The 284,417-nt window shown below is 36.1% G+C and overlaps 24 protein-coding genes across 42 annotated transcripts; 15 read left to right on the top strand and 9 right to left on the bottom strand.

The window, feature by feature from the left end:
• The first annotated feature begins 70,125 nt into the window (after positions 1-70,125).
• LOC132202583 (uncharacterized) lies at positions 70,126-71,088 on the top strand. The gene is made up of 4 exons (XM_059629575.1): positions 70,126-70,210; positions 70,270-70,483; positions 70,537-70,734; positions 70,833-71,088. The coding sequence occupies exons 1-4, from the start codon at positions 70,185-70,187 to the stop codon at positions 71,013-71,015; spliced, it is 621 nt and encodes a 206-aa protein (XP_059485558.1). The 5' UTR covers positions 70,126-70,184; the 3' UTR covers positions 71,016-71,088.
• A 12,375-nt stretch (positions 71,089-83,463) lies between these two features.
• On the top strand, positions 83,464-85,496 carry LOC132202598 (receptor-type tyrosine-protein phosphatase S-like; the record flags this gene model as incomplete). The annotated part of the gene is made up of 4 exons (XM_059629602.1): positions 83,464-83,883; positions 84,402-84,686; positions 84,746-84,904; positions 85,308-85,496. Coding segments are annotated over 4 exons (1,053 nt in total), but the record flags the coding sequence as incomplete, so codon positions are not given.
• A 3-nt stretch (positions 85,497-85,499) lies between these two features.
• LOC132202597 (receptor-type tyrosine-protein phosphatase S-like) lies at positions 85,500-89,336 on the bottom strand (the record flags this gene model as incomplete). Its single annotated transcript, XM_059629601.1, has 5 exons — positions 89,327-89,336; positions 87,213-87,655; positions 86,408-86,692; positions 86,190-86,348; positions 85,500-85,796 (listed from the first exon to the last, which is right to left on the bottom strand). Coding segments are annotated over exons 1-5 (1,194 nt in total), but the record flags the coding sequence as incomplete, so codon positions are not given.
• Positions 89,337-99,819: 10,483 nt separating this feature from the next.
• Positions 99,820-108,178, top strand: LOC132202378 (homeobox protein MSX-3). Its single transcript, XM_059629250.1, has 4 exons — positions 99,820-100,123; positions 106,225-106,418; positions 107,492-107,628; positions 107,679-108,178. The coding sequence occupies exons 1-4, from the start codon at positions 99,922-99,924 to the stop codon at positions 107,917-107,919; spliced, it is 774 nt and encodes a 257-aa protein (XP_059485233.1). The 5' UTR covers positions 99,820-99,921; the 3' UTR covers positions 107,920-108,178.
• LOC132202377 (cyclin-H) lies at positions 108,026-109,533 on the bottom strand. The gene is made up of 6 exons (XM_059629249.1): positions 109,278-109,533; positions 109,027-109,223; positions 108,736-108,937; positions 108,450-108,681; positions 108,287-108,398; positions 108,026-108,225 (listed from the first exon to the last, which is right to left on the bottom strand). Exons 1-6 carry the CDS (start codon positions 109,392-109,394, stop codon positions 108,078-108,080), a joined length of 1,008 nt encoding a protein of 335 aa, XP_059485232.1. The 5' UTR covers positions 109,395-109,533; the 3' UTR covers positions 108,026-108,077.
• Positions 109,534-110,493: 960 nt separating this feature from the next.
• On the top strand, positions 110,494-112,213 carry LOC132202509 (uncharacterized). Its single transcript, XM_059629465.1, has 4 exons — positions 110,494-110,676; positions 110,822-110,948; positions 111,019-111,150; positions 111,291-112,213. The coding sequence occupies exons 1-4, from the start codon at positions 110,574-110,576 to the stop codon at positions 111,496-111,498; spliced, it is 570 nt and encodes a 189-aa protein (XP_059485448.1). The 5' UTR covers positions 110,494-110,573; the 3' UTR covers positions 111,499-112,213.
• Positions 112,214-117,054: 4,841 nt separating this feature from the next.
• Positions 117,055-119,823, top strand: LOC132202784 (WW domain-containing oxidoreductase). 2 transcript variants are annotated; one of them, XM_059629961.1, is made up of 8 exons: positions 117,055-117,171; positions 117,279-117,429; positions 117,522-117,586; positions 117,647-117,883; positions 117,946-118,144; positions 118,390-118,575; positions 118,630-118,894; positions 119,509-119,823. In XM_059629961.1, exons 2-8 carry the CDS (start codon positions 117,332-117,334, stop codon positions 119,731-119,733), a joined length of 1,275 nt encoding a protein of 424 aa, XP_059485944.1. In that variant the 5' UTR covers positions 117,055-117,171; positions 117,279-117,331; the 3' UTR covers positions 119,734-119,823. The 2 variants fall into 2 exon arrangements, with proteins under 2 accessions (XP_059485944.1, XP_059485943.1); XM_059629960.1 differs by having other exon boundaries at positions 117,276-117,429.
• A 374-nt stretch (positions 119,824-120,197) lies between these two features.
• On the top strand, positions 120,198-125,830 carry LOC132202782 (uncharacterized). Its single transcript, XM_059629959.1, has 7 exons — positions 120,198-120,689; positions 121,959-122,128; positions 122,630-122,812; positions 122,930-123,019; positions 123,457-123,692; positions 123,755-123,949; positions 125,260-125,830. The coding sequence occupies exons 1-7, from the start codon at positions 120,498-120,500 to the stop codon at positions 125,700-125,702; spliced, it is 1,509 nt and encodes a 502-aa protein (XP_059485942.1). The 5' UTR covers positions 120,198-120,497; the 3' UTR covers positions 125,703-125,830.
• A 1,814-nt stretch (positions 125,831-127,644) lies between these two features.
• On the top strand, positions 127,645-129,256 carry LOC132202552 (trypsin-7-like). The gene is made up of 7 exons (XM_059629526.1): positions 127,645-127,760; positions 128,118-128,233; positions 128,305-128,393; positions 128,448-128,589; positions 128,647-128,751; positions 128,877-129,029; positions 129,087-129,256. Exons 1-7 carry the CDS (start codon positions 127,664-127,666, stop codon positions 129,240-129,242), a joined length of 858 nt encoding a protein of 285 aa, XP_059485509.1. The 5' UTR covers positions 127,645-127,663; the 3' UTR covers positions 129,243-129,256.
• Positions 129,257-130,048: 792 nt separating this feature from the next.
• Positions 130,049-208,220, top strand: LOC132202781 (dipeptidase 1-like). Of its 2 annotated transcripts, XM_059629957.1 has the most exons (13): positions 130,049-130,153; positions 135,572-135,731; positions 146,769-146,970; positions 158,197-158,362; positions 158,422-158,578; positions 190,678-190,810; positions 195,524-195,674; positions 198,440-198,515; positions 201,464-201,640; positions 204,480-204,564; positions 205,818-205,893; positions 205,982-206,120; positions 206,413-208,220. In XM_059629957.1, exons 2-13 carry the CDS (start codon positions 135,651-135,653, stop codon positions 206,512-206,514), a joined length of 1,545 nt encoding a protein of 514 aa, XP_059485940.1. In that variant the 5' UTR covers positions 130,049-130,153; positions 135,572-135,650; the 3' UTR covers positions 206,515-208,220. The 2 variants fall into 2 exon arrangements, with proteins under 2 accessions (XP_059485940.1, XP_059485941.1); XM_059629958.1 differs by lacking the exons at positions 130,049-130,153; positions 135,572-135,731 and adding an exon at positions 140,313-140,455.
• On the bottom strand, positions 137,717-140,157 carry LOC132202549 (uncharacterized). Its single transcript, XM_059629523.1, has 6 exons — positions 139,892-140,157; positions 139,642-139,775; positions 139,379-139,583; positions 139,142-139,323; positions 138,687-139,076; positions 137,717-138,619 (listed from the first exon to the last, which is right to left on the bottom strand). Exons 1-6 carry the CDS (start codon positions 140,054-140,056, stop codon positions 138,253-138,255), a joined length of 1,443 nt encoding a protein of 480 aa, XP_059485506.1. The 5' UTR covers positions 140,057-140,157; the 3' UTR covers positions 137,717-138,252.
• Positions 163,595-165,010, top strand: LOC132202566 (uncharacterized). The gene is made up of 8 exons (XM_059629549.1): positions 163,595-163,724; positions 163,779-163,962; positions 164,018-164,040; positions 164,106-164,141; positions 164,190-164,313; positions 164,364-164,461; positions 164,523-164,583; positions 164,648-165,010. Exons 1-8 carry the CDS (start codon positions 163,629-163,631, stop codon positions 164,740-164,742), a joined length of 717 nt encoding a protein of 238 aa, XP_059485532.1. The 5' UTR covers positions 163,595-163,628; the 3' UTR covers positions 164,743-165,010.
• Positions 208,221-208,542: 322 nt separating the features above from the next.
• LOC132202786 (protein delta homolog 2-like) lies at positions 208,543-210,602 on the top strand. The gene is made up of 6 exons (XM_059629965.1): positions 208,543-208,713; positions 209,049-209,180; positions 209,583-209,708; positions 209,776-209,916; positions 210,055-210,195; positions 210,250-210,602. Exons 1-6 carry the CDS (start codon positions 208,656-208,658, stop codon positions 210,324-210,326), a joined length of 675 nt encoding a protein of 224 aa, XP_059485948.1. The 5' UTR covers positions 208,543-208,655; the 3' UTR covers positions 210,327-210,602.
• Positions 210,603-211,174: 572 nt separating this feature from the next.
• Positions 211,175-223,686, bottom strand: LOC132202780 (transforming acidic coiled-coil-containing protein 3). Of its 3 annotated transcripts, XM_059629954.1 has the most exons (12): positions 223,525-223,686; positions 221,497-221,624; positions 215,567-215,697; positions 215,375-215,505; positions 214,173-215,317; positions 213,889-214,114; positions 213,247-213,770; positions 212,883-213,187; positions 212,700-212,829; positions 212,439-212,641; positions 212,076-212,387; positions 211,175-212,017 (listed from the first exon to the last, which is right to left on the bottom strand). In XM_059629954.1, exons 2-12 carry the CDS (start codon positions 221,614-221,616, stop codon positions 211,825-211,827), a joined length of 3,420 nt encoding a protein of 1,139 aa, XP_059485937.1. In that variant the 5' UTR covers positions 221,617-221,624; positions 223,525-223,686; the 3' UTR covers positions 211,175-211,824. The 3 variants fall into 3 exon arrangements, with proteins under 3 accessions (XP_059485937.1, XP_059485939.1, XP_059485938.1); XM_059629956.1 differs by lacking the exons at positions 221,497-221,624; positions 223,525-223,686 and adding an exon at positions 219,249-219,428; XM_059629955.1 differs by lacking the exons at positions 221,497-221,624; positions 223,525-223,686 and adding an exon at positions 216,622-216,782.
• On the top strand, positions 220,230-226,053 carry LOC132202785 (sialic acid synthase). 2 transcript variants are annotated; one of them, XM_059629962.1, is made up of 7 exons: positions 220,295-220,363; positions 220,877-221,064; positions 224,298-224,454; positions 224,569-224,787; positions 224,851-224,974; positions 225,082-225,308; positions 225,370-226,053. In XM_059629962.1, exons 3-7 carry the CDS (start codon positions 224,323-224,325, stop codon positions 225,772-225,774), a joined length of 1,107 nt encoding a protein of 368 aa, XP_059485945.1. In that variant the 5' UTR covers positions 220,295-220,363; positions 220,877-221,064; positions 224,298-224,322; the 3' UTR covers positions 225,775-226,053. The 2 variants fall into 2 exon arrangements, with proteins under 2 accessions (XP_059485946.1, XP_059485945.1); XM_059629963.1 differs by lacking the exon at positions 220,877-221,064 and having other exon boundaries at positions 220,230-220,363.
• On the bottom strand, positions 221,787-223,145 carry LOC132202632 (DNA-directed primase/polymerase protein-like). Its single transcript, XM_059629649.1, has 2 exons — positions 222,233-223,145; positions 221,787-222,139 (listed from the first exon to the last, which is right to left on the bottom strand). The coding sequence occupies exons 1-2, from the start codon at positions 223,143-223,145 to the stop codon at positions 221,787-221,789; spliced, it is 1,266 nt and encodes a 421-aa protein (XP_059485632.1).
• Positions 226,054-226,415: 362 nt separating the features above from the next.
• Positions 226,416-230,548, top strand: LOC132202306 (kinesin-like protein KIF23). 2 transcript variants are annotated; one of them, XM_059629146.1, is made up of 15 exons: positions 226,416-226,567; positions 226,721-226,943; positions 227,010-227,222; positions 227,281-227,429; positions 227,498-227,662; positions 227,734-227,932; positions 227,985-228,332; positions 228,387-228,497; positions 228,554-228,639; positions 228,704-228,834; positions 228,892-229,100; positions 229,155-229,301; positions 229,354-229,551; positions 229,607-229,864; positions 229,940-230,548. In XM_059629146.1, the coding sequence occupies exons 1-15, from the start codon at positions 226,557-226,559 to the stop codon at positions 230,156-230,158; spliced, it is 2,667 nt and encodes an 888-aa protein (XP_059485129.1). In that variant the 5' UTR covers positions 226,416-226,556; the 3' UTR covers positions 230,159-230,548. The 2 variants fall into 2 exon arrangements, with proteins under 2 accessions (XP_059485129.1, XP_059485128.1); XM_059629145.1 differs by having other exon boundaries at positions 226,419-226,567; positions 226,718-226,943.
• Positions 230,549-230,757: 209 nt separating this feature from the next.
• LOC132202308 (riboflavin kinase) lies at positions 230,758-231,949 on the top strand. The gene is made up of 4 exons (XM_059629151.1): positions 230,758-231,122; positions 231,199-231,350; positions 231,450-231,552; positions 231,608-231,949. The coding sequence occupies exons 1-4, from the start codon at positions 231,035-231,037 to the stop codon at positions 231,754-231,756; spliced, it is 492 nt and encodes a 163-aa protein (XP_059485134.1). The 5' UTR covers positions 230,758-231,034; the 3' UTR covers positions 231,757-231,949.
• Positions 231,950-231,987: 38 nt separating this feature from the next.
• LOC132202307 (GDP-fucose protein O-fucosyltransferase 1) lies at positions 231,988-236,740 on the bottom strand. Of its 4 annotated transcripts, none has more exons than XM_059629149.1 (8): positions 236,621-236,735; positions 236,521-236,571; positions 236,346-236,461; positions 236,163-236,286; positions 235,239-235,633; positions 234,730-234,963; positions 234,460-234,670; positions 232,320-233,375 (listed from the first exon to the last, which is right to left on the bottom strand). In XM_059629149.1, exons 2-7 carry the CDS (start codon positions 236,522-236,524, stop codon positions 234,467-234,469), a joined length of 1,077 nt encoding a protein of 358 aa, XP_059485132.1. In that variant the 5' UTR covers positions 236,525-236,571; positions 236,621-236,735; the 3' UTR covers positions 232,320-233,375; positions 234,460-234,466. The 4 variants fall into 4 exon arrangements, with proteins under 4 accessions (XP_059485130.1, XP_059485132.1, XP_059485133.1 ...); XM_059629150.1 differs by having other exon boundaries at positions 236,684-236,732; XM_059629148.1 differs by having other exon boundaries at positions 236,521-236,740.
• A 567-nt stretch (positions 236,741-237,307) lies between these two features.
• On the bottom strand, positions 237,308-253,205 carry LOC132202677 (uncharacterized). 4 transcript variants are annotated; one of them, XR_009442393.1, is made up of 6 exons: positions 241,566-246,334; positions 240,691-240,877; positions 240,558-240,636; positions 239,997-240,053; positions 239,373-239,478; positions 238,899-239,320 (listed from the first exon to the last, which is right to left on the bottom strand). XR_009442393.1 is itself a non-coding variant. In XM_059629746.1 (5 exons), exon 5 carries the CDS (start codon positions 238,224-238,226, stop codon positions 237,585-237,587), a length of 642 nt encoding a protein of 213 aa, XP_059485729.1. In that variant the 5' UTR covers positions 238,227-238,280; positions 240,558-240,636; positions 240,691-240,877; positions 247,852-247,894; positions 253,058-253,205; the 3' UTR covers positions 237,308-237,584. The 4 variants fall into 4 exon arrangements, 2 of the variants coding, with proteins under 2 accessions (XP_059485729.1, XP_059485728.1); XR_009442392.1 differs by having other exon boundaries at positions 239,378-239,478; XM_059629746.1 differs by lacking the exons at positions 238,899-239,320; positions 239,373-239,478; positions 239,997-240,053; positions 241,566-246,334 and adding exons at positions 237,308-238,280; positions 247,852-247,894; positions 253,058-253,205.
• LOC132202674 (lysosomal-trafficking regulator) lies at positions 249,278-265,329 on the top strand. Of its 7 annotated transcripts, none has more exons than XM_059629739.1 (35): positions 249,587-249,632; positions 249,697-249,903; positions 250,100-250,254; positions 251,745-251,839; positions 252,076-252,247; positions 252,353-252,523; positions 253,079-253,836; positions 253,920-254,415; positions 254,471-255,258; positions 255,312-255,481; positions 255,542-255,646; positions 255,847-256,013; positions 256,123-256,546; positions 256,598-256,737; positions 256,800-257,196; positions 257,250-257,649; positions 257,706-258,013; positions 258,066-258,241; positions 258,296-259,441; positions 259,503-259,739; positions 259,793-259,951; positions 260,004-260,207; positions 260,262-260,472; positions 260,523-260,684; positions 260,738-261,042; positions 261,103-261,347; positions 261,404-261,625; positions 261,680-261,792; positions 261,848-262,218; positions 262,281-263,040; positions 263,095-263,437; positions 263,494-263,931; positions 263,988-264,257; positions 264,314-264,385; positions 264,443-265,329. In XM_059629739.1, the coding sequence occupies exons 3-35, from the start codon at positions 250,162-250,164 to the stop codon at positions 264,564-264,566; spliced, it is 10,242 nt and encodes a 3,413-aa protein (XP_059485722.1). In that variant the 5' UTR covers positions 249,587-249,632; positions 249,697-249,903; positions 250,100-250,161; the 3' UTR covers positions 264,567-265,329. The 7 variants fall into 7 exon arrangements, with proteins under 7 accessions (XP_059485720.1, XP_059485719.1, XP_059485721.1 ...); XM_059629735.1 differs by having other exon boundaries at positions 249,697-249,975; XM_059629741.1 differs by having other exon boundaries at positions 249,588-249,632; positions 249,697-249,975; positions 250,100-250,251.
• Positions 265,240-267,856, bottom strand: LOC132202675 (separin). Its single transcript, XM_059629742.1, has 8 exons — positions 267,543-267,856; positions 267,346-267,475; positions 266,862-267,279; positions 266,678-266,806; positions 266,392-266,625; positions 266,058-266,344; positions 265,794-265,955; positions 265,240-265,741 (listed from the first exon to the last, which is right to left on the bottom strand). Exons 1-8 carry the CDS (start codon positions 267,685-267,687, stop codon positions 265,453-265,455), a joined length of 1,794 nt encoding a protein of 597 aa, XP_059485725.1. The 5' UTR covers positions 267,688-267,856; the 3' UTR covers positions 265,240-265,452.
• Positions 267,857-268,053: 197 nt separating this feature from the next.
• On the top strand, positions 268,054-269,775 carry LOC132202676 (glutamate--cysteine ligase regulatory subunit). Its single transcript, XM_059629743.1, has 6 exons — positions 268,054-268,338; positions 268,445-268,525; positions 268,685-268,811; positions 268,867-269,078; positions 269,188-269,302; positions 269,369-269,775. Exons 1-6 carry the CDS (start codon positions 268,231-268,233, stop codon positions 269,506-269,508), a joined length of 783 nt encoding a protein of 260 aa, XP_059485726.1. The 5' UTR covers positions 268,054-268,230; the 3' UTR covers positions 269,509-269,775.
• Positions 269,776-279,743: 9,968 nt separating this feature from the next.
• Positions 279,744-283,035, bottom strand: LOC132202214 (myogenesis-regulating glycosidase-like). The gene is made up of 8 exons (XM_059628988.1): positions 282,884-283,035; positions 282,692-282,826; positions 282,411-282,642; positions 282,100-282,357; positions 280,773-281,367; positions 280,363-280,722; positions 280,134-280,302; positions 279,744-280,066 (listed from the first exon to the last, which is right to left on the bottom strand). The coding sequence occupies exons 1-8, from the start codon at positions 282,906-282,908 to the stop codon at positions 279,798-279,800; spliced, it is 2,043 nt and encodes a 680-aa protein (XP_059484971.1). The 5' UTR covers positions 282,909-283,035; the 3' UTR covers positions 279,744-279,797.
• Positions 283,036-284,417: the final 1,382 nt, after the last annotated feature.

Here is a 284,417-nt window from a genome sequence, read left to right as displayed (position 1 = left end):
TCCCGGGAACTGTAAAAAAGTTAATTAATATCCAAAATATCATTGGAATAGCCACCCAGTTAGAACGATATAACACTAACTTAAGCACTACTTTGATTAAAAATGTACCGGTTCTATATATTATTGAATAAGACTTTATAACATATCTGCTTGACATAAATGACAAATTAATCAAATGATTTCTTCCAACTGAAATCAGTATTGCAGGAGAAAAACGATCACTTGTTGAAATTCTTAAAAAGATAAATTTTGAATTTCAACTCTATGATTATTACATATATTTTTATAATTTTTTTATTTGTATATAATATAAGAGCAAAAAATATGTTCTACATTAAAAAAATTATGAAGTTCAAAACGTAAAATAAAAATGTTTAATAATATTTAAATATGTAATATAATATTGTTAATTAAACATTTATTTAATGTATTGTAAAAAATATTAAAATAATATTTTTTTAACTCTAATTATTTATAATATTTTTATACTTTACAAAAATTAAAAAATTAAAATGTGTTTTTTTTTTCAAATTCCGTTTCCATGTTAAATTATTGTAGTTTTAATCGTTGGAGTTACTGAATTCAATATATTATAAAAAATTTTGTTCTTGTTAATTCATCAACAACAAAACAATTTTTTTATTATATTCAAAATGTCCTATGGTATATCTATTTCTCCATTCGTATTTCGTACAATAAGATAATTTTTTATCTCATATCCTTCATAACCTCCAGAGGGTTATTAGTGAAGCACCTAATCCATCATGCAAAAGTATCTCACGTCAGCAGCCTCTACCGAGAACACACAACAGACGATATGGGACCAAGAGGCTCACACACGAAGGGCCCATCCTTCTGATCTCGCCAAGATTTTTCCGTTTATCTTATGAAGTTGACCGTGAGAAAAGGTGAGGATTAATTTGTAGCGAACGCAATTAATGGTATTAAATTAAAAACAGCGTCTCTCGGTCGCTCTACTGGTCGGGCCGATACTCACGGAATAGGAAAATCGATTTTGCCGTGCGCGCGAGCGAACGAACGAGCGCACTCGGGACGAAAGGGTTGAGCGGCAGTGAAAATTTATTGACTCTTCAGAGATGAGCCGGCTCGAAATGAACTAACTGCCTGCTCGGTTGGCGCTGTCCGTCTGATTTAGTGCGGGTGAGAGCTTGATTTAGGGAAATTAAAAATTATAAAACGTGGCGCGCATCATAGTGAAGAGAGTAATCTCGCTGTTGTTGTGACTCAACTTGTTGTATTTTTTATGGTCCGAAAACTCAATTAATTTATGACGAGGTTAGGATCTTCACTGAGATTAATTTTTAAATGAATGGCACTGGTTCATGAGAGATCTTGGAAGTGAGTCTGAAAAGACTTTTATTTTATATGAGAGTCAAGCAGATAATTTTTTTACTGGTTAGCAATAAATATTTTTTTATTATAATTAATGCAAACCAGAAAATTTATATCTAAAATGAAAAGTTTTGGAAAATTTCTAAGGTAATGCAGACAATTGAAAAGATTTACAAATAAAAAAATTTAATAAAAATCATGTAAATTTTTTTATAAATATTATCAGCACTCCACTTAATTCTGCAAACTGACTTTTCTCTTTTCGATTCTCGCTTATTAATATAAATATCTTTTATAAATTTCTGCTCGTGAAAAAATTTTAAAATTATTTTAATTTTGTGTAAATAAATAATTTGGCATGGGATATTGAAATGTCCAATAAACTGCAGCCGATGATGGATATAGGGTTGTGCAATTGTCGTTGGCGGAAACGTCTCTTTCTCTCTTTCTTTCTGTGGAAATCATTTGACTTGGGTGAAGAGGCAGCGACGCGGCTTTCAATTAATTCTGCTCCAATTCCGCTGACAAAACAGAATCGCTCCATCAGCACGCAGCGTCGCACGCATGTGGGTGGCTTGCTTGGCTCTCTCCATTAATCAGCAATAAACGACGAGAGGTCACATGTTTATTTGTGTGTGCATCAAGGAGGGCAGCTGCTCTTGTTGCTCGCCGACCCTGTGGTCAAAGGTCAAATCACTTACTCCTCGGGCCATCTGTCCTGTGCAGGCGTTTGCGGAGGGCAAAGGCGACGGGTGCACCGTGTATGCGCACCACACTTCATACCGACCAGAGTATCGAGTATCATCAACGTTTGCATCTGTCAATTGAGTGAATGTGCGCTGCTCCCCCTAACACTTAAGAAGTTTTTTAAAATTTGAGACTAAAATTAATGTAATAACTTTTGCAATTATTAATCTTCTTTTATTAATCAATTTAATTTTAAAAAAATTATTTTATTTTATAGTTTTTATTTATACTTTTATTTAATTTGTAATAAATAATTTAAAATGTGACGTTTTTTATTTCAACTGATTTACTTTTTGTGATAAGTACCTTTATAATTACATCCGCATGGACAATGAGGAATATAAAAATTTCATGAAAATGTTGTCGATCCTCAAGATGTTTTATTGAAATGTACAATATTATTAAAGAAGGAAACAATATATTTTTTAGAGCAACCTAATGAAGCCCTGAATGAAAACGATTAAATTTGTTCTGATGACGTCACTCGTGGAAAATTAACATCACAATCAGTGCCGGGCAGTGGGTGCAACACACATGATTAATTTTTATTTGTATCAAGTACGCACTCGCCCTCTCGCAGCAGGCGCGCATTTACAAATTGTTCAATCCCCCCATAACTATGCGCGCGGCTTTTTTACAAGCTCCAATTTTCAGTGACATCATCTCTCGCAGCATCTTTTCTCGCGGCCAGACCCATTCATTAATATATTCAAGCCTTTATTTCTCTCTCTCTCACTCGTTGTTTGTGATTTGCATTTATGAAATAATCGCACTCCATAAACGTATTTATGCTCGTCGCGCCGGCACACATGCGAGATCAGCTAGACTATTGCGCGAAGGGCTCTCTTATTAACAAACAGCAACCAGGGAGAGACACTGATTTAATCAGCGCCCTTTTAATGCGAGCTCGGGTGCTGCTCTGACGTGCCAAAATACATTACTCTAAATTGAAGATGATGGTATCATCTGCATCGGTAATAAAATACAATTAATCTAAACGGATAAAGTGCAAATAATTTCCAAAATAAATTATATTAGTTTTTTGCTTGAGATTAGTTTAAAAAATATTTGGCTTAAATGGAGTGGAGCATTTGCAGATAATTGATAATTTGATTAATAAAATTGAATTTGGTGAATATTACTTAATTTTTTTTTTTTTATAAATCTGCCGATATTACTCTCAACAACGGATTAATCCTCAAGTTTTCACCTACACATATGTTTAATTATTTTATTCATTATTAAATACATTTAAATATTTCTACATCAAGAAGATCGATTTTCCAAAAAAATTAATAATACCAACAAAAATCTATAACTTGTCAAAATTGACAAAATTTTAATTACATGTCATGCAGCCAAGAGGAGCTTTAATTTTGTCCGCTTTATTGCTTACACGTGTGTTTGTTTGTTTCTACTGTAATTTAAATGCGATAGCTTCATAATGACCGGATAGCATGACTTTCTGAATGGACTACCTTGCTAGTGTCGTCGGCTTTAAACGTTGTAAAATATACTCGGTTTAAGGACTTCTGAAAAAAAGTCAGACGGGCAAAGATAACAAATTCGAGGAAGTTAATTTTGATAACACTCGAACATTCAAGGTTTTTTGACCCAGCGAACTTATATAAAAATTTCATAATACAAAATTCCACACGACGCACTAATGTGTCGCATTCTGGTATATTAAGATTTATCCAAATTTTCTATGCAGCGCTTTTGTCCCAGCTTGCATTTTAACGATGTGAATATTCGTGCGCCGCAACCTTTGTTTTGAATTTTCAACGAAGTGTTTCACGCGAGAAATATTTTTTCGTTTTGTTTTTTTTTTCCGAAAGACACCAATCCGTGCATGCGAGAGATGCGTTTCAGACGAACTTCTCTCGTCATGCGATAATCTAAATGAATCTTTCCACATATTTGAGATGTGAAAACACAAAAAGCTGCTGCATGATTTACAACTCTCATCATGCAACGCACGAATTCTGGGAACATTCTGCAACTGCATCGCATTTTTTATCAACTGACCCAAGGATCAGCCACAGTTTATTGACTGCGTGAACTTTCATTATTTTGAATAATACATTTAATTTTCATTTCTTGTGATTGTATTTTGGATGAGTTCTTACAATTGGATGGGGCAAAGTTGCCCTGCATTGAACCCAATAAACAAATCATTAATCATTTAAACTAATAGAATTGGCCACCTTGAAAATTAATACTCAAGTAAGTTAAAATAAAATTATGCAGTGTCAATTTTCTCCAAAATTTAATGAATTTTTTTAGATAAAAAAAGATTGAGTCAGAAAATTTGGAAATATATTGAAAAAATATTTTATTATTCAAAAATTATCAAAATCCATTTTTGTCTATAATGTCAGAAATTTCTTTTCACACAAAATTCACAAGATTCAATATTATTATATTTCAATTACTTCACCATTTACTGTTATACAAAACAAAAACTTAATGGTAACTTTCTTTGTTTTCCTTTTCTTCTAAAAGAATGCAATTAAAAACGACAGTCCCCCTACGCGTTTTTGTCACCACGTGTAGAGCAATTAAGTTAAAAAATCGAATTCCTGAAACTCTATCTAAAGTACAGGGGCGATTTTTTCAAGAGAAATCCACCCTCAATAATGAAGTGCTCACATGCAAGTGACAGCAATTATTGCGGACTGATACTTGTAATTTTTATTGCTGGTGGTTTCTTGTCAAAAAGTGCCATTAGGTGGCATTTACACCTCATGAAAAAGGTCACAGTTAAATTCTGATGTAATAATTGCCATTCTTTAATTAAAATAATGTCTTGTTTAAAGCACTCTCATTACGATTGTGCTTTAACAGCGAAAAGTAAGGATTTTGCACTGATTTCCATGCAGCAAAAATTTTAGATTGTAATAGTAAGAGAATAAGATTTTGCTCTTTGCTACTGTTAACAATTTACAATTAAAAAATTACGTAATTTTGATTTTAATTTTCATATTTTTGATTGAAGTTTTTCTTAATCTTGCCAATGAATTAATGCAGGTACACCATTCGGTTTTTTTCCTAACGATAATTTAATTGTCAACCATTTAAAATTAATATGATCAAGTTTATTCGCCATTTATTGAAAAATATTTAAGCAATCAAATCTTGAATATGCAATTGAGTTATCTAGTTTTGATAAAAAAAATGGATAAATTGTTTTTTTTAATATATTATTAATATATATATTAATATAAAGCTAAATTAAATTATAGAAATTAAGAATGAATTTTTCTACATTATTGGCTTCCAAACGTTTTATTGTAACGATCATATTATTCAACAAATATTATAGAGCTTGATTAAAAATAAAATCAGATAAAATTTGCTCCAAGAATTATGTTCTGTAAGTTTTAGCAAGTTATAAATTTCCTTCTTCAGTGTGCATCTCGACGTAGAAAAGGAAACCAACTGTTGCTCATTAGCACAAAAATTACTCTGAAAAGAGTAAAAATAATAAAAGTACAAACGCGAGCAGATGCGAAAACACCGCGCCGTGCGCAAATTTATTTTTCATAAATCAAACAGCGATTTACTCTCCTGACGGTCGACATGCAACACCGAGCAACAACCGGGACAAAAAGTTTTCCTTTTGATTTCTGCTGTGCCGATGCTCTAGACGAGAGAGATTCACCTTTTTAAGGCGCGTCAATAAAAAAAAAAAAATGAATACGTGTGCCTCGATATACACAAAGAGAGACGATGCATGTGGTACGTCATCACGTGAGAAATATATTATATTAATAATTGTCCAACACTCGTAAAACTTTTTGACTTTATGGCCCACACCGCTCCTCTTCTCTTTCGTCAAGGAGAATCGCTCACGAAAAGCTTCTCTCGCTACTGTGCGCCCCAGTAAACAGGATGCGCGCCTGTAAAAAGTCAATATCCAACTCTGGAATTATCTATATCGACAGCCTGTTTTTTTTTCTTTCGTATTTTTATTTATCAATAATGAATTCACTCTTGAAGGGACTAATTACACTTAATGCAAGCGCAACATAATATATCAGAGAATGACTTCTTGGTCGGAGCAAATTACCCTGCATGCGATTTTGCACTTGAAGTATTGCGAAGGTTTTTCTAGGACGATTTTTACGCTATCACATGAGCGATATAAGGAAAATTTTCTAACAATAATGAAATTTCCATGTATACATGATGTGGTTCCAATGAAACAAGAACCTTTGGTGCTGATTAATTTAAGGTTGGGCATCAGCCTGTTTTTCATGTTTGCATGTTTTACGAGCTATTAAGTTTGATGAATTTTTTCTCTGAATTTTTATGAATGAATGCTCACATAATCCTACTTTCCATAGCCCACTGGTTGCAATTTTTTCTATTTATATTAGGTTTTGAGAATTTACACCAAAACTGCAATGAGTCAACAAAATTTAATTTAATTGGAAAGGGATAAATTATTCTCTTTCTACTTGAAAAACAAATAATATAATACTGTCTTAAAAAAAATGCAGTTTAATTTGGCTCATTTCTATGGTTCCTTGAAAATTCCTTTTCTATATATTTTCTCTCTATTTAATACATAATTATAATTTCCTAAAAAAAACTACCAGTATGTGGAATTGATTTTCTATTGGAAGCACATCATAGAGGAAACAAAGATAATGAAGCAATTGACGTGAAAGTAGAGATACATAGTATATTTTTTTTTAGTAAGTAAATATTATTAAATATTAAATTAGTTCGAACTTGATAATGTTAAAAAAATGCTGTGTTTTTTGCATCCTAGAGTTTGATGTGTTTATTATATCATGTAAGTGTCATTAAAGATAATCAGTATATTTAGTTATTATGGTTAATTTGGATAATTTGAAACCTTTTGTGAGCATTATTATTCTAATGTATTCCCAGCATTGTACATAAATTTCCGACTCCTGATTTTCGGCATTTTTTTTTTATGCTTGTACTTTTTTATGTCGATGCATGATTCCGCTTTTTTTTGTACAGTGTACTTTTTTTTGCGTTGTATGTACTATGAATGGAGAATAAAGAAATAAATAAATAAACAAGGAATTAAGCTTTAGCTTCCTCGCCCAATAGCTAATAATCAATGTAAGCAACGTAAATAATGAAATATAATTAATTTTTTTTTTAACTTAAGCAATTAATATAAAAAACACTTTGTGTCAAAAATACAACCAATATAATTATACTAACCAAAAATATTTTAATTATATAAAAAAAAATGTTTTTTAATAAATAAATTAAAAGTAGTGCAAAATTGTCTTTAACAAAATTTATAGACTGTCAATATAATCAAGAATAAATTAAACGCTGCTCATATATTTTCTATCTCTTTAGGGGTCCATCGATCCGCCCAGAAAATATTTTTGTTCCCAAGCGCGAGCAGTGGTTGTTTTTATGACGCGAGGGCCGGTGCGGCTGAAGTCGCGGGTGAATTGTGTTGTTGCCGCAGAAACAGCGCAGCTCGATCTTTTATTATACAAAGTCGTCGGCCGTCGGTCGGTGCTCCATTCATTGTTGCGAGCGGTTGATGGGTCCGGCGCCTACCAAAAAGATGACTCGACATGACCAGCAGATTTTTCCATCAAAAGTGTCCATCATAATCGCACCCATACGGCGCCTGATGCTGCTGCCTTCCACGTTTGATTGCGTGGAAAAAGATTTTGTGGCTCTACGTGTGTGTATAGCTTACGTTTGTGGCACTTCTTCGGCAGCGGCTCAATAAAGTACACACAATAAAGGGAATGATATATGGGACCGACTGACTTGCATTGGATTGTCATTTTCTCACAGCACTCTGCTATACGAAAGGGACTTTAAGTGTTTCCAAGGAAATCCTATTTTAAGAGACTAGTAAAATTATTATAAAGGAAAACTTAAAAAAGTGCCAATAAGCAAGCAGCTTCCATTAAATCAAAATTAATAACTCTTCCAATTTTATAAGGAAAAAAAATTAATTTTGAAATCAACAGAATTTTTACAAAACTTGTATATTAACTCGTTTTTTTTTATTAATCACTATTTTTAATTTCTCAAACTACAAACAAACGTATGTAAAGACAAATAAGGTTTTTTATAATTTTGAAAATATTAATTGGATAAAATTTCTATAACACACCCGCAATGAATACCCCGAGCTGGAAGCAACCATGCTTTTTGCTAATAGGCATTTTTGCCATGGTTTTCAGTTCATTTATTGCAAAAATAAAAATTATCACACAAATAACGAATGTATATGCGAAAAAATGCGGATGCAAAATTGGTTTGTACCATTTGTTTGAATGTAGTGTAAATAAAATAAGCCTGTTAGAAGTTGCTCCGAAAAGTTATAAAAAGTAATTATTGTATATTATTTGTTATAAATATTTGACGATGATGACAAAAAAAAATGACGTAATTGCCTGTTTATTTCAATTTTTCACGATTTTGTCCCTTTTTTGCAGCTATGGAAACTGACTATTGACTTTTTTTTATTTCCCTTTTTACTTGAATTTTCTAAACACTTGCATTCGTTGGCCTCGCAATTTAATACACTATGTGATATAACTTCGATCGCGTTGCGCCACCTGTGCTGCTGCGCAAATGAAAAGCCAAAAGAGAGGAAACGAACACGAGAAATCCGGGCACTTAAATTTTCCAAAGCGCACTTGTCAACCGCGCGCGAGCTTAGAGCTGCTGTGCATTGCAGATGAGGAATATAAAAGAAGCTCTCGACTGCATTCAGCCGCGGCCGGGAACATTATTCGTACGTACGCCGCGGAGAGTGAGTGATTTCAACAGGATAATTACAACTCTCTCAGTGAATCACCCACTCGCCCGCCAACAGCAGCTTTAAACAGTAGCAAGCGAGAGAGAGAGAGAGAGGAGATCGGCGCTTTTTTCTTTTTGTTTCCTTATGTGCCGAAGCGCGTGCAAAACGGACGGATCGAGCACTCTCGGCGCTCAATATGGCGCTCCTGCAAAGGGAGGCTGCAAATTTATTCCAGTACATCTCAGCGTTTTTTATTTTAAACCACCAAGAATTGGCACTAAAATCAGAATTTTTGTAAACAGGCATGCAATTCCAAGGCTATTTTTTTTCAAAGGAAGGCATAAAAAACGATTTGATAGATATTAAATTAGAGTGTTTGTCACAAAAAATTATTCATGAATTTATGTCAAATTTTCTTATTTTATTAATTTTTTTTTAATTATTTATATACTTTTACTGCTGAAACAACCATGGAAACTGTTTTACATTTGAGGCGATCTGGTAATTATTGACAAAGAATGATATATTAATGCTTGATGATTATCATAATGAAATGAACAATTTTTATTAATAATAACATAATATAACTAAAGCTTGAATCAAGCTTGAAGTAAATTTGGTTCTCACAACGTTCAATCCATAATGAACTTATTGATTGAACATCTGAATAAATACAATATGAATCATTTCACATGGTATGACTTGAAACTTTATACCCAATATTCACATCAATAAAAATAAACTATCTATAATATTTGAAAATGAATTATTTCTATGAATAATTTTTTAATAATGTATAATAACTTATAATAAGTAATAATAACATAAAAATAAAAGTTATTTGTTATTTATTATACAGAGTTTATGTTATTAAGTTTTAAAACATTACCTTTAAACTTCCGCACCCCAAAAATAGCTTCCATTCAGTATCATAATTTATTTTATTTTGATTAACTAAACACATTCGTTAAATGAATGAAACAAAATGCATTATCATCATGAAGCAATTATTACAATGTAATTTTTTTAGTTCTGGCTTGCTCATGCTAATTTTCAATTTTTTTTTTTAATTGCTCCTATTATGGCTCTGCAGAGATAATAAATGGATAAGAGCTTAATTCGTTTATCCTTGTCTAGAAGCTTTAAAATTGCGCAACCTAATTATTCTAAAATTTACAGAGCGCCTATAAATTTATATTTCACACATGCACAGAGATATTTATTAATCCATGCATCAGAAATTTGTCAGCTTGGAAGCGTTCAGGAATAAATTTATTATGCTGAGCTAATTTCTTGATATTAAATATTTTAAATGTGGTTTTAATTATATGGACTTACAAACAGCAATTTTTTAAAGATCAAAAATCTGAAATTTAAATTCAATGCAAATAGTGGTGTCTTAATTTTTGCTCGATTTAAATGTAACACGAATGCTTCTAAATTTGGTGACACTCGATTTGAATTCAACTGTGGGTGCCGGTGAGGTTGTCACGGTCGAAATAGAGTCATATTTGGATATGCGGCGAAATTTTAATGCTGACAGTCTGCATCTCTTTTATTTGCGGTCGCAGGCGCGCGCGCGGCAAAACCGCCTCGGCAAGTTTTGCGCGCGGCGCCTTTTTCTCGACTCGAAAAGTCACTAAAGCATCACCTTATTAATAAATTTCACGGAAAAGAGCACACGCCGCGGCTCCGAATTCTGTGAACCCGCGGCCGGGATTCTGCGTGCTCCATAAAATAAGCGAGCGCATCTCTCGAAAAATGCTGGCGTATAAGAAAAGTACCAAAAGAGCAGGACCATCTTCTATATGTGCTGTGCGCACACAGGCACGACGCCGCTGCTCGATTTTATAGACTATATAAAGTAACGGGCAGCAGGAAATATTTGCCTCGGTCGCATGCGACTGTAAAAGACGAATAAAATGATAATCTAGAGAGTTAAACATGCTCGAGTGAATCTCTCTCTTTCTTGGAGAGGAAAGAGAAGAGCGAGTCTCATTTGCGGAAGTCGATATATGTGCAAAAAGTGCGTAATGCACGTTATTGCACATTCCCATAATGGCATAAATATATTTTTTTCCACGGTTTGTCTCGGGGAATTTTTATCTTTCATCTGCTGTACTGCAAACTTGTACGTAGTTGCAACGCAGGAATTTGCAGGCCACCTTTTGCCGATGCGCGTTGACACTTGAATGACTTTGATGAGAAACTCGCGGCTGCCGCGACTTGGTTGTAATTTATTATGCCTTTACGGGCATGTAGGAAAATTATATTGCTTTAAGCTGCTGCTTTATCTTGGACGCTTGTATATCTGCAAGTGTTCATCAAAAGCTATAGAGCTGCGTTTATGCGTAACATATCCGCCTCAACATCTCATCAGGTGGCTCTGAAGACTTAAATGTTTTACGAGCTCAGCTGCGAGTTTTCATTTAACTCTGCAAATATTTTTCTTCAAAACCCTTCCTGCGTCAAGTTTGAATATTTTTTTCTATAAATCTTCGAAATTGTTTTTCACATTATTGAAACAGTGCAACGATAAATTTTCTCTTCCAAACAATTTAAAAACTCTTTAAGAAAATAAATCTTACCGCAAAGTATAAGCCAAATTTCTCTTAAGATATTCTTAATTTTTATTGTAAGATATCAATGAATTAAAAATAATCAATTCCCCTCTAACTTACCAATAAATAATTCAATAAAATTCAGTTTTCTTATTGTTAGTTGATCCTACACAATCCATGCTAAATTTTGCTCATCTCATTTTACTATGAAATCGGATAAGTTATAAATTATTGAGTTGCAAAATTTATATCATTAGGATATTTTTGCCCAAATATACATACGAATAAATTCAAAAAAAATTTAATCTAAATCATTTTTATTATTTATTTGTATATTTTATTCTTAAAACCTAGCTTTCATATAAAAACTAATATGAAATCCTTAAAAAAGAAAATTAGGTTGATTTAAAGCATTTTTAATTAAAATTCGCTTTGCTACCCGTGTGGTTGTTTCATTGAAATTTCGATTAATGAAGCAGACAGCTTGAAGTTACTTAGGTGACGTCACATGGAGGCGCCGTCACTTTATACGAAGCGTGGAATGAGAATGCTGCCCATGCATTTAAACGCACGCACCGCCGAGCTGGCAACTCTTTTAAGAGGTCAACACAGGTCGAAGGGCATTCCCTCTTTTTGTCATGTCAAATATTTATTAACGCGTGGCTTTTTGTGTTTCATCTAAGCGCCATCAAAACAACTCATCTCCCGCACACCGTCTATTACGTCGACATTGCACGGACCTTTTGATGGTCTGATTGTGGAGCACTTTAAAATATTGGTGGTATATTATTTTTTTAATCATCAGATATTTTTAATTAATTTTCGATACTGTACACTTATTTTATGAATCATTTCAATATAGAAAAGGAGGATAATAAAAATTAGAACAAAGCATAAAAGTATTTAATATGATTTAAATGAATTTAAAAAGGCATATCAAGAAAATCTCACATCTCGTCATTTTGTGGGCAGTGACCAATTTCAAAGATGCAGTTACTCATTTTCCATTCTCCTGGTGTTCTCCACGGTTTATATTTATATGTTTTATAATTTTATATCTCTCTCTCTTGCGGTTCTCTCTCGTCGCGCTATATATTGTGTGTTATTTTTACTCGCGGCTCTCGCAAGCACATTCTCTCGCGTTCTTCACTCTGGCCACATCAATAGCATTCGCCGCCCGCCGAACGAATATTCCTCCATCGACTCCTTCAGACTCCTCTCGCGCCGCGAGAAGTAAAAAACGCATTCACAATGATGAGAGCAGCCGAACGTATTTCACCGAGAGTCGGCGGCGGCGGCGTCAGTGCAGAAATGATACACACAATACAATGATGCTTCTCAAGTGCATCAAAGGGGAAAAAGAGAATTTTACAAATGCCTCATAATCGTAAAATTTTTCACGACAGACCAAAAAAAAACAGAAATTTTAAAATCTTAATAAAAAAGCATGCAACGTTCAAATGTCAATTGATTTTCTGATTTTTTTTACAGAATTTAATTTAAATAAGTTAGCATCAATCAAAAAGCATGATAAATTATCAAATTGCCAAATGCATCAAGTACATATTTTCATTCAATTAAATAAGAATCCTTTTTGATCTTGGAAGTTTGAGCATCAAGAAAGCATTAAATTTGCACAATAAAAGTGACCTATTTATAGGTGAAATTTTACAACTAAAACTAGGTGCTGGATAAATTTTTGCAATTTTAAAGCTTTGTTTCTTGGTGAGAAAATTTAAATATATAGGATCGAGATACAGGCAAAATGTATACAATTTTTATAAAACTTTCACACAACACATTATATGAATACTGAGAAGATCTCATCTCGCTTGACAAAAGTGTTGCTGCAAACAAACTCTTTGGCCTTTTGGCACGTAAGTCAGTGCCAAGCTGTGTGTAAACAAGACTCGGCGGCGTCATTGTTATTTTTTAGACCGCCAGCACTGACAGAGTTGACAAAAAGGCTGCAGCTCCCATCATCATTCATCTCTGTCACCCGAGAGCCGAAAGTATTTTTTTTTCTGTGAAAATTGCTGCTCCAATTTCGTTAAAATCGCCTCATTTTGAGTGCAGTGCTCGCATTTAAATTTTATAATTTTCGTATTTTTAGCAAAACACACTTATCGTCTTAACAGCACATTAAAATGTGCTGCGAGTTATGCATCTGGTACGAAAACGTTTTGTTAATATTTGCTCTCGTGTGTGTGGCGAAGCAATTTGCAAGAAATTTGTTATTTTTCCCTCCTTGGCCGAACAAAAGCAACATTTGCGCGCCCCATTTTTCCATTTGCCTCGAGAGAGACGCACTTCGCGAATAATGTTTTGTGCTACTCTTTCACTCTCTAAGCGCCCGCCAGGCCCGCGTGCATTTGTGTAAAGCACTTTACCGGCGAAAAAAAAATCATACATTATGTGTACCGCGGCCGCGGTACAAGAGAGCCGGAGACAAAAAGAAAAGATTTTTCACTCTATTATTCTAACGTACACTTTAAAAGCTTTTACACAGAATATGGAATAAAAAGCACTCAAACGCTTCGTGCATGGGCTGCTGGGAATTTCGCGGGTGCACCAGACAAAACTGGCAAAATTTTCAAAATTGAATCAACTTGAAATACCGATTTAAAGCCATTTTAAGATACATGTTTGGTAATAATTAAAAAATAAATTAAATTGCAAAAGATTCAATCAAATAATTTTTAATTTTTTATTTTTATTTGGTAATTTAAAAATCTAAATTGAAAAATTACATTTTAAGCATTAAAATTAAAATAATTAAATTAGTGCTGTGTTTTGTTGTTGTTGTTACTTTTAACGCTGCCAAATTAAAAATTCGTTAAAAGTAAAATTTGAAAATATTTTTAAAATTTATGTATATAAGAGACGAGGATCATAATAGATGTACATTGATTAATCGTAAGGTTTGTCACAACGTCAAATCAGCATCCAAATATCATGTAGCGTTGGATATTCTTATTGAATTCATGAATTTTTTCGAATACAAGTAAATTTAAATGTGGAGAAATGAAGTGAGTTTAGCAAAATTGTAAATCTTCTTTTATTTGCATAATATATATTTAAAAATTATTTTTAAATATATAGCCCAGTAAATTATAGAAAATGAATGGATATAGGTTAAATTTAGAGTACAATTACATATCATTACTTACTTTTTTTCTATTTTATGAATGTATTTTCAATAAATAAAAAAATTATAAACTTATTCGAGATTTAAAAAAATATTTATAATACATTTGTGCAAAGTTACCAATTATATGAAGCAGAGATTATTATAAGGGGGGGTTTTGAATTCGTCAGGAAGCGATTGGCAGTTGAAAACCACAATTGCGTGTGATTGCACGCGGGTGGAATTGGAAAACAATAAAAATAGTAAACAACTGGCTGTGAACGAACAGGGGCCATCAGGTGCAACAGCTTTGGAAATTCTCAAAATAGGCAGAGACTGCACGCAAAGCGACTTCCGGTGTGCAGGACGCACACGTAGAAAAGATCCCTTATGCAAAACCGAAACAAAACAAACTTAGCTCGCTCTGTTGAGTGCACACGGCTTTTTGACATCAAAAATAATGTTAAAAAAGCGTTTTATAAATATAATGCAGTGTGACAATCTCGCTTATAATGTTATTTTTCCAAACGGCTGCCAGGTCGAGTGCGTCAGGTCAGCTGATATGAACCTGACGTGATTTGACGCACGAAAGCAGATCGGAAATCAGATTAACGAGAAGAAGTCCCCTACTTTACTTTTTCACGAGTAATTTCTCCTGTGGGAGCAAAAATAAAGAAAAAGACAGCGTTAATTTTGTGACTCGTCGTAAACGTGAGAAAATTGTCAAATTTGTTTACTGCTCATTTCTGTCTTTTTGACCTGATGATGAGCTCGTCTCGGTCGAAAAAAAAAAGGCAGATTCCAGTTCTCTGCCGAAACAATTAAAAGAGCTAGGCAGTGCGTGAATCTTTCTCATCTCATTACGAAACACAAAAATACGCGCTTTTCACAGAAAACATCAAGATTTGATTTTTTTTTTAATAAATCACGTGAAATTACCAAATTCCGTGAATGAGTGTTTAAAATTTTTAAATACCAAAATAATTATACAATTTTTTTTAGTTTATTGTATTTCTATTAATGTATTTAATGCTTTAACAATTTCAGTAATACAAGATCAGAAGATCAATTCTAATTGTACGTGCTATGAAAATAAATTAACAAAGCACTGTTTATTAATCTTTTTATTTCATACATGTGCATATAATTTATAACAAATATTATGGACCAACAGATTTCTACTTGTTCTTATTGATTAATGCGTACTACATAAATTTTAAAATAATAATTGCTAACATAAAATTATAATTACAATTTTTAATATAAATATAAATCACACTAATCATAAAATATTGTTATACTTAAAACTAATTAATTAATACTTAATTTAAATAAATTGAATTTAAATCATTTATAACATTTAATATTAATATATAATATCATATTAAAATTAAATTAACCATATAAAATTAAATACAATCAATAAAAATTAACAGCATATTAATATAATTAAATTAATAAATAATCTATAAATTTACAAAATATTATTTATATTAAACAAACAAACTAAGAAATTCAACCCCCACTTGCAATTAATCTACGGCCAATTCGTGAGACAAAAGGTGCGCGTTTCGTTTAATTCCATTGTACAACACATTGTGCGAACGGAAGAGCTGGTTTGTCCGTCCGTACTTATGCACAAGAGGATTTCAATCAATTTTAATAAGGAGCAAAAATACAATAGTAAAACATATGCACGCGCGCGCGCGCGGAGCGACTACAAAGGGCGGCATATTTCTCCTCGGCGAACAAAAATTTATAACCCGAAATAAATAAGCGCGCGGTGGAAATAAAACGAGGCTGAGAGAGAGACGGACAAAAGGACACATTGCTCAAAAAGTCATCGTGTACTCGCATGGGTACTACTACATACCAGGAATGCAGTGTAAAACGTAAAAAGTGGCGCGGCGTCTCTTGAACCAGCATCCACTGGACCGCGCGATGTGAGGCTATTCGCGCAGCATTTTTACGATTTTTAACCAACATTCTTACGCTCTCTCGCTCGGTCAGAGAGAGAGAGAAAGAGAGGGAATGTATGTGTCTGTCGCGTACGCAGAAATCTCTCTGCTGCCAACCGTTGTGGAATAGCCTGTAATGTTTATATCCAAAAACAAGACGTGCCGGCCTCAACATTTTTCTCCAGCGCGGTTTTCACGTTCAAAAGTCTCGAAAATGTGGAAAATAATAAGCATTGTAATTGCTTCGGTGCAGACGTCAACCATAAGTATTATTTCACGCAGTTGATTTATATTTTCGTTCCGAGTATGAAGTGCAACAGACAAAGTATGCGCAGCGTTCCTTTTCCTCTCTCCGCGACTTTCAATTTCGTCGAAATGGATGCAGGTTTGCTATATTTCCAGGTGATGTGAGAAGAGTTTTCACGCCGTTTAAAATGTGAAAAAAGTGACTGTTACCTTCAATCATTTTATACCAAAAACGGCAGGAAAGGGAAATAAAATCTGCGCCACTTTTAAGTTACTATTGTTGCACAAAGCTTTTTATGTTCTTTCAAATAAAAATTATTAAAAACAAATATTTCATTCAATGTAAATGATAAAATAATTGTAACAAAATTTGAAAAGTAAGCAACAACAATCTGACAGCACATTGGGGCAATTTGATGTATTTTATTTCAAAAACAGTAATTGACACAAATATATTTTACACCAAAATATTACTGTATAAATGTATTTCAATTTATATTAACTCAGATTTAGGAGTGTAAAATAGGCAAAATCTCTACACTTGTTTAAAATTGCATGCTCCAGCTTGGCAAGTTGGTTTAATTTGGAAACACTTTTGCTTTCAAATTAAGCTTATGAGTTTTGGTAACTTGTTGCCTTCTCTCTTCAATGTAATTTTTCCCCCAAGATAATATATACTTGACCAGTTGTGAGAGAATAAACGGATTGAATTGAATTGAACACTCAGTTACGCATTGGTCGCCTACTTTAAACATATTTTTCATAAAACCATAAATTTCAATCCTTAAATAAAAAAAAACCTTGGGCGGTGAAAATTTAAATTTTATCGCGAAATTTTGCTCGTGAAAATTTCTATGAAGAAAACATATCAAATTAATTTATATAAAACAATGGAAATAATAATTGTAATATATTTTAGTTTTTCCACAAAGATTCGAGTGTGTTTCTTGGGTTGTATATTTTGTATATTTATTCAATCAAGAGGAACATAATATTAACGTATTATACATTTGTCAAGCTCCTTTCTCGATCGCGGAACGTTGCTGTATATGTTGCTTGAGCCGCCGAATTAGGTATTCCTCCCACAGTGTCGTATGTCGCTGTTTGATTGACACCATTATATAGAACTCGCCCAGCGGTAAAAAATACCGAATCGGTCTCTTTGTATATCAAAAAGCAGCAAGACATCTGCGCGCCGCTGCATTGGCCTCTCTTGTATACGAAACGTTTTTCCGAGCGGCTATAAAAAGCGAAGAGCGCATAAAAAGAAGTGTAACTGCTATGCAGAGAATGGCGCGGGGGCGACTTTCAGTTTGCAACAAAAAGCTGCAGCGCTGTTATATTTGATTGAGTCGCGCGCCACTGCTGTATATGAAAATTAGACCTTTGGCGCAAATTGTCGTTAAAGTCGTCCGACTAATGACACGGGCGACGACATGTCACTCGCCGGTAATGCCTACGTGTCACACCTAGGGTTGTCATTATGTACTTTGCGCGCACACATTCTCAAAACAGCGCCATTACACACATAAACTGCGTGCATCGGCGCGGTGTGTGTAATTTTATTATAATATGCGCGCCGAATCAAACGTTGTTCCGAGCGCGTGCCTCGCCGCCCTGCTTTGTTGGTGCCGGGGAAATTTATAAACTGCGTCTGATACCAATCTGCATTGTTAAATAGACGAATCAACATTTTATCAGATGCGCATTGAAAGGGAATCTGTATTAAAGCTATATATTCTCAAAGGGAGCTCTTACGTTTTGATACCCAAGAATATAGTTAAACTTGCCCCGAAATAGTAATTCTATATAATGTGCTGAATTTTATGCTCTATAAAATAATTTTTTTTTCAATTGATTGCAATTTTTATAAGTTATTTCTGTTAAAAGTTTTAATGCAACAGTATTTTTCTAAATTATTGAAACAAAAAATATAAAAAATAAGGTTTCGGGTAAAATGCAGATTTTAATACTTTAAAATTCAATTTTTAATACTGAACTTCATTCTAACAAAATTTCTTAACAAGGAAGTTTTAAATTTAAAAAAAAAAAGGAAAAAATTGCAAAACAGTCTCTGAACATCAAATCTGATTTATTTTTCGACGAATGGTAAAAATTTAATTTATTTTTGTTTGAGTTGCACCTGGTTTTGACGTTCTCAACTTCAACTGATTTTTGTCTATATTGACATTAAAAAATGAACGTTCGCGGTACTAATACGACCTTGAAGAGTTGAAAAAACTTTTCCGCTCTCTCTTTGCGAGCGACAGCGGCGGTTTGGCCTCTCTTTTCTTTTAAATAGGCTGACAGCGGGACGAGAAAGATTTTGTCTACAGTTCCTCAAAAATACATTTTCCCATCGCGGGGCGAATAAAGCACGGCATTGAGCAGCAGTTATTTTATACATACACCGCAAATACACACAAATGTGCCATGCGTACAACAACCAAATAATAAAATGTGCCGCTGCATTTTGCCATATATAAGAGAGAAAGAAAGGCTCTCCCTCCCTTGAGAGAGAGAGAGAACATTCAATTCGAGGAAGCCGCGTCTGCAGTGAAACCCGATATCATTATCAGCGCAGGAACATAATGCACCTATACAACCCACCGATGTGTGTTTTGAGTCCATTCAAATGCCCCCTGCTGATTTTGTGGAGCGTCCCGGACCCGCGATGACACTCGCGGGTGCTTTGCTCGGGTCGATTTCTGCACTGGTCTGGGGATTTCAACGATGGGGCTCGGGAAAGATTTTGTGGCTGAGCTCGATTTTCGTGTTTAACACTCGGAGAAGAGCACGTTTATTTGCTCGTATCATTGAGCCAATTATTAGCAATTTTGATATATTATTATTTAGTGCCAAGAGGTGACAAAAAAATCTTTTGACCTTAAATCTACTTATTAGTTTCAGAACAATTTAAATTATTTATTTATTAAAAAAGGATTTTTTACGGTCAAACAGCTGTAGAATATTAATTTCATCTTTTCTGATAAAGCTATATAAATTTTTAAATTTGAGTTTTAGTTTTACAATAATTAATTTTTGATCCCTCAATTGCCTCAGTATTTTGCTTCTTTGAGAAAAAAGATCAGAAACATCGGTAAAAATAATCGATTACTTATTTTAAGTAAAACAAAATTAGAAAATTATAATTTCCGTGAGTCTAAGTTTTCACTCATTGAAATGCAACCTTTTTTAAGCCGAGAGAAACACACTCCGGGTGCTTTTGGATTTCAATTATTTGTTTAACAACTTTTCACGTTGTTAGCAACAACAAAAGCAAGTCATGATCGTCTCATTAATCAGCGCAACATTTTCTCGCTACCGTCTGCCAATGATCATTACCTTCTGCCACCAACAACTTTGTGCAATTTGTCAATCGGCCTGATTAAAATTGATGATCTTTCACGCATTTCATTCAAACGCGTAATATAAAATCGTTACACGTTTTATATTTCTCGGACTTAAATTGTTGTTGCAGCCTGCAACGCCGCGGCGCTTTTTTCTTCTTGGCGCCCTATTTCGCTGACAGACCGTATATTTTTCCTCTAAAACGCAGCGCAGACCTATAATTTAATTTGTGCACTCTGGCGGCGGTCGCTTCTCATCTTTTGCGGGGGCTGCATGCTCAGGGCGCCATGCATCCTCAGACTCGCAATCATCGCCAGCACAGGTACAACATCCGGAGGCGAAAAAAATAGGGATAATTTTTTTTTAAATTGAAATATATTAATTTTTTTATCATCTCTTTTGCTTGAAAATATATAAATATAATATTCATGACTTCAATTTCAGGCTTTCAGATTGAAGCGTGCAAATTTTTAATTTGCAACATGAAAATTGTGTCCTTGAATTTCATGCCTTCACAATTAACGACTGCGACACTGTCTTACTTGATTCTATTTAGATTTCAAAATTTTTTTCTTTTATTTGGTTTTATTCGATATTTATTATATCACACAATAGACACGATTCCATGGAACATTCAAGGATTATATAAACCAGAATGTTTCCTTAATTGAGGGCAAGAATAATATAATAAAATATAGGTTGCGTTTATTTTGAATTTTTTTAACAACCTATCAGAATAATGTAAATTTTTTGCATTGTTAAATAATGAAAAATTAAAAAAAATTAAAACAAAAGATTTTTTTAAACTAAAAATATATATAAAGAAATATTAATTTGTAAAAAGATCTACATATTTTGCATATATGTTTTGAGGGGTAAAATATTTAGGGCTTTAATTATAAAATTACAAATTATATATTTCTGTAAATTTTGCAATGTAAAACCAATGAATACTTAGCTGCACTACAAAAAGGCTACATTTTATTCACTTGTATGGATTTTGATAAAAAAAAATTAACTCTCACTAATATTTATATGAGATGAGTTTCAGATGTGTTTATTATATAGATTATACTATGTATTAAATACTTTGCAAGCTCATTGCATATTGAACTGATGGAATGAGAATTAGAGAATCAATAACGTCGGCCGTCTCAGTATAGGTTGTTTGTTAGCCCTCCTTCGTCCCTCTTTGGTGGAGAAAAGGATACAACAATAATTTCGAAACATGACGTTTTACAGCCCATAACTTTTCAGTCTCCCGCGCGCTGCGTTGATTATTTTTGGCGGCGTTGGCTCTAGATCTTTTCAAAAGGTCTCGCGGCGGCCAGGCATATTATTTTTTTTCCAGGGCGACTAATTCCCTCCTACCCACTCAAAAGGTCGGCCGCTCTCTTGCTGCCTTTCTTTGACTGACGATCCGCTAAGTACACAAATCATTAATTTTGCGCCCAACTAATACAAATATAGCGAGCGGACGCGTTGATGAGCGCGCGGTGAAAATCTGCGCGTGATTAATGAGCCTGGGCGGATTGTGAAAAATTGCAAGGAAATTTCTCTTCTTTATTCTTTTTGATAGTCTTCCTTCTCAAAGATAGAAAAGAAAAAGTGAATTGCTTCCTATAGTTCCTTTAAGAAAAAAAATATTTAACAACAATTTATTTAAACTATATAATTTTAATACATATTTTCAAATTACATCAAAAAGACCTGTCAATAATGATTATCTTCTGCACACTTTTGCAATAACATTAAGCGACCTATCATTTAATTACAATATGTTTTATTACATAATTTAAATGTTAAGGCAGTTTTCCAATTCAATGGATTTTCTTTCATTAGCCTAAGCAAAGAGAATAATAATCGCAAGTCTTGTTAAAAATGCATGTTTTTGCTCGCACATTAGTCTATAGTATATAGTGCATTAGGGACTTTGTGGTGAGTTGTGCATATACATTTATAAAACTACAACACCATAATGACATGTAATTGGATGTAATTGGAGCGAAGGACGGCCGTTCAACCCGCATTAGTCTCTCTCCGCTAGGCATAGCCACGCTGCACGTTGCATTCAGTTGCTTTAAATGCAGGAGCGTTTTGTGCGCCGCACTTGTCATACTATTTCATACGAATCCATGCAATCAAAATATATTTAATGCTTTAGCCGTGTTGTTGATGCGTGCAGAGAATAATGATGACAGGCTATATAGTTAATTTGACTGACAAGTTCAGTGGCAAGTGTGGTCGAAAATGTATATGAATGGTGAAGGGTGGTACGCCCCATTAAAAATTGTCCGATTTAAATAATAAAAAATTTAACTTCAGAATGCAATTCAATATACAAATATATAGATGCAGAAAAGTATGATGTTATTTATTTGAAACGGAAAGGCGAAGATCGAAATTTATTTCTTTATTTCGTGTGTTTGCGGCATAAGAAGTTGTGTCAATATTAGCAGAGTGTGCGGCAGCGATCGCGTGGATATATCGTGGCTGCTGTGCTCGTCAGCAAAAGGGAACTTGGCGTGAGTCAACATCTCATTTTTATTATTTGCCCATGCAATATTTTTCCAGCGCACACCCGCTCCATCAAAATTGTCTTTATTCATGCAACTGACAATGAGAAAATATTTTTTTTCTACGCACTTAATCATGGGATACTAGAGTGGATAATATAAATTAATTATGAAAAATTACTTTGATGACTAAAATTATTATGAAATGTTTGATACAATTTTCGATAAAATGCCAGTTTTTTTTATTTCATTTAATTAATTATGCGTTACTGCAGTGAAAATCTAGATATATTCATCAAATTTTATAATATTTTGAAATGCTGAGGACATATAATTCTATATTTAAATTAGAAAAAAATTACCAGCATGCAAATGTAGTGGGAAAAAAGGAAAAAAGCTGTATTTTCTGAATATTTGTATAAACTATAAGGTGGCAAGAGGAGGCTCAAAATGCAGAGGGCTTTTCAGCACAATCTCCGAGCGCTGCAATATAATAATAAAATCTGTACAAATGGTTGGCCTTTTTCAATGTTTGCATTAGCGGCCGTGAATAGGATATCTCCGTGGACACACAATACCTCTCGTATGTACAACAACGCGGCGGGCAGCATCTATGAATATAATGCAAACGCTCTCTAAATGTGCAATGAGCATTACAAAAAGGTCGCCGCCGCTTTTGTGCGTAATCTGCTGGATGGCGTTCTGAGAAGAAGCGACGAGAGCGGATTAGAGCCGAAATTTTTCATTCAACAAGAGGTGACGCAACTGCCCTACTGTTGTATTTATTTTCGCAGCACATTGAGATTCGCCCCGAGCTGGAGCCGCGGCGAGAGCAGAGGACAATGCCTTCGATGTTATGCTGATGTCGAACACAACTCGCTTTTTTGTCACTTATAAGCTTTGAAAGACGAGAACGGCCACTTTCCCCCACCTCTCATGATTAAAAAAAAAAAAATCAAGATTACCTTCACTACTTAATTGTGTTAAGTCAAAGGAGGATAAATAATCAATACAAAAAAACTGTTATTCAAGATGCAATTTTTAAAGCTGCACATAATTGAAGAAAAGTTTAAAAAAAATTACAAAAATGAATTTCAGATAATTGCTAAAGTTTGTTAGATTTAAAATTGTTTGATAATATATTTTTCTACGATTTTCTTGTTTTACAAATTCAGGGTTCAGGATATTTTTTGCCGGTTTTCCCTCTCAGTTTATTTTTTGCTTTTCTCAATTCTGGCGTGTCAGTCAAGAGCGTCATCCTCTCTCTATATATTTTATCCCATATTCCTTGACTGCTGCACGAGATATAAAACGAAATAACCTCTCGCCCGAGTGCTGAGAAGAGCACTTCATAGTATTATTATTGAAAAGGTATTTTTTTCCTTTCGCTCCAAACCAATGTTTACTTGTGTCAAAAAGAGGCTCCTGGAGCATGCTTGTGTGCGCTCTTCACCAGTCGCGCTTAGAAAACCAGACAAGCGCAAAAATAGGATAAAGCATAATGCGGAGCACTCTGTGAAGTGTGCGTACCTTGCCCAGGCACGGACTGCACGAATCACCCGATAAATAAATTTTAAGCTTCAATCTTCAAGAATTATGTGGTTTACTTGGCCAATGCTGTTTATTTGAAAAGTTTCGCTCATTGAAATACCAAGGCAATAATGCATCATAAATATATGAAGAAAAAAAAAATGATTGATGTTAATTATTTCTTTGTTTAATTGTGAAAAATCTTCATGGAAAACTATATGTCTCTTTTCTCCTCGTTGTCTCTTATTTATTTCATTTTGTTATTTATTTATTTTTTCTCCATTCGATGTACAGACCAGTCATGAAAACGCAGCAAAAAAATTATGCATCAGTATTATTTTTATATTTGGATAGCAGCACAACTAATAATGGCGCCCAACAAACTTCACATCCAAAATTATTGAATCACTTTTATGATTATTAATTTGATACAATTTTTTCACATTCATATACAGATCAACAATCACTTTGATTAGCGCTCTAATCTTATGTAGATCTAGAGTTATAGTTAAATAGAATATTATAATAGCTAGCATGGAAAATTAATAATCAGACATAAGGAAAGAGCCAATACCAGATTACGTAAATGTCTTTGTTTTTTATCGCCAATTTAATTATGACAAGCATTGATGCATTTTAATAAATTCTATTATTATAGATTTATTATATAATTATGCTAAGTAAGAGGGATAAACAGATAAAAAAAATATTATCACAAATAAAATATTGTATAAAACAATAATAAAATAATTTAATTAAATACTTTACTAATAATAAAAACAATATTTAATTAATAATAATAACGTATAAAATAATTATAATTTATATTATAAATTTAATAATACTTATTTAATTTAAAAAAAAAAAAATTACTAGCTTAGGCAGACCGTCCCTTCTACCAGTAACTGCAAGTACAAGACCTAATGGGCTGCGTTTCGCTGACATCGATAAAAAGGGGATGCATGCTTGGCGGGAAGTCTATGAATTCCAAATAGACACAAATAAATCGGGCACAATAACAAACGGCCAGACGATGGGAGTGATTCGCGTACGGAATAGGAACATGCATCGGTTGTGCCGCCCAGTGAACACGCACATTGCACTTTCTGGCGAGCTGTCATTTTGAGCGGTCTGCGGCCAGTGATAAGGGCTTCGTATTATTTATCTCTTTGTGGGCATCGCACCCTTGCAATGCTGTTGATGCCGACACAAAGGGAGGACGGCCCCGCGCCGATTATTCGCGGCCGTTTATACAATATTCATAGCTTATAGAAAAAAGAAAGCATGGTGTGTATTGATGACTATAAATGGTAACTGATATACCAGCCGATAATATTTAACGTGCTAATTTTGTGTCAGGCGCAATTACAAAGAGATGTGTCAAATTTAATATCTATAATTAAGCTTTTGTTTGAAATGTTTCAATTATTTTTTTTATCAAAATGTTCATATAAAACTTGAAATTGTAATTTTGTATTCAGAATTTAAAAAAAAATGATATTAATTTATAAAAAAATCCAAATTAAAAAAGCGATACGCATTTATTTTTTCTCTTTCTCTTCATTTTATGATTTGTTTATTTAATAAAGTTAGCTTTTTGCAATAAAAGTTATCTATAAAATGATGAATGGTGCGTGTGCGTCAAAAGTGTCCAAATATTTTGACGTATGTTTTGGAGACACAAAATCTGACATAATGCGGAGCATGCATGTTCCGAGGACGCATCAAGCGAGTGAGAATTAGTACTGCAGCGGCTCTGATGCGCGCTTTGACAATGACAAATTGATTTTACTGCCCTTTGTGTTGCACCAGAGACTTCCTGTCCGCATTAAACTGTTAACGACCATGTTGTGAAATGGTAATATTTCAGCTCCACGCTCCTGGTACGTAAACACGTTTTTTTAAATGAAATTCCCAAGCACCTGTGCTACAGAAAAAGCAAAAACTTTGAACTTTTCACTTTCGTTAAATAAGTCGAGATTTTAATAAGAACGGAGGCTTCTTTGAATTGGTTCAGCCGAGGCAAGGGGATCGCCAAACACGCTTAATTAGCAGCACTTTTATTGTTGGCCGCGGCGGCACTCTCAATTTTTCTCTGTGAGAAGCAAAAAACAAGTTGAAGAGCTCAAACGAAAGGAACACAGGTGTTGTTATATATAAAGAGAGAGAACAACATTTTCATACGCGGGTAAAAAATCTCTCCATCGTCGTGTATCGGTTAACAATAAAACGCGTTCGGTTGATGGATTGCGCTGCTCTTCGGGCCGCAGGGTGGGAGTTCCGAGGTAAAAAATCGTTTCTCAAGAAATTGGTTGCTTTGGCGGCGGCGGATTTTCATTGAAAAATGTTTTAATTTTCGCCTAACATGCGACGCAGCTTTCCAAATGGTTGAGGATTAATGAACCGAAGAGGAGCCACGTGATCTTTCCCAGCCATCTTTACTTTCAGGCGCAGATATTCATATATGCCTGATGACAAAAAAAATTGAGAAATAATAACAATTAACAAGATAATAATAATGTATGAGCATTATTTTCATGAGAATTTGATAATGAATCGAAGGAGCTTATCTACTCGTAAAAAGAACTTCTCGTCATTTTCCCATTATTATATTATTATTTAGTCAATGTTAATTTTTTATTATCGATTATATTTTCCCATCTTGATTGGCGTGATATGGACGTGATTTAGTGAAATTTTTAAAATTTCAATCTTAAATTACGCCAATTTTAAGAAAACAGTTATTTTAGAAAACTGCCATGAGAAACAAATAATGTCCAATTTAAAAAATTTGGTTCTCCCAATATTTTTAATTTTACTATAGGTTTCCTTGGAACTGACATCTTCTAACCAATGCCAAAACTAACATATCAAATTAATCACACATGTTTTATTTTCGCAAAAGCCTCTTCTTAAATGGACTTATTAATTAAGTATGGTGCCTTAGCCTATACCATTTTTTTAATGGCCTTGATTTCTTCACTGCTTTAAAATAGCATGAAAATTAATACAGATTTGAATAGATTTAATAGCAGCTTGAAAAGAAATTGATAATTCTTGCTTTGAATTATACGTTATAAGTAATGCTCATAAATATTTTTATTAATTATCTCAAAATTTTAAATTTAATAAATTTATATTAGCAAATAAATCTTTTAGTTGTTTATTATTTTATTTTAATTTTTATATATTAGTGTTAGGACCCTACAAATTTAATAAAAAGTAAAGTGGAAAAATATATGGTTCATGTCAATGATTAGATTAACAAAAGTATTATATATTTTTTCAAGGTACCGCCGTGTACCATTACATCTAAACTTACAAGTAAATACATGCTCTGTAATGGTGTTGCAGTATCGATCGTTTTATAAATTGATGTAACATTCATTGGAAACATATTATCAAAACTCACCTATATTCCAAGTCTTCAAACATATAATAAACGTATACAATCAAGTTATATGCTATATTTGACTAGTAAAGTTAAGAATAAATTCATAAAATAGTTTTTTAATGAAATTTATTGAAGCTCAAAAGTAGATTTGATCTAAAGCAACAATTAATTGCTAAGCCATTCAATTTTAAGTAACTTGTTCTGATAAAAAAGATGACTCTCATAATATTATAATGTGTTCCAAGAGAGAAAAAGTTGTTTATAATAAGAATTTGCATATCTTTTTATTATTTCTTTTTTTCTCAAACAAATGCAGGGAGCCGAATGTTTTGATTTCGCATCCTCTCTCTGCAATTCGCATCGCACTTTGTTCATTCATTTGGGCGGCATCAGTCGGAAATGAAGTGATTAGACCGCTTTTTTAGCACCACCTAGAGCAGTCTAATTTGAAGAAGAAAACGTGGTCAAAGCAGCTCCGCATGCTTCTTATTTCTTCTGCTCTCGCGCCTCTTCTTCGGGACGACACAGTTCACTTCTCGCATTATTATTATATTTGATATCCAGCTGAGCCGAGACCAATCTGCTCATTATTGATGTCTATTGTTGCAGCAGCATGCCAAGCGCGAGATGAGGGATGACTGACATCAGCGTGGGACCAGCAGCCACCTGACTCGACCGCGGCGCTGTCAGCATCCCCACTATATATAAAACTTGAGAGAGAGAGTCAAAAGGCAAACCTCTGTCACTCACGGAATTGTTTTCGAAAAAAGCAAAAGTACTCTCCTGCTGCTGGAGATGTGCTTTGTTGTTCATTTCGCATCAAGTGCATGCTACCGTGTTCGCAGGTGAATTGCATTTTGCTGTCTTGTGACAAAACACGTGGAATTTCCTTTGTTTGCTTGGAGAGGAGAGGTGCACGGAGGAAAAAAAGAAAATTCGGAGTCAATTTTTTTTAGAAGAAACAAGACTAATTTAATAAAATTTTTAATTATATTAGAGCTGCTGCTTTAGAAATAAAAATTTTTAGTTATAGCATTTCAACGGACTTAGAGGTCATTAGAGTTGGTTTAAAATTGGTTTCAAGCTATTGAATCATTGGTTAATTTAATACCAAATTATTTATATAAAATAATAATATTCATTTAATTGCAAATTAGAAAGCTTTTGGGTTTCTTTAATTAGGAGAAGCTTTTTGTGAAGAAAATAAATTTGATTGTAAAGAATTTAATTCCATTTTTAATATTTAAATTTACTCAGAATATGATTTAATTGAAAAAAAAATAAAAAAAAATGACGTACTTAAAAATTTACCAATAATAATGTATTAAAATATTAATTTTATTCCATATTATTATATGCAATCTGGAGTGCGCATCATTAAGAAATTGACTTCCATACCTAATGACGGCCTTATTCAATTTCCTCCAAATCCATTTTGCCTGATTGCAATCAAACGTACTAAATGAACTCTTAAGTGTACACATCGAGAGCACGCATCACTACTTTTTCTATTAGTGCGTCGGTTGGTTTAGAGAGCAATTTAGGAGTTACTCGCGTCACATACTATAAAATTCATTATAGAAGCTGCGGTACTAAAGGAGTGCTTTTCCCCGCTCGCTTTGCAGCTCATTGTGTGCATCTCTGGTGGCGAGCTGAGAGTCCTGCTTGCTCTGATGAAAGTCGTAAGAGCGGATTCTGCTGCAGCCACTTCAGCGCACGCACAAGCAGCAGATGAGGAAGTTCAATTGAGACAATCATTATCAATCACGGGGTGCTTCAGCCGCGGAGTAGCGGCGGAGTTGCTGGATTTCTACCAGCTGGTCGGTTCGAGAGAGGCATCGTCGCAGCCAGCGGCCGGAGACGAACACCAACAACCAGCATCACATTCTACAAACCCATAAGCCATAGAATGTAAAAAGGCACTTTTTATAAAGTTCGTTTGAGAGATGTGAATGTAGTTTAATAAATAAATATAAGCAAAATCATTCAAATTTTGCCCGATTATTTCAATTTATTTACAGATGAAATAAATTGAATGTAATTTATAAAAATATAAAATTACATTAATTAATAAAAAAGAAATTTTCTTTTTTATTTGCAAAATTGATCAAAAACTTTATAGATTTTATTACAAATAATTGTAAATTTTGTACATTTACATTTTGAAAGATGATGCGTTGAAAAATAATTTTTATTTCATCATAATTTTATAAATTTAGATTACGGGAATTTCCAAAATAATGTGTTAAACTATGTTATGCAATTAGAGTAATCCTGCTGTCATTGAATTCAGTTCAATACAGAATTATTACAAAATATTTTATATAAATCTTAAAAAAAATCCTGATAAGTCGCCAAATCAGAGACTTTCGCATAATCCCACGCACCCCTTGTCGAATTTTCCCTGCCAACAACTTCTGTGGGAAAATCGCTGTCAAAATCGCGTCAACTCAGCTGATTGAGCGCGGCGAATGGCGCAATATTGCAGCCGCACTCTCGGTTGATCGCGTCTCGGCTGCGCAACACAAACGATGCACCCCCGCGAGCAGAGCCACCCCCTGCAGTTGGCGGGAGGGAGAGAAAGCAGCAGCGTGCCCAGCGTAAACATATTTTGCCGGGCGGTGCATGCAGATGAGACGCACGCCGCACTTGATGACATGATTTGAGCCAATTCAATTAGCGGCCTATTCATCGCACATTAGGGTCCGACCATGATCCCTGACAGGGGTGGATACAATTTTTGGTGCTACGAAAAGTGCTCATTCTAACTTAGTAAAAAACATCAAAAACATTATTTAGTTTAGTTAAATTTTTTTATTTTATAAATATAATAAGTTTTATTTTAAGAATTATTTTTTTTTTAAATTTATTGTAATAAATTTATATTTCATTAATTATTTTCAATCATTTACTTTACATTGCATAATTTTTAATTTTGCTCACAAAGTTCAATGCATTTTAGAAAGTCATAATTGAAATGTAATAGGAATTACATATATTTTGAATATCAATCATAACTCTGTTAAAAGGTCAAAGAAATTTAATTAGTAGGATGACCAACATTCTCATGATATGACAGGAAAATTTGAAATTATTTAAAAATATCACATCTTTAATAACATATTTATTTTTTGATCGAAAATTGAAATATCTGCATGCAAATTAAATTAAATTTTGGACAACACAAGAAATTTGGAGTTTGATTCAAACATCTTTAAAAGTTCTTTTAATGCACCGAATTGAATAAATATAAAGACAAGAAATATTTGAGAAAAGAGAAAAGTGCGGCAGAATAGCGCTTTGTCCCATAAATTTTTTCAGGGGCCATAAATTATTTCAAATCGGCCGCTAATTTAGTTTCGGCGCAGTGAATTATGGAAACGCCGCCGTATTTGTGCGGGCGGCGGCAGTAAATCACAAGGACAAAACAGAATTCTATTCTCAGGCGCAGGGCTGGTGCAAAAAATCAGGTGAAAAACACAGAATAATGCCTCATTGTCCCCTCGCGCACGAAAAAATATATAAAGAGAATAAAAGCGAGCGGCGGCGGCGCTGGCGAAATTTTTTCACAGCGCGCCGAGAAAAGAGCTTCTGCGGCCAGGACAATGAGAAAGTGCCCCCCGAGGATCGCGTGGAATCCCAATAGTCCAAGCGCCGCTCGTCGACTTATTTTTTTACTTATTAATTCTTTCTTTAATCTGACTCATATTGGCATGCGGAGGAATTCTATTCGCGCGCGGACTCGCAGGAGGATTACTTTTCGAAACAATGCGCGGCCTTGGCAAAAGACCCGCTACTTAATACACAGCCGCCGCTTTATTGATTAATAAATTAACTTGTTACAGGAGCTGCTGCTCGTAACGACAGGCATTTTTGCCAACAGTTGACTTTGTTGCCCAATAAGCTTTCCTCCTCTTTCTCTTTAATCAATAATTGAATTTAAAAGTTTCTTAAAAAGCTATTTTTATTATTCTTTTTTTGTCGTTTTTTCCGTTGTATATATAAATTTAGTTGAATTCAATAACTTTTTAAGTTGAAAATTTTTGAATTTTATGAACTGCATTGATTTACACACCATGTGCGCAGAATGTTACATGCCATGTGCATGTATTGATCGACTGATGGTGTTACAATATAATTAATTAGTCAATTTCATCCATGATAATATTCCAATTGTTATATAATAACCTTTCGTTACAAAAAAATCTCACATTTGCAGTTATTCTCCCAAATTTGAAATGAAAAGTTTTATGGAAACATAATATTTATATTTTTTTTTTGTGCTCTAATAAAATCTTATTTTACAATTTTAAAACAGATATATAAGTCAATTTAATTTTAAACTATTAATTATAAAATATTATTGAACAAAAATATTGTGTATAATTTAAACTTCTCTACAAATGAGTGAATAATTTTTTTTGTATTATTTAAAATCAAATCAATTTTTTTCCTTAATTTTACAATTTTTTAACAGGCAATTGTCTTTTTAAACGCAGTTTAATTGGTCATTATATAATTATATATTGAAAAATAATTTTTGACTATTCACTCGTTCTACACTAAACAGATCATAATTCAGAGAGAACCATGACGAACAAGGATTCTGAAGAGGTGCAGCGCAGCGGCGCATTATTGAAAGACAAAGGATCAACTTGTTCGTCAAACTCCAACTCCGGGCTGCTGAGAGCACTCCTTTTATTTTGCGCGCTGAAAAGGGTTTTCGCTCTGGCTTCTTCACTGTATCCTTCCTGTTGCCAGCAAAGTGGATTTTCAATCTCTTTCCCGGCCGCGCCAACTGGCGGATATAAAATTCATTTTCGAGAGGCGCGCGAGTGACGTCTGTGCGCCTCCGAACAAACCCCCATGCACAGAAACTTTCCATACCCTTTATTTATATGCCAATGTAATGTTCGAATGCGCGCGTTTTCTCTGGTGCACCAGCGAGAGAGAGATGACAACACAATAGAGCGAACAAGTGCCTCTTGTGTGACTGACCCCCATCCCCAAAGCACTTAATATCCATTTAAGAGCGACAGACTTTTGTGCGTGAACGCGGCGCGGTGTTTGAATTCAGAGGCAATGGAACAATCGTAAAAAATAGTCAACTTAGCCCCAGAGGAAATAGTGTTTCTAAATATACAGTTCAGCATTTTTAACCACCAGGAATCTATGTACAAAATTTAGAGTTAATTTTTTTAATTCACTTTGGAAACACAAAAAATTATTATATAATTTAAATTTAAATTTTAAAACAATTGTTGCATAATATTTTTAAATTTATGCATTTTTTTCTAATTAAAATCCTCATTTGCTCCAATCCTTATTTTAAAATTCAAAATGGTAAAAGTATGAGGTCTTATTTTGATCTCGAAGTTTTAGAAAAATTATTGCAATTATTGCTATAGTGGTGGTGCCGTTTCGTCCAATAATTCCTGTTTTTTTTTTTTTTTAAATTGCATTCAATGATCAACGATTGAATGTATTTTAACAATTTAATGTGGAACAATAAACGACAATAATTATTGGAAAAAATTGCCTCACCTTACCAGCAAGAATTTTGGTAAAACGTCAGAGATCAAAAAGACCTCATTGCGCCGGCGGTTACAAATCTTATGCTTGGAGAAAAATTTCATTCCTACTTTTTCTTTAAAGGTGCCAAAATGAATAATTGACTTCTTTGATAAAAATCTCTCAATCTGCAGCTGGGAGGATGGTTTATAATGCTACCGAAAATTTGAAATAGCCGAACGCTTCCTCGTGGAGTTGGTTGGCTTTTTAAAGAGGTGCTGCGCAGATCCAAATGAGCGCGGAAAGGCGACCCCCTGATGTGATAATGAAACATCGGGCGGCAGCAGTAGCACATAATACCGCCGACAAAAGAAACAAATCAGTTACCTGCCGCGAGAGATGATGATAAAAAATTGACTGTATAAATTTTATTCGTGTGCTGGCGTGTGATGAGCTACTCTTTTTCGGCGGGGCTCCATGCAACGAGAATTCGGACCCCGGCTGTTGCTGATGAATGCATGGCGGTGCAGAGGAGACCTTTATTTCATTAGACATACTATTTATATATGACGACTGTAGCGGCAGACATGACGCGTAACACTGGTAGGCAATTACGATAAATATTCTCCCGAGGTCTCAGTTGGAATTAAAAAGTTTAACGCGGATAGAAATTCCCAAAGGCACCAAATTTTCATTTACATAGCGAATTTGGAAATATTATGACCACGTCATGGTAAAATTTAAAATTTTATAGATATAACGAGCTTTTTTAATAAGAGGTGCTTTACTTATTTTTCATAAAATAATTTAGAAGTTTTGTTCATAAAATTATAAAGACTCCTCTGTTATTTAAAACGTTTTAAGTATACCCTTTACTAACTTAAGAGACCTCTTACGTGCCAGACAAGTTGATAACGCACGTGTAAAGTACCGGTATTATTTTGTAATTACGAGACTTTTATTGCGCGAAAAACAAATGATTCTGTGAATAGATCAGGTGAGCTTGATAGAGAGCCCTTTTGTGTGAATTTCGCAGTGAAAACGAAATCTGAGCTCTCTCTCGTTAGATAAGTGCATCGCTGTCATTAAATCATTATTGTCAGGGAAAATCGTCTCTCTTTTTTTCGTTCTCTTCTCTCGCCTTTGTTTCTTTTTTAACGCCGGTGCGCTGCGTGGACATGGGAGAGAGCATATCAGGGGAAAATGTACAAAGACGAGCGGGGAGAGCTTGACAATGAGAAAAATCTAAAATCGCATCTGCAGAGCTCTTCAGACTTTTGTCCTTTTGAAAACGAAATTTCTTCTTTGAATTGCAGATTACACGGAAAATGAAACAATTAATAATGAGCTTGAAACAAACATACAAGAATGTTCTTTTGTCAGTTTAGTGGGAATTTGCTTCAAGCACTTTACTAACATAGGAACGTTTTTGGAAATTTATAAGAAGATTTCTTCCCCTCCATCATATTTAGTACTTTTGAGGGATAAATTATTTTTAATAACACATTGTTACAAATTTGAAAAGAATAAATGGCATTAAACATTTAAATTTATTTGATGTTTATTTAAAACTAATCTTAAAGACTATCCAAAAACAAACTTAGCTTCAATACAAGTGCATAAAAATTAAGTTAAAACTGATAGTTTAATTAATAATTGCATATTATTGAACAATTTACTTTTGATAGTAGTGCTAAAATATTATTAAAATTCCTTCCAAATCATATATTGCGGTAAAAAATAATTTAAAAGCGCAATAAAATGCAGAAAATGCGCTAAGCTTTTTAAATTTTTAATCCATCAAATTAAAAATTAATAGTTTTCAATCCTTTTTAAGACCAGTGAAATTATTTTATTATTTTAAGTGGTCCATAAGAAATGAAGTAGGCAGCGTGCAGCACACAGCTGTAATCCGGTTGCCTAACGTACAGGCGCTTTGCTTTCGGAGAGGGACTTGTTCAATTTCCCAGCGCCTGCCGCAGAGCGGGCCACGAATCCATCACGAAGCTAGTAGAAGAAACCACAAAAATGCCGGGCAGAGAATATAAATATAATTGCGTGAATTCAAATTTCCGAGGGCACGGTTGATTTGTGCGAGACATGAAACGGGCTGCAAGTTTCGGATTTAAAATAACGTACACAATAAAATGTGTATAAATCAGGGTGAGCGCGCGGTGTGGTGCCGGGGAAAAAAGAGAGGCTTTCATGACAAGGAGTCGTAACAACCGGGCGAGAGGGCGATAGGAATACGAAAAAAGGAAAAGGAGCGCGTATATGTATATCTGGCCGCGCGCTATTTCCGCCGAGGCACTTTGCGCCGATTGGCTCGCAGCTATTGCGAATCAATACGGGTCCCCGGGACACTGCGCATGACTTGTGTGCCCGGCAAGACCGACTTCTTCTTCTTCTTCGTTTCCCCCGCGACGCCTGCATTAGCATTCAAAATCATTTTGTGCCGTGCAAAGCCCGCAGGCAGCACTTTTATTGAAATTGTATGTGTGCGGTTTTGGCCTGATGGCGAATCGGAAATTTTAATGCCGAGAGAGAAAATCGACTCTTTCGCCGCGCGGGACGTAATTTTGCATGACCTCAAAAAGTAACTGTCCAGCTCGGGGATGTGTGCGAAAATCACATTGCAAACTTAAAAGAGAAAGAGTGTGGTTTCAGCAAATCGAATGTCTATAAATATCGGTGTTGGTCAATAAATGAGTTTAAATTCAGATGAAATACTGTTTACTTTTATACAATCGTCAATCAACTAATATATAAAATCGCCAACTTTCATATTTCTTTAAAAATTAATGTTTTGCTTGCAAATTTTGACTCAAAAAGATTCATACATCTCAGTTTCAAAAGCTTATTCTGTCATAAGCTTGGAACTCAATCAAATTGATTTTCATATTAAAATAATCACGAAGCTGTGATATAAGATAATAATAGAATTGCACTAGCAGGCATAATTTTTTGTTAATAACTATGTAAATTTTTCCATGTAGTCAATATTTATTGACATTTACATAGCTAGTTGCAAAATCTCATTTTTCTTATTTTTTAATGTTAATTTATTATAATTAACCTTTAAAAATTTACAAAAACTTTTTAATATTAATACATGCATAAAATTTAATTGAAATGTGATTTATTTTAAGTTTTGCATTTTATTTTATTTTTAAATATTATTAAAAATATGGCATATTAACCATTTTTTAATATAAAATTAAAAAATATTTAGTTGAAGTTAGGATTTCCGTGACCCTTACAACAGTTTCTTCAAAAATAAATTGACAGGACCTCAATTTCAGCTCATGAAATGTCATATCTGTCTATACTTCCTCCTTCTATTCTTCATTCTTATTTGCTTACTATAGAGTTATTTATAATTTTAAAAATTATTTAAAACAAAAAATTATCATAAAAATATTTTAAAATGATACTATTGAATTGAAAAAATGAATAAATGTGAACAAGTGAACAGTTCTATCGATAGAATTTAAAATGGAAAAATGGAAAATTCCATAGCAAAATAAGTTGGAAGCTTTAACAGAATGAGAAAAAATACTGGCGCAGAAAAAATAATTGATCAGCGAGTGTTGATGGTTGCGAAGGCTGGCCGACCACAAACGCGCGGCTGAGGAATACCGCCGTGTACGTACGTGCGGCGACAGACTTCTCTTGGTCAATCAACAGCGCATTATTTTCTATATATTCCATCGCTCGACACACACTCACGTTACAATAATCACAACATTCACCAGATCTCGAGGCTCAATAATTTATAACAAAACCAAAGCTGAAGGTATATAACAGGATCCTGCATGCGTTATTCTCTCTGTTATTATTTTGCACGCATATCCTGATTTGGTTTTCAAAAGGAGGAATTTACATCTGAAGGATACTTATGTGTTTTTGCGGTTTGGACGCGCGAAAATTTTTCAATTTCCATCACTGTCGAGGCGGTGACGTTGCTTGCGAGGAATTCAGCAGCAGCACCGGGAAAAGATAAATAAACGAAATAAAAGAAAAATGTTCGATCCGCTGTGTTTACGTTAATTATCACATCAAGGATTTCAGAGTAATTAAAGTAATTAACCGACAATTATCGCGGCTGCCGGGACACACATTCTGCAGAAGAAATAAATATAAATACGGTGCGGCGATTGAGCCACTTTTAGCACTCGCATGATCTTTCGGCGCTTTTGAGCGATTCTCGAAGCAGCAATTTCCCGCCCGCCCCGTGTGTCGGCGCAATTACGTGCACTTACGCCGGACCATTTCTTTGAATCGGACGTACGCATGTTTCACTCTATTAGCTCAAGTGTGGCGTATTTGACAGTGTGCGTGAGCCTAACTCACTTTCAACTTCACGGCCGTTTGAAGAAAGGCCAATCAGGGCCACTGTTTCAAAATAATTTCAAGCATTTTTCCTTCACAATTCATTTTCATGGATAAAATTACATGTTGACTTCATTGGATATGATTTAATTAATTTTCGTATTCATATAAGTTTAAATTTAATACATTAAGTTTAATTGCTGAAAATGGTTAATAATTTATATTAAATTTATTTATATTAGAAATAACAAATTTTTTCACAATATTTGTCATTTATCCATTATTATTTATCGCACTTAATCTATATTAATTACTATTTTGAGTATTTTGACCCTTACATAAAGTAAAATTTGATATTGTTACTTAAAAAACGCGATAATTAAAATGGTATCAATTAAATTTAAATTAAAAGTGCAGTTTTAATTCTTCTTAAATTATATCTGCAATATGTTGATTGAAAACTATGCAACGTGCAAAACACTGCTGCTGGGCAAACTGCATAATTATCTACCCCCTTTTGTATCCATGGCAAAAAGGAATGTGAATTAAAATTATTTCTAAAAATATTAATTTAATAAGCGAGTAATTTTCCGCTTTTTGCATGCATCGCTAAAAAGAAACATATTTTAAATGCAGTTAAAGATAATGCTAAACGATCATGTAACTGACGCCGAGTTGGCTGTAATTGCATTTAAACGTGCAGCTGCATGTTCCACAAGGACACACATTACGCGCCGCTTTTTAATTGCACACGGTATGATTTTCCGAAACAAAGAATCCCCGAGCCAAGTTTATTGAAAATACTACTCTACTTCTTTTGATCAGTTATTAGTTTGTCTCTCTTGCATGTGAAAAAGAGACACGCGTAAATAGCATGAAATATAAAAAGGAACGGCGAGCAATTTGCGGTTGTTGGCAGGTTACACATTTACTCGCTAAAAAGGCGTGAAATATGAAAAGCGTGTGTTCTGAATGAGTGCTGAGGCTCGAGTGATACACATTATGCAGCCATGCTATCTGACTCCTAAATGAAGCGTGACCTAATCACTCACAAAATTGTTCCATTTCATATTTTACACGACTCTTGAGCATCAAGAGCGCATCAAAAAAAAAAGTGTGAAAAAATAGAATTACCTCAGATAAATAAAATTAATGTATTTATTTGTAAAACAAATCCTTAAATTCAACACAATTTAAAATTAACCTGATGATAAGAATATTATTCACAAGAAATTTTTTGACTTAAAATTTTTAGTCTTCATATTCTTTTCCATTACAATTTGTGCAAAACATCTTGAAGATAACTAAATATAAAAAAAATTTGTATTTTTATTATAAATTTTATTTGGCCCTTTCCCATTTGCTTTCGTATTCTGTCCTCGACCATGTAACTCTTGGTTTTCTTTTTCTTACATCATTCGCTAGAGAGCAATAAGTCAATGTCAGAAGCAGTCAGAAGTAATAAAGCACAGTGTTTTTGCTTTTTTCCAAGATTCTAATCGGCGGGAGGCGCAGAGATTACAACAATAGATAATTCCCATGGCAATGAGCAAAAAGTACAAACGCGCTTTGTTTCCAAAGAGCCGCGAGTTTTTCACAGATATATTTTCTTAGCGGCTCAGAACTCTCGAGGAGGATCCGAGACGTGCCCGAGAACGCCATGTTGTTTTGAGCCAGGAATATATAATTATAATGCCGCTCGATCAAAACAATATATCATGGTATCAAGTCTGAAAATCTCTGCGCGGTCCACAACACTCCACACTCAAATAACAACTTGCTTTTTATGGCTACACTCGAGAGAGAACGAAAGACACTCGACGCCCTTGGATTTTATGGGAAACTAATGAGAAAAATGGTGGGTTAAGACAGAGGCATAGGAAACTTCAAGCACTAAAATATTTTTCATGTAAAATTTTTTGTCTGAAAAGATATTACTTGAATAATTGAAATAGAAAAATTCTTTTTTAGTAATAAAAAAAAAATTGTCAATGTTTTCAAGATCAAGTTAAATTTGGAGTATATTTAGATAAAGGATTTAGCACTGTTTTGGCTCAGAGCCGAAAGATTGAATTCAGCCAGAACTGTTTTTGCGAGTGAAATTGCGCAGAAGAGGCGCCGAGAACATTTGCCTATTGCATGAGCCCTCGATTCCGTCTCGTGTTTTGCGGCCCGGCACATTATACATAGTCAGTCAGTCAGGCAGAGTTTTGCTGCTCATCAGGTCGCGAAACGCAGTGGCGCAGAAAATCCGCCGGCAGCATCCCACCCCCTGCAACCCTCCGCTCTGCAGCCCTCTAATTGACTGCCAACTTTGAACCCACGCCGCAGCAGCGACGGCCGCGCGCATTTTGATACATTACGGATCCACACCAGACTCACTCCGATAATGTACAGCCAGAACATTATCGACCGAACCAATAATGAAGATTAAAGTTATGGGAAAAAATCTCTTTGTCAGAGCATTCGGACGAATGCGAATTTTAAGTGCAATCAGCGGAAACAGCCTTTAAAACGTTTCGGGGAAATAATTATTGCTCTTTGGCTGATCAGAGATAATTCGTTTTTCAAGAATCTTTTACAGAGAAAAATTTACTTTTTTTTTGCTTTATTTCTGGAAAATATTATTCCTTGCACAATTGAAAAATGTCTGTAATAAAATTGGAAACAATGATTGTTTGAAATTTTGCGACTTATTAAGGATATTATTGAAATTATATTTCTGCAATATTAATTAAAATACTAAAACTTTATATTTTCAATTAAAGTCAATTTGACTTTTCATTAAGTAAATCTTTTGTTATTTTAATAGCATTCTATTAATTTAAATTGGAGCCTTCAAGTGAAAATTAAGAAATAATCAAATTTATTCTGAGTCTAAAATTTAATTACGAAGAGAGAAATTAATTCGAAACCGCGGGCACAAGAATCTGATCATCATCCCTACGAAGAGAGTCACTCTGGTTGTTATATAGTTGGTTATGTTCCTTTGAAATGAACGGGTGAAATTCATTATTTTAATAAAGAAATGTTGAAACTAGCTTTATAAAAATTATTACGTTACGGAATACTTCACTGTTTTTTGTTTATGCTTAAAATAGAATTTAATTTACAGCTCTAATAGCACAAACACTTGTATGTATATAGAGTAATTTAGAGACCTTAATTCATTGCCACAAATATTTTGGAAATAAAAGACAGGAATTTTTTAATTGAGTTTCTAGTAATATTTATAAATTGACATAATTTATAATTGTTGATTGTTGTCCATTACAATATTGGACATACAAGTCTCTTGAATAAACTTTTAAATTTTGCTATTTTGAACTGTTCCGAGCTTATTTCATCATTTTTCCCATGACACTTGACTGAACGTTTCAATTAAAAACATAAACGAGTCTTCAGAGACACGACTCTATTTGCAAATGTCATACATGCAGCTGCAATTATCCACGCATGCAATAACATTTCGCATCACCATCTTAAGGAATCCACTCTGTCGCCGCATTCACAGGTGCTGCTGTAGCAAATAATCTAGTTTGGAGAAAAAATACATTCTGTAACGATGGCCGTTCTGCCACTCGTAATGATACCTATCGACGCGTGCAATTGCAGATTAAAAACAGCAACGCGCCACTTAAAGTCGCGATCGTTCGGAAAATTACACCAGCATACGCACTTTTATGACCTACAAGAATTCAAATCAATATCAGCTGTGTGTTTTTTCGCCGGTACTCTCTGTTATTAAATTAGTGTTACTTGTGTTGGTGCTTAATAACAATTTCGCCGCCTTTCCGCGCGACAGCGCGCTTATTATTGCTGTAATGTTTATGCATTCCCGACACGCGCCTTGCAATTAGACGTACGTTTTTACTATTCGGGCGCTCGCGAGATCGATCCGTTATAGAAGCAAAATGCACAGCTTGCCAACAAATTAAATGAGACGAACGCCGCCTTGAACGCAAGCCGGAGATCAATTTAATTCTTGATGGGCTATTATATGCACAAGAGATGGATGCAATTTTTAACACGGATTTGAACCGGAGAAGATAATATAATTGAAATGTGCGCGCGAGCACCTCGGGTGTTGAACTACATCTTCCTGGTTCATTAGTACGGTCATTCATTTGCATGTACAGCTCAATTGTAACAAAGTGAATTAGTTGAATAAAATATATTACGAGAATGAGGTTTCTTACCTCATTTTTGCAAAGAGATAATCAAAAAATTGCCAGTCAATGTGTTACTTGATTTTTGTATGTTATTTTTTGACTGCCCATCATTATAAATTTCATAATTAGGAGTTTGTTTTCATTTTAAAAAAACCTCTGGCATCAGGTTTTCAATCAAAATAACAGTTTGCTTTTTACATACTTAAGAATTGACTATTTGCTTCAAAATGATACGGAATAATTTATACATCGCTAAATACAAACATAAAAACAAACATATACTTCAGTTCCATGAATTTATGAAATCTTTTAACGCAACAGTTAACCAAAATGCAGTTTATTAATAATTAAAAAAATTATTTAATACATGCAATAAAAAAATTCACATACAAATAAAACATATAAATTAATAAATACAATTATTAAATATTTAAATTGTCAAGTTTAAATTAATATTGTAATATTTTGTAAAATAATATAAAAATAATATTAAATTATAAACAACTTGCACGTATTTGAATTGATTTTTAGTCTTAATTTGTTTAAAACCAAATATTGTTTTCTTTAGTACTCGCCAAACACTGAATGAACGACCCGAAGTTGATTGATTTACCCACCTCGCTAGACTTCATGAATGGAGCCGCCTCGAAAGTCATTAGGACCGAGTTTCGCACCCTCTCATTCACCCCTGAATGGCAAAGGTGCGCACTATGGATGTCTAAAAAAGTGCCGGCGCAACGCTCGCCGTCATTATATACCTGCTGCAGCGGGTGAAATGCGAGGGATGAAGCGGGGCTTTCTGCGCTAATATCCAGTCATTACTCGGTCCCCAAATAAGCACACAAATCCATCATTTCCTGCGGCCCGAGCGCAACAGCAAGGCAGCTGGGTCGCGTCCATTGACTCGGCCGCGACCCTTTTGCGGTCGACCTAATGACAGATCTTGCAATTCGGAGGGCAGAAAAAAAAATAAAGAAAATGCACCGGCACCCTTTTTACCCCGAAATTATACGTCTTCAAGCTCTTGGATTTTCGTCTGGCGTCCTGAGCTGCAAGAAAGAACCTTTTTAATGAATACCTCCGAAGGTACAGAATTTCTATCGAGAAAAATGGGAAAAGAGTATGCATTATCATTAATGTATTTTTATGTGTTTTTTTTCTGTTCTTCCTCTCGAGTCGACGCCAGACGACCGAATACATTATGCGTTCCGTGGGCGCCTCTTCATTTTCTCTTTACATAATGCGCCGAGAAATATACGAGCTCTTAAGAATGATGAAGTAAATTTTAATGTGACGGCAAACTGCTACTCGCTTTTTTTCCCTTCGGACGCCGCCGCCGCGCCATCCTAATTTATGGAATTTATAATCAAAGTCAACACACACACACAAAGCCGAGTGAGTTTTTAACCTTTAAAAACGGCACAAAAAGAGCTGCTCTCATTTTACCTGTCTTCACCCGCCAAGACCGACGCGGACAAATTGATTATAATTTCAAAGTGCGACGGACAAGCCGAACTGCTGCTGGAAATTTGCACTGGGTCGCGATTCGCTATGCTCCTAAAGATATGGTTTATTGAATATTGAATTTTATATGAATAATGTGAAGAGCAGTTTTATATTATGCAGATATAGCCTTCGGCATTAGTTAAAATGAACCAATTTAATTTTCCTCTAATAAAGTTCATCTTTGTCAAATAAAATATAATTTTAATGATTGAGGATTTAAACTTTCAATATAAACTAATTCCTAAGCTTGCTATAATTTATTGTATTGTAATGTGAATGAAAATTAACTACAGTTCTTCAATTCACTTCAGAATGGAAATGTAGGACGAAGATAGAACTGTTGAGCATTTATTATATATTTTACATTATATACATTTACAAAATGATCAAATCTATTTAATTCCTCTCAATAAAAATATTATTATTTTCAAGATTCCTTTATCACGCAATGAAATTGATGCATTTTCTCTCAATAAATTAAACTTGTTTGCATAGTAAAGACAAAAGACATCACAAAAGACGCTACCGTTGCTTAATTTGTTATGTATTTTATGACATTTTTATCACCCTCAATAAATTAGAGCAAAAAGTAGGCCTAAAATTAAATTATATTTCACATCAATCAAGGGCATTATTTTTAGAAACAAATTTTTACTAAAAAAAATCAAAGGTTAGATAAAATTTGTTTCAATTTTTAATCATTTTAGTGGGTAACATATTTTTATTATTGATTAAAATTTAAACATAATATCACAATTTGATTTCGGACCATTAAAATTTTTTATCCCAACGAAAACACCTCAGTCTGGTCTCAAATTTTTTTGTCACGTTCATGGTGACTAGAGTAAATATTTAATATAAATAAACGTTCTTTTTTCCCCAAAAAAGGCTAATGCATTTATAAAAAGCCAGGCAACTAACGAGTCGGAGAGCTTATTTGCATAATATGTTAATTTCATAGTTGAATTTTTATTCATCACCTCGTCGTTTCGTTCCCAGCGTTGCGCGAGTTTGAATGTGAGTGTGTGTTTTTTTTCGTGTTATGGTGTGTATTTCCCTGGAGAGACCTATACGAGAGCGCGGCGCGTTGTACTACTACGAAATATAAAAATAATTCCCCTTTTACATCTTTGCGGGTCTATTATCAGCATAATCGTTGATTTTCGTAACCGGGGCTTGGCCGACGGAGTCACGTTCAGGGCGTAGGGCTGTTATTACTGCGCGGCTGTGCCCGCCCTGATGGCGCCGTCGCTGACGTGAACCAAGATGGAGGAAACAGATCCAGCCGCCGCACACTCTCTCGCCGACGCTTTTTTCTCACAAAGGCCTCCGTGCTTTTTTTTTGGTACCAAAAATTTAATGTTTCAAATTATACATTTACTCCGAAATTCCATAAACAAATTTTTGATCATGTTTTTACGAGAAAGTTGAATTATTTTAAGCTTTTAATCAATCAGCATCAATTAATTGAGAGGGGTTAATTTTTTGTTCTCCTTTTTTCTTTCCATTTCTATTTATAAACTTTCAAAAGTTGCACAAGTTTCGTCCTTTGAAAGTCATAAAATTGTTTTAATTAGCAGTAAAAAATGATTTTTTTTATTCAAAATCTAGTTTCCTAGTGATATGGCGTAATGCGTAATTGAGAAATATACATTCATGCAACACCTTTTCATTCAGGTGTTAGAATGTGACAGAATAATTGCACTCTCGACTGGATAATTTAGTTGTTAGTTCCGTCACAGATTCCAAAATGCTGCGCGCCAAAACGACCGCACGACTTAATTTTTTCTTTAAAAAGTGAAAGAGACACAAAAAGCCTTTACAATTCATCATCTGGTCTCGGAAAACAGCTAGGGCAGTAGGAGAAAAGAAATATAATAGAACAGCAACAATAAAAGTGAAATAGCGGCGGCGCGACGGTGGTTGTTTTTGGCGGTTGCGCGCATTATTATCGTCAATTTTTATGATTAAGCTAATTTGGCCGCGCGGCGTAATGGTGATGATTACGGATCATTACAGCTGCAGTGTCTACTTATTACCCTGGCTGTGACCGGCCGGCCATTTTTTATATTAAAAACAGTCACGGGGACCCCAAAAGTAATCAAACACCATCAGTTCTTTTCCGTCTTTCGTGGTGTCAAGTCGGTCTGCTCTGCGCAGAGAGAAATCAAAATTGTGAAATTCGCCGCATCGGTGTTTGTGTCACATGCAAATCGTGTGGGCGCGAATGAAAGTGTGGATAAAAAGTGTAATTAGCGACGCTTTTCAAACATGGCCTCGTCGCGATTAATTCAAGAGGAGAGTTTCTTTTATTCGTAAACACGGTGCTGGTGTCAACTCGAGTGTCGCCACGCCTGGAATCGCCGATTTGCCAACTCCGCAAGTCCCAAATCAAAACACACTCGTCGTCGCCGATTTCGCAATAAATCATTTTCGGTGGCGGACCGCATGCACTTTCTCTCGCATACGTGCTGATGAAACGTGCGCTGTCTTTCTCTCTCTGGTCGTCAAACGAGATATACATTTTGAGGTTTCAAAACATACTTTTATATGCTAGATCCGCCCTGGTTTTCCTTGTGTGTAATGATCCGTTTTTTGCACTGATGAGATCACTTTTCTTGTGTCTATAATATGAATGTGCCTTTTTTTGCGAGAGAAAGAAACTCATGCCATTTCAAAATGATTAAATGTTACCGATGGCTATGTTAAATTAGTTTTGTGCAGATGCCTTTTTTCAAAGAATTTATTTAAACAAATTTTAGCTAACCATTTCAAGACATCAGCTAAATCTTTAGTTAAACTGCTTAAAAAACTGAAAAGTATTATTTAATGAGCAAATTTTCCAACATTTAAAGATTAAATTGCCATTGAATTTCAAACAACATACAAGATATGATAATTTGCATAATAAATATACTTATAATATATTGGTTTACTCCGGTTTACTCCTTTAAATTAATTTATAATGAAAATTGATGCTGATCAGTTTTTCCCTAACAAAAAATTTAATGAGGGCGATCCAAAAGGCTTTTGGATCGCCCTCAATATTTTTTGTATCTAATTTTGCATGGCACGTTGAATGATGACCTTTTTAAATAGTATAAATATTTTGTTTTTATATTAAAGCTCACAATATATTTAAAAAGAAAACTGAACTTAAAGTTTTCTGTACAACACAATAAAAAATATTTTCTTTTGTTTTATATGAAAAATTTTAATTTCATTAATATTTTTGATTAAATTTGTAACGATAATTAAATCAAATAATCAGATTAATCAATAATATGTATTAGCCCGCGTGCCATCTCTTTGTCCGATCAAATTTATTTAAACAATTAAGCCAAATTAGATATTGTTTAATATTCATTCGCCGCCTAGACGTGCGACAAGTTTTCTGTAGTTTACAAAGCCCACAATAAACTGCAGGGAATCTCTCTCTCTTTCTCCAAGTAGGAGGCAAAGTGAATTGTGTATTTCTTTTATATTCATTCCACTCAGGTTCTCGCAGGCGACTTGACGACATTCGTCGAGCGCGTGCGAACCCGCTTCTCGGGCCGAGCTAAGACGCACAAGTTCGTCTTGCTCTTTTGCTTATATTCAATTAATTAATTTCATCAAGCCCAGCTAGACGGCCGCACCCGCGGCCGCCGTCGCGTCGTCCGAGTCATCGGCCGATCCAGATAATAAAAAGCATCCTCCGATTAAACCCCTTAAACCCCTAGACTACATAGAGCCGAACTACTCGTTCCAGTGGGGGCTCGGCCGGGATTCTAAATATCTAATTTGGCTTAATTGTTTAAATAAATTTGATCGGACAAAGAGATGGCACGCGGGCTAATACATATTATTGATTAATCTGATTATTTGATTTAATTATCGTTACAAATTTAATAATATAAAACATTAATTTCTTATTTGCAATATTTTTTATCTCTTGCTACACTTACTATACTTATTGCTGTAAACTAATAGTAAAAAGTTCTATATTTTTTATAATCTGGTTAGCTCTAACACAATAATGAAACGTAAATCCTGTGTAAGAAATTTTGTGCTTCCATTAGAGTTATTTATTCTATTAATTTAAATATTTAACATGTATGATAATTTAATTAAACTCTCCAAATCAAAAACACAAGAAATATAGATCTAGATTCTTAAGTCTTTCCTCGTCGATATTATATACATTACTATTTTTCAATGTAGATATGAGATTTATTCGTGTAATGAGCAGTAGTAATGTCTTTGCGTTATACATCAATAAACACAATTTTCGAACTAACTATAAATATCAAAATATCAATAAAGAGATTGCACTTATGTTAGAAAAGAAATAGACAAGGTTAGATTGAAAATGAATACATAAATTTAGAAATTTCATAGCAATTTTCAAGAAAAGCAGAATTAATTTTAAGTACACACATTGTTGGCTTGGAAGACTTCTAAAAAGTGGTGGTATAAATAAATAGTGGCGTGTTTACGTGTTTATTATTCAGCAGCAAAATGCCGCAATTTTCCCATCAGAACCGCTCTCATTATAAATTGGTTTGTGCGCGCGGCAGAGAAATGTGAATGTGTGAGACAAATTTAAAAAAGACGTGTCCACCCCATGTTCGAGCGACCGCACAGTTTTGTGCTTTGTCACCAAGCGGGCACCATTATGGCGCGCACAGTACACATCATATTCTGAGGCTGTCACTCATTGTGTATGTTTTCACTTTGGCTTGGTGGATCGACGGACTCTCGCCATGCAATTTGGCTGTTTGAATAAAAATGCGGCTCGTCTGTCTCTGTCCGCGGTTCCGTCCATTTATAATTTATGAAGGGCTCGGCCATGAGAAAAAGCGCCCGGGAAACGAATTAAAAACATACACAAAATAAATAATGCTCCCTGACAATGGACGACGCGAGAGCGAACACCGTCGCGCACAATTATTGTTTCCTACTTCCTTTCCAGCAAGTTGATTGTGTTATCATTGTGCCCCCAACGTTCTAAAATGTATTTTAGTAAAAAAAAAAAAGAAAAAATGGTTGCATTTTAAAGAAGCTTCTGTTTAAGTCATCTGCGTTTAAAATGTAACAAAAATTGGGACATTTCGAATGATTTTTTTTCAGCATTGATGTAATTCAATTGAAATTTGATAGTTCTAGTTCACGTCATTTACTAAATAAAAACTTCATGGCATAGATGATTGTATTTTTTTTTCACTCATTTATTGAAAACGGAATTATTTCCTAATTTTGGTTTGCATTTTACTTTTTTATTGAAAAATGTTGAAAATAAAGAAAAATAATTGAGTACGTGGTCGTGTTTTTAATTCCGAAGCCGAAATACCAAAAGTGGTGGCCATTGGAACAAAAGGTTTGCATTCAAATTTATCCTCCCACTCTGGACTAAATTCTCCAATGGCGCTCGTTGTGTTTTATATATGAAACGCTCCTTATGTATGTGCACATGCATGTAAAAAATTACATCACAACAATAAAACAAGAGGGGCCCGTCTTGCTTGTATTTCCATACGGCGTGCACCAAAGCGTATCATTATGCTGGATCCTGCTGGCTGGCGCGGCCTTTTACATTTATATATATTTTCTATACTTTGAGCGCAGCACGACCACACGAGCCTTAATGTACCAGCAGCAGCATTGTTTCCAGCCAACGCAGAGCCCAACCCAGGTGGGCTGCGATCCAACATGGCAAACTCTTTGTTCGTAGATTAGAAAGTGGAAATGCGACTGTACAAGAACACAATAATATATAGCTGGAAAAATAAGAGAATGAAATTGATAACGTGATTCTACAAAAAATTTATTATTTTAAAGAAAATATCTATGTCACAAAATAATCTTCATATATTTTTGTAATTAAAATGTTATCACAATCAGTTTTTCAATCGTATACAGGTAAACCGTGTGAACATTATTATTTCTTAAAATGAATGTGAAATTTTATATCATTAAATTAAAAATGATAATCTAAGCAACACTATCAAATTCTGGTAACACATTTTAATGATTACCAATGCAATTTCTATATTTATTTATTTTATAATTCATTTATTACTAACTTAGCAATGAAAATTTATTCAAAGAAATATTTTTATGTATAATATATTTAATTAAATAGGTATGAACATGCTAAAATAAAAATAAATATATTAAAATATTTTTATTAATATATAGTATAAAAAAATGTTTAAATTAAAAATATAATTAAAAATATTTCTATATTTAGTTGTTAAAAGTTAATGTACTGTAAAATTACAAACAAGTAGACGGTACTTGGTATTAAATTATTTTAGAATTAATTACACTTTATTATTGTTGGTGCGTGTTTTTTAAGTCAATTTTGTGCTTATTGTTATATTCATATAAAAATTTTAAAATTATATTGACTTTGATGTTTATAATGATAGGCGAATGTTTAATTAAATGATTTTCAATTTACCAAAGTGGGCCGTTTCATTAGAGGGACGAATCGACTATGCGACAATCGAAGGCTGCGCGACATGCAAAATGAATTGTACTTAATAGAGGTGCGATGTGTGCACTTGCTGTTTGTTGCGTGCGCGATCGCGCCGCATTTACATTACATTGTCCTAGGTTGCGAGCTAATAAGTCATCAAGACCATCATCGCCGCAATTGCGAGGGCAATCAAAAAGCAATTTGTCCTTGCCGAGCGGCGCGCGAGAGCTCTTTTCCCGCCGCGCCACACATAAGCCCATAATAACAGCAAACAAACTCTTGCTTTTTTGGCCTGCTTCCTCCACAAAAAAATACGCAGTGCATGAATTTTTCCAGCAAAAAAATTGTGATTAAATTTAATGCGAGTTTCATTGACGCTGAAGAGCCAAAGATTAAAAACAAATTTACGGCTGACGGAGAGAAAATATCCTGAACAAAAAAATTCCGCTCCGGGAAAATAAAAATTAACTCGTAATATAAATTCCAGATCGGCTCCCGGTGTCCAGCAATAATTTGCCTGCGCGAGATAAATAATGCATCAGCTACTGTGGAAAATAATAAAGTATGAATTTCAATGCGCGGGGTGGATTTTTCGGCGCGTCTCTCTTCTGGCATGGTTATGCATGAAACCCTTTATGTTAAAACCCACTGCTCCTTTTTGTTCTCGTGTACGCACATTTAAAAAATGCTAATTTGGTATTCGTTGAAATTGCTCCGAAATCGGAATATTATTAGGCTGCTCATTAATGCAGGACGCGCATTAGACGTGGAGGCACAAAAACAACAGCCGCCTCTCGATAATGAAAGAGAGAATAAGCGACTGGCGCGCGTTGTCCTTTTTCTGTTTCAGGCGCCTTTGTTTTATTCATGAACACCGCGTTTTGACGGTTTGCTTGATTTTTACTGAGCATATCTTTCCCAACTGGGACAAATTACGGTTCAAAATTAGGTGCGGATGGCGACGGCGGCATCTCTTTTCCAAACTTGCAGTGGCGCCTCTTTTATTAATAAATGTTATACGATCTCTCAATTTTTTTTTTTTTTAATTTTTTAAATAAGAAGAGAAAACCTTACCTTAAAATAAATACGTTTTTGAGGTTTAAAAACCAATTTAGCAGCTAATTTTTTTTCCTTCCTTCGGTGCGTATTATTATTTATATCATATAATTTAAATTTGGTTTATAATATTATTAATTTTAAAATAAAATTCAAATTCGGGAAAATGTGCTGGTTATTTTCTATTTTGATATGCAAACGATGCAGTTATTAACAATCTTTCAATGCACTTGAATTTGAAAATGTTATTATTTAAACGTTAATCTTTCATGGTATTGGGAGAATGCATTGAACTGACTGCTTTTAATCAAATATAATTATCATTTTTAATCAAGATATTAATGTTACATATATTTTAAATAAATAGGCAACAGCATAACTACAACTCCTAATTCCTATTACATTTTAAGATCAATTTTCACCTGTGATTAAAATCGGTAAGCCCGGGTAAGCCATTATATTTAACTTTTTTACTCAAAAACAGATGCCAGCGGTTTTTATATTAGAGCACTTTATTTGTGAAATCAATAAACCAATATTAGTTAATTATTTAATTTTAATATTTTTAAGTATGTTATTGCTAAAATAGGTAAAATATAATTTAAATGAATAAATTATAATATTAAAGAGCAATTTAAATGCTTTATACAGTTAAAAGATAAAATTATATTCTTTTCTGTGCTAAACATCGCAATAAAACGGTTGGCGTTACCAAGTGGCGGATGATGGGGTTTGAGTCTGTAGGTTTGTTGTCATCAGATCGTTAATATTTCCATGGCAACCACGATATTGGGGGTGCTGACTTGCTCGCTGAATGCGCCAACCCATATTTCACCATCAGCCAGCGCAGAGAGAGAGGCCATGTTTGCTGATAAATATTCATATACGGCGCAATTTAAATACATATATATTCAGATGTTATATGGGTGCGTGTGCACGTGGTGGTACTGCTGGTGTAGACGTTGGCTGAATGTATAAAAAGCATTCCACTAGCAAACACAAAATGGCAAAATATCAAATGGAAATCAATTTAAATAGAAACTCTATGCAAGAATATGTATTAAAAACAATGTCCGTACTTTGATAACTCTTAAAATGTTTTTTATTGAAAAGTAATATTATTTTGAAGGGAAAATCGAAGGACTTGAAAGCGGAGAAAATCGTGATTTGGGTTTCGTCTGAGAATTCCTGTTCTTTTCCATTCGGTCACGTCTCTGCCAGAGACGGCCATGCAACCGAAAAGTCAAAAGTATCGAGTGAGCGCGCGCTAAACTCGACCGCGTGCGCTTTCGATACAGCCGAAAAGCAAAAGAAAGAGAGAGATACATGCTTATTTTTTATTACATTCGCCGAGGCATATAATTACGATACGGCAACTCACCAATAAGTATCAAACTATCGAGAACAAGAGGTAATTGCTAGGCTATTGGCCAGCCGCGCGTTCAGAAAAGGACCTGTAATAAGCTCCAATGGTGGAAACCAACCGACCAACAACTCGGCGCACAGTATTTCTCTCTTGAGCGCCGGAGATCCAGCTTGAATTTAGAATTCATACAACGCACGGATCGCGCAAAACCAGTTATTATTTTTTAATATTACAAAACGTATAAGCAGCCGATTCTTGATTATCACGGGGCCATTGAGGTCCGCGCGTTTTTTTTTCTCCACGCCACACCGGTCACTAAAGGTCAAACTAGACGCCGCAAAATGTCTGCTCTTCCGAGACCTCTGATCTTGGAAATATTCAAATTTCATTTACAGATTTTAGAATGGCATTGCTAAGGATAAGAAATAATGAAGTTTTAGCTCATTTTACAATCAAATTCAGATTTAAACAACTCGTACATAAAAAAAAATTGTAGATCTAATTGTCAGCATATTTTTATTCTGAGAGTGTCAATTTCTTCCTAAGGTGATTAAAATATTATAAATATAATAAAATAATATTATTGCAAACTTCTTTTTCCTAATTGACTGATGTTAGCTAATTTCCGTTAGAAACTTTTGATCAAATTCTGATTTTTATTTTTCCATGAAAGTTTCTGCAAATTTACTTTTTTTTAGTCAAATGAATACGACAATTTTTTTTATAAAAATTTAAAAGTACTCAGCATATATATTAAATTTGTTTATTAATTTCATAGAATTGCTTAACTAATTTTAATCCTATTAATGTCCATTTATTATAATATAATAATTTACCACTTTTAAATCACAAAATTAAACTGTTCCCTTTATTATTGTGTTGGTGCGCCAACCAGGAAAATGTTTTACGAGCGCGAAGTGATAAAGTTGGAAAATTCCACTCATTTCAAAAATTGTTTAATGACCGTTCATTTCAAAGCAGGATTATTGTTCTCCATGCCGAAACCGTGTAATTTAACGTTTTGGTACAAAAGTATGCAAAAGAGACCCTCAACGTTTGATTGTTATAATTTGTTGCAATCTAAAAAAGGGTAAAATCAGAGCGATTCAAATAACATTTAATATTAAAAAAAAAATGGGAATAATGAAAAGGCCGTGGGAGGCACAGATGAGAAAAGCGCTCATTTTCATATACGTTGACGAGAGAGGAGTCGGCCGGGTCGGCAGTTTGTGTACAAAAAGTTTGTCTCGGCGAAATCACTATAATCTGAGCAAGCAGCTTTTTGTGGAAAGGCATCTCTGGTCGTCATCGCGTCTCGCAGCAATATTCAAAGTATAATGATTAACCTCGCGCTCTCCAGACTTCATCTCTATAATTTTTATATAAACTCGCTCTTAAGACTCTCTCGTTCGTATCTCTCAAAACTAAAATTATCCTCTGCGGTGTTTCCAGCAGTGCTGAGAGAGAGATGCGCTCTGTAGAAAATTCATCGGACGCTTTTCTGATCACAAACATGGCATTAAATCTGTTTGGAATTATGGAGTCTGCTTTTTCTCTTTTTATTCGTTAGAGCGTGGATGTTTCTCTCACTCATGGGTTGGCCGCAGCCCAACGTGCCGGATCCATGCAGATGGGCCATTGTTTAATGACGAAGCGGCGCAGCCTCCGCCTAATTATACTCTTCTCGACCAACAAAATAAAATATTGAAATGAGCAGGCGAGAGTCTCAAACAAAATGGCTTCAACCACACTGCATACCTGTTTTGGTTCTTTTTATTTATCAACCGCGCCGTGAGGAAAACACACGTTTGTTTTTTATGCTCGAAGGGAATCAATTTGTGGAGAGGCGAAGCATCAATATTGAATGTGGACATAAAACTTTTGCTCAATTATTCTCAAAGGAGGAAATCAGTATCTATAACAAATAACTGGGGCTTGATTCAAAATTAATGACAGCAAAAGAACTTTAATCAGCATTAAGTAAATAAACTCATAGGTGAGTTACATTTTGAAGAAGACGCAAAATTAATATACTTTACGACTCAATATTAAGCAACTATAAATTGAAATATGGAAATACAATAAAAAATGACATTTCTCTTACCTTATGTTGTAGTTATAGTGGAGTAGTCTGGCTTCAACTCTGGTCAATTTCCTTGCGGACATCTGCATCAGCAAATCGCAGGATGAACAAAACCATAACTGGGTATGATCATGATCACAAAACCAAAATCTAAGAACTCTCGGAATCCAAATCACAAGCAAATGTTCACTTTGAACTTTGATTTATGGAAAATCCAGATAAGCAGCATCACGAACTTCAGATTCTGCCGACAACTACATAGCAGAAAACGTTCTGCAGCTTGGAATCAAGAACTTTTGTTTTGTTTTCTTCTTCGCTCTCGCCTCCTTTCGTTTCTGTCTCGGAAATCCTGACACTTAGTCCCCGTGCATTCGTTTTGCCAAGCCTCCCTTGCTGTTTTTTCTCTCTAGATGTCCATCAGCTGTGTGTTTGGTTTGGTGCACGTTCTAATGGATTTGGTGATTCCATGGTGACATTTAGGACTTTTAGTGGTGTTGATTCCTCCAGTTTCACACATTGAGTTGGGGACGTGATGCAGGAAGTTTCCCTTTTGAATTTGGCCCTGGCATCGTCGCGTGGAGGAGTCTGACGTGAGTGTGTGTGATGAGTTTGAAACCACGTGTTGAAAGGTAGGGAACAGCCATTAATTTTGTAATAATTAATAACAATCTTAAACCCAACCATTTGTTAAACACAAAATTTTAAAAAAATAAATAAATTAATACATTTTTAGAAGGAATTTAGAATTTATTCGTGATTGCACAAAACTAAAGAAGTAAAACCGCCCGAAAAACTATATTTAAAAGTTGTGATTTCAACTGTAGCTCTTGCTTAATGTACTTTTTCAATTGCGAACCTAATTGCGAGTTACATGAAATATTATTTAAGATTTTAAACGTCCGATTACATTGTGAATTTTCATTTTTCTTCTATAGCTATTGGATGTAATCTCGAACGACCAAACAGCCGCTAACTTTCCTGCCCTTAAGCACAACACCACACAATCATTTATTTGCCAAACAAAATAACAACAACGACGATAATTCGCTGCAAGTAAAAAAAAAGTGACCAAAGAAAGAAATTTCACTGCAGCCCACGAACGTCGCAAGATTTATTTTTTGTCGGCTGAATACATTTTTTTTATGTGTAGGACATTTTAAAATACGACGTGTTTGTTGTGCGAGTACAAAATAATGCGGTGGGCTCACTTCAAGGAAAAATGTTTAAGGACGTCGCTGGTCCGTTTGTGAGACGGATGGCAATGCCGAAGGTTTTTGACTCTCCGATTCCTCAGAAGGCGGCAATAAAAGCACCAACAAATATGCCCACAAGTGCGTGCGCCGCCACCGCTTCAAAAAAGCGCGTTCACCAAAAACAAAAAAAGTATATTATAGGAGGCCTTATTCTTCCTTCACCTGTGAAACATCCGAGAAAAATGTTGGAAGCGTCATTATAGGAATTTTATTGTTTTATAATTTTTATATAAAAACTAAAGCCAACTGTGGATTAATAATGATAATTATGGCTCCCAAAATTTAATTCCTGAATATTGCAAATAATTCTCACAAGAAACGCGGATATAAATTTCTAGTTCCGCCTCTGATACGTCGGTAGTGCTGGAAAAGTTATAATAATTTCTCTATAGTAACAAACTTCTAGCCCTTGGGTGCACGCACAAAGCACATTAATTGCTTCCTCTATGGGCATAAATAGGGTTCGTCCACTGATATTCAAATTGCCCATGAATCTAAATCTCCTTGGCATGATTGGCCGGTAGATTTTCCTGTCTCGTGTTTTGCGTGCTTTTCGTATTTATTCGATAATTATGCATATAACTCGGATATCCTCTCTCTCGGAACTTTAGGCACGTTGCTGTGCTGTTGGAAAATTACAGCTCTTGAGCTAGGTATAAATTTGCAATCACGCCTGTAACTATTGCGGAATCTTTCACGTATAGACTCCAATAAATATTTTTTACCTCCGTGTGCCTCCGTGCATGGTTATATTTATGTGTATTAATTAATTATTATGCAGCTACTAAATTTTAATACCTTAATTTTTGCTATTTCGGCCAGCATTATTTATTATAAATGAATATTTGGTTAAAAAAATTACTCTGATATCTTTTCTTACTCACCATTAGTCTTAAAAATGAAAATATTTGAACTGAAATATTAAAACTTATTTAGTTTGAAATTTATTTATTTGAACTTTTTAATTTTTGTTTCCAAATATAATATTTTCTGTCATAATTAGCTACCGGCTGATATATTTATATAGAAAAATAGAAAATAATTGTCAAAATTTGTTTACCTTAATTTTTGCTATTTTAGTCAGAATTATTAATTTATTATAATAAATATTTAATAATAGAAAAATACCCTCTACCATTTCTTTAAAATTAAAATATTTGAATGCAAATATGGAAATTTATGTAGTTAAAAATTAATTTTAATTTATTTGATCGTTTTAATTTTTTTTTTCAAATATTAAATTTTCTCTTATCAAAATAAGCTACCGGCTGATTTATTTATTTACAAAAGATAAATAATAAACGCCTAAATGGATTATATATTTTTCTTGTACGAAAACGTTCAATAAAAAAACGTCAATCTGTGGAATTTTGCGTTGTATCAAAGGGCACAACATTATTTACAAAAGACCTTTGCGGCGCACGGCGCCTTTGAAACGAAAATGCACGGTGGCGCGCACACACACAGAAAATTAATTTGACTCTCTCATGGGTTGTAACACAGTAGCCGCGCGGCGATCAAAAGCGTCGACAATAAAGACTTAATTAGGAGTGCATTGTGCTGATATATGAACCCGACAGCATCTCTCTCTCTCTCACACAGACGCACAACCAACCACTCTCCGGCCGCATATTCAAAAATAAATGACGTAATCGCGCGCCAGTTCATTTGCCGCGATTTTGTGCGAGTGATATCAGCACCAGCCGCGCGTCCCTCCGACTTAATGAAGAGACGAGATCTCATCGGCTGCGATGATGACAAACGATTCAAAACGCGCTTTGCATGCAGTAATAGAAAATTAGCCATGTTTGTTTGCGCGCTGTTTTGATGAGCAAGAGAGGGAACCACAAAATAATGCGCATAATTAATATAATTCTGTTTTTCTTTCCTGAACGAAGCAGAGGAGTTTTAAGCCATGCATATATCAAATTAGCAATGAATTTACAATTTTTGCGAGCAGAGCTTTCTGTATTAAAATTGCGATATTTTTTTTTCATTGGAGATTTGTACTTTGCATACATAATTATGACGAAATAAGCTAAATAACAGTTTAATGTATTATTGACCGAAAAAAAGATGATCGAGTTTTTTAAATCAACAATAATAAGGCTCTAAATTAAGTCTTCAGGAGCTATTTTTGACCATTATTGCAAAAAAAAAAAAATGGAAACGTTTGCCCGACATTAAGTTGTTAAAACTTGATTTGACCTTTTCATTAAGTAGATTAAAAAGAGAGTAACTTATAGTACAATACAATAGAGGAATTTTTTTAAAGAAGGCAAACTAAAATAATCGATCGAATTTTCACCTCAAAGACCAGATGATCAGATTTTAATAAAAAAAAAAAAAACATAATAATACTAATAAAGGGTTTAAAGTTAATAAGGCTTAGAGGGGAACAATTTAAGAATATTACAATCTATTTATTACTCCTGTTTAATTGTCTACATTGTTAAATCATCAGTTTTTTAATCATGTTTCTAAAATAGATAAAATTTCTAATTATTCCATGTATTATGAGAAATCAATGAAATTATGCATTCTTTATCACTGTGAATCATGTATGTTTTAGTTACAATTACAATTGTGTTTTACACAAATTTTTTCATAATTATAAATTAATATTGAACCGTTTTACCAATTAATAGTAAAATTAGAGGTGTAAAGAACACTTTGATTCAATATTTTTCTGATTAAAGAATATTCTGACTAAATTTTAAGAATGATGCTCTTAAAATTTATAATTAATCTTTAAAATTTTACTACAATTCTGGATGAATCTCCAACCTTCATGTCTAGACACGTGTGGATTAAATTTTCTGTGTGCCAACGATTTTGGGAGCATGAAATCCACAATATGTTCAGTTGCATGAGGAAAAAGAGAATTAAGAAGTGCAAAAAGAGGCAGGCGATGGCCGCTGCACCGCGAGCTGACAAAGAGCGTGGGCCGCGCGAGTGTGCGACGGTTTCTTTTTCTCTTGGTGTTTTGCCCCTTTCATCGCACCTCACGCCTTTTATGTTGCGCGCCGAGTGATAAAGGAATGATGATATTACTGTATATCTGGTGCCCGCTGCGCGCCGCACAAAGGAATAAAACATCTCATCATCAGCGTGCACGGCGTCGAAGGCCCTCACAAAAACAGAGATTGATGAGACGGCACAATGGACAAGGAGCGAGCGAGAAAAAAGGCTCCCGGTGTTACTCTTTGTCGCCAGTGACAAAGCCAGCAACCTGCCAGCAACGTTTTCATTCCGAAGCTTGTGGCGAATTGAAAATTTCGGATCGGCAATCTGCGGAGGGATTAAATTTCAAATTTCATACCGAATCATCGCTCTCGATTTTTATATATTATTTCGACGGGGAAGGAAACTTCTGGACTTATTAAAAGAGCTCGCGCGCACATTTGGGCAACAAGTAAGAACAAAACGAAATTCACGACCCTCTTCTATATGACTGGGCAAATCCGTAATGGTCCAAGTCGTTAGCAGCAATGACGCAGCAGCGGCTCATCTCCCGCGCTCTGCCGCCGCGTTTTCCCAGCATCTTTTCTTCCCACCGAAAAGGTGCACTACGCACCAGCTCGTATTAATTTCACATAACCCGATTACAAGTCATTTTATTTGTTTAACTCGGCTGCTGAAAAAAAGTGCCGGCCCGAATCTTCACGCCCGAGACATGTGTACATAACGTCATCGTCCACAATTATCATCGCACGAACCTTTAAACAAAAATAAGGTCTGTAATTCTGAAATTGATTAAATAAAAAATTCACAAATGCAAATGAAAAAAAGTTATTATAAATTTCTAGAAGATGAATATAAAATGGATAGTACTGTTATTTTGACAGAATTTATTAATAAGTATAGAATCCAATTATAATTAAATAACTCATTCACGGCACATTCCTTAGTAACATACAATGACATAATAATTTAAAATTTGTGCATGGAAGATAATAAAAAAAAAATTGAACAATTATTCCAGTTTATGGTAAAAAAAAATTGGGACTGTTACTCTAGGTAAATTAAAATTAAAAAATACTCTAAATTAAAAGTTCCAATTACAATGAAATTAATGATGAAATATAATATTTTATGTCATCGTATTAATTTGATTTTAATTGGAACTTTTAATTTCCAATATTTTTTCAATTTTCATTAAACTGGAGTAACATGTTTTTTAGCACAAATCTGGAATAATTGTTAAGATTTTTTTTTATTTTTTTTTTTTATTATCTCACATGCACAATTTTTAAATTCTGTTTTAATTTCAAGACATCGAATTTTATTGTTTCAAGAAGAGCTTTGTAAAATTATTTGACCGTTTTGTTGCCATATATAAAATGGAACGTTTAAAAAAAAAATAGCACACCCTATCTCTCGTGAGGGCTGGAAAATTGTTTAACAACACGTAGATAGCATTGTTTACTCTGCCGGAATCATAAAATGCTTCCTTCTCGTGGAAGTCCAGCGTGGACTCTTTCCTGAAAAGAAAAATCTAATCAGAAAACTTCATGTCTCTTGTCATTTTTGTCAAGCGGCAACTCATTATAGGATAATTGCGTCCGTCCAGCAAACAAAACGTTGACGCAATAAACGAGAGCAGCTTCTGACAAGAGAGTGCCACGAGTAAAAAGTGAGCGCAAGAAAAACACACATCACATCGCACTCTCATACCAGCACACACGGACTTGTCATATACATATATGCGCGGCGTTCTGGCATGGTGGTGGCTTTTCTTGGAAGCCGGGCATTTTCTAACGCACGAACAGTAATTATAGCGCAAGCAGGCAACACACACACACACTTGGTGGCATTTTTTATTTTTATATATAAGCAGCGAGGCGGTGGAGGAATACATAAGGCCTCGCGACTTCATGTATACATATGTGATGGGAGGGAAAAAAAATATATCCGTCATAATTCTTGTTCTCGTTTTTCTACCTGGATTGCTAAATATGACACACGGCGCTCGATATGCAGATTGGCAAATGATTTTATATGAAGGCTTCGATGCACTGTGCCTCATTTTTTTCACATCGAGAGTGATTAAATTGAAAGTTGTATAAGCTTTTGGGCTGTAAATATATAGTTAAAACGTGGACAAAATTAGTAGAAAAAAATGAGAAATTATATTAATAACAAAGTAAAACTTTAAAATGTTTCCAATTTATATTTTAAACAAATATAAAAGCAGAGAATTGATGGTTCAACTTAAAAAAAAAACAGAGTAATATTTCATTTTTCATGGGCAATAGAAAAATACTTACACAGGAAAAAAATTAGTCCTAACGTCCACTTTGATTTTATTCCCGGCTTTTTCTGCGGGATTGCAACAGAGTTTTAATTATAAATTTTAATTTATTAAATGTTATTTTAATTGTAAATATGTAAAAAAACTTTTAAATAAATTGGAATGTGTCACTTATTGAAAGTAAAAAGAGTGACTTAAACCTAACTAAAGCAGCTTCCATGAAAGTTTAATAGATACAATCACTGTTTTTCAGTTTTTAAATATTAATCATAATTAACTTATATTCCATATTTATCTGTATACTGTTGGTAATTAATAAAATAATTTAATTTAATTTCTAGTATTTTAATAGTTAATTTTATTTCATTTTAAATTTAAAACATTTTTCTGTTAAATTTATTAAATCCATTAAGGTCAGTTTTTAGAATTATAATAGTTTGTTATCGCATTTTTATATTATAGTATTTATGTTTCACCCAACTGATCTTGGGAATAATATTATTATGGCAATAATCAGATCATTCTTTTTCAATGTTGTAACTGCTTATTTAAATAAAAATGAATTTTAAAGTATAAAACAGTGAATTTTTTCATTTAAACGACACTTTAGCTAATTTAAACCATATTAAAAATATTTAAGAAAATTATAACAACACACTACAGCAGCAATGTTAATTGAAATTTAAAAAAAAATTAGTTCAGTTTGTTCAATTCTGGAGCTTTTAGGTGCAAGTTGATTAAAAATGCTAATCACCTTGAGCGTGCAGTTGTCTGTGTGCACAGCTTAAATTTACAATGCAGAGCCGTGCTCGCTCTTTCGCACGTCGCGCATCCTACCCAGCACAGGTTGTAATTTCTTTTTATTTTGTGTGCTGACAAGGCGAGAATGGGTTGTTGCGCGAGAGGACAAAACGCGGCCCATTAAAGCGAGAGCGAACTCTTTTTCGATTGTTGTGCCGCTGACTAAACGCCCTTGCGGCAGTACAGAAAGAGAGAGAATAAAATATACACGTTTCCCTGCTCGACAATGATGCGTGTTTTTGTCACAACTTCCGGCTGCAATATTATTTTATTGCATTGTGTGCCATAATCGCTGAGTTGCGAAACTCTTCAAATTTTAATACATGAGGGTTGCATGTATATCAAAAAAATTCACAACAAACAGTCAATGAAAACAGTGATCTTTTTATTTATTTTTCCACTAAATTTGCAAATTTTTAAGTAAAATTTAAAATTGAAGCGGGTTAAAAATTACTTACCATAAAAAACGTACTGAAAAGAATCAAACTGAACTTTAAAAGATTTATTGATAGAGAAATTATGTACCGTTTTGACTCTTTTTGATAAAAGTTCAGAGGCATGTTCTGTATTTCATACAAGAGCAACCTCAAATTCAATTTCTTATCGCATTTGATGCACAGACGCAATTCATAATTAATTTCAGTTTAATCTCTTCATCGGTCGTGTTCTCGCCTCTTCACGCCGACGACTTTTGCTGACACATTACATGAGCATTTAATATTGACTTCCGATGTCAGCAATTAAATACGAATTTTACCAACAGAGATAAAATTATGCTGAGGCACGCAATATGCCTTTGAAAAATATCTTCACAGAGAGTTCCAATCGACGCAAATAAATTTAATATAGTATCACACTGCTTATTTATTATTATATTATAATTTTTTTTTTTACATTCAATAAGTGGTGAATTCTACGTTTCATTTCCAAATCAATAATTTTTCATGGGCTCTAATATATTGATTTGTGTCACAAGAAAAATACCGTGAATTGCATAAGCATTGCCATAAAGATTGAAGCCAAGCTTGTGTAGAAGTTATATTATGTCTTCCTACATTTACAAATGCTCAGTTTAATCGTCCCGCGCGTTGTGTTTCTCATCCGGAGATTGCGTGAATCAAACGCCCAGAACCAAACCACATTCTCGGAAAACCTTCAACGACCAATTTCTTTTTATACACACAACAGTAGCAGCGCAGCTGCATTACATATTTTTGTGTCTTCTTTCACACACACAAGCCATTTACTCACGTGTGTTGTTTAAAATAGTTTGCTGAATGTTTTAGAGAAATAATGATATTTTAATTAAATGTAAATAATGAAATAATTGTTAAAATGTGATGTAATTTAATTCTTACTTACCATTTATTTAGCCATATAAAATTTTAAAGATTTATTTTTTATGACATTTTTTAATATCTTATTTCTTTTAAATTATTTTAAATTATTTTTTTGGTTTTTTAAATCAGCTATGATGAAGAAAATTGGTCAATAAGGTTATTGAAACAATTTATTAACTTATAACTTACAACTCAATTTTATTAATAATCTCTTACCACATTACTACATACTTAGTTCCTTACAATGTTTCAAATAACGATTTTTTTTTGTAATTTTATTTAGTTCATTATTCCTCCAAAATAAAATATTCAAATTGTACAACGAGAAACCTAAATTTCTGGAATTAAAAAAAAAAAAACATAAAATTAACTTATTTTTAAGCTACCATTAAATTTATTACCTTCCATTGCTTAAAAATTGTTTGCAGTTTAAAAATGTGCCAAAAAAGTAAAAAAACAAGTGCCCAATTAAACTTTTTACTGTATTTTCCAAAACTATTTTTTTTTTCTCTTTTCCTGTGTATATAAGTTGCCAGCAAGGCGCATTTAGATTAGAATAATACGATTGTCCGGGATTTTGTGTGTACAGAGGCGGAAAGTGCGTTGCCGTCGTTGCACGGGGAAAGCAAACGATAATACAAAGAAAGACGCAGAAAAGCGCCGAGTGTGTCGCGTTTTTCGGTCTCGTGTGTAGCACAAGTGGGTGCGTTTTCAAAATTTCATTGTTCCGAGGCAGCTCTGGGAATTTGTCAAGCTCATCTCCTGCGCCGCCGCCGCCAACCGCTTGACATTGAAATGCATCTTTGATTGTGGCCTCATGCATGCATAGCGGCTCATCATCAAATTATCCTCTGCATACACACAACAAATATGTATATAATGAAAACATATAGTGTGTGTTTTGTATTCATTCACATGCAACGCCACACGGACGCTTCTCATACATGGGAACTGCTGGACTTTTTCCCTGCGTCTTTCGCGCGCGGGATTGTGTGCTGAGGTCTTCCTGTCAATTTGTGAAAAAATAAGAGGGCATGTGAGCGTTTTGTTCCCTCTATCAAACGGCTTTGCTGATTATCAAGTTTAAAACTTCAACACGTCATTGTAAATTAATTTTTGAATGTAGTGATTTTGATTTTATTAAAAAAAAATGTTAATTTGAAGTTTAAAAGTTAAATTCCCATATAAATTCACACATTATTTATTTATTTGAAGTAACTGTAAATGTTTTTATTTAAAAAAAAGTTAATTTTTCTCTTTACGGCTGCATCAAGCAATGATCCCCACCAAGCCCCTGTCAAAGCTTCCATATGCAACCCTCCGAGCTCAACTGTCTGTAAGGTTGACTAATATAAAACTTGACATTTAGTATTTTCCTGTTTCAAAAACTTATCTGTCGGTGGAGAAGATTCATTAAAAATAGAGAAACAAACGTGGGTGCTACTAATTAGTAATTATTTAAATCAAAATATTAGTAGTTTTAGGCAGAAATACCATTTTGTTATTTGATATAAAATAAAACATAAAATATATTTATGCACAGCTTAAAATAGATTTTATTTACAAATCATCCTCGAAGCGCAAATATAGATTGCATCTGGTTTATCTTGATATCTATTAATACATCTTCATGCATTCTCTTCCTCAATATATTATGAATCTTACATTAAAATATTAAAGTTAATTGCAACTTGAAAAAGAAGATTTACAGATTTATTAAATACAATCATTTATAGCACACAATAATTAAATAAATAGATCATCTACTGACAATAAATTTTTAATGACCTTACCTTTGATATTCAACTGGGATTTTTTTCAACTCGACAAACATTAATATAGAAAAATTATTAATTTAATTATCTTATATAAATGCATGTGGACACGCTTGTAATCCATGAATTTCCGGTTGGTTTGTCGTATATTGTTGACGCGTCGCGACAAAACAAACGCGTCGACGCTCTTTTTGGCAAGAATGGATGCAAAAGTGCTGAGCAACGACACCGACTAATTGCAATGCCACGCCCAATCAATGAACTGGCCTTTATTAATGGCTCATTTCACGCCTCTCAGCCTGAGATTTCAATTAGGGCATGAGTCGACACAATTGTTACCACCGATTGTGCGCGTCCGCTCTCGATTTTCTTCAGGGGGAGCGAAAAGCATACAATAAAATAAAAAATATTAAAAAAAAAAACAGGTGGCGCCTCAAAATAATAATAATAAAATTCGAGCTTATGCATAAACAAAAAAAAATTTGTCCTCTGCTTTCTGATTTTAGTTTTAATTGTATTTAATTAATGAACCACCAGTCCGTAAATTAAATATTCACAAATTTGTTCCGTTACAAAAGAGAGCAGAACAAAATCTAAATCTGCTTGAGACGTGCACAATTAAATGAATTAATTTTGGGTATAATTTAATAATTTGACATCTGTTTGAAGAAATCAGAATTACTATTTTACTTGTGGCTTATCATTAATTTTTTTACTTGGACTATATCCTGTCCTGTTTTCCTTAACAACTCTGGTCAGGTCCTCATTGAATTTATTTATATTCATTCTTAAAATTGTTAAATTTCTCTAAATTTTACACAAGTACGTGTATAACAAATTTTTCACTAAATAATTTCATATTGCTTTCACAATTGTAAATTTTACGAGTAGCTAGAGCAGTAATTTTTTGTAATCGTGTTCCACTCAGGAGCCTGCACGAAAACTGTTGCTCTCAAGCTTTAAATTCAGTTTGTGTTTAGGACAATTGAAAAGAAGTGCGCGTACATCAATTTTGGTGTTCATTGTCGCGCCTTTTGTCTCTCATTACTGTAATGCACCTTTATTCGCCGAAATGGAAATGCGTCGGACGAAAAGCGAGAAGCGTCGCATTGCGATGGGCGCACCAGATAATGGCAGAAAAACGCGGCGCGGCTTTTTGGCGTGTGACCAAATTCGCATGCCGCCGCTTTTTGATAAATTTATTTCGCTGCTTACAATTGTGTGACGTCAAGTCGCGTCTCACTGCGCGCCTTTATTGCTCTGTGTCAGCATGACAATTTGATAAGTCAAGAGAAGTTCATTTAATTTGGCTCGAAAACACACAAAAATTCGTCGCGCAATAAAAGCCACACGAGTAGAAAATTTGAATGCACTACCGAAAACGGGATTTAAAACGAAAATCTCTCTAACCTCGGCGACCTTTTGTCGCTCACGCGAAGAGCCAAAAAAAAATGAGAAAAGCGTCTTTCTTTCCCATACATATTTTAATTTCACACTCGAATTCGACGCGAATACGGCACGAAATTCGATTAGGGCTGACGATAAAACGCAAAGGACAATGGGATGCTTTCCCGGAGCGTGAACGTTTTTTGTCCCGCATTCTTCCCTGCCGGCGGGGTCCATCGACAGCGAGATTGATTGCTGAGCTCAAAATATTTGTCAGCCCCATGCCGAGATCAATTTGCCGAATTTTCCACAGCCAAGCACCACCTTTCATCTCCAGCTAAAAGAAATTTTGATTTATATTTCATTAAAAAATTTTATTTCCTGTTTTAATTTGTATTACTTTGTGAATATATCTGGAAATTTTACTTCTATATTTCAACAAATTTATTTAAATTTTTTTTAATTTAAGATATTTTGTATAATTATGTTTATATATAATTAATATTTTTAGTATGAGACGAGAGTAAATAATATTAATGAAAATAATATAAACTAACCTGATTTTCATTCTGAGAAATTAACTTATTTGGACTATTTAAGTGCAATATTTTAATGTTAACTAACACTACTGCTACAATACGAGCTACTTTAAAGGAAATATAAATTATAGGGGATTTTCAATTAAAAAGTAATACGAGTTTAATTAAAATGCGTCGAGGAGCGTGATGCAATCGCATTATGGTCACTACTTCTTCTGAAAAGAAAGAGACCGCAGCAGCAATAACAGAATATAAAACTATCTTACTCAGTCAGTATATATAAATTGCAGCAGAGGCGCGCGTTTTCTTCTTCTGGTCCACAATATTTGCTGGTCAAGGCGGCGGCGACTTCAAAGCAATTTTTCCGCGCGGTCCCACGCTCGACCAGCAGCTCTCTCCCTGCTCTCTGCAGCTTGATATGCGTTGGATACTCTTTCAGTCTGGAAATTTATAAGTACACAACTGAACCTACCAAAATTCAACTGCATTTTGTGCCAAATTGTTTAATTCGAGTTTTCAATCAGAGACGATGAAGAGAAAGAAAATAAATATCATGTTCCGAATTGATAATTTTTTTTTATATAATCGCAGAAAAACATGAAAATTCTGAAAATACGTGTAATTTAATTAAAATCCGTGGTATAGTGAGATAATTTTATTCCATGCAAAATGTGGCATATTTTCAGTTCATGAATAAATGTGACATTTTGGATCGACCTATCTTTTTTGCATAAAATAAATACAAATTTTTTTGTTCATTTGGAAGGCATAGTTTACTGGTTTAGGAATAGATTGATTGTGTCTCAACCGAGCTTGACGCCTAAATTGTTTGTTGACTGAAGCGTGTGGTCCAAACAGCCCAATTTGTCGCTAAATTGAGTGTTAAAATATGCACAACATTCCCGCTCTCGCGCCGTCCGCTCTTATCTAATATCAGCCACAGGTTGTTGTAAATTTAATGTTTTGTCGCCGCAAGGACAAATTACCCCTAATTATGTGCGAGGAGCGTGGAGCTAATATATTAAATTATTATATATTACATTAAATCATTCCGCAGCAGCACCGACCGGCGCGGCCAGAGTCGATGTTCGCCTCGTGCAGGAAGTTGGCCGTTTCTCCGGCAGGTGGCCTCGTGTCAAGGATCACACAAGTGCGCTAGCGGCACCTGTGAGCCGACTGGCGAAACTGTCTTCGGATGCAGTTAATTTAATTTATCTGATTTAATTTTCACGCCATAAATCAATCGCGACAAAACTGAATTAATTTTATAAAAGTCAAATTTTTTTGTAAGAAAATACTATTTTTTCTCCTTTTAATTTTTACAGTGTACTTTCAAGTTAATCTTAAATATGTATTTAAACTTATATCAAAATGACTGAAAATAATGTCGTTGGAAACTTTTTTCTTCTTTGTCTGCTTCTCTTTTAAATGCTCTAATTTTTATGCAGCGGTGCTTTTTCTTCGTCCTCGCTTGCTCGTCCGTCTGTTTCTCTCTCACCAGCCAGATTATTAATATTTTCGTAAATTACCCACTTCCTCTGTAAATTAAGTATGCGAATCATATTCAGCCGCCCACAAAATCCAGGTGTGTGGAAAAATAACTGGCCACCTAAATGCTGCTCTCTCTCCGAAACTCGTTGTTCACAAAACTCGTCCGTCCCTCGCTCTCTCTGATGACATGTAAATTTATTCTGGTGCGCATAATGTATCGAACCTACTTAATAATGGATGTATATGTGTGGATGTGCCGAGTTATTATACAATAGTAAAATGCGCCGAAACCATTGTTCTCATATGCATCGTGTAGACGAGTCGGTGGGTCCTCGAGAGAGCGGATTAATTATTAGCACAAAAGAAAACAATAAAACGGTACGTACTCGGTGAGCTCATTACCATTTAATTGAGCACACGGCGCGCTCTTCTGTGCTCGCCGACACGTTAGTACATGATTTGCAGATGTTTCAAAGCAATTTTCTCTCATTGGAACGTATTAAGTATACATAAATCATCAAAAAGTAAGAAAAAATAAATAAAAACCGAATTAGCTATGTTTTTTAATGGATATTAATTGAATATATGTTGATTGACAATTTGAGGGAGCTAATTTTTGTAATTAAAATATGCACAAAGTTAAACTTTTCAAACAAAAAACGATGCGATATGAAATCATAATTATACTTGATGGGTTTGAATAAACAAAATTAATATATCTTTCATTGAAAGAGTTCGGTTTTACTTGATCTAGTTAATTTTCAAAAAAAAAGTCGTAGGGTTTTATTTAAATTTTTTACACGTTTTCAAACCGTCTGATGTGCAATTTTGCTGCAGAAAATTTCATTATTCATTTTATTTAAAATCAATGCAATTATTGCAAACAAAATGCAGGCAAAATTTAAATTTAAATCTGGATTTAATTCAATTATTTCTCACCACTGTCATATTTCTCTGCAAATAATTATTTTTCATTAAAATCACACATTTAAAGGAAAAGCAGTTTGAATTATGAAAAACGTCGCTGATTCGAGCTGGTGCAGTACCGATGCTTTCTCGTTACGATTATTTCCACCTGCACAATAAAGTACAGCCCGGGTCGCTCTGCCCAGAATAAATAATCGTAATTACGTGGCCGACGCTGCGGCAATAAATTAATATTTTGGTTCGCCTCTCGCGCCAAAGCAATTGCCGGTTATAAAGTTCGAGCCGGAGAGGGAAAATAAAATTTACGTTACAGCCGGAGACGTACTGGCATTGATGGGCCATAAGTCAAAGAGATGTGCCTCGAAACATTATAATTGAGGCGGAAAAATCTGCTCTCTCACTCCATTTTTCTCTCTGTGGGACAGGTAAAGGTTTATAACACATGAAATATAGACCGTTTCTTTTTATTATTTCCAAGCCTTTTCTGTTTTCTGTTGTGTACATTTGTTCATTTGATGGACGCGCCGGCGGTTTTTCTCTCCGCTCTTTCCGCCGTCGAGAGGTTGAAGGGTCCAGCACGAGGCGATTGGTGGAGATCGTGACGCAGAGGAAGGAGCCTCCTTGACCTTAACTCGACCTCGCCTGACTGAATTGACTGCCTGGGACGCGTGTCTTCCAAAAGCCAGCCATCTTCCTCTCCGCGTGGTCCTGCAGATGCGAAAACCTGTGGGCAAATTAATTACAGGTCGTCAGTATTGTCAGTAAAAAGAATTTTGTTGATATTTGGCAAAAAAATCACTTCGAATCAAATGAGCAGATTTTCAGGCGTACATCACACTTGCTTTAGTATGAAGAGGATGAAAAAATAAGGAAAGACTACAAAAATTGAAAGTTTGCACAATTATTTATTTAACAAAATCTAATTCTTTAAATTTACAATATTTATTTTTTATTTTTCTCTTCAATATAAACCCAGAATGCTTTAATGTGGCTATATATGCAAGAAACACATTCAATAAAAAAATTATTATTGCTAATTTCTAATTTTATTAAAATATAACTTTTTTTCTGCCTATCGCATAATATTTTGCCAAAATATTTCTTTGTCTTATTAATAATTTTAACAGAATTTTTATAGCCTACAAGTACAAGAACATTTCTGTGTATGCATAGGATATTTTTTAATAATATCGGCTGAAATATAGTTTTCAATAATAATTCCACGTGACCTGATTAGATAAAATTATTGTTTGAATATAGATTCCTTTGCAACTAGAGCCAAGCAAAGCCTGACAAAATGCAGCAATACGCACGCTAAGAAAGCAATGATATAAAAAGGTCCTCACTGCAAATAACATCAGTTGCATTCGGGCCCCAGCGATGAATCTGTTATTCTGGAGCATCGTGCAAGTTCCTTGATATATTTAAATTATATCTTAGTTATGACTATATTTTTTTCCTGCAGTATTTTAGAGATTGCAGTTGCATTTTCAGATGAAAATCATGGCATTGTTGGTCTCTCCCATTCGACCAAGAAATATCACGAATTTCGGGACACTTGCAAGAGAAGCGATGATTGTAAAAAAGCAGATTGTAAATGTACTCAGTTGAGGCAAACTGAAACGTTGAACATTCATCCTGAAACTCTGCAGGAGGGTTGTGAAGAACCGCCGACATTGGTAAGTTATTTTTACTAAAATTGCAAAACATATTACAATGGAAAAAAAAACAGATTTCGAGTAGCTACTGCAATTTGTTGACGTCAGACGGAACCGAGTTTGGCATGAAATTCATTCTTGAGAAGTACGAAAACTGTGGTGAAAGTTCACCAGAAATACAAATCGAATCTGTAAAAATCGTTCTCAATCCAGAGAAATGTCGTTGTCTCTGCGGAACGTTTATCACTAAATTAGCCAGCATTGAAGATCCGGTGAGCAAATTATTGATATCTAAAATGAATTCCAACCTTAGGGAAATTTATAAAATCATAATTTGAAATTATCATATAACATACATAACTTGTTGCAGAACTCCGCAAAATCTTTCATTTTTGAAGAAAGTTGCAAATACAGTAAGAAGGCAAAAAGGGAATTTATATTTCCTAATCTTGGTATATCTAATTCGGCGGAAACATTTGCATCTGTGGCATTCCTACCATGTGGCTCCTCACATGGTTCACATGCAACTACAGCATCCTGCCAACTTCCTTAAGTTTTTAATTTGTTTTAATTAAATATGTGACAAAAGCTACTTATCAATAAATGATCACCATGCAAAATATATATTAAAATTTGGCTTTTGACTGATTGAGGCCTGAATGAAAAACGTCGGAGCAGCAGAAGGTTGCTCGCTGTCCGACCTGCAGAGCCGAGCGGCAGGTTTTGTATATTTATAGGCAGGGTATTTTGATACGTCAGGTCAGCAGGCTGTTATTTTTATCAAGCGAGCGGCGAAAAAACAGGCCAAGCATATAAGAAACTCACGCGCTTCGAGAAAAAGAGGCCTATAGCCGTGTGTTTGATATCAAGAGGTGCGTGTTTCCAATAGACCGCCTACCTCAAGGGACCTGTCACTCAAACGTTTCACATCCGTCTTGTTCACCCTTAAGCTCAACACCTCCGTGAATAAAGAGAAGAAACACACAAACGCACGGAATTCTATCTTCTTGAAAAAAAGGCTCCTTTTTTAGTCTTCAAAAAAATTCAGCCCGACTTTTTTTAGATTTTCCTCTCAGCACATTTAAAATAACCTGAAAAGTAGTTTAATCAAATTTAAAAAAGTTTTTTCTATATAATATTTTTCTATCATTTTTTTTCCATCACTGCGCGTTTCTCTTAATGACATGCAAATGGATTTCATGCTGATTATAAAATTAATTAAAAATGGAGGCAGCTCGTGAGATGAAGTCGGTTTATAAATTCAACACGCCCAACGGCGCCCATACGAAATCTCGACGACCCCCTTTCGCTTTTTGTGTGCGACGAGAGCGTGCTGGCCGGAGAGCTCTTTCGTTTTTGAATTTATTGACGAAGCTCTCTCGCTTCTTTTTTACTCGCATAGGGTCGAGTGCATTTCGTGACCATTGCACAACTCGCACACGAGATCCATCACGCCGCAACACGCACTCGAAAACGTCATTCATTTTCCGTTTTCCCTCGAACAATGCATGGTCGAGGGGCTTTTAGATAAAAAAAAAACTTGCTCAAAATGATTTATTCAAAGGGCTAACTTATCTTAAAAATATCAAGCTCAAGTTCTGAAATAAGGTTCCAATAAAAGAACGTAGAGATAAATAAATGATGAATTAAATGCACTAATTACAGAGTATTTTTACTAATAAAATAAGATAAATGATAATCATGAAATTTATTGTTTTAGTCAATAATTTAATTTGATACCACGGCACATTTTGAAAGGAGGGAATCATAATTATATTACAACATAAAATTGATTATTTGTTTTGCCTGGATTAAATTAAGAGGCATTTTACTTTTACAAAAATGACAGCTCGACAAGAAAATTAATAATTAACATTCAACTCATTAATCTAGGTAACAAATCGGAAAAGTGGTTGGCATAAAGATGCAATGCCGCAGATAAAACAACACGGAATGCAACCTGCTTCCGAGACTAATTCCGTAATTGCTGCAATTTGTAATTTCACACCAGCAAACAAGCAATTATTCGTGCATTACGTTCCCACATCAGAACAAATCTCGAGATGCAAATCAAAATTCTAATTAAAAGTTTTCCTTCTTTGAAGTTTTGTGATGGCGTCTCTGTTTGCTTGTCAGGTACATTCTCAGGTACGTTCACATCAATTTTTTTCTCATCCAGCAGCGTTTCGGAGAAACGCGCCGAGCCAACCAACGGCGGGACGCCCACCCTTTTTTTATATCTCGGCGGCGGCGATGATGATAAATGATCCACAGGTGTGGTTCGTGCCCTCGTCAGACCGAGAAACAAACAGCGTAGGTGGCAGAGATGCTGCTTTTACCATTGGGAGTTGAATCGAGCAAAAGGCGGAGCCCACGAAAGCAGAGATACACTTTTTATTTTGACTCGGAGAGCCTTTTTATGCAAATCGAGAGTGACTCAGGGTGGGTTGGATTTCGTCACTCGACAATGGCCGCGTCTACGAATTTGAAAATTAAATGAACAATGCTCATTTGTGTGTAAATCGCGTCCGGCTTTCGCAGATAAAAAACGTTCATTTTTTTCAGCAGAGGGTAAAGTTTGACTGATTTGCATACCTGCTCTCCGTTTGATTGAAAATGCGTGATTATCTCAGGCGGTCGTAAAGCTGATGGCGTGGGATTTATTAGGAATATTTGCGAAATACTCGGGCAGATATGATCTTTGTATATGTGAGGCCTGTTCAAGAATCATTTGCATTCCTTGGGAAAGTCGTGCATAATCGTTTAAATACGGAGGACTCAAAGTTGTTCAGGTTTTGACATGTTAAGCAACTGGGCCTGGAAAGGTGTCACGCAGGTTGCATACATATTTACTACCCTGAGAGAAATAATAATATATATAAATAAAATATATATAAAATGGGAATTAAAAAAAAATCGATTAATTGATAATTTATATTAATTTTTGTGCTAGAATAAAAAGGAGACAAATACATAAACTCTAATTAATAATCTTGCTCTTTGTTGATCTCCTCAATTATAAATTCATAATTGAATCAATCAGTATCAATTGTCAATTACAATCAGATTTTGTCACTCTTGCAATTTTTTTTTAAATCTTCGTAACATTAAGAAATTAAGAATGAATTAATCGATTAATAAAATATAATATTATAGATGATATTATAATATAATTATAATCCTCTATCATTTACGACGTTATGTTTGATACAAATGTAAATTTCACAAAATATTAAGCTGACATAAATTTAGCCTGAACCTATTTTAATGCAAATCAGCATTCCTGAGCCACCCCCTGAGCCTCTCCCTGTGAGCGGAGCCTCTCAAAATCGCCTCCCACGGGCAGTCAAGTCATGATCAGCAAAAGTTCAATAATAAATCTGTCTCGGGGCCGATCGAGAAAGAGAGTCGAAAGTATTTTCCATGCATATAAATTGTACAGAAAAATTTATAATATTCCTCAAGGTGAGGCAATAAATCCGTTTGCAATGGGAGGGTTGAAGACACTTTCGTATTACAATTTTGATGTTTCTAGTGATTTATAATGTCCGTCAGAACCATAAAAATGATCGAGCGCGGCGCGGTCGGGCCGGCGGATTGACTGGGTGAAATTATTTATTACGCCGCCGCGGCCGTTCTCCGACGAATAAAACCGCACTTATACATATAAACTACACGAGAGTGAGTGTTTCTGACTGAGACACTCAGCATCACGTTATTTTTCCCTAATCTCCATACTGGATCTCACCATATACACTCCGTTCCCTGGCTATACCTGCGCGCCTACCATCATGGAATTTTAATCAAGCTCATGTGAGATTTGAAACCGTCCATCCACTTTTGTTATTTATTATGGAGACGGATCGGGAAACAACAATGATATATTGTCTGCTGTCAGATTTCGCCGCTTGATATGCGCGCACCTCCATTTCTTTCTCTCTCGCTCTTGCCAAGAAATTAATTCAAGAATTTTGATTAACTTTTATACACTTGACGAGAGACCTCTCGTGTTTTTGACTGAACCAGAGAAGATGGCTTTTTAGATGTGGATATTAGATACGACAAAACGCAGCTTGCGTGACACTCCATGCATATTTTGTATAAAGACTCTGAAATAAACTTTATGGCAAATATCTGAATTTAAATCAAAAAATTTATTCTCTAAAATTTAATTTAGAAAATTCTGCCATGGTTTATGTGGCAAAAAAAGCCCAATCAACAATTTTTACTTCCCTTGATATAGAACAATATCACTAATGTCATCTCACATCTGCAAGTGACCCGATTTTAATGCAAGAAAAATACAGATGAAATTTAAAGTTAAAATTGGATCAAGAGAACATCGCTAAAAATAACAAAGGAAATTTTTATATTTTGTATTTCCCGTTTTTCCCTCAAATACGCAATAACTTTCAAACTCTGTCCAAAGGAATCCATCTCAGCTTCACAAACAAAAAACAAAAAACTATCACCTGAGTGGTGATTTATTTTATTAATTTTTTCTTAGCATTAATTTTTAAATTTAGAGATAAACATGTTCATGACTGATTCTGCAAAAGTGTGACCGTAAGCCTTGACTGTCTAGATAATCAGCTTAGGTATGTACTTAATGATTTCCACTCATTTAAAAAGAAATGGGCAAGACTCAAAGGTTGTCATGTGCAGATGTGCACTAATTTGTAACAAATGAACTGAAAGATATAAAATTATAGCTTTCATCAGCGACAATAATGTACTTAATTTCCTCTCTGGTCATTTTATAATTTAAAATAGCATTATTCAATAATTATACATACATATTTGTAGCACATTTGCATTTCCATTTATGATTTACTTTCAGCAGATAAGAATAATATTTATAAAGTTCCAGATTAAAATAAATTTACAGAATTTTTTAAACTGAATCATTGACTCTACATTGAGCATATCTATATAAAAAAATATTTTAAAACATTTTATCTTTTAAACTTTTTACATTTTTAAATAATTATTTTATTCTTGTAGAGGTACAAAAATTATTTTAGAATAAAATATAATTGCAGCTTGAAATTTTTATTTTGAATCATTTTTCCCCAGAATTTCAAATTGAAAATTTACAAACAAGAAAGTAGGATGGACTTTCCCACATTAATTATGACTGAGTGAATGCATAGGATTGTAATTACCACGAATTGGTAAGGTCAAGCGTCCGTTAATTCAATTAAAATGCCTCTCCCCCAAACGAATCTGGTTAACAATAAAAATCTCTGGTAATTCGCGGTTCTTTTCGTCCAAATCAATAAATCAAGTGTCGAGATTTTAGCACCGTGCTGATTATACATATAACGACGACCTGGCTAATTTTGAGCGGCAGAGTGGCGGATAGATAGCTCTAATTTCCAAGAGAGGTCTGCATTTGATGCGCGGCGGCCTTGGATATCGCTCAGGGCGACATTGAAATCACACACCTTGTCGGCCCTGCTGGTCAGCTACCCTCAAAAGGGGCGCCGATATCGCTATGGGCACTGCACCTTTTGTTTTCTTGTCCGTCTATCTGTTATTATTATATCGAGAGCGATCCTTTTTGGCAAAAAAAAACCATAACCCACTTTACAGGGGGAAACTTGACCCAAGGGATGGTCCACATTTGGAAATATAGATCAGCCTCTTGACAGCAGATTAAAAGTTAAAATCACGTAATTTCCATTATAAATAAGGGATGAAATGTCCAATTTCTTAATCATTTTAATTCACGAAAAAAAATCATTCAAAAAAATTTAAAAAAAAAAATAGTATCAGCAATTAAAACATTCATTAATTAAAATTAGATTTTGCGGTCAAAAAAGTTAGAATTAAGTGAAGGCGGAAAAATAAAACCTGGTCTGAATGTTTGGAGCAAAAAAATTCTCAAGATTAAGTGCAATGATTTTTGGCAGTGAACTTCATTGTTCATTGTTTTCTAAGTTCGCGGCTCATGAGTATGTACACATGAGTCTATATATTATTCAAAGAGAGCTCTCTATGCATAATAAAAGATTAAAATCAACAAGTTGCTCTTTCCTAATTGAACTCGCGCGGTCTCTCACATATGTTCATAAAATGGAACAATGCCGCGTGCAATATTAAAATCAGCTGCGGTGGAATTCGTCGACACGAAAAAAAAACTCTCTCTGCGCCATCGAAATCCAATATCTCGCGCGCATCAACATTGTTTTCTCTGCGCGTTGGGCGTTTGAGTTTGAATTTTTTTGATGGACTGCTTTTCGGGCCGGTCGGACGGATGGATATGCAAATGCCCGAGTTGATCTGATCGGCCGTCAGGCAATAAATAAATCCAAAACGCATTTACAAGAGTTGAGAGAGCCGATTGCATCATACCAAATACATCAAAAGCAACTCCTCCTCAGCTGCTCCCTTTGCAGCGGTCTTTGATGGATGGAATATTTAATTTATTGACAGCATTTCACATTTTCGCTATAAATATCAATTTATTTCGGCCTGGATAGGAAATACTACTAACATCGCACATTAGAAAAAAAAACTGACCTGTTCGTTGAGCGTTGCAAGGAGAGAAAATAATATCGAAAAAGTGATAGTTGTCCTGAAAACATTGTATATATCTTTTTACATCGGGGAGCCTGATATCCATTCATTTTAATTGGGTCAATCTGATGAGGAAAACTGTATTCAATGTTTCAACACTTGAAGGCGCCTGAAGTTGTAAATCAATTTACAACATTTTTTTATAGCATTCATACTTGTCAAATCGTTTATTAGAGGTACAAGTTGAAAATTTTAAATATTAGCTTTCATAGATTGAAGCATGAAAAGGCTTGAAATGATTTACCTTTAATTTCCATTGATTAAAAATTGTTGTCATTTTTTTTTAAATGCATCAAAATAATATATAAGAAAAATTGTTTGAATGTTAATTTTACAATTAATCTATTTCACTGCAAATATCCTAAGAAATGTATTTTTAGTGTTTAAAAGGTTAATTTGAACAAAAACATAAACTTGCATCTTTTGTATTGTTTTTTTTTCTGCGCCAAATTTGTTGGATTTTTGTGTTCATCTTACACCGAAACAAACAAAATAACTCAACAAACATCAAAAGGCTGGGAAGTAAAACAGAGACAGCGCGTTGTATATGCTTAAATTACAGAGACGGACCTTGCGTATATAAATCCCAAGAAAAGTTTTAGTTCTGTATTTTATTATTATGATTTAGCGTTGGCATAACATTATTATTAAAGGGCATCTCGCGCAGCTCTAGCGTTCTGAATTTTGTTTTCGAGACGAAGGAGATTTAGTGCTGGCTATCAAAGTGCAGGCGTCTGCCGAGCAAGAATCATAATAATAACGTGGATGATGAATTGTGTTTGTATCCGAGTAGGACCAACTTTATATAACGCGCCGAGCGAGTGGATTTTCCTCCCGCTGACTATAATTACGCGCGCTGCCCCTGCCCATGTGATGTGTACCGCGCGCGCGTGTGTGTATAAAAATATATATTTCACCAAATAGAAATATAAGCACCGCTCGCGCATGTAGGCATTTTATACACACCGTGCCAAAGCAGTTCCCACGATTTTTCTCCGAGTCCCTCTCTTATAATATTTTCTCATTGTGAAAAATGACTGGCGCGTCCCTTTTTTTCTGCGCTCGCCGTTTTTGCATGTAAATAAAAATATAATGCTATAGGCACATTGCGCGCGCCCTCTTTTTCTGCCACGGATTCACAGAATTTATGGTCGTATAATTTATAATTTTCTGCCTCTCACACACACACACACACACACACTATTCGAAGTGCACGAGAATAACAATAATAAACAATCGAAATTTGCGCCAGTCATGATTCCGAACAAGCAATTTTCTTTTCTCTCCCTCTCAGTTCCCAGTTCAATATTATAGTTCCTACTTCGGTCCCTAAACTTTATATTGGCATTGCAATAAATTTAAATTTTAGTTTTTGGGACAGCCATGGATATGGAAATATAAAAGAGTGGCAAAAATTTAATGAAATAACTTAAATGAAAATACATCAACATCATAAGGTGATGATATTTCTTTTATTGAATTATTATTTAAAAAAATTTAATAGAAAAATATTTAATAACTTCATCGAAGTTATTTTGCGTCCAACAACGGTTTTATACAATCATATTAAAATATATTTTACCCTCACTATAATAACCCGCAACTATATAGAAGTGCATATATATCTATATAATTGAGGAACATAAAAAATTTAAAGTTTGTTTTAAAAAATATTATTAAAAAGATTTCAATGTATTATATTATATAAAAATTTTATATATCCTTAATTTAAATAATTATTATAGATATTATTATCCCTATTTTAAGTTACATTTTTATTTTATTTTGATTTAATTTAATTTTTTATTTTTTTATTAAAATCATAATCTTTGGAAGATAAATATCTGCATTTGTTATATATTAATAAAACTAAAAAATAATTTTTAAAGTATAAAGCACACGAAGTGAACATTTTGTAATACTATTAAGCCTATTAAGTTGGAAAATAATTTTGCAAATCATAATATAATGCTTGTGATATTAGTTTGGAGATTGTGTAATAAATATTATGAAAGAAATCATCAAATAGTGCATAAACCTCATATCCAAGAAGAATTCAATATCAACTAATCTACAGCAAATTTTGCAAAGATAAAATAAGCAATTTGCATTTTTTACTACCGATGAGTCTGACACGCTGGCACAATGCATCGCGGCCTCCTGAATGGGAATCAATGGGTGTAATGAGCGCGCCAGAGCTCGGCTTTAACAAGGTAATTGTCACGTAATCAAAATCAATTACAACGCAGCTCATGCATTAAACGACGGCGATCGGTGAGCTCGGCTGCTTCGGCCGCGGCTCGGCAGGGAGCAGCTCAGCTCAGCGCCGCGCCGAGGGGCCAGGCCTGGCCCGTGGGGCGGTTCGGCCGCCTCCAATCAGCGCGGCGGCCAGGTAGGGCGCCATCAAAGTGCCCCCGCACCTGCCGCCTCAGCACTCTCGCTTTCCAGCCGACGCCACTCACCGACAACTCCTCTGTTCGTTTTGCTCGTCCACGATTTTTCATTTATTTTTCAATATGGAAATTTATTCTTTTTTTATATATAATACATTTAAAAAGAAATGCTTTTATGCAAATGTAACAATAAAAAAGATATTGAAAGTGAACTGAACTTATAAACACTTTCAGATAAAATTTTATTATATTTTTTTTTTTTTGCATTTATTGATTACAGGAGGGAAATTTCAATTCTGTAAACAGTTGCAGAAAAAACGCACAACAAATTTGTTGAGATTTATATAAATAAAAAAGTAACAACAATTAACCTTGGAATTAAATATGAATTTAAAATTTAATCCTTTCAGCATCTCATTTTTTTTTAAATTTTACTCAAATAAAAAGTAACAAAAAAAAAACAGTAAAATATTCTGGGCTTTTAAAGCATAATTGAATTTAAAACATGAATATGTGCATTAAGATTAATTTTCTGTATTTGACTAAGAGAAATTCCTCGTCTTATTTGCTGCACAGTTATCTGATATTTGAAAAAGAACCATTTCCGTCGCTTTTGAAATAGACACGCTTGATATGAGATGAAGAAGAAGTGCTGATTTAAGAAACAGAATATCTGTGAAAACCGTCAAAAGATGGAAAACGCAAATATGGATCAAAAATCGCTGAGGCTCTCGAAAAATAAAACAGAGGGAAACGTCAGAGCTGTCCTGCTATCGGAAACCGCAGGCCTGCTTGCTGAGTTCCAAACATCGCGTTCGCTCGCACGCGAGGAAAAAAGCCGCGGTCTTATTTTAGCATGAAATACACAGTTGGCGTTTTTTTCCCAATGTTTCCTTCTTGGGGTTTAGTGTAACAAGCGTGGGACTTTGTCTTAACTGCAAAAATTCAGCGTCCACAACAAAAATGGGAGGAAAAATTTTGCATTTTAAAATTTAAAAGTGAAATTATAAATTGATATTATGATTAACTTAAATTCTAAGGTTCTAATACATTAAAAATGTAAAGAATATTATTTAATTAAATTGATTTTAATTATACCTAACTAATAACTAACCGAGGCTCATTGCGGCGGATTGGGGTCTTTTTGATCTTTGCAAAATTTTTGCTGGTGGTGATGCCTTTTTGTCCAACAATCTCTTTTTCTTAAATAATTGTTTTCCGATAATTGAATGTAAACAATGTATTTGTAACAATGTGGACGAATAAACAACAATTTATAATAAAATTTGTAAGTTTTTTTCAAGGAATATTAAATTAATGTAATATTTTCTATGACTTTAAATTTTTTATATCATGTATAAACAAAAATAGTTTTAATTCTGCGAATTCACCCGAAGGAGTAAACGTGATATCAAGCAGATGCCTTTTGATCCAAGCAGCGAAATTATACAACAGCGCGGTGCAATAAAACATCCCGAGTAACACAGTAGCCGAATAAATATGTAAAATCTATAAGGCGAGGAATGCGTGTCACTGCTGGCTGCCGTTGCTACTGGATTATAAAATTACACATTTTATATATCATGAGGCTGAAATTATATTATAGGCCAGCAGCAGTAAAACTAGTAGCTCCGCATGCTATGCTCGGCGAGACCAATAAAATATTGTAAGTCACTCTCTTGCTGTTCACCCTTTCCTTCTCCCAGCATTATATTTATTTGTTTTGGCTTGTCTCTAAAATTATAAAATATACATTTTTATTTTTTGTCACTTGCTTTCGTGCGCGCCTCATCGTCCGGCGAAAAAAGTGTCGGATGGAAAAGGTGGAGTTGCTGGGCGCCGTGTTATTCTTTCCCAGGCTTTTTGTCCGTGCTTTTTTTTGCCAAGCTCATGGCTTTGTTTGGTGCGCGCGTAGATCTTTGGTTTTCGTTCGTGGCTGGCTCCGGCGAGCCGCCTTTGCGTGCCATATAATTACACAGCGCAAGAAATGCAGCCGCACACCGCCTTGGGCGCCAGCCTGCTGACTCTAACTAAATGTATCTCGCAGCTCTTTCCATTTTCGTTTTATATTCTTCGGCTTTTTTACTCTTCAACAGAGAGAATGAGACTTGCTCTCGCGCTGACTCACAACGGTCGCACACACAACAACCACCAGCAGAGTAAACAAAGCAAATAATTTAACACGCGACAGCGTCAGAGATGCTGGGAATTTTTTTATCGATACACAATAATATTGTTTTGATAAACCCATTGTGGGAATCGTTGATGGTTTGACTGACAAGCTGACCAATTGAGTATTAATTATGATTTTGGCTTCCATTTGTAGTTTTATTTGCTGTGTTTATTATCAACTCTTGGAATAAATAAATTTAATGAGACACAAAAATTTTCATTGAATCAAGTATTTTTTTTCTTGGATTAAGAAAGTAACTTAAATATTAATTTTTAAATTGGTTAACATGATCCATAATTTCATTCTTAATAGCTTCTACTAACCTTTAGGAGAATATTTTTTTTACAAATAATTTATTTTTGAAAGGAAATAATTTTATGCTTTAAAATGTAGTAATTCATTTGATCAGATTATTATTTTCAACTTTTCCAAACAATCCTAACGTGAGCACAGAAATCAGACGCCAACAAATAAGTGCCTGGTGTAAATTGAATTACAAACAAAATTTCAACATGATGGTGGCTGTATAAAAGCGCATAACCATTACTTTAATGAGTCATTTTGTTTAAAAAACGCGATCTGGTGTCGCTGATACTCATTACATCACAGCCCACGTTATGAACGCGCCCGCGATCCTTTATCTGGAGCGTGAGTTGATGCAATAACTCGGCGACACACCCACCTCGCTGGTTCCGCGCTGCACATATAAAAATGTATGCAGTATAATATTTTATGGCATGCACGTTTCATAATTTATGCTTTCTTTGTTTTATGCATTATTCACACTTCTTGCGGCGCGCCAGCGAACGCATTGAAATTGTTTCTTGTTTATGACAAAACCTGCAGAGGAACTGGTTACGCAAAAGAGGAGCCCCTGAGGAGCCTGCGCTCCTGAGGAGCCTGCGCTCCTGAGGAGCCGGCGCTCCTGAGGAGCCGGCGCTCCTGAGGAGCCGGCGCTCCTGGGAGCCGGCGCTCCTGCGAGCCGGCGCTCCTGGGAGCCGGCGCTCCTGGGAGCCGGCGCTCCTGCGAGCCGGCGCTCGTGCGAGCCGGCGCTCGTGCGAGCCGGCGCTCCTGGGAGCCGGCGCTCCTGGGAGCCGGCGCTCCTGCGAGCCGGCGCTCCTGCGAGCCGGCGCTCCTGCGAGCCGGCGCTCCTGGGAGCCGGCGCTCCTGGGAGCCGGCGCTCCTGGGAGCCGGCGCTCCTGAGGAGCCGGCGCTCCTCAGGAGCCGGCGCTCCTGAGGAGCCGGCGCTCCTGGGAGCCGGCGCTCCTGGGAGCCGGCGCTCCTGGGAGCCGTCGCTCCTGGGAGCCGTCGCTCCTGGGAGCCGTCGCTCCTGGGAGCCGTCGCTCCTGGGAGCCGTCGCTCCTGGGAGCCGGCGCTCCTGGGAGCCGGCGCTCCTGGGGAGCCGGCGCTCCTGGGGAGCCGGCGCTCCAGAGGAGCCGGCGCTCCTGAGGAGCCGGCGCTCCAGAGGAGCCACGGCTCTCCAGAGGAGCCACGGCTCTCCAGAGGAGCCACGGCTCTCCAGAGGAGCCACGGCTCTCCAGAGGAGCCACGGCTCTCCAGAGGAGCCACGGCTCTCCAGAGGAGCCACGACTCTCCAGAGGAGCCACGGCTCTCCAGAGGAGCCACGGCTCTCTCAAAGAGCAACGGCTCTTCCGAGGAGCCACAGCTCCCCTAAAGAGCCACTTGTAAATTTTTTCATCGATTTTTTTTATTGTGAAAAGTCTTAAACTTTAAATAAAATGTTAGATTTAATTGGTTTAAATTTTAAATAAAACTAAGTAACAGCTATAGCAAAATAAATTTTGAATACTGTTGTATTTTCCTAAAAAGAAAAAAAAATCTTTCCTTTTCAATTAATTGAGCCAGGCCAGCAATTCACATGGGACAACTCTAGTCTGGAGGTGAACAAACCAAAAAACCGTTATGCCAACGTCATCGCCTACGATCACAGTCGCGTCGTCCTGCAGTCCGAGCACGGCGTTCCGGGCTCGGACTACATCAACGCCAACTTTTGCGACGGCTACCGGAAGCCAAACGCTTACATTGCGACGCAAGGACCTTTAGCGGATACGTTTGCCGCCTTCTGGAGGATGGTCTGGGAGACGAAGAGCTCCTCCATTGTGATGATGACGAGGCTGGAGGAGAGGGCGAGGATCAAGTGCGACCAGTACTGGCCCACCAGGGGCTCCGAAACCTACGGTCCCATCACAGTTGCGGTCAAGGATACCCAACATCTGGCCGCCTTCAGCATCAGAAGCTTTACTTTAACCAAGGTCAGTACAAATCTGCAACAACAAATTTGTATTAAATTTTGTAAAATCAAATTATATTTTTAAATTTTTCCATCTGTTATTTACTTAGTTAATATTTTTTTTAAATATTCTTGTTCTTCATTTGAAAATTATTCAGAAACGATAGTTTTATCTTTTTTTTTGAAATAAAATAGGTTTTTTTTATATATTTTAAATGAGTTTTATACAAATTTTGTGATGAATTTTTTTTTAATTCATATCTGATTTATATGTTATATATTGTATAAATATTATTTGAAAATTATTTTTTTATTAATAATTAAAACACTAAGCTAAAATACCAAACAAACTTACATGTTGCTTTAATTTTCTAAAAAAATTTGTTTTTTTTCCTTTCTGTTTTTTATTATATATTTTGAGAACATTTTTAAAATTTCATCAATATTTTTTTTTTTACAAATTTCTGTTTTTAACTGTAAATAAATTAATAATAAAACACCAATTTAAAATATTTAAAAATGTATTCTTCGTCGGACCAGGTTGGCAGTTCCGAACGGAGAGAAGTGCGCCAGATGCAATCCACAGCATGGCCTGACCACGGAGTACCAGAACATCCGGCGCCTTTCTTGATTTTCCTCAAACGAGTCAAAGCCCTGAATTCGTCTGACGCGGGCCCCATCATCGTCCACTGCAGTGCCGGCGTCGGCAGGATGGGATGCTTCATCGTCATCGACTCCATGATCGAGAGAATGAAACACGAAAAGTCCATTGACATTTACGGGCACGTGACATGTCTCCGAGCTCAACGGAACTACATGGTCCAGGTTGGTTTTGAAAAATGTAAAATTTTTATGGACAAATTTCTTAATTTGCTTTTTTCCAGACTGAAGACCAGTATATTTTTATTCACGACGCTCTGCTTGAGCACTTCATTTGCGGCAACTCTGAAGTTCCCGCCCGAAGTCTGCACTCTCACTTGCAAAAACTGCTCATAGCTCCAATCGCACCTGATCAACCCACAGGAATGGAGCTTGAATTTAAGGTAAAAAAAAAATGACTAAATCTAAGTTAATTTAAATTAAATTAATGTAATTTAACTAATTTAAGGACTAAAAAAATAAATTTTCAATGATGTGTGGAAGTTAAGAAAAGATTACAGACAAGAACTTTGATACATTTATTATTATGTCTATTATTTTCTTAATATTTCTTAAATTGATAAAATGAATTAACTAATAGTCTTGGAAATAAAGCTTAAATTTGATTTTAGGGGAAATTGATGAGGAAAAACAGTTTTAATAAATATTTAATATCTTTTATGTAATTTTTGAGGAAAATCTTAAAAAAAATGGAATGATTTAATAAAATAGTTTTTTATTGTGATTATTGTGATAAATTATTTGAATGAAAGTGTTTTCATTTTTTATTTATTTTTTTATTTTTAGAAATTAAACAACTTGCTGGCGGACGGGACGCGTTTTGTGACTGCCAACATGATGTGCAACAAGCCCAAAAACAGGCTCGTCCACATTCTGCCTTACGAGGCCACCCGAGTGTGTCTGCAGCCGATCAGGGGCATGGAAGGCTCGGACTACATCAACGCCAGTTTCATCGACGGATACAAGTACAAGGCCCATTTCCTTGAGTTTGGTGAGCATGACGATGATGGTCGAGTTGTGCTCCCACAGCATGCGCCAAAGGTCCTCAGAGGTGTGGGCCAGAGGTCCTTGCGTCGCAATGTACGCAGCGCGGTACTTGTATCCGTCGATGAAACTGGCGTTGATGTAGTCCGAGCCTTCCATGCCCCTGATCGGCTGCAGACACACTCGGGTGGCCTCGTAAGGCAGAATGTGGACGAGCCTGTTTTTGGGCTTGTTGCACATCATGTTGGCAGTCACAAAACGCGTCCCGTCCGCCAGCAAGTTGTTTAATTTCTAAAAATAAAAAAATAAATAAAAAATGAAAACACTTTCATTCAAATAATTTATCACAATAAAAAACTATTTTATTAAATCATTCCATTTTTTTTAAGATTTTCCTCAAAAATTACATAAAAGATATTAAATATTTATTAAAACTGTTTTTCCTCATCAATTTCCCCTAAAATCAAATTTAAGCTTTATTTCCAAGACTATTAGTTAATTCATTTTATCAATTTAAGAAATATTAAGAAAATAATAGACATAATAATAAATGTATCAAAGTTCTTGTCTGTAATCTTTTCTTAACTTCCACACATCATTGAAAATTTATTTTTTTAGTCCTTAAATTAGTTAAATTACATTAATTTAATTTAAATTAACTTAGATTTAGTCATTTTTTTTTACCTTAAATTCAAGCTCCATTCCTGTGGGTTGATCAGGTGCGATTGGAGCTATGAGCAGTTTTTGCAAGTGAGAGTGCAGACTTCGGGCGGGAACTTCAGAGTTGCCGCAAATGAAGTGCTCAAGCAGAGCGTCGTGAATAAAAATATACTGGTCTTCAGTCTGGAAAAAAGCAAATTAAGAAATTTGTCCATAAAAATTTTACATTTTTCAAAACCAACCTGGACCATGTAGTTCCGTTGAGCTCGGAGACATGTCACGTGCCCGTAAATGTCAATGGACTTTTCGTGTTTCATTCTCTCGATCATGGAGTCGATGACGATGAAGCATCCCATCCTGCCGACGCCGGCACTGCAGTGGACGATGATGGGGCCCGCGTCAGACGAATTCAGGGCTTTGACTCGTTTGAGGAAAATCAAGAAAGGCGCCGGATGTTCTGGTACTCCGTGGTCAGGCCATGCTGTGAATTGCATCTGGCGCACTTCTCTCCGTTCGGAACTGCCAACCTGGTCCGACGAAGAATACATTTTTAAATATTTTAAATTGGTGTTTTATTATTAATTTATTTACAGTTAAAAACAGAAATTTGTAAAAAAATAAATATTGATGAAATTTTAAAAATGTTCTCAAAATATCTAATAAAAAACAGAAAGGAAAAAAAATAAATTTTTTTAGAAAATTTAAGCAACATGTAAGTTTGATTGGTATTTTAGCTTAGTGTTTTAATTATTAATAAAAAAAATAATTTTCAAATAATATTTATACAATATATAACATATAAATCAGATATGAATTAAAAAAAAATTCATCACAAAATTTGTATAAAACTCATTTAAAATATATAAAAAAAAACCTATTTTATTTAAAAAAAAAAGATAAAACTATCGTTTCTGAATAATTTTCAAATGAAGAACAAGAATATTTAAAAAAAATATTAACTAAGTAAATAACAGATGGACAAATTTAAAAATATAATTTGATTTTACAAAATTTAATACAAATTTGTTGTTGCAGATTTGTACTGACCTTGGTTAAAGTAAAGCTTCTGATGCTGAAGGCGGCCAGATGTTGGGTATCCTTGACCGCAACTGTGATGGGACCGTAGGTTTCGGAGCCCCTGGTGGGCCAGTACTGGTCGCACTTGATCCTCGCCCTCTCCTCCAGCCTCGTCATCATCACAATGGAGGAGCTCTTCGTCTCCCAGACCATCCTCCAGAAGGCGGCAAACGTATCCGCTAAAGGTCCTTGCGTCGCAATGTAAGCGTTTGGCTTCCGGTAGCCGTCGCAAAAGTTGGCGTTGATGTAGTCCGAGCCCGGAACGCCGTGCTCGGACTGCAGGACGACGCGACTGTGATCGTAGGCGATGACGTTGGCATAACGGTTTTTTGGTTTGTTCACCTCCAGACTAGAGTTGTCCCATGTGAATTGCTGGCCTGGCTCAATTAATTGAAAAGGAAAGATTTTTTTTTCTTTTTAGGAAAATACAACAGTATTCAAAATCTATTTTGCTAAAGCTGTTACTTAGTTTTATTTAAAATTTAAACCAATTAAATCTAACATTTTATTTAAAGTTTAAGACTTTTCACAATAAAAAAAATCGATGAAAAAATTTACAAGTGGCTCTTTAGGGGAGCCGTGGCTCCTCGGAAGAGCCGTTGCTCTTTGAGAGAGCCGTGGCTCCTCTGGAGAGCCGTGGCTCCTCTGGAGAGCCGTAACTCCTCTGGAGAGCCGTGGCTCCTCTGGAGAGCCGTGGCTCCTCTGGAGAGCCGGCTCCTCAGGAGCGCCGGCTCCTCAGGAGAGCCGTGGCTCCTCAGGAGAGCCGTGGCTCCTCAGGAGAGCCGTGGCTCCTCAGGAGAGCCGTGGCTCCTCAGGAGAGCCGTGGCTCCTCAGGAGAGCCGTGGCTCCTCAGGAGAGCCGTGGCTCCTCAGGAGAGCCGTGGCTCCTCAGGAGAGCCGTGGCTCCTCAGGAGAGCCGTGGCTCCTCAGGAGAGCCGTGGCTCCTCAGGAGAGCCGTGGCTCCTCAGGAGAGCCGTGGCTCCTCAGGAGAGCCGTGGCTCCTCAGGAGAGCCGTGGCTCCTCAGGAGAGCCGTGGCTCCTCAGGAGAGCCGTGGCTCCTCAGGAGAGCCGTGGCTCCTCAGGAGAGCCGTGGCTCCTCAGGAGAGCCGTGGCTCCTCAGGAGAGCCGTGGCTCCTCAGGAGAGCCGTGGCTCCTCAGGAGAGCCGTGGCTCCTCAGGAGAGCCGTGGCTCCTCAGGAGAGCCGTGGCTCCTCAGGAGAGCCGTGGCTCCTCTGGAGAGCCGTGGCTCCTCTGGAGCGCCGGCTCCCCAGGAGCGCCGGCTCCCCAGGAGCGCCGGCTCCCCAGGAGCGCCGGCTCCCCAGGAGCGCCGGCTCCCCAGGAGCGCCGGCTCCCCAGGAGCGCCGGCTCCCCAGGAGCGCCGGCTCCCCAGGAGCGCCGGCTCCCCAGGAGCGCCGGCTCCCCAGGAGCGCCGGCTCCTCAGGAGCGCCGGCTCCCCAGGAGCGCCGGCTCCCCAGGAGCGCCGGCTCCCCAGGAGCGCCGGCTCCCCAGGAGGGCCGGCTCCCCAGGAGCGCCGGCTCCCCAGGAGCGCCGGCTCCCCAGGAGCGCCGGCTCCCCAGGAGCGCCGGCTCCCCAGGAGCGCCGGCTCCCCAGGAGCGCCGGCTCCCCAGGAGCGCCGGCTCCTCAGGAGCGCCGGCTCCTCAGGAGCGCCGGCTCCCCAGGAGCGCCGGCTCCCCAGGAGCGCCGGCTCCTCAGGAGCGCCGGCTCCTCAGGAGCGCCGGCTCCCCAGGAGCGCCGGCTCCCCAGGAGCGCCGGCTCCCCAGGAGCCTTAAACTGCCAAATTTGTAATAAATCCAGGCATCTGCGGCAACTATCTGATTGAACTTGAGTTCAAGTTGCTCTGCCAGAGCTTCAGACCAAAATTAAGGCATTTTGCCGAATGCTTAACATAGAAAAACATAATTTAAATACATAATGATTCCTATAAAATGTTTTTCGTCATTGAAAAACGACAAATTATTTTATTTTTGCGTCTATTTAAATAAAAATAAACATAATAATAATAAGTATTTCATATTGTCACATATAAATGTGAAGGAATAAAAAATACTGCAAATTAATTTTTCACCTATAGACATCCCAATAATATCAAATTATACTATTATCATTATTTATTATATAATTTATTTCTCAATAATTTTTCATGCATTAAATTAAAAAATTTCCTAAAAATAATTTCCTTGCCTTTATTTTACAAATACTAGAGTCAAATCAGCTGTTCCTTTTATTGGCTTTGGTTAAGAACTGCACAAATTCAGGTGCAACCTGCGTTCATTATCTGCATCATTAGGCCAGACTTAATAAGGGGCCCTGCTGCCCCACGCGGCCGCAAAAAGACAAAGGGAGATGCACATGTAGAGATAATGGCCCAGATCACACACACACAATAAAAGGCTGCAGCTGGAGAAGAGTTTTGAAAAGTCACTGCTGCCGTTTGTCCATATTTCAAAAGTGCTCGGGTGTACGGCAGGGACGGGTAGTGCGTGGCCGCCGCCATGTTGCCCTCTGGCCATACTCTCGTATACACGGGGCCCGAGCAGAAGCTCTACAGCTTATAATTACTGGGTTGTAACTCGTCATTAATAATCTGTGTGTTCTCAGCCGGGCCAGCCAGCAGCAGTCCCTTTGCCATCAGCAGCAGCCAAGCACTTTTGTGCGCGGCTCTAGTTTTTTCTTTAACATATGAAAATGTATACATATTTCCGACGCGGCGTGTATATTTATGAGTATGTGCGACTTTCTGGGAAGCCTTTAAAACTATATTAAGGCGCGGAATCAGCAGAAGCTAGCATGGGCAGGGCCAAAATATTTGTACTGTGGTTTGTGCGCGGCGAGGGTTGTCATTAATCACTGCCGGGAAAGTTTGAGAATCGCATAAGTTTCCTAACAGCTTCTGAGAACGAGAGATTAATTACTGAAGAGAGCAGCCTTATATGTGCCGTGAAACGAACACAAAAACCAATGCTGCAAGGTGGAACTGAAGGTCAAACGAAAAGGTCATGTCAAAACTGAGGGCACCAAAATAAAATTTGAAAAGCTATCAAATTTGGAAAATTTAATAGGAAATTAATTGTGCTCACATTTTGTTTTATGAAAAATTATTTGTTTAAAAAAAAATTTCGTGGATATTTTAGTTGCACAAATTTTAAAAGTAATTCCAAATTAATTCTAATGAACTCCTATCTTTACAAAAATATATAATATGTAATTATTTGCATTTGATAGTTTTCTTTTAATTATGGAGACGGAGACGCATTTATGAATTATTTTATGCGCATTAAATATTAATTTGTTTTAAGTTATTAATGGCAAAATTTATTGAAGAGTATTACAAAATGAATGTTTTTTTTTAAATTGTCGTCAACTATAAATTTAAGCTTCATGTGGGCAGTGATTAATAGATCAATAAACAACTAATTTAAGTGTCACAAACTGAATCGTCCAGGGCTCCGAGCGTATTTCAAGGTCATTAAAACAGCTGATTTTTGACTCCAAGGAATCAATGGAAGATTTAAAAACTAAATCCTTCATTTCCCACAACCTTTTTTATAACGAAAATGATGACATAAAAATAATAATAAATAACGCTTGAATTGGAATTGCTTTACGTAATAAGCATTGTTCTTTTCTCTGCAAGGCAAAGACTCAGTCTGACGATAAAATAATGCGAGACAAAACGTACCTCATTTTATACTAGTTATCTGCGTATAGGCCAGGTGTGTAGCGCGGGTGGCCTGCTCCCTTCCACGGGAGGTAAGTGGGAGAAAGATCGGCCGCGGCGGCGAGTGTCATAGACGAGTGTCGAAAACAATCAGCCGGCATCGCCGTGATTAATGTCCAGTCCGCATGCAAACGCCGATCGGCCATCGATTTTGGTCCGAGACGGTTTCGTTGACATGCATGACATCTTGGTCAGGGTGTGGTGCAGAAAACGAGCGGCGAATCACTTCAACATTCGGGGCGCGCGTATTGAAAGGGAAATTGTGCTGATCGAGTGCTTGCTTTTCACAAACTGAACTGTGTCCGTCAAACCCATCAACATCATCGCTTTCTGCCTCCTATTATCCCTTCTTCTAACATAATTTTTCTATATTATATCTTTTTTATATGTAATCGCCGCTTTAATATACCCTCTCTTGAATATTATAGCTTTGGAAAGAAGTCGACGCCATGTAATGAGTATAATTTCTAAATGACTATGTAATACCGCAATTTTCTTTCCCCTTCCTTTTCGTGGCCGCCGCCGCTGTTTTATCATATTATATAATTTGAGCCTTCGAGAGCAGCAGCTCTCTTCGAATGTTGGCTCGAAAGATGCTCCTCTCCACCAGCCAAGCATCAGTAATCGGCTATTATTATAAAATAAACGCTCGGCCCATCCGAGGCTGGAAAACGCTCGGGCGCTGCTGCATGAAATCGATTTGGAAATTATCTCATCGTTATTCTCCGCCTGATATTTTTCATCTCCCTCGCCCTTCACTGTTAATGACCACCGAGCATATTTCATTTCTTTTAATGTGCCAAAATTAACATTGAATGATTACAACAAAATATCAGACTTGCAATTATTCCTTCATTGAAATTATGTATATGAAATCTCGTTTAGAGAAAACTTCGAATTTCATATTCAGTGCTGCGCAGTAGACAAAAAAAATATACGCTCCAGGAAATTTTGAGTAATTTCTTTTGGAAAATTGAAACGGAAACTGGAATATGATGTACGCATTGCAAACATGGACACGCGTAAAAAAAATTGAAAACCCAAGAAAAAACACAGGACATGAGTAATTAACAAATTGACGATGTTAAATTTCTTCCATAATCATGAGGGGTCAAAAAAGCAAAATTTTTTAGTTCTGTTTATCTTTCAATAATTTTATATTTTAATACATATTATATGTTTGGGTTTTTTCAAAACTTTGGTGATTTTTTTCGCTAAAAAAGATCAAAATTTTTCCCAAGTTGACTGTAACATGAGCCACTAGTGGGTAGATTGATTGATCATGTTCTGTAAAAATTTTGATGAATTTAATAATTTATTTCTTAAATTGTTCTGATAATTGCATTAAATTATTATCATTTTAAAAACTTTCAAGGAGAGTTAAATTCCAAGAATTGCAGTAAGAATGAAAATTTAATCCAGAGAATGAAATTTGCAGTTCCGTTTACAAGTTTCAATATTAAATCAATCGCCCATTGCAACTTGCAAACACAAATACAAAATTTGATGTGTTTCCAAATGTCACTATCTTCATGATATACAAGCAAAAAAATAAATCCACCAAAAAGTAGATTTTCCGCTTGTTATCAATAAAAGCGCCACTGGCAGCATTTTTAACATGTAATGCAAGCAAGAACACGACTCCATGTGAGAATAATGGCCGAGATCTCGTGCCAGGGCCAACTCCGCATATAAAATGAGTACATTTTTGTGGTGTAGGGAGAGATTATCGGAGAGGCGAACCGCCGAATTCTAAATACGGGCCATGTAAATCCACTCATGAGCGTTTGTAACACACAAACACGTGAGCAGCCGTTGCCGCCGCCGCCGCCGCTGGGATAATATGGAAATGCGGCGTGGCCGGGCGGAAGGAAATTATTTTTCCACACACACCCTTGCCTTGCCCGCACCACGTGGATTATTTGCAGCCTCGCTTCCCATTCTGGCTGGCGCCACTAATGCCGTATATTTCGAGGCGGATCTCTAATGAGGCATAAGCGGTGACGGCGCGGGATGAAATATCAGTAGCGCTTCCAAACACATATGACACGTTATTTCCACCCCAAATTAAAAGTAACAAAATAAAGAAACAAACTCTTTTCCTAATAACTTTGTGCTGTATTAAAAAAAGTAAATATTATGAATGTGTATATAAAAATAATAGAAAAATGATGCATCAGTTTTGAGAGCAAAAATTACATTGTGTCTAAAAATTGAAAAAATTCATAAAAAATGTTTATTTTGTAAGCACCATTATAGCTATTTAAATGATCTTATTTTGATATTTTAATATATTGTAAAATAAAAACTCAATATAATAATTCCTTCTTATTTTTACATTCATTATTTATGCTTATATTACATATTATATAATTTTACATTTTTTATTATTTGTTAAAATTAAATTAGTTTTTTTTTTGTGTACAATAAAGATCCTAAATATTAATTCATATACCTTCATATTTTTCTTTTAAATAAAGTTCTCTTATTATATATTATTTTTTAGGTGTATTCAAAGTGGTTATTTAAATCAGAATTGAATAAAAGATACTTTTCATTGATGCAAAATATTGAAAAATTCTTAAAATTTGACTGTGAAGGTGTGAAAATTTTATCGGAAACATGAACAATACCATGGAAATAGTGAGAAATAGTTATTTCAATGTTGTCATATAAATGATAGTTCATTTAATTTTAATGTAATTGAAAATATGGATTATGTTAAAGCAAAATTAATAATGTAGAATAAAATGCACTGTTAAAAGTCTAATGTGTAAGAACTAAGAGCTTCTAAGTGAAACAATTAGTCTGATAAGCACCAGTCGATAATTTCTTCAGAAATTGGCTGGACTTAAAATGAAATAAATTAAAAAAAAAATAAAAATAAACTTTTTCCTTTCAAATACCGATAAACTTTTGTAATTAATTCTTTTTACACTATACAAAATACATCACAACTCTTGAGAAGTGGTTTGGTAACTGAATTCACCTGCTAGGAAAGTGTCTCGGCAAAAGAGGGAGACAAATAAATCAAGCGAAAGCGCAAATTATCCACTCAAAACTTTTGTGAATGGGCGCCGGCGGTTTTCTTCTTCTGGATATAAGGAAAAGCGTGGATGAATTCGGGCGCGTAATGTGTCAGGTCATATCCGGTGCATCGTCTCTTTTTCTTTTTGTTCTTTTTAGAATCGAAAGCCGGCGGGCCAGAAGATGAAATAATGACACTGCACGGTAGCTGCAGGCCTGTTATTAGGCGGGCGCTCGGGCGGCCCGAGTGGCGGCGACCGCGGCCCCGTCTGCCGCTACACCTCGCCTAGAGCCAACCGGCCCGTATAATTAGCGGGGCTGCGTTGGTGCCGGCGATGCACTCGGCGCCACCGAGGACCCTCTTCAAAAAGCTTTCTGGAGCACACACGAAATATCTTCCGAATGGAAGAAAGAAACCGAGCAGAGAAAAAAAAGAGATGACACTCACAACTCGCATAGAGAGAATTCATATTTCCAAGGCAGTAAGGTTGCTCCTGGCTTGGGAAGTGAAAAACAATATAAATTTTTAGTTTATCAATAAAAAAAATGATGATATTATATCAAAATTAATTCTATTATTTGAATACAAATGCTAATGTTGATATTTTTTACTAGGAATTTTTCTCTCGTAAATTGCTTCGTCCATGAATTTCAATTTTTAATTACTCAAAAACATTTAACTTTTTGAATTGAAACGTACCTGTCGCGTGTGCAAACGGTTGAAAATGTTGTTACAACAACAAAATAACATATTTATTGTAATTGCGCTAAAAATTTTATGCTCTCTATTTAATATCTTATTTACACCTGGTAACATTTTTCACTACCCCTGGTGGGCGCGAACACAAGAGAATAAGCATTGCACCAGTTCCATCGACGAAAGTTGCAAGTAATGCTGGTGCCCTTTATTAATGCGATCGTAATTATACTTCTTTGTGCATAAATGCTACTTATGTGTATATGTGCCCTGAAAGAGGCTTTTTGTGTGGAGCCGCGCGGCGATGCTACTTTTGTGCTCTGATGAGAAAGTGCTTCTGTGCGCTGTTTATTCACTGGGCCCAAAATCCTCTCAAGCTATATATAATATTTCTCTCTCACACTCTTCCATAAGTGAAAAATTTTAAGGATAATATGCACCTGCCCCAACTTGCATAAAAATTAACCTTTTAACCAGGGACGTATTTATGAGAGTGCATTCTTTGAGTGTATAATTATATTAAAACATTTCTTTTCAAAGGGGTGTTCTATCCCTTTTTCATAAAAACAATTCTCTTGGAAGTAAAAAAAAAATGATAGGGAAAAGTTTAAACATATTTGTTGCAAATTTTGAAATTAAAAAAAAAAATTATACTTAAGAGTCGATATTTGGTTTTTGCGTGCGAGAAAAGTAAACGCAATAAATTCACGCCCGCGCGTGCTTGTTGAAAAGTCAATGTCGCTCCCTAATCAAAAATAAAACAAATGCGCGTCCTTGCTTCTGCTATGGCAAACAGATATCACAATCACTCTGTGTCACGTGTGAATTAAGGTCGCATGTCACTGCCAATATATTTAAACCAATAAGCACGAACTCTATGCAAATCACTCTAGCAACTGCATCTCTCCTATTTTTCAAATTCTATTCTATTAAATATATTACTATCTATTATTATATTTACTATTTATTATTATATATTACTATTTATTATTATATATTAATATCTATTATTATATATTACTATCTATTATTATATATTACTATTTATTATTATATATTGCTATTTATAATTATATATATTATTATTTATTATTATATATACTATCTATTATTATATAATGCTATCTATTATTATATGTTACTATCTATTATTATATATTACTATTTATTATTATATATACCATCTATTATTATATATTACTATTTATTATTATATATTACTATTTATAATTATATATATTATTATTTATAATTATATATATTATTATTTATTATTATATATACTATCTATTATTATATAATGCTATCTATTATTATATGTTACTATCTATTATTATATATTACTATTTATTATTATATATACCATCTATTATTATATATTACTATTTATTATTATATATACCATCTATTATTATATATTACTATATATTATTATCCATTATTATATATTACTATTTATTATTATATATTACTATCTATTATTATATATTACTATCTCCCCAGGAGCGCCGGCTCCCCAGGAGCGCCGGCTCCCCAGGAGCGCCGGCTCCCCAGGAGCGCCGGCTCCCCAGGAGCGCCGGCTCCCCAGGAGCGCCGGCTCCCCAGGAGCGCCGGCTCCCCAGGAGCGCCGGCTCCCCAGGAGCGCCGGCTCCCCAGGAGCGCCGGCTCCCCAGGAGCGCCGGCTCCCCAGGAGCGCCGGCTCCCCAGGAGCGCCGGCTCCCCAGGAGCGCCGGCTCCCCAGGAGCGCCGGCTCCTCAGGAGCTAACAACAAATTTGTAATAAATCCAGGCATCTGCGGCAACTATCTGATTGAGTTCAAGTTGCTCTGCCAGAGCTTCAGACCCAAAATTAAGGCATTATGCCGAATGCTTAACATAGAAAAACATAATTTAAATTATTTTTTTATTCCTATAACATGTTTTTCGTCATTGAAAAACGACAAATTATTTTATTTTTGCGTCTATTTAAATAAAAATAAACATAATTTACGAGGAAAATATAAAAGCATTATTTGCATAAAAAAATAGCAATTAATTTAATTTAAAAAAAATCAATTCTGTTTTCGCTCCGTCATCAAATATCAGTAGCCAGCTGAAGATTTTACTAAGAGATAATAATTCCCAGGGAGGTGCTTCGGTAAAAGATGAAATGATTTAATTTTTATTTATGTCAGTGCCCACGAATGTTCACAGTTGCGAGGGCAGTGTTTAAAATGTCGCCGTGAGCTTTTCTCCGAGCTGAGCAGCCGCGCGCACCAGAGGATATATTACACCGGCAAAGGTTCTCTGATAACAATTAAATCCAGCTTGTTTTTTTTTCTACGCGATCGTGCTTTGCCCAGCAGGGTAACTTTTTCAGCAGTGAGAGTGCTACTCGGTTTTCATTTCGGTTCCATTCCCACAGGCGACACTGAAATTGGTTGCTACCGATTGTCATTGCTGTTGGGAAAGTGCTTCTGAATAATCACATTCTGCTTTCGGCTGTTTATCTCACAAGCGCCGAGGGAACGAGGGGATTAACAAGCACGCCGGCATTTGCATATGGCCATTTATTAGCCCGATAATTATTGGTCTTTTATTAAATAACTGCTTTGGAATTGCAAGGTGTGGGTTTAGTTTAATCATACAAGAGTGGTGTGTGACGACTCAATATAACATATTGTTTATTCACTTCACGACATGCAAATTTCGAAATTGGAGATAATTTAATATTTTTGCGATACAATAAATTTCAATTTTCACTCTTTTTGTCTTGTAAGTTTCAGCAAAATTCTTGCCAAAGCCGTTTTATCCAGCAATTAATGCATTTTTCTCAATTATGCTTTCAAAAATTGAATGTAAACAATATGTGGATGAATTAATCGATATTAGAAGGTGGATTTGATAACAGATTCCTGTGCCACATACAAGAATCAATGTTAATTTCTGTGCCGACAACAATGGTTGCATGGTTTGTCCAATCCACTTTTCCATATCCTGAGAATATCAAATGAAGTACAATAATAAATAATAATGTTATAATTTAATTTATTAAATATGCCATTAATTTTATAAATCCCGCATAACTTATGAAACACATTAAAAATAATTTATTATACTTTTTAGAAAATTATACATGTTTAAATTTGATTTTTAACATTTTTTTTTTCAAATATATTATAATGGATCAAAACTCGCAAAATACGGAGTATTGATTTAAGAAATGTTTAATGTGCTAATTAGTAAAACAATAATAATTATAAATCATCAGAATCAACATTAGTATTAAGGTATTATGTTGAAAAATTTGTTATTTTTGCTTCTATATGCGTTCTCTCATTTATTCCAATATATGTTATTTAAAGATTATACAGAAAAATAAATATGACCAACTGTTACCAATTTTCAAGTCTCATCAGAGGTGCCTTATACATGGGCACTGGTTGGCACTTAAAATTATCATTCTTTCGAATTATAGAATCTTTATAAATAAAAAAATTCGCAAATTAAAATTAAAATTATAACAAAAAGTAAATAATGATTTTGCGTTCTTAGAAAAAATTATCTGATCACTTTACGCAGTTTTACTTTTCGATTCACTCAGTTTCCAGGGAGCAGGGCAGTGCCGTACAGCAAAAAAAATGAAATTTATTATTTTATTACGCAGGGGGTGCGATATGGGCGTGCCGCGTGGCCACACCCTTCACCCCTGGCGATTATTAATTCATAAAGGGCATGCATGCCACCCGCCGCGTATACTCTCTCGCACCGACACACACCCCCTTGAAATATTGATGTACGTGTGAAACAGACATATTCAATCATTCTTTTCATTTGATTATGGCGCAAAATGGGAAAACAAATAAAAATTATGCGCCAGCCGTTCCGACAAGCCACGCCATGGACTTCCGATAGTTATAAAAACGTGGTTGGTGCGATTGAATCTGTGGAGGTGATAAAAGTTAATAATAACAATTTAAAATCAATTATAATTTATTATCATTTAAAGTGACGTTTCCAAAATCAAATGACTTCACAATATATAATTATAAACATTTGACTGATTTTTAGATTTCTTATTTATTATTGCACTTAACGAAAAACTTTTTGGAATGAAAAGTCAATATCTATTTCTGAACAGATGTTGTTAATTGTATTACGATTTTTGTATGTTGTACACACGTGTTTAATAAAACATTTGATGAGGATGGATTGAAAAGTCAAACAAAGTAATTTTGTGCTTTTTTTATAAAAATTTGTAGATTAGCTAACAAATAACTAGAAAGCTTTTTATTTTAAAGATTTTATTAATTGATTATTATTACAATTTAAAACCTATTTAGCTCTAATTTTCAATTAGCACCAATGTATGGAAGAAAATAACATTTTATTAAACGTGCCAGAAGGAATAAAAGCGAAAACACTCATTATAAATGAAATCGAGATAGCGTGATGTAAGTAAAAGCGAGTGGAAAATGATGGCGTAAAATCCACCTGTTACCTGGAAGGCGAGCGGGCGAGACGCAGTTGGTCGGGAATCCTGCAGAGGTCCGTAGGGCCGAGGTCAACCGCCCGATGACCCTTTTCTCTAACAGCACACACCGCACCATCTATTTTCAGCTTCACCAAACCCGCTATATCATGGAAATTCATTTATAAATGGAAACATTTATAGAGTTTTACACACTCATGAGCGGATTGGAATCAAAAATAATAATAATAACAACTTAAGGCATTGAAGGAGACATATGAGAAAACATGTATAAAACCCTATGTATGATTTTCCGTTGATTTTTTAGTAATTAAATTTATGAAAAAATAAGACCTTCTCTTAAAATAATCATTTAGTTTTAAAAAAAATTATCATTTGATGTAGTTGCAAATATAAGAAAAAAAATTATTCTGAAAATTTTGACGTAAATGTTAAGTGAAACATCTAAATTTAAAAAAGATTTTGTGCACGCTTAAAGTACAGAAACTTATTATCTAACAAAAATAAAATTAACGCGCAGAGTCAAGTCCGTAGATCTTTAACATGTGTGCAGAGCGAGATGTGCGACAAAGATAGGGATCCTCCTCAAGGATGTCCCATTGGTTAATTTTGGGTGGTGGACCCGCAGTTAGGGGTGTGATGCGAGACACCGCAGTCGCTCTTCTCTCGCAGTTGCGTTTTCTACGCCGCTCAAAGTTGAGCGAAATTATTTGCCTATAGCAAAGTGCAGGTCGCGTCGTAAGGGAAAATGTCCAGCAACAGGGACTCTTTCAGCATCGCCCACCTGTTGGCCAGGCCGCAACCACCGGTGTGTCCAGCCGATTCGACCGGTCACCGACCTCTGCCGTTCCTGACCCAAGGTCATCTTGTGCAGACGAGGACCATGGTGCCCTTGGAGGACGCGCACGGCGTCGACTCGACGTCACCTGGGATCGGAGTAGATTCAGAAGGTTTGTTTTTGTATACAATTTTAATTTAGTTGATTAAGAATATTTGATTTTTTTTCTTATAATTAAGCCTTCTATATTATTTAACAAGTTCGATTCTTGTTTAGTTAAGTCACGAATAATTATAATTAAAAAATGAAAATAATCCAAAACCTTTCTCTCAATCATTTGCTTTTAATTGTAATTAAAAGAAAAAAATGCAGGCACAGTCATATGGTTCTAAAAGCAGATAAATGAAAATAAAAATTTAAAAGTAATAATCAAGGCAGATTTTAGAATTAAAAACATTAAAAATGATTTTTTTTTTCAAGAATCCAAGAAGCCTTTTGGTTTTTAGCAATTTTTACTGGTTTCCATCATTTTTATTCATAATTATGAGGTTAATTTTTACACCATAAATATTTAATTACAAAGTAAAATAAAAATGAAGCCTTTTCTGCATATTTTTGTGCTTGCAATAAACTTAAAATTTAGGATTGGAACTTAAATAAGTGTCATGCGTAGGCTTAACATTCATCTCTCGTTTTCCTCTTTCACCCGGGGTGAAAATACATTGTGACATTGTGAGAGAAACTGTTTTGACACACCTCACTCACTTAGCGCTTAAGGGGCATCATTAGGGGTTGGCACACGCCTTCTGTCTCCACATAATTACCGAGAAATATTTTTAAAAGTGGAGCAATTTCACGCTTTACAAAGATGGCTAGAAAAATGTATGAAATTCTCTTTCACAGTCAAATTTTTAAATAACTGACTTTTTCCTTAAACCAAAAACAATAATATGATTTTTAACATTTTTTAATTGGACCGAAAAAATACAGAATAAAATTTGTCGTGACTTAATTGAAATTTAATTTTCCCAGGCTTATTAGCTCTGCTTTGATCTCTTGAATAATTAAATAATTACTTATTAATTTGCGCATCCAATAATCACACGATGACAAATCGGTCAACAATATTGTTCAAGCTGCGTGCAATTGGCGTCGATGGCAAAATTTAGCAACGCCAACAAATGAATATATATAATTAACATCTCGAACGGTCGCCTCTGCAGGAATCTTAATTAGTAAGTGCTAATTGCATTACTAATCTTAATTGCGCGAATACTAATTAAAACGAGCACCAACTGTTTGTCGCTTCTTGATCGAGAGAGAGTTTGTTGGACGCTCGCACGTGCCGAGATGGACCAAGATTTCTTTTGATCTGGTGCCATGCAAAGAACAAAACGCGAAGACGATTCTCGCGGATCGTCAGATTTCATTTGAGGTATACGAGCGGATGTCGCTTAGCCTATAATTAATTACAAGCAGTAAAGCAGCAAGGAAACGGGAAAAATATTAAGCAAATAATTTCATCTAACACAAAACTAGTATTAAATGTATGAAAAAAATATCAATTTGTGATAAAAATTTAACACATTTAACATTTTAAAATGATATATCATGTTTTTAAAAAATATATTTATTGTAAATTATAAAAAATTTACATTTTAATCATATTTTGCACATCATTGCAAATATTATTTATTTTATTATTTTTTTTAATTAACAATTTATAATAAAATATAAATTACCAGATTTGTATAAAAAGCACTTTAGCACTGCATTAATTCATGTCCTACATGGAACATACTCTTCTTTTGATGTGTTGAAAATTAATTTGTCATTATGTGTATAACTCAATTTCATATATTTTTTTCCCTATATTAATGTTTATCCCTCTTGAGAGAGGCACCAGCGGCAGCACACATGCCTGCTTAATCGCACCTTAAAAAGCATTGAAACGTTTAGAAATGTAACTCCTGAAAAAATACGAATTAGACTTGATTCTGCCACACTTTGATTACTGCGACATTGTTTACTGTAACTTAACTGCCGCGCAAATTAATAAACTGCAAGTACTGCAAAATCATTTAATTAGGTAAATTTTCGATGTTAAGAAAGGCCAAAATTTATCGCCCCTGTATAAAAAATGCGAAATTCTGAAAATTGCGGATAGAATAAATTAAAAATGTTATTGCAAACACACAAAATTCTGTATAAAAATTGCCCAGAGTATTTGAACGTTTATGTAACAACAATGTACGACGTTAACTTGCTTGGGCGCACAAGAGCGCATCGAATGAAACTGCTCGCACCGTTTGTTAGCGTGGAGGTGCCGGAAAACTGTTTTCAAGTACAATGTTATAGGCTCTGGAATGCATTACCGTCAAATCTGTGTTTAAATGAAAATGTTAATTTTTTCAAAGCAGTTCTGAAAAAACAGTATCTTGAGCAATATTAATGTTTTCTTTCTCCCTTGTTTTAAAATTTTCGTTTCTTTGTCATTATATTTGGATGAGTTCATGTATATGGGGCATAGTTGCCCTCATTTGAACCCAATAAACATTCATTTGAAACTAAACTATAAATTACAAGATATTTTCTATCAAAAGCAGTTTAGCACTGCATTAATTCGTGTCCTACATGGAACTTGTTCTTCTTTGGGTTCATTGTGAATTAATTTGTCATTATGTGTATAACTCAATTTCATATAATACATATCATTTAATTTTCATTCATTTGTTCCTAAAAATTTAACAAATTTAATGCAATTTTTACATAAAAAAGATCCATAAGATTTTTCGAACATTTAAAATCATGGTCGATTTAATTGTGACCCGTGATGTGAGAAAATTAATTACCAATTCGGAAAGAGCACTGGCCGCGATTCGCTGTTTAGGGGCCATAAATCGCACGCTAATTAATCTAATTAGGTGTGCTATTATTGGAGAGTTAAGGGGCGAGCTAACACGGATAATTACAAAATTTTAAACGAGAGACGAGTGACGGACGAACACAAGCATTTAAGCTGGGCGTATCGTTAGCTGAGTAAACGCGAGCGTGCCAAGAAGTTTGAAGGGACGCGATGAGAGCTATGAATCACGGGCTAATTGCTCATCCTGCCGCGAGACCATCCACTGCGCGCGAGAGAGTGACAAACGGCGTGAAATGATCGCTGCCTGCGCCCGCTAATTCTTATAAATAATGTCGGCTGCGTGTTGCGCGCCGCTGAAAAAACCGCCCTCAAAGAGATTCCGCCTAGAGAAAACTTCACTTGCTGCTGCAAAGTGTAAATCAGCTCGGCATTCCGAACTGAATTTTATTTTCGAATCGGCTCGGAATCTTTGTTGTTATCTCCAATTAGTCCGAGTGGAATTCAAAACTTTTTCAGACGCGAGCTCCTTTCTCCTTTGACTCGGTGAATGTGAATAGAGTTAATTGGGGTGCTTCTCTTTTACTAATGCGTTCGCCCCAAACACTCTGCTCTAATTATATTAACGGATATAATAGAGTCTGCTTTACAATTTACTGTGAAAATCACGACTTTAAAAAAAAAATCACAATTTTTAAAACACTATAAATTTATATTATACGTTAAAATTAATTATTGTTCTCAACATGAGATACCATAATTTTGTCGAAAGGCTCGCTACTTTTGAAAATTTTCTAGGGTGGTTCAGAAGGTCTATTAAATTTTCGATCCCAATTTCATTATTGAGTTAATTTTTTTGGACAATCACCACATAATGTATTATGTAAAAATTAAAAAATGCAAATCAGACAATCACGGTCCTGGTGCATTACTTTCACTTCTCCAAATTAATGCAAATTACGTGAGATTTTATAATTGACCCTTTGAGATTTGATAATAGGCTAATAGCAATTTGCTGAATTTATTATTCAGTTTATTGCATAGAGCCTCTATAATTTTAAAAATACAGCCATAAGCTTTATTTTTCCCTCATTATTGAGTAAAGTAATCGTCATTAAATATTTTAATGTGAGTTTGGAAGAATATGTTAGAAATCCTGAACTCTGGCAAATGGAGCAGGGCACTGTTATAAAAATTTTGAATTTATGCTTTCAATTTGAAAAGAAATATTGATAAAGCACTATTCTTATGGTGTTAATAAAAAAAATTGCCTTTTTCCAAAGCTATAAAAAAAAATTATTTTCCTATCAATGATTTTCTCAGGAATACGTGAGTCTATAATTTCTTAATTTTACCCAATTAATCCAATTAAAAAAAATTTATAAGAAATTCATGCGATTTCTTCTCAATGATAGGTTTTCTAGTTTTCGTTTACGAATTATAATTTTTGGAAGGAGGTATCTCGATTTGGGCATAGATGCACCAACAAAAGTAGAAATAAAGTTATTAGCAGATATTAATAATTTTTTTTTAGGAAACTTTTAATTTTTACTTATTTTATTTGATAAGTATTATTGTGTTGATTATTTTAAGATTAGTATTTTTTTAAATTTTTTTATATTATTGCTCAAAATGTATCTCTCAAGGCTAAAAAATTACGCAAAAATTTTTTAATAATTATTTAAAGAAAAAATCAAACGCTTTGTGTCAGTTCAAAACATTATGTTTAATATGTTTATGCATAATTAAGTCTCTTGCGTAATTTGTGAAGCAATTTGGTGTAACAAAAGTGTCAACTTCGTATTATTGCAAAACAGCAAAGATCAGTCACAAGATGCTGTGAATGTGTATATACGAGATGCGGATCTTGCGCTAGCAGTCCTAAAACCTTCTGTTTCTAATAAATTTTAGAGCTCTTTAAGAAGTCTTTTAATCATCAAGAATCCAATTAGGAGCTCGTATGGTTTTCTCTTTGAGTTTAATTTGGTGCTTATAGCAATGAAGCAAGACAGACACTCTGGCGAGATTTATGATGTCCCCTGTGTAGTTTATTCTTGTTGTTTTATTAGAAGCGGCACCGCGCCAACAGACTTGACATCTGCAAGCAAAGCAACATGCCTCTCTGCTCCTCCAAATCTGGGGGACGCGATGTGCGCCGGCTCTATTTTTTCACAGGCGGCGATCACTTGTTGATTAATTGCCTCTTGCGGGCTATCACTTTCATTCAGTAAACTGAATATCCTTTTTCAAAAAAGGTGACACTTGAGCCCAACGGCTCTTCAGAATAGATAAAATTTGCTAATGAATTATAAAAAAAACGTACAGAAATAAAACTAAACTTAAAATTTTAAAACGGTTCAACGAATTGGATATTTATTTTTACTAAAATATCTTCATAAATTTTTTTTCCATTGCCACGGGGGTGTTAGGAAAACTTTGTCACGCTTAGTAAATTTAAAATTATGCTCCCGCGCACAGTCCTCCTTTGATGAGGGTGTGCATAAATCTGGCGACTTTTTTGCGCGGCGTCGCACAATCTGGTGCGTGCCCTTTTTTCGGCAGGCGTTAGAATAGTCGCGGACCATTACCGTTTATTAGACTAACATGTCGTCTACACGTCGTATAAAAGTCACAACACGCGCAGACGCTCGTCGCTAATTGATGCGCGCCAGAGGTGAATAATTTCGGCCCACGAACTTCAATTAAAACACACGCGGACCAAGAAAATGAGCATCGCCGCGGCCACCACTGATATTTCGTTTACTCGCTTGACATTTAAGTGCCGCGATGTGTCTTGGTAATTGGGGTGTCGCTCCCGAGGACGCGAAATTTGTCGGCGCGTTAAGAAAAATTATTGACAATTTTAAACTTCAACTGCCGCAGTGAAATTGGGTTATGAAGTGCTTCAGAAAAAGAGTTTATTTCTGTTCTGGACTGCTCTGGGAGATGAAAGGGGTAAAATTTTAAAGATGTGAATAAAAAATGACAAGACCGTAAATTTAGAATAGTTATAATTATAATAAGATAATAAAACAATTACGATTTAATTTGAGAAATTGATTTGCTTGAACATTATGAAAAATATTATTATTTTTGTCCTTTTTTTATAGCAACTAAGCAATGCAGATTCTAGTAACATATAGAAATTAAATTTATTCAATCATAAAATATTTATTTTCATGAATTGCAACACTCACAATATTAATGGAATGTTGAGAGAAAATGAATTGTTTTAAGTTATTTTAAATATTTGCAAATGTGTTAAAACTCGAGCAAATTTCTTTGTAGATTATGGATGAAAAATATAGCATATAAAAATAAAACTTATTGTTTGTTCTTAATATGATCTAGAAAAATAATTTTATATAAAGAAAAAATGAATCTAAATAATAATAAATCCTCATTTCTAGAGAGTTGTGCTGCCGAAGATGAGGGAATGTCATCACCGCTGGGAAAAGAAGCGGATGAGCGCAAAAAGAGGCCGCGAACCGCCTTCACAGCCACGCAAATTAAAGCACTTGAAGCCGAATTTGAGCGCAACAAGTACTTGTCCGTGTCAAAAAGACTGCATTTGTCAAGAACCCTGCACCTCACCGAAACACAGGTAATTCCTAAAACGCATATCCTTATTTTTCCTGAGGTGTAAATTTTAAGAAAGTGTCAAGACTCGTTTTGTCTCCATGCGTGAATGTTTCTCAATGACGAGGGTTGATGTATGGTGTGTCGAGACAAATAGAAAAATAAACGGGGGCTGGAGCAAGTGCGGCGTAGTCTAGGTGGCGCCGAATTTGACGCCCGTGGCTGCGAAGATAAAATTCTCGCGGCTCATTAAGTGGCGCTTCCTTCCGCCGCGCTAATGAGGGCGGGTGGCACCTCTAATGAATTGCATCGCTGCAAGATTATTTATCTCCTCCGCTCGTCAGTCCACCAAAGCTGGCACCGAACGTTTCCTTGTTTAAATTACGCTTATTTAGCAAAAGGCAAGCAAAACCAGAGCTATTAAATAAAATACGAATGAGCTTTCATTTGAGATTTGAGCTCAAACAAGTTACCTTAAATAAAAAACCACATGTTTCAGCAGAGAGACCAAACAGTAAGAAAGCCAATTAAATTAATTTAAATTTGCTAAATTACTGTTTTGCCACTCTCAAAAAATTCCATTTGTGAAAATTAAATGAATTTAAATTTGCATTATAATTATTTTCTTTTATTTGAAACTCATTGAAGTACAACTTCAACTTAGAAAATTTTACAAAGCAATTTGCAATGTGGTGCACGGCAAGATAAAATCAAAGTCTTTCACTTCATTTTTGAAAGTCATTAATACTAAGGATGCGATTTTTTTACTCGGCCAGGTGGTACTAGGTTTAAATTTGCATTATTACTGTTTTTCTTTTGCCACTCTCAAAAAAGCTGAAACATGTCATGCGGTTTTTGCTTCATAACATGTTTGAGCTCGAATGAAATATTTTCTCTGCCGTTTGCCTTTTGCTAAATAAGCATTATTTAAACAAAGAAACGTTTGGTGCCAGCTTTGAAGGACTGACAAGCGGAGGAGACAAATAATCTTGCAGCGATGGTCTAAATTTGATGAAACAAATTAATTTTATAAATTATAGAAATTTAGGAAAAAAATTATGTAATTAATCCAAATAAATCAATTTTACTTTTTTCCAGATAAAAATTTGGTTTCAAAACAGACGCACTAAATGGAAAAGAAAGTACACAAATGACCTGGAACTAGTCGCCCAACAATACTACACAGCCCTAGGAGTGGCCGCACCAAGACCTTTGTTCCTCGGAGACAGACTTTGGTAAATAAATTCAATGATTTCAAAATTTTTATTCAAATTATAATAAATAGGTTCTTCAATTACCCGCCTGTGCCGAGTGGAACTTATCTGCCCTCAGGTCAGGTCATGCCCCCCACCCAGCCGCATCCCATGGGCTACCTACATCCACCGGCGGGACCACCACCACCTGGAATGCTCCAAGAACACTTCATGATGGGCAACCCCCCGTCACAGGTGCCACCTTTTTTGCAAAGGTTCGATTTGGACTTCAGTGGACACAACACGCCCAGCAGCAGTCGAGACCAAAGCTGAATTGACAATTTAATATTTTCATGTGTGCCTTTCTACAAAATTAATTTATTTTAATTTTTAAACATTGTGTGAAGTATTTTCTTTGTAACAAACAAATTATCAAGAATTCGTCTATAAAGAATAATTTATTTGCAAATTTTGAATTTTGTTATCATTCATCATGGTGAACTGACAGACCTGCTGAGTTCCGAAGCGTAAAAGTCCTCATCCCCAAATTTCAAATCAACTCCGACGCCCATGGTTGGGTAGTTTGCGCCGTACATTTCATCTTCCTCCTGCAGTGCTTGGTGCTGCTTCTGCTTGTATCTAATAATTGTAAAAGGATTTAAATCAAATATAAAAGCCACATTTGAAATGGGATTCTCACATTTCACTGTCGGGATTATTTTCCTGGTTTCGGCACTTCTCCAGCCGTTTCTCCAGAGCTCTGATTATTTCTTTCGGTGTCGTCTCCATTGATTTGATCATCGAACGAACCTCTGCCAGAATAATGTTAGTAAAAGGGAATTTAAACTAATTTTTTAGATTACTTCGAACAGCTTCAACGAGGGAGGTCAGTCTTTCGGTGCCGGACGACCCGAGCAGCGTTTGTGTCACGTAGTTGTCCAGATTTTCACCAATTTTGCTTGCAGAATGGAGAATGGCAGCCAAAGCTAATTGAGATGGGGCCACCAGCAAGGGGGCCGAGGTGAGGAAAGCCTTGTCGAGAAAGTCCTCGATGCCGGGCCGCAGTCTTTCGGGGTTCACCATTTGACTTCTTGTCTGCAATTTAAGAAAATAAGCAACTTTTTGACACATTTCAATGAAAATCCTTACTTTAATGTCGATCAGCAAACCTTCGATGGGTCTGAAGGGATTGTGGATGGTGAGGTTGTAGTTGAGGACTTGCATGAGGAGCAGTTCGTTGTTGAGAATTATGTCCATGGCTTTGCTTTGGTTCCCTCGGACGTTGCTGACAAACTGGTTGATCGACACGTTGAACTCGTCCACTTTGCACGCCAGATAAACACAAGTGACCCTAAAAAGTGAAAGTAAAATTTTAGAAATTTTGTGAATTCCAAGGAAAAGTATTGAAAATTTTCAGATTATTTTAAGATTATTTCGTACAGAATTTCTTTGGGATGGTAGTCCATAACGGAATGGATGAGGTAAAATCTCTTGAAATAGTGAAACGCGGTGCCCGCGACTGATTTTGGCATGATTGGCTCAAAACGCCGGCAAAAGTCCCGCAACTGGAGCTCGTACTGTCTCAGCAAAATTTTCTCGTCGTTGGCACTCAAGAAGAATTCGCTCCGTTCTTCTTCCTGTGAATAATATTAGATTGATAAATTAAAATAAAAAAATTAATCTCATTTTACCTTCATGTGGGCGCCGTGCTTTTCGATGAACTTGGCATTCGCCTCGCATCTCGCCTTCAGAAGTTCCGACTCGTCAGCGTAGAGCCAGAATTTTTTCTGCGTGCTGGTCGTGAACATTTTCTTAGCCTTTGACCAAAACCTGCAGAATTATTAAACTTTCCAGCGTTCGCAATTTTTTCCAGACTCAAAGAAAGTCTCAAATCCTGCACCGGTCGACAGGTGACCGGTGTTGTTTTCGTTCTTTGTTTTGATCTGGGGCCGCCTCCAGCAGCGGCAGAGCCATCTGTAGTGAAATTTTAATGTTAAAGTATTTAGAAAAAATGTCATTCATTTGATTCATTTGAGACCAGTTTGAGACATACTCAACTCAGTCATGAGTTATGTATACAGAAAAATAAAATAAAACAAAACGAAAAAGTACAAAACAAGCTACAAGTAAAATTAAAAAATACTATTTATACATAATTTTATTTTTTATTAATAAATTAATTATATTTTATCTAATATTATTTTATATTATTAACAATAAATTTTGTGTTAATTTTTTATTTTATACTATTATAATTTAAAATGTTTAATAATAAAAATTTTATTAAAATATTTGAGTTTTAAATTATATCACTATGTAAAATTTGATAATATTTTGTATATTTTTGTTCCATTGGTACATTTCTTCATAATATAAATCATAATTTCATGGAAAAAATTCATTGTCAGCATACTTTATTTCTTTTAATTTTAGACACAAGGAGATATAATGAGAAGTAAATAGTTTTTATTTTGATATAAAATTTGTTTTAATATTATTTATAAAAATATTTTACTTAATAATTTGTTATTGAAGATTGTTTATATTTATTTTGCATACTACAAAACTTCACTAATTAACTCTGTTAATAATTTTTTAAATTCCTACTTAATGCAGATGGCAATGTTTCAAAGTTGATTGAATTTTTGCAACACACACGCTTATCAAATTAAATAATATCGCTAAATAATAATTAACTTTCTTTGCCTTTGTTCTCTGAAAAAGAATTATTATTATTATTCTGGGAAATAAGAAAACCTAGAAGAAAGTAAATCTGAATTACACTCATTGTGAAAATCACTGATTTCGCACAATCTTATCAAGCAGATGACAAACGTGACGTATTTTTCAATTTCATTTCTTATCTTAAAATTTTCCTGGTCTCCTTTAATAAAAATGTTAGTCGGAAGTCGCAGTGAGTGGTTCTCGCAGTCACCTCTTGTAACTCAAAGAGTAAGAGACAAACAGAGATATTTTTTTGGCGCATCATGAGCTCAACCAGTTTGACAATATCATCGATTTTAATATTTACACTCATCAATTTTCACACTAGAGAGCTCGCTGAGGCAAGCGATCTTCTTCGCTGCTCAAGTAAGTCACTGACATCAACTTTATCATATTAAAAAATATATATCTTTTCCAATAAAAAAATTTTTTTAAATAAATTTATAATTTTAAGATATCTATTTTTGAAGTAATAAATTTGATGGTCTGCAAACAAAATTAATTCGAACAGCCTATCAAGATCTCTGCTTCCCAACTCAAGACTGCTGCCCGGGAAAAGGATTAACATGCAGTTCCGCAAATTTCTGCGTTTGTGCGAGAGCTGACCAGCAGTGGGAGGATTTTTTCGACGAGTGTCGGTAATTATTTGAAAAAAAAAAATAACAAAGGTGTTTAAATTAATGGCTAATAAAAATTGTGTGACTTAAGTGACAGACCTGCGCCCCAGCCAACTCCACCCGGCAATCAGGATTCAAGCACCGCTTTAGGGATAGGATTAGCTGTTGCAATTTTCGCCGCTTTTGGAATTCTAGTTTTTGTTTGTTTGACGTGTAACAAAGGGTATGACAGATACTTTTATTTCAACAATAAGAAATAACATTTAAAACTTATCAACTTCCAACTTCACTTTGAAAAAGTTCAATTTTTTTTAATTAGTACGGAAACATTTCATGAGAAGCAGTAACACATTTTGTATTCAGAAATGAAGAAAGCAGTTTGAGGCACGTAGAAATTCATGCCTCCGCGCCGCCGGTGGACAACACATGGTGTGGCCCACCAGTACTCGAAAATACTTCTCAAGAGGAGTCTCATTCATGCGGCGGTCAACATTGCAACTCTGACGACTCGCCGCCTTCCTATGATGACATAATGGGTGGCTGCGATGACAATGGTGCTGCTGGGGATTAATATAAACAACCGATTTTGATCTTGAAATATTTTTGTAAACTCATCGAATTTTTTTTTTTAAATTGACTCGCTGGCCCACTGAGAGGTATAAAATACAATGAATTGTTTTGAAACACCTGAAAATTGTAATTTACTATCAACGATTTGCATTATGCGTTTATATAATGGAAATCAAACTCAGAAATCCGCGGCACATTCATGTTCTTTGAAAGTATTAGGCAAACTGAACGTTTTTAAAATTTGTACGCTTCAATTATGGTGATGGTTATAAATATAAAGAGCTCTCTTTAAACATTTTTCCGTATTTACAAGTCAATTTTTACTCTAACTGGGACGTGTTCGTCTGCTGTTATTAATATTATTATGCTATTATTAATATGGCATCTGTCATAATGAGGCTTTATTCATAATTCTACAATTAATGGACTGAAACTACGCAACATTTTTTTGTTTTCAAATGTATTATTAAATATTAAAATATTATTGAAAATAACTAAAAAAAAATTGCTGCAGTTCGATAATTTTAATGATAATATTTTTTTTCTGAATTGGAGAAGATAATTTAAACTTTTGATCACTATTTTTTTTTTTTTTTATTTATTATTATTCATTATTGAAATGCAAACAAAGTACATAAACAAAAAAGTCAATTCTCTGATTTGGGCACTATTATGCAACCTACAGGGCACCTGATTATTATTATATTTGTATTTTACCATCAATAAAAATATTCAAAGATATTTATTATAAGTTCTGCAACTATTATTTTATATTATACAAAATGCAAACTGCCGCAAATATCTTTTTGCGCTCTGGCGTACATTTTTAATTACTCACGTTCCAGTCGCTGCCGTGATGAGAGGGTCAAATTCTACTGCAGCATTTGAAGTCGTAACTGCCGCGCTCTCGGTGACGAGGCCGTCGTTCGGTCGGTCGTGTGTGTTTTAGCACAAATATGAAGCCGGCGTCACCATATCGCCCTGCAGAAAATATTCGCAACGTGACGTCATTCGCATTAACGGTCTTTAGAAATGAATCAGAGTAGAGTCACAGAAAAGCTGATTCTGGCGCCAAATTAGCAACATGCAAGGTTAAAATTCACTAAAAAAACATGTAAATCGCTAAATATTTTAATTTTTTCTTGTAATAAATAGTTGAAAATTAAATTGATAATTATAAAACAATTATTATAAAACAAAAATGCCGCTTTTTACAATTCTATTATTTTCTCACAAGGTCCGTTTTCGACATATTATATTTAATTATGCCGAGCCCATTATTTCCAAACATTAAAAGTTATTATAGAACAAATTTGCCACTTGGATGCTTGAGCGCCAGATTAGTCGGTGATTAGTTGTTAATTTATGAGGCGCCTAAAAGAAAGAGACGCTTGTTGGATTTCAAAAGGTGCTGACGAAAGCATAACAGCGAGACTCGGCTCTCAATTGAAATGGAAACAAACTGCGCTCTGCCTTTTTCCGTTTTAAAATGCAGTGTGTATGTAAATGTGGCTACGTAATATATATATTATGTGTATTTCACACACTCACCAAAGCGCGTTGGGGCCAAAGCAGTCAAGACGTTCATCAAAACATTAAATTTGCCACGCACAACCATTCCCATGCTCACTCTCCGAGAGTTCAGGTCAGCGTTTGAGGGGTGACTCATTTCCACTGGCGAAGAACATCAACAGTCGGTTTTGAATATTTTTGAACAAATTTTAAAAATCAAATTGTTTAATTTAAATTTTTTACTCAATTTAATTCCTAATAAAGTTTTTTTTCCAAATTTCAATGTGATGCTGGCAGTATAAATGACCTAAATGACAACAGATTTTAAATTTTACACCTGGTGGTTATTTTTTATTAATAAATAGCTCAAATTAATTCAAAATGCAAACATGGAAAATTGATGGAGGCATTGAATTTGATTCAGTTGAAATTTTTTTAATATTATTTTTTTAGTATGAGGTGGAAAAAAAGGTTTCTAAATTTCATATAACGCTATAGAAAAATGAATTCGTAAACAAATTTTAAACCTCATTAAACAAATCAATATATGAATGAGTGATAGCAACAAAAACTAGGTCAACTGAGCCTCAGATAGCGGTGGATGAATTTTTTATCTCGGAAAAGTTTCAGAAAAATTTGTGCTTCTGTTGGTGCCTTTATGTCCGAAAACTCCTTCCTCCCAATAATATGGTTTTTCATTCAATGTAAAATATTTTTTACACCATGCAAGGAGAAATGAACAGGAAAAAAATGAAATAGAATTAATTAATTTTTAAGTTGGTATTTACATAATATTAACTGATAAAATTATTTAAATCTTGTTTATGTGTCAAAGGTCACCTTATTGTTAACTATTCTTTTTGAGATTGGAAAATTGGCAAAAAGGTAGCAGGCCAAGAGGGCGCAGCGCAGGGTTCACCGATTATGCACCAACTACCAAATTCACGTTCTGCACTTTCTTTTGCTGCAGCTCTAATATAGCCAGGCAAGGCAGCAAAATAATTTTAATAACAACCAGAAAGAGATTGGCTGATGGAGTTTTAGTTTTGAACAACATTTAATTTATGTTTATATCTGAATATTTTTCAGACTTTTGACCGATTTAGATTAATTATTAAATGAATATATTACATTAGACGTCAACCCCACTTTGATTATATACTCATTTTTTTATCATTATACTATTTACGTAAAATATTGTAAAAATATTAAAACAAAAATAAAGATTAATTTGTTATAAAAAGTGGTTTAAATTTATTTTTTAACAAAATAAATAAATTTTAAAAATAAATGCGATTTAATATTAGAACAGTCTAAAATAAGATATATTAATAATTGTATTTTTAAAATAAGAAATAAAACTTACAAAATTTACAAATTCAACATATTTATAAAAATTATGTTAATCTAAATCACAAATTTTTACATGACAAATAATTACAATTCAATTAAATCATTTTTTGGTTTTAATGTTGATAATGAAAGCTCAACTAGTATGAGATTTTTTACCGGATAATGTTTGAAAACTCATCATCCACGGCTAAAATCTCAAGCAGTGGGCTTTGTCTCTTTTCGAGCTGCCGCTGCCACCCTTCGTAAAAACGTTGCTGTAAAAAACGCACATACTTGCAAATAGAAATCGCGCCTTACCCTCCTGTTCCTTGTAAGCCAGCAATCTCTACTTTAAAGCACGCACGCAAAAATAAAAATATCATGCGTAAATTACAGGTTTTTATCAGGTTAACAATTTACAATGGGTGACGAACAACGTTTACAGACAATACTATGCTTGAGCAAAAATACATTGATTGTTGTTTGTTTACAAATACCAGAACAAATTAAATTACAAAATAACATAAACTTAACAAAAAATTTGCGCATTTTAACAATTTTATAAAAAAATGTATTAAACAAAAATTTTTTATGTAGTCATAAAAGAGAAAAGTACAAATCTTCAAGCTTGCGAAAAATTGTTAAAAATAATTATCTCAAATTTATATTTTAAAGCGGGCAAAACGGATAAAAATTTTAGATATTTTTTAAACCGCACCTAACAAACATTAAAATTCCATGCTCACATCCATTTCTGAAAAATTCAATTTCACTTTTCGAAAAATTTTGAAAAAGAGAAAAATGATAGTTAAAAATTAGTTGAAATTTCAAAATATTAAATATTATGTGAGAACAGCTAAACTGGATAAGGCGCGTTTTGTCTGTACCAAAAAAATTTCGCTCCATCCAGTTAGCTGCTCCTTCATTTATTTCACCTGTTTTCCTGGGTATGAAATTTCTATATTTTATCATTATAATTACTAAAAAAAGTTATTTATTGCAAGCTAGATTTTTTTGCGGACAAAAAAATAAATGTCTTGCAAATAAAAAATAAACTGCAAAATACTCGCATGCAGATTAACTTGTAAGCTAATGGCTGGTGGACATTAGATGATGACGGCAAAGTAGTTTGTTTCGAAATTCACAATTACTTAAACCTTCATCATCTGACGAAGCAGCAGCCGATTTGTGCAAAAAGAGCTGAGCATGTCGCCACAATCCTAAAAATTTAACTCCCCCAAAGCAATCAAATACAAGCCAAGGGGCAGAAAAACTTTTGAGGACGCTGGCGAAAAGAAATACAACCTTCGCGTTTGCAGAAAATAAAGGGTGAGATGGCTCAGGTGCTCACCGCGACTGATACCATAGACCTTAATGCGGGGAGTAATCGAAGGTTTGTCAAATCTACATATTATTCCCTGCATTGAAGACTAAAATACCAAAGGGCACCAAGACGAGAGACACTTGTTGCTGGCACGACTGGCGGAGGAACAATGAGCGTCAGTGTGGACGCCCGGAGGAGAATGAGCGCAGCTTCTTCGGCGTCCAATTCGACACCCCTTGCCTTTGGCGAACCAACGGCCGCGACTCGAACATGCACTCACGCCTCTTGCTCTCCTCCGCTGCCAGCAATTCAAATTGAAATTTTATTCGGCTCTCAACTCTTTTTAACACAGCCCTCGAAAATGTCAAGCCGATTTATGGTTTTTCCATCACCCACGTGCTTTTCGATGGGAAAAAGGCACCCTATGTACAAAGATCACGGTTTGTTTCGGGCCCCGATCCAGATGCCCCCTGCATTTCACTAATGCGCGCCGCTGATGAGTTTTTTTTTGCCGCGCGTTCTGTTTCCCGTATTGCGCGTGACATATTTATGTGGGTAACACCAAAAAACTAGGTTTACACGGTTATTTCTTCTGAAGGCGCGCGCTCAATCTGAAAGATATCAAGTATATAAAAAATATATATAATTGTGTGGTCCATTGCTAAAAACAATTAGTATTGAAAATAAACAACTTCATCAAAAATTAATTGTTTTTATTATACTTGTTTAACTTTTTTTTAATTGTTGTTTGATTACAACTTTTTTAATTGAAAAGTTTTAATAACAAAGTAAAAATTTAAAAGCTGCAAACAATTATAGACATTTTTAAACAAAAATTTACCATTTTTATGTAAATAAAATTTTTTTAAACTTAAAAACGGTGAAAAAACCAATAAAACATAAAACCATGCCACGATTCGTTGGGACTAGTAATTCTTAAACGTTTTGAGATTTGAATATTACATAGAAACTAAAATTGAACTTATTTTATTTTTAAATGATTCGATAAACAATATTTTACTTTTTTATAAAAAATCTTAAGTTCAAGTTTAATACCAGAGCTATTTTTTCTTAAAAATTTATTTTATCAACTTTCTTAACAGCGCCTGGCATTTTCCTGAACGCAACCTGCACAGCTGCCGCGCTCTAACAGTTACATACCTTTTACACCATTTACCTGAAAATTTTACTCTCAAATGATTTTTGCCCCTTTTTTTAAATTTTAATTAATTTAGGATAAAATAAAAATATTAAATAATTTTAATTCATATCACAGTTTCATAAATCAATTACACAAGGAGAATAATATCAAGAAAATTTAGCCTCTTGTTCATTTCGTATTTTATCCGAAAGATGGCACGAGACCCGGCGAAACCTGCAGAGCTTGCGCCTGCGGTCATGCAGTGTGCAGTGTTTTTGTTGTCAAAGTTTTTACTTGTCGTGTTCAGAAAAAATAATCAAGTGATGCGAATTTTGCCAGTGCAAATGAGAGAATAGTGTTCAAATGTAAGCAATTAAATTATTTTTAATAGTATTAACATTAATCTTAACATATTAAAATAAAAATTGATCGTTGCCTGTAAGAATTAATGTTTTTTCAATAATTTCAGCAGCTGACTGACCCATCCCTTTGAGCCAAGGTGCGAAAGGGTCAAATAATAGAATAATGTCCGCAGCGGTTTTGCCAGATTCGGACAGCGAGGATGAACTTCCTCCTGGTTGGGAAGAAAGGGCCATGCTAGATGGTCGTGTTTATTTTGTGAAGTAAGTAAATAACAAGGAGAATATTGAAACAAAAGTCAAAAGTGCATGAGTAAAATGACAAGAGCTTTTCTCTTAACAATTTCATTTTTTAGTCACAACACCAAAGGATGTCAATGGACTCATCCAAGAACGGGCAAACGTAAAGTTGTCGCTGGAGGTAAAAATAAAATTTTATAATTTTTTCAATTCCTAAATATTTGTTTGCTTGGATTTTCAGAAATACCATTCGGTTGGACAAAACAAGTGACCGAGGATGGCAAAGTTCTGTACGTGGATGACATCAACAAGAGGTCAACCTACGCTGACCCTCGTTTGGCCTTTGCCCTCGAGGAGAAGGAAACCCCTGATGACTTTCGGCAAAAGTTCGACGGCTCCTGCAACGCCATGCAAGTCCTCCACGGACGAGACCTCACCAACAAAGTGGCCATCATTACTGGAGCCAATTGTGGCATTGGTTTGTCAATCTTGAATTAAAAAAAAAAAAACTCTTTTCAGTAAAAATAAAATTTCGTTTAGGCTTCGAAACAGCTCGTTCTTTGGCCCTGCACGGCTGTACAACAATTTTCGCCTGCCGTGACCCAGACAGGGCGCAAGAGGCCATTGGAAAAATCAAGGCTGAAGGCAGGAGCACCGGCCCCATGGAATTCATGGAGCTCGATCTTGCCTCCCTCAAAAGTGTCAAGAATTTTGCTACTTTGTTCCAGATTAATTACAAGTAAGGATAATAGTAAATTATTATTTTAGAAATATGCTAGACAAATTATTTCAATTTTGGAATCATTATAACAGTAATTTTTAAATTTTTATTTAAATAATTATGCTTAAAAATTTTAATAATGATAAAGTTATATGCTGAACTTCATATTTTATGAAAGTATTTCTTAGTATTTGAATTGTATTTAACATTTTGTAAGCGTCAAATAGTTGATAAAATTTTATCACCATCATTTCCTTGTTCAGAACGCTCGACATGCTGATCTTGAACGCTGCCGTCATGGGCTTGCCATTTTCCCTCACTCCGGACGGCTTCGAGACACATTTCCAAGTCAACCACTTGTCCCATTTCTACTTGACCCTCCTCCTCAAACCCGTCCTTCTTCGGACGATCTGCTCGAGAGTAGTGTTTGTCTCTTCAGAATCGCACAGGTAATTTTGTAATAAATAATTCCTATCGAAATTTTTAATTGATTTAATTTTTAGATTTTCCTTCCTTGGCATGCACAACATAAGTGAAGAGCGCCTCTCAGCCGTGACTGCCTCTCGTTACCAAGGTGCCATGCAGGCCTACAACGACTCAAAACTCTGCAATCTGATCATCAGCGTGGAGATAGCGCGCAGGTGGAGCCCACTTGGAATTGCGGTCAACGCCCTCCATCCTGGGAATATGGTCAGCTCGGACCTTGCCAGGCACTGGTGGCTATACAGACTGATCTTCTCACTAGTCAGGCCCTTCACCAAATCACTTGTAAGTTGAGCTAAATGATAATTGAAAATCATTAATTAATTTAAACTTCTTGCACAATTATGAATTAAAATATATATTTTATTTGTAACATTATTTTTAATTTCAAAGAACTTACTTTTTCCTTAATGTAGTGAGCAAGAGTAAGTTAAAGTGCTGTTTTCACTAATTTTATATCAATATTTATTTTATTTATTTACTCTTTCTTTCAAAAATTGCAGAGCATTTGTTTAAAGTTTATAAAATAAAAAATTAGTGCAATAAAAATAATTAAAATAATTTATTTATACTTAAAAAAATAAATTTAATTGGAGGGTTTTTTTAAAAAATAAAAAAGAAGAATAAATAATAATAATAATGTTCACTTTATTTATATTAAATAAAGTACTTTTAAATTAATTTAATTTTTGTACCTAAATGTTTATTGGTCATAATGTAGTTGCTGATTAAAATAGACGAAGCCATAGAAATATGTAATAAATAATAAAATCTAGATTTATTTATAATTTTATTGATATTTTACTCTTGTAATTGAAGTAGCATTTCGCCCGATATGATCTAATACTGTAGCCTTATTTGATCGAATTTTAAGTATCCAAATTTTAATCTGTTAACAGCAACAAGCAGCCAGCACATCAGTGTACGTAGCTGCCCATCCGGATACGGCTGGCGTCGGTGGCCTCTACTTCAACAACTGTTGCCGGTGCCCGTCGAGTGCCGCCTGCGACGACGTCGAACTGGCCCTTGCCTTGTGGGACTTGAGCGTAGCAATGATCGAGAAAGTTATGGGCCAAGGGGCAACCACTGAATTTACTCAAGATAACACCGAGCCATCGTCCTAGGCGTCCTTAGTAAGACTCATTGTGTGATATTATCATTCCAAACATTTCTGGCAATTAGAAATAAAAAGTGTTTAATTTAATCCTTAAAAATTGAATTTCATTTTAATTCAGCTTTTGATTGCTTATATATTTTTTATTATAAAAAAAACTTGTAGAAAAAGATAAAAAAAATTTAATGATATTCAATTTGGGCATGATATTTTTCCCTACTATATTCTAATTTAAGTTAAACAAAGAATTGAAATCTTAAAAAAATAATTAAATCAATTAAAACGATACATTATATTTCAATTTTTTGTAGATTTGGTCTGCCCTTCTGTTTAATAAATCACAATCACACTTCCTTACCGCAAGAAATGCAATGGTTTATTCGTCACACACAAAAGATTAGATAAGGTGAAATGTTATGAAAAAAAATAACTCCTGCCGATAAGGCGGCTGCAGTGTGGCATATCGGAGCTCCCATATATGCGTGGTGTGGCACCGTGGCGCGCGCCTCGGAGCATTATTTCGTGAACAAAATACGAAACGTGCTTGTAGTGGATATAAAGGTGCTGCAGCACACACACTTTCTAATCTGCCCCTCCACCTGGATTTGTTACGTCACAGTGAGCGAGGTAGAAGCGACTCTCGACAGTGAGCCGAGTGCGTGTCTCGAGAAAAGGTTCATTAGACCCTGGCTCTGGTGCTCACGCCGAGTGGCTTGTTGTGAGAAGAGGCGGCGATGCCGTGACTAGTTAGCATGTGAGCCGCGGCACGAAAGCATGGCCGAGCAGCCGCTCCGTGAGGACGTCCCGCTGTCCGTGCTGGACGCGGGACACACCCGCAGACTGTCCGGCGCCAGGAGCAGCAGCCAGACGCGGCCGCTCTCGCAGCTTTCCAACGGAGCCGAAGTCACTGCATTTGGGGAGAAATCTGCGTCTGCTGCTGCCGACCCCACCAAGACGCCGCTGCTGGTACATTTCTTTATTTCAAATTCATCCTATTTTTTGCTCTAATTATTATCTGCTTCTCTTGAGTCACGCGATTTTTCTGACAGCTCTTTTGCGATAATGTATGATACAGTATGATCTTCTTAAAGGAGAACATTTGTATGTATAGCTCAAAATTTAAAATATTAAAATAAAATTTGTATATTTGCGTTTTTCTAAATTTTAATTTTAAAAAAAATGTTTTTTAAATCATTTTTTATGTTTTTTATATTATATACAAAAGAATTATTATATATATTTTAAATTAAATTATATTTTAATAAATCTTTTGAAATAAATAAAAACTAAAACTTGTTAATTAAGATGCAATTTATTTGTATGCTAATTTATTTTACAATTAAATAAAAAAAAATATATATTTTATTTGGTGCCGGAGGAATGTTGTACAATTATTAATACCTTTTCATTCGGTTCTAAGATGTCTTTTTTTATATAATTAAGACAATTAATTTAATACACTCGTTACGCTATTTTTTTTTTATTCTCACAGTAGTAAAACTAATTATATATAAAATTAGCTCAAGAACAACATAATTATTATTTTAATTGAAATTTGAAATATTTCTTTTATATTATATTTGAGTTTTTAGAGCAAAGGAGCGCGCCCTTGCTTAAAAGGCGTTCGCGTTTGCCAAACAATGTGAGCGCGCGGCTTCGCCTCTGGCTTACACAACGCGCGTATTGTCTACCTTAATTGCATATCGCGTAACAAAATAATAAACTTGATGAACAAAATACCCACAAGCAGCGGTTAATTGTGCACACCTTGTGCGACATTGAAAGACGACTCCTTCCATCCATGGGAAAATTGTCCTGGCAACTTTCATTGGATATTTTTATTAGTTCACATGTGAAGGCAAATTACCTGAACTGCTGTTTAACCGGTTTTGGTTCTCGTTTGCATAATTACTAATTAGCAAAAATGTGCAATTCCTCAAATAATTATTTCCTACCTCAAAATCTGCCAGTGGATTTTTACTTGATTACTCTGATTGCGAAATATTAGCGACGATCGTCGCAATCAACTTGGGTTTTTAATTTATCTCATAAGTGCACATTTCATTTTTCACAAGACACACCCTAAACACCTTGACTGTTCCAGCTTTAGAAATTTTTGAGCTGCTTAATTCTGATTAAAACTGTAGATTTCTTATCAAAAATAGTTTTTTTTTGCAAAGTAACTCGGCTTTGTTTACAAATCCCGTGTGTGATAATAATTTATTGGTGTTTCAGATGCCGGTCGGATCCTCGACTCCAATCGTGACCCCCAAACGCGCACAGCCGGCGAGGCCATTCAACGGCAGGAATTTATACAGGGACCCGACCAGGAGACACAGCTCGCCCCGCAGGCAAATCTCGCAGGTTTCCCGGACCCTCTCCGTCGAGCCGAAGAGCAAATCTTGGTAGTAAATCTTGCGCGCTGGCAGTGCAAAAGTCGCTGGGCGTAGCCTTCTCGTTTTCCCACACAAGCTGAAATTTATTTTTGTTTCAATAAAAAAGTGCATTTTATTCGAATATTCCAAGCTTATATGGCTTGTAAAAAAGTAGATACTGTCGTACACTTAAAATATTATTCAGCTGCCAATTATTTTAAACAAAACAGTTAATTTTTAAAAATAAGCATTTCTGAACAATTCTGAACTGAAGACATAAATATGAAATAGAAATAATATATTTATTATTTTCAAATTTAATAAACTATACTCTATTGAAAAAGCTAAGAATAAAGATGATGAACTTAATTCAACCATTTGTGTTTTAAGAAGAAAAAAATTAAAAATAGATCTGTAATTAAATCTTGTAACATAATTAATTTGTTTATAAAAATATTTGACATTTTAAAATTAAGCAACTACTGTGAAATGATAATCTAACAAAAAAAAAAATGTTCTCCTTTTTTGCAGTTGTAGTGTATCTAGATGTTTTGTCGAACTGTTGTGGTTCCTGATGGGACTGCGCCACTTTATCGCCGAGGTGCCATTGTTAGTCCTCTTAGTCATCTCTCCGAGCGCCCTGGGCGCCCTTTTCTACATGGGTCTCGTGTTCACCTGCCTGCCGGGCTTGGTCGCAACAATCTCCAATATACGGTACGTTGGCATTGTTAGCCATTATTCGCGGCAAATTAGTTTTTTGGCTCGGCGCAAAGAAGTAGCAGAGCGCATAGTGAGAGAATTAATGAGAGCGCGCGCGTTTTTCATCCGCAGAAGCGGCAGGAAGTCCAAGAAGAAGACCAAATGCAGTTTCCTTGTGATGCAGAGCTTCTTCCTTTTGTTCCGCTTGGAATCATTTTTAAGGTAATGCACTCCACGCAATACATCAAAAGTTCATTTAGCTCGTTATTGCTGGGAATCCACAATTGACATTCTAAAATATGTTGAACTTAAAAATAACCATTAGACCTCAATATTTTTTTGCTTATTTAGTCAAGCTTAATTTTTCCAGTAAAATAACCAATAAATTTAGAAAGCGTTGAATTTTATAAAACAAAATAAAATTTTCATGATTTTTTTAACAATTGCAAAAATTATTGAAACATTTCTATTTAATTATCTTCATTTAAAATTTACTTCAATAAGCAATAAAAATAATTGAATATTGTAAAAAAATAGCAGAAAATTTCATTCTTTTAAATAATAAAGAATAAAATAATACAATCAAACATTAAATGAATAATATAATTCTCAGTATTTCTAGTCTTTTAATTAATACTAATTATTAAACTTGATTTTAGACTGTTTGAGCTGGCTTGTCCAAGTCTGCGCACCAAGGGTAGACCGTGGCCAGCAAAGGTTGCGATGGCGCAGGTGGTTTCGGGCTCTGCGGTGCAGCTGATCCTGAACGCGGCTGACCTTGGATGGTGCGCCAACTCAGGTCTCGTGCCGCCCACGACGCTGCCTCCGAACATTGTCCAGTTTCGCGGCATGGAAAGACTGTACCCCAACGAGATTAACCCCCTCAAGCATTGCGGTAGATCAAAAAAAATTTATCAAAAATCAATTTTTTTTACAATTTTTTTTTTAACTCTTCAGGCCCTTTGTTGAGTGGATTCCAAACTGGGGTGCTTTTTGTGTCGGCAATGCACATCGGCTGGGCAATCGCTGTGACCTCGATGCCACCCCCATTCCCCACTGATAAGAGGGCCGCCGCCATCACAGCCTCGATTTGGTCCCTTTTACGGTCCACCAGTCTTGTCGCCGGCACTATCGGAAACTTCCTCATTGCAGGTGAGCAAACATTTTATTATCTTTTGCCAGGCGAATCTGATGATTCGTCAGCGGCCGCATGTGACACGCACATGACATAAAATTCTGACGAGAGATGCGGTTCTTGTTTTAACGTCGCATTTCTCTCTGATGCAGATCTTATCACTCTCTTTCAGAGGAGAATTGGCTTTGCCGTCTGATTTGATGTCCTCGTATTTGACGTTCTCTTTTTTTCCCTCCAAAAAATATCCATAAAGTAACTTAATAATTCAACTCAATTCCATCAGAATTTTTTTCTAAAAAATAATAAAATTATAAAATTCATGAATTTTGTATGAAATTTCCAAATTAATCATTAATTAAAATATACAAAGAAACATATTATATGGTGCTATTTATGATGTCATTTATTCTAAAAATTTAGATTATGTATAATTCACAATATAAATTATATATTTTGGTTTGAATTGTGGTTTTAACATTTCATTAGAGACCAGTTCCACGCCTATGTAATACGCCAAAAGAGGACCGCCCTAGTTGGTTTCCTGTTACCACATTAAGCTAACAATAGACTGCTGGGCTTCCCATTCATTCAACACAGCGGCACGCTTATTTGTGCTTGGCTTAGAACTTAACTGCGTGTGTTAAAATTAATCCGGTCATATTATAATAAACTGTATAGGAAAACGCAAAGCATTTTCAGTGAGTAAAATCTTAAATACAGCTTCTGAACTGAAAAATCAAAATATAAGTTCAAAAAGAAGCGAAACAAACGTAAACGAAAATAAAACTTGGCAATAAGCGGTAGTAATTAGTCAAAATTAAATTATCCTATTTTAATGAACAAAAAAAAAACAGGGGATCTATAAATAAATATCCAAATCACATCAGAACTTGTAATACCAACCACTAAAAAAAGTAAGTGGTAGAAAATTATAAAAAAAAAAATAGCTATTTCGCACTTATAAGGGTTGAATTTCAATTCAGCACGTCAGATCACAACTATAATTTATTTTTTGTTAATTTTTAAATTATGCATACCACTTTCTAACTTTTGAATTTACATCTCATTTCGCAACACACTTGTAAGTAACATGGTTTATTCATTAAGAGATCTGAGCCATTTATTAAAGAAATTAATTTGAGGATCAAATAGAAATGTCTCTATCTTCTTCATAAATTGCAAAATGGAGTGAAAAAATTTCCGAATAATATAAAAAGTCAATTTTTTTTTGGAAAATTTTCTTGCAATTTACTCACCATTGCTGTTTTTCAATTGTAATAAATTTATTTATTATATATGTTATATTTGAATTTTTGTTTGTTCTCAGGTTCAAGATCAACGCTCGTGTTCATGGCGGTGGGTGCCGGAGCGCCTCCGTGGATAGTGCCAGTGGTGATGGGTGCGTGGCTGGCGATAAGACTGACGGTGCAGCTGGGCATGCACGCGTGGGGCTCGGCGCCGATGCCCAACCTGGCCGAGGCCCTCTTGTCCACCGTGGCGGTGCCTGTGGCAGCGACTCCTCGCCAATTGGGCCGACGGTGCCTCTTAATGGGCATTCAGAACGTGGTGGTGCTCACGACGGTGGTGCTCAAGGCGCGCAACAAACCCGACATGCTGTTCACCACCTACAGACTGGCTGTGCTGCAAGTGGTCGCTTTCTTCACTGGAATTATTTTCCTGCTCGTCAGAATACGATGGGTCGACCCTTCCAAGCCGTTGGCTGAGGGAAAGTGTTTTCATCACAGAACTGACTTGCATGACGACGCATGATGAATTATAATAAAATTCATTGCAAGCATTTAAAGAAATGTAAAAATAGAAAATGTTATGTGTTTTTTGCTCCAGTATGCGATGTAATTGTAATAAATATCATAAATTATTGAAATTTTGTTAATAAAAGTAAAGCGTTTTCTTTTGTGATATTTGCAGACACACTAATCTAGTATTGAGCATAATCATACAATCATAGATCATCCAAGGCTGCAAGATTCTCTTTGGTTTCACGGAATGTTTTTTTTTTTTTTTTTTTTTTTTTTAATTATGAGACGATTAATAATCTTATAAAATGAATTTGATTTTTTAAATTTCTTAAATCATCCTTAAATGAATGTGGAAACTTTTTACATTTTTACTCGCCTTGCAAATAAAGTGAATTCATAAGAAAAATAGGTAATTATGTCACCTTTTATTTGATTCAGTTCTGCTCTGCATTAAATAATGAAAAATATTATGGAAATTCGCACATTGAGGCTCAGGTTTGATAGACAAAAATAGCTCTTCACTGGTTACACTTTTTACGCTGTATTATATGAACAATAATTTATATAAAAAAAATTAATATTAGATACATCACCTAGACAGTTATGATATGTTCCTAAATAAACGCTGAAGAAACAAAATTTATTTATCAAACTATTTATTAAATTTTTAAAATATATTTAAGTAAAAAGACTAAAGTTTTTAAAATAGTTTTTAAAACCTTTAAATTTATGCCTAATAATATTTTTAATAAAAATTATATTAATTTTTTTTTTAAATTTATAAGTCCAACCAACTCTGAGCGTAGTTACAGGCCGGTGCAATTCTATTAATTTATTTACGGATATAAGTTAAAAAATCATTTAAATTAGTTTTGTTAAAAGTGTTACTTTTTTATAGAAAAGTGCAACATGATTTTTAAAAGGCCTACAACATAGAAGCAGTTTCATGTAAGATAATTTGTCTAAAAAAAGTTCTAAATTTTCATTTTAGATGTTTTCAGTATAATTTTAAATTTCCACACTTGACAAAATGCAAGAATTTGTCATATCTCTTGGTAAATTACTTGGCTATGGGTTTTAGTGCGTTTTATTCACTAGAATTTTGTGCCTATTTTGCTCCCAACCAATATTTTATTATTGATGATGGTTATGAATTTTTTAAATAAATATGAAACTATTTTTTGTGTGAAGACATTAATACTGTTATGTGAGGAACTGAGGACTTTTTGCCAGCAGGTCAGAAATGTTTAGTTTATACATAAAGATTTCAATTTCATTTTCATTTTGTTTAAGAAAGGGTAATTAGATGTTTTTATATTATAGCTTATCATCTTCTGATATTTAATTTAAAAAAAAATGCGGAATTCATTTAAATAAATTAATTGCAAAAAAATTTACAATTCTATAATTTACTGAATATGGGCAGCAATTGCCTTTGTGATAGATCAATAAACACAATTTGCAACTAAATTAGTTCATTAGTTATAAATTCAACAATATGTTATTTTTTGCGTCTTGTCCCGTGATTGTCAAATCTATGGCACTATGTCACAATATGTTACAGTTTTTTCGTCTTATTTACGTGACACCAATTAACTATCAAAAGAAGCGGAAAACGTTGGATTTTTCTAGGCTCCTTTTTATGTCAAAAACTAAAATTGAATAAGAAGGGCAAATAATATACGTCAAGCTTTTACGCATTTTACTCCTTCAAACAAGCTGAAGAGATTGGAACAATATTTCCTAGAAAATCAACACAATTAATTGCGTTTTTGAGCTGCGATGATTTGTCTGTCGTCTTGAAGGGAGATAATGATCCAACTTGATTGAATTACGGCCACTAGGTTGATCAAATATTAGTTTGTGTTGTTGGCCGACCGCTGATTACACCTACCTATAAGTATAAATGAGCGAGTGGCCGTCTTGGATCTTCCTCGTCTTCCAGTATTGCCATCAAGAGGTATATTTAACATGTGCTCGTCAGCCACAGTGATCACCGGCTTTTTGCTCGTCGCCTGCTTCTCAGGCATCACGCACTCTACCGAAGCAGAGGCCGACCAACAATTGGGTAAATATTTAATTTAAATCCAAATTAACCTGTAAAGAAGTTAATAATTATCTTTTATCAAATCTTCAAATAATTTTTTAATAAAAAAATCCAAGTTGATTTAAATTACTGGTAAATTTATCTTCCTTTCATTGAAATCTCTAATTTATTATTTTTTTCGAAAATAAATGAAATTATAAAGTTAGACTCAAAATGCTTTTAAAATATTTTGAACATTCATTATTTGATTAAAGTCTTTAAACACTCAATTATGAAAATAAAATAAAATAACGCCAATGGTATTTTTTAACAGACATAAACATTTTTCACAATCTGAGCCAAAACACGTAACACTAACGCTCATTTTCATATTTACAGAGCAACCCGATGAGCTAAATTCAGATTGGGTTGGAAGCCAACTCTTCCGAAAACCTCAAGTGGACGGAAAAATCGTCGGCGGCACTCCCGCTCAGATAAAAGACTTCCCTTATCAGGTGCATATTCTTTCCGATTCCGTTTCGAAGATTGTTATCTAACTGATCCATAATAATTTTATCATCAAAAGTTGTCCCTGAGGTACCGAGGAAGGCACATTTGCGGCGCCTCAATAATCAGCTCCAATTTCGTGATCACGGCAGCGCATTGCATTGGAGGGTAAACGGAATAATCCGCTCATTTGATTTTGGGTTTGATTGTGATCTAATTTAGCGAGAGGGTCCCTTCGAGGCTGAGTTTGAAAGCAGGATCGTCCAATTTGTACACAGGCGGCACCAAACACAGCGTCGTGAAGATCGTCGTCCACTCGCAATACACGGATTTCTCGGAAGATTACGACTTGGCTATTTTGAAAGTGATATATTTGATTGAAAAATAGTCTACAAAAAATTAAAATTGTTAAAATGCAAAGGTTCGGGAGCCGTTCAAAGCATCTAATTCAATCAGTTTGCCACAATCAGGAGCAGTAATTGAGTCCGGAACTGTGGCTATTGTGACCGGATGGGGAGTTACAAGGGCAAGTTTTTTTTAATGATTTAAATCCATTTTTATAAAAAATTTAATATTTAATACACACAATACTTGAATAAGTTGAAAATAAAATCATTATTTTTTAATTTTTTTTTTTTTGTAAAATTTCAGGAGGGAAGTATTTCTCCAGCTTTCCAGCTACAATCGGTTTCAGTCCCCATTGTTGACAATGTCGAGTGCGCCTACAGCTACATTGGCTACGGAGAGATCACTCAGAGAATGTTGTGCGCTGGCTACAAACTTGGCCAAAAAGACGCGTGCCAAGTAAAAATAAAAAAATCAATTGATATTTGTAGCACTGACACTTGATGTTTTTCATAGGGTGACTCAGGAGGTCCTCTCGTTGCCAACGGAGTGTTGGTCGGCGTCGTGTCTTGGGGTGCAGGATGCGCCAGACCCGGTCTTCCAGGTGTCTACACAAATCTGGCCGACCCTGCCATGAGGGCCTGGATATCAGCGAATGCAGAGGGACTGTGATCTGATTAGCTTTTTTGCCCCAAATTACCGATTGCGTGAAATTAGATTAATTGGAATATTATTGTAAAAGTTTTGTGGTAAAAGTACTAAAAATGAATTTTTACTTAAATAAAAAGAAACAATGTAATGAAGAAATTATTTTATTTTTATGCTCAGAATAATAAAGGATTTAAATTAATCTTGTAATATTTAAAATAAGAAGAAAATTTTTTTTATGTATTATAATTTTTTTCTTGATTTTTTTCCTTAAAAGGAAAAGTCAATTTATAAACTTTGCTTTGGCTAGTGCAAAATTTTAGCGGCCGCATTTATCAACATAAATCCCCTGACACCAATTTGTCGACCCAATTCGCCTGCTCCATCGTATTATAATCTCAACTCTGCCATTTACCGAGCAGCTCTGTTTGCAAATCTCTTGATAATGAAGTTTGTTTCGTGTCTATCTTGCGCGACTCGTCCAAGCACAATACACACCAGTCAAGAGCAACACCGCGAATAAACAGCAGGGAGAGAATTAATTCAGCGCTATGATATGCAAGTCTCTGAGTGAGCAAAACTTGCTGGTTTAAAGGGTGGATTTCGCTATGTGTGTGTTGGGGACAAGAGTAAGTTTGTTCCTTTCTTGTGCATTGTGTGTTTCCACAAGATTAAGTCGCCGCCCCGTGAACGAGTCGCGAGAGCGCGCCGAGCGACAAACGTGTATTTGTGCAGCAGCGTGGCGCCCTCTGCTCGCCGCAAACATGCGCCCCACGTGCTGCCAAATCAACCCCTTCTACACCCTGGTGCTCTCTTCGCGTTCGCCAGTCAGTCGCTTACGGAGTGCCGAACGGGCAACGCTTGCTCTCTCGAAACCGCTTCTTCCGCGCCGGCAAAATCATCGCATCCACCACGTGCGACCACCCTCTTTGCAAGTGAGTAATTTTATTTTATTACTTGTCTTCTTCTTTTATTAATCTACTCAAAATTCCTGAAAATAGAATTTAAAGATAAATTAAAATAAAAAATTAGTTGTTAAAAGATAAAAATAATTGCTCAGCAAACGATTTAAGGAAGGCACTTCTAATTTCAAATTGCAAGTGTTTACACAAAGCTTTCTTTATGGCTTTAAAAAATTTCAAAATGTAAAAATTAAAGATTTTTATAGTCTCTAGATCTTTCCACATCTGCCACGGTGCCACGTAATGTTACAAAATCGATGAGAATCATGAATACTACTATCGATATTTAATTGAATATTTCAAAATAGATGACAGAAATATGTCGCCAGTTTGTTTCTCATGCTGGAATATAATTGGTGAAAAATTGCGTGAATGTATTTAATTTACACAACCAAACGCTTGCTTATAAATAATGGCACACGATTTTGGTTGGCATTCTTGTCAGTTCGCAAAATTTAAATGTCAAAGTTCTTTACATTCGATATCAATACATATCAAGAAGATCTGACTTGGAGCATTATTTTTGTATTATCATATTATTATGCGTATTATGTGAATAAAAGGAAGAAAATCAATTTAGTGCTTTACGTCCAATTTTAAATATTCTTTCAAGGAACATTTCATATTATAAGAGAGATCACAACTCTATGATTATATGATCCAGTCCTTCAAAATTATTTGTTTCCATCTGCTTTTGAGACTTGTCTTGAGGGCATCCCAAGTGATTATTTAATCTAATTTACTTAAATTAGGCCCTTGAGGCCCATTTAATTTTAAAAAAACTTGATGAAATATTTATTCTTCCAAGGGCCCTCAGTCCATACTGCAATGGAAAGTTTTAAAACTAAGAAAAATGAAATTGTTTTATAAAATATTTTAATTTCCAATTTAAATTTTTTGGCTCCACTAAGTGTTATTTAAGTGTACGGTACGCTTATTGAAAAGGTTAAAGAGCAGCTCTAATGATTTAAATGATGAAATTAAAATGAAATTGTTAAAATTAAATAAGCCAAGCCACCAAATATGGAAGGGAAATAATATAATGAAAAAATTTTCAAAATGCTTATTGATTAAAGCTTCGATTTCTCAGTTCTTATCTAACAGGAATTATATAATTACAAATAAATTTAAAGAGTTTTACGTTTGGGAGAACCTTTGGAAAGATTCTTATGTGATTTTTTTGTTTCATTTTTGAACAAAAAGCTTGTGGGATAGCACAATATTATTGAAAACGCAATTTCCCGGTTGTGCCCTCTCTCTCACTCATCCAATTCCATCAACCTTTGAGCCCTTGCAACGAGCAGGTGTGTAGAAATCCAGGAAAATTAAATTTTGAAGATTCCTCGTCAAATCAGAACGATCCAGCGCGCAAGCCGTAAAATCGGAAATAAAATCCATCCCTTGAATCTTTTGGGGGGGGGGGGGGGGTGAATTTCCCGCATTTTGAAATGCAAAAAGGGTCGTTGTTGTGTGCAGTAAAACGAAATGCGTTTTTCCCACCGCACGGCCCCAAAGGGTTGTCAGGATAGCTTTTAAAAAGCAATAGCCGCAAAAAGCTCGTTCGGAGTGTTTGCGTGCATTTTTCCTCGTTTTAATTCGAAGTCTTCGGGGGATCGGCGCGCTTTTGACTTAATTAACGTCGGATTAATTATTCAAAGCTGTGCACTAAAAGGCTGACGGCGCTTCCTGTATATGCTCTGCTTTATTATTTCGCTCATTATTTCGATGCAAAAGGCGAAAATAATATCGATCTTTACGGAACATGTATGTGCTCAACAAAGCTGCTCAGCGAGTTAAAAACGGGCACACAGGTATACCTGCTAGTTTTCAGTGCAATTATTCTGCACCACCTCATTTGTGCCCGACGCCGGCGTGAAAATAATTGCTTCGTTCCGTGCACTCGGCACCAGAGAATACGGTCGCGCAAAAAATTCATTTTAATTGAACAAATTAATGCAATCTCTTGAACTCTCGACTAATTGAGTTAAAAATGCACACCGCGTTTCTCATTTGCTACTCTCTTCTCTACGTGCATCCGTCATGAATGCTGCCATGATGTGAATCTTGCTAATTTATTCTTGTCAGCAGAGTGGAGCGTGAATTTTTCATGCTCAATCAAGTTTCATCTAATGAAAAGCTCTTACTTAGTTTTGAAATTTGCGCATGCACTTTAATCATAAAAAAGGTTTATTTTTTAATCCCATTTATGCTCAGAATATTATACCATAATCATCATTTCCTTTGATGCGTAGAAGTATTTTATTACTTTCCTGGAATTTTTCAATTTTTTTAAAGGTATAAATAAAAATTAAAAATAATATAAGTATATTAATAAAAATAATTATAATATCAGAGTTTGCGTACATTGATTTATGCCGATTGAACCTAATTAATCCAAATAATGCTTTTATAATTTCAAATTTTTCGTTCAATATTAAACTTCTAAAAGGATTTTTAGACCAAATTTTGCTTTAATCCTTTCATCCTATTTTATCCACCGTCAATTTCCTAAAATTGTCAAGAAATTATGTCACTCAAATTTTTTTTATAAGAAAATTTATTCTAGCTGAAACTGTATTTTTCTCGTAAATTTAAAAAATTCAATTAGTAGAAAAGAAACTATTTTTTTCCTTTTTTTCCTTTAACTTTAGAACACAACATATTAGTTTCAAAGAAATAAAATAATATTTAAAAACAATTTTGTATTAAATCAATCTGCTTCAATCCAAATTTAATCAAGTAAAGACAAGATGTGAATTTATTTGAAGATTGGAGCATAAATAGTGCCATAATACTCTGCCAGCCCCATCGATGTCATCCGCCTGACCCTTCCTTCCCTTTCTCTTCCATGATGCGATGCCGAGCCAAAAATCAGGCCAAAATTTACAAGCCGTTGAAGTGGCCAAAAGTCGGCCTGGCCAGATTTTGCGTCACCAATATCTTTTCGCTCCACTCGCTCGTCGGCTCTCAACGCAAAATTTGTGTGTTTAAATTTGCGACGGCGTCGACGGGAGAGCGTGTTCGGGGCCAAGTCGTGCGTGGAATTCCATCGGTGGGGTGAGTGTGTATTCTGATGAGGGCTCAAAGCTCCCGGGGACAAACACACACACGATCATTATCAGATGATTACAATTTTATGGCCCAATCTGTGGCGAAGTGTGCCGGTGGTGGCGTCAAAGCCGATCATACATTTGCTCCCTTAACAATCTCGTGCCTGCTAAACTGACACCGCACACGTGACCTAATCACTTTCTGATCGCTCTTCTTTCAGCTCGCGGTTTTTCGTTGATCATTCGACTCAAAAAGCCAAAGTGAAATACAATTTTATTTTCAGCTGATAAAAAGTTATCATTTAATATTTTTTTTACTTTTTCAATATTTATTTCTGATCAGGGTAATGGGTATGGATATTTAATTTTAACCGACCTGAAATACCCGCGCCCACTACCCACCTAGGCTTGACCCACTGTCACGTACTGAGCACGAGTTGTTACCCATTAATGGGTTCCCGATCTCGCTGATTTTTTTACCCTTCTGCCAATTTAAGCGATACCCACACACTGCCCACGCCCTTAAACAAAACCAACCATTCTCAATATTAATAAATAAAATCAATGTTTCCGATGGTGCTTATTAATATTTAGTTTTTAATTTGTTAATTTATCTTTCAAATAATGCAAGTGTAACAAAAACACATGTTTTTAATTTATTTCAAATCATTTCAAGTTTAATTTATAATAAATAAACCCACGCCAAATATTTCCACACTTTTTACTCTTGAGAGTTGAGATTTAAATTTAAAGGTAGTTCGGGCCGACAAGCTCTTCTTTGATAAAATTATTTTGATATTAAATTTAAATGTAAAATTTGCAAAATTGCATTTCCTCTATGCATACCGAATGTACTGAGTGTGTTTTTAACTTAATTTCAACAATTTTCAACCCGATTCCGATTTATATTAAAATTTTATCTCAACTGGGGATATAATTGCCATATTTTGAGTGACAAATTATATCCGATTAGCATATTATCAATTCCCACGAGGAAGTTTTGCAATGTTCGAAAACAGCAGCATCTGCATTGTTGACTCATTATATTGCACACCGTGCACAATTCAATGTGTGCACATTTAATTAAATTAACCGTGTCGCCACAGAGGAGCGACACGTGTGCCGTCGAATCCCCAGCAGAGTCTCATCAAAAGTTTCGCGATCATCGCTGGAAGTTTTGCTCGAACATTGCCATCTGCGCGACAATTATCGCCAAATCCAATATTATCGCACCTGCTGCTGCAGTCTCGGAAATGGGTCAGATGGTGGTGCATCCAGCATCGGTCGTGCTGCGGCCGACACGCGCAGAATTAAATGCTTGAGTCGGGTCGCAAAGGTGGCACCCGACGATTTGTCATGCACGACCTCGTTATTAATGTCGCAGGACAACGAAGCGTCGCGATGATCCGCCGCTCGGACAGAAATTAATTTTTTCTGTCTTTGCATGTGGCAGCGTCGGCAGCGACGAAGGGTCGTGACGGCCGTGGAAAAAAATGGTTCGAGCGCGGCTTACGCACCCTTTTGCATTCATCATCATGATTCTGCAAACGAATTCAGACGCGAAACTTTTTGCGCTGAGTCAAAAACTACTGCTCCTTTGTGCGCCTGTGTAGTCCTAATCCTCTGTCATGCAAAAAAATTGTTATAATTTGCAATCTGAAGCATAAAAATAAATTATGCGCACTGTTAAACAATAAACGTGCCAGAGAACTTTTTTTTAGTTTAAGGGTGTAAATAATAGAAATACATCTCAATAAATCAAACTGATTAATTAAATGTTTAAAATCATTTATATTAATAAAAACGATTAGTTTAAATTTATTTAGTTGCCTTACTTTGTAAAAAAAAAAAAAAATATTTAATGTTTATTTTTATATCTAAAATATTCGTTTTAATAAATGCATGAACTGGAATATGTTTTTCATTAAATTATTCTTTACATTATTAACAATTACCCCCTTTTTTGTAATTTTATGTTAATAAATTTCGCAAGTCTTTTGTTTGTTTCCAAATATTTTTAATTTTATTAATCAAGTTCATAATTAAAAATTTAATAAATTTCAACTGTTAAGTGACTTGGAAGGCGGAATGTACTTCAAGTTCTCTTTGGTCATAATTAATTTGATTAAATGATGCAATTTAATTTAGTATTTATAAGATTTTCCATGAACTGAAGGTTGAAGCAAAACATTACCATTTTTTTCTATAAAGTTTCATGTAGAGTAAGTAGTGTATTATATAATTGAAAGAAATTGACTTATTTAAAAATTTTCTTTTGCAAGTTACAATTTTACTGTCAATCTGAATTTATGTATTTATCATTTGGATTGTTGTGTTTCAGCCAATGGCCAGACGCGGCCTACAGGGTGGCGCCTCCGCAGCTGCCCTTGGACTCGGTGATCGAGGATGACGAAAGGCTCATGTTTGACATGGAACACCATTTGCGACACTGTCCCTGCGACTGCGGACACATCGGATATGACGCAGCGCACCGGCACAAAGTGAGTCGGATTTTAATCTTTTCCGACGCGTGTCCACTTTCTCAGCTTATTTCCAGCCTGTCTGGATTCCGCCAAATCACTTTGCTCGCTTTCAGCCTTTCTGTCGGCTCACAGAACACAAAGCCGGAAAGCTTTTTGCGACTTCTCAAAAGTTCCAGATTAATTATCATTAGGAGAGAAAGGATGAAAAACATACGGAAAATCAGACAAATAAAAAAGCTGTACAAAGTTGAAATAAACGAGTTTTGTAACGTGCAGGCCGGCATTGGTAAAAAAGAGTTGGTTCTTCTCCCCTTTGAAAAACTTTTGCTGCTTCGTAAATTTTTTATTTTAATCTGCGTTCATTTCTACTCTTCTCTCATTCCGACTCTCGCTCTGGCCAAGTCGGAACAATTTCCAATTTCATTTTTCAACATTGGCCAGCGCCCTTCGCTATGTTTGCTTTTGGCGAAACTGCACTCATTCTGCCAGCAAATATTAAAAAACCTATCTCCTTCTTATATCTCTATATTTCTAGTAGGAGTCAACTATACATAGAGGTCATTTATGACATCGTGGTAGTTTCTAGTCTGAACAAAAATTGCATGCAACATGTGAAGCTCGCCGGCCAGCTCCACCACAGACTAATGAAAACTAAAAGTTCTCTCTCTCTCTGACCGCAATAAGGCAATATTCACTCCCATATATCGCACTCTCGGATGGACAATTTTTTCACAGTTCATCAAGTTTTTCGAGAGTGCGGTTTGCGAATTAAAACCTCGCGCGTGTCACTTTTATCCCCTGGCCCCGCTGGCAAAATTCGCTCCCATTTTTGCCAATGTGCGGTCGGCGTGCCATTTAGCTTCATCGCTCGAAACCCCACGCTCGCAAAATAATCCGGGCAAAATACACACAAAGGCCTAAACTGAACGCAACACTCGTTCCGCGTTCATTCGATTAAAGAATTTCTGCCGCTGATCGAGCGCAAAACGCGGTGAATTCGCGATTCGGGATTAAAACGAGACCCTAAACCACGCGATACAAATTGGAAACAAATCAGAGGTGCATGCACAGTGAAAAAGGAATTAGTGAATTGTTAATCCCAATTGGTATACATGAATGATTCTCTTAAAATATATCAGCAACCCTGTATTTTTGCTTTTCAATTTTCAGAATTTAAATTTTAGCTACAAGTATTCAAAGTATTTCTTGGGAAGTTAAAATGTTTGCAAAATATAAAATTAGTGAAGTACGTTTAGAAATTAAAAATGTGTGATTATTTTAACGTGAAAAAACATCAATAAAGTATAAATAATTTCAATAATTTATTGACTAATGCCGGTAATAAATTTTTTTTGCAATGAAAAATTAGAAAAGAAAAGAATAATTATTTTTATTTTCTCTGATTGACAAAGGTTTTTTTTTTAAATAATAACGTAAAATTAAAAGTGCTACTGCGTGTTTTATTCTTGTTATACATTATTATGTAATTAATTATTTTGCACGAGTGGGCCCTACACGGAATGCTATATCGGCGGTTTTAATATGAGGTTATTTTAGTCGCGGAATGCAAATTTGGCTGGGCATATTTGCGTAGGTGTTACCTTTTCCCTCGGAATTTGTTAAGGAATTTGCGAGCTATTCACGTTGTGCGTTCTTCTCGCCGCTTCCAATGTCAGATTGTCAGCCAAACCACCCTGCTCGTGCAGAAGAAATATTTGCTAACAACAAGGCCTGGGTTTATAGAGAGCACCGCAGCGCTTCTCCACATGGAAGAGCGAACATAAGTCAACAACCCTGGTGGCTTGTATGGTGCAGATCTATATACTAATCAATCAGTCTCGTCAAAGTGTGAATTGTAAAATTATCCCGACTGGTATGGTGATCAATTATGATTTGCTTTAAATTCGAGAAAATATTAAATTCACATGGAGATTCGCTATAATTCGACTTTATTTATTTAATTTATTATACATTGCATGTGCACTGTCCTTCTATAATTCAAAATTTGGGGGAATGGGAGTGATGTATAGTAAAGCAAACATTATTCTTTGGAAATTATAAAAAAAAAAATATTTCATAATAATGCATTGAAGCATATTGTTTTAAAAGAATTTTCATCAGATAGCAAAATTAAGCACATGTCATGCATGAATAAAATTTTTATAGAAAGTCAAAATTTGATTGAATAACAGAGGTGCGTTAATTAATTCCTGGAGACAATACAATGCACAATTCAGCAAGGAATTTCATTCCGCTGCAACAATTTTGCCACTTCTGCTTGTTTTAGCTTTCAAAAATTCAAAATTCCATAAACAATGGTCAATTTAACATAAAGATATATTGCAGAGCTCAATTTATTGTTGTGTTATCAAAAGTTTGTTCAAGCATAATATAAGCTAACAAAATAAAAAATGTGAGCCAATAAGTGCTTCTCATGTAATAAAAAGTTTAAATCTGCTTTATATTCAAATATGGATTACTGTTAATTCTTCAATCAAGTGTCAGGAGAAATAAAAGTGAATACTTCTAGTAAAACATTTTACAACAAGGAGTATCTGAGACTTTTGATCATGAAAACAACAGAATCACTGTCAAATGAAGAAAATTGAAAAATCTTATCAATGCCGGGCTCATTCAGCTCATAAACCTTCTGTTGGCTTGTTTTGTACTTGCTGCTGTAATAGCAAAATTCAAAACCCTTGTTACCTATAATCTTTATGGCGATGTCTGCTCCTTTCGGCACTAGCGTGGCAGCAGGCATCTCGAAAAGCACACTAGAGCCAGTTACATACTCGTCTTTTGTGTTCAATTCGCCGACCCAAATAGCATCAGACAAATTTCCACAGCATCGGATTGAGGCAAGCAATGTGAAATTTTGCTGATAAGGAACGCTTCCGTTGTAAAGTCTGTGAATTTGATTGATTAAGAATTATGAAGTTATCAGTTTATTGAATTAAATATTAAAAATCTTACTGATCAATGCCAGAAGTTTCGCGTGTGTTGAAGTCGTACAGAAATATAGCACTGAAATTCAATGCACACAAAATGTCAATGCCATGAAGAAGGATTGATTCATGTGCCGTAAATGACAATAAAGTCCGTTTAGCTTTGACATCAAGCTTTGTACATATTCCAGGATTCTCCAAAATCTGTTTGGGGCTGAGAGGATCATAGTCAGCAATGAAAGTGAGAGTCTTGATGTTGGATCTTTTCTTCAGTTTGGGACACAAAATGGTATCAGCCTTTTGAAAGGAAAATAAGCAGGCCTTCTCCTCAGCCGTCAGCCACTCAGCATTCATCAACTGGCATTTCTCAGCATCAGTCAGGAGGCAAAAGAAAGGAAAGGCAGCTTGAATGAAAGCCCTTTAAAGTGGAAGAAATTTCAGTGTCAAGATATTCTCTTTGCAATATGGTTTAATTTGTCTTACCTCTTCTCACCGTCCTTTTTCTTTGAGTTGTCGTTATTGGCAAGTTTGGCACAAGCTTCAATAAGATCCAGTTCTGACTTGATGTTCATTTCCTCCAAGGTGAGAAAAGTTTGCAGTGCACTTAGCCCAATCTCCAGAAAGGTTTGGTGCTCCAGGCACTCCGTCGTCCGCATACTTAACATCTGAAAATTTTCTCTCATACAGTCATCGATGTTGATTATTTTGAACGAAACAAACCTTTTTACACGGAGTAGCCACAAAATCGATCATGTGATTTTGATCAAAGATCTCCCAAACTTTTTCAAGGGTAAGGAATTTCTCAATGCAAGCTGAGCTCTCTTCACCCAATTCACACATGAGAAATTCATTGGCCGCCCTGGCCAACTGCACGGCCGCCTCCAAATCGGCTACCTCGGTGAAAAGCTGAGAGAAGTGTGCAAATCTATAAATCATCAATTAATTTATTTTTCATAATGACTAATTATATTTATTTGACATACTCGATGACCATTCTGAAGATAGGGGGCTCAATGTGTTTGATCCTAATGGGCCCTGGTGGGGTCAGAGGGCTCCTGAACAGTGCCTCGAAGTACTCGCTGGCAGCCTTCATATCAATTTTCACGCCATGAATTTCCTATTAAGTTTTAATTTGGAGATTGAACATTAAACCATATTATGCTTATCACTTACACAAAAATTATATTAAATCTTGTATTTATGATTTTTTTTTACATAAAATTAGGTATGTACCTCTGCAGAATGGTCATGAGGGCCGACAAGGAAAACGCAGTCTGTCCCATCGCCATTTTCAAGGGCCCTCAACTTCTTCATCATCGCCTTGGACATTTTATTCTTGCGTTTGTCAGCGGCCTCATCGCCAGCAGCAGCCAATTTTTCATCCCGATCAGTCTGCATTATTGACAGGGAAAAAGGCCGCGATTTTATGAAATGCTCCTGCTCGCCTGCTTCTTGGGAAGAGAACAATAAATTAAAACAATAAACAGACGAATTGCAAAATGTCGACTTGACCTTGACACTACTCTCATTATGCACTGCGATAAGGAGAAGGCGAGAGGCGAGAGAGATGGATCTTTAGGAGAGGGTGAGGAGGGGGTGAGGAGGGGGGACCCCCTGTGCTGCCGATAATACATGTTTATTTTGTTTGCCATGTGTCTAGTTATGGTGTGCCTCGCTTTTCTGTCCAAAATTTGGTCGAAATGAGGGTTTTTCAGGCGAAAACGAGATAATCCGGTCCAGCCCGGCGACATGATCGGCCGAGGTCAATTCAAGCTTCGTTTTCGGCGAAAGCAGCAGGTTAGTTTCAATTTTAACCCACTTTTTTATTTATTCTTGCCAGAGAAGTATCAAATTTTGCAATTTATTTTTTAATTCAAAAAATGAATATTTCGATAATATGTAATAAAATAGCATCAAACTCATGCCAAGTGGTAGAAAAGTTCCAAATTTTTGCGTATTTGAAAGCAGTGGAATCTTAATGCCTGTTTCTACTTTTAACAACAGAAAGCCGTTGACAGGTTTTGCGACTTTATTTTGCCTCTTCATTCCTGTCCTGTTTCCTGTTTGCAAGAGAAAATCGTCTATCAAATTTTATTGGCTCAAAAAAGATGTGGGATGCATTTTATGCCTCTATATGACCTCAAAATAAACGCTTCTTTGTGTGTTTTTTTTTTTTTTTTTTTTTTTTTTTTTTTTTTTAATAAACGCTACGGGAATGAAAACAAATAATTATCAAGATACTTTTGTTGGGAAGAATAAAAAATTTCCAAAAACGATTTGAAGAAATTGATTGTAATTATTATCATGTTTATCAAATTTTATTATAACATTCTGTATAAATTGTTTATTGAGTATTCAGAAGAACACTCGCTGATGAAAATGATATTGTTTTTATATGAAAGAAAAAAAGGTAAAAGTTTACAAACTTTAAAGGCAGCAGGAATATCTCAAAGATGGCTACATTTTAAGGAGAAGTATAGCTTGCAGGGCATTTTGCAAGCTTTTCACAAAGTCTTTTCATCGACAACGCAAAAGTTTCTAAGTCTAGAAAGCAGACAATGAGAGCTTCAAGCCACCTAATTAGGCTGCTACAATTTTATCCGTGGAAAGAGGATCCACTTTTGAAATTCAATCTTCCTCCGCTCTACAAACAGAAAATTGCACTCGAACTAAATTTTCTTGCGAATTATGGGCGAAAAAGATGACGGGGAATATAGAAGACCCATAAAAACGTTCCCTCACGCCTCAGCGCCCTTTTGACAAATTACATCTTCACGCCTTTAAGGATGAGAGTCTTGAGTTGTACTATTTACATTCACACAGGCAAATAAACATTTCGCGCAATCACCAAAAAGATGAGATGCTTTTTTGTCGCGTCTTGCATTCAGACGCACCCTTTCGGAATAACGGCGCCAATTCAAGCTTGCATCGTCTCTCGCGCCTTGAATTTATTCAGCAACACCTTTTTCACGGGAAAATGACGCGTGCAAAACGCGTCAACATTTACTTGCCCGTCGATCGAGCAACACAAAACGTCCATTCACTATCGTTCGCTGTCGTCGCGCAAACCCTCGCTTATGCCGAAGAAAAGCAGATCGAGCCGTTTCGATATAAATTCAGGCGACGTGTTGAATAAACAGGTCGCAATATTCTGGTCGTTCGCATGTGAATTCCCTCTGCGCGCCAACATACAACCCCGAGTCGCCGTTATTGTCCCTAAATTTTTTCCCCCAAAACCAATTTCCTCATTTTCCCTAAAATCAAAACCCCTAAAATTACTTTCCCTACTCCCTACGTTAAAAAATTGGAAATATATCAATCTTTTACCTGAAACATGTATAACCAAGCAAAAGCTAATGTAGCCTTCTTTTGACCACCGCCGAGAAAGGTACGCTTAAAACACGAGTTTCAATATTCTGACGGAAAATATTTTAAAAATCAACGTTAAAAATTTTTGGATTAATTTGTCAAATGTTTTTATGCAAAAATTTTACTTTTAATATTTTTCAAATCATATTCTTTAATTCTTTATCAAAATTTCATTTATTTTGTTGTCATTCTATAACCATCAAGTCAAGTCTTATTGTTAGTCCAAATCTGAGTACAATAAAGATCTTTTCCAATATCACTTTTTTCCGAATATCCTTGCTGAATTTGCAAACTTCTTGAAAGCCAGCCAAGGCAATAATGACAAAGCATTTGTACAATTTTTCTTTCTTCAATTTTATGCAAATAAAATTTGCCCCAAGCCCCAAAATTGTTTCTGAGTATGGACTTTATAACAATCATGCAAGTTTTGAATTGTATTTTTACTTTAAATATTGTCTGTGAATTATTGGGAGAGATGATAATCAAAAATTTCTGCTTACGGAAACACAGCCCTGAATCCTGCAATTTCTTATTGTTTAGGGGAAATTAAGGGGAAATGGAGAAAAAATTTAGGGATAATAATTTAGGTGAATTACTGTAAAAATCTTTTAGGGGAAAAAATTTAGGGACAACAGGGGGCTCCCTACATCCCATCTCGTTTTTACGAGGGAAAATCTTATTTGGGCAATCAATAGCAGGCGAAAATTATTTTCCCCTCACAAATTTTTTACTCGGGAGTCGTAAAAAGTGTTTCGGGTAATAGAGACTCTCTCCTCTTCTTTTTTTATAAACGCGAAATAATAACGCTGCTTGCCGCGGCGGCGGTGACGCGACCGTAAAACCGCTGCTTTTATTACACGTGTGTGTGTCGACGAGAAATGTGTGCGTGGATATAAATAAGCGAAGGAGTGAAGTGCGCTCGAACGAGTTTGTATTAGCAAGTAGAGTGCAATCTTGGAAAGAAGTTGCCTTCATTTTGCGGTAACAACTTTGTTGTCTCTCCCAGGCCCAATCTTTTCCCAGCGCGCTTTGTATGCCGGCGTTGCACGTGACGCCTGTTGGTGCGAAAGAGACGAGAGAGGCTTGTTATTGCAAAAAGTTTCAGATGATGTTGCATATAAAGCACGTGAACTAGTTCAGAAAAAACACTAATCTCTTTTGCATTTAAGTCGCAATGTGGCTGCGGAATTGATAACGTTGCCGCGTTTTTTAGCCTCAGTCTAGATTCTGGATAATTATTCATCTTGTTATTATACAACAATTTATTCCGAAGCACGAAAATGTTTCAAGTCACATGAGATGTTAAAAATAAGTTGCAGTCAAATACAATTTTATAAAATATCAATTATATAAACAGTGTAAAATTTTATTTTTTATTAATATTTTTTAACATTATCGATTATATTGATATTGTAGTTGATTTTTCCTATTAAATTGTTACAAAAGAAAATGTACAACACACACAAAAATCATTGTTGGGTGGGAGACTTTTAACTGTTGGATAAAAAAGCAAGAATAAAGCTTAAATTTTCTGGATCACATACACTTCTCGAAAGGGGTAGTATTTTTTTCGTCGCATCATGTTTTTAGGTGTTAAAGAAATCAATTAGTTTTTACCACGGCTAAAGGGAACTAAAAACAGTAAAAAAATGAACACATTAAAAAAAATGTCAATTTTAGCATTTTTTTTTAGTGGGATTCGTAGGATATTCAACGAAAATATGGAGAACTTAGTTGTATTTTTAGATTTAATTAACTGCATTTTTGATCATTTTCATGGTTTTCTTTTTATTTCCCGATTTGTCATTAAAATTATTTATAAATAATTATGAATACTAAATGTTCACTTTGTTGCTGTCGCACTGTGGGATGCTGGATTAATCGTAATTGAGAGTAACTCCATTAGCCTAGATTTCCAGCACCGCAAGAGCCAGAATTTGCATGCGACAGTGGTAAAGTTGAATTGGTATTCAGAATCGATTTGATTAGTGCTATATGAGAGCGGTTAATTCCTGGGGATTTTGCACCAAGTTTGCGTTTTCAAATCATTAACTATAAAAACATTGAAAATAAAACAGGAGCGCTGTGGAATTGTGTAACTATTTATAACAGTGAATGAATTTCTTTTCACGCAAAAACAAATAACTTAATTGATAAACAATACAAATTTTAATGGATTTAATTGTTTTGAAGAATAATTAATTTTGCAAGACGATTCAAATGAAATCAGCAAATTAATAGGACGTCTTGTTACTTAATTTTTCTTATTAATTTCATGCATTTGTAGAGTTTTGCTGCTTCAAGCGTTTCAAAGTGAAAAAAAGTCGTGTCAATGGAGCATTTTGTTTCATCAAAAACTTTGCACGTTGGTTTTTTGAATTAAAAAAGGCCAACCGTACATGGCGGTGCTCGTAATCCGACCGGCGGCCGGTGTACAAAAATTTGTCGCAGGTGCGCTGGCCGCGTGGCGTGCGTATAAAAAGGCGGTTAGTGGAGAGGCCGGCGAAATTAATGCCCCCTGCAGGATTCGCAACTAATTCCACACATCCGGCCGGCCGCTGGGGTCTCGCTTGTGGTCAGACCGTCGCCTCGACTTTTTTTCATCCAAGCACCTTTTAATTATTTTGCTGCTCACAAAATTGTGCAAATCGTCGGTGTTGCATATAAATTCGCGAAATTAAATAATCCCAACTCGGCATGATTTTTGCCCTTTGATAAAATCTGTCTGCCGCGTCTGCGTTTTTATTTTTACGCCGCGGGTGATATCTTTGCCAGCTGCGCTTTTTGTAACGAAACGGCAGCACGTGCTAAAGTTGCGTCTAGCTTACAATTTGTTGGTCAGCAATGATACGCCCGGCATGAAGATATTTTTTATTGTTGCTTAAAAAGACGTGTTTTAAGTTTTTATTTTTAATATATTATTTTCAAGCACAAACCAGAGTGATAAAATTCATCAGAGAGGTAAACAAATATATATTTTAAGGCTGAAATTTCAAAACATTTAAATTTAAATATATATATGTCAATTTTATTTGGAAATTTGGGAATATTACAGATTTATTATAAGATATTTAAAAAAAATATGGCCAAACAAGTGCAAATTTTAAAATATTTGGTGCAAATTTTGGGATGAAAATAGTTTTACCTCTGCTATTTGTAGCCAAGGTTTTGAGCTGATTTCTCATCTCGTCTCCATGCATGCAAAATGCGAAAACACACGGCAATTTTAGTGCAGCAATTCGTTCGTGCTCGTTAAATTTGAGTTTCCATCTGCACATTCGCACGAGCTGCAGATGTAACGGCGGCCACCATCGCAGCCGACGGTTTTATAATACTTTTGAATTATTCCTCGAACTCGCTTTCAGCACCGTCCGACCATAAAGCATCTCAAATTACATTTCGGGTCTTAAAATAAAATCTTGTGAGAGCTGAGCCGTAAAGAAATTTCTCCGTCTTCGGGCGTGCTATGTGTGCGAAATTTAATTTAAAATTATTAATGGCGGGCGAAACTTTGCCGGAAGATAATCGTGCGTTGCGCGAGCGGCAAGGTCGCGTCGTAATTTGCGTTAATTCGACTTGTGCAGTGCACGCGGGCCCGCCGCATTTCCGAGTCGCAGAACGGAATTAGATTTGTGAAGTTATGCAACGTGGTTGGCAGCGACGTCGAGCGGGCTGCAGCCCTTTGTCGCCCACGGTTGAATTGGATTGGGCCTCTCGGCGTTTTGTTGCTCCAAATGAGCTCATTTCGCTATTCCGCGGCCGCCGAAATTGTCGCGTAATTTGCTGAAACCGACAATTGTGGCGGAGCGAAGTGTCGACCCAAATGGTTCCTCCGACCTTTGTTAATTAGAAAGCCCAATGTGGGGATCTTGCATGCAAATTTGACTGAATAATATTACGCTAGGCACACTATTGCAATTCGGAAAATTTTTAACAATGTTGAATTTTTTTTACAAAGTTTCAATCTTTTAATTACAAATTAATATCTGTAATAATCCTTATATTTGATTTTTTATGCTATTTATTTTAATTTATTTAAATAGTATATTTATAGATTTTTTATTAAAATATATTGGGAGATATTCACATGCTAAACAATACCAGCAACTCTCAAAAGCTAACTTAGCATTTGAATATCTCTCAATAATTTTATTAATAAATAAGTGTGAGGAATTAAGTGAATCATGAATTGCTTTATTAGGAACCTGAATTTAATCAAATAGGGGGGCAATGTGCAGTAGTTTTATAATTTCTATATATGTTCTAGGAACTTAATTATGAAATTTATTATATCAAAAATACTATAAAATTCTTAACTCTATTCTCTGCTCATGAAAGTCCAACTATTGTGAACTTTTGCTTTTTTCATTACGTTGAATTTTCACTTTCTTACAAGCCGCAGATAGCAACTCATCCATCAAATCCCGCAAAAGCAACATTTTTCCATTAGATTTACGTTTAACCGTCTTTCGCAGGCAGAATTTTTGGTAGATTCCACGCAACGACGGCGTCGCTTTCGCAAAACGCCACATAGCCCCACACATTCGCGTTCAAATGCATTATGCATGCGACAGCCACTTTCTTTTCACTCCTTTCCGAGGCGCGCAGAAAATAGAGAAAACACAAACAAAAAGAGTTCGTATCTCGCGCGCAATACCGCGAAAACCTTCACGATTACGTCACTCAATAAAAAGCGTGCGTAAATATTTATTTTCGCCCATTGAATTATTCATCGGTGCAGTTCCAGGTGGAGGTGGTCGACTGCTGCGAGGAGGGTTCGGACAGTTCCAGCTACGACGGGCCGCCGAGCCCCATCCCCCGGCTGCTGCCCCCAGCACCACCCTGCAGCAGACACCCCGATTCGCTAATCACGCCGAGCTCAGACAGCAAGAGTCCTGACAGCAGCAGAACTTTGGTCGTCTACCCGACCACCATTCCTCCAGGTAGGCCAACCCGCACGCAACTTTTCAGACACGCTAATTGTTTGTCGGGAGACCTTTTATCTTGACCCCTCTTGCTTTTGTTGAGAGTTTGAAAACGGCTCGAGTGAGGGTAGAAAGCGGCTTATTGGCAATTAGCCGCTAACAAGACTTTGCGTAGCTCTTGAGACTTTTTTACTTTTCCCTCGATATGTACTATTGCCAAACTTTTTCATTTAATGACTATACTTAAAAAAGCAGAGAAAATGGGCAAAATATTCCACACATTAATTTTAAGAGCATAGAGAGAACACCTTTTGTTACGCAGATAATTTGTTTGGCAATTGAAATTCACAACAATTTTTTCGGACGAGAGAATATAAAAATGCGAATTGAATTGTATTTTATTATCGCATGGAAATTCGGTGTTTCCATACAAAATTGTATGATCTATTACGGATTATTGAGTTTTTTGCAAGGATTGATGCGATCTTTTTTACCAGCCGTAAATTTTTGCAAGAACCTTTTCGTGGAACATTTTAGCGTATTAAAATCTTCAAATTTTAATATTATTGTTTGAAAAAAGAATAACATTTTTGCAGATTTATCCCAAAACTTACATTATTTTACATTTTTAAAAATTTTGTTTCAACATTTACTTCTATATACGTGAATACAAACAAATTGAATGTGTGCTTTATGACAATAAACGCCCCGAAAAACGGAAAAAAAAATAAGGAAAATGCTGACTGCCAATTCTAGAACATCAAAATTAACCTTTAATCGTTAATTATTCTTCTGAAAGATGAAATGGTTTAAATAAATATGTCAAATAAATTGTTTTGACATCGAGAAATTTTTGAATATGCTGATAAAGAAAAATATTTTCACTTTCATCCAATAATTCCACAAATTTAAATGCAATTTTTGTGCCACGAACAAATTTCAATAAGCTTAAAAGCCGAAAGGATATCTTATTTTTTTTTATAATTGCAAAGAATCCAATATTTCATCAAGTGGCAAGTTTTCAACACATAAAATAATGAAAACTGATCACCGAGAAATGAGTGTCACTTTCAACCGGACGCCATCATTCATCAGCCGAGGCATAAGCGCGAGGGAAATTCAAATTTTCCGAGCCAGTTAATGACGCAATTACATTAGCCGGGTGAATTAATAAATTGATGCTGTGGCACGGTAGCAGCAGCAGGGCCAAAGAGAGGCGTTAGTTGATTAGTTGGTTAGATTCGAACGCTGTCAGCAAGATAATAATCATGGCGTGTGATGCGTTTGCTGCTCGCTCGCTCGCTGCCAGGCATAAATTTTAATGATGAATGCCTAGGTGATTACATATGCATGATCTGGTTAACGTTTCACTCACTCAGCCCCCTGCATCCACACACCAGCCCCCTCTGCAACATAACAAACGCTGCGATAGGATTGAGCCTGAGAACTTGGAGCAATCCTGGGCGCGCGCGTCGTGCGTTATCAATTTGTTATGGCCGCTGTTTAATTGAGCCGCTAACTCATTTGCATGCGTCCCGCTGAGGGAAATACGGGTGCGGAAAGCGGTTTTACGAGGCGAGTGTTTAACGCGTGATTAGTGCAGAGGACGCTAGGCTGCCGTGCTTTGAGGAGAGATCACGGATGGCTTTGCTGTTCCTAAGATTTTGTCGGTGACAATAAAGTGAAACTGTCCTTCAGAAGTGAAGTCCAGTGTAAAAATCAATATTAAAATATGACATAATGACCATAAAATTGTTTTCCTTTAAATCTCCTCGCAACACATTATTTAGTTAAAATAAAAATAAAAAACACATAACTTTAAATTATATTTTTAATTTGCTAAATTTGTAATTTTTCTTTTATTGGTAGTTTTGTTTGTAATTAAATTTTTTTACGCATTAAAAAATATATTACTCTCCGTAATTATTATTATTTTTTTTTTTTACTTCATTTTCTTTTTTCTTAATTTTTTTTTGCTGTTATTTATTATTATATACATGACATGGTGGTATTATATCTTATTATTGGTAAATTTTAAACAAATATTTGGCTGTGTCCAAGTTATTTTCGTAATATTTTACCATTTGATGAATTGTGAAACAGATGAAAAGTAAAAAGTAATTTGGTTTCTGGGATTACAAGAATGAAGAAACCCGTGAACAAAAGCTGTTGAATAAGTTATAAATTGCTTGCAAAAATAAAAAAAATAAAAAATACACGGAAAACCTTTCATAACATTGTGCCACATCAACATGATATTGATAATAATTCCTTCTCAAGTGATTAGCAGTGGCTTTTGTATTCAATGTCCTTAAGCACTCCACTGGGAGGTTATGGCTATTGAAAAATTTTACTTTTCAATACTTAACTAATGATTTGTTCTTTGCTATAACTAAAGATTAAAGCCGAATTGAAACTTTATATATATTTAGTTTAAAAAGTTGATTATTCAGTACAATATTGAGGATAATTATTAAATTGATCCCAATTATTTTTATCATACATATTGAAAGCATATTGCTCTGGGTAAAAAGATTGATTTTTAAAGTTTAAAACATTTAATAGATCTGACCATCTGTTGCCATTCCACCTTGTTGGTTCATTTTCACTTTCCTTTAAATTTTTCCACTCATTGCACTTCTTGCCAGTGACGGAGATTTGAGCGACGGCGTGTAATATCCAAAATTTGATGTCAACCAGTCACGTCCGATTCAATTCCGTCGCCGAAAGTTAATGTATGGGAAGCAATTGCCGAGCATTTTTGTCGCCGGCCAACTTTTCCTGCGCGGCGAAAAGTCCGGAAAAGCAGCCGCTCAAAATTTGAATGGGAAACTTTTTGCCTGTGAAATAGAGGAGAAAAATAGTCGATTGAGAGCGTGGCGAAAGTTTGTCGTCAGGCCGAGGCGACCGACCGCAGAAAAGGGAAATTCCGCGATCGGCTTTTCTAATTACTTGCCAGATCCGGTGGAGCTTTGTTCGGTTCAATTGTTTTCCGCCGCTCGGTGCGACCGCGAATGATGCATGCTTTATTAAAAATAACGACCTCAAAGTTCATTTTTCCGCGTTTGTTGACACGAGGACAAAGTTCCTTTCGTCTAACGCGCGGAGAAAGGCCTCGGCAAACAGTCATTCTGCAAGACAAATAGTGGAATGAAAAAATAATGCCGCGCACGGTGCTCACCTGAGACTCGCAGTTTTTCATCTCCAACAGTGGCAGCGGAATTATATTTTCATTCTGAGAGAGCAATATTAATGTTATCTTTTGCTGCACCCCAGCTATGATCTTTGCATATCTGCAGAGCAAACAAAATAGAATGCAGAAAAAAGGGGTCGCTTTTATTTATTCACTTTTGGCCTGCAGCTTTTTTTTGTCGGATCAATGTTTGTGAGATTTTTCCAAGCTGCTTTTATTGAAATGATAATAAACAAAAGTCCCTTTTTTTCTTTTAAAGGGAAAAAAGTTTTCTTTTTTATATAAACAAGGAAAAGCCTAAAAGAGGACATGATTACAATTTAGAATAAAATCCAATTTTCGAAGCAAATATTTGGGGATGTATTTGACAAAAAATTATAACTGGAAAACGCTCAGGTGTTTATAAATGTTTGCAAACCATCAAAATTTTCTGGTATTAATCCATCAAAGTTATAGATGTGTATTTGCTAAACCAACGATAAACCAATTACAAGGGTAGCAAGCGTTGCGCAAATATTTAAATTAAAATTTAGCGCATATCAATCAAACGAGAAACACGTCACGCGCGCATGTTGCTGAATTCCTTCCAAAGCAGTAATTAAATTTTACGGGACGTGTGTAGCGTTTTTCTCTTGAATAAATTCGCACGTTCATTTTTTTGCTAGGACCGGCAGAGTTGAGGTAAAAAGATCTTTAGAAATAAAAAACGCACTCTCGACTCTGGAAAGATGAAAAGCGGAAATGAAAAATGATCACACGTGTGCAGTAGTCATTTTATAAATTTTTCCTGTATAGCTGAAACTTTTTAGCTTATGTCAGGCAATTTTTACACTTTTTCGAATAACCAACATTTCAAATTCATTCATCGATAATTTGTTAAATTAACCAACGAAATATACTTTTTTCCTTCTCTTTTCTCCAATACTAATTAATGTGTCATTTAAAATCAATTTTTAATATTTAACGTCTAAAAAGGCTTTTTATTATATGACTAGAGAAGGAAAACTCTGGCATTTATATTTTCTGCTTTTATAAAATTCAAAAGTGCCCAAATCAAATTTAGCTTTGACGAAAAAAAAACTGCGACACAAAAAGCAGCCTAATGCACGGAGATTCATGGAAATGGCAGCTCGCTAAAGTGCATTTGGATGCACATAATTGTCCTTTCTTTGGCACACAGTCGCTTTGTGTCTCTTTCCTTTGCACACTTAATTACACGAGAGAGCTGCTCTCGTAAAAAAAAACGCTGCTCACGCCACTTTGATATATGCAAAGTTAAAACTCTCAGCCAGCAGAACTCGGCTCTCTCATGGCGATTACATTTGCTCCGTTTCTCCGCTCACTTAATCAATAAGTTTCATTTTCTCTCTCACTCTCTCTTTTCGCAGAAGCCGAAATATCGACTGCGGATATATACTTCATATTTCACCAACACGATATATATATTTTTTTTTCACTCGGCGCTCTTTTTAGGAAAAAATATTCGCGCAGTCATCGCACGCTTCGGAAGTTGAATGCGTGCTTGATCGATGGCGAGACCAACGAAGAGAGAAAGAGAAATTCGATGCCAGGCCAGTTTCTCCCCGTATATTGATATCATCTTTAATTTAATACTCGCAGAGACCACAAACACGGACTGCTTTCTCGGGGGCGGCTGTCTGCAATCATTTCGCGAGGGCGGGCGGAAGAAACACACTTTTCCTTGAACTCGCAGCAGAGGCGTGTTCGTGGCGGATGACGGATTATTTCGCACGCGGAAATAAATTGCTGTGCTCTTTTGCAGCCGAACGTCGAATTGCTTAATTAAACCGGCGGGAGCTGCGAATTTTGAGTGGCAGCAAAGCGCGGCTCTCACACGAATTCGCATTTATAAATTGCCTTCCTCTCGGCTGACAGCAAAAAAGAGCACTGGTTTTATGATGAAATTCTGGCTTTTGCGACTCCTAATGAGCAGCCTTATCTGAAACCAACATGATTGATTTTTAATAATATCTATCTGAGTTTATTACTGCTTATAGCATATTTAAATTTTAGTACAAATATTAACGCGCAGGTCACACCCAGGGACACGAACTTCTTCAGTGAGCTTGGCTTTGAGAGTGAGCTATAGATCTTTGTAAATTTTTGTGCGTTTTTTGTTGTTGTTCAGTAGTAAATGTTTAGCCGGAAAAACGATAAATATTGTTAGAAAAGATAAAATAAATTTGATAAAATAAAAAAAAATAAGATTTTTAAATGTTGATTTATTTTACTATTTAATAATATTAAAATTACAAACCTTTAATATTTTTATTATGATATAATTAGAAAAATCAATGCTTACTTATTTTGGATTTTTTCACACAATTTTGTTTTAAATTTTAATTGTAACAAGCTTTTTAACATAACATTGATCGTGACGATCGTGAGCATTACTGATGTCAATCAGAGGTGCAAATCTATTACTTGACCAGCTTGAACTGTATTGGCTCTGCCTTTCAATAATACATTGTGACACAGCACATGGTCATTTTATTCTGAGACTATAATTTATAAATTTATTTGTAAATAGTTTCTCTCTACAACGAAAGTTGAAAATTGCATTGATTTTCTACTTATTTTCAATACAGGAATAAAATGAATAAACTAAAGATAAAATTTTCTTCATGTCTGCCACTGAAATATGCAAGGCTGATTTTAAAAGAATTTTAGAAGAAAAAACTATCCCAACATATTTTGCCCTGTGATTTCTCAACGACTCAAAACGATCATCTTACAAAATGAAGAAAAATGTTAGTGCTATCTAATAGAAATTTCCTTTGAAAGCATTTCATTTAATTTCGCACTCGAGCATCGCTTTAAAAAAATATAAAAGGCATAAAGCAGTTTACGACAAAAGCACATCATCAGTATGTACGTCTGCAAAGCAGTTTGTTCGGCGTTGATGGAGTGCGCGCGCGACTCGGCGTACTGATTTAAAAACCAATTCCGCAGCGTGTTAGCCGCGCCGACATAACATGCCGCATAAACAGCCCTTAATAAAAACCCGCCCCGAGATATAAAGTCGCTCGCTGCATTCCTTTGGCGCACCTTGGCCTGAGTAAATCCATCCCGTGTCTCTCACCCAGGCAAGAAGAATAAAGCAAAGAAAGTCGATACGAGAGGCACGTTTTATTGCAGGTGCAGAACCGACTTTCAATTTTTAATCCTTTATCCCGGCGTCCATTTGGCACCTTTTATGAGGCCGTCGATAAACAGCGAGGGCAGCAACGCAACCCGCATCGCGCCAGGGGGACGCCCACGCCAAGGCAGGGGCGGCTAATTCTCGGCTCGATTATTTGCAATTTTCACGTCCGACGCTCCCTTTGTCACAAAGAGCGAAATGAGTTTTCCGGTCGCGCCGATTGATTTCGCTTTCTGATGATAATGTTTGGCCTTTCGCCACCGACGGAATTTCCAAAACTAAACCTCGGGCCGTCTCTCGTATGTACTTTTGCGCTGTTATATTTTGTTTGTTTTGCTCTCTCCTGCTTGTTATTTGCCCGGCTAAAAAAACGCGAGTGTTTTCCTGGCGAGCCGCACTGCTTTTGAAAGATCCTCTGTTATTCAAAAGGTGCACGCAATCGAAAAATATATAATATAATTGCAAAATTGGAAAGCGAGAAGTATTATTTTTATTGTGTCCATTTTTTACTGTTGTTAAATAAACAAGACTTTAGTTCTCGGTTTTTTATTTACTTAGGAAATTGAAAACCCGAGTTTAAACAAAGTTTTCGGCTAACAAAAACACGCAGGCGGAGAATTTTCAAGCACAGCTAAATTAAGCAACTGGTTTTCCATTTCGAACATAATAAAATACACCAAGAATTTTAATTCCCATGAAATTGTAATACAATAAAAGAATAGGGCCATAATGGGACGTATAATTTTATGCAGCCAAGTTTACATTTGGTCCTTCCCCAGCCCCAACGTAAATCAAATAGACTGCATCAAATTTGAATTAGTTTGCGTTGATTGCTGATTTTTTTGGTGAGCTGTGACAATTTGAATCAATATTTACAAATTTTAACCAGGTAATAAGTGTTGACCTAACCATTTTTTTTTTTTTAAGTGGGATCAAAATACTTTTTTACGTTTCCAATAATTACTTGCTGCTCAAATTTGCAAAAAGAGAATATATACATCATTATAAAAATACCAGCGTAATAAAATTTTATTTAAAGTTTAATATAATGAAGTTTGTTTGCAGGCACCACAAGGAAATCTCTGCTTACATTGTGATACCACGAACGTCAATATTTTCGATATTAAAAAAATGATTAATCAATGGCGAGCATAACCGGAATAACTTTAGCCTTAATTTTATAAATTTTTAAAGTACGGCACGAAAATGAGAAAAAAAAAGAAATCTGGCTTTTTGTGCGTTTGGTCAAGATTTAAATTAACTCTTTTTAGCGCATTTGAAGGAAGGCTTTTCGTGATTTAATTTGATTCCTGGACATAATTTTTTTTAAGAATTAGAATATATTCTAAAAAAAAAAAAATAATAATAATAATAACCAGGAATCAAAGCAAATATGCTTGAAGAAAGGTAAACTCTGCATTAAAATCCAATTCATCACATCTTTTTTCTGATTTTAAGATCTTTTAACAATAATCCTTTTCTTTAATAACAATTTTACTACCGCGGTTTGATGGCAAAAATCTGCAAATAATTGTATTGCAATTCCCTCTAGCAAAAACCCGTCTTGTCCCCCTTCTCGTGTGTGTGTTTATTTTCGACAACAACTCGTTTAGCAGAGTAGATAATGATTTGATGCGTGGCCAGATGGTCGTGATGGATGAGGGAAAAAGCTGGGACGAGCCCGACTGGTGGAGATAAAAATTTATGACGCTGTACTATTTATGGGCACCAAGACGGAGAGAGACAATGCCAAGTTTTGCCAACTCTTTGTCACTTGGCAAACTCGAGATCGCTTCTGGCGAATTCACTTCGGCGCAGAGAGACTTCTGGAATCACGCTCGGCACCTTTCATTACCGCCCACGCCGCACATTTATCAATCGCAGATCTGCGTGTTGTACTTGCATACGGGGCGAGGTGTGATTTACCGCCTATTATTTTCATGTTGCGTGGAAACGATCGTGTGACCTGAATAAGGAAGTGGTCCTTCGCAGAGGTGCTGCCGGCAGAGGGCAGAAAAAATGAGGTGATAAAACAGCGGAAAAGCATTACATGAGGGCGGAATGCAGAAAATGGCACTGCAGCAGTGTGACGTAAGCGAACCCACGCGTCCTTTTTAATGGAAGCTGGAGGAAAATAAAAACTTGTCAAACACTCCCGGACACGTATGTACTTGCTTTGTTACGATTTTGGTCGTTCAACCGCTGAAAATTGATTATCACGAGAAGTTTTTATAGCTAAAATGAATTTCCCAAGTCTTCTGTTTGCTTACAATACAAAATAAATATTCGCAATACCGCACCTTGAGTTCTGCGAATTGTGCTTTTACTCTCTGAACTTTTCCGCCAAAAAAGAAACGAAAGAAATATATTGTAAGGATTGCTCGGATATTATTTAAAACTAAATTTTGCCTTTTCTAAAATATAGATAAAACATGGTTTTATAATTTGAATAAATTTTTACCTAGATGGTTTTATTAAGTAACTAATTTTTTTCAGATTCATTATGTTGAACCTTCATCAAAATCCTCACAACAATTAATTATTATTGTTGTTAAACTGTCAAAAAATTTACATCCAATTTTTTTACATTCAATTGTTGAAAACTTTATTTAAAAAAGTAAGGAATTTTCGGACAAAACGGCGCCACCAGTAGCAAGATTGCTAAAACTTCTGAGATAAATAAGACCCCCATCCTCTGCAGTGAGCTTCAATTGACTTGGTTTTTTCTTATCACTTAGTTTTTTCCATGATCTGCTTTAAAAATTAAATCCAATTAAGTCATACTTTTGATAACATTTGGATTACATGTGCCTCGTTTATTTTTATGATACTGTCAGAATCGAGTCCAGCTTTGGGCAAAACCATGGGAAAATTTAGCATTCTGTTAAAACGTTTTTTGGCTTAATTTAGATGATTTTCTATCGAGGAAAAAATGTGTTTTATTCCTGACACTTAATGAATAAACAAAATTATTCAGACTTTAACAATTAAATTAAATTTTCATAAAAAAAATCTGCCCTTCTCTGTTGATGAGACGAGTTAATTACAGAATAACTTATCTAAATTTCACCCTAATGCAACTTGGTAAACATTCTAACACTGTAAGTGCCTCCAGCAAGCGGTGGTCTTTTGAGATAAAAATCTTCCCCCGTCTAGAGCTCGCCGCCTAATTTAAATAAATCAAGCTCGCTCGCCGCGCTAAATGAGCGCAATATAGAGGAAGGCGAGCGTTTGCACCTCGAGCCGAGCAGCTTCTCATCCCACTCTCGGCGCACAAGACGCGTGTTTTTATATGCCCGGGATTATTATGAAATACCATCTCGTCCACTTAAAGCAGGCACGCTTTAAATTGTAAAGGCATAAATCTGCCACGCTTACACACAGACACGCCAGGGAGAGTCTAAAAGATAACGTTTAATTAAACATTCCAATAAATTGAATTGACCTATTGCGTGGCGCTAATGGCGTTCGGGAATGCCATCGGGGAGGAGGCGAGCCAAGATAATGGCCTGCATTACACACTTTCGCTGCTCCCGGGCCGCCGATGTGATAATATATGTGCCCGTTGCAGAGGGAAGCTGTTAGCGAGCCGCCGGCGTTCGTGCTGCTGCTTTTTGCCAGCAAGTGTGCGCCGCAAACCGAGAACAATGGGGGCGGCTTTAATAGCCGAAAGAATATTAAGACTTTTTTTATTTTTGTGGCTTGGCTAATGTACTTTTCTGTATTATATCGTGGAGTGCGGGATCGGATTCCCCTCGGATTTGCTGCTCGAGTCTCGACGGGGAGTAATGGACGAGATAATTGAATGCGATTTGCTCTACGCCCGTAACCTCAAATCTTTATATACCATTGCAAAAAGCATGTTATAAATTTTTTTAAATATGTTTAATTTATTAAAAGATATTTATTTAAATTTATATTTTAGTGTCAATAATCTTACTATTTAACGTTATTATAATATTTACTTGTGATTTTCATAATTTTTATTATTTTTCCTTTCAGCAGCAGTGTTAAAAAATTTAAAAAATTATTTTGATATTATTTGTCCAAATTTCAAAGTTTATTCTGTAAAATTTTGATATATGCATCCATGGCTCACAGAGTTAGAGCTATGAAAAAACATAAGCAATTAATATGATCCAGCCTGTTTCATTGCGTTACTTACAATTGATAAAAACAAAAATATAAAACTATATTTAAAAATTGAACAACTGAATAAATAAGCTTCAAGATTATTATCACATCGCATGATATAGATATAATTAAAACTGAATTTTTATAATTAAATTAGTACTTATGACTAATCTGCCTTGACGTGAAATAATTACGTTCCAAGACGCGAGATACTTGAGACAAAGCCGGTGTAAAAAAGTGAGAAAATTCCTGTTGTGATAATAAACATTTTTAATATTTTCAAACTTTTTTACATCGGCTTTGTCTCAAATATCTTGCGTCTTGGAACGTAATTCCACGTTAAGGTGGATTAGTCACAAGTACTAATTCAATTATTTCCCGTTTCGAGTGGTTTCTTTGGGTTTTAAATTCTCAATTATTATAATGCTGATAATGATTTTAGATTATTATAGACAAACTACAGCTAACTTTAAAAATTACTCAAACATAAAAAAAGAGTCTCTTTAAATTCATTAGTTGATGTTATGACATATTAACAAAGCTGTATTATTTAGCCTTGTTGGGACGCAAATAAATATACATTTCTTAAATTGAGCATCAATTGGATTGTTGTTGGTCAGTCTGAAACCAGAAACATGTCCATGGGACCAAAGGTTTCATTTTTGTTATTGCATTGTGTGCCCCGAAAACTACTATGTGCCGATAAGAATTGAGGTTGCTGAGACGATATATCTCTCTCTGCTGTTTGTTGCAGTGGATCTGACAAGCAAGCACTGGCTGGCGGTGATATTGGTTCTCACGATGGCAGCAGCCGCCGGTTTGGGGGTGCCACTCGCCCTCAAAGTGCAGTCAGGCGCGTCGCTCGAGGAGCGCATCGAGGCGGCCAAGAGACTGCTGCAGGAGGTGCCCCTTATCGACGGGTCGGTCTAGAAACTCAATAGTTGAAACCCTCAAATATAATTTTTTTTTTCATTTTCAGGCACAACGACCTACCCTGGAACATCCGAAAGTTCGTTCATAATCATTTGGACGACTTTCGCTTTTCCGAAGACCTGCGCAAGATTGCGCCCTGGTCCAGCAGCGCGTGGTCCCACACCGACCTGCCACGCATGAAGGCCGGACTTGTTGGTGCTCAGGTGAACAGCATTTTTTTTTTTCAATTTCTTTCAACGTGAGAGATATAAAATTAAGGAATAGGTTTCGTGATATTAAAAATATGTGCAGAAATTAAGAATTTTTTTCTCAATTAAGTTAAATTAAAGTCGCATTTTATTTACATAAAATATCAAAATACAGACAGAAAACTTTACAAAAATCTCAACTTGGACTAGAATTTGACGTTTTTAATGTAAAAGAATGATTTAATTTTATCAGAATCAATGAATTTCAAGAGTTTTTATTTGAAAATAAACAAAAAATCACCTCGTAGGATTTTCCAATTATAAAGTTCAAAATTTGATTTAACACATAGTTTAATAATTTCGGATAAGTTAATACTGTTGAATCAAAGTGTTCTGAACTTTTAAGTTTTAACCACCGCAGCGGCAAACGTGCGGCTAATGTAGTGGCCGGAGTTTTAGCCAGCACGGCTGAAAGCTTTGGTAAGATTTAATGAAATTTGCATATGGGAGTTACTCTGGCGAACGTTAGTCATGCACAGCCGCCGAATAAAACACGCTCTCTCCATCCTTTGTCATGCAAATGGCCGCACGTATACATAGGAAAGCCCGAATTTATCCCGAGTGCACATTGTGTGGCCAAATTTATTGCCCCCGCCGATCGCAATCCCAGCTGGAATTCGGCCGTGACTGTCGAACGACGCAACCGGCGCGACCCACATGCCGTGCAGGTTGTATACCCCAGTCTCTTCGTAAGCAAACAAACCTGCACATGGGCAAATGCTTACGTATCAACGTCGTATTTTATCGCGGCTTCCTTCCGGGGCATCTGCGCGTCGTTTATCATTTTTTTCTCGGAATAAGGCTCGATAAAATATTGAATTTATTTCCATTTGGTGCCACGCTTGACTTTCAGCTTTGCGATAATTTTTAGCTGATGGTTTTCATATATTTACAAGAGAAATAAATATATTTATTTAACTCAAAACAGGTATTTCAGAATAAAAAGCGTTTGGAACAATATTTGTGTTGTCGTATAGCTTAAATAACAAATTATCTTACTATAAAATCCTTAAAATCATTATTTAGTGCAGTAGAACTGTACTACAATTGTACAATTGTATTTGGGTATCTTTTTTAGACAGTCTTGATGACTTCACGAAAAATGTTGATATTAATTCAATCAAATATTTTTTAAATAAGATTGAAAATAATTTTAAAAATATTTTAAGGTTCATTTTGAACCATTAAATTTATCCTTATTTCGATTTAAATTAAGGTTTTAAGGTTTAAAATTTAAAACTCAATTTATAATAATTGTCAGGACAAAAATGCAATTGTTCCATTTAAGAACTCTTCAAAATGTGCATGACGAAATGAATTTCCTTGTACTTAAAATTATGTGGATTTGTCAAGGTATAAGAAAATAATTCAATGCGAAAATCCACGGTAACAATAAAGACTAAATTAGATAGAACATTTAAAATCGATGAAAGAAGAGAAATTGTCTTATATTTTTCAAATCAATTGATTTTTTTAAATATAATTTTAATTTTTAAATATTTTTGAAGTTTTCAAAAATAATTTCTTGTTTTTATTTATTTTCTAGTACACTTGCTGATGACCTCACATTTCTCACAGTTACATCTGCTTAAATATAGAATTCCGTACAACGCTTTTCTCTGCCCCATCCATTACCGAAAAATAATTCCCTTCTAAACTCTAAATGCGAGGCGGTGGGCGAGGACCGTAATTACGGTTCTGCACTCACTCGCTTTCGAAAACAAAGAAAACAAAACAACAGTGCGCGCGAAAAGTGGCGCCTTCAAGAGCCATCAGGCGCGCGCGACACTTTCACCTGCCTGCCGTCGTCGTGCATAAGTAATTTATTCGCAGCGCACGTTGATCATTTCACCGTTCAATTATTCTGGAAATATTAAATTATGCGAGCGAGAGCAGCTGAGCGAATTCCTCCGTCGCTTTGAAATAATTCATTCTGCGTGCACGCCTCCGTTTTTGGCGCGCCGCCAACTCGGCCATTGAAAATCACTAAACCTTCCTTTTTCTCCCCGAGGGAGCAAAAGCTGCAACGGCCATCCCCACTGGCCATTGTATCGCAGTGCAGTGTGTATCGATTCGCCTGCACGCACACGTGATTAATCGCGCAATACTCGTGGCGTTGCGTGGGCCGGCCCGGTTTGTTTTGTCAAGTGCTCGCAAATGCATCTCGTTCTCTCCGGACCGGACTGTGATGCTTTTTGCTCCTTTGTCTCCCACCCGTGGTGGATATAACTTGCGGAAATTGAGTCGCCAGCAGACCCACTCGCTACCCGTGCGAAAAAAAACTAGATTGATGCGCCCTGCCGTTGGTGCGTGGGTGGTCAATGTGAGCTGGTCAGCCAGAGAGGTAATGGCCCTGTAGGTTATTGTCTTGTTAGGCGAGTGTGTGATCACTCTAGCCAATGCTATTACTTCTTGTTAATGGCTTTTTTCTAGTTTAAGCTGTTCATGTTGCCATAATATTACATTACAATCAAGGTCCGCTCGTCAGAAAATTTCGATTGTTGTCGAGCTCTCTGATTGTGTACAACTTTACTTGTACCCAATCAGAGAGCTCAAACAACAATCAAATCTTTTTTCATTGTTGGTGATGAGTGGACATTGATTACAATATACAAAAATATAAATTATTTTAATGAATAATAAAATGTTTTATTTCTATTAAATTTTTAAAATCTTTAATTTATTGTAATATTTTTAACAGTTATATTATTTAATTTAATAATTTGTTTCCTATAAAAATTTTTATTTTGTGTATTTTGTCTGTTTTTTACTCAAATAATTTTTTTTTTGTATTGCTTTAAATATACTATGATTTTTTTTTATATATTCTGATAACACATCGCTTCATTTTAAATTGGAAGAATTAAGTAATGAAAATACAATTCTTACACATCAGTTCTTCTTTCCTCCCATATTTTCAATTCATAATTAATGTGATATATCAATAAATATTATTTGCAACTGATTAAATGAAACTACTTTACAGTTTACAGACAATTTTTGTCTGTCAACAATCTGTTAAATATGAGTAAGCAACTCTGCAACTTAAATTTTAAAAAAATCTCATTTATATTCATTTTAGCAATCAATGCAAATTTAGCAAAATAATTCTGACATTATTTATAAAAAAAAATACTCTTTTTAATTATTATTCATACATCTTATATTTTTAGCCGGCTTGATCAACCAACCATGAAAAAGTTAGTCACTTTCTTATGAAAATTAGCAAAAATTAGCATCTTTAAAGCATAATTATGAAATTTACCTATTTTATTTATAACGTTTTGTCAATGTTTATTTTTCGGAAAAATTAAGCTTCAGCGATATAACTTCCTTCATTTCCTGCCACTCCCTGTCTTTGCTTATGAATTCTCTTTTTACATCTCTTGTAAAACACATTTTCCCTTTGAAGTTGCTGTGTAGAGGTCTCGCGTTCTCACCTAAAATTAAGCGGCAAAAAGAGGGTGTGCGCGGCGAGCAAGTGCTCTCGACTGCTTTCTCTCTCTCTCTCTCGGGCTTTCAACTTGTGTATCTTTTGGGCGAGCTTGCTTGTCTGGCCTTTCGCTTGCTTGCGAATGTTCTTCCTCTCGTATGCGTGCACAAAGATAAATATCCTGGTCACTTTTCCGCGCGCCGCTAAATAAAACTGCCAGCAGCGCGAGCCGTTTTGCTTTCGCCAGAAAAGTTTTCCATGCTGGCCACACTCGGCTTGTGTGTTTTATTGCACATGTACATACGCAGCACTCACAGGCTGCCGCTCGCCGGCATCCGCTAAACATTTCAAGCCCGACGTCACCCAACTCTCTCTCACAACAACGTCAAGTCGGCACTTTTTTAATTTCAACTTTTTAAACGCACGCTTGCCTCTCTGTGCATTAATAAAGCTAGTTTGCGGCGATTCACATTATTTTTATATCTCGTCATGGCAAAGAAAGAAATAAGCAAATTATAATAATTATGATCTAATTCTAATAATACTAGTTTTAATATTTTAAGGAAAGGAAAAAATTAATGCGAATTCACAAATACAGTTATAAAAAGATCCGCGCTTAACAGAGTGCGAGAGACTTGAAATGTGCATAAATAACAAACAATGACATATTGTATTATAAATTTAATTCAAAAGCAACCAAACTTTGTAAAAAAAATCGCAATTTGCCACACACTACTAGCTAGAATTTAACTATTGAAAACATTGGAAATATAAAATGATATAATTTCTGATTATATCCTGAGATGAAAATTAGTAAAAAGAATAACGTAAATTTTCTTTTTGGAAATGTATTATTTAGTTTTACATCTTCTTACTTGGTCAATAAATAAATTGATATCTGAAAATCAAAAATTTATATTTATAGCTTGTATTATTCCTTGTGTATAATTTAACTGTCTGAATTTAATTATGTAAATTTCTACAGTCATTTTTTTCTCGCAGTTTCTCAATTGACCTGATTTTGTACTGGCCTCATGACACAGGTCTAATGAGGAATTATTTTAATTTATGTGCATACATGACGTGTGCAAAATTTCTGGGACATCATGATGTATCTGTTATGAAGTAACCCTGACCGGCTTTTTTCTAGTTTCTAATGAAAATTAAAATTTTGAACTAGAATTTGTGATTTTAAAAAATTTAATCATTCAAAACAATTTAATCGAAGAAAAAATCACCATAAAAGTAAGGATTATTCCCCTCCTCTCTAAATGCAAGTTGAACCAAAATAAAGTGTTTTTTTTTATTATGTTATGGGAATTAACATCAAAATGACCTGGAGTCTGGAAACGAAACTTCATTTCATGTTTCTGATTTTGTAAAATTGAAGTAGATGAAATGAGAGGCGTACCAGTTTTGAGTCGCAACAGCAACCAAGGTCGGCGCGCTTCATTTTTTTTTTTTTTTAACAAAACATGAAACATGACCATTTTAATGACACATCCGCAAGCAGATACGTTTGAAAAAGCTTTAAAAGACTCTCTACAATTTCAAAATTTTTCAGTTAGTTCTATGCGAGCAATGAAGCTGTGTTTTGCCTTCGTTTTATCCATCACTTGCTTGGTTTTCGGCCAGAAGGCTCAACCCTGCATCACTCATGACTTTAAAGTACACTTTAGTTTGTTGGACAAAAATTATATTAATTATATTTATTTTTTAAAGAGTCTGGCCAATTGTTATGAACCAAAATTTGCTCCACTCTTCGACAACAAGAGTGCTGAATACAAGGCTGCTTTTCGTTCTTGCAAGGGAAACGCAGACACGACCAACTACATGACCCATTTTATGTTGAGTAAGCTTTTCAACAAGAAAACAAATATCCTTGATCTGTCCTTCAAAAATGCAAGTACGTATTTTTTTATTAAAGAGAGAAAGACATGAAAATCATATTAATTTTTAAGATGACCAAATGTCCTCACAAAGCGTATGTTAATTATTATTCTAGTCATCATTTAAGTTTTTTCTAAAAATGATAACCGTTTATTGCAGTGCGTCTACGAGTGTCTTATGATTCAATTAGGAATAGTATTTTTATCAAACTTTTTCAAGTAAAATTTTAATTCAATCTTGAAGTTAAATGCTGATGGGACATATGACGAAGCGGCTTTTGACGAAGCAGTTTTTAATGACCAAGCTCAAGATCCGTTTTGGAGCGAAAGATTTGGAATTATTGATCAATGTCTGCCGCTGATATCAGGTTATTATTTCTTTTGAGAGTATTTTTAAATACATATGTGTCATTTACAGAACTTAGTTTGCCAAAGATTGCGTCCAAAAATAATAAGAAATCGTGCGACCCGAAGTGGTTTCTGGCAACCCAGTGCATCATCCAGAAATCGTGGATTGTAATTAAAAAAATAATTTATTATAAATTTTAATTTGCGACTGACACTTAAATAACAATAGAACGTCTTAGAGGAAATTTCTGTGGCAGATCTAGAACCTTCAAACGTTTTTACAAAGTGGAGTAAGAACTATTTTAGTATTTTTATTGTTTTGGAAAACTAATTCGGATAATTTTTTTCACGCAGAAAGCAACAAAATGTGCAGTAATTCTCTGCAAAAGCTTAAAGAATGTAGCGCTGAGAATCTATACACAAGCACAAGGATCAAATTGCGACAGTAACTTTTCTCTTTATCCTTTGAAATTAATTAAATTATTTTTGGCAATAAAAAATTTAAAAAAAAAAATGGAAATCTATAATGTCTCCCCTATACTTATTCAAATTATTTTGAATCAATCGGGAAACAAGTTTCTTCGATTGGAAGAAAATGTTATATAATTAAAATTTTGTACTGTTTGCCTGATAATCTGCTGAAATTATTGAACCGTTAAATTTTGTATTCAATTAGTTTCGAAGCAAAATTTTGGGTGAAAGTTAAATTTCGAAATGAACTTCACAAAATAAACAATAGAGATCATCAGAACTTTGACAATGAAAGAGACGGCGAGAAAATTCGCAGCAAGTGAAGTCGGAGCCAAAAGAAGATTTTGCCATAATGTTACATTAAAATAATTATACAATAATATAAACTATTTTAATGAATAATAAAATTTTTGATTTCTATTCAATATTTAAATTATAGTAATATTTTTAACATTTATATATTTAATTTAATATTTTGTTTACTATAACAATTTTTATTTTGTGTATTTTGTCTGTTTTTGACTGATATAATATTTTTTTGTATCGCTTTAAATATACTATTTATTTTTTTTATTATTTATTGTGATAACACATCGCTTCATCTTTAATTGGAAGAATTAAGAATGGAAATACAATCTTTTGCTATGATTATGTGTTCATCCCATATTTTCAATTCATAATTAATGTGATATATCAATAAATATAATTTGCAACTAAATAAAACTATTTTACAGACATATTTTGTGTGTTAACAATCTGTTAAATATGACTAAGCAACTCTGCAACTTAAATTTAAAAAAAAAATCTCATTTCTATTCATTTTAGCAATCAATGCAAATTTAAATTTTGGTGAAAGTTAAATTTCTAAATGAACTTGGCAAAATAAACAATAGAAATCATCAGAACTTTGACAATGAAAGAGACGGCGGGAAAATTCGTAGCAAGTGAAGTTGGAGCCAACAGAAGATTTTGCCATAATGTTCATGTTGCCATAAAGTTACATTACAATATACAATAACATAAACTATTTTAATGAATAAACTATGTCTCCTCTATACTTATTCTAATTATTTTGAATCAATTGGGAAACAAGTTTCTTCGATTGGAAGAAAATGTTATATAATTAAAATTTTGTACTGTTTGCCTGATAAACTGCTGAAATTTTTGAACTGTGAAATTTTGTATTCAATTAGTTTCGAAGCAAAATTTTGGGTGAAAGTTAAATTTCGAAATGAACTTCACAAAATAAACAATGGAAATCATCACAACTTTGACGATGAAAGAGACGGCGGGAAAATTCGCAGCAAGTGAAGTCGGAGCCAAAAGAAGATTTTGCCATAATGTTACATTACAATTTAAAATAATATAAATTATTTTAATGAATAATAAAATTTTTGATTTCTATTCAATTTTTAAATTATAGTTATATTTTTAACATTTATATATTTAATTTAATATTTTGTTTACTATAACAATTTTTATTTTGTGTATTTTGTCTGATTTTGACTGATATAATATTTTTTTTGTATTGCTCTTAATATACTATTTATTTTTTTTTATTATTTATCCTGATAACACATCACCTTATCTTAAATTGGAAGAATTATGTTATGAAAATAATCTACTTTTGATGTGCCAACGTTCCCATATTTGTATTAATGTGATATATCAATAAATATAATTTGCAACTGATTAAATAAAACTATTTTACAGACATTTTTTGTCTGTTAAAAGTCTGTTGAATATGAGTTAGCAACTCTGCAACTTGAATGTAAAAAAAATCTCATTTCTATTCATTTAAGCAATCAATGCAAATTTAAATTTTGGTGAAAGTTAAATTTCTAAATGAACTTGGCAAAATAAACAATAGAAATCATCAGAACTTTGACAATGAAAGAGACGGCGGGAAAATTCGCAGCAAGTGAAGTCGGAGCCAACAGAAGATTTTGCGCTAATTGAGCAGCTCACTATTCCCGACACGTTGTTAAATTGTTCGGGACCAGGCGCCGCTTTCTGCCGCTGAAAGTTCCCGGGCGTGTTCGGCGACCGGGAGCAGTTAGTTCTTAACAGGCGCTGCACACGCCACACACTCGGATGATAAATCAAGCCGGGCCAAAGCACATTTTCGTCGAGAGAGAGAGGAGATAAAATCACGAGATGCGAACACAGGGTGCTGAAATTAGGAGAGTTAACAATCCGCTTGTTTCGCAGCCGCGAGCGAGACAATTCGAGCGAAACTAATGAAAATAACTTTGCCACCGCAGATCCACTCGACTGCAGCCTGTTTGTGCTAATAACGCTTTCTCGCTCACGACAAAAAAAAACGACGGCTGCAAACTTTTTCTAGTATTTACGAGCGAACAAGAAAATAAACGTGAAACAAAACCTTTGTTACTCTTCTCAGCAAGAATAACGTTTAAGTGTTTATATATAAATTAAACGGCGAGATTCATAAGGAAATATTATCCAACCTGCAGGAATAATTGCGCATAAATTTCGTTTAACTGCGACGGAGGCTCGTTCATTTTCCAAACATTCATTGCTCCCACCTGAACGTTTTTGCTAGAAGATTGGGGCTTTAATTCATTTTTTTAATAATGTTGGCAGATTTACGATCGGTGTAATTAAATTGACTCCTTTTTTTGCTAATCCCACCTGCAAGAAAAGAAATCTCATGCATAATATACACTCCAGCGTCTCTTTCCCACAAGATGATCGTATAGATAATTCAATTCCACCAACCGAGTCGGTTACAAATTTTTCCCCATTAATAATTCATCATCATTCTCCTTTGCTCTCCCGCGAGAGCGCAGGATTTAACGAGAAAGATGAAAAATGGAAAAATCGCAGTAATAATGTTTGTTACAAAGCAAAGAAAACTCTCGTTTCAGATCGTATGAGAAGCAGGTCGCGAGTGTGGAAAATAAATTATCTCGCAAGACACACCGAGAAAGCAAGAAACGCGACGAATAAAAATTACTCCTCCATGTGCAGGTCGAAAGGGCGGAATGCGCGGCGAAGAAGCTGGCAAAACAGATCCATACATCAACACACTCGGCGCGCGCCGAGCCAAAGCCATATAATCTCCAGTGCAAACAAAGGAGGGAAAAATATTTGCCAGGAGATGCAACTCTCAGTGCCGGCCTGTTATCATTTGTGCTCCACGGAAAAGAGGATTCGGGAGAGATTAAACCGGTTTGATTTCAATGTAGGTTGCGAATTTATGTAAATAAAAAACCCTCTTGAATTCATTGCATTTTTAAAACAATAAATAGTTAAAATAAAGTCCCGCTAACAAGACAAAGATATTAATTATAAATAATAAAATAAATAAAGCGAAGAAAAATTACCGTTTTTTTATTATTAAAAATTATATTAAAACTTTCCATTTTTTTTTTTTTAAGAAATTAAATCTATTTTTTATTAATTTTATTTATTTCTTTCATATTATGATTTTCAGTTGTATTATTTTTAATATCTAACGCTCAATTTGACTCATTTCATTAAATTAAATCAGCTTGCATCAGCATTTACTTACAATTAAATCAGATTAAATTCATTAAATCAAATTTCAACTGTAAAACCATTGAAATTTTTTAAATCCCATAGGATCATATTGCTATGAGGTCAAACATTTTACATTTTATCTTTATAATATCATAATTTCACGCAACAAATAATAGAAACTATTATGATAAATAATTGAATAATATAAAAAAGAAATACAAAATTCAGTTGACAGGAAGATGGACAGGAAGCAGTAAACGCGTCACGTTCATAAGTAAATGTGTCACCCATTTATTGATTCCGGAGCGATGTTTTTATGCGTGTTGCATATATTGGGGCGCGTTTGACGCGTGTGCGGCCATAAAATTCAATAAAGCGAGGCTCAGTGCCCGCTTAGCACCATAAATCATGTGGAGGAGGGTTTGATTTATCCCGCTATTACTTTATTGACACCGTGAATCACGTGTGTGAGAGCGAGCGAGCGGCAAGAAGGCCCTAATTGTTTTTGCGTCCGCCACAACTTTTTGCGCATTTGTTGCCTTGAGTGCGTCCATATTGTGATTGATGGCTGACTCGGTGACAAACGACTGTTCGCTTTTTGCTCAAAGTGCCGTCGGCCGCGGCTTTTGAACTCGGCGCGCAATTGATACAAAAAAAAATAAGCTCTATATTGACAATTACCACTTTTCTTTTTTTTTCATCGTTCGCGGAACAAAAACGGGGTTGGCGCTCCGGATTAATAACGATTGCTCAAATATTCCATTTTCGCCTTGTACTGCCGAACCGACGAACACACTCGCAGCATTTTTAATGGCGGGATGGATACTCATATCTCGGCTGCTGGAGTGGAGCACCCGTCGGGCAGGGCTGTGGAGGATGTTGGTAATAATGTCTGTCTGCTGGGGCTGCGCGGCTCATTGAAATTGTTTCCAGCCGCATTTTTGCGAATGCAAAGTGGAAAAAAGCCGCACACAGCGTTGGCTCGAGTAGATATGTGGATGTTCACCACACCACTCTCGCCATTCAGTACATAATATATTGATCTCTAGTGGCGCGCGCCTGAAACCAGCATGTGCCAGATTTTTCGAGGGTCTGTATTGCTTAATAAGCAGCTCGCTTTTGCGTAGCTTCGAAAAATAATTGCTCATTAATTAAGCTGATAAAAATTACAAAAAATGTTTTTTGTGAATTGAAAACGAATTGAATTTTACGTGCATTTATAACTTAACCACACAAAAAATTATAATCGGCTGCTAAAGGATAATTATGCAAGGCAAATAATTAAATTGTTTTTATAGAAGGATACACAAAAATCTTGCAGAATTAATTAAATTTATGCCTTAAAAGACCCTTTGCCTAATTTTCAATAATTAATTGGAGATTTTTCGTAATTTTTAGTGACAATTTTTTCATAATATTAACTTTTTTTATTTTTATGATTTCCACAGTAAAATTAGCGACTTCAATTTTGTATATTCCACCCACATTAAATTATTTCTTCAATATAATAAATTATTAATGTTACAACATTTTAACACGAAGCTTCTGTGCCTGTGGAATTTCCCAACATTCTTTTCAATGCTATAATAAAATTGTGACTGAGAGGATTTTATAATGTAATATTATCTATGTTCTAAATTGTTAATTTTATCAAAAAATACGAGGTGAAAAAAATAAATTAGACAATAAAATGGTATAATAAAATTTAATTTATATTAATAAAATTTAAATAATTTCAATAAATGTAAACAAATGTTGAGTTTTATTCATTTTTATATACAAAAATTAATAATATTCAATATAATTAGCAACTAAAGTAAAACACAATAACAACTTTTAGTCATTATAATCACTCCAAATAGTCCTTGGATTATTTTACATCAAAGATTGTTCAATGTTGCAAATTTATTTTCATTTTTTAATAATTCGGTTTACTGCAATAAATAAGAAAATTTCATTGCCCAATAGGAATTTTACTATTTCCTAAATCAGAACTCGGAGAGGTAAGAGTTTATCTCAAAATGTACATCGCATTTTTCCAAAAGCACATCATAAAAATTAAAAAAAAAAAAGCTCAACCAACTTGAACTTTTTTAGCCTCTCTCCGCTCGTTCACCCACTTCTCATCCAGAGAGAAAAAGAGATGCTGAAAAGATCCATAGGTGATGCGAATAATGAATGAAAATGCTGATTTCGCACATTTCAAAGGAATTCCACTCCAATCAATCAGACCCACAATCGAAACTCAAGTCACGCTGCTGCCCCTATGAAGAGGACCACAAAAGAGAGCATGTAGAAGGGGTGCTGGAAGGTGCTTGTTTACATGCTCGGCTGCGACATTAATCTCGAGCAGCCCATTCTTGTTACACACGGGCCAGAAAAGTGCATGCAGCGAGTGTATAAAGGTGACAAATGACTGTGTCGCTCCCCGGGGGCCGCTGGCTGCCTCTCTGTTGTTGATTGCTGCCGTGAATTAATGGCGCGCCCCCGTTTTCATACCTACGCGCTCGTTCTATAAACATTCGCTCTTCTTTTCCGCCCTTTTCATTCTGATTCCGCGGACGGCTCAATCAGAGCGAACGTTGCGGATCTCGACGGTGACGTTTATCGATCATTGACTCGGAAGAGCCGGCAGAATGATGAGGGAAACACGCTTCCTTTTTATGCTCTCTAATCGGTATTAATGGGCGCCTGCAAACAGCCTCTTTTTTTATTTTCATTCACCACGCTCCTTCCTGCGCTGCTGCTCCGCCCGGCTTGTTTGCGTTTCGCTGATTAGCGCGTGTATTCGAGAGCCATCGATTTTGTGCTGTTTCGATCTCCCTAATGGCGGAAAGTGCGGATGCGGCGTGATTAAAAATGAGTCTATCGCTATGAGCTCATCTCGGAGATAGACTTGTGAAAAAAACTCATATCTAGGTCATATGCAACACCAAACAAAAATTTAATTGAAAAAGTTTCTAATAATCATAAAATATGAATTAAATATTTCAAATTAGGAATTATTGAGGGGAAAAGTTATATATTTTTTCAATCCTGACAAATCACAGAAAAAAAATACTTTTAAGCATTGATCGGTAAATAAATTTTCTGGGATGAAATTCTACCTAACAATTTGGTAGATAAATTACACAATAATCGTTTTATTTACAAATAAATTATCATTGTGAATCTCAAAGCTATAAAAATTTGTTTCCTTTTTTCATCAAATTATTTAAAATGAGAAAATTTTATATAAAATCGGGTAATGACATGTTTTTTTATTTATTTTTTTTTTATTTATACACAAATCATCAAGTTCATTTCCATTTGATGGTCTTGCGGAAAGATCAAATTTTTTTAATAGGATTGATTTTAATTGTCACTTTCCAGATAATTTCAAACGAAACTTACGCTTGATAAAAATCCGACACTGTTGATGGAGGATGTGAAAATTACTTTCTCTCTGCTCAAACTTTTCGGTGGAAATCGACTGAGAAACCGTCAACGTGCGCCAAAAAATCTGGTCCGCCACTACCATCAATCTTCCCGACCGCCTTTATTGTCTACTAAAACTCAAGATATTTATCTTAATCACCACTTCAAGAAGCACATTTTTCACGCAGCTCTTTATAAATATATAATACCTGGCTGTGAGATTGTGCAGCCCAAAAACATTCACGAACGAAATGATAAATCAGAGAAATGTTGCAAAAAATATTACGTATAACATTCACAAATTTTTTCTAGTTGTAAATCACGTCGGCACCGGTTTTAATGAAAAAAATTCCAACCACAATAACACAATCGCATATTGTGCAAAAAAAAAAATCACCCACACCGAGCAGCAGCGAAATTCATCAGTCAAAACACAAAACAGCGGTGCGGACAATTGTCGGAATGAAATTAATGGACGCCGGGCGAGCGTTGAAATTTTAATAGAGACATATTTCGGCTCGGCATTATTAATCAGGCGCGGCTACGGAGAAAGCAGAGTGTTTCCGCGGCAGCCGATGCTAATGATCACTAATGATGCGCCGTGGCTCGGGTGGAACCGACACCCCATTATAATGGATGCCTTATCTGCTGCCTCTCCTTTAAATTTCACTAAAATTGCACTCCGCCATTTTCGGCAACGAAAATACCCACTTGGTAAATTTTTTTTTTAAAGAGCGACGCTCGATCGGAGAAATTGCTCGTTGTCAAAAGTTAGCTGAGCGCGGAAAGGAAATCTCCAGAATCATAACTTTTTTTGCCATTCGCCACAGCTTATTTCCAACTTTCTCGATTCAATTACTGCGAGTGCCAAAAAATCGAGTGCGGACGAACAGATTTGGCTCTTGAAAACTTTCTCTTCGAAACAAAACCAAATTTACGTGCGTTTTTTGTGGTGGCATCAGGTGGAGTAGGATGGATCTTGCCTGCTTTGTCGCGCGCACCGCCGCTTTTTTTACCTGACTTTATTAAAATACGTTGGTGCTGGAGGCAGCGAGCGAGCGAGCGGCGACGGATTACACGCAGCAAAACACCGCAGTGGAAAGGAGAAGAGAGAGAAACACATAAAGTACATCCCACGAGCGCACTAGCAGAACCATTCAAAATCTCCCGGTCTATCCGGCTGCCAAATAAACTGCAAGCAGCGCGGTGAATAATACATGCTACAATGAATTTACGAGCTGGCTTGACCTAACGAACGCACCGGCGGAAATGTGAGACCGACTGACGCGCGCTCTCGTCCGACAATGCGAGATATGGCTGAATAAATTAAATTTATCCGAAAAACCAACTCTTTTTTTTCTCTCTTGCAGAGAAAGGCAAAACGCTAATCTAGGCAACCATTCACTGGTTTATTGCGCACATTAGTGAATATAGAGATAACGTTGATTCAATAAATTTTATTTATAGAGCAAAATTAGTCCAAATGGAGTTGTTCAACATTTATTATAATATTGATTCCAAGGCTTAAAGGCCCAGCCTAAATATTTTATTTGAATGAGGGTTTACACATGTGCCACTTTTTAAAGGTTTCAACATAGGCCTAAATTATTTTAAATTTGCAGTGCAGCTGTATAGAAAAAGGGAAAAAATTTATTGCCTGAAAAAAAAGGTCACCAAAAACGTGTTTGCCGCATAACATCCAGGTAAAGCAACTTTATTTTCTAGGGAGTTTGCGTAATTAATGAAAACATGTTGAATAGAAAGGTTTAATTTGTATTATGATGGTAAAATAATTAAATTTATATTTTAATATATTGTACCAACAAAAATTAAGGAGAACACCAAAGTGCTTTATGTGCATTTCATGACATTTTCTAATTTTAAATTGGAGAAAATATTTTTTTAAAGTTAAAACATTTTGAAACAAATAAAATTACCTGCAGATAATATAAAATATCGCTAAAATGATTTTTATGATCTTTTGCTTCAAATTCCTTCTAAAACTATTTATAAACAAAACTGCCTCTGGGAATGAATTAATTGATGTACGCATATTTACTGAAATAGATAAATAAGCAAACTGTGGTACAAAAAAATATATTAAAAAATAAATTTCTTATATTTTTTAATTCCATAAAATATTTTAAAGAATTCTTTATACGTAATTTCGTTGAGCAATGAAACGTTTTTGCAGATGACATAGTGGCCTTCGTTATGAATTATGAGTCGACAGTGCAGCCGCAGTAAAATAGTCTGAAGCGGAAATTCAAACAAATTTCTCTCCCCTGCACATTTGGGAAAACAAACTTTTAACCGTGTCATGCAGTTTTCATCTTAAAGGTGATATTTCAGCGAGGAAATCATTTGTAACGTGGCGATGACGGCAGGCGAAACTTTACTAAAACAACGTGAGCAAGTTTCGCCGGCAGGAAAGCTACTGGATGGAAATGATGACTTGCAGCGCACGAGACATTTAACGGCGCAATAATAACACAAGGGAGCTGGAATGGCAGCCAATTTCCAGCGCAGGAGGGTTCGCAGTTAATTGAATTTAAAAAACATTCGAGCCGAGCTCATTTTTTGTTGTCAACCGAAAATGGAGAAAAGTACAATTCAGGCCGGAAAAAATTATTATTCCGGGCACGTAGCCCAAAAAAAAAAACGAACAGGACGAAGTTGTAATTTAGTGATTTATGCAAATTTGGTTCAAACTGCCGTCGAAATGAAAATTTGAACCAATTTTGGCAATAAAATGGAGGTTTGTGTATATTTTGATTCAAAATAAGCTTCCATGGAAATTCCAAAGCCGCTTTTCACAATAAATCCATACAGGACAGGAAAAGAAATGAGAGGCTGCAAAATCCTTTCTCTTTTTTCAGGACGGGCGCATCGAAATGGAAAAAACGGCTCGTCCGCCAAAATGTAACGGAATATAAAAATGTCGACAGATGCGTATATCTCAGTGTTCTTTTTCATGGAGCGAAAAACTCTCAGCAAAATAACCGGACCCTTAGTTTTGCACAAGCCGCGCGGAGAAAGAAAGAAACTAGAAAGGCGGAAAAGAAAGGAAGACGATTTTTTACCCATAAATGAAATAAACCGACCCTTCTGCCACGCGCACATCCAATTAATCTCGAATTTGGTGGCGGCCAGCAGGGGTGACCGAACGGACAAAACAAGTGTTGCGGCATTTTTCCGACGGTCCGCCACCGGAATCGCAATTTTCATTGTCTTTTGGTGCTGCTGGCTGCGGTATTGATTCAAGAAGAGAGCCTGTGCGGTCGCTGTCCCTGCTTTATGGCGCGCTAGTTGTAAAACAACACCCACGCCGTATGATATTTATATGCAAATTAATTTCGGCCCGCCTTTCCGCTTCCTGGGCCGAGATTTTCACGCAGTAAAAAACTTTTTACGGCCGCGTGAACGCCACCGTTTCGGGCACGCGTTTGCATTCATTGCCGCGTCGGGCGCAACCAGCAGCGCTTTACGCCAATTTCCTGATTTGAATAGAGAGCAGATGTTTATGGACGAGCGCCGCCGGCAAAGTGGAAAAATGCGGGGCAATGCAGTGAGAAATTTTGACTGCCGCAGATAAACTTGACAAATGTGCACTCTATAGCCTCAATTCACTGCCCGGCGGGGCGCCGTTTCGCTGAGAATTGCGTGTTTTTATACAGCCAGTGATTTCTATTTGATTCGCCTACGTCCGCATTCACGATTTTATTTTCAAATCCTCAAATTATTAATTCTTTTCCGAAAGCTAAAATTATCAATATTTTATCAGTTTTCCAAAAAATTTAAATAGTTTTGTGGTTTCCAACGTTATTTATTACGTTAATGCAATAGCTATTAACAAAAACACGTTTCAATTAAAAGAAATAGTAACATTTTAATTTTGAAGTTAAACAATAATTTTATAGACAATGGAAAATATTATGCTGAATTTTCTACTTTTATTAAATAATTATGATATATATTTTAATTTAATAATAACGCACTTTTTAACCTTTTTATTTATTTAACTTATTTAATTTGGAATTTTATCTTTTAATTTATATATCATGTAATATTTATTATTATTGTTATAATTAATGGCCATGCTCAACAGATAATAATCTTGGATAAATTTTCATAATCCTTATATCACTTCTTAATTCGGACTCATTCAATGGATGTATATTATGGATTCTTGGCGTCATACAAATAAATTATTATTTGCCATATCAATTTGAAATAATGAACATTATTATTTATTCTACGCAAGTCATATAAAAGAAATTGGAAATCGGAAAAATGAGCAGAAAGGGTTTCACAATTAGCATAGGTCTGTTAAAACGCCAGACATCAAAAAAGACGCGGCCGCTGCGATGAACCCACAACCCACACTATATTGAGAAAGGACAGATTTTTAAAGCACGGACAATTTAAAAATTATTATCAATATCCAGTGAAATGAAAAGCCTTTGTTTATCAAATCACAGTTCATCAATATACCGCGGCTTTGAGCTTGAGTTTCAAAATATCGCAGCAAACTAAAGCATATTCTGCGTGATGATATATTATCGCAGTTGAGCTTTTGCACGCATTAAATTAAATTACCTCGTTAATTCCGCCTCGTCGATTTGGTATAATTTCATAACTCAGCGGAGCAGCAGAAAAAAACGCCGCCTCCCACTTCCTGTGCCAAAAATAAGTGCGTGAAATGCCGCAGAAAGCCGAGTTTCAACCTAATTCGGCTGCAAGAGACGATGGATCGCATTAATTTTGAGCGAGGACGCGGCTTATCAGACTGATCGAATTGCAGCTGCCAGTCACAATTTTGCGTCATTCGGCAGAATTCGGGTGACAGGACCGAGCACACGTAGTTGGCGCCGAGCCAGAATTAGAGCGAGGTGCGTCCCCAAGGAGGACCTTTTAAACACTTTGCAGCATGGAAATTTCACGTCGCCGCGATGAAAAATGTGTGCGAGTGTCGCTTTTCGGTGATATGCCCCGCCGCAGTTATAAAACTCCCCTAGGTCGGGTCGCGCCAAAACTATTTACTCGTCGCATCTCCGACGGAATTAAGCTGCAAAATTATCCCTCGACTTGCCCATGCAAATTGAACCCTTTGAGTTCTTCGTCGGCACGCTTCAACAATGCCCGTAAATTTTGCACTCTCCAAATTGGCCCTCTCGCGTTTGCTCCTGTGTTTGTCTCGTGAAATTTTTAAGCATTTTTCCTGAGTGTGCCGACCGGCGTTTGTTTAAAATTTCCCTTTCTTTCTGCCGCCTCCTCGTTTGCCTAAAACTTTTGCTCTCCAGCGAGATTATTTTTCTGTATACCAGTCGGAATTCCAACCGTCGACCTGGGGATTTCTTTTCCTCTTCGTGCCACCAAGGTAATTGCGTCACCAAAGAGGAAAAATAATGCAAAAAGGTCAACTCATAAGTTGCAGGCCGGATGAGAACTGAAATGGAAAAATTCAGGTGATTTCATTTCTAATTCACCGCTAATTTTTATGCCAAATTTGCTTTTCCGTAATGTGAAAAGAATATTTGTAGCGAAGGGTTTGCAACAAAAATTATATTATTTACTTAGAGAGGAAAATAGTTAGGTCTTGATTTAGTTTAAAAAAATAAATTAAATCTCTAAAAGTTGAAATTCTTAATTATTTTCCTACTTTGGTTAGTATCACTTTTAATTTCATTCAAAAAGTCATAAATATTTAGAGTAAAAAATGAACTTCATTTATCCTGTTGGAAGAAAAAAGTATTTTGCATTTTTTTTTCTATTTTCATTCAAGACTTCAAGCTAGAATTTAAGATTAAATAATCATGGCATGCATTTAGAATAATTTTAACTCCAAAATATAGTAAAATATAAATTTTAGAGCCAAAAATAAATTTACTGAAAATAGGCGTGTTGCAAAAAGAACAAATAATTTTCCCTCGGAAACGACTTGGTGGCAGGAATGGGGTGCGTGCACGATAGAGATGCACACCGCATTCCACGAAGAGCTCTACCTGCACGCCGGTTATAAATCGCGTCGCTCGCAATGCTGAAATTCTGAAGCAGCAGGCAAAAATAATTCACGTAAATTATCTTTAAAGCGGTCGTATTTTAAAACGCGGCAGCAGGAAGTGCGGCCCGAAAAGGAAGACGCTGCCTTTTCATGGAGTGGCAAAAAGTGCTGCTGCTTTATGTGCCACCGCCGTTCCTGACTGGCCTGCGAGGCGTCAAGTGAGAGAGCCAGAGAGATATGAGACATTCCCTCTCTCTCTCTCTCTTTCCCGCTATCTGCCATTAATCTTTACGTACTGCCTGCGCACTTGCTGCGGACAGTGGCGGCTCCGGATGCACCCGAAAAATTTCGCAGTTTCATATTCCTGCTAAATTGAGTCGAAGGGGCGATAAAATCTTGAGATAAGGGAAGAGGGATGCGTTGGGCGCCCCCCTTTCGTCGCGTGATTAGTTGCTTTTCAATAAGCATCCAGAAAGCCATTCGTTTTTCCTGACGGGATACTTTCGGGAATGGGGTTCGATTATTTAAGAAGATATATTGGAAAGGTATAAAAAATTTTTCACATTTAGTAAGTAAAAAAAAAAGATTCCAAGTACTTGACTTAAAAAAACTTCATTTTAAATCATCTTTAGAATGGGAGTTAAACATAAAGAAAACAAGAAGATCAATAAATATCAAATTAATAAAAAAAAAAAAAAACTGCAACAGAAAATTATTCTAGAGTAGCAAACAGAAGAGAGGATGTTAAGAAAGTTAAAGGCATTCTGGGTATCAAGAGAAGCTCCCCTCTCTGCGAAACCATCCAAAAGTTCCATTAACCTAACGCCTTGTTACATACACACTCATGTAGCGCAAGTCGGCCTTAATGTTACTTCGCCGGCGCAATCAACAAAGCGTTAATCTAATTGCGGAGCTAGAAAGAAGCCCTAATCAAATTACCTTTGCGACGAAAGCGAATACTCTGCTTTTCAGAAATTCGCTGCTCGTCTGCACTTTTCGCGAATCAAGCCGGCTTCCCTTTGATAAATAAACCAGCCTTTTTCGTCTGGCTATCTGATAAGTATGTTCTCTCTCCAAACTGATTTTTTCGCCGGGCCAATCACGCGTTGTCGTTCCAGAGGTTTTTCAAAGCGTACACGTACGCATTGGTGCCCTTTGTGCAGCTTTGCCCTTTTCATTTCCATATATATTTCGATCGCTAAAATATTTACTGTGTTTTGACTTTTTGTGCGTATAGGAATTATTTTTACGTGCCCCTTTTGATCCTGTAAAATTTTCTCTCGCAAAAGGTCTTTTGTCTGAATTCTAAAAACAAAAATGTATACATTAAGCGATTAATTAAAATTCAAACGATGAAGCATATTTTTGCTACAAACCTTTTTTATTTTACCCTGAAGGACGTTCTTTTTAAAGTTGCGTTTGCAAAGAAAAACTTTTTTTCCAGCTCAGAAATTTCTTTTCAAAGTGCACTACTTATTTTAAAAGAGCTGCCAGATTCGCCACATCCATCCTTAATCTTTTTTATCCCCCCGCAGCGCCAAACTTGACACTCCAAACCCGAAAATATGCACCTCTACCGCAGAGGCATCCGACGACCAAACTAAGTTAAAAGAAAGAAAGAAAGTTTGGCACACGTAAATAAAATTTGCGGGGAGACAAGCGCAAAATATTAATAACTCTCGCACTCTCTTGCAGTCACTCTCGGGCCAGTGGTCCCTTGAAAGAATTAGCGACCCTTTTCGGAAACTAATAAAAAGCGGCTCGGAAGGCGTTCGGCCTGCGTAATGAGGCCACTTTGAAGATCAGGCCACGCTCCTTGCGCCTCGTAATTAGGGTGACAGAGAGAGAGAGAGATGGTTGTGCCCTTGCTTGCTTGGCGACGATTCGCAACACACTTTCCGACATACGCGTGTGGGACCATCTGACGTGGGCCTCGCTTAATTACAGTTAATTCTCTAGGGATTAAGGCTTGCCTTAAAGTTATTTGGTTGATTATAACGACCGAATTCTTTGGCGATTCAACGAGAAGCTACAAATCAAGTGATTGCATTTATTTTTCAGTATATTAAATTTCTGAATCTGTCTTAGTTTATTACATCCTGGAGATCTAGGGATTCTTTTTCAAAAGCACAATCAAAATACAGACAAAATTTATCCTTAATTAATTGTTTTATCAAATATTCCAGTAAACATTAATAACATTAAATCAATTTTATTATTTATCGAACTGAACTATTTATCATTAAAACCAAACAAAACCAATTATTTTTTTTTCTTTTTAGTTAACATATTATTGGATAATTTTTTTTTTCGAAAATTATCAAGTGAACCTAATTTATTTTGTACAAATTCATCATTAAAGAGACAAAATTTTATATTCCAATTATATTAATAACTTCATTAAAAGTGGCAGGATTTTTTTACTGGTGTAGAATGAGGATAGCTTTTATCTAATTGTAAGTATTGCAACCCACAATCAATTTTGAACTCATAGTTTATTATATAATTTAATTTTTCAACCCTCCTGAAAGCACAGAAATAATATTTTAGACACGATTTTCCTGTGTAAGGCAAGTTTTTGTTACTTTTAATGGTGGAATTTCACGATCGAGGGTTGATTCATGGTGATTTGTTAAATCGGCTTTTCCTCGATAGATTTTAAATTCAAATCAACAAGAAGTTTGTGAAACGTTAAACCCTAAATTTCCCCCTAATTTGAACTAACAATAAAATAATTTTTTACAAGCAAAAGTTTAAACAAAGTTTTGCTAAATTTGTACAAGTAGTCCATAATATTAATGTGCGAGCAGAAACGATTAAGATGACGTCATGCGGTTCGGTCTGGCGACAGTTCGCCCGGCCAAAGTTAAGCGAGTAGCAAGAAAAATGGCCGGCGGCGGCCAGATTGAGTGGCTTCTTGCCGGAATAAATGAGCGCGTCGCCTTTTCCACCTCTCGTTGTTGCTTTTGACGCGAGCATTAATTTCTCTGTCGCCGTGCTAAATAAGTATGCGTGCAGTTGCGTGTGCTTCAGAGAAATGCGGATTTTGTGCATGCAAATGAAGACAAATAAGAGAAGAGCGCAGCGTGCGTGTCGTCGGTATGGAAACACGTGACCAGCGAGCATCCCTCGGCAGGGGCGGCTCGCAGGGCATTCGCAAACTTGGCGCGCTACATCTGTAATGCGTCGGATAAATCACGGTCGCGATGAGAATAGATGACGCCGGGGCCCGTTTGCGGCGTGAGTGGGCGGCTTATTCGTGCGAATTCCGCGGATTGCCGAGCGAAAGGGAGACTGAGAGAGTCGCAGAAGTAGGCAACAAGTTGGACAGATATGCTGGGTGGGTCTGCATACATTTCAGAATCAGAGTCAAAAATGAAAATCTGTATTTTCGAAATCAAATTATTTTAATACAGATATCAGCAAAATCAATTTTAATTTTGTAGTAACATATAAACAATTAAAAAAATTATTTATTTATCTAATTTTGAAGTTTGGTATTTTTTTTAACAAAATTATTATTACAAAATTAAGTTATTCAATTTTAGATCATCTATTTAAATATCATCAATACTAAAAAAGAGACTTAAAAAATTTAATACAAATTGTATTAATTTTTTGCAATAACTACTAAATTATTTAATTTGCTGAGACAAATTTCAACTACTTAAAAGCTTAAAGAATAAAGTATCGTATTATTAGTTTCTCTGAATTGCTGCTACATTAAAATCTATTCGATAAGTTAATAAATTAACTCTAACTCTGCAAATTCTAACCTAAGAACTCTATAAACGCAATAATTGCATGTTATATTAGTCCTAATTTTCATTAAATATTTGCTTGTAATAAAATAAAATGTCTTTTGTAATTATGAAATGATAAAAATCCAGGCAATGAATTTCTCGAATATTTCTGTTTTATAGAAATTAATGTAACATAAATAAATCGTAAATAGAAAGTTTTGTTATCCAAAATAATAAAAATTGATTCTCAAAACACAATTTTTCAAAGGACCACTTTACAATGAGTCTTTATCCGCCACTGACAGCAGCGGCGCGTGCTAACCGAGGCAGCGAGTCTCACCAACGCCATGGTGAATATATGCACACATTGTTATGGCACATTTAATATTCACCAGGCCAACTAATATGGATATGATAATGAGAAAATATGGCCTCGTGTGCGCGCGCGATCAAAACGCCAAGGCCTTAAACATACATATTCCGCCGCGTAATTACGGTGATTAATTGTCGGCAATTTATTCTCACTTTTTGCAAATTGGCGGGCGCGAGAAACTGATCGTGTCGGTTGCCGCTATTTATTACATTTTTGCCTCTTCTGCTCCAGAGAAATTTACGGCCGGCTCAGAATTGTGGCGGGCGCTGCAAAAGCGGCTGCCTAAATTGCACAATATAATAGTAGGCACACATGTCGAGGAGAAATTCATATTTATAAAAAAGAGCTTGCTTGAATTTTTTGTGCTCACATTGTTAAATTACAAAAACCATCTCCCTAATTATTGAAGCTGCTCTTCATTATCATTTATATTTTTTTGAATACTTGTTAGATGTATCTCGATTGACTTAAGCACCAATAAGCTTAAATTGCAACTAAAACTCGGCTAGGTATTTTTTTTTATCGTTAAATGCAAACATAACACATAAAACCTATAAATATTTTGACGATATGAGAAAAGAGCGAATTCTTTGTTTGTAGTCCTTGATTTTGAAAATATTTTTCAGAGGAGGAAGAAATTTGACCTGAAGATAAACCTCACAACGTGTAAAATTTCAAAATATTGGACCATACTGAGACGATATGAGTGAAAGGGCGAATTCTTTATTCATAGTCCTGGATATTGAAAATATTTTTTTAGAGGAGGAAGAAATTTGACCTGAAGATAAACCTCACAACGTGTAAAATTTCAAAATATTGGACTATACTGAGACGATATGAGTGAAAGGGCGAATTCTTTGTTTGCAGTCCTAGATATTGAAAATATTTTTTTAGAGGAGGAAGAAATTTGACCTGAAAATAAACCTCACAACGTATAAAATTTCAAAATTTGGGACTATACTGAGACGATATGAGTGAAAGGGCGAATTCTTTGTTCATAATCCTGGATATTGAAAATATTTTTCAGAGGAGGAAGAAATTTGACCTGAAAATAAACCTCACAACGTATAAAATTTCAAAATATGGGACTATACTGAGACGATATGAGTGAAAGGGCGAATTCTTTATTCATAGTCCTGGATATTGAAAATATTTTTTTAGAGGAGGAAGAAATTTGACCTGAAAATAATCCATACAACGTGTAAAATTTCAAAATATGGGACTATACTGAGACGATATGAGTGAAAGGGCGAATTCTTTGTTTGCAGTCCTAGATATTGAAAATATTTTTTTAGAGGAGGAAGAAATTTGACCTGAAGATAAACCTCACAACGTGTAAAATTTCAAAATATTGGACTATACTGAGACGATATGAGTGAAAGGGCGAATTCTTTATTCATAGTCCAGGATATTGAAAATATTTTTTCAGAGGAGGAAGAAATTTGACCTGAAGATAAACCTCACAACGTGTAAAATTTCAAAATATTGGACTATACTGAGACGATATGAGTGAAAGGGCGAATTCTTTGTTCATAATCCTGGATATTGAAAATATTTTTTCAGAGGAGGAAGAAATTTGACCTGAAGATAAACGTACCTCACAACGTGTAAAATTTCAAAATATTGGACTATACAGAGACGATATGAGTGAAAGGGCGAATTCTTTGTTCATAGTCCTGGATATTGAAAATATTTTTTTAGAGGAGGAAGAAATTTGACCTGAAGATAAACCTCACAACGTGTAAAATTTCAAAATATTGGACTATACTGAGACGATATGAGTGAAAGGGCGAATTCTTTGTTCATAGTCCTGGATATTGAAAATATTTTTTTAGAGGAGGAAGAAATTTGACCTGAAGATAAACGTACCTCACAACGTGTAAAATTTCAAAATATTGGACTATACAGAGACGATATGAGTGAAAGGGCGAATTCTTTGTTCATAGTCCTGGATATTGAAAATATTTTTTTAGAGGAGGAAGAAATTTGACCTGAAGATAAACGTACCTCACAACGTGTAAAATTTCAAAATATTGGACTATACAGAGACGATATGAGTGAAAGGGCGAATTCTTTGTTCATAGTCCTGGATATTGAAAATATTTTTTTAGAGGAGGAAGAAATTTGACCTGAAGATAAACCTCACAACGTGTAAAATTTCAAAATATTGGACTATACAGAGACGATATGAGTGAAAGGGTGAATTCTTTGTTCATAGTCCTGGATATTGAAAATATTTTTTTAGAGGAGGAAGAAATTTGACCTGAAGATAAACCTCACAACGTGTAAAATTTCAAAATATTGGACTATACAGAGACGATATGAGTGAAAGGGCGAATTCTTTGTTCATAGTCCTGGATATTGAAAATATTTTTTTAGAGGAGGAAGAAATTTGACCTGAAGATAAACGTACCTCACAACGTGTAAAATTTCAAAATATTGGACTATACTGAGACGATATGAGTGAAAGGGCGAATTCTTTGTTCATAATCCTGGATATTGAAAATATTTTTTCAGAGGAGGAAGAAATTTGACCTGAAGATAAACGTACCTCACAACGTGTAAAATTTCAAAATATTGGACTATACAGAGACGATATGAGTGAAAGGGCGAATTCTTTGTTCATAGTCCTGGATATTGAAAATATTTTTTTAGAGGAGGAAGAAATTTGACCTGAAGATAAACCTCACAACGTGTAAAATTTCAAAATATTGGACTATACTGAGACGATATGAGTGAAAGGGCGAATTCTTTGTTCATAGTCCTGGATATTGAAAATATTTTTTTAGAGGAGGAAGAAATTTGACCTGAAGATAAACGTACCTCACAACGTGTAAAATTTCAAAATATTGGACTATACAGAGACGATATGAGTGAAAGGGCGAATTCTTTGTTCATAGTCCTGGATATTGAAAATATTTTTTTAGAGGAGGAAGAAATTTGACCTGAAGATAAACGTACCTCACAACGTGTAAAATTTCAAAATATTGGACTATACAGAGACGATATGAGTGAAAGGGCGAATTCTTTGTTCATAGTCCTGGATATTGAAAATATTTTTTTAGAGGAGGAAGAAATTTGACCTGAAGATAAACCTCACAACGTGTAAAATTTCAAAATATTGGACTATACAGAGACGATATGAGTGAAAGGGTGAATTCTTTGTTCATAGTCCTGGATATTGAAAATATTTTTTTAGAGGAGGAAGAAATTTGACCTGAAGATAAACGTACCTCACAACGTGTAAAATTTCAAAATATTGGACTATACAGAGACGATATGAGTGAAAGGGCGAATTCTTTGTTCATAGTCCTGGATATTGAAAATATTTTTTTAGAGGAGGAAGAAATTTGACCTGAAGATAAACGTACCTCACAACGTGTAAAATTTCAAAATATTGGACTATACAGAGACGATATGAGTGAAAGGGCGAATTCTTTGTTCATAGTCCTGGATATTGAAAATATTTTTTTAGAGGAGGAAGAAATTTGACCTGAAGATAAACCTCACAACGTGTAAAATTTCAAAATATTGGACTATACCGAGACGATATGAGTGAAAGGGCGAATTCTTTGTTCATAGTCCTGGATATTGAAAATATTTTTTTAGAGGAGGAAGAAATTTGACCTGAAGATAAACCTCACAACGTGTAAAATTTCAAAATATTGGACTATACAGAGACGATATGAGTGAAAGGGCGAATTCTTTGTTCATAGTCCTGGATATTGAAAATATTTTTTTAGAGGAGGAAGAAATTTGACCTGAAGATAAACCTCACAACGTGTAAAATTTCAAAATATTGGACCATACTAAGACGATATGAGTGAAAGGGTGAATTCTTTGTTCGTAGTCTAACAGTCGAGAATCGTTTCGCGAGAATCTTTGCGTGTGGACTGCTGTGAGGATCATTTCTCTGATATTGGGGCACACTTATTACCTCTGCTGTGAAATGATTCAGAGAGCATACACATAGCGCGATGGCTCGTTCATCATTTTCGCTTTGCTGCGATCCGGATCGTCTTCTCATCAAATGAAATGAAGGATTCGCGGCAGCCCTCTTGAGAGACACAGCAAATCTTTCTCATTTGTATAAATAATTCCGACGCACACGCGAAATAAAAGCAGACAGACTCGCTCTCTCCACACAGAAGTAAATAAAAGAGTGCTGCACTGGGGAAATTGAATGGTGAGCAAGACATCTGCGCCGGTTCGTTTTGGCCAAAAGCAGCTGCATGCTTTTTACAACCCCCGAGTGACGCGAAACGAGCAGTCACACAGCGGCCCCGATTCGTGCATGACGTTCGTGCAAAAGTAAATTAAGCAAGTTCGGCCCCGCAAAGAAGAGAGGAGCCCTTTTTTGTCTCTTAAATGCGATGTTAATGTCTCTCTCTGGTTTAGAGTGGCTCATAATTCACCCCGGATTGTCTCTTCTTTTCACGTCAAAGGGTTGCTCTCTCGCTTTTAACGTTTGATCATTAAATTAGAGTCTGTTTAATTGAATTGCCAAATGCGGCAACGCCTGCAGATGTCGTTTTCGTCGTCACTGAAATGAAAATATACGACTGCGTTTTGAGAATTCGGGCCGCGGGGCAGGTGGGCAAGACGAGCCTCCAATATTTATATAGCCCTCCTGAGCCGCTCTTTCACTTCCTCTTGTGGTGCTTTGCTTACTTTATAAATCGGGATCATGCAAACTTTGCCAAAGCTTGGCCTCTCCACATTCCGTCCGCGTTTCGCTTATGTTTATTAATTTTGAGACTTAGTTTGTGCGCCTCCAATAATAATGAAAGTGCAAAGTTGCTTTTAGCACCCTTTGAACTAAACAATTATCCGTGGCGTCCTTAAAATAAAATAAAAATCCGTGTGTGCGACCCACATCAACCATTAGCCTGATTATTTTCAATAGCAATATAAATAATATAATTTAATGTATTCATTTCAAGAGATTGCCCTCTAATGTTCCCATATTTAATGATACCAATACTGACTTATAATTATTATCACTCAGTTTGCTTATTTATGATTATTTATTAAATTTTCTTCTTTAATTTATTTACATGTCTTTCGAGATAATGGTCAGCATCATGCAATAAACAAAATTGTTATAAATGGAATTAACAAAAATTTTAATATTGTTTTTTTTATTTTCAGTAGTAATAAATGATTTCTTAAAATATTTATTACTAAATACTTCAATATTAAATTTACTGAAAAATAAAACATAATTTAAACAAATTAAAAAAAAATACAATTTAATGTTTAAACAAGTTTTTCACAACAAATGTTCCTCTTAGAAATTAATTAAACGCATGTTTTAGATTTAAATAGTAAAAAGGCCTATACAATAATTGCAGGGACTTACTAAATAATCAATTTGACAAACATGACCACAAATACTGTATTTCCACATGATACATAAAACGCTGCTTAGCAGCTCCATGTAGGAACAAAGCAAAACAAGCCAAAATTTATTCAGGTCGCGTTTTGTATTCAGCAGATAGAAATAGGCACCCAGAATGTGAAACAGAACGAATGCAAATATGTTTGATCCCAGCCACAGGAGCCTCTGCGTTTGTGCATATTGAATTCGCCCACGCTCGCTTTTCTTGTTTTAAACCCACCCACTCGATATTATAATAATTAAGATCACCACTGATGTTGCTAGCATCAGCAAAAACGATGCGTCAGCAGCAGGCCTGGGTGGTGCGGAGATCAAAGAGCCGCAAAACCAATTCTGACAAAAACGACGCCCCCATCTCTAACCTGCTTCGATCGCATCATTTTTCGCCTCCGGCCCCAGAAAAGTTTCTTCGGATGATTCGGATAAACAAATTGTGTGTTCAGAATTTTGTAAATGGAAAAATTGATTTTTGTTAATTAATAATTTATCATTGACTATTAATTAAAAAAGTTAACAAAATTATGTGAAAGACGCATAATTGTATGAATTATGGAGATGAATTTTTAATTATTTTTCACGACAGGTGAAATTTTTCTGCCCCAAATCAACTTTCTCTGTCAGCTCTCGCGAATTTCAAAAGTTAATTAAAAAGCGGTAGGACCCGCGTCTTTAAATAGGAGCAGCTTGGGCGGCCGCACTGCAAAATTGATTCCTCTCTCGTAGCGTACGTTGCAGCACAATTCCGTGTAGCGTATGTATGTTCTCAAGGAGCTTCTGTGTACACAGGTTAATTACTCGCCGAGCAAAACACACATTGCAAGACAAGCTGCGATCGATACCCACTTACCGTGCTGGTCATAACGTGCAGGCGGGGCCCTCAAATTGGGTTGCAGAAAGGTGTTGTGATTTCGCCTTTCCTCGGATGCAAATTGCCTTGCTGCCCAACAAATTAGCACTAAGAGAGAGGGCCATGTTGGCCTCGACAACCTCTGTCTAAAATTTTGGGTAGCCGAAAATTAGAGCACGTTATGATGAAGGTTATCCAAACGCTATTTTTGCAAACAAAAAAAAAAGATTGTGTTGCTAAATTAATTATCAAATGATCAATTCCTAATTAATTTTGAATTTGTCAAATTTCCTTAAACTTTTCATTTCTGAATTTTTGTATATAATTTTTTACCTTCAAATTCCCATTATTTAAGATTATTTCTAAGCATTAAAGCGGAAGAGGTCTTATGATAAGTTTTAATGATCATTAAGAAACTTGATGAATAAATAAAAGATTTTTTTTACTTTTACAAGCTTTTTAAACGGATTGACTGTAAATTATTTAACTATTAGTGACTTTTCACTTGATAAAACCAGTAAACAAATAAAAAGTATCCTTTAAAATTTACTGATTTAAATTTCTAAAAATATCCTTTTAATTTTTACTAACAATAAATACAAAAATGCAAATGCATATCAAATTGGCCGTTTACATTTTTGATCTTGATTTGATAAATTCGCCGTTGCTGAGAGACAAAATGCGCGTGCGAGTGGCACACTATGTACTTTTCTCACGTCGGCGTGTGTTGAGAGGGAAGGGCCCGTGGCAGCGCACGAGGAGAACAGAAATCTTTTGTTCTCAGAGTCGTCGGCCAAAAATTGAATTTGCGCACAAAGGATGAGAAGAAAATTGTCGACCGGCAATCTGGTCGTTCGCAAACACACTCCTCCTCGCAAAATAAGGGAGTAATACGTCATTTCGAGAGGCTGATGTAAATCACGTGTGTGCCTTTGAACGCGGCGTTTTTTTTTTTATGATTTTTTATTTTTTGTTAATATTTACCGCGACATAGCACAACGCTTTGTGCGCGAGCGTTAAAGCTGTAATAACATTTTTCTTCCACGCAATTGCGTCAGCCCGCCCGCCAACCACCGGGGATTTTGTACTTATTAAAAATAAAATGTATGTGCATTTCATTTACTCGCGGAACGTGTGAGGAGTACCACGCCGGAGTGAATTACATTGTGGTTGTGTACCACATTCTTCTTTCCGCTCGCTCTTCAGTGGAGTGCGAGTTTAATGAAACTTGGGTGGATAATTTCGGATGGAAAAGAACGCAAAATATTCGTAGAAAAGCAAAAGAGTGATAAAATTAAAAAGTAAATTTAAACTGCATCAAATAATTAACTCAAAATATTGTAATTATTGAGGTGGATTTCATGAAAGATTGCTAGAAGAAAAAAAAGAAAGATTAATGCACAACTGACCCCCATAAGCCAACCTGCGGTTTGCAGGTATGTTGTACTTTAAAACCTAGGGACTTTTCGTGTCCAAAATAAAACTAAGTGGGAGGAATTTACAAGAAATTAAAAATTAAATTTGAAATTTTCATTTAATAAGCAAAAATTTTAAGATATTAATTATTGAATGGAATCTCTCAATTTTATTTATTTATTAATTAATCTGAGTTTTATTTGGGAAACGACAAGCGACCCTAGGTTTTTTTAAGTACCAGCAGACTGTAGGTCGCCTTTGGGGCAAGTTTTATATAATATAAAAGTTCTCAGTTATATTTTTCCCTTTTGCACCCTTTTGTATCAAAGAACCTGTTTCAAAGTTTTTATAAATTATTTTGCACTTTTCTATTTATCTACTTAATATTTTATTTTGTGTTATTATTTTTAATTATTTATTATCTATTAAATATTATTCTTATATTATTTTATATATTTTTAGTAAGAATATATTTTTATTTGAAAATTAAAGTTGTAATCAGTAATAAAAAATTAATTAACAATTTTATTTTGCATAAAATTAAATATAATTGTCTGTGCATAGAAAAGATAAGAATCCTGATGAAAATTAAATCCTATCTCCTGAAGTAATGGCTATTCGGAGTACGCTAATACTAATAATCACAATTTCTATTCTCATATTCAATAAAAAAAATGTAGAAACTAATAATTGGCATACCTATTTACCATCCTTAAAGAGAAATTTAAAACTCAAGTAATTCTTGGGTCTTCCAAATTGCTAAGAAATTTTGCTTGGGAGTTTTAACTTCAATTGATAGTACAATTTACTGCTAAAAATGGCCAAATCAATTTTTCTCTACAGTCTGCATACAAAAATGAGGTGAAAATTTTGGCATAGAGAAATGCTGGACTTGCTTGACCTTTTTGACCCATTCAAACCATGTAAAGGACCAGATTTGACTCCAGATTACAACAATGGGCAACAATAAAAAATGACCTGGCCTGGTTCTTAATTTTGTAAATATTTTTTGCCTAAATTCAGTTCACTACGAAATTATTGGGCAAAAAGAATCAAAATTTTCCCCTTTATTCCGTGAAATTCTTTTTCATCTTTTCTCTGCGCGCCGCTGTGACAGTCTGACATTTGATTTCTCTCACGCCCGTCGGCCCTTTGCTGCTTGTTCAATTCTCTAACAAAGGGTCTTTTTGTTCTTCTTTTTGCAGTTCTGGGCGGCGTATGTGCCGTGCGAGTCGCAATTCCGAGACGCGGTGCAACTCACCCTGGAGCAGATCGACGTGATCAGGAGACTGACCCAAAAATACGAGCCCCACCTGACACTCTGCCTGTCAGCAGCAGGTACATAAGCGACGTCTTGCTCTCGCCGCCGCACACCTTCATTTATGGCACCCGAACAAACACAAACAAACTGAAACCGAGTGGGCGGCCTGTCTATCTGTCCGTCCGTCCCTGCTTCCCACTGACCTGCCGTTTGTTTGACGATGTTGCATGCATACAAGGGCCGCTTACCCTTTCACCCCCAACACACAATGCTGGGAATTTTCGCATTTACCCCGCCGCACTTTAGCAGCACCGCCGCGTTGCAAAATTAACGGCCGGCAGCTTGGTTTTGGGACAAAAGCGGAATGAGAGTGTGTTTGTGACGTTTTGCGCATTTGACAAAAGCACGACCTTTTGGGTTGCTACGATTCTGGCTGAAATTAGACAATCGCAGATAAGCCACTCGCTACTTTACGTTAATTCCAGCTTGTCATTCAGCATTATAAGGTATAAGTATGCATATTTACGCTGATAAACAGAAACATGTAGCATGTTTGGTAAAGAATTTCATCTCTCTGTGAAATATCTGATAAATTCACTAATTTTTAATTCATCATCATATATGGAAAAGAAATTGAATATTTTTAGAAACCCGTAACCAAATATAATTAAATTATTTAAGAAAAGTAGGATTCAATTTTGATTTAGCTCAAAGTTTCCTAAATATGAAAATTTAAATAAGCTCATCAATTTTTTTAACAATAGTTTTGTCCATCACAAGAAATCCCAATTAATCGATTTTGATTAGGTATATCATTTATATTAAAAATGAACATCAAATCATCTAATTGATGATATTAGTTGCAAATTGCAAATTGTGTTTATTGATATATCACAAAGGCAATTGCTGCCCATAACGGGATACATCATTCATACATTCAAAATTATACAAATTCAATACAATTGAGAGAAAAGATGAGAGTTTTACAAACAAAGTTTTACATGCGAAATTTCACAAACAAAATTTTCCAATTACAAAATATAAACAAAAGAAAAATAACAATAGTCAAGTTCTTTGGACATTTTTTTTTTCTTTTTCTGGATGCTGAAAGCTTGCATATTACAAAACTGAATTTCTCGTTGAATTAGGTCATAAATTGTTCGTCCTAATTAAACATTTAAATGGCTAAAAGTGGTTAAAAGCGTCAGTTTAGCATAAGCAGCCAATCTGATAAATCACGCTCCTTCTCTTTTGTGCTCACATTTAAATGCGATAAACGTAAGTCCCCGGCCTAAATGAAGATTAATCACAACCGTCTATTCACTTGCATAATTATGTTTACTTTTGCCTCCCGCGCTTTCGGAGGCACAATTTTGCAGAAACGAGGACGCCGTGCACCTTTTCATTTTGTGTGTGTCTTTCTCTCTCTCCTAATTTCATTTTCAGTCTGGCTGCTATTTTGGCAGGATATTATTCAAGCGACTCGCAAAAAAGACGAATAAATTAACGTTCAAGTGAAAGTGGGCAAAAAATTGCAAATGTATTTTTTTTCTCATTTGAAGCAGCTCTCATAACTCTTAATATATTCTGCTCATTTTCTGTGCCGCTGAAACATGAACGCCCCTCATAGTATCAGTTTTTTTTTGTCGCTTACATTATACTGTATAAAATTATTTTGTTGGCTTTTGAAAAAAATATGTACTGATTATCATGCATCGCCATCTATTAGATTTGCAATGAATATTCAATGGAAATTCTGATGCGCAGGTCAAGAAAGGAAAGTTCAGTTGAGTGCATGAATTTAACTTAAATGTACTCATATCGATGAAAATTATAAAAATTCTCATGAAATTCAAAAAGATAAATTTTTTCCAGATGATTCATAAAATAATATCTTTTTATATTTTTCTCCATTCTCAATGAACAGTTATTATTATTCCCTTGTATTTAAACATAACTTTTCTAAAAATATCATATATGAAATCGGTTTTAACATAAATAAATTGCAAGACAACCGCAATAATCGAGCCCTAGGGATTCAAGACAATTCCTTTTCCATCTGATATTCGCATTTGAATGCCCCTTTAGCAATCAAAACAAATAACGGAACGTGATTCCCAATCCAGAGCACGACTCTTCCATGCACCCTTGCGCGATAACATCCGCAATAAGACCGTAATATGACGTTTAATTGACCTGCGATTGCATGAGGTCCAGCAGCTCTTTGTGTGGCACTTTGGTAGCACCACACGTGTGTGCAAAACTCGCCGCACACACCAATGAATGAATGGGATGTTAACGAGGCGCCGACCATATATTTACCCGCGCCAGTTGACGGACGGACAAATAAATGGTCGTCTGGTCAGCCGGTGGTCAATCAGACTGGCCTGCTTGTTGTTGTCCAGCAAAAAAGCAATTAAATTCGCGCACTTTCCATTCTCTTTTTCTGCGTGTATTTTTTCGCGATTGTTTTTTCCTCTCAGCAGGCGATTTTTGAAAGGCAAAAGAGTTTGCAGTTTAGTTTAGCCACGAGAGCTGACTTTTCAAAGCGGCGCAGTGGTGGCGAAATTAATTAAACCGGGATTTGGCGGATGCTTGCTGAGATTTAAGCCACGGATTTGACGCTCTCACTCTCGTTGTTGATTCTGTCTGAGGCGCGGGTAAATAATTTATTGTTCAATTATGCTGCCTTCCCGCTGACAGAAAATTCTTTTCATTTAATAAAAATTTGATCTTTTGAAAACTTTATTGCTTCGCAAATCCCACTCTCAAGCTTTCCAATTAACATATTTACAGAAAGGCTGACTTGCAAAATCACTGCTATAAAAATTTAGTTTAATTAAATTCTTTTAACTTTCAAAATATATTATTTTAAATAAAATATCTCTTTAGGCTTTTGGCTTAGCCATAAATAAAATTTATTTGTCAGATTGAATTTAAAACAAAAATAATATCTTGTTAATTTTTCTATATTTAAAATTTTGATCAATTGTTTCCTTGAATGAATAATTCTGTTCAGCTGAATACTTATCTCTCCGCAGAAATGTAAACAAGGGTTTCAGGTATTTTACTTTTACCTGGGAAAATCATTCAAAAAAATTTATCTGACAATGAGAATTGAGATAATGAGGGATTTTAAGCTAATAAGAAGAAGTGAATATATCAAAATACAAATTGCATTGTGTGAGAGAGAAAGCAGCACGCAACAGAGAAAATTCAAAACATTTCCCATAAAATGATAAGGGAATTTTAAGTTAGGTAAAAATAAATTTTTCTCAAATATTTTTTAGTTTTAAGCCCTTTCTTCTCTTTTGTTCACTTTAAAAAATTTTGTATTTACCGAGATAAATAACTAATAATAAATAACAAATGTTGGTTTTGGTTGATCGTGGTTCACGGCCCATTTAAAACATTTTATGAGTCTAGTTTTTATAAGCAAAAATATTACACTTTCACGAACTGATTTTTTATCACACATTGCACACTTGCAAGGTTGCTTGATTTTGGCCTGATGTTATAAAAACCTTTTTGAAAGCAATCAAATCAGTTGCCATTCCTTGAACCAACAATTTCTACAACATCATCTACTTTCGAGAAATATCGCAGCCCTCAGCGTTATTCCAGAGACTCGATGGTAGCTTTCCCGCTGCTCCTTTTCCCATTTCAAGTCGCAGCTTTCGGCGCACTGCAGGAATTCATCAAATTCTTTCGCCCTCCTGCCGTTTTTTTTGCAACGTCAGTCAAACGCCGCTCGATCAAACAGACCTCGTTGCTCTCGCCTTTTCCGCTCAATCGCTTCCCATTTCGGGTCCGACGCGTAAAAATCAGCACGACAGAGTCACGTTCTCTGACCGTTTGCCGTCTTAAACGGCGCAATTTGTAATTGATTGCTGAATGCGCCCAGCTGGAAGTCGACGTACACTTTGAGGTGCACGAAATCCGATCCCTGGTATTTTCCAATCCGATAACTGAGCAGTTCGTTTCCTTTTCCTACAGAAGCACTGCAAGTCGGGCCATTTCGCTCAAAATTTAAAATTTTAATTTCAAAACCACGCTGTTCTCTTGCATTCCGCCCTTTGTAACCGCAAAAGTTCATTTTTGCCGGCGGAGGAAATGTTAAGACTGCTCCGGAGGAAGCAGCATCGCAGATTTACGATCCAGTCACTTAATTTAAATGCAAATGTCTGGCCCGTGAGTGCAGCGACTGCAAACAAATTTAAGCGCAGAAGAGTCTCTCCTCGTTTTTCTCTCCCCGTTTCTTGTTTCATTTCCTTTCGGAATAAATTTTCTTCGATACTTGATATATACATTTAGCCAAACAGCAAGACGGAATAATTTTGAGAGTCAGCAGGACAGAAAATTAAACCAACTGCAGACAGCGGTTTGCAGATGGGAACAGACACATTTATTTCCCACAAGGCAATGTAAAGTCAATTTTGCAAATTAATTTTTTGTCCAACTGGTACTAAAATTCAATCTTTTTATTATGAAGTACTAAGAAGGACTTTTTTTAATTCAAGCATTTATATTGAAAATTGTTTGTAAATTCTTTTTCTATTATGGTTTAATATGAGTCAAGCTACAAAATTAACTCTAATTATATTAATATATGGGATTTTTATGGATTTAAAAAGCTATATTTTAATATTTCAGGATCTTTTAAATGTAAGCTTCATAACTATATTTTTTCCAATTTCGTCTTTCATTCATTAATTGAATTATGATTCAGGTCAGATGATTGCTCGATTGTTATTAATTAACTTAATCATTTGTAATCCAATTTGTTGCAGACATACGAGCAGCACACGAGTCGGGTCGCATGTGCAGTTTGATTGGGGTCGAAGGTGGCCACTCGCTGGGCAACTCGATGGCGGTTCTGCGGTCGCTGTACGACCTCGGCGTCCGCTACCTCACTCTCACCTCCACCTGCAACACGCCGTGGTTAGTACAATACATGCTCATTTCACCGCTCTGCGATTTCTGGCTTTCGGCCAACGCACGATTTCGCGCCTTCGCACCCACTTTTATAACCACGGCGCCTCCTATATATGAAATATAAATGGAGATATTTCCATTTTTAAACCAAGACCTAGAAAGAATTAATTTGCTTTTCTATTTTCATTCCATCAGAGGAAATTTCGAGTGAAAAAATCAATAGTTTGTTGCGAGTGATGGAAACGTTACCGTCCGTATCACACCTTTTTTCTGCGATCTGGACGTCCGCAATATTGTTCAGCAGCTGCTTTTTAGTTTTTTTGTTTTTTACTCTGACAGAGAAACGGGGCCGAGTTTGACGCCCGCGGCGCTCAACGCTCTCATGTCCATCCTTCTCGGCAAAAAAGCGTCTATTTATGGTGCTGTTGGACACGTTCTCGCACTAGAATTGAAATTTTCCAACGCATGTACTTGCATAAAAAAGGTTCTGTTGTGATTATATTAAAATTTATAAATCTTACTTAAAATAAATAATCGTCAGTTATTTTCATTAAATATTAACTTGGCCATGCTAATTTAGTCCTTCATTGGTGGGAAACGTTAGCCTGGGCCAGGTTACATTACCCCGGATGCTCCATGAGACCGTGTAATTCACCAACCGACACATTATCACATCAAATATTCACAATTTTGTGTATTCAGTCGTGAAAATAATATAAAAAGTTAAATTCCTTGATATCAGTAAATTTTCTTTCTTTTTTCATACAATTTTTTATGTACATATATCTATTGGGTTGTGAAAAGAAATTATTTTTTATTTGCAAAATTATAATACCTGATGAACAATAATAATTATTACTGTTGATTATTTGTCCAAATTGTAACATCACATTGTTTAGTTACAAATTGTGTTTATTAATGTACCACCGGGCATTCTCTGCCCAAATACATCATCCATACATTCAATATTATAAATTACATTGATTACAAGAGAGAGAAATTACATCAAAAAATACAAAGACATTGTTCATTTCGCCTTAATTTTATTTTCAAATCAATTTGGAAAATAGCGTCAGTTGAGTTAAATATAATTAAATGATTAAAACAAAAATACAAAATTTAAACTAGAGACATTGTTTTAAAAATTAAAAAGTTTGATATTTTTCTTATTGTTAGAATGCCTCCTTTTCTTTGATGTTTTTTTCTTTCAGATGTAAAACTAATTTATTATAAATTTGTCACTACTTAAATAAATAATATTCCAAGCTAAAATAAGCTCCAACTAGATTTTGTGTCGCAAACAGGCTGTTAGTGGCGCGAACGCCAACCAACATTTTGACACTCATCGCGCCCCACGCGCCCATCCACCGTGAAACAGCCACATAAAAAGGATTAAACACGCGGCCGGCGCATCTCACTTCTCATCCGTCCCTCCGGCATGTGTGATTTACGAGCGGCAACGGATCCATTTAATGTAATGCAATTCAAAAACACTTGCTCGCTCCAATGATAATAACTGCGCCGCGAACAAACGCCATTAATGCGATGGTATCTCTCACAAGTCTTTGTTTGCATGTACCCGATTCAAGTGCATGTTTGTACTTTTGACCTCGATCGGCCCCATCATTGCGCGGCTCGTGCAGCATCCTCTCTGCGGCGTCTTTGTTGCAAATCAAGTGCCACTCGTTCTTTCCCTCGTCGAGTGTTTTTTTTTTTATATATTCCCTGATGGGTAATGGATGCTCTGAACTCGTTCCGCGAAATGCATTTGTTTTGATTGCCGAGAGAATATCAATCACACTCATCAATATTATTTCCTCCTGCCAACGGCCTCCGATCAAGAACCAAGCTCATTTATTGTTCATCAGACCAAGTATGTGCTCTGACTCTGAATTGAGTTGAGCGGCCTAAAAAATTGACACGGAAACAAAGGAAAAAATTCGGCTTTGAAGGGGTCACTACGATTCTTTTAATAAGAGTCGCAACTAAATCAAATTATTCTGTAATTTCAACACCTCACAAACAGATTATCGAATTTGTTTAAAAGAAAATTATGAAAATAATTGTAATATTATTTTAAAAAACCAGCTAGGAAAGCTTACACTTTCTTTACATTTTTAAATTTCTTATCTTATTATTGTTAGCAAACATTATTTATAAAAATAATATTTAAAGTAGAGCAAATCGAAAAATGTAACAAAATGTGATAAAATGTTAAGTTAATAAAATTAAAAAAATATTAAGTTATTAATATAAATAATGAACAATATTTAAGTCTTAGTAATTAAATTTAAAAAAAAGGAATTAACAATTTTTAAAACAAATTAAGTTACTAAATTATTAATTTAAAAAATAATAATACTAAAATTAGATTGCAATGATTTCATAAAAAAAAATTTGTCTCTTATTGAATTTTGATTTTATGTAAGGAAAAAAGGAATTAAATTCTAAAATATTATTAATATTTTTTATAATTTTTCTTGTTATCTAAATTTTAATCATCATAGAGTGACCAAAATTGATTAATTCCGTTGCTTTCCCATTTCAAGCAATAAATTTCGTGACTTTGACAAATTGGAAATCTATCTTCCCCGTGTGTTCGTAATTAACTTTTGACGTCAATCACTCCTAATAAAAACAACGCCAAACAAGAGATCAAAGCGAACGAGGCGCACAAACAAAATCCGCGCCCGCACGCGAATCCTATGATGTGTATCCTACCCTCTGTGTGCGATGAATGTTAATTCAAGCGTATGCAATTAAAATTTCAGGGCGGACTGTTCGCTGGTCGACAAGCCGAATTCCGGAGCGTTGCCCGAGCACGGAGGGCTGAGCAAATTTGGCAAGGTAAGGATTGAAATTCACGCCGGCGACGAGGAGAGAAAGAGCGAAAGTGTCTGTGTTTGCGCGCCAAATTATTTACGCCGTGGATAAAATTAACGAAGAGTCAGCCGGGATATTTATTTTACAGCAGCAGCTTTTGCTCAACCTTTGAGTGAGAGCAGCGGAATTTAAGTATTTGCAGAGCAGAAAGGGAGAGAGCAAGAACTAGCGAGAGTGTGTCTGCGTAATCGGTGGTGGGTCTTGCTCGCTGCACCACTAAATAATCTGCGCCCACATGACCCCCTTGCGCCTCCACGCCTGCTGCTGGCGCAAAAACTAATTACTTTTTCAGCCCCCCGCGCCCCGCTGCGCTTTATTAATAAGTTAATAACTGACACCTCCGACCGGCATCCAACTAGGCCGCAGGGAAAGTAGGTTGCTGCCTTTTTCCGTTGCTTTTTTCGTGAAAAATTCATAATTAGAAGCGTGGTGAAGGCGATATCTGTTAATAATTCCTGGCCCCAAAAAGCCACCGGCTGGCCGACCTGCTGCCAATTTACCACGCGAGAGTCACTTTTTCGTGTTACCTTTTCTCTTTTTTTTTTTGCAAATATCTTAGACGCTTCACTTTTTAATCTCCGACGTACCAATTTTGTTGCTGTTTGCTCAAGTCAAAAGAGCCACACGCGAGTAGCGCAAAATGAGACTAATTCAGAAGTAGAAAATAAATCAAGTAAGTCTCAATTAGTTCCTTGTTTGAGGTTCATTCCAAAAATGATTAATGTTGATTACAACTAAATAACAGATGGGATAAAGATTATCATTGGCATTGTTTGAAATCCATAAGTCCACACATCAGTAAAAAAATAGCAATGAAATTTTTTAACTTGTGGTAAAACTAATGTAACAAGTAGTAGCTCTTCAATTTTTCATACCTAAAATGATTTTTATTTTGCTGACGTGTGAAATAAAGAATGCGGCAGTCTGTGGCCAAAAAGCTGTGCAATGCTTATAATCTTTGGTATAAATGATCGTGTTTATCCAGCAGATGGTGGGACAATGAATTTATATCGATTGAATGTAATCAATTTTAAATCCTGATCTTATTATCGACCATTTTTATAATATGTTATCCAATTGTAACAACCAAGGAGAACATAATATATTTTAAATTCAGAACTTGTGCTGCATTAATGCAATTCCCAAGAATGTTTTCTCTAATAAAGTTGTAGTTAATTACATTCATTCAAATGACTCCTCGATGCAGAGAGAGAATTACATCGACACGCTGTAGGATCTAGAACAATGAGAATTGCCCGTCTTTTCCCACTTTTTAACTCAATTATTTCCCAGAGCATCATCGCTCGGAGCAGTTTCTTCCCTTTTTGTCGATCCCACAACGAGATGAGATCCAGAGAATTGCACTCGCAATGCACTTCCACCCTAATCATCATCATTACACTTATCTTTCCGCGAGTCAAAGCAATTTAACGTTGAAAAGCTCATCTGCAGAAAATTATCCAGACACAAGCCATTGATTCAATTTTCATCGGAGCGGAGGCAAAAAATCGATTACTCTAGGACGTGATGTGCGCCTCTCTGCAGCTTCTCCGGCGACCTATTTTTCATTAGCCCTTTGCCTCAATGAGATAAAACGTAATGAAAACGAATATATACACACTCCGCCGACTCTGCCCCCATCGATTTCTCTGCCGAGCCTTGCAGACGCCCTTTGAAGCAAATTTAAATGTTGTTCCGTCTTGCGGAATTTCATGCCTGGTGATTTCTTCGTTTGAATTCGCGTGCGTCTGTCATTATACGGCCGAAATGCGATGCCTTTTTCAAGTGTCTGACACAAAATAAGAAGCCTGCAGAGGGCCATGCTCGGCAGACGTAGGACGTGCGGCTTACACGGCGACGCTCGTCTTCATTACACATGCGGATCTCATTTTGCTCCAGTGCCGCCCGCAAAAAAAAAACGGCAATCGTCCTACGCGACCACTATTTCAATCGCCGTTTGCATGTTCACTGTGCACATACGCTTGCTTTTCAGCAAAGCAAACAGTTACGAAATAAAATGCAAAGGGGCCAGTAAGCGTCCTTACTTCTTATTACTTTTGGCACACTTGCGCACAATGAATTTTTCCTACTAATATCACAAAAAAATTTTATTGTTTGATTAAATTTTTAGCCAGACTTTTTTTACTTTGAATAGTTATTCAAAAGAAAATTGAATTTGTTTTAATATTCAATATATTATTTTAAAATTTTACTTTTAGCAAAAATATTTTACTGCTAGTGAGTTTAACATAATCAGTAAATTATTTCATGTATTTTAACAATAGTAATTTAATTTTTAATCTCTGAAAAAGATTACAATATTTATTATGCAAGTAGGTTTAATCATGCCAAGGACGTTCCATGGCTATGGTATTATAAAAAAAAATTGCTAAATATAACCAACGTGTTTAAATAATAATTACTCATCATTTCCACTACTTATTCTTGTAATTTAAATTTACTATTAAGATTTTTCAGTTCGCATGTCTGGCTTTTTGGTAGATCTCCATATAAGCTAATGATACCCTTCTCTTTTTTTTTCATTTTAGTAATTTCCATAATAAGTTGAGCTTTAGTAAAATAAAGATGACAATAATAATAGTGAAAGTGAAGAAAACGGGCCAGTCCTCGTTGAAAAAAATTGTTTCCTCACTTTCACAACCACTGCCAATCGAGTGCCAATTTCTTCAAACACTTTACACAGAGATCATGTCTATCATGTTGATCATTTCACGGATAAAGGTGTTTTCAATTTTGTAAATACTATCCCTGGATAAAAATGAAACACACAAATTTGAATGAAGATTAAAAAGTCATATTTAAATTCATCGAAAATTACGTTTTTTTGTAATTGTTTTTGAAATATTTATATTATTTTTTATGTCAAAATCACCCTTCTGTTTTTTTTCCAGAGCATCGTGAAGGAGATGAACCGTCTGGGGATGATCGTGGACCTGTCACACGTGTCCATCGGAACGATGCGCGCCGCGCTGGCCGCTTCGCAGGCCCCGGTCATCTTTTCGCACTCGTCGGCCCGCGCGCTCTGCAACTCGACCAGAAACGTCCCCGACGACATCCTCAAACAAGTGGTGAGTCTCACGTCCGGCCCATTAGCCGTCCGATGAGTAATTTATCAGGCCCGGAACTGCTGCCGACTGCAGCTTCTGGTACGTGAGCGAGTGGGCTTTGCACTTACAAGGCGGCGCCAATCGATGGCCTGAATTTTGAGCCGCTCACAACGGCCGGCCGAATATAATCGAGAATAATGAGAGAGGCGGCCGGCAAACTGATTGGCGCCGGATTGAGAGAGAAAGAGCAGAGCAAGGACGACGCCGCAATCTGCAATCTGGCCCACCAGCCACAACGTCACTCGTGTTGGCCAAAAGTATCCAGCTTGCAAAACTTTATTGCCAAAAGTACACTTTTGTTCGATTCCAAAAAGCAGTGTCAGGTCGCGATTTTAAACTTTTTGACTACATTATAAAAAAAATAAAAATATATTATATTCCACGCTGTAAATTCAAATTATTAATTTTGATTTGTTTATTTACCAGTTGAGAGCTTCCATAATGTATTTTTGCTTAAGCTAAATGGTTATATCAAAGTACATAATTGATTGAATCTGAATCGTAGGATTTTTTTCACCCAGAATAGCAGCATTTTGTATGCATTGGAATTTTTAATCATTAAGAAAATTAGATGATTTAATATTTAATATTAAAAAAATTATAAATTTAAAAAAATTCTATTATTTTATTACAACGCTCTAATTTTTAATGCTCCATATAGTTTGAATAGGTGCATTATTTGACATAAATATAATTTTAATTCAAAAATGAAGTTTTCTTCTCTTTTTTCAAACATAAATTTTTTTATCGACTGAGAAGAATAAATAATAATAATTATATTTAATGCCCTAAAACAGTCAAGTTTGTATTAATTAAAATTATCACATATGAATATTAAAAACATCAAAGTTATCAATTTTAAAGTTTGATGTAATACGAAATGACAGTTTTTTACTTGCTTTCAGATGCAGAGAGTAATAAAATATGATAAATAAAACCATTTGCTATTAAGTCGGTTTTTCATTTCCCAGTTGGTTTGGGATCCGACTCATCTCGTTTCCGCCAATGAAAAGTCGAGCGTCATTAAACTTAAGGAAGTAAATACATGTACGTGAGCCAAAAGTTGCGGTCGCAAGTTTTAATCTCGGGCGGACACTTTCCAACTTCGCCGACGGCCTCGTAAAATCAACAACCGTGACAAGAGTTCTCTATCATCAAAACTTTGCTTATTGTGAGACGAGCTCCCAAGCTTCCTCATCGGCTTTGCACATTATTCCTAATTGTAAGTCAACAACAAAGCAGTCTGATAGCGAGCCGAGTGATCGATCGCTGGGTCTGAAGGAAGTATTGAAGGGGTAAACGCTTTTACCAAATGCGTTAGAGTTGAATTTCTACAGCCGATACTTTTTATTTTCATGGACAGTCATTACAATTAACTGTAACGCTTAAAATGGAAAGTAATTTTGCTCTTTAAACAAGATCAGCTCAAAACATTTATTAATTAATTATTGTTACAATGGGCATCACGCTAAGGAAAGACACAGACTTCTTCGTGCTTAAAATTAATCAACATGGCAAAGATTTTTTTTACCTCGGCCATTATAATATGAATCAAATTAAAAGGAATGTTATTCAGTAGCTTTTAATTTAAAAAACAAAAAAATGTGGCTTATTTTACGTTGAAAAATCACCCATTTAGATATATAAACGTTAAAAAGTTTCCAAAATAGGCATAAATTATCTTTAATTTTTTTCTAGTTTCAAACACCTGATTGAAAATCATTAACTTAATTGTATTTGATCATCGGAATAATGCAGTGAAACGCTTGCCGAGTATATAAATTCGCGCTATTTGATTTACGGCGCCAAACAATACATAATCTCACTAATGCTGTTTGACCAGCGGCGGCGTTTCTCTCAGGATAATTACGCCGTCTTTCAGCGCACGGTGCCGCGAGCCAAAGCCCTCGAGAGTTGGGCCCGAGCGTTGCTAAAAGCCTTTGAACTCGTTATTATTGAGGAGCTCTTCTCGCGGCGCAACGGGCAACGCAAAACGACCACGACGAGTTTATTCCAAGTGCCTCTCTCTCTAAAAGCGCGCGAATTGTGTGGGCTAATTAAATGCCAGGCGGGACTTGTTTGTTTTGTGGATGTGTTTCAAAATGATGGGACTAAACGCTTCCGCCGCCGGCCGGGCTCGACACGAGCCCTTGGGCAGAGACAGACGCAAACGACGCAGCATATCAAAGGCTTCTTAAACCAGGGACAATTATTTTGCCACGTCTTCATTAGTAATAAATATTATTTCTCTATTTTACAATAGAATCGAGAAGGATTTTTAATTATGTAGTTTAAAGAATATTTTAAATTGTTTGATTTTATTTTATTTATACTCAAAATATATATTGAATAAAATAGAATATTTAAATGTACAATTAAATTATTGATGTTTCAGCTTGTATGCGAGACTGAAGTTTAATATTTTACATCTTTGTAAAAAATACATAACGATGTAGAAAGTTCTACAAAAATAACTCTAATGCATCATAATATTGTTGAATGAGAATTACCAAGAAAGGATCCAGAGGAAAATTATGAATACATTATCTTAAAAGATGAAGACAATATTGATCTAAAGCAATGTAATTCACTTTAATATTTACTTTTCATAAATTTTTCCAATGTCAATTAATGTTAAATAAGAAAAACTAAATATTTATTTAGTATTTTTTTTTTTTGTGAAAAACAAAGTGCAGCACCCAAGTTTTAATCTTAACCAGCTAAAATTAAATGCTAAAATTGTTTAAATGTATCATATTTTCTTGCAGCTCTCATCTTACCTCCATAAATTTTGTTTCAGGCCTTAAACCGAGGATTGGTGATGGTGAATTTTTACTCTCTTTTCCTGACCTGTCAAGAAAAAGCAACTGTCGAAGATGCAGTCGGTGAGTGGAAGAGACTATCACCGGCCCGAATAGGCCGATTTGCATATTTATTGCAAAACTTTGCGTCCTTCGAGCTGCGGCCCATTTTTCTCGGCGCCAAGTTTGACCTGGATTGCGCGAAACAAGATTTCGAGTCTCTCGCAGATTATAATTTAATTTCAAGGCGACTCACTTGCAAATGTCGCGCACGAAAAGTTTTTCAATAAGTTGCGGGCGAAAGACAGTCGAAGGAAAGAAAGACGAGATGGCTGTGACGCGTGTGAGGAGCGGATCCGAACGCCTGCAGGCAAGCAACTAGGCAACCGGCTCCTTTTTTCACTCGAGCGTGTTGCATAAGCGGCGGTATTTGCAGGCGACGACGATTCAAAAGCGCACCTGCAGGCGGTTTTTGCCAGATAACAACCCACCCGCTCGACTTCGTATCACTCGCAACCGGGGGTCGCTGCGAAATAAAACTCAATATCTCCTTCAATGTTCGCGAACGGGTGATTTTTCGACGTCTCAACAATGACTTTTGATTAAGGCTCTTTTGCGGAAATGTTTGCGAGATTATTAGAGTTTGCCACTTGAGGCGTCTTTTGAGCAACGCAAAATAGGTCAAGTTGAAATTCTAGCTTTGAACCATTTGCAATTTTCTAGTCAGACAAATGTTTTTTTCTTCAGAGAAAGTAATTTTTAATATTTTTCTTCAAATTATTATATTATTTACTGTAATTGTTACTAAAGAAATTATTTTAATTGCCACTCTTGCTAAAATCAAACAACAGATTAAGCTTTTCGTCGCTAAAAAAATTCATTTCCAAATTCCTTTTTAGTAATATTCTTCATCTGTTGCCTCACTATTTTGGAATTTAATACAAAAATGGCTTCTGCTGCAATAAATAACGATATTTGTAAATTTATTTCTTTTTGGAACTGCAAAAATTCATTTTTTCCTTTTTTTAAGATTTAAATCATTTTTTTTCACAGGAGTTTTTCCACGATACTTATTTTTTACAGCTGATCTATATTTTTTAAACAATTTTGTAACTTCCTCCACATTCCTGCTCATGAGGGCAGAGCTAAATTGAATAGAATAGCTTTTGACAGCAGTTCGAACTGCCGCAAAAGTCTGCCCTATTTTCATGGTTGCAAAAAGGCGCAGGCCATTCATCACTCGTTTGAACGATTCGTTTTGATTTTTATAGCCCAATAGCCCAACGTTTGCACACAAGCGATGGTAATAAACATGTTTGTCCCCTTTTTGTCGGCAGCTCACATAAATCATATTCGATCCGTGGCCGGGGTGGACTGCGTTGGACTCGGCGCCGGCTACGACGGAATCAACTTGTACGTGTGCTATTTTTTTCTTTGTGCATTTTCCACATGTACACGTGTCGCAGGGCTCGATTGACGACGCATTGTTTTGTGTTTTCAGCACTCCTCTGGGACTGGAAGACGTTTCCCGGTACCCGGCGCTGTTTGCCGAGCTCATCCGCACCGGCCAGTGGACGGTGGACGAGTTGAAACAACTGGCCGGGCTCAATTTCCTCAGGGTCATCGAGAGTGTGGAAAATGTGAGCACGGAATTTTTATTTCTTTTGCTTTTATAAAGGTGGAAAATTTTTTACATGCCAAATGTTACGTGTTGAACGTTTGAGCTAATTTTATTTCTCTTTAATTAACAGAAGTTGTTTCGAATACATAATTTAAAGAAAAATTTACAAACTTGTGATTTTTAATTGAATGAAATGAAACTTCGTCTTCCTATATTACTTTCACATCAGATAAAATCTGGATGCATTAAAAATGAAAATTTTATCAACGTATATTTTCTCGTTATTTTTTCAACTAATTTTTTTTTCACAGCACCGAGACAAATTGAAAACGTCAGGGATGACGCCCCTGGAGGAGAACATCCCTCCAAGATACATCAAGAACAAGGGCAACTGCACCTCGGCTGACCTGTAATCGCAGCTGCAGCTTGTACTGGAACCAAAATCACTCGGTGCTCTTTTGGCACAAATCGTTTAGCAAACAAATAACTATAATAAAAACAAATTAAAATTGTATGTTGTAATTAAGAGGATGATTCCAAAGAGTTAAGGAGGCGAGCGATGAATACTCCAAAGTACCTTCTCATATCATAATAAGCGCGCAGCTCAACTTCCTCGCCATGTTTTCTGTCAACCCAGAGCTGCTCTTTTGGTTTTTCTGGTACTCGGTATATTAAAAATTAGTTTGATTTTTCACAAGAAAACAAACTAACTTGGCATAAGTTTCGAGTGTTAAAGATTTCAAGAATTTTCCAGGTAGACAAGTGCTAGTGATTTTTATAAATAAAAATGTGACAGGTATAGCGTCATAACTAACAAAACTTTTATAGAGCTTGATGTAAACTACGTATGTCTGATTACGCCGCCACTTTTGTTTGATTGTTGTTGAAAACCGCCTGACCTATAATCCGGAGGGAGGAAATTCAATTTGTAATTTGTTTTATCTTTACTTTGTATCAGTGCATTTCAGCAGAAATAAAAGCAGGGGCGGATCAGGTTGGATAAAGAGTACGTCGGGGAGCAGCCGGCGTTTTGCAGTTGCGAGCGAGTCAGTTTTATGTAAATGGCACAGAAGTGTGCGGGCAATAGCAATAAAAACTTATTTACAACCACTATTAATTTCAACGACTCCCATTTAGTGAGGCCGGCCGCGTCTTTGAGCGAAAGGGGATCGATAAACGTCGTTTTGCCTAAATATCAAAACTAGTCGGCGTCGGCACCAATTGGCTGTAAATATTTGGCACCTAATTATGAAAAATGTCCATGCTACGATAATTGGTGTTCTTTATTGTTTAAGTCTTTGTTAAAAGAAAAACATTTTAGTTTAAATCTTCAAAGCACAAAAATAATTAACTAATCCATGAATAAAATTTCAAAACAAATTTTTAGCGTGACAATATAATAAGAGTAATAATTAAAAATGTACATAAATCAAATTATTCTGTCATGAGTTTAATTTAATTATTATTTAGAGTTAAAAAAATTAAATATAATTTATTTCAAAATAATAATATTTAAGCAAGAATATATAAAATAACAATTATATTATATTATTTGTTTTGCAATTCAAATTTTTTAACATGCAACTTGCTCAACGCATAGCAAATAAAATTTAGCGTAGATCCCAAATATAATGCTATAAAAAATTTGAGTTTGACGCAAAAATGAAGCAAATCGAACTGTTAACTAAATAAACGTGTCCACTAAATCACTGACGTGCCAACAAAAGAGTTGTTTCTGTGCCATATTAGGGAAGTGGCTGAAATTGTGTAAATAGATTTTAAAAAGCTTCGTATCAATTAAAAACGAGTGAACATACTAATTGTAAGATTTAACAATGCAAAAGATTTAATTGCGAGTTGAGAGTGATATTTGCATCAGTCTGTATGGTAAAAATAAATAAACTTTGTACTCACTCCATTGCGATTTTAAGAGACGGAATATAAAGTGAATTTCTAGAATGTGTTAAAATTTGAAGATGGGGAGAATGATTGTTGATTAAAAATGTGTAAAGTAAAGAAGGGTAATGAAAATAAAATGAAATGTTGAGCTAAAAACTTATTGTTTAAAATTGATCCAGGTAACTGGTTTGTTGTTTAGTAAAAAATAAACATTTAGAAAATCATCGTCATAATAGTTTCTCTCGCCAAATCTCTCCCTCTTTTTATTGAGATATAAATAAAAATAAATTAATTATAATTATTTTGTAAATAAATTGATTAATTGTAGTACATACGTGACAAGCAGTTAACAAGAAAAACACCTACATTTTATATAAATGAAATTCGAGTGCGTTAAAACAAAGATAAGCGACGCGTTTCACTCTGCTTGCGATAGCGCGTCTCTCGCGTATTTTTATTTGTTTGCCCAGTGTGTACGAAATATAGAGAACTAGGCGGACACACGGCTGCGCCTCCACCAGCTAGCGCAGCGGCTTATCAGATAAGGTGGATGAGAGATTATTAGGACATCATTTTCAAGCGAGGTGCTGACACATACGGTGCCCTTCGTGACTCCAGAAAACTGCACTCGCCATTCGCAACGGGAACAATTTTCATGATGGAGCCTCGATCGACCCTGGCTCTTTTGACCCTGTTCGCCGTAGCGGTTTCAGGTACGGATAAAGACAATTTTTTAAGGTGTGTTTTAATGGTTGATCATATAGAAAGAGTAGAAAGATAAGAATTTGTTTGAACTTATTCAATTTGGTGTTTGTGTTGAAAATACGCAAAAATATTGTTAGTTTTTCCCAATCGTTTGTGTACATTATTATTTATATTATTTTATTTTGCCCTATAAAAACGTTATTTATTAACTCACGCTCTTGTATCAAAATCATTTCGTGTTTTCTTTATTCATTTTTATATGATAATTTCATGAAATTCTTTTATGAACTTGACATTAATATTTATTTAAATAATGTTTAACTGGCGAGATTTGGATCTGCAGGGAGCAGACTGGGAGAAAAGTGCGAATATGACAGCGACTGCGACGTGGCCTTTTCCTTCTGTAGAGGACAGCAGGTGTGTGAGTGCAAAAGAGGATTCGAGCAAGGACCAACAACAGACCGATGTGTCGCAAGTGAGTTTATCTGTGAAGTTAAATGAAAGCAAAAACAATGGCGATAGAAAAATGAAAACAAAAATTCAATAGGTGGTCATGAAGAAATAATTATAAAATCTTTGATTAGTTTGTACTTGTGTAAAGTTGCGTCAATACCGTCAATATAAATTTCACATTTTACATAATCATTTATATTAAAATTTCAAATACTTTTACAAGTTAATTCCTGAATTAATTGAATTATATAATAATTGCCACTTACATTTTTCTAAGAAAATTTAAATATTAATCAATTGTGTTAAACTAATAGAGTAAAAATGTTTGTCTAATTTAGAGTTCATTGAAAGGAAAATAATTATGTCAAATATCTTGAATTTTCCGATCCTAATTTTCATTTTGTTGGACGTGATTTAATACCAGCAATCGGAGCGCATTGCACGACGCACTATGACTGCGCTGGCCTTCCAAACTCGGAATGTGCGATGAACGTTTGCTCCTGCAGAGAAAACTTTGTGGCGCACTCGAGCGCTCGCGAATGTCTCATGGGTGAGTTTCATCCCCGTAGCTCTTAATTGGCCGGCTAATTGTTTTAGTGCCTACTTAAAAATTTCAGTGGCTCCGATCTACATGGCGACGTGCGTTGAACACGGCCAGTGCATCTCAGCCTTCGGGGACCGCATGGAGTGTCGAGAGTCCAAATGCCAGTGCATCCCCATGCACCACTTTACAGACAACGTCTGCATCCAGAGCAAAGGTTGAACTTTACAATTAAATCAAGCATTTTAATTAGAATTATTGCTGAAGAAAAATTGATAAATATTACTACGACGCTGCCGTATTAAAGTCATTATCGTTATGACCTAATGGATTAAGTTTGCAATCTTTGAAATAGCACTGGACGAGCCGTGCATGAGCAGCAAAGAGTGCTACGTCAGTGAGGACGACGAGATGAACAAAAAAGTCGCGTGTACAGCAGGAAGATGCCAGTGCATCATGGGCTTCCACATGGCTCTGGACCACAAAACCTGCACAGGTAAAATAATTTTGACTCATGCGCATCCAAGAACTAAATTGAAAACTCTTTTAGATGGCGCTGGTCAATTAGGAGCGATTTCCCTCTGTGCATCTCTAGTTCTTTCAATGACACTATTATTTTTTAAATAGCTCAAATTTCAACTGTTTAATTTTTAAACGTCCATTTAAGTATGTATATTATTTTAAGGACTTACAATAAATTTAATAGTTTTATTTTTAACCAAATATCAATTACATTTGGTCGCTGATGGATTTCATTTTTCGGCGGCCCATCAAATGCCACTCAAAACAACACACGTTATGCATAGTTATATTAAATAAAATATATGAGTGTAAGCTATCTTCTCCTAAGTGAAAATAAAAAACTTTGAAAAAACAACTTCCTCCTTGCGGAATTTTTCAAAATAAAAAAAAAAAATTATAAAAAAAAATAACAGTTTCAGTCACATTTTGCAACCCTATTCCATGAGCAAAAGAATAAAGGAGCCCGTTTTTGTCACTCTATGAACGTTTTCCTTGAGTCTATTCATTGATATAACCAAACGTATTATTTCAATTAGGAGTCGAGGAGCAGGGCAGCATCAGCAAGAAACAAAAAGAATAACTTTTTGCATTAACGGCAACAGCAATACTGGTGACCACGAATCTTGCACAAGTTTTAATAACTTTTGCAAATGAAACAAATGAAAACTTTACTTAAAAAAAAGTTCTAGATGGCGCCATTAGGGGTGATTTCCGTCTTGGCATCACTAATCCTTTCAACAGCAATAATTGCATTTTTTTAAATGTAATATAATTTTTAAATTTGTGATAATGCAGTCCATCTTGGTGTGGACCTTTATTAAGCTCCGTCCGCGTCGTAGCAAGTGCATTGCCTTTTCCTCAAGTTTTTTTCCTATTTAACCTCGATATGTGAAGAATAAACAATAAAATAATAATATAAATAAGCAATTTAAATATAGCCAAAGAGTAGTAAATAAATCAGATTTAATCTAAGAACTTTATTTTTGTTTGGACTTCATTGATCTGTACAAATTAGAGCGGCAATATTAATCTGCTTCACACATTGGAAATGACTTGCAGGGTAGACAAAAATGTCCAATACATATTTCCATACGAGTAAGACTTTCGCACAAGTTAAATTAGAGAAAAATTGTTTATGACCGTGGTAAAAAAATAAAATCAATTCACTCATCAATACTGCAATCCAACAATAATTCTTACATTGAAGAAACAGTGGCATTTGAAAGCTTTAAGATTAATAATTTCAAGACCACACAAGTGTAGACCAAAATTGAGTTGATTTACAGATTTCATTCAGTTTACAATATTTTATTTTTTTACAATATTATATTAATTTACTGAGCTGAATATTCTTGTAATTAATCTTTCCGTAAAATATCATAGAGTACTAGACGCCGAATAATTAATGGTGATATATCTCTACGGCGGCAAACTTGAAATAATTTGAAAACTACAGAAAAAAAGGCCAAGTGAGTACCTGGTGAGTACTACTGATTGCAGAAGATTAAATAAACAGATTTAAGGCCTCTTGGAGTGATAAAAAGCTTTGAAAGAAACAACAGAACCAAAATCGAAGGACAGAAGCACATAAGCACTTACTCAGTTAGTGACTCTGGGTACCAAGTTTTTGCACCAAATCATCACAAATGGTCATCAGTTCTTGGTTCTCACGTTCCCTCATGGCAAGGGTTTCCACCAGAGTTGTATTGCGGGCCTTTAGCTGCGCGTTCTGTGCCTTCAAAGCACTCATTTCCAGCTCAGAAGTCTTCACCAAGGCTTCATTTTCCTTGGCAGCTCTGGGGAAAAAAGTATATAAGTATCTACAAATTTTGGTTTTCAAAAAAATTTGCTTACTCTTCGAGTTTATCTTCAGCGTGGGATTTGAGGACCAAGTACCTCTTTTCTGCTTGCTTGATCTGCTCTTGGAATTGGAGGTTGGACTGTTTGAGAGTGTTTTCATTTGATTTGAAGACTTCTATTGCACTCTTGGCCCTCTCGTACTTCCGGTGGAGGTCGGAAAATGCCACTTCTGCAGCTGAGAGATCTGACTGGATAATTACCAGCTCCTCAGTCAACTTTTGCCTGTCTTCCTGAGCCTTTTCCATAGCCTTCTCTTTTTCAGCCAGGATTCGCGATATTGTGTCCTCATACTCCTTCATAACCAAACTGAAAGAACAAATTTTGATTGCTCTGAATGCTGTACCATGTTTAAATTACCTCATTTGTTCTTCAGCTTCAGTCTTTTGTTTCAACTTGGCTTGCAAGGCTGACAACTTCTCTTCGTAGTCCTGTATCTGCGAAGTCATGAGTTTTTTTAACTCATCGCTCTCTTTTTTGTGCAGAACAACCATCTGTTGCAATGCTTCTGTCTCGGCATCTTTTGAATTGCTCTGTGAAACTGGCTCTGACTTGGCAGCAGGCTAAAAAAAATTATTATGTAAATCCTCTTGTGAGTCTAAAAGCAGGACATAAACTTACAGTCTCTGTTTCATTCACTGGAGTAGCTATTTGGACCAGCGGGCCAACTGCATGCCGGCTGGTGAGAGGAGTTTCTGACCTTAATGCCCGCTTGCCTGGCGCTTCTGGAGTGGCTTCTACATTGTCCTCACTATTTAAAATTAAATTTAGAATTTTTTTAAGACAATAAAAATTTGATCTAACCTTCTAGGGCTTGCTTCAATGCAAGGAGACAAGAAAACCCTCCTGTCTCTGTTGCCCACTAGAGGGTCGAACTTGACATAAAGAGATTCTCTCTCTAGCCTAGAAGCTGAAGAATCACTTCCTCCAAATTTTGACAAAAAGTCAAAGGCTGACGGGTCCTTGAAAAGCTCTTCAGTGCCCGAGACAAATTGCTCCTCGTGTGGAGCAATGTCTGGACCAGCTTCGCTGTGGTTCATTTCAGCACCAGCGATTCCCGAATCCATGCTGCGCATTGATTTTGGTGAGGCACTATCTGTACTCTTGGTCTGAAAATATAAAAATATTCATCAATATAAAATAAACAAAAATACGTTTAAAATCTAACCATAGACATTCTGCTGGACATGACTGCAGATTCGCTAGAGGAGGTCATTGACGCAGTGTTAATCTCTGTTCCTCGTGAAGGCGAGTTTCCTATACGAGTTGGTATTTTGAATACGTCTTGATCAATGTTGTTCCTCCCAGGACTTGGCTTTCGGGGGCTGCGAGACCTTCTTGGAGGAGTTACTGGGACTTCGTTGTCTGACATCTCGGCATGAACAGCGTCCAACGAAGCATTCAGCTCTTGGCAAACGAGGTCAGCGTCAGCAGCAAGAAGTTGCTCAAGTTCGTTTGATTCCTCAAAGACTTGAGTGTCAACTTCGTCTTCAAGGTTTCTCTGCTGCTTTTCACAGAGGTCAAGCAATTCACTTAAAGAGCCTGTGGAAGTGAAAAGTGTGTCTTTGTGAGGATTGGTTACTCCCCGACTTTGTTGAATAAACAGCGTCGCAGGGGCTATTTTCCTCTCTGTCACAGGTTTCTCCTCTGAAACTTCCTTCTCAGGCTCTGGGTCTACTTCTTTTTCTCCTTCTACAAAAAATTAAAGAATGAAATTTGATATATTTTGGAAAAACACGTTATAATTTTTTAATAACACAAAATCATAATTGCAAATTGCAAGTAAACCGATGAAAATAAGAAAACTTACCTGGCTCTTTGGGGGTCTCTTCCTTGGGAATGTGTTGTTCAATACTGCTTCTGATTTCTAAAGCCTTAAACTGCTCAACCTCAACTTCAACCTGCGAGAGCTCCGTTGAAGGTGCTTCAAGAAATATGGGAGTTGGCTCTTCAAACGAAACTTCTACAATGGGCTCTTGAGATTCTAATTCAAGTACTGGCTTATCTTCCTTGGATTCTATGAGAAATTCCTTAGTCTAAAAATAAATCATTTTAATTCTTTACTTGGAGCTACATTTTAATCAAAAAATTTACCTCGGTAATGCACTTTTCCTCAATGACTGGCTCTTTGGGATCCTCCTGATTGACAGCAGCTACAGCAAGGATTGGCTCTACAACAGCTGTCTTAATCGTAACCGTTTCTTCTTTGCTTTCTGTAGGATCTACTACAGGAACGTTTTCGGGAATGTGAGATTCTTCGGGCTCTTCATTACAAGTTTCATTCGCAGCAGCTAATGAGGTTACTATTTCTAGTTTGCTATCAGTAGCTCCCTCACTAATTACCGTCTCAGAATTTTCTTCGACAGTAACCTCAATTGGTGTTTCTTGCTCTGCTATAGGTGTAACAACCAGAGTAATTTCTGTGGCAGTTTCTTCTTGGGAGTTGCTAGTGCAAGCTTTGGCTAGCTCTGCCAACGACTTGACTTCGTTCTTCTGGGAATCAAATTTGACAACAGGTTGGCTATCTACAACCTCTGGCTGTTCAGCAGGAGACTCTTTTTCCTTGGGAGATTGTTCAGCAGAGGATGGCTCTGATTCTGGAAGCGGAACTTCGCAGGGTTGAACTTCTTGCTCAAAACCACAGTGACTCTCCTCTACAGGATCTTCTCTAGCTGCAGCTTCTTGAGGAGCTTCTTCAATAACACGGGGGCTTTCTTGCACCTCTTCAACTTTAGTCTCGTCTTGTTGCTCTTCAAGCTTAGGCAGCTGAAGTTCTGATTCAGAGGTTTCAGGTTGCTCCTTGGGCTTAGGTGGCTGGAGTTCTGCGTTAGACTGTTCCTTGGATTGAGGTTGATCCTCAGGCTCTGATACTTCCTCAACGATTAGAGTTTCCTCTTCGATGGGGCTTTCCACTTCAACAATACAACTGAGCCCTGGTTTTTCAGCTCCTTCACTACTCTCTTCAAGTTTAACAACCTCAACAAAGCTGGCAGTAAACGAGATGTCACTGTCCGACTCATCAAGCTGTGAATGAACGGGGTGGTTGCTCTGGTCTTCGTTGTGAAACGCAGGAGGTTTCTTATGAGGGTTTGGGCTGTTCAGGTAGAGATTGGAGAGTTTGTTGGCTAACGCGTCTAAGCCTAAAGACTTGTTATGAGCGTCACCATCTTCCTCAATTGGCGTCTCATTCTTTAGGGAAACAGCTTCGTCGGCACTTTCGTAATCGAGACTGTCTGTGTCTGAAAACATTGAACTCCTTATTAACAACAAAGTTTAGTTGTTATTATAAATTTTACCTGTTGATTTTGGCCTGCTTTGGTCTCCTCCCGCTGTATTGAAGTTGGCTTCAGAAACAGAGAGGGTGTTGAGACTCGCAAAACTCGCAGAATTTGTGTCTGTGAGAGCTTGTGATTGTTCTTCTTCAGGGCTAAGAGAAAGGTAGAAATCATTAATTTAAATCATAAAATTACAGCAAAAAGGATGTATACCTTTGCTTTTCTTCTGATGGTGGCAGTGTTATCAGTTGCGGTGGGATTGAATTTACGGAGTCCCCATTTGGAGTTTTGGCTGTTACAGCTTCGATTGCCAAGCTCTGGTCACGCTCACAGATGTTTCCATTCTACAACACAAATAAGCAATCAAATTTAACACTTGATTAAACTGCGCAATTTAATTTCATTGCAAACAAGATTATATTAAAAAGGTTTAAAAAATATTTGACAATAATATGCATAAAAATTTCCAAAAGTAAGAATGCAAATTTTATGTCATATTGTATTATGATCCTTACAATTTTATTGAAAATGAATATTAATTAAAAAATAAAATAAGATTACTATGCCATAAGATTTCTGCGTGGTATTTCAATGATTTATCAGAGAAAGAAGGATCAAATATTTCAAGAGGCCAACGGAGCGCCCAGGATACAAATAGGAGCATTATTGCGATAGGTGTGTGCAGTCTGCGACAGCTTTTTGTTCTTGTTTGTCGACCATAAAAGTGGAAAACGCAAATCACAACGTGCCATGTATGCCAAGAGAACAACCAGTGAAATACTGCTGAGAGTATTTCAGGAATCCGTAATGAGGCAGACGCGCTCAAGGTTTACGAGGGCATTAATTTTTGCACAAATCGCCCAATGTTGCTCAACGAGACTCTTGAATATCATGTGACTTCCTTAAAAAAAAAACAGCGCTTTGCTGCTTAATTTCAAATGGCTGCTTAATCTTAATTAAATTCCTACGCAGTACAGAGATGACGGCTGTTTTCAACTAGGAACTAGGTTTTGAATGATAAAGAGCGTTTCGCAGATTAAAAATAGCCCCGCAAGCAAACTGGCCGCTCGCTTGTTCACTTCACCTATTAATTAACCGGACCAGTTGCAAACCCCTTTTCAATTACGATCATTCCCCAACCTCTTTAATTTCAAAAGGTTGATCTCAATTGAGCCAATCAACTGCAGAGGAACGACGGAAATTCCAAATTGATAAGAAAAGAACTAGGTCGGATATTAATTTTCGCGGCACAGATGCATACGGATTACCTTGTTAGGTGTTTTGAATAATTTCGACAAGAAATCCATTTTTTTCCGAGTGGGAAGACTGGCCAGCGGCCGTCGAGGTCTCAATAGAACATCCACACGCACGCAGCACTGGCCGAGCTCGCGCACCAACTGACCAGCAGACTGAAATAAATCCACTGCCGCGCGGATTGGCACTGGTGCGATCTCGGGGCGCTCGCTTGAGCCTCACCACGACGGCGCACACTTTTAATCGTCACCACGTCATTGTGAATAGATTTCAATTATGTACATGCGGCGTCTCGGTATTGTGTTCAACGCGGCTTATCTTACTTTAATTATCAAGGGCCTTCTTGGTTATAGTGCGAGTGTGTGAGAGAGGCTGAGAATTAGGTGCTGAGACTTGCGGTTGAAGTATCAGTTCTTTAAAACAATGATCCTGAGATTTGATTGGAATCTATTGTCAATATTAATGCATCACGATTCAAACTCATTGTTTTAAAAAGGAACTACGTTAATAAATAATAAAATAATGTAATTACCAAATTCAACAAAATCATTCATGGAAATTTTTTTTTTAAATATAACTTTCTTATATCTATTTGCAATAGTACTTAATTATTTTTGAATAAATTGGGCTTGCAGATCTTCTTTTTGTAAACCATTATTCGAAAGTCTATTTTTATCTCATTGTCATTTGAAAAAATTCGTGCCGCGCCAAACAACAAGACCAAAATTCAGACGGCCAAATAAGACGGCGTTGAGAGTGCGCGCTTGAAGCTGAAAATCAGCAGTTTTTTTCTCCCAGTACACCCACAGAGACCAATGTGTGTTGTGTCGCTTGATGCTAATCTCGAGAGCCCATGGGGAAATGAATACTCCATCTAGCGTTTGCTACCAGTTTGCCCACGTGAACTGACAATGGGGACCAAAAGAGGAGGCCACGCACTGCTTTCTTGGGCAATCGAGCCGATGAAAGCACTTATCTCCCAGAGAGGCACGGGTGCGTGCGACTTTTTTGGTCACCGCTAAACGATCTTGTTATTTACTAGGGAATTTTGTAAACAAAAAACAAAATATTTAAATTTGAAACTGGATATGCTTAAGAAATTGAAAATTATATCATGGTCTTCAATAATAAAATGAGTGAAGTTGAGATTTAACTTTATTATTTAATCTGGAAGTGAAGAAATCGTGCTTTTTCCTTAACATAAAAATTGTTTCTATTTTTTATTCAAAAACACGACGGCTCTACTAGTTTTGGTCACGGCCATGGTCTGATGAGCAAGAAAAATACAAAAATCCGCAACTTGCGAATCCACATTTTTTTAAGAAAAAAATAAATAAAAAATACGAGGAAAAGGCCCAATTTCATCACTTCCATGACCATATCTTGAGTGTCAATTTCTTCAAACAAATTATTAAACTTGTCTGTAATTGCAAGTCAAAATCAGCACTTTTAAATTCATTCAACCCAAAATAGTATTATAATCGCTCTTATGGATTGCAAACAAACAATGGAAACAGTGTTTAAGCTACAAAATAAAATAAAGAGCTTTATCAATTTTGGTTTATTTTCCTGACTAAAAATAAGTCACTGATGTAGAATTTAAATTATATTCCATAAAAGCTCCAAATAAACTGGTCATAAATTTACGCACCATTGGGGGTAACGGGCATCGCATTCTGAAAAAAGTTTATACGGCACTGAAAATTTTATGTGCAGTGCACGTAGAGCACACGCAGCCCGACGGCCGTTCGCAGGGTATTGATCTGGCGGCACAGTCAGTCAGATGGTGTGTGCTGCACAGAGGAAAGAAGGACCCAAACACCGTAGGCATCCACGGCGCGAATGCCAATTGTGCTCGCGGATGGCAATATCCTAATCAGACCGTCAAAAGCTCTGCTTCCTATTGTGTGACAACTTCAACGTGGCCAACGGAGAGCCCTTTGCTTTGAATGGCAATTTGGTTGGGAATAAAAAATTATCAATCACTCATAGTAGAGTGGAATAAACTATTGAAAAAAAAAATCTTTTAAGGTTGACGAGTTCAAACGAAAAAAATAAAATCACACGGTGTTGTATTCTGTGTTCAGCTATTAGAGCAAACGCAATATCAGTTTCCAAACCAGATCTACGACTTCAGGCAGCAGTTCTTACTTTGTGACGTGCAAATCTGCGCAAAAAAAAATCGGGACTTGGCTAAATCTTCGTCTTGCCTGGATTAGAGTTGTTTTAGCGGATAGAGAATGATTGTTTTAAAGTTTGTCCCTACATTTTTGAATTACGCTATTGAAAAAAACAGATTGGAATCATGAGTATATTTATGAAAATCTAATAAAAAATCTATAAAAATACATATTTCTTTTCATTACCGAAGAAAAATAAATCACAAATTGCAATTTCTGTGGTATTTGCAGTTTGAGTTGCTGCCATAATTGAAACAACAAAAATCTTAAACCCTCATTATGCAACTTGTGAATTATTGATTTCGCACTGACACAGACGGAGAGCAAAAGTGCGCAGTAAACGTCATACTAAGTGGTTGAACAGATTTTCACTTGACACTAGCCGACAGTTTTTGGGATAATCGGCCCACATGATTTGCAACTAATTCTATTTTTCCTGTTTTTCGGTGAACGGCACTTACGAGGCAGTCCTTGCTGGCGCGGTTCAGAGCGTTGCCCATTTTGGCTCGCGGAGGACATCACAACAGGGCACGGCTGAAAACAGCGGACGAGCTGCATCTTCGAATGCAGCTTCTCGCGATTTGAAGCGGTCTTGGTCTGGACAGCCGAAGGTGAAGGACTGCACTGACCACGACTCACGCCCACGCAGTGCACTCCAGACTGCCCAGGGGTGCCCTAGGCGAACGGACCCTGAGCGAGAGTGCGAATTTGACTCGGCGCCGGCGCATGCGTCCAATACTGTTTTGACGCTGTCGCGAATTCTGATGCCGGATTTGGAAAATTCCAGACAAACGGAATGAAATTAATTTGACATTACAATTTAAATTTGTAACTTGTACTTCATAAAAATACCAAATTTAAAAAAAGCTTTAAAAATGATAATTATGGCAAAAATCAAGAATTTTTTTATATAAACTGAAAAGAGTAAACAATCATAAACAATATAGTTGAATTGCAAATTAGCCAGAAAATAACTTTGGCATCTTCATTGCAGACATGGAACTAACAAATTGAAAAAAAAAATAGTTTTGAAATTGTTGCTCCTTTTAATAATATAATGCATCTATAAATCAAAATTTATTTGTATTGGTCCATTGCCAACTAATGATCATTAATTAATTGCAACATAAATACGAACTTCTGGCAGAGCGACACAAATAAAAACCCACTCTGCCGTTTTTTAATGCCAGTGTGGCCGGATGGAATAGCCCAAATTGGCGCATTCCGTTCGCCTACGCTATTCATTCCTCACCAGATGAACTTTCAGATATGAACTTTGTCATCTTCAAAACTAAATTATGAAAATTTTTCCGTCGGCAATATGTGCTATATTGAGAACTTATTTCACCCAATCGTGGCCGGATTGTAAATAACCATAAAAGGATTTTTTTCAATCACGCACTTTTCTCGTTCGTGTGTGCATAATGCGAAAAGATAACGGGACAAACTTCAGGAGCTTCCTCTCGACTCAAATATTGTTCGCTTGCTTTGTCAGCATAAGTTCATTTTGAAGAGAGGAAAGAAAACCACCACGGAGGTTTGCACGTACGAAAGAGGACAGGAGAAATTGCGATAGGTATAATTATTCAGTTATATTTGATTTGATTCTCAGATTATCGAATTCCCGTATCCAAAATAATTATCGCCCTAATAATACACAAAAGGTGGTTTTTCGTCTCTATGACGTGTTTGAAATTTCCGTCAGACATTCAGTCGGAATCTTTTGATATAAAACTCGCGGAGCAAACGACTGAGATAATTTTATAATGCACACCGCTCGATCAAATGGTGCGAAATAAGGGCAAAAACTAAGGCCACTGTTGTTCCTGTACACCTGCCCGAGTGTCGAAGGACAAACTTGCTTTGGACTAATTTTTCAGGACGATTTTCTCCTCCTCAAAGAGAAAATGGAAAAAACAAGCGAAATGGAAATACTTACACGAGCGGCGGAAAAGCCGTTCGGTGCGAAAATCCGCCCGATCAGAAAAGTCGCCTATAAAACGACAACACACAAGCCTCCGACAGTCGGTCGGTCTCGGGGCCAACCCAACCCACTCTTCTTTTGCAAACCAGTTTTTTTTCTCTCCAGTTTCCAGTGGACACCTTCCGGCGGAGGCACGAACTAGAGCAAAAGCCGGCGGGGCCTCACCGCTAACGACGCGACCTGTCGGGGGGCACTAAAAACTGTCCGGGGGTTGCAAAATAAGGGATGGTGTTTTCGCAGCCGAAAAATCAATAGCACGCAGTCGACAAGAAATTTTGGCGCTTTGTTATTAAGTGAGTATTAATGGCACTTAAGTTTTAATTAGCCTCCGTGTTTAGGCACCTTCATTCATCTTTTTCTTTGGCAATTAAGTTAGTTAGCTGATTCGGATTTTGACAAATGCTCTTACTTTAAATCCTGATTGGTCCAGGACGGCGGTATCATAATTACTGACTCAGCAATAAGACCTTAAAAACTAGCGTTTTAAAATTGAAAATATTTTTAATATTATTCCTATTATACATAGAAATGGTAGGAACAAAATTTTTAATAAATTATCCAATTTTTTATCAATTGAAAAATTTTAAGGTAGTTCATTAAAAAAATAGCTATATTTATGCATTTTTAAATTTATCTTTCAAATTTTCAGACCAATAGAAACTTGAAAAATTGAATGAGATTAGTCTAGCAAGATTATAAAATTGACTATGACATTTATAATTTACCTCATTAGCGCTGTTAACTTGCTGTAGAATTCTCCTTGCCAATATTGGCTGGTTGCCAAAAGAGAAGACAGACTTCACAGGTTCTGGTGCACTCGGCAATATGTTCTCAGTATCTTCCATTGATCAATCTGCAAAACAGCATTCGAATCTTTTTCAGTTAAATAATCGAATCAAATATTAATTTAGTAGAGGAAATTCATACCACCTTTAATGAAAATAATTTTTAAAGTTTTATATATTATGTATTTATTCCACTCATTAAGTTAAGTCATATTATTTTCACTTCTCATTTATTCATCACAAAATATATTATCACTGGACTCCAGCATTTCTAGAATGTCTCTCAACTCTTGTCGTTGTTCTTTGGAACACTCCGGATGTTCAAGCACAGTTTTCAAAGAGTTCGGCAGTGGCTTTGGCTCCGACTGATATCCCCTGCAGTCAGGGTCGTGGCACTTTCTGTAGTAATGCATTTGGTGCATGTTCACTACAAGCATGCTCTTGTTGCTCTGATGCCGGCGACCAACGTTGCCACAAAATGCAGGTCCTCGGCTGTCGTACACGATGCACCTGCTGTTTTCAAAGTAGACCCAACTACGGACTCCTTCCATCTCCATCTCTATTCGAGCAAAGTGGTCCACTTCTGGAAAGGGAGAGGGAAATTTGCTTGATGTGCTTCCACTATTTGAGTCGCATTTGGAATATTTTTTTTCCTTTAAAATTTTACTTTCTGCACCAAATTTTTCCAAAGTGGCTGTGTCTATTATGTAGGTTTCTACGTGGGTCAGAAGAGAAGCAAGAAATATCAGTTCTTCTGTCATTTTTGGGTCCTTCGACAAAGGACGGAACTGATTCTCATCACTTGGTACAAGGGGTGCATTTTTGTGTGGTTTCGAAGAACGGTAGAGACGAAAATGTCTGTTCTTCGTGTAGACTGCTTCGTCACAAAATAGGACCTTCTTTCCATGTCTGTTTTTAACAAATAGCCTCTGCACTTCTTCACTTGAGACTTCATATCTTTCGCTCAAATGCTCTTCCCAATTTCGGATGATGTCACATGTGTCCTTGACCAGAGCCCCGACCATGTAGTTGTTTGGAAATATGCACAGGCGGCTTTGGAAAATCAAATGCCTGCTGAATTTCTTTGCAGTTGTGGAGTCCAGGTCAAGAATTTCCGCACGAGTGACCACCACGGATAGTTGCTGCTTGATGTATCCAGCAATCACTTTGATGAAAGTTTCGACCATTTCCGGCCCGTTACTGGTTGGGTTGAGCTCTCTGTCAAATTCAAGGTCAAGATAAATTTTGCACGGCTTAAATTCGGGGATAATTTCATAAGAACACCGTTGCTGAGGCTCCTTCAGTTGGTCGTAGAGCCAAAATTCACGAGGATGGGCCACTAGGAATTGTCGAGTGCCAGAACCTGCAGCGTGGAATACAAATGTTTGAAGGCCGTTGCCTCTGTCCTGAGCAAAGTGCAGGGCTTCGTCCTGCCGCTCAAACACCTTCCAGGTCCGAGAATTGTCTAACAGTGAGCCAGGTCTATTCTGAAGGGCGAGCCGACGGTCCAGAGGCTTGGGCGTCTCAAATTGTTTGCTGAATTTTGGACTATCTCCATAAAATGTGTCACTCGTGATTGAGTTGAACATCGTCTGAAATTAGATTTTGTCATAAGTCACATTGGGTGACAATTAAATTTTTTTCTTACCTCAATTTTCAACCGATTTAATCTTAAAATCGCAGGACAAAAAAAAATAAAAATAAAATCTTCTCAGCTTTGAACGGCCATTACGGCAAAAATAAAAATTTTCGTCGAGAATGTTTATGTAAAAATCCGGTTTAATGTAGAGAAAATAAGAAAATTAATGGGCCATAAACATATATTTAGCAGCTTCAAATTGTATAATTTGGATGTATTGCAGTTAAATAGTGATTATAAAATTTAACCCATTTGAGACTTTTACCAGCCTCTAGGTCTAAGGACTGAACACGTTGGATTATGATTTTGTAACATAAAATTGGACTTACGATGAGGTTTTACAGCTTCAAAGGAAACCCTGAGCCTTCGGGTTTATGTCCTCACCTATCGATGTTCCCGAATAAAAGAACTAACACGAAAAATCGAGATTTCTTTTTGAAATTCGCAAAAATTACTCTGTTGTCGAGATGAGCGGTTGGGTTTTGAAATGAGAGCTGTGCGCTGATTGGCTGGCGCAGATTTTTGCCGGTAAGCGGCAAGCGCAAATTTGATTGGACGAAGCAGTGATGATGGAAGTTAAATTTAAGTCAAAATACGATCTTTTTAACTCAGATAAAAGCAAGATTGAAGTGTCAAGAAGTAATAACTATTTCAATATCTCAGATATAAAACTTTAAGTATTTTATTCATTAGGACTTTTTAACCTTTTATATTAATTCACAAATGTTATAGTCATAAAATACGCTACATTGACCATTGTATGGCGCGAAACCGCAGCAGCGACTTCAGTACGCAAAAAGCGTTTAATAAAAGCCGATAAAAGCATTATAATTATGCATTATATTATTAGTTGGACTGCAGTATGTTAGTGTTTTTGTTTAAGGATCTGTCTAAGAGAAGTATTCATATATTATTTTATTTTGATTTTTTTAATAAAAAAAAATTTAAAAAAAAAAATAAAAATATTTAAAAATAAATTATTTGAACACTTAAATGAATAAAAAAAAAATATATGTATAATTATATTATAAGAGGAAATTTTTCTTGGCACAAGATATTGAAATTTTTAAAAAGAAAAATTTGATTAATTTGTTTGTTTCAGTCGCAATAATTAAACTGCCACCGCTATGCCCAAAGATATAGAAATTGTTTGTGGACGATACATTGGAGACGACCAGCCTTGCTTTATTATTGCCGAGATTGGACAAAATCACCAAGGTGACATTGAAATCGCAAAGCAATTAATAAAAGCCGCAAAGGTATTTTCACGATGAAAAATGAAATTTTAATAAAAGAAGAAAATGTATATAACATTTTTAAATTAAAATGATTTTCTTTTTTTTTTTTAATCCGCAACTTGTTTAAATTTATAGGAGTGTGGCGCTGACTGTGTTAAGCTACAAAAAAGCTGCCTCAAAGAAAAGTTTACAACAAACGCATTATCTAGAATATATGATGGACCAAATTCTTGGGGAAAAACTTATGGAGAACACAAGGAACACTTGGAGTTTGATATCAAGCAAATGAAAGAACTGCAAGACTATGCAGAAAAAATTGTTGGCATTCCATTTACTGCGTCAGCAATGGATTGGGTAAAATTCCTTTGTATATCCTTTTTATGCCTATATTTATTTTATACCATTTTTTTTTAACAGCGATCTGCTGATGATCTGGAATCTCTTGATGTCCCTTTTATTAAAATAGGTTCCGGCGATACTGACAACTTTCCACTGCTTGAACATGTTGCAAAGAAGAAAAGAAACCTAGTTTTGTCCACAGGTACTTAAAAGCATTTCAAAGTTAAAATAAATATAATTCAAAATTTTTAATATCCATTTTAAATTAAAATAATTTAAAAAGCACAGAATATAATTTTAAAATTATAGGGATGCAAGAGTTGTGGGTCGTAGAAGAAGCTTATAACATTATTACAAAGCATCTGGCCAGTTTTGTGATGCTTCAGTGCACCTCGGCCTACCCAACGCCGGCTTGTGAAGCCAACTTGCGTGTGATGGAAGATTATCGAGCCAGATTCCCCAAAGCCCACATTGGCCTTTCCTGCCACGAAGAGGGTATTTCAATATCAATTGCCGCCGTGGCGCTCGGTGCCAAGGTAATGCATATTATATTTTTAAAATAAATTAAAATATTTTTAAACTTGACAATATTTTTAGGTACTAGAGCGACACATTACCCTAAGCAAATCATTGCGTGGTAGCGATCACGCCTGTTCCTTGGAGCCGCAAGCATTACGTGATTTAATTCTAGCTGTGAGATCGGTGGAGGTTGCAATGGGCAGCCCGCAAAAGTCGTTTCTCCAGTGCGAGTTGCCTTGCAAGCAAAAACTTGGGAAAAGTTTAGTTGCCTCAAGAGCCCTCACCAAGGGTACTAAGCTCGAGCCCGAAACCGATATCTGCATAAAAGTCTCTGAACCGCAGGGTATTCCTGCCAGCCAATATTACTTGGTCAAAGATTGTATTTTGTTAAAGGACATTAATGTCGACGAGCCATTGATGGCCTCTGATGTGGAAAGAGTCCACAATGATGATGACTCAATTAAAAACTTATGTATCAATTAGGCACAATCTCAATTTCACAGGGTATTTAATTTTAATAAAAAATATATATTGTTATTTTTATTCCGATTGGCCAAAGTAGATTTGATTTTAAAAATTAATGTAGTGAAACATTACTAAATATTGAACGGAAGGATAAAATGAATTAAATTAATGTAGTGTGAACATTATGGTAGGTGACAAAATTGGTGTTCCTGACATTTATTTCGTGATGTGTGAGACAAAAGAGTTTTAAAACAAAATAAGTTTTATAAATTTTGTAAACTTTGCAAAATAAAACAAAATTTGTTTAGATCGTTAATAAAAAATTTAACTTCTGGAATTCCAAAGTTTGAACCATAATAACTCAGATTGTTTTATAAATCATAATTTTGATTTGATTTTAAATTCTTTCTTTTTAAATTATTGTATTGATAAAATTACTAAATTAGCAAGATAAGACAAATATTACAAAATATCAATGAAATTTTGCATTTATTTTCTCTTTTAAATTTTAATTCTTGTTTTGATAAAATTTGCAAAAATTTTTGATACAAAACAAAATTCCTATAAAAGGTACGCCTCTTTCGCGCGTTATATTTGAATGCCGCCAATCAACGAAGCCAACCTCCAACAGCGCGCAGGCGCATTCGGCAAACATTTGAAACTCGCGTAACAATCGGCTGTTTTTAACGGCAAAATTGGATGACGGAATCATAGCACCGCACCCGACTTTTTCTGGAATTTCGTCAGTTTATCCTTTCTACAACGATTATCGGCCTCACTGCCGAATATCAGTCGATGAAATGAAGCCCTCGTAAGTGTTTACGTGTGTTATTCTCAAGCTTTCAATTCATTCTCACCGAGAAAATTGCTTTGGCGGCAACAAACCGTCACGCTTGTTTGGTCCCTGTAGCAGCATTTTTATTTTTATTTAATTAATTCTCCACTAAAAATATCTTTCAAGCAGAAGGGTGATTCGAACTCCCGGTAAGAAGACGCCTTCCCGCAACAATTCCAGGGAGAAGCTTGTGATCAAAGATCCTGTGGAAGTCTATTGCAGAATTCGTCCAGTTTCTGTCATTGACGATGGCTACATCAAAGTCATTGACGAGCGGACCATCCAACTGGCTACACCAGACAGCTCCATCGGCAATAGAGGAACATACAAAGAGATCCAATATAAATTTAGCGTAAGACTTTGTTTTCCAAAATAATTGGCTACATATTTATTTTTATTTATTTTTTTAATATTTTAGCGTGTCTTTGACCCGGAAGCACAACAAAAAGATGTGTTTGAAAAAGTTGCTCTTCCATTGGTGGATAATTTCCTGAAAGGCCTCAATGGCCTTTTATTCACTTACGGAGTGACAGGATCAGGCAAAACGTTTACAATGACAGGCACACCCCAGGACTCTGGCATTTTGCCTCGTGCGCTGGACGTGATTTTCAACTCTATCAGTGGCTGCCAGGTAGTTTGATTCATTATTTTTAATTAACAATAGCACAATTATAAAACTACCATTATAGGCAAGGAAATTCACATTCAAGCCTGATCGAATGAATGGATTTGACATTCAGGCTGATGTTGATGCTGCAAAGGAACGGCAACACGAAATAATAGCCAGCGTGGAGGTGCCTATCCGCACCAGACTCGAATACCCAAAAACTCCCAGGAAGTATGTCTCCATTTATTATTATTCAAAACTATTTACTAAGATTGAAAAATATATTTCATTTTATTTAGACGACTGGCCCAGTGGGAAACTGCTACTCGAATTGCAGAAAACACTAGATTGTCAATCAGTGACGAGGACTTTGTCTACTCAGTATTTGTGACTTATGTTGAAATTTACAACAACTGTGTTTATGACTTGTTGGATGAACCAGCTGATGACATGGCACGGCTGAGGTTTGCTTTTGCATTATTTTTATTTTAAAGAGTTTAATTTAATTAATTATTTGATTTTTTGTAATCACCAGGCATCCTCAACCAAGGCTTGTTAGGGAGGATGGGAGTAGGACTATGTATGTACATGGTGTTCATGAAGTAGAGGTCACCTCTGCAAATGAAGCTTTTGAGGTTTTCTGCCGTGGTATGAAGCGGAAGACGACTGCACACACAGTCCTCAACGCAGAATCTAGTAGATCTCATGCTATATTCAGCATTCGTCTTGTGAAGGTAAGTTTAAGAATCAATATTTGCAAATAAAAAATTACAAATAAAATTAAAGGCCCCTTATGATTCCAATGGGGAAGAGATTCTGCAAAACAAAGAGGCCATAACCATCAGTCAACTGTCTTTGGTTGACTTGGCTGGAAGTGAGAGGACAAATCGGTCCAAGACTCAGGGGCAACGTTTGAAGGAGGCTGGAAACATTAACAACTCTCTGCTCACTCTGAGAATGTGCTTTGAAATTCTAAGGGAGAATCAAATGAATGCTGGAAATGGGGCTCCCAAAATGGTGCCTTTCAGGGATTCGCGCCTTACACATCTCTTTAAGAGTTTCTTTGATGGTGAAGGTAAAGTCAGGATGGTTGTTTGTGTCAACCCTAATCCAAATGACTACGAGGAGACTTTGGTAATTTGTAACTTATCCATATTAGAAGTGGCTCTAAAATGCATTTTTCTGTAGCATGTGATGAAGTTTGCTGAAATGTCTCAAGAGGTTCAAGTAACCAGAATTGCACCAACTCCAAAGAGGCCTGACATTAACTACACTCCTGGACGTCGCAGAGCTAATCAAGTAAAATTGCTTTTTTTCCCTGTGATAACTTATACTCACAATAAGCCGTTGCTTAGATATTCAAGGAAGCAGCCAAGAGATTGGAGGAAACTGGAGCTTCTCAGGGTGAACCCATACCATTTGACCTTGGAATTGTCTACAGGTTTGTCAATATTAATTTTGTTAATGATGTCGCAAATATCTAATATAACTTCTTTATATCTTAGCCTTGGACTTCCGATTCCTACCACACAGCTTACAGACCCCAACAACGAAGAGATAATTCGCTCCGTAATGATGGTCTTGGAATCTCGTTTGGCCAAGAGGAGGTGTTTGCAGCAGCAATACAAATCACAAAGTAAAATTTTGTTGTTGATTGATTTATGCTAAATGCCTAAATATCTTATTGTTCTAGTGGATCAAGTGAGGTCTGGTCTGGTTTCCCTTGAAAGGGAAAATATAAGCCTAAAGCAAGAAAATGCCAGTCTTAGAGCATCCCTTGAGCAGGAGAGGGCTGGGAGGAGTATACTTGAGCAGAAACTTGTGGAGTCTGAGGGGCAGCTTGTAGCTGCCCGGCTGAACTCTGAAGGGGAGCGAGAAGAAATCAGAAAGCTGAACCATCAGGTTTGAGTTCTATTGTAAATCTGAAGATTTATTTTTCTCATTTTGTACCTTCAGAACGAAGATCTAATGCTGAAACTTAACCAAAAGAAAATGGACTCCGAGCGCACTAAGCAAAGAATGCAAGATAAAATGCTGAACGAAAAGGAAAGAGTGGCTCGTGAAATGCGCTCTCGATTCTTAGCTGAACAATCCAACTTAAAGGTAAAAAATAAATGATTAACGATTGATACATTTAGTTTGTAAACATTTATAGATGGACAATAAGGAGAAAGAGGAAAAACTTCGCCAAGTGCGTCAAATTGTTGATGGTCTAGACAAGAATGCACCCAACCGTCCGACGGGCAGGGTCACACGGCTTGCAGCTGCCAAGTCTGATGCAGATCTGAGCACTTCAAGTGTAGCAGCCAGTTCTGCCAATGCAAGGAACGCTTTCACTCCAAACCCCAAAAGGGTATTTTTATATATAAAGACAAAGAATGAATTATATTTACTTTATTTGTGAACAGGGTCCAGCTGTCAGCAACCCACGGCACAGACGTTCTCGCTCTGCTTGCGGAAACGAACGCTGGCTTGACCACAAGCCTCAGACTGCCAGCAGCAAATTTCTTGAGCTGCAAACCATTTTCCAACCAAATATGCCACGTAGGAAGTCGGTCACAAAACTGACAGACCCTAAGGATGTCACTGACCCTTCTACTAGCAAGTATTGTCTAACAACCCAGGAGCAAGACTCGGAGGGGGAACTGGAAACAAAGCTGTACAAGGTTAGATCACTAAATTAAATATATATACTTTTCTTAAGTTGGTACGGTAAAATAATTTTTTTTTCTTAAACCTAGGGTGATGTGTTGCCAACTGTCGGTGGAGGTGCTCAGGTTGTGTTGACAGATGTTGAGGTGCTGAAGCAAGCCTCCCCAACCAGTCCAAGACTGTCACCCACCCGCAAGCGCAGTGCCAATGGTAATTGTAAGGAAAATGGAAAACTTCAGCCCGAGGAGGTTACTGAGCGCTGCAAAACCGGCATTGAGGGTCACAGCAAGAGGTCTTGCAGAAAATAATTACATTCCTTCCTTGTTATAAAACTTATAAACTTTATTGAAGATTGTGGAACCTTCAAACTCTATGTCACATGCTATTTAATGGATTGATTAGTACATTAACAAATTTCTAAAGCATTCATACTAACTGTTCTCACATGTTTTGTACATTTTGCCATGAAAACCATACTAACAGATTTATTCACTTTTTGCTAAGTCGTACATATTTTTTGTGTGCTAATGTAATGGAAACCGAGGATAATTTAAAACAATTGACTAAATTTTTAAGACACTTAAAAAGAAATTGCATGTTATCAATGCCATAGCACATCTGCGGTTTCCAATTTTTACTTTGTTTTCTGCTGCAGTGAGAATCTTATTTTAAATCAAATAAATAATATCAATTTCTACCAATAATTTCATTTTAATATTAATTCGTAGGTATTAACCGGTATTAACTATTTTTTAGTGCTGATTTTTTCATCAAATAATTACAATATTTAATTTTTTTTTAAAGATGTGATTTAAATTTTCATTCTTTTGTCACCCTTCACTGCTCAAAGCACCCGCCTCTTGAAGGGGAATCGCTGTTAGAATGAAAGAGGTGGGGAGTGGGGACCATGTGGCAGATGGAGGGGTAAAGTTTTTGTTGACCCAGTTCCTGAAGGAAAACAACAGTGCAAGTCACGTGCCTCAGGTTCGCTGGGGTCAACTATTTTGCCAATTCAGATCTAACTGGAGTTGAGCAAAATACTTAGAGTCATGTGATCTTGCACGTAGTGCAAAACTAGCGGAGCTTGTGTGATAATAAACCAAAACATCAGTCCACTATCAGCATCTCGGCACATCTTTAGCCTTAATTATTTTTTTATTAAAAGCATTTCAAAGCTCCTCAAAATGCTTTTAAAGGGACTCCCGCATTTCGCTGTGGGTGAAGTGATCAAAGGGTTTCAGAGAGGATCCAAGGAACTTGGAATCCCCACAGGTTAGCATCAAAGTTTTTCCTCCTTTTACACCTAAATAGCAAAAGTGCATTTACTCGACAAAATCATAATTTGCAGCTAATTTTCCTCATGAGGTGGTCGAAAACCTTCCGACTGGGGTTGAGACTGGAATCTACTATGGCTGGGCCAGTGTGGATGATGGTCCTGTTTACAAGATGGTCATGAGTGTGGGCTGGAATCCCTACTATAAGAATGAAAAAAAGTCGATGGTAAATATGCATAAAATTTTATGATTACATAATATTTGAATTATAATTCAACCTTTTCGCACCTACAATATATAATATTATTAATCCTCTATTATGCAGGAAACTCACATTATGCACAAGTTTGATGATGATTTTTACGGATCTACTTTAAAAGTGTGTATGGTAGGATACCTGAGACCAGAAATGGACTTCAAGTCTCTAGGTATGTTCATCTTTTCCTATGTTTTTATGCAAAGTTAAATTAATTTTATTTTTAGACGAATTAATAGAGGCAATCAATCAAGACATCAAGAACGCGTCAGAGGCATTAGACCAGCCAAGCAAGCTTAAATACAAGGATCACGAATTCTTCTTGCCTCACAAAAATGGACTGATCAACAAGGAAAGTCAGCAAAAGAGTCTTTAGTTTCAACACAACGCTTTTGCATCCTCTAGTACTTGCTTAATTAAGGATAACTTCAAACTTTTTCCGGTGTTCTCTGTGGTACTTTGTTCAATTATTGCCGGTCCTTGATTATTTCAATAGTTTTGTACTGTTAAAAAGCAGAAACCGTTTTAATTATGTTATAACTAGTGCAATAAATTATTTTTCAATCACAGTCATTGGGTTTTATAAAAAATATAGCCTAGATTAGATATAGTTTAATTTTATTTTCCTGGAAAAAACTTAAAATTGGCATACACTCATTTTTCTTTCAATAAATATCTTAAATAATAATAAGACTGTTTTATAAACTAGTAATTTTAGATCTATAGTCAAGTGTTTTGCTAAATTCTTTCATTATTTTAAAGCTCATGGCGTGTCATGCGAGACCCCAACAGGTATAGTCACTTCCTCATTCTGCACAATAATGAATTCAGAATTCTCCGAACCGCAAATAAACACTTGGTCTCTTGAGTTCACAACTTGTTCACCTTCGGCGGCGGCCAGGATCATCTCTATACTCTGCATTGTGTCAGTGTTCAATGTCTCAGCACCTTCCTGAAGCACAATAATCTCTTGCGGCTCTGAATTGTCATCGGACTTCACAAAAAATCGCACCACTTGCTGTTGTTGCTCTGGTAAAACTTTTGTCTTGACTTCCTTTTTCTGCTTCTTTGCTGGAGGAGCAACAGAAGCAAGTTTTTTATTTTGCAAAGCACCATTAAGGGCTGCAACAGTCTTTCTAGGGTTGCGTGGGACACTACTGATGTCCAGGGAAGGCAGATTGAGGTCGGTTACTGGCTCATGGTCAGTAAATTTGCTTGTAAGGTGCCTTTGGTAAAGTCGTCGAAGGTTAGGACTAAGATGACACTTCCCAGGATAAGCAAACAATTTTGAAACACTGTTTGTGTTGAGCTCCTTTACTTTCTTTTTTGTTGAAGGTGCCAGATCCATGCTGGACACAATGTCTGAAGTGTCCGCCAATTGCGACTTGAATTCTGGCACAGGGATGTTTGTTGGACAGTCGATAATCAGCCGGCTGCGATTGGGTCGTATCTCATGGGGGTAGAAGAAATTAGAAACTGTCCCTGGAGCCTTCGGCGTTAGTCGTTTCCAAACAGGTACCTTATTTGATTTAATGGGCAATAGCTTAATTGGCGACAGGCAGGTCTTTGGCCTAGTGATTGCTGATTTTATTGCTTTTGGTAATGGTGCCTTTGCTGGGGGTTTCAAGACTGCTGGCGCCTGGTTTGGGTTAATGACGATCGTAGGCTTTTCGTCTTTCAAGGTAATCTCTTCGTGGACAAGGCTTTTTGGTACATATTTTAGCTCAATGTTGCAGGATTCAGTGTCATCGTCAGCATCAACGGGCACACGAATGGTGACGACTGGTACCTCCAATTTACTTTCTTCTAATATACCTCCTAATTCTATGCGCTCCGAGAGCGATGCACCTTCTTCAGTCACAAAAATGTTTATTTCCTGGACGTTGTCATTTTGAAAACCGACAAATCCTCTTAGCAGAGATTTCTCTTCTGTAGATGTTGCCATGACTGAGGAATTGAATGCAGCGAGATGGGACGTCCTTAGCCCATAATTGCCTGAAAATTGAAGGAAAACGTTTGATCAACCAATTTAACAAGTATAGAGATTACGATTTAAAAGCCCTTTAATTAGTGGATAGTGCAATTTAACATAAAAAAAATGTTTGTTGTGTGGTTAAAATAAAAAGTAAATAAGATCAAAATGTAAACACAGCTGCAGAATTTTTCCCGGGTCTGCATTGTATGTTTGGTTGGTCTGGGATAAATTCTAGTGCACGTATCATCATAAAACAAGGATTATGCCCATCAAGATATCCCACAAGTACTCTTATAACTTATTATTACCGATTACAGATTTTCCAAAGTCCTCAAAACCCACACTTCCCGCTATATTCCTTTCTATATTGCCATTATCGCAAGATGGCGATAAGTACATCAAATCTGAATTTTCCACGCTACACACCAGGGACAATAACAAAGTCAGTTGGCGCCAAAGTTTAAAAGTTTCTGAAGTAATAATATCTCAAGTAGTACATTCAACATCTATCGTTATGAAAAAACACTATGACCTATGAATAATCGCCGGATAATCTCAATTGCAAACATAGAATTAAAAAATAAAGAAATTATATCAAAATTTTAAATGTTCTTATTGCTCCAAAAAACATGGTTAAAATATTTTCAGAATTTTTGAGACACAAAAAGATTAAATTATAGTCGAATTAAAAAATTAATTTCTTTTAACTAAAAGTTAATATTTTGGTATGTATTGCACTCTTTAGAACCATTTTTTCTCATAGTTTCAGTAAAACAATGCAAGAACCTCTTAAAAATGGTTAAAATAATTTGAAAGCTTTTAAAATAATATTCTGAGGCCACTATAGATAACCACTATAATATCCACTTTTCTAATATGTGTGCGCTTAAAAATTTAGATACAACGCTCCACTATTTGAAAACCGTTGAAAACTTAAAAAATTTCATTCTGTTCTTAATGCTGTACAATAGAATAATAATGAATGGTTATTGAGATTAATGATGAGCCAGGAGACTCAAACATTACAAAAAAAAAATTGTGATATATGCAAATCAAGGGTGATAAGGGATCGAAAATTATACTTAAAAATTAAATTGCACTCACGCATTATTTAAAATTCGTCATGGCGAACAGATTTTTTTGTCGAACGTTGGTCTGGAAATGCCCAAAATGAAGAAGGAAGTCCTCGTGAATCTCTTTCTCTCTTTACAAAAGAAGAAAATGAAGAGACACAATTTCCAACAAAGTGGTTTGACATTCCAAGTATTGCAAGCTCAACATGGGGATTGCTTGGTTCCAGCTTCTTCACAACCACCTGTTACACAAAAATGAAAATCAAAAGCTCTTCTGATTAAAAGTGCACTAAAAGCCTACATTGAACTTCTTCAGCGCATTTGCAAGTTCTTTTAACATATGATTGTTGTCTGAGGCAACAAAAATTGATTCAAAATTGCCATTCTTCAGCAGCTGCCTCAATTGTCGAATGATGATCTCTTTGTTGGGCATACACATAGCCGGAGTCGCTGTTCCGTGTTCGTTATTATAGCCAAGGCATTGGGGGGACGAAAACAAATTTCTCGTCTCTGGAATGTGCTGACAAGCTCTCACCTGATCATCAAAATAAGAACATTAGATGAATAAAAATTAATTATATTTTCTTTCTCATGTTTCATTGCAATTGAAATTAATTTTCAATGAATATCTACATATCTAGCAGAAAATAATTGTCGTCTCAGAAACACAGTAATTATAGAAGCAGTTTAAATGAAACTTTTCACTCTTTAAATAAGAGCTGATAAAAAGTCACTACCAGGTAACATTAAAGTAAAACAAAACCGATTCTTTTCTTTCAAATTTGAAATCATATTAAAAGTAAAACTAACCCAATCCATTCCATTCCTGAGGTGAATACCAATGAATGGAGCATTTGGCAATTCCTTGTGGATGAAGCTCATGGCTGCTGATCGAACAGGTTCTGACCATTTTAAATACTGGTGAAGCCCTCTATTTTCTTCCTGGACAGGAAAACTGGCAGGGGCACCAGTGAAGGCAAGAACCGGCCACTTGCTGGGAGAGTACTTTTCATTCCACTTTTCAGCTGCTTTGCCGTGGTGCACATCGTAGTGCAGTGGAGCATACATTTCAGATCCAACAAAGTCAATGTTGAATGTATCCCAGAAAGGACCGAATGGGTTGCCGTCTTTGGCGTTGCATCCTCCGTTTATTTCCTTTTTGCCACCCTTGTTGGCAATGCTGTTCCTGGCCATGTAGCAAAAGGCTATAAAATAGAAAATGATTGATCATTTGTATGCTTTGCGAATGCGTTTGATAAATATCACTCTAGTCTAAATTATTTTATAGCATAAGCCTGGCCTCGAGCAAATATTTTTAAAGCGTGTCAAAGTACCATTTATCATACCGTGGCTCCCAACTCAATCATTAAATTTTAATTCTAATAGAATACCAAAAATTGAATTATTTGATGAGACTGTTCAATTCAATTACAAAGAAAGAACTGAATGGCAAAAAAATGTTTGCGATTTATACTTATAATATTAATAAACTAATTTAATGGAATTTAAAACCAAAGAAACGACCGCTTGAAATTAGATGCTAATTTAACTAATCGCCTTCACATGGATGCGTGGAATTATGTGTTACTAACTCTATTTTAATATATTTATCGTGGGATAGAAATGCATTTAACACATGAATGTGCTTTAATGGTTACGGTTACCCTGGGAGGACAACAAATACTGAAGATACTATCTCAAAATTAATAAATAACAACAAAGCAGCTCACTTACATATTCTTTTCTCGGGAGGCCAGATTTTAGGTGCCAACTCTCGCATGAATTTTTCCATGGTGATGACACGGTGAAATTCCTCCAAAGGCTTTACGTCAAAGTAAAAATCGAAGGGCACTTGATGCTAACAATCAAAGCATAGTTTTAGAATCTTAAGCAATTTCTTATGAGTGATTATTTTACAGATTTAACTTCATTAGGTCTGTATTCAACCCATGGAGGCAAAACCAGAGTTCTATTTAGTCCACGAGCAAATCCCAGGGAGCCCAAAAAATGATCGGCTTGGTTGCCAAAACGTCCTGAAAATTAAAAAATTATTTATTAAAGATTTTCCTTTCTTTAAAAAAAAATTTCCCACCCATGCATGGGCAATACAAAACATAGCCATTCAAGTCCGCCTCTAGCTCGCCTGCAGATGATATCGAGTGAAAATTCAAGAAAATCAACAACGATGACACCAGAAACATGACGCAAATCAATGCGGTATTATTAAAAATTCTATAAGTAGCAAAAGTATGTACGATGATATCTTTGATGTGGTTGCTTGGGAGCCGGTCTTTTTCCTGAAAGTTGTTTATGTCTTTCATTAACGGGATCGACACTAGAGGATAATTTGGCGCTGGAAGTAAATTTTGAGTAAGAAGCGCGCGTGAGCGGCAAATAAAAGCATAGGAAAGAAAATGATAAAAAAGTACCAGCAGACCGCAGGTCGCCTTTGGGGTCAGTTGTCCTTTATATTTTTTCATTTTTTCTTTGCAACGAGGTTCGCCCGGTTTCAATTTTTCATGAAAGAAAATGATTATTTTAATTTTCGCTAGGGTGATGGTTTGACAAATGAAGACTGTTTTTCCACAGGACCATTATGTTAACCGTGTAAGGGTTAACCTCTACTACTAAATAATTATTTTTTTATTCTTTTCGGCCAAAACGAAATTTTAAATTGCGGGAAAAAAGTCGAAATGGTTTGCAGCAGGCAGATGTTTGCCAAAACGCCCGAGTCGCCTGACATCAAAAAAAGAGCCTCGGCTGCCGCGGTAGCTGATTATAATATAAGACATAAATACATTTTTCTTGCCGTGTGTTACATAATGTTTATTATTATATCTAACAGCCAGAAAAAGCCTGTTTTTTTCTATTCATAAATATGCATCTTCTTAAGAAAGATGCTTAATAGAAATTCCAAAAATCCTTTGTTTTTTGTTTGAAGATTTTATTCTAAAAGACTTTTAACAGCTGCTTGAAAGCTCTCAACATCTCCAACCTTGAAAGTGTCTAAGGCAGTTGAGACACTATCGGGGTACCTATTATTTGAAAACTGAAGTCCCGCGGGTACCACAAACGCTTTGTTGCTTTCACGGTACTTGGCCAGCTTAGAACATTCCAACTTAAAGGCAGCTTCAATAGATCCACTAATCACATCCTTCAAGTATTCCCGGAACTTCCATTGCTCTCGTCCTCCTCAACTAACGCTTCAGTTTGATGAGGATGGTCACCAGATCCAAACAAAAGCAATTGATACTCTGGATCATCTCCCAACAGAAAAGGGGTCAGCCTGACTTTGTTTCGTGGCTGGGTCTCAACCACTGTGAAGGAAGTGAGGGTGTCTCCAACCAGCAGGTTTACTGCATCTCCCTTGCAAATTGACACCAGTTTTCTGAGGAAGCTTTTCACAGCCTCTCTTCCCAGGGCTGCATCTTGAAGTTCTCGAGCTTCAAATGCAACCAAAGTCACAGGCTTCAGCTTGACAACTCGAAGCCTGATCTTGCTGCGGTTCTCAGCTCCTAGGTTTTGAAGCTGCCAGTTGGGACAGAGCACACTGAGCTTGAGATCTTTGGGACCAATTTGGTATCCCATGAGCCCTAAGGTCGTCACCTTGCCGGTGTCGAGCAACCTGCCCTCGAAGAAAATGCAGTCGGCTTCCAGCCGGTTTCGCTCAACCCACTCTTCCTGGTTGGGGTGGAGAAGAATGTGGCCTCCATCGGTGATGCCCTCATACAGTTGTTGAATGGCACCAGGAAGTTCAGTGGCTGGGACCATGAAGAAATCTTTCGATTTGCGTGGCATTTTTTCTTTTCGTGTAGACGAAAGACAATGAAGTGTTGATGCACTTGAGCTAACCTGAAAATTAATAAAAGCTTTACTTTAAATAATTCACCATTCAGAAAAAATTATGTTTGACTTGCAATTCTGGGCCACTTTTTTTAAATTGGCAATTTTCAAAATATTTACAACAGCGGGGAATTTGGTTGTATACAAAATGAGAGGGATAACCTTATTTAAGCAATTTCTGGACATGCTATTCGTATTAATTACAATTTATCAGATAATTGGATCAATTTAAGAAATTTCGATATCCTTGCGACTGTGCGTTGATTCTGGGCCCCTAACTTTCGATTCTGCGGCCACACTTTTCCTTTCAATTCTGGACCATCCCCAACCAGCAATTTTTTTTGCCTGAATATTCCTGAATAATTTTGAATATGTTCAAATTAATTTCAGAAATTATTCCACATTATTCAAAATTAGAAAATGTAATGCTTTTTCATCATTCAGGAATAATGTATGAATATATTTTCACATATTATTCAGCAATATTACTGCAATATTATAAGCAGTTTTATTCCCTCACTGCTTTATATTTTCATTTCAATTAAAGGAATTATAACTGAAATAATGCTGAATATTATTTGCAATTAATCAAAATTTATTATTGAGATACAAAAAACTTGTGGCATTCATTCAGTTAAGGACTTCTTAATGATATAGTCAAATCAAGTCTGTACAACAATGGTTTGTTAAATTTACAATAATTGCCAAAAATTGCTTCTGTTGTGTCAAAAGACTTGATTTGACTATATCAATAAGGAGAGTCCTTAAAACTTTGCAATTACACAAAAATTTAGCAGAATAACCATAACAAATTATGCACCATTTTTGTCAGTGCGCACGATAGCGTATTAATTGTCAAGCTTATACCCATGTTTTGACAAATGGCCAAACAATTTTCAGTCCCCTCAAAATTATCATGAGTCCCAGGTCAAAATGTGTAGCGAAATCAGGTACAGGGGAGTTTCAACAAAGGGCTTCTTGGCTGATCTGTACTGAAGGTAGGCTCATCAGGCCATCACACAAACTCATGGCTTCATCATCAAGAATTTCTGTAAAAAAAATTATTATGAATTTAAGATTGGGGGAAAAAATGTATTTTACCTTACAGAATGGTTATTCATCACGTGTGTGCTACTCCTTTTAGCCCTTTTGAATTTTTGAAAGATTTCCTTTTACTCGGCTTTGTGGCTGTGGCACACGCAATCATCTGTGGATAAAATAAATAATTACTTTTTTTTTCAAATGCACCTAATTGTATGATATGTAAGGGTTTGCGCCAATAACGCAAATCATTTTTACAATTATTTTCTTAATTAAACTTAATGCTCAAAAAACAACTTTGATTAGAAAAATTAAATTAAAAAAAATGTAAAAGTAAATAATTTCTCTACCGCGTTAAAAAAATCGCCCTTATATGTTTGGCAACCGAGAATTTTGAGAAACGATAAATTATTTATTGTTCTGAGTTTTTCCTCTGCACAGTGCACACGGTGGCGAGAGGCCCGAGAGGGTGTTCAATTCATCGTCGCATAAATGGTGCAATTAAATAATTATTAACATTGCGCGAGATTTGCGGTTAAAAATCTTAATTCGTCACGCGCAGCCAGCACGCACTGCCCCGAGTCAAGAAAAGCCCTAGAGAAAAGAATTAAACGTCCACCTGACACACAAAATTTAAAAAAAAATCGAAGAAAATTGATGATAAATTAATGAGGAGCAGCTTACCTTGTTTCGCGTACAGTTGACTCAATCGGCTAGAACTCCAGAAACAGCAAATTTTCTCTGCAAAACCGAAACTAGCGAAATTGATTGGATTCAAAATGGCGATGCACCGGCCGGCGGTGTACAACTGCACTTCTGAATTGTATGCAGCGCCGTCTATATAATTGCACTACAATATTCAGCATTATACTGGAATATTTGGCAAAAACGAATAAGTTTAATCTTGCCTCAGTAAATTAAGAATTTATTCCACATTAATTTGAAGAAATTATTGCAAGTTAAAACATTTAAAAATTTAAAAAATTATTTACAAAATATTGGTGATTATTTTTTTAATATATTCCGTTGTCAATATTCACGAATATTTATTTAAACCTACGAATCTTCCAAAATCCTACTTTCTTAGCAAAAATTAAAATGAACATATAGGTGAATATTTTGTATAATTTTGAATAATGTGAAATATAAATTGCTGACTGGGTCTTATGATAAAAACAAAGGGCCCAGAATTTCAAGTCAACCATAATTTCAAGAAGAACACATCCTAGAAATTGAAAAACCTACCTTCTTTAGTTCTCCGAACGAATTCTTAGATGATGGCGGATTGCGCCGCTAGGCAGACAGGAGGTAGTCGCGATTGCCCCTGAAAAAAGCTTTTCTGTAATTAATTAGCCCAGAGAGCAAACGATGAACCTACCTCAGAATCTTAATTGGCGGCGGAATCCAGCCTACGATGCGATAGACGGTGAAGAGTTGACACAACGCGGTCGAGGGTCGAGGAGACGAAACCACAAAGATAACCACAAAATGGACGCCGGACGCCGTTGACGCCAGACGCTGGGAACCTTGGGAGGAAGTGAAGAATCCTGGCGGCAGTTCGAACACTGCAAATTCAAAATTCAAATATCAGCATCGGGATTGGTCAATTGGTTTGCGATGGTGGGGATAATGACAATAGGGGTAACTGGCAACTCCTTGAGGGGCACATAAAAAAGAAATAAGAAAATCGCGATGATATCAGATTATCGTTAAATTGCATAATAAAAAAAAAATGAAGAATACTAATTCATTTTATATTTTAACTAGAAGTTTCAATTAAAATTGAAATTATAATTGAAACTTCTAATACAAATAAAATTTATTTTTCACAAAAAAACATAAGGCTCAAAGTGTGCATTGAATTAAGGGTTAATCACAATTATTACATAACGCGCTTAAAAAGTCTTGCTTAAGCACAAAAACCAACTTTTCAACGCGATGCAGTAGAAATTTAAAAATGCAGTTTTCATTAACATATCCTCTGAATCCTGAATCAATATTTTTTGAAGCACAATATAAGGCGCAGTAGTCTCAACAAATACAAAATCTAAAAAAAAGACTTAAAATAAATTGTAAAAGCGGCGAAATACATACAATGCAACGAGAAGTGCCCATACACTCTGTCTGAATATAAATGTATAATGAGAGTGACTGGCGGCTGGCGAATGCTATGCGCTGCAGGTCTGCAGGATACGTGCAACGGCGGCTGCAGTATGTAGCGTGAGTTGTATGTATTATTCTTTCTATACTTACACGTTATCTCCTGTCTAGTGTCTCCTGTTAGCATGAGCGAGCAGAAGCGAAGCGAGAAGAAGGGATGGTTTGCGACGTTTGCTTTGGTTTCGTCTGCGAAAAATAATACGGCCGAGCGCCGAGCCGAGCCAATAGCCAAGCCAACCAATCAAACCAATGCCAACGGGAGAAGGGAATTTTCGTGTGCGAACGAGGATGAATCAGCCGACAGCCGATCACACGCAACCTACTGCACGCAACGCCGAACAGATCTGGGCATGAAAGAACTAGAAAAATAGTAAAACAGAACAAGGGATTTGAGAAATTTCCGGTCTAACAAAACAGAAAGGAATAACGCCAACAGACAACAGGCACCGGAGTGCTGTGACGCTGCCACCTCCTCTCCCCGTGAGTATAATTGTACTTAATTAAGTGTTAATTATATTTAATGAAGTGCCAAATTCTGCGCACACCTTTCGTTTTTTGGTCAATTTATTCTCTATTTTCTCTTCTTACTTTTTTGCGTACACCAAAAAACTAACATGTAAAGTAAAAGGTATAATTAATTTATCATATGTACATATGTATTTAAAACATACTGCAGCGCACATACACACATAAATAGCATAATATCTAACATGCATGTTTGTTGTTTTTGTGCTATTATTTTTCCTCATCACTGCGGAGCCCAATTCTGTAAATATTTAATTTTCTTTTTATAGCGAGGCAAAAGCGTACATCATACACGTGTTGTTCCTGCATACAAATTTTTGGTATTATCACCCTATAAAGCATTTTTTCATAATGAACCCTCAACACCAACAGGTATGTTCAGCATTTTTATATTTCACATTTATACATAGAGGCAGTCAAAGGACATTTATATATTCAAATATTTTTAATCTTGCCACGGCCAGAAATAATGCAGTCATTTAATAATGAAAAATGAAAAAGAGTCCCTCAGAATTCATTATCACTCTCGGCAGACTCTCGGTACAGGCTGAAACTTAAAATATAATTTTTTATATTTTTAATCAATAATTTCTGGAAAAAAAAACACCACTTAATGATGAATTAAATTATCCCACCATTTGATTTGATCTTAATTTGTATTAATATTTTACGTAATGTATCTCTTCAGGCCATCCGTGAAGCCATTGCCCGTTATGGACCTGAACGTGTGTTCTTCATGTCACCAATGTCAATGACCCTCAATGAGCAGGGCGAGCTGATAAATGATGAAGATGATGATCAAATTATCTACTATGAAGATGCCATCAAGGACCTGCTGGAGCTGGACAAAATCGATCAGTGGGTGGCCGAGGCCCTGAAGCGGCCAGACGACGAGAAAAAGAGAGCCAGCTTTCTTCACACAATTGTCGACCACAGCTTTTTTCAGTACATTGACTACAAGCTCACGAGGGGTGATGTAAAAAAACTCTACACCGCTATGATTGCCAGAGATGAGCATAGTCTGAACAATGCGTGTACTCTTCTGCGTCTAACACAGTTCAACTCTCTGGCCCAGCTGAAACTCATCCAAGACACACTTTTGCCAAAAGTGAACATCCGAAAGAGTGACTTTGACATGTGGAAATCTATGCTGAGCATTGAGAATTGCATTCGATTGAAAGATCCATATCGTTGTGAAGTTGATGGCCTTGGATTCGGAGTTTTGAGTGACCCTTTCTCAGTGGCTCGGGTATATATTATGCAAATGCAATAAATATATTTCATAACATTTTTAAAACATATTTTGCCAATTTTTTGTAAGGAAAATAAATCAATAGAAATAACTGTTATGGAGGGGCTGGGATTTTTTGAAAAACATTTATCTCTCATAGTTTGGCATTTTGAGTGACCCGTGTTTACAATGACTTCCTCTTGAACATTTTAGGTGCCTTGGTGTCCTGCAAAGTTCAACTACTGGCTCCTGTCTGCGATGAATATGTCTAACGCAGTGGACCTCATTGTAAAAGATTTTGTTCTATGGCCATTTCCCAAGAAGTTTGTCACTCCAATGCTAGACATGCTGTACATAAACAACACCTTCAGAGAGAGAGTACTTTTTGGATATGTGCTGCTGGGAGCCATGGTTAACCAGTTTCCCAACTTTGATCCCAAAATCCCTCGGATGATTATGGATGAGGTTTTGCTGCCCTGCATTCCTCTCATTGATTGGTATGCAAACAGAGGTGCAGCCAAACTCAGGAGTTTCAAGAGGTTGATTTGGAATGGAGAGCAAAAACTGAAAGGTAAAATTTTTAATAAATTGATATAATTTATTTTTATATGCGAGATTAATGGATATTTTATTATATAATTCAATTCTTTTTTTTTTTTTAGATCTCGTCCAACCTATTCCTGATACTCTTTTTGAGATTGAGCCAGAACTGGTTGAGCTGAGCAGCAGACATGTATACTCCTACAGATTCTGGGTGAATTTAAAGAGGAGCAAGCCAGAATTTGTGTTCAGCAATGCCATAGATTTCAAAGAACTGTGCGCCAGACTGAATAACAAAATTCTTGCTGCTCAAAAGATGCAACAGGAGTTGAAACTGCGCAAGTTTATTCCTGGCCTCAAACCTGCTCCTTGGGAAGGGATTTACAATGAGCAAAGTTCACTTGTGTTTAAGGCTTACAGTCTTCTGGTGACCCACTCTGAAATGATCAAGATCCCCAACAAAGGAAGTGCTGATGATTCGGGCATGGAAAAATTCTTAATCAATGTCATGCTGCTTTCAAGGGAGCAACACATTAAAAAGGAAATTGAAGAGCTCTTCTTTGAGTCGCAAGAAATCTTTGGCAAGTACAACAACCCTATTGTGATAGGCGAAGAACAGAAATACTCCAATCAGACTATCTTCAGTGATTTCAAACGCTGTTACTTCAGAAGAATGCATGCATTTGGTATCCTTATTGCAGATAAAACTGTTGGCGTTCAACAGCTTTGTGCCCAAAATCTGAAAGATGAAGAGATTTCTTTTGAAGACGCAGCACAGAATTTCAAGACAACCAGAGAGACGAAGTGCACTAGAGCCAAATTTCTCCAAACATTTGAAGCCAATAAACCAACATCAGTATCAAAGAGAGGATTTACAGCTCCAATTAACAAAATTCAGGTACATTTGAAAAAAAATTCATAAATAATTATAAAGAATTTCAAATAAAAAAATTTTTACAGATTAGAATCCAAGACCTGATGGGTCAAATTGTGACTGAAAATTTTAAATGGTTGGATGGGCAGCTGGAGCCGTTCCCATTGTGGCAGTTCACTCAGTACTACCTGCCAACTCTGGCTGCTACCATCATGTGGAAGGCTAAAAGTGAAGTCGGAGAGAAGGCGCCTGCCATGGAGAACATGGTCAAGTTCCTGGAGGCGTTGGTGCAGCACTGTGAGTCAGCTTTTGAGAAGCACCAGGAAAATCCAAAGAAGCTCAGCACCACAATGGAGAGCGAGGCTACTTATGAGGAATTTGCTTATAATTTAACTGCCATGAATGTGAAGTCTCAGGAGCTCAACTGTCTCTTGGACTGGTTCTTCCTCGGCAAGAATAGGAAGAACATTTTTACCAGTGACCTTTTCCCCATACACCAAGGTTGGGCTCCGATGTTTGTGGAAACAACTTGGGGTTTGAACATTCAAAACAGGCAGGAAGAGGCCAACAAACTAGGTACACTTTACAAGGAAAATCCATCTGAGATGAAGAAATTCTTATGTGGAAATAACCTTGCTGCGAGAGAGGCAAAAGAAAGATATGAGATGCTGCTAGAAGTTGCAAGGAGGGCGTTTGGATTGCCCGTTGTTGGATCACCAATTCTTGGAGAACCGAGACTGACAAAACTTTATGAAGCCATGACAATCCTAACTGAGGCAGATATCCTGGTGGCTTTAAATAAGCAGTATATCCAAGAAGAGACTGAAAAGGTTGAGCCAGACAAAGGCAGCTTAATCACGTGCAAATTCTACCAAGAATGGAACTGCAAGCAGGGTCGGCTCGGCGAAGTAGACAAGCTCACGATCTGCCCAAAATACACCAGTGGTCTATTCAGGGCTTACCCTAAGAGTGTCATTGAAGGCTCCATGGAAGGTGCTTTCAAGAATGAGTGCACTGACCTGGCGAAGTATAGATTAGGCGCCACGATGTTCGCAGTTCCTGAAGGGTTAAAATTTTCCAATTACCCTGATCATGTTGTTGAGGCACTGGAGAGTTTCAAGGCCGGAGATGTCAGGCATTTCCAAAGGATTATCAACGATTTGCTAATGTCCTAAAATGTTCTGTTCAATATTTGATTCTTGGCAATGCCCCTTTAATTTGGAACTAAAGGCTTGAGTTGGGGGAGGCAATATTTGTGACATTCTGTATGTAAGTAGTATCTTTTTCTTTTTATTTTCACATTGAATAAAAAGGTGAAATTTAATTTTCAAACAAACTTGACTAAAAAAGAATATAATTAATATAGATTCTTTTTGATTTTAAATGATCAGCAATGATTATTGAATAAATTGTTAGTTTATTAACCACTTCAAATGTTAAATTCTCATGAGGAAGAATAAATAAATTAAATTAGGTAAATAACTAAATATTATATTTTATAATTAATTAAATACCACCTGCACTGAACAAACACTCTGATTTGGTTGTGACAAAATTTTGGAGCCGTTGTGGAAGTATTGCATTTGCTGGCAAGTGTTATAGATTTGCCGTTGCTCCGTCGCTAAAGTAAGTTATGTGGCTGCTATAAGAATTAAAGCTCTCTCACTGCTCGTCAGTGTCGACGCAGCAGTGCTGTATTTATTTTAAACAGATAATGTTTCAATGCAATAGCAATAAATCCAGTTCCACATGAAATATAATTATATATAATCATTTATAAAATTATAAATTTATTTTCTTCAGTCTTCAAAAATATGAAATAATAAAAAAAAAACTATATAAAAAAAATTTTTTGATCAAGCGCAAAATAAATTGTGGAGAGAATATTACAAAATTAGAATTTTTCCCCTTAAAATTTATTTATTTATTCTCCATTCAAATACAATGATCATAAGTAAAAAGATATGTAGTCAAGCAAGTGATATTATTATGATGCAGCTGCTTCTTGGACTTAGATCTAATAGAATAGTTTATTAAAAATTTCACTGGGCCGCTGTCAAGCAATTTCAATAATAAAAATGTGATATCGTTTCCGCAGGTGCTTAATTAGTTAATGTACGCTCGGATATCTGGTCCATCCCTATAATATCTCCAAAAGGAAAAAATATACCCCTTTTTACATTTTAAAATGACCATTTTTGTATACTGCTTACACCTCTGTTGAATTTTGTGCTGGCTAAAGAAAAAACAGCAAAATGTTCTTTAAAATAATATAATAGTTAAATATTACCAATCTCTTTTGTAATCGCTTAAAAAGTATATTACGAGTTACTTATTATTATTTTATTAAAAAAATTTTTTTGTGAAATATATTATTTCATTTAAAAAAAATGAAAAAAAAAATGTTGAACACACTAGACATATCCTATATCTCTGCCCACTCTATTCCTACAAAATTAATCCCAGTCCGTAGTCGCACATGAAGTTTATTGCGGTTTATTGGAACCGTGTTTTGATGTTGATTTTAGATTCTTCAACGACCAACGACAACGAATAATAATTTTTTACAATATATATTCTTTTGAAAGCATTATTTGGTTTTGTAAATCTATATATGGGTATGAATATTATGAATTTATAGTCGTTAAAGGACTCCTTAATTGACACAGTCAAATCAAGTCTTTACAACAATGGTGTGTTAAATTACTTACATTTCCAATAATTGCCAAAAATTACTTCTATTGTTGTAAAGACTTGATTTTACTATGTCAATCAGGCGAATCAGGAGTCCTTAAGCCCGTCATAAAGCGGTATACAATGAAATAAAATATTGAGAAACTTTAATCTTTATACGCTGGGATATTATAATGAGCCATCACTCTGACACGCAGAGCACAGTGTGGGTGGAGGCCACCTTCAGTGAATATGCAAACTGCAAAGCTAATATTGCAGCAAATGATCAGGTTTATAGACCCGATTTGGAGTCCGCCCAAGGCACAGAAGAAAAATAATTTATTTTATTATTCTTGAATTTTATATTTTTATTGTGTGTGTGTAAATAAATTAATTATTAAAACCTTATTTATCTTAATATAAATAATATTTTTTTAAAAAATACACATATATTTGAGATTTAATTTTATATAAATCCGAATGAATCTGACATAAATGTAAATTTAAATGTCTTAAAATGTAAATATTGAACATACCAATTTTTTTGTAAACCAATTCATCAGTGTCCTTCATTATACTCTGAAATTAAAAAGATTATTTAATTTATTTAAATAAATTGAATTAATTGCTTTTATTTTGTTGCACTAGTTTTTAATTACTGTATGAAATGCCAGAAAAATGCAATATCTTTGCTTAAATATGTTCTTGCCTGTTTATTCTACATTATTAATATATTCTCCTATTATTTTCTAATTTTAAATTCTCGAAAATTTATTTGCGTAAAAATCTAAATTTTTTAATTATTCAAAATAATTTTTAGTCCAAAAGATAGAGAATCAAATTAAAATTTTTAGTTTTATCTATTTACTACCATCAAATGCCTACAAAAAAAGAAAGAAAATTGAGTAAAACACCAGAAGATGGCAAAAATATAGCAAAAATAATAAGTGAACATTGTGAAAATGTTTATATATAATGTAATAAAGTAGTCCCGAGTCAAAGATCAAAATCTCAATATGCGGTTCGTCTTCCAAGAAAGCAGCAGTATTTTGTAATAAAATATTATTATATACCAAGAATATAATATTGCTATTTTCTTTTTTTTTACTTAGTTTTAAATACGATAAGTTCCTAATTTCAGATATTATCTTGAAAATTTATATATTTGCTTTTTAATATTATGAGGCTCACTGCGGCGGATGAGGGGTCTTTTTGATCTCGGAAGTTTTAGCAAAATTCTTGCTAGTGGTGGTGTCTTTTTCACAAATCTACAACAATAATAAATAATAATGATTTTAACTATGTTCCTTTATTTTTTCAGTCAATTCATTGGTATTGATGATTGATATAATTATGTCAGTCATAAAATAGAACAAATGAAAAGTTATTCATTGATATCGAAATTATAACAGTCTAAATAACGAGCTGTGAAATTTCATAATTATAGTACTTTCGCGGCCTTGCAAAAAAGCAAGTTTCGCGCGGCACCTTTACGCACACTCTCTAAAAATAAACCTGTTTTGGCAATAAAGTGAAGGTATAATATATGTCTGCTGTTTGAATAAATTTTAGCACGTGACAATAGGCAGTGCGCCAGCTTGAAATTCACGATGCGCGCGATATTGAGAGACGCGTTTGTATTAAATTATTGTCATTTTACTTTAGAGCACATGAAGGGATTGCAAAAATGGCAAAAATTGCGTAATGAAGAGCTGCGCGTGGTTGTTTACGTGTGGTACTTAAATGACCGCAAAACTACCAACTGCGTAGAAGCATCAGAAACAAAATATCCTTTTAAAACGCGAGAATGCCGCAAAAAGTAATAAAGAATACGAAAGAAGAAAAGTGTCGTCGCGGCGATTTCAAGGCTCCCCGCGAACGACCGAAGAGGCGCCTTTTTTTACGTAACAATCGCCGGCGGCCAATGGGAACGACGCGTTTGACCTCGCCGAAGGATTCATTGGATCACGTGCGCGCTCAGCCTGACAGCCCGTCTTGTTTTGCTTGCACTTGACGCAGCCAGGAGATCGAGTGTGTACGAGAAAGAATGCGGCGTTTCGTCTAAATCTGGACGGCCCTCGACTGGAAAACACACGTAGGTACCAGATTTTTGACAGAACTAAATAATCCCCCTTATTTTGACCCGATTTTGCAATTTCTTTCGGCCCAATTGCGTGATTCGCGGCGCAAAAAGCCCCCCGTCCCTTCGCGCCACACCCCTTTTTCGTCCTCGGCGGTGCGAAAATATCGAATTTTCAGCACGTGACCCCGCGAGGGACTCATCAAGGCGATTGATTTTTGCATTCCATGTAGCTCGGTCAGTGTTCTGCATCTATTAATTCTTTTTTATGATCGTCGTCTCTTTTTATTTCTCGTTTTAGTCTTCCCACGAATCTTGGCTTTGCCGTCGCGTCAACTTTCTTCTTTTCTCTCACCTGCTGCGGGCCAATCGATCGAATCTGTAGCCCGTCCTCTATTATGCCCCGTTTTGATTCAGTCTGCACTTGTGTCGCAGACGCCGACCTTTGAGATTGGCTAAAGAGTGACTGGCCCAGTGACCTGTCTTAACCCACTCGTATTTCTCTCTCGTTCGTTTATTTACACATTTTCCGACTTAATTTTGCCGCATCCTCAGCTCATTTGTCGCTCTGACACCAAAAGTAGGCCACTATAATTTTTTGCTTTCGCCTTTTAATTGAGGTCTATTTTAGGCGTGATAACATTTCTTTTATCAACTCGTACGAAAGTCAGTCACGATGATAAATTGTGTCTTTTCATTTCCAGATCAAACTCGATGAGAGATGTTGCTTCGAGTGGACCTCTGGATATTGTGAAAAGAGCTGGAGATGGCTCCAGTGCGAAACAGGGAAAATGTTAGTGACCATTTGATCACGTCATGGGAGCAATTTGTCCAGGCCAAAAGCTCAACCAACGAGGTAGTGAGTAGACTCATGCGATTTTTTATTTTAATTTTTGCTTTTTTTTATCTTTTAAAAAGCGAATGACCTCGCATTATACAATAATATAAGTATTGTTAAAATACAAACTGTAAACGTGATTGAATTTCTCAATTTATTTCATGAATAGTAGCTGGGACATCCAATTATAAAAATATATATTTATTAAAAATGATTTACTTATCTGAATGTTTATAATTATTTAGGATATTGTCACTCCATAAGATGATCATAAAAGTGAAGAAAATTGCTTGGTGCGCGTTAAAAAAATTGTTTAAAAAAATGGCTCTAGCACTTTTGGTCATAATCTGCGACCATATTTGATGCGCAAGAAAACATAAAAAAATATGAGCAAAGTTAAAATAATTAAATTATTGTTTAACAAAATATTTCAATTATGCAGATTTTCTTATTTATCTTGCAGACTGTGAGTAAAACTCTTTTAGTAAAGCCAGTTTTTTAGAATAAAAACAATTTTTTCAACAAGGACAAAGTGGGACAAAGCCTGTTCTTCTTCACTTTATAATTATTGTTTATCATTTTCTTAGTCAACACAAAAATTGAGGAAAAAACGAAGAAAGGTTAATTGACATTGACACTAGACTTGGGCACCCTGGTTATTATAAAATTTTTAAGTACTTAATTTTTATTGAAGAAACGATAACAATTTTATAGTTTGTTTGATAATTTTGCACTAATCGTATCATCAGTATAATTACTTAATTATTACCTAAGATGATAAGAAAGTTTTGATTTTTTTAAACATGATTATTTAATTTGATGGGTTTATTTACTCATTGGTTTATTTTATAATGTTTTTTTACTATTTCTATTTACCTGCTATTTACGTAATTCTTTCACTGTTTAAAAAAATTTCAGTATTCCAAATAAATTTCTTGTTTTGTTTGTGATTGATTTATTATCATTTCACCGATTTACTTGCGGTTACCTTTGATCACTTTGATTGAACGTGAACAGTTTGCACATTTTTGTGAGGCTCGTAGCCGGATTTTCTGGTCTGTCACGAGACACGTAGGCATCCCTTTCTAAGAGACGGTCAATGACTCTACTCTGGCGTTAGTAAAAGTATATAATCTATATACCGCAATAATTTATAAAGTTATCTGCGTTGACAGGCACTGGCTAACTCGTCTCAGTTTGACATATCTATAAAAATGAGCTGCCGCTCAAAAGTCATGTTAATTAATAATGAAATCAAGCGAGAGGAGAAAATTATTATTTCGCTGCAGGCGCCAGTAGTGACCGACCCTTGCCCTCTAAGTTCAAGTGGAAAAATGTGTTAGCCTAATGAGTACATGCATGTGCGTGTGCAGTTCATCGGCTGCATAATATTGTTTTTGCCCCGGCTTGATTAGATGGCTCCAGGAAGTGACCCGCTGAGGTCACCAGTATAATTGTATTCTGCTGGAGTGGACTCTGTAGTAACCAGCGATACCGCATTTTTGTTGCAGAAAACACAATGGACTGAAATATTCCTCATCGAGCTGCTGACAGCCTACAAAAACCGCACTGACGATAATTTCAATGAGCTGTTGCTTTCTTTCTGGTACAAAACCCTTTTTTATTCTAAAGATTTATCAATAAATCCATTCATAATTTTACAAACAAAGAATTTTTTTTGAAGAACATTTTTATTATTGAATTCAATATTCATTGTATTATTTAAACTTTATCTTGTTGTTTATTTGTCTTTTTTTTTCTCAATCTAATCGATTTATACAGTTTCAGTTCAATCTAATTTAAAGAAAAAAATTGATATACGACCATTTCTCCTCAATTCAGTGTTCCCAGCCTGGCTGGCACCCTAATCAGCTGTGAACTGCTGACTGATGTGCACCAGCTTTGCCAGCAACAGCCCGGTGGTGCTAATGACGACACAAGGCCGCTGCAAAGGTACCTTCTGCAAGGCCGGGGCACCAAGTGTCTCTTGGCCCTCAACCTCTTGGGCACACAGGCAAGCAAAGTCACTTAATCAGCCTTGGCACTCTTCTATGCTAACCCTGTTGGCGCTGTGCCAAGTGTGCCACTCGTCTTATCAATTTTTGTTTTGCTTTTTTAGGGAATTTCTTGTGGCCGTGAACTTGCCGGCCTGCTCGTCTCGCTGTACCCCATTTGCCTCCATGACCCAATTAAAAGCGCTGAAGCCTCGCAGACGTGCCCCTTTCTGGTGGACGAACAGCCTGTTGAGTTTGAAGCTGTTTTCAACTACAAACAAAGCCACTCCCAAAAGGTGAATTTAATAAATTTAGAATATTCATCAAGGCACTTTTGATAAAAAAAATGCATGTTTTTATCAATAATTATTTATACTCTATAGAGATTTTGTCTATTGTAAATCTCATTTAAAATTTTACATATTAGCCGATTTATGCATTCTAGTTTGTATCTTGGTTTTTAAGAACCCTATTATGAATTAATTTATTAATTTTAATATAAAGTGGATTTGAATTATTAAAACCTTTTTATCTTTTACCATTAAAACTTGTTCACTTTCAACTTTCACCAGATTTTAAAAATCATGTACTTTCCCTGTACATATGATTATTTTATAAATGAAAGTAAAATATTATTCTTAATTGCGAGATCCACCAAATTATCACTTTGATTATTGATAATTCTGAAGCTGTTTTGCAATTTTGCAGTTGCTAAAAAATGTAAAAGCCGAAAGTGCTATCCAGTCTTCTATTTCAATACATATTTTCAAGGCTGATCTTCTTAACCAAACCTGTTGATTATGTAACCATTAACAAGTTATATAACCAACCTACTCTTTTTGTCGATGCAGAACTGGACCACAGGTAGCATGCAGGCGCGTCACTCGACCGCCAGCTCAACTGCAAGCAGCTCAGCCAGATTCAGACGGAAGCGGTCATCTTGTGGCTCATTTCAGCAACCATCTGCCTCCAGTGACTCGGACAACGATTTTCAAGATAAGGACGGGGATTCTCCAGTGATAGCACCAACGCTGCGTATCCATTTGAACCCTATGGACTTTGACTATTTTACATCGGTCGTTCGGAGTGACGATGAACTCGAGAGAACTAAATCGGCAAAAAAGAGTGTTGACCCCAACGATTTTTATTCTGACGAGACTAAAGCTGCTGAAAACGCAGAACTGAGTTCTTTCCAGTTTTGTCAGTTGCTCATTGACTTGATCAGAAAACTATGTTTGTCAGAACCGATGGACTCGAACAATCAGACTTCTGTCCAGGCTATCGGATTTGCCCTTGAGCATCTGTGCTCGGTGCAATTTGGCGCCGTATCTTATGGCGCTAAAGACTTGGACTATGATATCAAGCGTTCCTTGGCTGGCCTTTTGGTGACTGCTTTTTCCCGAGTGGCCAGTGCACATGAGTCTAGCAGTACCATCATGCACAACGGCACCATTCCTCTGCTTGTGCGCGTCTTAGAGGATGCTGTGCGCAAAAGCGTCGGAGAAGAAGCGCTGGACGAAAGCAACCTGACCAAGAGCCGCGACTTCATATATGGCTGCATCCACGCAATATTGTGCTTATTCTATTCCACCATTCAGCAACATGAGAGGTATAAACAAGGAATCATTTTACTTGCAATTCTTCATCATTTAAATGTTTTACAAGTGTGTAATTTCTGATTATGTGTTTCAGATCAAAAGAGTTTGTGGAAATATTCAGGCCTTTTTCAGACAGTCTGGGTGGTCGCTTGTTTGAAAATATTGTTGCTCTCTTCCTCACTTCAGAGAGACAAGTGGACATTGGCCGAGCAAAGAAACTCATCAGTCTTGTTGGTTTGCTAATTGCTATGCTTAAAAAGGTGCGTTCCGATTTTGTTCACTCGCACCTGTGCAAAAGGCCAAGACACAAACAGTGCATCACGGCTGAGCGGCACCACCACCATGACCTCATGGGCCAGTCCTACAATCCATTGTCCTCATCGTGCTGCATCACCACCCTCTTCATGGTGCTAACTAGGGTTGCTCAGAACTGTGGTGACTTTGAGGTTGAAATGAGGGCACTAAAGGTGATGACCCACTGTGGCTCGTGCTGCTGCCAACCTCCGAGAGCCCTTTTACTTCCAATGCTTGAACTGGTTTCTAGAAACAATTTCAAGTTGAGCAGTGTTGCTCTTGGACTACTAGAAAAGGTGATTTTCTCTTAATCAAATTTATTCAAGTCTAAATTTGTAAATTTTTCTTTAGGTCTTATACTCTGAGCTTGGAAGTTCAGCCGGAATATCAACGTCTTGTTCAATTTGCGGCTCAAAAATGCTTCAACTTTTACTGTCTCCAGCAGGGTTTTCAACAGACAACTCTTCCACATCTACACTTCAAGAGTCGGCAGTGTCATTGCTTGAAGAGAGCACCATGAGCAATTGGTCATGTCTCGAATCCTACAGAGACCTGCTTGAATCTCAAGATTTGCAAATCTGCTTCATTATCATAGAGCACCTATTCAAAGTCATTCCAAATACAAGCAACGTGGTTAAGAGAGAACTGCTGTTCAAAGTTTTCTTTCCAACGTTCCTCAGCCAGAAGAACAAATATTTAGAAGATCCTGATGACGAAGTTGGCCAGTTTCTCCTGACATGTTGCCTATCAGTGTTTTCCTCTCAGCTGTGTAATGTGGCTTTTGCCGAAGAATTCATCAACAGAGGAGGTCTGGATAATATCCTTGAACTGATTACAATCCCTACTTTCTCAAAGCTGTGCTGCTCCATCCTGGAGGTGACAATTATCATTGAACTATGGAGGAATACAAATGAGCCCTCGGAGGACAGGGGAAACTTGTCGTCTTTGGATATGCTGCAAACATCTCTAGAAAATTCAACTGGCATTTTAATTAACTCGCTGCAAAAAATCTCATTAAAACAACAGAAGAGGGACAGATTCATGCATGGCAGCATAGAGAGTGATAGTGGTTGTCCTACTGAGACCACAGACTCGTCCGAAGCTCAAGGGAATGATATTCCAACTCCTAACAGGAAACAGTTAGTGAATTTAAAATATTTTTCTATCGAGATCTAATGTAAGTGTATTATAGGTTTTTGCAGCAGATTAGCTCAGCAGCTATATTCTGGCGTTCATGTGCAAGTCTCACTGCATGCAGCCCGGAATTTAGGTATCACTTGGCCAATCATGAACTCGCAACACAAGCCACAAAGCTTCTACACCTAATTGTAACCCAGGCAGTAAGGGGACCAAGTGAAGAAGGTAAAATGATGGGTCAAAAACAGTAATTTTAATTATAAAAAATAAATTGAAACATTTTAGATGATTTTCACAAGGGCTCCGAGTTTTACTTTGTGGTGCGTCTGCTAGAGGCTCTAGTGACTGTCTGTCTTGGGATTTCTAATTCCATCAACTCTAACAGTAGTGGTGAGTTGGCCATTAACTTAAGAATGTGCAACAGCTTGTCTTAGGGCACGTGATTAAAAAAAAACTAACTTTAAATCCTCTTTGAAAAAGCTCATTAATCTTATCTATTGAAGGCCAAACATTATTCAAAAGGGAACAGGGTTTATTGTTTTAATGAACAGCACAGATAGAGTGAAAACAACTCCTGTTTATTTTTTTAGCTTCCGATGGGGACGAGCAGGATGTCTTAAGTTCTATCAGACAAGCTATCCTTGTGCTAAAACCTAGAGGGCGGACACATGTTCAGGCTATTTGCGACATGCTCCTCCGTTGTGCTGCTACTCACTTTTTTGACCAACAAGTATTACCAGCAAGGAGCAAACCCGAGGTAACCAAAGTGGCATTATTGGTATATATGAATTAAAATTGTTAATGATATTTTTAGAGGACATAATTTTGCGAGAATTGGTCAATATTTAGGTTCTTTAACATTTCAGTTGCCTACTTTGCCACCAATTCTACTCGATTTAACTCCACCACCTACTAACAATGCTGATTCGGAAGAAGCTGAAGGCTCTTCCATTGACAACTCGTACCTGACAGCAGATGAAGGCTATGAGGCGGACATCGAAGTTGCTGAGTATTTGTCGGAGGTTACTGAAGACACAGCCATGAACATTGAAAGTCGACTATCCTTAAGTTTCATCCTTCCCCAACAGTCGGTCAAAAGCAACTCCTTCAGCAAACCAGAACTGTGTTGCTTGGTGGTGTCGTTATTGGTTCAACTTCATGAAAATTCCGAGGACGAGCTCAACCCTAGTTTAGTGCACGCATTGCAGAAACTGACATCTGTTTGTCGTGACAGTCCTCAAAACTGCATAACCCTAACCAACCATGGAGTCATTGCTTCACTTCTGTCAGGTAAAAATGAATGGTTAATTATCTTGCACCTCTTTAAAGTTATATATAAAGGTTTTTCAAAATGCTTGAAAGTGAGAGATCCAGACAAGGCCGAGTTGCAACAAGTTATTTTGGAGTTGGTTTCAATTTTGGCAAGATACAGCATTACACCAAAGGAGCTCTCTCTGTATTTGAGCTTTTTTAAATCGGAGGTAAAAAAATATTTATTACCGTTTGCCGTTATAACATTTTTTCTTCTTCTTTTTTACCTAAGGAACCTCCGTGTGACATTCTGCTGGCTCCACTTACCAATTTGGCAGCCCAAACACGACCACAGCCCCACTTCATACTCTGCTTTCCTGCTGAATCAGACTGCAGTGTTCATGAAATTCCAGCCATGGCTAAAGAAGCTGAGCGCCTTTCTTATGACATGCATTCAAAGCACATCAAATTGGGACTAAACTCTTCTTGGGCCTCCACTGCAGTTGCTCTGCCTTTAAATATGTCTGTTGGCTGGGCCATGTGGACTCAGGGCTTCTCAGCTGCACTATGGCTGAGAACCGAATGCGCCGTCGTAGAAATTCCAGTCATCTCTGCCACTCCTCGTAACTCAAACGCAAGCTGCACCAGTGGCTCGTTAATCTCAGATTGGAATAACGCTTTGTTCGCTGGTATTTTTTTTGAAATTCTTTTTTGCAATCAATGCATTGCAATTTTATTTTAGGGTCATCAAGATCTTCACTAACAGACAGCATGAAATCGGCCCAATCGATCCAAAGTCTTGTTCACCTGTTTTCCCTGGGAGGAGAATCTCTAACTTTGGAGTTCTGGGCTGATGCAGCATCTGAGCTGTTGTGTTTACGACTTTGTCGCTGCGACAATAATTATGAGATTCTTGCGGAGACTGTGATAAATCATTTCCTGCCCAAAGGCAATTGGCATCACTTAGCTGTCAATGTCAGAGACTTCATGCAACACAAAAAGACCATTGTTGAAGTCACACTCTTCTTAGACGGTTGGAAGGAGATGACAGTCCACCTTCGGTTTACTGGGCTTCTAGTGAGAAAAAGTCGACCCACCTGTCTCTTGCTTGGCCATGTTGCAAGTTCAGTGAACAGACAGATGTAAGCATTATTTTTTTTGTCGGAACAAAAATGTTAACAAGTTATTCTTTTCTTAGTGGCAGGTGGTACTTCGGTGGTCTGATGCTGTTCAGAAACTCTGTTTTCACAAGAGAAAGAGCTATGTACATGGCAGGGCTAGGCCCAAATATTACAAATTTGACTGAGTGTGAAGCAAATAAGCCTAAACCGAATTTTTCACAACTATTCAATTCTAAGACTGTCAACTGTGGTTTGAATTGGGACCTTGTTCTTGAAGGTCCCTGCAGCAATCTGAAAGCTATGCAGGAAAATTTGCTGCTCACATATTCTGCACAGAACTGTCAAGTTGTTCACATTTACCCTCAAGTTGTCACAAATGCAACAGGTATATTAATTAATTTTTATATATTCAAGAAATTTAATAAAAATAAATTTAGGTTCCTTATTCCCGCCCACTGCATCTGGATTTCGGGTGGTAGCAACTGAGCAAAGGGCAAGTCAACAAGTACCACTTACAGCAAGCCCTGTGTTTTTGGTTTCGCCTAACAAAACATTTGAACCGCAGCAGTTCAAGGGTCTTGCCGCAGCTTCATCTCTTCTGGGTGGTATTCAGGTAAGAAATAATAATAATGATCGACAGAAGTAAAAAATCGTTATTTTTTTGTAGGTGTTTCTCGTGCTCTTTGCTAGAGTTGTTGAACTTGGAGGCTCGGAGACGGAACAAGCCCAAGCTGTTTCCCTTCTTTTGCGTCTAGCCCAGGGTGAAGCTGAACTTTTCACTCAACTATCAGAATGTCACAAATTGCTGCTGCAAGTCCTTGAATCACCTCAATGCAAAGCAGGGCCCCACGTTCTAAAGTCCTGTTTAGATGCTTGCACGGATAGATCTCTGATGCCCCTGCAGCTCCCAGGAGGAGACATCGCAGTCAGCCACATATCTGACGCCATTGTAATCAACTCATTCTTGCTTGCAACTACAGTGAAGGCTTGGAGGGCATGGGATTCTAGCGCGTTGAGCTGTCTCTTCAGGTCTCTCCACGCTCTTCTTCGAGATGACCACCCATTCCGAGAGTTCAATGCTGCGCAGATGAATAGAGTTCGTTTAGTCGAGACTTTGCTCATGTTTTGCAAGGAAAAGTTTCTCTATGAAGAAAAAGAGGACTGTAAAGCTCCAATGCCCCCTGATGTAAGCTGCTCTGTGGTAGAGCTTGTCAGGTCTCTGATGGGGGCGCCCCCGGAGTTTTCCCACATAGTCGCAGTTGCCGACTTTCTTCTGCTGGTGCATCGAGCTAGTGCCACGTATGTCAGTCATGCGAGATCAAATTTCTATTTTCTGCTGGCTACTGATGATTTCAACAAACAATTTGCTTTGGAGCTGGAGAGGAAAAGAGCAAAGAACGAATCGTACCAGCCTGTTGATCCATCGAAATTGAACAAAGCCTTGGCAAATCTTCAAATAAAGCAAAACGACATGGACAGCGACGGTGAGCTAGACAGCAATAGATTTGTGGAGGAGCAGCAGCAGTTTATTTCGGATCAAAACTCCTCTGAGGATATGGCCGACATGAGCAGCATTGGCTTCAGCAATGATTCCGGGCTCTCTTTTTACCCCAATATGCCAGAAGATGAAGAAGGAAGAATTTCAGCATTGAAAAATAACAAGAGCAACTGGGAGAAGTTCAATGCAGAAGCTGGCTTAAAGGAAAATGATATTGAAGGGGAAAAAGCAAACTGCCAGTTTATTGTTGTGGAGGGTCTTCTTCTCCTTCTTAGGGATACAATCTTGGTCTTACCCGACAGCATGAGCCAACAAGTAAGTTGACTATTTCTCCCACAGCCTCAAATTATTTCTGATGAATTAACTGATCTCTCAGGTGTTAAATCACGTTGTTCGTCCCGACATGCTGCTGGCCATGGCTAACCATGCTGACTCTAGAGTCAGGACAGCAGTTGTTCGTGTGCTATCAGCCTACTTGCAAAGAGCAACTGATGAGGAGATCAACAAATTTTTAAAAATGAAGGGATTTTACTTGCTGGCAAATCAACTCAGTCAGTTTGAGGCAACAGCAGAGCTTGTTGAAGCATGCATTGCACTTATCACTAGATGCCAAGTACAATCCAAAATTTGTTTAATTTTGTTATTATTATTTTTATTTTTCTGAAGGTGAGCCTGGAAGAACAAACGGAACTCTGGTCGCTGAAGGACATGACACCTCTTCAATTTGCCAGCTTCCCACCTCTCCTCTCTTTGCTACCAAGATCAGTTTGTGACACTGCTTTGTGCCACAACATTGTTTTTTTCTTGAGAGAAATTCTGACAAAGGTAATTTCATCAAGAAATGTATAAATAACATCTCTTAATTTGAATTTTTCAGGTTCAAAATTCATACAAAGGTCTTTTAGAATGTGGACTATTAGAGACAATGGGTCACACATTATTGGCTGTTGCTCACTTGTCTCCTGATCACAGTGACTTGTGTGGGGTGTCTGAGCAAGATTTAATAATTGGTGACATCTTCGTCTTTTTTGTGACAATCATTGGAAGAGCTATCGGCCAGCCTGGCTCCACAAACCTTCAAGTTTGAAATTTTATAGTATTTTTTTTTCTCATTTAACACTTTGGCTGAGTGTAGGTTATTTTGGACCTGCTTCTGCAGATTGGTTACTTGGAAAAGCAAGAAAGGCTGAGGTGCGGGTGGCCTTCGCGCTGTGCGCAAACCATGAGAGACGCACAGAGTGCTGTTTTGGAAGGTGCTTTGGAAAGATTGCAAGAAAGAGGATCATCTGCCTGTATGAGTGCAACAAGTTCCAAAACAAGAAACTCGGCAACCATTCTAGCCAGCAGTATGTTTAATGTTTAATCTGACTTCAATTTGACTAAAAAATTGTTTAAGTGCTATCTGCAAGCAATGATGATTTGCCCACAGCATTTGGAACTGTCAGTGCCCAGCAAGTACTTACACTAAGTGGCCAGTTAAAAGATGTTCCTCGTGGAGAAATCAACGAGCGCTTTAAACTCCTTATTCAGAAATCTGTGGAGTTCTTAACAGGTGTTGGTAAGTAATAAATATAAAAATAAGTTTTTTTTATTATATTGAATATTTTTCAGAGCCCCTAAATGGTGTTTATAAAGTGAGTGAGTCTGAGAATGGATTTGCTCGCTCTTTGCTTGTTCTGTTAATCAGAGCTCTTGCTTCAACCCTTGAAAAGCAGCCGCGGCCTGCAGCGCGGACTGCATGGCAAGGGGCTGTGTGGGCAGCGAGGGATACAATTAGGGTGCTTTTGGGTCAGTTGGCTGGGTTTATGATGTCGCCTCGTCAGCCAGTGCGAATAAGAATGTTTGTTGTCGCAACTCTGCATGGAGAGATCAAATGTCGAGAAGTTTTGACTACTCTCCTACAGTTAAATACTCAAGTATGGACTCAAATCTTAAATAGCTACAACAAATTTTTATTGAAAAATTTATTTATGTAGGTGGAACACAGGTTTTCAGTATTTTTGAGAGACCTCCTGATGCCTCACAGGGGATTGCCTCTAACTTCATCAGATATCAAAGTCTGTGAAACTTTGATATCCAAAATGACCACCTGGGGTGTCATCAGTGTAAAAAATACCCCATCAGACCCAGTGCTTTGGTCGGAAGAGTTGGCTTTATTCCACGAAGAGATTGATAGGTTAAGGCAAACCAGTGGCAAACAGCAAGAGATTTCTCAAAGGAGGTATGTCTTCTTATTAAAAGCATTAAAAGGGGCAGTAAAAATTATATCACTTTCAGAGCTGTTACAAAGTTAGAAGAAATGGCCAAAGCAGTGGCAGAGTCTGCCATGGTCACTACAAGAGCTGCCGTAGAAGCACAAAATGCTGAGAGAAAAGCCTTCATGGAGCACATCAAAGCATCAACAAGTGAGAGTGTCCATTTGCGAGCTCAGTGGCACAGCATTGTGCAGCAGCTAACTCATGAAAAGGCAGTCTGGTTTTTCCCTGAATCATACCCAGGGTATTTGTTGTCTGTTTATTTGATCAACAAGAAGATTTACAAATTTTAAAACAGGTCTTGGCAACTTGACCCAACAGAAGGACCGTCCCGAGTTAGAAAAAGGCTCCAACGATGCCACTTGGGAATCAAGGATCGGTACTTTATGCCTGAATTCAGACAGAAATTAGGTTTGTTATCCTGGCTGATAAAGTTGCAATTAACACTAATTTTAATTCTATAAAGTAGAATCAGTTGACAAGCCATCAACTCTAAGTTTTCTTTTTGATATTGACGGAAAAGGCAGTTCCTCTGTGCTAATTGAGCGGCTTCACACCAACGAGAAAATCAGATACATGACGACAGTCCAAGTAGTCACACCTGCGCAGGAAGTGTCTGGAGAAATGTTGGTTGGCGAGACGTGCCTCTACTTTGTGTCCGACGACATTGACGCAACCTTAGAAGTCTCCTCCATGGCCTGGCAGTTTGAGGACGTCCGAGAAATCCATCAAAGGAGATTCCAGCTACAGGAACGGGCAGTTGAAATTTTCCTCGCAAACGGAAGAACTTATTTATTGGCCTTGCAATCCTCTAAGCAACGAGATGAATTTTTGCAGGCAAGTTGAACACAAAGTAAAGAAATTTAATTTCTTATACTTAAGTTTCAAATTTGTTTCAGGTGATTTCTCAGTGCCTCTTCCCAAACCTTCTTCCAGCTGAAAACCTGAACAGCATCATGCAATTATGGCGTGATGGCTTGCTTTCCAACTTTGAGTACCTCATACAGCTAAATAAAATGGCTGGACGCAGCTTTAACGATCTAATGCAGTACCCCGTTTTCCCCTTTGTCCTGTCTGACTACGTCAGTCCTCGACTTGATCTTGCCAGCACCACTATTTACCGCAACTTTGAAAAACCCATGGCCGTCCAGGACAAGAAAAACGAGCAGCATTACATTGACACCTACAATTACCTGAAACAAGAGTTGCAGGGAGGTCTCAGCACCATTTCCCTCAATCACGAACCCTTCCACTATGGCTCTCACTACTCCAATTCAGGCACTATTCTGCACTTCCTTGTGCGGATGCCACCCTTTACAAAGATGTTCCTTTCCTACCAAGACAACAATTTTGATATTCCTGACCGTACCTTCCATGCTTTGAAAACAACGTGGCGATTGACAAGCTCGGACTCAACGACTGATGTCAAGGAGCTGATACCTGAATTTTTCTTTCTGCCAGAGTTCCTGCTCAATTCTGAGGGATTCAGTTTGGGCATTCGACAGAATGGAGAGCGTGTCAACCACGTGCAGCTACCTCCGTGGTGTGAAGGCAGTCCTCGAAGCTTTATTTTAGCTCACAGACAGGCACTCGAGTCTGATTATGTGCGTGAAAATCTTCCTCACTGGATTGACCTTGTATTTGGATGTAAACAGACTGGTAGAAAACTTTTTAAATCTTGTAATTTTAAATTTTAAATATTTTAAACTACAGGAAAGGCAGCTGTAGACGCTATCAATGTTTTCCACCCTGCCACCTACATCGGCTTTGACGTGACCAGTATTAAAGACCCCTTGGAGAGGTTGGCTTGGGAGACAATGGTGCGCACTTATGGCCAAACGCCACGGCAGCTTTTCAAGGCACCTCACCCCATGATCGTCCAATCGCTTTCCAGTAAGGATTCAAAAAAAGGCAACTTCAGCTTTACACCTCCGTTCAACGGTGCCGTCCAAAGTCTACGCTGGGGCAGCTATGTGGGTTCGCCTGCCGAGGGAGAACCCAAAGTTGCTTGGAAACATACACACAGAACCCCTGTCAGCGGGCTGGTTCCTCTCAGGTAAAAAATATACAAAGCGCCTAATTTTGGCGAATAATTTTTTATACAAAATTTAGGTCGAATGATGTGTTTGGTTTGGCTCCCTGCACATCCTTGCTGCTGGCACACCAGGGTGGAAGAGGCAGCCTCTTGGGCACACCAAACGTTCTGGGCGCCGCTCTTATTTCCTGGGGGCACTCGGACGGAGTGATTCGCGCCAAAATGCGCAAGGAGCAGCCTCCCGTCCCTCTAATCCAAACTCCCTGCCTAGACCCAGTTGTAATGTGTGCAAGCACCCCTGATCTTCCGCAACTTTGGATATCCTTGTCATCGGGGCGAATTCTGGTTATGCGTTTCAACTTTCAACCTGCCAAAAGTCAGCTTGACCCAAAAAAAGAAATGGTGCAGCTACTGGGGCACCAAGGACCAGTTCTGAGTCTTGCTTTGTGCACTGCGTACAGCGTGGCCGTGTCCGGAAGCCAAGACGGCAGTGCCATCATTTGGGATTTGAACACGTAATATTTTCACCTCTATATATGTGTCATTTTTTATTAAATTTTTTTCAATACAGGCTATCATATGTGAGGACAATTGAAAACTTTGGTGGACCTGTGCAGAAAGTAGCTGTCAGCGACGTGTCCGGAGATATTGTCCTGTCTGGCCCTCAAACGACATTAGTTGACACAAAACCTGGTTCAGTCCTGCGCCTTTACACAGTCAATGCCAGACTTGTAGGGTCGATATCTTGTGAAGAACAGATCACAGCACTTTGCTTCTCGTGTGCGCAGGAAGGATTAGCAGTTAATGCTGTAGCAGCTGGGCTTGCTTCCGGTGAAATCAGGTGTGAAAAGAAACTTATGAACATAATTTTGAATACTAATCATCTGATTAATTTAGACTTTGGAATGCTTGGGACCTTGCACCACTGAGGAAAATTACCAGTGAATACATCAACACCTCTATAATTGAGTAATATTTTGATCATTTTTTTCTCCTTTAAACTTAGACTAATTTATTTCATTGCAGCTTGGTATTTTCTTTTGATGCACAGCATCTATATGCCACAGCTATGGATGGAACTGTCGTCATTTGGGAAGCATCAGGCACAAGAGGCAAGACAGCTAAATTCCTGAACTTGACCTCCCTTTAGATCAATTATTTGGAAATGTGTTCAAAATTCATAATATGCTCTCTTTAGCTTTAATTTTGCACTTAATTAGTTAAAGACAAACTACCAAGGGCAGATGGCTTGCTATATTTTATTTCTATAACTTGTGATTTGTGTTTCTTAAGCAACTTGAACTAGTTAATTGCATTTTTAGTTTCTATCTGATGTGCCATTTTCACATTTCTTTGTAGTACTATCAATAAGATCATATAAATGTAATTGTTGTTTGTATTTCTTATATTATAATTTTTGTTGCTATTTACTAAATTTATATTGTTCCATTAAGTTATTCCAAGGGAATTATTATATTATTTTCAATTTTGACTGCTGAGTTAAATCAAATATTAAAATATTTTCCCAAGTATAATCTGCCCAGTGTGTAAAAAATCAACTTCCTGCATCAAAATGATCAGATCAATTATGTAAACTCTACAATTAGCTTATTAATCATCTATAAGGTTAATTCACTTATCAACCCAACTCGCTGTTTATTGTGGAAATCTATTTCATATTATTTTTTGATCAAACTTACTGCATGAAAATTTTATTTTTGCAAAATGATGAATGTGTGATAAGCCTGAACGAGCAACCTTCGGAATAAATCATTTCTGTGATGACTGTACCAATCGAATCCGGTAACAATAAAATACATTATAATCAAATTATTTCAAAAAATTTATTATGATTGTACTAAATTCATAGAATAAATTATATTTGTCTCAATAAAATATCATCTTGTGATCTTTAAACTTCCAATAACCCTCAAAAGTTAAAATATTAATGAACATGGACAATTTATGAATTTATTTTTGCAACATACTTAAAAAAAAAAAGACGTACTCGTGCCCCTATTTTTGAACATTAATTATCACTTAGAATTATGCCCTACATAAACAGGCACTCCATGAGCTATAAAAGCAGATGCAATAATTTGTGAAGTAGAAGCTTTCTGGGCACTACGTAGGGCCTTCAGAACACCCTTTTGCGGGGTCAGGTCCTCAAAAACCTTCACAAATGACTTGTCCTGGGTACAAAGCTCCATCCGATATTTAGTGTTTCTTGTGTCTTTAGGCGGAAGCCAAGTGTCCAACATGCGTACTGTCATCTTGTCTGTGTCCGTGTCAGTCACAATCCACAGCATCCCTAAAGTAACAGGACTACAAACCAAAAGTAAATGCCAAGGAGATATTCTTTAGAGAATCAACCTACCTTCCTCCTAAAAGAAAGTCCAATGGGGCACCCTGCGATTCCCAGTGGATGCCAATTTTGTTAATATCGGCACTGCTGCAGCCCATGAGAATTGCTGCCGAGTTCACCGGATTGAAGTGATCAGAGTCAATCAAGTGGGAGCCGGAACCATGGCCACAGTAACTAAAGCAAAACAAATATTTTCCTCAATTTAACTTACAACAAAATAGAAGTGGATTTTCAAAAATTAAAAAGCGTGTTAAATAATATTATTTTAAATCATACATGTAAATGTCATTCTCTTGTAGCTGCTTTGCAATGATAGGCTTCTCAGGCAGCTCTGCAATGGTTCCTATCCACTCCTCTCTTGCCTTCAAAACAGGTCTCAGTCTCTTGGACGTTGCTGGGAGATTCTTGTCTGGATCGACAACAAAGAAGGCCGAGCGCGAGTCTAGTTTGCGCTGGGATCTTGGTGCCATGTAAACTGCATGGGTCATGGCTAAGCTTGGCATTCTGGAAATAGGATGGGTCTGGAGAATGTCTAGCTGCTCCCATGGTACCATGAAGACGCTCTAAAGAGGAATACTTCAAATATGTAAAAAAATTCATTGTCAATTACTTTGTCTGCAATGAGAATAACCGGGTGCCTCTCCACTTCCGTAAACGACTCTAAATTTGTACCAAAGAACTCCTCCGAGAGCTTTTTCATTTGTTTTGAAGCATCCAATATAAATTTTGCTTTGTTGCTGCTATTTTTAGGAATAATTTTCTGCAGACCTTGCACCAGATCCACTTTGGTGAAGATATTCGAGCATTGCGCCAGGAGGGAGAATTTAACTCTGTCCGCATCAGCCTGAATTTAAACAGCACTTTTTATTAAGGTATACGTAGTTTTTGAAAATTACAATTTCTAGCTTGCTTGCAAGCTGACCAATTTTCTTGTCCCAATTTTTGAGCACGTGATTGTCTAAAATTCTTCCCAAGAACATACTTCTCCATGGCCCAAGCCAATCTCGAACAGCCTCCATGACAATCTGTGTGGAAGAGCAACTAGGTTATATTAAAAAATTTCAAGTAAGAAAATAATACCTGAAACCGCTCCTCCATGAGCAATTTATCATCTTTGTAATTGCATCTTATTAAAGAGGTGGTCAGAGCTGCGTGCTCTTTAATGATTGACTTGAGTTCAACCAAAATATCTGAATTTCTTGCAGCAGGCAAAGGATGGGGATTCGCAATGCACTGGCTGATGTAGTCGGTATTTTCTCCACAGCTGCAGCGAATAACGCAAAGGGGTCTAGCCTTGACTTCGGGGGGACATTGCCTCTGTCCTGGAAAGACTTCCGAAATTTCCACAATGACACAGTCTGAAGGCAAATTTTGTAAACGCTGTTTGAAATCCATTGGGTCCATTGAGAAGTTTATCAATTCTTCGTCAAATCCCTTCGGTATTATTTCATCCAATTCTGAAGACGTCTCACTAGCCGAAGATGGTTTTGTTTGAGGGCTGAATACATATTGAAATAAATTACTCGGATTATTAAGAACGGATAGAGTTTAAAAAAAATCTCACAATTTTGTTTCGTCCATCCTGCTGCAAAATTTCTGTCTTGCTGAGGAGCCGCATGACTCGAGAAACGAAGCAATGGCCTTGTCGTTGTTGCCAGTGTGCAGTTCCAAAATCGCCTTTTCCTTGTGCAGCGCTAAATAGATTATATTTTTGTAGTAAACTTTCCCAAGAGATAGAAAATAGATTCAAAAGTCACGTACTCTCAAATAATGTGCTGTGATGCATTCCCTGGTGAAATCCTCTGTCTAAAGCCTCGTCTACCTTTTTTTTCAACATTTTCAGCAGTTTTTCTTCATCCTCTGAGCCTCCTTGCTCATATATTTTCATAACTTCGTCAACATCCATTTTAACCTACTTCATCCCAAGTATCTTTTATCAATGAACATTGCCAGATTATTCTATTTTTTCAAGGTAAAATATCGGTAAATACTGTTCGTTATAAATGATTTTTGGGAGCTGTACATGTGCACAACGAAATAACATGTGTGAATGTTTACAATTTTTTATATTGGCGCGAGTAGCCAACCAATGAAAAAGCTGCGCTAGTCGTCGTATAATGAATCACTCGCTGATTGGCTAAATAAGAGCGCTCACTTTAAAATTACGTTCCATTGATAACATTAGAGTAATTTCTTATCTCTTTCCTCTTATCTGGAAATGCAAGTCATTTTATCATGTTACGCATAAATTTTTTAACTTATTTATAGCAGGTCTGAATCGTGTAACGGGTACAGAAGCTTGGAATACATAGCAAAGGAGAGACCGCTTAAGGTGTCACAGAAGTGGGATTGCATAATCAGCTGGACGTGTTTTGGAGGATTTTTGTCAACACCCGGAAATCTCACCATTTAAACATTCTTGACTAGCAAATTAAAATCTGCACGAATCATGATTCCTCAATTTAGCAACGAGACCAAACACTTGATCATTCACACTGGCAACATTCTCAATCTGAGCGAGGTTAAGAAAAAAGTCGGACAAAATCTCACGGAAGAGGTAAGACAAATAAAAAAATGTTGGAATTGTCCTTAATTTGACCGTCGAACGTGCTGTTTCTGTACGCTCAGAGATAATTTTGAAATTCACTCTTCACTCTTAACAGGTTACTGAAAGTCTGCGAATCACTTTGAATGACTGGATTGCATCAAACGGAAACCTTGGCAGCGATACTTCAGTAGTTGAGGTATTTTTTTTTTTTTTTTTTTTTTTAATTTCTTTAACTGCATTTTTTATGCATAAATAAATAAATATGCAGAGATTAGATGTTATACATAATATCATTATTTAAGGATTGCATACAATTAACTAATATTTTAATTGTTTATTTTGATTTTTTTTGTAGGTTCGAGGGAAGCAATGTTCATTAGATGTTCAAGAAGAAAGGAAAGATTTAAAGATTGGTCTAAAGATGTTCCTGCCAGTGCGAGCACCGACTGATGTCACCATGATTTCAAGCGCCCTGTCGAAACGTATTCAATCACAATATCCAATTTTCTAGAAAACAATTAAAAATTTGTATTTTAGTCATGAAAGAACTTGACACGCCTCATGTTGAGTCATTTGTCTTGAGTCAAGCTGGTAGACAAGCCGAGGGAATTGAAACTGAGCAGCAGCTGTCTCGATTGGAACCTTTGTGGAAACAGATTGAGCAAGAGCTAGACAGTGGTCGGGTTTTGAGTGCAGGGGTCAGTGATATCGACACAGAGTCATTCGTCACTCTTCACAACAATGCTAAAGTATGTGTTAAAATCACAAGGAAATGTTAAGATTTTCCTGTTCTATAATTGAATGAAAAATTACGACTGCCAATTTCCATCTTGTATTTATTTATTTTTATTTCTTCAGGTGAAGCCAAGCATTGTCCAGATAAATTTGGCCACCTGCTGTGTCGTTCCTCCCGCACTTCAGGCATTTACGAAAGAAAACAATGTCCAGTTGCTGACTCACAACGACCCTCTCGGTAAGAAAGAATAAAAAAATTTCAAAAAGATTTAAGTGACAATCAATATTTTCATTAATTTTGTAGACTTGCTGCCTGATACTACAGTGAGTGAGATTTTCGGCGCTGGATGGCGTTTGGGATGGGTGCTGCGCTCTCAGGTTCATGTCAAGTGCCGCGGTGTGTTGGCCAGCAAGGGATTCATCATATGCGTAGAGAGGGAGTAGAATTTTACTTTTTACAAGTATTATGGAGCGAAAATATTATTTCCATCAAATTCATAGCTCATAGAGTTGATTATGGAAAATTGGGTTTAATATTTTAAATAATTTAAAGGTAAATAATATTTGTATGGATTTTATTCCACTGCTCGTTATGTATTTTACAGAGTTTAGTTTAAAAATTTATTATTCAGTTTTAAACTATGTAAATTTTAACCTTTTTATTCTTTGAGATAGTAATTACATTAAACTTAATGCATTTAATTTTTTCAATGCAAGGTATTTTCATTTTACACTCTACAACTTTTGAAACCTTGAATCGGAGCAGAAACAAACGAGGCAGAACGCGCACAGGGTGGCGCAAAAGAATTTGCCCAGAACACGATACCCGTCGACACAAAGGCACTTTCAAAGGCTTCACCTCTGTCAGGGCGGTGGGCAAGCGAGTGTGTCCGTTCCGTACGGGCCCTGATGGCTTCGCAAGACAAAGAATGACTGCCTATTTTAAAATGTGACAATATTGCGTGACGACGATGCTTGCTGAGTTGTGACAGGCAAATGTAAACCCGTGGGACCAACAAGGCCCACATTTTCATCGCGTGATCACCTTCACTTCAGCACTCACCTTGCTCAGGGCGCACCCTTCCAAACAGGGTAAACCAGTTCACTCGGTGCAATGCTCTGTGAAACTGCGCCGCGCTCCCAAACACTCTCCCCCTGAATGAGAAAAAAAATTTGTTTGCTTAGACCAGAGTTTAGTAGTTTGAGACCCAAGAAAAATTTATCACTCGACGTCTATAACGAGCGTTTTCAAATTTTCTGCAGAATGATTATTAAGTTTGATCATGAGGAATGAAAAATGTATGATTTATTATTATTTATCTATATTCAAGTCTCAAGTTTTGTTGAATGACTTTATTGCGTTCTGATATTAATATTTAAAAATTAAATTTTTCCCATTTTCTATAAAAATATATCTTCAATTATATTTTAAATGAAGATCAAAAATTAAATAAATAAGAAAAAATAAAATGTAAATTTTTAAATTAATTAAAGAAATTGTTTTGTGAAAAAAAATTGAAAATAATAAAAATACTAATAATTAAGGTGATATAATTTAGTAAATTTAATGACATATTTGTTGTGTTCTTGTTAGAGTACTTGATTGTTTTTAAGAAATTCCCATCTTAAATTTGATTTATTTTTTAAATTTGAATAATTGAAATAAATTTTTTTTGTGAGATGTTTAGGCATTGCTACAAGTATGCAATGAAATACTTAATCACATTCAGATTGAACAAATTTTAATCTTTAATCTCATTCAAAAATTAATGCGGCCAAATATTCGCTATACAGAGTACGGAGTAGGGACAAAATTTATTTTAATCCAACACACCTAGCGCCGAGGTTACAAGAACTAAACCCGACTTTAATGAGTGCAATTGAAGCATGAGTAAATCCACTCTGAATAAAGCTGTTGAGAGTCGAGCGAAAAATGGTGGACATAAAACTCGGCTATAATGAGCAGCATATTTTCGCCCTTAATCCGAATAAATCGACCTGCTGATGGAAAAAATACGCGTCCACTCGCGGGTGCCGCGCGCTGCATCAATGAAAAACCAAGGATTTAGTGGCACTTAAATCACCTCAGGAAAGAGGCTTATGGTCGCAGGCAGCCAGCTTTGGCTGCTCCTTCGTGAAAGACGTGTCTCGTTTAGTCGGTGACTTGAAGTGATTAGCATAATCGCCAACTCTTGCATAAAGCTGACTACTTATTCACGCGCTCCGCCTGGAAAATAATAATTACGAAAACACAAGTTGTGTCAGGTGTGTTGGTTCTGTGGGGAAAAAAATAAAAAGAAACTTGTGAGTCGACAAAAAACAGATTCTCTGGAGTGGTGACATTATGTCTTCCTCACCTCTCACGACGCTCCTCTCCTTGTTATAGGCTAAAAATTAAAAATATTATGGAGAATTGTGACTACTGACCTCCCATAAACAATTGATTCTCAGGTTATTGTGATTTTTAAAATTCTTTAATTGCTGAAATTTGGAAACCTTTTCCATTTTCAGATAAGAGTTGTAGATTTTTATTATTTGGTTTGGATCTATTCATTTATTAGGCATTTTGGCATTTATTAGCTTTATTTTTAATAATTAGGGATTCCGACCAAGGTAAAAATTATTTTTTATTGAAACACATTATTTTGCATTTTTTGAACATCAGATATTGTTGCATGCTCGCGCGACATCCCCGACGTAAATTATTCTAGACGTCCTCTGTCTCCAAAAGAATCCTCAAAAGATAAAATTGTAGTCATAAAAGCGGCCCGTCAAAATGATTCACGCCTTGGAGACTCAAATCTTTGGGTGGCCCGGCAATTCATTTAAAAAAAAACGGTGCGATAAAATTATTTTTATCGCTCTTGCTCCTCCTCTTTTTTTTCTCCTGTGGGCTGCCAATTTAATTATGTAAAAGAAAGTATCAAATAAAAAGCAGCAGGTGTGGATCAATTTGGAAATAAAATTTCCTCTCTGGAATAATAAACGAAGGGAATTTGTAATTTTATCAATTACATCGCGCTCGAACGCGGCTGGCCTCGTAAGTTTGTCACAGAAACACGATGTTATATTGTATTGAAAGCGGATTGGAGCGATTAAACGCTGTTTTTTTCCACCTAATCTGCGCCTCGAATCTTTAAATATAAATCGTTAAGTATGTCACACCGCGGTTCGGGCCGTATATAAAAAACGCACGCACGGCACAACAGCCGCAGTGTGTGTGTTTTTGGATGTTTTGAGATGAGACACCGAAGATTACGCGAGGGAGATTAATGAAAATGTCGCGGTGGGCAATGTCCGTAATATAAAAATCATAAAATAATGCACGCTGGCCGGAGTTTTTCAGATGCTTCGCGACCACGACGCGTTTTCGTGATGTGGATAGAGGAGTTAGAGAGGTATTTTATTTTTATGGGCGAGCATATAAGCCTTTTTCACGCTGATCCTCTCCTTGCCATTGTTTATCTGAAGGTGGGATTAACAGCATTTAAACTGCTAAATTATTTGTTGCTTTTATGGTTTGGAATGCTTATTATTTGCTATATATCACCGCATTATAAAACCGATATCATTATTTAGGGTTTTAAATTTAGTAGAAAAATTTCCATTCGTGTCTACAACAATTAAAGTACCAAATTATAAGACCGTGCGTATATAGTGATGAAATATTTATTGGATCTCAATCATTGAAAGTTTTTGTTTGAGAGATTAATTGAAAAAATTAGTTATTTCAAATTTGAATTTGATATTTAGGTTGGGATATTAACTTAACGATTGCGTCGATAATTTCTAAATGGTAACAAAGTGGTAAAAAAAACATTTATTTTCAATTGTCTCTATCCATTTTGTTTGCGGTTTAATTTTTTTTTATTCATAATATGATTTTGTTTGTGTTAATATGAAAAATTCAAGCCAATAAGATGTATGAAAATTAGTTGAACAAAGCCAAGTAATTAATATAACCGCGTACTTGTATGTGGATTTTAATTTTTCAATGAAATTAAAAGTTTTTAGCATCTTTGTCTCTTTTGTGGGAATAATGAAAACTTCATTTCCACCTTTGCATACATTGGACGTCGTTGCGGGCGTTTTGTAAATAGTGAGCATCATTCGGCGCCGCCAAAACACGAGGGTGGACGGTTTGCAGAGCGGAGAGGGTGCATTCGCCAATACACCGCGTGCAGTGCCGTGCGTGCTGCGTATATGCAAGCCCAGATAGATTGGAAGCGAGAGGGTGAAATTCTAGACGCCCAGCGCGCACATATCATGAGCTGGCTCCGAAATCGAGGGTCCCTCGGTAGACAAAGTGTAGACGCCGTACTAACGTGCGTCTACGTACAAAAACCATTATGTCGTCGTAGAGAGCCGCAGAAAAAACCATTTTATTATTTCCTATTAGGGAGGCGTGCAGCCGCCGCCCCCGAGGGACCAAACACTACACTCGTCGCGTACTTTGGATTAGGTCAATTTAATGAATCTCGTTATCTCGCCCCCGTGGTGCATAATGAATTGCGTAGCTTTTTACAATTAGAGAAACACAACATAAAGGACTAATCAGGTTTCTTTTTTAATATAAAACAAGGTTAATTATTATTATTATTAATATTATTTTTTGAAGAAAAACGTAGACGTGAATAATTACTTAAACATTGGAAATTGGAAATAAATTTATTTTATAAAATTTTACAAATTTAATGTTTTATAATGATATTTTCACCGCTCGCGCTCATAATAATTTAATAATGATTTTTTAAAAAATTAATGAATTAAAATTAATAATTCTTCAATAGTTTTGCTGGATTTGATTTTTAATAATTAATTAGTTCATGGTACTTTGAATACTTTGAATTGAAACAGTCTTTTAAATTTGTGTTCCTAGATTTTACAATGTATTACAGAGTTTGCCGTAAAGCGAAATAGAAAAATAAACCCACCCTCTCTTCACTTGTATTTAATTTGCCTCGAGTGCCTTTAATTTGGGAGCCAACACAAAAGCAGAGGAGAGAGGCAGTGGCGCTGCAGAGAACGATTATTAATTCCGCTTATTGCAATGGATATCCAATTACTGTACAGGGCGATCAGTGCGAAAGAGGAAAAACATCGCAGGCAGGAGGGACGAAATTTTATTAACGAATAGAGCGCGCGCGAAAGCTTCATCACGCAGAGAGTTTGTCCGCGTTATTTTTATTATATATTATATCTCTGAAAAAGGCGCAGCAGAAGGGAAAAAATATCAATTCTGGGAGAAGATTCTGCTGTGCAGAAGGATTTCGATGGTGAAGGAATAAATTGATTTTTCATAGCTTTGAGCGTGATGACACCAAAATGGTGTTTCTTCGTACACTGCAGGCATTTCCATCATCAGCGCCGCCGTTGCCATGGAGACGTCGTCGCGCAAAAAGAGCAGCACGGAATCTGGGAAGCTGCGCTGCCCGACCGGAGATGCTCTCTTTCCAGCAGCCAGGCAATTTCGCCCTGCTCTCTCCATCTGCAGCTTTTTTGCGTTGCAGCTCCGCCTTTCTTACCGCAGGGCAATCAAACTCGCCTCCTCTCATCTCTCAGCCTTAATCATTTCCGAGCCACCGTCTAATTGAAAAGCTCCTGTGTTTTTCCTCTCGGTCCTGTAAAGCGCAGTTTTTTAATACGGTGAACCACAGTCAATTTAAGGTTTCCAGACGTATCATACATTAAAAATTAATGTTATATTTATAAAATAAGAAAATATTAAATTTAACAAAAAGTACATTTTATAATGAATTTGAGATGTTTTTTGTTCAGGCTGTTTTTGGTGCTGCTGAACCTGTGACTTATTCTCATACATTTTTTCTCCGAAAATACGCTACATTGTTATACAAATTGACAAATAATGCAAAATTGTCCTTAACAATTAAAAACGTTTTGTAAAATTTACTTACTGATTCAATTTGAGAAAAAAGTAAGGACATAATAAGAGCAAAACACTACAGCTGACTTGGCTGACTAAATAGGTATATTTAAAAAAGTATGATTTTGTTTTATTAAAAGAGCGTTAAATTTTAGACATTCAAGTGTTACATTAAAAATTATTTTGCTACATATCTCAATTTATATAATAAATATTCCTTGAGGGAAACTTGAGTTTGGCCTTTTTTGGGCACAGTAATATTTGACATTTTGCATCCAGAGCTGAAATAAAGAGACGCGCGTGCAAAAACTATTGCGGTCAGCAGCAGAATGAAACGTGCACGTATACTTTGCACAAGGCAGACAGGCTGCTGAAAGAGGCTGGTGCTCGACCTGTCAAACGAGAAACAAAGGGAACAAAACAAGACCGACGGCCATGCAGAGCTCTTGCTCCTCAGGTGTGTGCGTCACTTTAATACATATTCCGCGCAGACTTGTTTATTATTACGCTCACAGCTCTCTGTGCATAATTTCCACATTAACTCCCTCGCTCACGTGCACGTGCGCAATTTGATTATTGGCAAAATGGAGTGAGATGTTGCGAACCGAGGTGTATTTTGACAGCGTGTCAAGTCAACGACTTATCTCTGCCAAGCGCAATTATATAACAACACCAAAGCACCTTCAACACGATTCACTTCCTATCCTCAATAAAATAAACTAATAAAATAATCATTCAGCCATCTTAATTAAACATGTGTATAATTTTCCAACCGACTAATTTGATATTCTCTTTGCGAATGGAAAAGTATTTAACCTTTCAAGTCAATACTTTATTGATGTACTTATTTGAAAATTTAAAAATAATTGCCTAATTGAAAAATTTATAAATTAATCTATAAGTTACAAAACATTTCATATTGAAAGAAAAGAAAATTATCTTTCTCTCAGTCTCGCAAAAGACTAATCGATTAAATTTATCATTTCAATAAACGTCTTTTGTCAGCAACTTTTGTGTCACTATAGGTTTAGAAATTAGCACGTGTCAATCCCTTTCTATTATTTATATGCGTGGATAATCTCTAATTGTTGTCTTAATAATAGCCACGCGTTAATATGAACGCACAAAGGCGCTCGAGACAACACAATAGTTACGCATTAGGATTGATGGGTTTGAGAATAAAAAAATTTCCGTCGACATGCTTGTCCTGGTTTCCGCGCAGTTGCACATTCTTGTTTTTGCTGCTTCATACCTGCATGCACATCTAGTCAGTCAGCAGCAAGGCTCCCGTCCATCTCAGGTTACTTTTTATATAAAATTTTCATATAGAAAGAATAAGAAAAAGTCCTGCAGCTCAAGTGTCTTCTGCGACGGGCGCCGTAATTACGCGCGCGCCTCTACCTGCCCCCGATGCGTTTGTCAATCGCTGTTTGTTTCGCGCATTCGCCCGTACGTCGATCCATTCCTTTCCGCTCGACTGGCCAATTTATTTTCATTCTCCTCGCCGCGCAATTTCCAGCAAACTTCGCTCGGCTTATATTTCACGCGTTTCCAATTTGAGGCAACCTTCGACGGCGAATTCCTGCGTGTCGATCGCTACACGTGTGAAGTTGAGAACTCTATTAAACAAACTATATAAATACATTCACGTTATGTCCAGGTTGATTTTTTAGCTCTAATAAAGTGGAAGGAAGATGTGTAAAATTTAATTCAAGTATTTAAGTACCCACATATTGAAAAGCGGCAGACTGTTTGACACCAAAGCGTAGCCGGTTGCATAACCTTTATCTGTTGTTTTTCTTTCTATTTTTTGTTTTAAATTTGTTAATCTCCATTGCTACTGACTGAGAGTTCTATTAATTTCAAATAGTGAACAAATTGTTTGCTTTAAAACCCGTCCAAATGATAGATTTGAAAAATATTAACTCATTTTTTCATCTCATTGAATGCTCATCAAAATTATCAAAGCTTTCTGATTAAAGATTTTATTATTTAATTCCCTGAGTTCACTTTTTAATTAACTATATAAATTTTAAAGACTTTCAGACATCTTGCCCTGGCGTAACATCAGGCACCTGCCAGCAAGTATACTGAGCACTTGCCGCGTGTCGATTTGTTCAATAGTCTGAGCACACCTGACAATGAATTTATTATCCTCGCGGTAAATACATAATTAACACCTTCTGGCTGGAAACGCGATATTCTCGCGCTTGAGGGTATTAAAACTCAATTCACTTCTCTCAGCAAGGAGAGAGATTTAATGCGTTAATTTTTATGAATATTATCGCGGTGCTCTTTTTCTCTCTTAGGAGCTATAAGGACTTTCCGGCGGCGCGAGAGGGAAGTGGATGAAAAAAACGTTTAGTTCCGTGTTTTAATTTTTTTCCTTTCGAGAAGCTGTTTTTGTAACATGAGCCCGTCGTCTGCGCCGAGAATGCGACTGCCGCCGCCGCGCTCATTCGCAGCCGCTGCCAGAACGCGCTCTTATATATTCTAAATACTTAATTCCTTCGCGTGAATAAAAAGCAGTAGCGGCGCACTAATAGTGGTTTTTATGTTCTAATTTCGAGGGTGTGAATATCAAATTGCAATCACAACTAACTAGCTGCTGCTTTATTTTACGATTAGAAGAGAGATGCCTGCCGTTCACTAATTTCCCATTCAAATGGCCGAAGAGTGGAATTTCTCTGTTGGCTGCCACGAGCTGACAGTGAAAGGCGCCATAAATCTGTGCGGTTCTTCTCAATTCCTTACAAAAGTAACAGACTAGAACGTAACTTACAAAACATAATCCATTCAAATTTATCAAGGTTTAATTAAAAATAATGAATGATATGTTGTAAATAAAGTGGAATATTAAAAATTCAATTGAAGAATGAAAATTAAAATTGTTAATTTTGAATCAACAAATGGTGCTGAAATTTCAAAATATAAATTTAATCAAAATAATTTATGCTCCAAACTTATTGATCTTTTAACTTTTAACCCAAAAAGTTTGCTATCTTTAACATACGTTATTTTGACATCCGATATTCCTAAGTTGTTTTACACGCGCACATACAACACACATCTCTCTTTTCGGCTCTGCATACCACAGGACGCGTGTAGGAAGCAATCTAAATATCTTCCGTTTATATACACACAAATTGTGCCTTGTGTTTCAAAAAGCGGGGTAAAATGATGTTGAGCTGCAGCGCGTTTTAGCTACATGCAAATTGATCGTAATTAGGATCAGCGCTGTTTAATAAGGCCAATAAATTCACGAGCGCGCATTTTATTGCTCGTTCCTTCTTCGTATAAGACGAAATTGCTCTCCAAATTCACTCTCTGCTAATTGCGCTCACACGCCTCATCTCAATTTCACAGGCAATATTTTGTGATTTTCCGTAAGGGAATTTTGATCAATTCAGTGAATTTTAGAATATAATAAAACTTTTATTGTTAACTCCGTTATACTGAATTTTAATTTATGAAAATTATTAAATTCATTAATTAAATAAATCATAAAAATTAAATAATTTTATGCTTTGTGTTTGCTATAAACACAATGGTTGTCAAATATAAAAAACATTAAAAATTATCTAAATTTGAATGCAAATTATCAATAATATTTTTAAAAAAATAATAAATTAAAGGTGATTTTCATTTTTTGCAGTGAAGATTATCATGAATTTATTTAATTATTTTAAAATGCATGCATTTGTATTTTTACGGATGCGATAAATCTCTATTTTTAGTGCGGACGCATATGTTTGTAAGCAGAAGCCTTACGTATAAGTACGGCGTAGGTTGTATGTGGACAATGCGATGAGCCAAATTCGCAGTTTGTTTTCCATAGCTCTTACGAGGGCTCAAGTTAATTGCTTGCGACGTAGCGTGTACGCGCACTAATAAAAGGAAACCAAACACATTCACCCTTCCGCATTTCCATTCATCTCCTCAGCACTCTCACCGGAAAGGCTTCAACCCTTAAAAACGAAAACTTTCTGCCCCCTACTTTGTTCTTATGATCCGATCGCAAGTTCTACGCACTTCCTGCGGACGACCAGATTTAATTATGCTTAAACGGTGAGGGACATTAAATTACTTTGCCAAAGAAAGAAAGAAAGGAAAAACAATTATGAATTCATTAATTACACCGGATAATAATTTTCATATTATCGCTTTAACCATTTTATTAAAGTAATGTTTATGATTTAACTTCACAGACGATTAGTCCCTATAAAAATTCCTACTGCGCAGCAAGGAAATATTTCATCTCGCTGGGGTACATATTTTGTGTCACATCAGGACAAATTAACCAAACTTTTATTTAATTCGAGCGGTGTAGAGCGCGTGAATTATGAGTAATTTCCGAAAAGCGGCCGCGCGCAGTTTCTTTTTCGGAGGAGAATGAAGGTGGTCCACGTTGTGAAGGGTTCTTTACGACGTGTAACTACTCCCACATGCTGGTCGCAAGTGCACGAACGCCCATGTCGCCTGCGCGACCCCCACAGAGTCATCTGCCCAAAAACTACCTGCCGAGGGGGCCAGCTCGAATTTATTTATTAACTTGTAGAACCTACACCTTAATGTTGGATTAATGTGTATTTTTACTCGCGCACAATGACGCGCTCGCCTGGTACTGAATGTGCGTGCGTGGAGCGGCCGCGAGCATTTATATTATATTTTGAAATATGTAATTATTGCTCGAATTAGCATAAAACGTGGCGCGCGAGTCCACTTAGTGTCTGGTTCTATTTGGTTAGCGCGCAATATTTTGTGCTTGTCAAGTTAAATAAACACTGCATTATCATTTCAATAAAGTTTCCCTTTTCCTTTACAGTATAAAAGGGAATGAAACCTTTTTTTATTTAAAATACAAGGAGGAAATCAAGGCGGAGGCGAGTAGTAAAATCAGAGTCGGACTTAAGTTGGAGGAAGAATTGACAATGTTCTCCTTGCGGAAGTAAGGTAGGGTGTCCAAAGGTGCTGGATAGTCAACTATCGTAATTGGGCCATTTATCATGAAGCCTGTGTTCATATCTGTCCAAAATCCTTCCGGCAAATAAATTGTCCTTGAAGTTGCGTTTGGGTCCATGACTGGAGCGACTAAGATGTTGTTTCCTAACATAAATTCTAAAAAAAAAAAAAAAAAAAAAAATTAGAGGTTTTAATCATAAAAAGTTAATATGCAAGTTAGTACCATCATCAACATACGAAGCATTGCCGTCAACAACTCCGTTTGGGAGTGCAAAGCAAATTGGTCTGTTGATCGGCAAACCGCTACCAGTTGTAGCATCGTTAGCCAGCTGAAGAATTAATTCCGAGTAATTGTAGTGAAGATCAACAAATTTCTTAGAAATTTCAACAACCTGCAGAAAAAAAATTAAAATTTGTAGTTTAATTTATACGCTTATTTTTATGATTATTACGGAGGGGTCATTAAATTGCCATGGGACGTAGGAAAACTGCAGTGAGGGCATGAAGGTTGAGGCCTGGAGCCATCTGATGAACAGTTCAGGTGTGATTTGATCCGAGCCGTAGCCGTTTCCGCCAATCATGTCTGCAAGGACCATTGGGTAGCCAACGACATTCATCTGCAATAAGGTGGTGACCACTGAGCGGAGGCCGTTGTTCAGGCCCCAGCGACTGTCTTTGTCAATCATGCGGAGAAAGATGGGCGCACCCTGGTTGCTGTAGGTAGACCTGATCTCAACCGCGGATCCAATATCATTGATTATCCCATTGACGAAGTTTGAATAGGCAAGGGAATAATCAGATTGAGTGTTGATCTAAAAAATCTTTATCAATAAAAATCCCATTATTTAAATTAAAATACTACATTTCGCAAAAATGGTAGCTGAGGCAAAAATCCGAGTGCCTCGCCGGCGTCAAATTTGTAGCCGTCCAGGCCAATTTGGTTTTTCAGACTGATCAGCCGATTTGCCCACCAAGTGCGGGCTGCAGGGTTCGTAACGTCGATAATGGCAGCGTCTTTTCCATTCCACCACTCGACTTTGACTTCATTCTGCAAATTCCTGACAAAATATCCCTGCTGCAGAGCGGTGTTGTAAAGGGGGCAGTTGCTGTTGATGAAGGGATGCACCCAGAGGGTGACTCTGAAGCCCAACTGGTGTAGAGCGTCCACCATACCCTTGGGATTAGGGAATTTGGCCGAGTTGAATTGAAGCTCACCGTAACACGTTTCCCAGTCGTCGTCAATCTCAAGCTGGCTGTTGTTGAAGCCATTGTCCAGAATTTCCTGAGCGAACTGCATCACCGTGCTTTCGTTGATGTCTTTCTTGTAGCGCGCCCACGTGGACCAAATAGGGTGTCTGAACATCAGCTCGTCGGGCAAGGAAGAGGCATGGCCGAGATAGTTCTTGACGGCGTGTGCTTGGGCAGTCTTCACGTCATCAAAAGTGCAAATTGTGTACCTATATTAATTTGACAATGACCCAGTTGAAAATTTATCTTTTGGTACAATACTGCGATGATATTGATCTAATAAATCTAATTTATGAAACTAAATTTAATTAATAAATATAATTTATTATACTATATGCTACTATTTTTGCTATTAAATCAATATTATTGAATATGATTTCCAAAACATTGATATAATAATGGACCAATGGTATAATAAAGCTTGGATTGTTAACTATGTTCCTCTATTATATCAAATGATATAATATTTAAATTATATACCATTATGAATTATGATATAGTATTGTTATTTTCAAAAATACTAATTAAAGCAATAATTTTTTTGGTTCATTAATTAAATTTTCAAAAACATTATAATACAATCATTGGAATCCCTGATTTTATTTTGTGTGTGTTAAATTTAATTTTAATAATTAATTTCACTTAGCATAATTATCATCTACAACTTTTTGGCAGTTATTATTGTTTCAAAGCAGTTAATGACTTAAGAATTGCAAGAATATTATATCAATCAAAAAAATATAAAGTATTTTTTAATACTTGATTATTTTTACCCGGATTAAATTTTAATTAATTATATCAACTCAGTGACTTAAATTTGCATATCCTTTCAAACAAACAATTTACAATTTATATCAATATGTTGGTACCATTATTAATACTATATATTATATTTTCGAATGGGGAATTTTCTAAAAAAAAGTAAAAAGCCCTTTTTATACCTCAAGATAAGCTCTGTGATGTCGTAGTAAGGACTCTCAGATCTTGAAATGAAGCACAACTGATTCGGGTTATCAGCGGAGTTGGAGTCGATGAAGAGCGGAATACTTGGGTCCACGTAAATGTACGAGCCCTCGGAAGAGAGCCAGTAGCGGTCGGCCACTGCCATGTTATCGGCACTCTTGGTAATGAAAGGGTAGTTGGTCTTATTTAATTTCTGGACTGGCCACAACTGTTCGTATTGTTCAGGGCCACCGAACCTATTTATTTATTTTAGTAAAAAAATTTGTAATTAAAAAAAAATTAACTCTACCAATCAGCGCTACCGTAGCTAATGCAGTCCCTGATTTCATTGAACGCAGTAGTGGTCCAAGTCAAGCGAGTGCACTCAGGGAAAGGATGCTCAATGTCGAGTCTCGCTTGCCTATCGTAATAAAACGAAAAACCGGCGATGGTCAACACAGGCTTGGACCTTTTCTCACGCAGAGGCTTAGGTAATGTGGTGCCGAGGCGAACAGATAATGGTTTTAAAGCCCTTTCCTCAGCTGAATAATAAATTTAGAATGCTATAAAAATTTAATTTAATAAATCTACCTTTCTTGTCCTGCTTGAATGCCAAAACGAGTTCACTGGTGGTGTCATCGTCGATCAAATTGTACTTCTTCCAATTAATCACATTCGAATTACTGCCCTCTGAGCCAATGCACAAAAGTGCAAGGCAAAAGAGCCCTAATGAAATTTTTTTTTATAATATTAAAAAATCACAGCATTTAATATTGAACAAACCAATCACACTCCTCAAGTGCAGCATTCTTCAGTTAATGACGATCGGGAGTGGGATCGCGGTTTGCTTTTATTCACAATCCAAAAAAACAACGCGATAAGATAGAGCGATGATGAAAATACCGCTTAGAAGCTTTTTCGCCTCATTTTTATCTGCGTTTAGTCAACCACCTGCGCGATTGATTATGAATTACAAGATTTGATTACTGCGCGATTTTAGATAGAGTGATTCACCTAAAATTTATAGCCAGCATAAATCACTTTTGCTTATAAAAGCGAGATATTTACACATTTAATTTTTCTAAAGTTTAATTTCATCATTGAGGAAAACAGTGTGTTCAATTGATTTCCACAAAATGGAATAACCAGAAAATCTAATCAAGCAGAGTGAGACTCTGTCGATCTCCATAGCAACGTTCGCTCTCAGAATTAAAAGCACCCCAGGGCAAGAGGAGAGGATGAGCGGCACGTGATCTCATTAATTCCACCACCGTTGTCAGCCCATCATCAGTCAGTCATTGTGAATGCGTACCTGCAATGCACCGCTCTAGGTGTTTCCTCGTGGAAATCGAAAACAATAGAGAGAGATGCAGAGGGAAATCAATAATCTCTGCGCGCCGGAGAGAGAGCGAGATAGGTGCAGCAAATAATGACGACTCGCACAGCACACAGGCGTAGGGTAACACAAAACCCGGCCATCATCATTCTGCATGCATATTATTACTTTTTGCGTGTCGTTATTCGCCTGCCTTTTCGGCGATATTAAAATAATAACGTGTTGAGTTGTGTTTGTGTCATTCCAGCCGCGTGTGTTGTTTATTCTGTTTGTCCTGGCGCGCTGCGTGCGATAGAGAGACAAACGCGAAAAATGATGATAGAGAGAGAGAAAAAGAGTGAAAGAGTGTTGGGTTACCGTTGGGCTGAAAAATCTTTTACCAAATATCAGATAACATCATATTTATATATTTGGCGCATTATTATTTTTATCATAAGCCACGACCAAACGGCAACAAATTTTTTTAACACTAAAGCAAATTTGCACAGCGCGCGTCCTGGGTGGTCATTTGATCACCTCAGCCTAGTGATAGACTAGCTGCCACTTTTTTTCTAAAATTTTATAATAAAAATTTAATTTCGACCTGAACAAGTCGGCCGACCAACGAGACCCATGGGAAACAGAAGCCATGTCTGTGCATGCAGATCCATTCGCTTGTGTGCATCCCATCAGCTGTGAAGGGTGTCTTATTTTTATGTGCGACGCTCTTGCCTTTTTTTATATTATACGCCCGCGTGTATATGCTGATGCGTGCAGGAGGTGGTGTCGCATTCCCTGCTCCAAAAACCTGAAGGCGAACGAGCTGGCAGTCAGTGCTGCATGATCAGGAACCGGAAGTTCACTCTGGTGGCGATGCCACCCTCCGTTTGTCTGACTTGTCAGTCGTCGCCTTCAAACGCCATTTGTGCAATACTGGCAAGCGACAAATTAATTAAGAAATTCATTAAAACATATTTTAACAGTTTTAGTTAATTTAGTTAA

The sequence above is a fragment of the Neocloeon triangulifer genome, unplaced genomic scaffold (genome assembly GCF_031216515.1).
Source record: "Neocloeon triangulifer isolate White Clay Creek 2 clone unplaced genomic scaffold, ASM3121651v1 ptg000015l, whole genome shotgun sequence".
NCBI classification, from domain to species: domain Eukaryota; kingdom Metazoa; phylum Arthropoda; class Insecta; order Ephemeroptera; family Baetidae; genus Neocloeon; species Neocloeon triangulifer.
This window is presented reverse-complemented; position numbering and strand designations above follow the sequence as displayed.

What these genes read in the sequence shown, in the direction of transcription:
- LOC132202378 (XM_059629250.1), top strand. Translation starts at nt 99,922, where the DNA reads ATGTCCAGCAACAGGGACTCTTTCAGCATCGCCCACCTGTTGGCCAGG. An exon ending in GATCGGAGTAGATTCAGAAG is followed by an intron (nt 100,124 to 106,224) that starts GTTTGTTTTTGT and finishes CCTCATTTCTAG; the next exon opens with AGAGTTGTGCTGCCGAAGAT. An exon ending in TGCACCTCACCGAAACACAG is followed by an intron (nt 106,419 to 107,491) that starts GTAATTCCTAAA and finishes ACTTTTTTCCAG; the next exon opens with ATAAAAATTTGGTTTCAAAA.
- LOC132202675 (XM_059629742.1), bottom strand. Translation starts at nt 267,687, where the DNA reads ATGGATGTTGACGAAGTTATGAAAATATATGAGCAAGGAGGCTCAGAG. An exon ending in TCATGGAGGAGCGGTTTCAG is followed by an intron (nt 266,807 to 266,861) that starts GTATTATTTTCT and finishes TCTTCCACACAG; the next exon opens with ATTGTCATGGAGGCTGTTCG. An exon ending in GACTTTCTTTTAGGAGGAAG is followed by an intron (nt 265,742 to 265,793) that starts GTAGGTTGATTC and finishes TTTGGTTTGTAG; the next exon opens with TCCTGTTACTTTAGGGATGC.
- LOC132202676 (XM_059629743.1), top strand. Translation starts at nt 268,231, where the DNA reads ATGATTCCTCAATTTAGCAACGAGACCAAACACTTGATCATTCACACT. An exon ending in GACAAAATCTCACGGAAGAG is followed by an intron (nt 268,339 to 268,444) that starts GTAAGACAAATA and finishes CACTCTTAACAG; the next exon opens with GTTACTGAAAGTCTGCGAAT. An exon ending in GCGATACTTCAGTAGTTGAG is followed by an intron (nt 268,526 to 268,684) that starts GTATTTTTTTTT and finishes TTTTTTTTGTAG; the next exon opens with GTTCGAGGGAAGCAATGTTC.
- LOC132202785 (XM_059629963.1), top strand. Translation starts at nt 224,323, where the DNA reads ATGCCCAAAGATATAGAAATTGTTTGTGGACGATACATTGGAGACGAC. An exon ending in AATTAATAAAAGCCGCAAAG is followed by an intron (nt 224,455 to 224,568) that starts GTATTTTCACGA and finishes TTAAATTTATAG; the next exon opens with GAGTGTGGCGCTGACTGTGT. An exon ending in CTGCGTCAGCAATGGATTGG is followed by an intron (nt 224,788 to 224,850) that starts GTAAAATTCCTT and finishes TTTTTTTAACAG; the next exon opens with CGATCTGCTGATGATCTGGA.
- LOC132202780 (XM_059629954.1), bottom strand. Translation starts at nt 221,616, where the DNA reads ATGGAAGATACTGAGAACATATTGCCGAGTGCACCAGAACCTGTGAAG. An exon ending in AGGAAAAGTGCATTACCGAG is followed by an intron (nt 214,115 to 214,172) that starts GTAAATTTTTTG and finishes ATTTATTTTTAG; the next exon opens with ACTAAGGAATTTCTCATAGA. An exon ending in ATTGAAGCAAGCCCTAGAAG is followed by an intron (nt 212,830 to 212,882) that starts GTTAGATCAAAT and finishes AATTTTAAATAG; the next exon opens with TGAGGACAATGTAGAAGCCA.
- LOC132202306 (XM_059629145.1), top strand. An exon ending in ATGACTACGAGGAGACTTTG is followed by an intron (nt 228,333 to 228,386) that starts GTAATTTGTAAC and finishes ATTTTTCTGTAG; the next exon opens with CATGTGATGAAGTTTGCTGA. An exon ending in GACGTCGCAGAGCTAATCAA is followed by an intron (nt 228,498 to 228,553) that starts GTAAAATTGCTT and finishes GCCGTTGCTTAG; the next exon opens with ATATTCAAGGAAGCAGCCAA.
- LOC132202377 (XM_059629249.1), bottom strand. Translation starts at nt 109,394, where the DNA reads ATGTTCACGACCAGCACGCAGAAAAAATTCTGGCTCTACGCTGACGAG. An exon ending in AGCACGGCGCCCACATGAAG is followed by an intron (nt 109,224 to 109,277) that starts GTAAAATGAGAT and finishes TATTATTCACAG; the next exon opens with GAAGAAGAACGGAGCGAATT. An exon ending in AATAATCCCGACAGTGAAAT is followed by an intron (nt 108,226 to 108,286) that starts GTGAGAATCCCA and finishes TACAATTATTAG; the next exon opens with ATACAAGCAGAAGCAGCACC.
- LOC132202307 (XM_059629147.1), bottom strand. Translation starts at nt 233,754, where the DNA reads ATGTACTTATCGCCATCTTGCGATAATGGCAATATAGAAAGGAATATA. An exon ending in CTTTGGAAAATCTGTAATCG is followed by an intron (nt 233,376 to 233,663) that starts GTAATAATAAGT and finishes TTCAATTTTCAG; the next exon opens with GCAATTATGGGCTAAGGACG.
- LOC132202782 (XM_059629959.1), top strand. Translation starts at nt 120,498, where the DNA reads ATGGCCGAGCAGCCGCTCCGTGAGGACGTCCCGCTGTCCGTGCTGGAC. An exon ending in CGCTTGGAATCATTTTTAAG is followed by an intron (nt 123,020 to 123,456) that starts GTAATGCACTCC and finishes ACTTGATTTTAG; the next exon opens with ACTGTTTGAGCTGGCTTGTC. An exon ending in TAACCCCCTCAAGCATTGCG is followed by an intron (nt 123,693 to 123,754) that starts GTAGATCAAAAA and finishes TTAACTCTTCAG; the next exon opens with GCCCTTTGTTGAGTGGATTC.
- LOC132202674 (XM_059629737.1), top strand. Translation starts at nt 250,162, where the DNA reads ATGGCTCCAGTGCGAAACAGGGAAAATGTTAGTGACCATTTGATCACG. An exon ending in TGAGAGAAATTCTGACAAAG is followed by an intron (nt 259,952 to 260,003) that starts GTAATTTCATCA and finishes TGAATTTTTCAG; the next exon opens with GTTCAAAATTCATACAAAGG. An exon ending in AACGAGATGAATTTTTGCAG is followed by an intron (nt 262,219 to 262,280) that starts GCAAGTTGAACA and finishes AATTTGTTTCAG; the next exon opens with GTGATTTCTCAGTGCCTCTT.
- LOC132202632 (XM_059629649.1), bottom strand. Translation starts at nt 223,145, where the DNA reads ATGTTCAACTCAATCACGAGTGACACATTTTATGGAGATAGTCCAAAA. An exon ending in AGCCACTTTGGAAAAATTTG is followed by an intron (nt 222,140 to 222,232) that starts GTGCAGAAAGTA and finishes CTCCCTTTCCAG; the next exon opens with AAGTGGACCACTTTGCTCGA.
- LOC132202509 (XM_059629465.1), top strand. Translation starts at nt 110,574, where the DNA reads ATGAGCTCAACCAGTTTGACAATATCATCGATTTTAATATTTACACTC. An exon ending in CGATCTTCTTCGCTGCTCAA is followed by an intron (nt 110,677 to 110,821) that starts GTAAGTCACTGA and finishes TAATTCGAACAG; the next exon opens with CCTATCAAGATCTCTGCTTC. An exon ending in TGTTTGACGTGTAACAAAGG is followed by an intron (nt 111,151 to 111,290) that starts GTATGACAGATA and finishes TTTTGTATTCAG; the next exon opens with AAATGAAGAAAGCAGTTTGA.
- LOC132202214 (XM_059628988.1), bottom strand. Translation starts at nt 282,908, where the DNA reads ATGCTGCACTTGAGGAGTGTGATTG. An exon ending in AGCTACCATTTTTGCGAAAT is followed by an intron (nt 280,723 to 280,772) that starts GTAGTATTTTAA and finishes AAGATTTTTTAG; the next exon opens with ATCAACACTCAATCTGATTA. An exon ending in GGCAATTTAATGACCCCTCC is followed by an intron (nt 280,303 to 280,362) that starts GTAATAATCATA and finishes TTTTTTCTGCAG; the next exon opens with GTTGTTGAAATTTCTAAGAA.
- LOC132202552 (XM_059629526.1), top strand. Translation starts at nt 127,664, where the DNA reads ATGTGCTCGTCAGCCACAGTGATCACCGGCTTTTTGCTCGTCGCCTGC. An exon ending in AGAGGCCGACCAACAATTGG is followed by an intron (nt 127,761 to 128,117) that starts GTAAATATTTAA and finishes TCATATTTACAG; the next exon opens with AGCAACCCGATGAGCTAAAT. An exon ending in CCGGATGGGGAGTTACAAGG is followed by an intron (nt 128,752 to 128,876) that starts GCAAGTTTTTTT and finishes GTAAAATTTCAG; the next exon opens with GAGGGAAGTATTTCTCCAGC.
- LOC132202308 (XM_059629151.1), top strand. Translation starts at nt 231,035, where the DNA reads ATGCTTTTAAAGGGACTCCCGCATTTCGCTGTGGGTGAAGTGATCAAA. An exon ending in GGAACTTGGAATCCCCACAG is followed by an intron (nt 231,123 to 231,198) that starts GTTAGCATCAAA and finishes CATAATTTGCAG; the next exon opens with CTAATTTTCCTCATGAGGTG. An exon ending in AGAATGAAAAAAAGTCGATG is followed by an intron (nt 231,351 to 231,449) that starts GTAAATATGCAT and finishes TCTATTATGCAG; the next exon opens with GAAACTCACATTATGCACAA.
- LOC132202583 (XM_059629575.1), top strand. Translation starts at nt 70,185, where the DNA reads ATGAATCTGTTATTCTGGAGCATCGT. An exon ending in GTGAAGAACCGCCGACATTG is followed by an intron (nt 70,484 to 70,536) that starts GTAAGTTATTTT and finishes AAAAAAAAACAG; the next exon opens with ATTTCGAGTAGCTACTGCAA. An exon ending in TAGCCAGCATTGAAGATCCG is followed by an intron (nt 70,735 to 70,832) that starts GTGAGCAAATTA and finishes AACTTGTTGCAG; the next exon opens with AACTCCGCAAAATCTTTCAT.
- LOC132202784 (XM_059629961.1), top strand. Translation starts at nt 117,332, where the DNA reads ATGTCCGCAGCGGTTTTGCCAGATTCGGACAGCGAGGATGAACTTCCT. An exon ending in ACGTAAAGTTGTCGCTGGAG is followed by an intron (nt 117,587 to 117,646) that starts GTAAAAATAAAA and finishes TTGGATTTTCAG; the next exon opens with AAATACCATTCGGTTGGACA. An exon ending in GGCCCTTCACCAAATCACTT is followed by an intron (nt 118,895 to 119,508) that starts GTAAGTTGAGCT and finishes ATCTGTTAACAG; the next exon opens with CAACAAGCAGCCAGCACATC.
- LOC132202781 (XM_059629957.1), top strand. Translation starts at nt 135,651, where the DNA reads ATGTTTGACATGGAACACCATTTGCGACACTGTCCCTGCGACTGCGGA. An exon ending in ACTCTGCCTGTCAGCAGCAG is followed by an intron (nt 190,811 to 195,523) that starts GTACATAAGCGA and finishes AATTTGTTGCAG; the next exon opens with ACATACGAGCAGCACACGAG. An exon ending in GGCTGAGCAAATTTGGCAAG is followed by an intron (nt 198,516 to 201,463) that starts GTAAGGATTGAA and finishes TTTTTTTTCCAG; the next exon opens with AGCATCGTGAAGGAGATGAA.
- LOC132202786 (XM_059629965.1), top strand. Translation starts at nt 208,656, where the DNA reads ATGATGGAGCCTCGATCGACCCTGGCTCTTTTGACCCTGTTCGCCGTA. An exon ending in CGTCTGCATCCAGAGCAAAG is followed by an intron (nt 209,917 to 210,054) that starts GTTGAACTTTAC and finishes TCTTTGAAATAG; the next exon opens with CACTGGACGAGCCGTGCATG. An exon ending in GGACCACAAAACCTGCACAG is followed by an intron (nt 210,196 to 210,249) that starts GTAAAATAATTT and finishes AAACTCTTTTAG; the next exon opens with ATGGCGCTGGTCAATTAGGA.
- LOC132202549 (XM_059629523.1), bottom strand. Translation starts at nt 140,056, where the DNA reads ATGCAGACTGATCGGGATGAAAAATTGGCTGCTGCTGGCGATGAGGCC. An exon ending in ATCTTCAGAATGGTCATCGA is followed by an intron (nt 139,584 to 139,641) that starts GTATGTCAAATA and finishes GATGATTTATAG; the next exon opens with ATTTGCACACTTCTCTCAGC. An exon ending in AAAAAGGACGGTGAGAAGAG is followed by an intron (nt 139,077 to 139,141) that starts GTAAGACAAATT and finishes TCCACTTTAAAG; the next exon opens with GGCTTTCATTCAAGCTGCCT.
- LOC132202566 (XM_059629549.1), top strand. Translation starts at nt 163,629, where the DNA reads ATGCGAGCAATGAAGCTGTGTTTTGCCTTCGTTTTATCCATCACTTGC. An exon ending in TCTGTCCTTCAAAAATGCAA is followed by an intron (nt 163,963 to 164,017) that starts GTACGTATTTTT and finishes TTAATTTTTAAG; the next exon opens with ATGACCAAATGTCCTCACAA. An exon ending in ACCAAATGTCCTCACAAAGC is followed by an intron (nt 164,041 to 164,105) that starts GTATGTTAATTA and finishes CGTTTATTGCAG; the next exon opens with TGCGTCTACGAGTGTCTTAT.
- LOC132202677 (XM_059629746.1), bottom strand. Translation starts at nt 238,226, where the DNA reads ATGCCACGCAAATCGAAAGATTTCTTCATGGTCCCAGCCACTGAACTT.